This window comes from Aulonocara stuartgranti, assembly GCF_965226115.1.
Source record: "Aulonocara stuartgranti genome assembly, chromosome: 17".
Taxonomy (NCBI): Eukaryota; Metazoa; Chordata; class Actinopteri; order Cichliformes; family Cichlidae; genus Aulonocara; species Aulonocara stuartgranti.
Window position 1 is genome coordinate 23703121 of NC_138953.1, and position 221431 is coordinate 23924551.

At 41.7% G+C, this 221431-nt stretch overlaps 9 protein-coding genes across 14 annotated transcripts; 4 read left to right on the forward strand and 5 right to left on the reverse strand.

The window, feature by feature from the left end:
- Positions 1-1898: 1898 nt before the first annotated feature.
- On the reverse strand, positions 1899-34053 carry ntn4 (netrin 4). 2 transcript variants are annotated; one of them, XM_082510611.1, is made up of 11 exons: positions 33811-34053; positions 32728-33428; positions 30524-31077; positions 22684-22962; positions 14679-14805; positions 14270-14455; positions 6210-6423; positions 5763-5854; positions 5113-5181; positions 3119-3292; positions 1899-3043 (listed from the first exon to the last, which is right to left on the reverse strand). In XM_082510611.1, the coding sequence occupies exons 2-11, from the start codon at positions 32771-32773 to the stop codon at positions 2904-2906; spliced, it is 1881 nt and encodes a 626-aa protein (XP_082366737.1). In that variant the 5' UTR covers positions 32774-33428; positions 33811-34053; the 3' UTR covers positions 1899-2903. The 2 variants fall into 2 exon arrangements, with proteins under 2 accessions (XP_082366737.1, XP_082366736.1); XM_082510610.1 differs by lacking the exon at positions 33811-34053 and having other exon boundaries at positions 32728-33716.
- A 3078-nt stretch (positions 34054-37131) lies between these two features.
- Positions 37132-40132, forward strand: snrpf (small nuclear ribonucleoprotein polypeptide F). Its single transcript, XM_082510032.1, has 4 exons — positions 37132-37273; positions 37876-38001; positions 39691-39755; positions 39902-40132. The coding sequence occupies exons 1-4, from the start codon at positions 37271-37273 to the stop codon at positions 39966-39968; spliced, it is 261 nt and encodes an 86-aa protein (XP_082366158.1). The 5' UTR covers positions 37132-37270; the 3' UTR covers positions 39969-40132.
- A 78-nt stretch (positions 40133-40210) lies between these two features.
- amdhd1 (amidohydrolase domain containing 1) lies at positions 40211-45496 on the forward strand. 2 transcript variants are annotated; one of them, XM_082509572.1, is made up of 9 exons: positions 40211-40439; positions 41700-41806; positions 42154-42218; positions 42298-42575; positions 42646-42871; positions 43503-43627; positions 43724-43817; positions 44130-44290; positions 44715-45496. In XM_082509572.1, exons 1-9 carry the CDS (start codon positions 40303-40305, stop codon positions 44818-44820), a joined length of 1299 nt encoding a protein of 432 aa, XP_082365698.1. In that variant the 5' UTR covers positions 40211-40302; the 3' UTR covers positions 44821-45496. The 2 variants fall into 2 exon arrangements, with proteins under 2 accessions (XP_082365698.1, XP_082365697.1); XM_082509571.1 differs by having other exon boundaries at positions 43503-43817.
- A 330-nt stretch (positions 45497-45826) lies between these two features.
- LOC309691700 (tetraspanin-9) lies at positions 45827-55432 on the reverse strand. The gene is made up of 9 exons (XM_082509573.1): positions 55286-55432; positions 49425-49466; positions 48903-48982; positions 48614-48805; positions 48465-48539; positions 48265-48366; positions 48041-48172; positions 46962-47045; positions 45827-46271 (listed from the first exon to the last, which is right to left on the reverse strand). Exons 3-9 carry the CDS (start codon positions 48963-48965, stop codon positions 46200-46202), a joined length of 720 nt encoding a protein of 239 aa, XP_082365699.1. The 5' UTR covers positions 48966-48982; positions 49425-49466; positions 55286-55432; the 3' UTR covers positions 45827-46199.
- Positions 55433-56682: 1250 nt separating this feature from the next.
- On the reverse strand, positions 56683-72237 carry LOC309691698 (endosome/lysosome-associated apoptosis and autophagy regulator family member 2-like). Of its 3 annotated transcripts, none has more exons than XM_082509569.1 (22): positions 71953-72237; positions 67376-67496; positions 67118-67307; positions 66866-67013; positions 65998-66087; positions 65808-65913; positions 65577-65726; positions 65238-65326; positions 63800-63980; positions 63018-63146; positions 62479-62569; positions 62270-62372; positions 61954-62091; positions 61541-61813; positions 61271-61444; positions 60322-60511; positions 59817-59913; positions 59631-59732; positions 59362-59488; positions 58851-59029; positions 57215-57377; positions 56683-57122 (listed from the first exon to the last, which is right to left on the reverse strand). In XM_082509569.1, the coding sequence occupies exons 1-22, from the start codon at positions 72088-72090 to the stop codon at positions 57054-57056; spliced, it is 3048 nt and encodes a 1015-aa protein (XP_082365695.1). In that variant the 5' UTR covers positions 72091-72237; the 3' UTR covers positions 56683-57053. The 3 variants fall into 3 exon arrangements, with proteins under 3 accessions (XP_082365695.1, XP_082365694.1, XP_082365696.1); XM_082509568.1 differs by having other exon boundaries at positions 56683-57125; XM_082509570.1 differs by lacking the exon at positions 71953-72237 and adding an exon at positions 71189-71621 and having other exon boundaries at positions 56683-57125.
- A 5396-nt stretch (positions 72238-77633) lies between these two features.
- Positions 77634-83697, forward strand: klhl42 (kelch-like family, member 42). The gene is made up of 3 exons (XM_082510452.1): positions 77634-78837; positions 78911-79104; positions 81292-83697. The coding sequence occupies exons 1-3, from the start codon at positions 78074-78076 to the stop codon at positions 81744-81746; spliced, it is 1413 nt and encodes a 470-aa protein (XP_082366578.1). The 5' UTR covers positions 77634-78073; the 3' UTR covers positions 81747-83697.
- A 2090-nt stretch (positions 83698-85787) lies between these two features.
- nrip2 (nuclear receptor interacting protein 2) lies at positions 85788-135978 on the forward strand. Of its 2 annotated transcripts, none has more exons than XM_082510716.1 (6): positions 85788-86573; positions 118955-119269; positions 127223-127305; positions 128945-129051; positions 130709-130761; positions 132681-135978. In XM_082510716.1, the coding sequence occupies exons 1-6, from the start codon at positions 86418-86420 to the stop codon at positions 132795-132797; spliced, it is 831 nt and encodes a 276-aa protein (XP_082366842.1). In that variant the 5' UTR covers positions 85788-86417; the 3' UTR covers positions 132798-135978. The 2 variants fall into 2 exon arrangements, with proteins under 2 accessions (XP_082366842.1, XP_082366843.1); XM_082510717.1 differs by lacking the exon at positions 85788-86573 and adding an exon at positions 117466-117946.
- On the reverse strand, positions 123053-124842 carry LOC309693053 (uncharacterized protein; the record flags this gene model as incomplete). The annotated part of the gene is made up of 4 exons (XM_082512032.1): positions 123053-123871; positions 123957-124204; positions 124396-124519; positions 124792-124842. 4 exons carry the CDS (start codon positions 124840-124842, stop codon positions 123374-123376), a joined length of 921 nt encoding a protein of 306 aa, XP_082368158.1. The 3' UTR covers positions 123053-123373.
- A 2757-nt stretch (positions 135979-138735) lies between the features above and the next one.
- On the reverse strand, positions 138736-154248 carry LOC309691701 (nesprin-1-like). The gene is made up of 3 exons (XM_082509574.1): positions 154095-154248; positions 139426-139590; positions 138736-139348 (listed from the first exon to the last, which is right to left on the reverse strand). The coding sequence occupies exons 1-3, from the start codon at positions 154104-154106 to the stop codon at positions 139181-139183; spliced, it is 345 nt and encodes a 114-aa protein (XP_082365700.1). The 5' UTR covers positions 154107-154248; the 3' UTR covers positions 138736-139180.
- Between the last annotated feature and the right edge of the window lie 67183 nt (positions 154249-221431).

Sequence of the window (221431 nt, forward strand, 5' to 3'; positions counted from 1 at the left end):
ATGTGGGTCCAAGAGGCTATCTGGTTTGGCTGTGAGAAAATATCCACTCATGCTCACCTCTTGTTGTTGAGGTGAGATAGGTAGACAGGTGAGCGACCTTTGACCCCACCTGCCACGGTGCTCTGCTTGACGCGCCAGGAATGTGTCCACACCTCTCAGCCAACCACGTCATGGCGAGTGGAAAACACGCACCAAGTCTACAGCCAAACGGAGTGTGTGCGCCGGCTCCGGCGCCTCTGTTGTGGTCTACATTCTGCAGTGCTGTGCAAATGTAGGGGAGAGTGTTTTGGGAGCAGGAGTGATGGATGACTTAATGCGAAGGGACACAGGGAGAGGAGCAGGAGGCGTGTGTGTGGGAAAGAGAGCAGTGTGATAAGGATATTTTTGTCCCGTTTATGTGAAGTATTTCAAGGTCTTGGCAGTCGTATCGATTGTTGTTGAAAATACAGTATGCGCGTCAGCAGCAAGGCTTCAGCAGCAAACGGAGGTTGCTCAACAAGACAGTTTTTCTACTTTGTTGCAGTTTTGTCCATCACCGTTTTAATTCTTGTTCCTGTCAGTTTTCTTTTACACATTTGGGAAGCAATAACATTGATTTTGGTCATCATGCATCGCTCCAACTGCCAATGTACCCCGATCATATATCTGTGAACAGTATCCTTCACTCTCATTGGTAGAGAAAAGTTCAGTTTGGGACCTGCCTTCTCTGCCTCTCAGACTGCACATAAAAGAGAGACTGAGGGTGTTTTCATACACAATTGATGCCTTCTTCATTTCCCCCCTTGGTGCGTTTTGTTTGTGCAGATGTGAACCTAAACAACTACAATAAGACGACTTAGATAAACTCCAGAGCGGTTCATTTATGGTGAGAGTGTGATCCGACCTCAATCTGACCCTGCAAGTCTGAGCTAAATGCCTTCCCATGACCAGCTTTCCATTCTGAGATTCGACAGTACACCAGACATACAAATGGAGATATTGCTCCATGTTATCCACTTCTACCAGAACACACCATCTTCATCCTGAAACTAAACGACGGGGAAAATACTACAAGTTTATTTATCGACTGATTTGGACCAGAGTAAATTAACCATAGGCATAAAAACACCCTTAGTTAAAGTGTAAACCACCACATTGGTTTTATTGGAGGCTTAAGTTGCCATATTTGGACCCAAGAGTTAACTGCCAAGTTATTTAGTTAAACCAGTATATCATCTGTAAACTGTAGGAGAGCAATGCAGAGGCACAGTAAAGGCACAATAACATACAACACAATCAGTCACTAAAACTCCACATGGATTTATACAAACATTCAACCATCTATAGATCCCAAAAATGTAAAGTCGGGAATGTTAACATGTGACTTTGTGGGGATTTACTCACTTTTAAAGGCAGACTCAAATGTCCTTTAAAAGAGCTTTCTTTCTAATAACCTCGGCAGCCTATTTTTGGGATGCTGCCAAGACACTGAATCTTAAGATTTGCCAGTTGGATGTGAAGATAGGTATGAGGTGATGCGGGCTGGCATACGAGATCAGATGAAGTGCCAGGTTTTGCAGCTGAGCTTGACTTCATGACCTGTCTGAACTACAGCTGCTTGATTTTATAGACAGATTTTACTTCCCGTGTTTATTAGTTGCTTGTGCCAGACTTTCAAACAGGATCACATTCAGGGTCAGTTTTATCTTCAAATAGCAAAACAGTGGAAAATTATTTCTCACGAGGGGCCTCAATTTTAATTGCATCACTTTGCAAACTGTACTGGTAAGCGCAGGTGTTGCTCGTTTGGCCCCAATCGTGTGTTTCTTGCCTCTGTAGGCTTTCTGAAGGCGCTGCAGTTTATCAGAAGGCTTATCAGTGCTGATAAACGATGGCTAAGTGACAAAAACAAGACGAAATTTGAAGTTATCCTTTAATATTACCATGAAAAAAAAAAAACAACTGGAGAAAGATATGGCATAATATTTATATAGATATATACAAAATAATACTGTACATGAGCACAAAAAGGAAGGAATAACAAGTTTTCTGATTTCTGAGTGTAAATATGAGCGAAATTAATGTACAGCGTTCTGCATTATAAACATTGGAACGGTTGAAAACTATAGAAAAGCTTAAGAGCTGGACTCAATCTGGACTGTGCTCATAATATATATATATATATATATATATATATATATGTACTGCTGCATTCAACCACATTCTCTCTTTCTCTTCCTCTCTCTCTCTCACACACACTCTCACACACACACACAGACAAATACATTCACGATTGGGGTGAAATCCAGTCGCTCTGATTTCAACACAGGCACACCTGGACTGGCTAAGATTTAACCACCTGTAGTGGCTTGTATGGCTTGTTCAGCGTCACACTTCGCACATTGTGTCTGCAGCACACACACACTTGCTGCCTCTGTGAGTGTGTCCACTGTAAAAAACAAAAAACAAAAAAAGGAAGGTTTTACGTGTGTGCGAGTTTGTATTTTTAATGCTCCTCTGTTTGTGTGTCCATATTCCCTCCTTCTGTCCTTCTGAGGATAAAGTGCTGCAGAGGAGGAGAAAGTGTCGCTCAGTTCTCGGACATGCTGCTGAAATTCTTGAGCTGCAGCAGCGACAGCAAAGAAAACATTTTCTTGACTCCTATATGAGAATGCAAGAATTAGAGACAGATGCGAGATGGACGTGTCTTAATGAAATTGCGTCCTGTGTGCTTTTAGCTTGTGCAGTCTGCCACTAGCTTTGAGCTCTCGGCAGTGGAAACAGGTAGGGCCTCAATCTTAGTCCCCGTCCCTTAAAAACCTGCTCTCAGACCTGTGCGACCCAATAATCCACACCTAGAAGATGGGAAACCAACATCCGTCACGTTAGCTGTCCCTCCGGTGCTGTTTTTCTAAATTACCCATCTACCAATTGCAGTCTTTCTTGAGTAAAGTGAGAACTTTGCGGCCCAAACTTGCTTTCCAAGGCTTGACAAAGCTCTTCATGTTGACCAGGAAGCGGCCCTGCTTACGATCCAAGTGGCCAGCCACCAGGTACTCCACGCCTGTGAGGAGAGGTCAGAGGGGTTAAGCACATTTTGGATGTTACCAATGAACAAAGTTGGATGTGCGATTCTTGCCTGGATTGAGGATAGGGCAGGTGCAGCCCCGTGCGGTCCAGGACTCGGGGTAAAGGGTGACGCGACCGCGCTGTATCTTCATTTTGGTATTCTGACTGAGTACCTTCTGAACTTTGACCTCCACCTCAGCATGGGAGCCCTTATCGTGAGCTGCTAGCACTCTCACCTTCAGCACTGGAAGTCAGGGAGAAATGCAACAAGACCTTCAGAGCTGGAGTGTTGTTACACCAGAACAGTGGTGTCAAACTCAAATTCACAGTGGGCCAAAATTCAAAACTGGAACAAGGTCGCGGGCTAACATTAATATTTATTGGAAAAAAAATCTTCCTCCAGATTTAAGAATGAATCTCTTCTTATGGACTCAAACAAGTTTTGCTGAAAAACTGAATATGGAACAAGCAAAGCTTAATACTAAACAATATATATATTAGCTGTATAATACCAGTAGGCCAGCTCTAACAATAATTTGGTATGGCTTCGCGGGCCAAATGTAATTAGGCTGCGGGCCAAATTTGGCCCGCGGGCCAGAGTTTGACACCTATGCACCAGAACAACTTCTTTCTGCATTAAAATGCGACAAAACAACGTGATCCATGGAAGGAGGCTGTCGTGGAAAGTTTGGTTACTGGATGAACTTCAAACAAAGTTTTAATCTGATCAGTTTGAAACTCAGATCAGGTTTTCTCCCCCCCCCAAGGGGCTGGAGCAGAATTAATCATTCCTCTGAATGCTGGGACTTTTTAAAGTAAAGAAAGTGAATTGTGATGCTTTCTTCAGACATTCATGAAGGTGAGCACGACTAACAACTCGTTAGCCAACTTAGGCTTTTCCTCCTTTGTGACTTTAATAATGACCATAATTTATAAAATTAACTTCAGGTTTTATTCAGTGTGACCTTAAACTAGAAACTGAGATCATAAACTCAACTGGAAAGTGTTTTTAGAGGTCACGGAGCGAGGGTTAAGGCTTTTTGGAATCAGAGGAGTCGCCCCCTGCTGCCCATTAAACAGAATGCAAATGCTGTGAATGATTTGACCTGCATTAGGTAGTGAACATGAGCAGACAAATATCAGCTGAGCAACTAAAGGTAAACATCAGGTTCTTGCTTGTGTTAATTATTTTTCTTGTATGCTGTCTTTATATTTGTAAAGAAGAGTTAACAGGGTACAGGGTGGTTGCCTGAAGTTTGCATGAAAGATGCCAAATTGTCTGCAAACACTTGCCAACTAATCTCTAAGCCATGGTTGGGCAAGTCCAGGCCTCGAGTGCCAGTGCCCTGCAGGTTTTAGATATCACCCTGGGTCCACAGACCTGAATCAAAAGATTAGTTCATTATCAGGCCTCTGGAGAACTTCAAGACATGTTGAGGAGGTAATTTAGCCATTTGAGTAAGTTGTGTTGAATCAAGGACACATCTAAAACCTGCAGGACATTGGCACTCGAGGCCTGGAGTTGCCTACCCCTCTAAGCAGTAGTGAAACTCTGAGAAGCGAACAGCAGACTAAAAATGGAAAAGATTCGTCTTCAAAACAAAAGCTGCACCTTTTGAAAGGTTTTGGTTTCAGCGGTAACATTTAGTTTGAAGGCAAAAGTTTGCCATTTATGATGTGCGTTCCACTTTTTTGCTAATTACTGCTTTTAGCTAACGTCCTCAATGCAAGCTACAGGCAAAAAACCCCCAAAATAAATCTTCAAAAACAAACAAAAAAAATCTTGACTTTTATTTTGTTTTTGTAATTTTTTAATGAACCATTTTATTACAGGTTCTGTTTAATGTTTTGTTTGCTGTAACATATTCATTTACCAACTTGTGGGATAAATAAAGTACGTATAATTAAAATACAAAGACAGACTGAATCAATGAGCATGAGTATAACAATGTTAGACATAAATACAGTGAAATAGATGATTTACATTTAAATGCATTAAACTAATCAGGTAAAGCCAGGCTTACATGAGTTACAGTGCATGTTTGGAGATGTTTGAATGCTTACCGTATGCATAATTCATGGTGCAAAAGAGTTTGCTGTTGGTCAGACTTTGCTCTTGGCACTCACACTTCTCTGCAGGGGGGACATGCAAGAACAGTTTCATATTTGTAGCATAAATAAATAACTTTTTCTCTATGTGTGTGTGTATGTGTGTGTGCGCGCGTGTTGCCTCAGATACTGTATGTGATGTCCTAAGACTAATAATAAGTACAGTGTGTGGCGTCCAGTGAGGAATGTGCCAATAAAAGCTGGAGTTACAGTGTGGTGGTACTAAGGGTCTGCGAGAAGAGACCTCCACTTGGAAACTGTCCTTGCACACACACACACACACACACACACACACACACACACACACACACACACACACACACACACAGTCATGTTTCCATCCTGGAATCTGCATACCTCAACTTTCAAGCATGTCTTCATACAGCAATGTAATGATTTAAATTACGAGGACTTGCCTTTTGTCCCTAATGTCCCCACAACATGAGTAAAACAAGCACACACTCACACACATCTTTGTTCAATGTCTTTCTGAGAGCGTAGCCAGACTTTCATTACTTAAACATTAACACTTGGTCAGTGGACCGTGAAGGAGGATAAACCACACACACATGGACGCACGCACACACACACTCTCTGTATTGTACCTAAGTGAAGAGCAGAGAAGAGTTCGTCCGTTCTGAAGATTCTGACTGACTCACTGGCGTTTCTGTCCAGGTGGTACAACTCCAGATCAGAGCTGCAACACAACATCGGCATACATGTTATCATAAAACAGGAATTATAGCATCGAAATACACTTAAAGTCCTTAAAGTCAACATCTCTTTAAGCAGAAAAAAATTCTATTTATATTTAAGGCTACGTACAATTACATGAAAAACACGTTTGACTATTTTAACAGAGCAGACATACTGCCGAGTGATGATACCATACTAACATATTCTCAGTCTCGACCCTGCCTTTGTACTTGCTGTACAAAAACTGGGCAGATATTTGATAATATAAGGACACAAGGTCATGACTAAAAAAAGTTCAGTGCTTCTGTTTTTAGGCACTACAGTTTTGTTATCAGGAGATAAAAGTTCTTACTCACCCAAACATGCAGTCTCCAGTAAACGGATCACAGTCTCCTGCACATTCACATGGACGGCATCCGTATTCGTGAAAGCCCCAGTATCCCACCATGCACCTGTCGCAGTGGGCTCCACCGACGCCTGGTTTGCAGATGCAGTTCCCGTTTGCGGGGTCACAGAGCGAGCCGTCTGCCAAGTGGAAGGGCATTGAGCCCATGGGGTGACAAGTACATGCTGGGGAAGAAAAAGGTGAAATTAAATTAGATTGGAAGGTTTTTAATTGTAGATGATACTAAAACATCATCCTTGCACTATCTGAGAGGCGAGGTACATACTGGACATGTTGTCAGTTCATTACTGAATTCATAGTCATAAATTCTTATGTGCGTGGTATGTTGTTGATCTGAATAATTCAGAAACTGATTTCCCCACACAACCATAACTAGGGTTTATAGAAAATGGTTAGAAAAAAGAAAAATATCAATCATTAGTGATTCTCTGGGGTAAATATCTTTTGTTGGAGAATGGCCAGAGCGCTTTGACATGATAGGACTCAAATGATCACTTATTAGAGCCAAAAGATGCAGAAGAGCATCTCAAACCTTGAAGCAAATGAGCTACAGCAGCAGAAAACCACATTAAGTGCCACTTTTGTTTGCAGAATCTTATTGAATCAATGCTATGAAGAATTGAGGCAATTCTTAAGGCAAAAAGAGTGTCAAACCTGGTACCAACGGGGTGCTGGTTTAGCTCAGTGTGTTGAGCAGGTGAACACATGCCATACGGTGGCCGGCCTGGGTTTGAGTCGACCCGCTGCCCTTTGCGGCATGTCTTCCCCCCTCTCTCTGCCCCTGCTTTCCTGTCCTGTTTTCACGGTGTCTATCAAATAAAGCTGAAAAAGGCCCCCCAAAAATCTGGTACCAACAAGGTGTACCTAATGAAATACCTGTTCAGAAATACTACACAAAAGACTAAAGAAAAGCAGTGAGCAGTGAGTCCAAAGGTCTGACAGTCTGCTGATTAGCAAATTGCTATTTATCACCTGCACTTAAGTATTTCATCAATTGCTCTATTGTCTGCTTTTGTGGCAGCCACTTAAAACACAAAGGCGTCTCTGTTTTTTTTAATCACATGAAGACAGATGTTTATACTTCTTTATTTGTGATCCTAAGCTTTTTCCCAAAGTCGATCAATATGCTTTTAAGGTCTAGAACTCAAATTAATCCTCCTCACATGGATAGATGAACAAATACATACAGTAAAACTCTCAGCCCTCTAATTGTGTACCGATAGGGTGTTTTTCCAACAACCTCCAAAAACAACGAACACACCTTATTACACACCCACCCATGTTTCCATTGGAAATCTGAGAAAACTGCTGTCTGCTGGGACCCGGAGTTGTCAGGCCTCCCCCATAAATAAACCGCAGAGAGAAACAAAGAAGGGGTGTTGTTTGGAGTCATTTGTCTTGTGTTTAATGATGCTTGAAGCCTGACTGCCAGTAAATGACTACTTACTGTACACCCAGAAGCTCCCTCAAGCTCCTTTTTCAAATAAATCATGGTGGAGAAAAAAGAAAAAACAACAACTTTAAGCCAGAGGTCTGAATCAGGCAGTTTTCTCAAACCGAACTGAATGTGTTAAATTCACATCGACGACTATAAACAAATGAGATGGCATGCTTTTAGAAACAAAGATTAGAGTTCATTCCTGACCTTAAAGCATGTTTGCCTTCAAACTGTTATCAGAGCGCTTCACGGACTTTATTTGATAAATTGTTCCGAAATAGAAATACAACAGTCAACATGAAAAGTTTTTAAAGCTTATCAGTTTATATAGGCGTTTTCCCCACCTCAGCAGTGAAATGCACACGAATGCTTGAAGTTTGTAGATAAACAGAAGCACCACTGAGTTTTTATGATTAAACTGCAAAAACTGAGTGCTGGTATAGCTCATGTGGGTTAAGGAGGCAACACATATGCTTTGCTATTGCAGAGTCTTGGGTTTGAATCTAAAGTTGCCCTTTTGCTGCTACTCTCTCTCTCTCGGCTTTCTGTGCTATCAGAAGGTTAAAAAGCCTAAAAATGCAAAAAACAACAACAACAAACAAACAAACAAAAACAAACTCTATGCTAGTTAAAGTTTGAGATAAAAAGACTGAATTTGGTCTCAGGGGCAGCAGCCTAAGCAGAGAAACCCAAACCTTCCTCTCCCCAGGTCTTAGCCAGCCTAAGACCTGGGGAGAGGAAGGTTTGGAAGATGTAATCTCCTAAGTTTGTCCTGGGTCTGGTTTGGGGCCTCCTCTCGTGAGGAAATACCAAGACCATCTCACTCAGGAGCCACCCAGAAGGAATCCTAGTCAGCTGCCTCCTTTCGATGTGGAGTAGCTGTATTCCTAGCCCCTCCTGAATAATTTAATTCTTTATCCTACCACTAAATGTAACTGAGCCTCCAGGAGCTCCACAAATGATTTTTTTAAGCTCCTAGCAAACACTCAAACAAAAACAAACCACAACAGTCACATAACTTACTTGGCAGAAACAATAAAGATAATCAATATCTATAACGTAAGCCATGTCCCAGCACACAGTTCTTTTCAGTTAGCTGCTCCCATTAACTGATCCATGCTGGGAGGTAAGCTAATGCCAGTTAAGATTAGTCACAAGAAATCTAGTTTTATCTAAATAGTTTTATAAAAAGGAACACATCATGCCACGATCTAAAGAAACACCTGACAAACAAAGTCACAGACATCTATCAGTCTGGAAAGCGTTACAAAGCCATTTCTAAAGGTTTAGGCCTCCAAGGAACCATGGTGAGAGCCGTTATACACAAATACAAAAAACATGAAACAGTGGTGAAGCGTCCCAGGAGTGACCGGCCAACCAGAAGTACTCCAAAAGTACAGTGATGACTCCTCCAGGAAGTCATAAAAGACCCCAGAAAAACACTAAGGAACCACAGTCTTCACATAGCTCAGTTAATGTCAGAGTTCCGAATCCTGAATCCGACTGAGATCCTGTGGCATGCTCTTAAAAAGGCAGCTCATGCTTGAAAACCTTCCAATGTGGCTGAATTACAACAATTCTGCAAAAGATGAGTGGGCAAAAATTTCTCCACGGCGCTGTAAAATACTCATTGCCAGTTACTGCAAATGCTTGTTTGCTGTTGTTGCTGCTAATAGGTGGACCAACCAGTTATTTGGTTTAGGGGGCAATCACTTTTTCGCACAGGGCCATGTAGGTTCCCCCTACCCTTAATAATAAAAACCTTCATTTGAAAATGCATTTTGTGTTTACTTGTGTTATCTTTGTCTAATATTTAAATTTGTTTGACGATCTGAAACATTTAAGTGGGACTTGAATGCTAAAAAATAGAAATGAGGAAGTGGGCAAACACTTTTTCCACACCGCTGTAAATACAATAACAGGCGACGGGAGTTACATGACCCAAACTGTGCCTTTGACCCAAGAGAACGATGTCAACTGTCAAACCAAACAGTTTATCAGACAACTCACCCACACAAAGATAAGATTGAACTCCATCAGAAGACCTAGCAATACAGTACCAATAAAATCATAAAGATATCACATTTATATCCTTTATAGATGTGGGCATGTAAAAAAGGCCATATCAGCACTCTCTTAGGAAGCATCCTGCACAGGTAAATAATTAATAGAGATCACAGCGCCACCTCAGTGCCATTTAAAACCAAGACACGTGTGACGGTGTGTTTGGCAAGCGTGTGAATTTTCATATTTGTGTGAAAATTTATGACCACTTGAAGGATTCACAATGCAACAACTCCTGTAAGCAAATATGTGCGTCTAAGAAACCTGTCAGCTGCAAGAGCTCTGACAATGAAGACTTTATGAGTGTGTGCTGAGACATGATACGACACCTGCCCGAACAACCACGAGAAAACCCACTACAGACATAAATCCCCACACACACAAACACACACTGTAACTCTCCCTCCTGATAAACGGCTTTGGTGTGTACCAGCTTGCGTGAAGCTTGACAAGAGTGTTTTCTTTCGCGGGCCCCTCAGAGGCTGGAATGAAAAAAATGTTCCTCACAACGGAGGGAAATTCCTCCATTGTCAGCGAGCTGCTGCAGTGGGATTACACAACCTGAACCTTCATTTTAGGGGTTCTCCAAGCATGTTGTTGCTCCTTTTTTCTAATCAGTCAGCCTTCATTAGTTATTATCCCAGAGGTGAGTTTTTGGGTGTAAAGCACCGAACCTAATGACTGAAATCACACCTGCTGTAAAGAAGGCATGCATCTGTTTCTGTGACCTTATCAGAGATGCAGAGATATGAGAAAACGTCAGAAAATCTGGAAGGACAATAAATGAGGTTGTATAAGTCCATACAGTATGCAATTTATCAACTACTCACTGTTCCTGAACTGCCAGACAGAACAGCAAGAGACTTGGTACACATGCTGCAGGACATGACAAGCTTAAAAAGTTATGGAACATCACAGGTGGCATGGTCTCCATATTTCAGAAACTGCTTGTCTACTGGAATTTCCCCAAACATCCATCTCTTGGGCAACAGTAACTCAAATAGCCACCTGCTACAAGCAAGGGATGCAGAAGAGCATCTCAGCCCTTAGAGCTGATGAGCTACATCAGCAGAAGACCACACCAGCTGCCAGTCCTTACTAAAACTGGACAATGGTCATATAATGAAATATATGATGATATAATGGTGTTTGTTTAAACACCGCCTGAGCATTGTCGCTGACCATGTCCATCTCTTTATGACCACAGTGTTCCCATCTTCTGATGGCTGCTTCCAGCAGGATAACACAGGACAATGAGTTCACTGTACTCATACGGCCTCCACAGTCACCAGATCGCAGTCCAATAGCGCTCATTTAGGATGTAGTGGAACAGGTGATTTGCATCATGGATGTCAACATGGACCAAAATCTCTGAGGAATGTTTTCAGCAACTTGTTGAATCTGCGCCACAAAGAGTTAAGGCAGTTCACAAGGCAAAAAGGGTTCAACTTGGTAGCAGGAAGTTGTACGTAACAAACTGGCCAATCAGTGTCTATAAAAAACAGACAAAGCCACTGTGACATCGCCCACTGGTTAGTGAATTCATACACAAGTGAAGCTTTCAGATGTGTTTCCACCATTGCTATTTTAGTGTACTGAAACCAGACATGACAAGTAGATCTGAAACCCAGAACACTGCACACTCATACAGTAACAATGTATCAACCATAAGGTGATGGAGAAGCACACCCCGTTTTATCCTCCTGTTTGTCTCCAATTAGGAATATGTGTTTAATACATGACTATAAATCCTGATGAATTAATCATCTGTAGCCCTAGTTTAAAGTTAATTTTAACTGTGTTTACTAAGGTCAAAGATTCAGGGAGCTGAAGGGTTGCTTTTGACCTTTCTTGCAACCAGAGGAGTCCCCCCCTGCTGGCTGCTAGTTTCATGGCAGGACTTTCTTCTAGAGCAGGGGTGTCAAACTCAAATACACAGTGGGCCAAAATTCAAAACTGGATCAAAGTCGCAGGCTAACATTAATATTCATTGAAAAAAAATCTTCCTCCAAATATAACAAGGAATCTTTTCTTATGGACTCAAACAAGTTTTGCTGAAAAACTGAGCATGGAACAAGCAAAGCTTAATACTAAACAATATATAAAACTTATATAAACGTATATATAACTTAATATTGCACACATGCAAAATCGAAATTCCAATTAAATAACACATCAGTGGAATTCATTTCTTAAATAAAAATTGTATTTGCAGCCAAAACACCAACAGAGCATTCTGGGAATTTTAGTATTAGCAGTACATGAACTGTATAATACCAGCAGGCCAGCTCTAATAGTAATTTTGTATGGCTTCGCGGGCCAAATGTAATTAGGCTACAGGCCAAATTTGGCCCGCGGGCCAGAGTTTGACACCTATGTTCTAGAGTAATGCTGTTACGTTAACTAACAGCGACTCTAACTACAACTCTCTAACTACAAAGAAGTTATTTTTTTAAACTTCATTGTTAATTTTCATTCTATTTTTTCTGCTTTGAAGTGTTGAGTTTGGCATTTTGCCTCAGCTATCTTAGTTTGGATAAGCAAAGAGTGGATCCTCCTGAAGAACCTAGGACTCTGCACACTCATACAGTAATAACCCTTCTGTCACAAGGTTTCTCTCTTACTGTCGATTATCATTTATTTTACTCTGAATAGGATCATAATTTCCAAAACGCATAAGGCTGTGTAGTAAAAATGAGTGGAAACTACTGAATTATATTATAAACTAAACTGATGTGTTAATGAGGTCATAAATCAGGTAAGAAATTGGATCATTTTGGATTCGTATGACCAAAATACTCCCCACCCCTCTGGTGGCCATTCATATACAGTCTGTCTTTTGTAGAGCAGAGCTGCAGACACTTTTTCTTGTTTTTCAGACATGATTTATTCATGCCCAGACACAGATTTGCTGCTGAGTATTTTACAGGTTCTTATAAATGTCTGCTTGTATTTATCTTGAAATGAATCTCTTGAATTATATAATGCAAGAATTTCACTCACATGTGCTGTACCAATGTACCTGCACATGTGATGTGACAATAAAAGTGATTTGATTTGATTTGCACGATGAAATCAAACCCTGAAAGACGGCAAATTGGGCTGATAGCCAACATGTTCTTCCCTCTGTGTTTTTGAACGGTCTGCTGCTACTTGATACTCTTTAGGTTTTAATGAGATTTGCTTGCACACACACACACACACACACACACACACACACACACACACACACACACACACACACACACACACACACACACACACACACACACACACACACACACACTTTCCTTGGCGTTCATTTCCAGCATACCTGTGGGGATGAGTTCACAAATCTGACAGATAATCAGAGGGAGACTGTAGCCACCGGTCTGTGTTTATGGATGACTATCTCATGTTTACTTAACACTCACCTCTTCACAACCCCCCCCCACACACACACACACACACACACACACACAGTGACGGAGAAAGGACCGTCACACATTCACAGCTAACAATCAAGCTCTGAGTCACATCTTAAAAATGGCAGAACAAACCGAGATGGACAAGCAGGAGTTTTATGATGAACTTTGAGTCAAGACACAAGTATGCCTCCATCTGATGATTAACTATGGAGTAACTGGATGGAGAATGGGGCATCTGCTGCCTCTGAGACACACACACACACACACACACACACACACACACACACACACAGAGCCAGGTGCCCGTGAGGACTGAGTGTTATGCAGCATGTTCTGGCTTGTGATCTCCGTCCTCTGCATTCCTGAGAAAAATCAAAGGGCTGTGCCAGTATGGTGCATTTGTCACCACTGGTCTAATGCTGTGACTCCATATTGAATGTCGTGTGCCAGTGAAATTCCTATTATCATTCCAAATAGATAGCAGTTTTATAAAATATACTGTAGAAAGTAAATGGACAGTCAAGAACACGGCTGAGCTTTTAGCTGCTCTTTCACATTTAAAAAGATACTTCAGTAGAAGCAACTTGATTACTCGTTTCATCCAAGGTATGGATGAAACGTTAGATGGACTACTGCAGCAGAAGATCACACCAGGTCCGCTCCCATTAACTAAGAACAGGAAACTGAGGCTAAAATTCACACCCGCTCTGACAAGACTCTGTTTCTGCTACAAGATTCAGATTGAAGGGTCAGAATTTGCCATGATTTTCACGTTAATATGAACTTCTGACCTCTATGAAAGCTCTGAGAAATGTTTCCAGCACCTTGGTGGATCTGTGACATGAAGATCTAAGACAGCTCTGAAGGACAAAGGGTCCAACTTGGCACCAGCAAAGTGTTACCAATGAGGGTATATAGACTTACATCAAGGGTGTCTAACATAGATTAATTCATGGGGCACATACAGTTCATTTTGTGGGCTTGTTCATTTTAAATTTACATCTGAAACATTTGACGATCTCTAATAAAGTTGATGCCACCAACTGTGCTCCTAAAAGTCTGCCTCCCACTATAGTTTAGTAAAATGTGTGTGCAGCTTACGTTTGCAGGAGTCGGGGGCGGCGTGCGGTCGGTTGGGATCTCTGTAAAAGCCTGGCTTGCATTTCTCACACTGTCGCCCTTCAGTGTTGTGCAGACAATCGCAGATGCCTCCGCTTCGCTGGCCAGACTCTCGCCACGCTGTCCAATCAAAGCGGCAGTTCTGAGCGTGTCCGTTACACTTGCACTCTGGTGTGAGAAGAAGAAGATAGTCATCAAGAATGAAAATATCAGACTGGCAACTGGCTATATGTACAAATGTTTCAGAGAGCATTTGGAGGCTGTTCGTTCTGATATTTTAGTAAAGTATGAAGGTTTTCAATAACCTTTCCTAGATTTAAGATTTACAGGCTAAGTTTTAATACAAGAGTCCTGTGGTGGAAAAAGGTGTGAACAATTTTGTTTGACTCACTCCGACATTCATGCGGCGCTCCCGTCAGTCCATCGGCAGGCTGCCACGGTCTGTCGTTGTACAGAGGAGCGCAGCGCTCGCAGTGATCACCTGCAGTGTTGTGTCTGCACACACACTTCCCATGGACCTGTGAGAGAGAGCTCATTAGCAACAAGCAGCATGATAGACGGAGGTAAAGATGGACAAATAGCAGGAACAAAGAGGTCAGTGTGATGGAAAGGACAAGCTTCTTCACTCTCTCTTAACCACTTTCTTCCTTTTTTAATCGCTCCTATTCTCTTGGTTCAAAATCAGTGAATGGAGATTTATTGTTTGGCTTCATGGCTAGAAACGGGAATGGGCCTCAGCTCTGAAAAGCCTGCGTGTGTGTGTGTTTATGAGTATGTGTGTACGAGTGCAAGTATGCAGCGCTGAGAGCACAATAACAATCTCCTTGTCATTCCTGTGAGCTGGAATGCCATGCATGCTGGATAATGATTGAATGGGGGGGGGGGGGGGGGGGGGGGGGGGCAAAGCATCTGAGGAAGCTCTTTATTTGTTTGTGTTACACTGTGCAACTGCAATGTAGGACACAATTACACGGCAACTGCAGGGGTACACTCGCAATAATCAACGTGCACACAGGCGTGCAAAATAATTGCAAACGCACACAGATTCTTTGCACTCATTTCCCACGGTGTCGTGATGCGTCATACCTTGTCCCCGGTTCAAAAATCCTATAGGAGCACGGCCACATGCAGCATGCCCTCTGCCTGAACTGACCCCAGATCAGCCCCGCAATGTCGAGGTGAACACGCACACACATGACTGGTTTCACACACCGGTTTTAATCACACTAATAGGAGGAGAAATTGCACAAATGAGAGGTCCGGGTAATCAGGAGACATGATTACACGTTCAGCAAAGAGTAGTGATTAATATAAAGTGTGCAAAGAAAGGAGGGGAAAGAGGAGAAGCAGAAAAAGCCAGGAAAAAACTCTGGCTTAAGTCCACACGGCTGGTATTTCAACCCACATGTTTACCATACGGCGATATGCCATAGTTAACACACACCCAATGATGCAAACTCATCAAGACTGTGGACAAGGGGGGCTGGCCTGTCTGTGCATTTATGTACTTTTACACAAAGACCATTACCGGTTCCCAAAAGTTCCCAAAGAAGTACAAATATTTTAGTATTTGCACGGCAGTTATAAGTAAATACCACAGCTGTAGGTGTGCTTGATTTATCTCCATAACAGCTCCACAAAAGCTTTGAGACAGATGAAAGCATTACAGGCTCATTAACTATTACCACTTTATAAAATGCCTTTTCTGAGTTCAGGTTTTACATAGCTGAGGTTTTCTCGTGTTAAATGTAACATAACAAATAAAGGCCTATTACAGCTCTACCAGGGCCTGATGTGACACTGGACTGGTGGGCATGTCTTGCACCTTAGGACTGTTGACTCAGATTATACTTAAAACCTTAGGCTGCAGTCTCACAGGCCCAGAGACAGGAAGTCGTCATCTTCTCTCTCACCGGAGCCTTTTGGTAATGGAGCAGTGAGTCACCCAGACAGTAAATGGTGAGTGTAGCTGCCAGCAACCGCTCGCCAACCGGTCAGGAATACACATCCTTCCCCAGGGACCGGAGGTCACCAGCTGGTCTCTGGCTTGTGTTAATGAGGCCTGAGGTAGAGCGCTTGGCAGCTGACTCCAATCAGCAATTAGCTGAGGAGCGCTGAGGCTCCAGGAAAGGACAGTGCCTTTGCAGGATTGTCACTGTGTGGTTTGTGACGTTCATGAGAATACATAAAAATGCATAAATAAAAGGTTTAAAAGGCTTTTTTCTCCCTTCTTCTACTGCACATGTACAAAGTTACAGAACATTTTGGCTTCATTTATAGCTTAATCCTGAGCCAGCATTGAGCAATGTCTCTGGGTCCTCTCAGAAGAGGAAATTAAAAAAATATGAATGTTGAACTTTTAACCAAATAGTTATTATGTAATCTCACTGTTAATGCCATATATTTGTGCACATCTGTAACGCTGATGGACATTGGAACAAAAGAAACCGGATAAATGCTGCAATGAGTGATACCCCTCTTGTATAAGGCCCATTGGAGTTAGTGTGAAAGACAAACGAGGCAAAGATTTAAGTGAGAGAAATGAAAACAGTCGGATGGACTGGAGCATTGCTCATTAGTTAAAGTGAGTGTGACCCCTGTAGTACTATTTGTTTAAGTAGGGGCAATAAACATTTTTGTTTATTACTTAAACAAAAATGGCAAGTTTACATTATAAGCTATAACCGAGCAAAGTGATCGAACATCAGACTGAATTTAAGGACCTATACAGTCGTCGTCTCCATCAGCTCTTACACCCTGCTTTCAGCTTCTCCTTCCTTGACACGTCTTCTCTGTTTTCACTCTTTCCAGTTTGATAGTTGTCCTCTTGCTTTCTCCCTCGTCGTCTCTCACATTTTCTCTGGCTAATTTTGAATCCTCCTGTTTTTCCTCACAGTTGCCGTCAGTTACAGGTGTATCTGACAGCTCAGGTGAAAGCAGGATTCATACAGATGAGGGGTCGTTTAATTTAAATGATTCCACTGTGTATTATTGTTGTCGGGACATCATTCACTCCTTCACAGCCTCACTGGTTGCACTCGTCTCTGAGCTGCTCTCGGTAGGTAATTACTGAAATTAACTGTTATTAAATCACCTGGAGAACTTTGCACTCCTTTTTTTCACGTTCCCATGGCTCACTAAAAGCCTGGCCATTATTTATTTTATTTTTTTTCATTAACATTTAGGAATCACTGTACAGTACCATCAACTTCAACAATTTGTTACTACACAAACTTTTTTTTTTTTTAACAACAAAAATATCCATACAAAAGGGAAAAAAAAAACCCCACAGAACAACAACAACAAAACATGTGGAAAGTGAGATTTTATTACCCTTAATATAACTAATATATCCTCCAGTCTTCTAGTAGTTAACAAAGTCAAAATCAAAATCTGGCCTGCGTTTTACTTTGCACTCCTAGCAGTTTTTTTTTAACACCAAAACAGGGTTTTGTGCCGGCATAGATCTCATAGATTGATATCTTTGGCCACTTATTTTGTGTGCATAAAATAACGTTAAAATGACAGAAAATTTCAACAACATAAGCTATATATTAGGGGTGCAACAATACTCGTATCGATATTGAACCGTTCGATACAGTGCTTTCGGTTCGGTACGCATATGTATCGAACAATACAAAATTTTTAATTTATTTTATCAACTTTTCTTCTGACAATGCTGTCTGTGTTGAGCGCTCAGTGGATCTGCGTTCGACTGCTCCGCCTAGGCTGCACTGTCGAGTGCAGAGCCATTGAGCGCAGCGCAAGCTAGCAAGACAGAAGCTAAGCTTGTTGCAACATGGCAACTACCTCAACGCTACCCGAAATTGAACCTCCCCCACCCTCATTCAGATCTGGCGTTAGGAACTATCTTGGTCTGATCTTGGTGACGTATGACCCTGATGGTAAGCGCATCATGGACAAAAGTAAAACAGTATGTCGGATGTGCCACGCAATGCTCAATTGGTGGGAACTAGTGCATTAGCGCAGTTAGCTTGTTAACGTGTTGACGCCGTCCAGCCCCACCCACTGGGTGATCCTGTTAACTCGTTAATGGAGATTTGCGGCATTATGGCGTTAAAGTCATTTTAACGAGATTAACGCTGACAGCACTAGTGGGAACACAACGAATACGACTGCACATTTACGCCGACATCATCCTAGTGCAAAGACAAGTGGAAGCAGACAAAAACAACAAGCATGCATGCTACAAACTTCACCAGAGTTATTTAGACAGCCGTTAGCACATGATTCTCCTTATGGGGACCTGATATGTTTAATATGCTGCTGAGAATATAGCCCAGAAGAAGCGTATAGTATAGCTTTTATTTTTGGAAAGAGCCATTTCTCTGTAATAAACTCTTTTCCAAAGATGAGTGATTTCTCGATCAGATAGATTTATTTTATTTTATTACTTTGTTGTTTCAGCAACATTACATTTAAAAACTGTACGTTTGAGTTAAAATATATATTTATAATTTTAATAAATGACAAATTAAAAAAGGCATGAACATTTTTTGTATCGAAAAAATATCGAACCGTGACACCAAAGTATCGAACCGAACCGAACCGTGAATTTTGTGTATCGTTGCACTCCTAATATATAGCTATATATTTTATAATCTTTCTTGTGAAAAAAAAAAAGTGGTGGAATGTTGCTTCCGTGCGTTTGAGCAGCTCTGCTCCTGTGGGTCCATAAATAAACTGTCTTATCTGTTTTATCCATGTTTTTAACTTCAGTTCCTGTCACCTGCATTTTGTCCCTCTCGGGATACAGCTTATCTTTAAAAAAATTTTCAAGTTATTAACTTAAAAGATGACTCAGATTAAAAGTATTCTTCCACCCTCTCATGTTTCTGAAGTGGTTCCACACTTTTATCTTGTTTATTTCGGTCTGAGTCAGATGATGAGTTTGCAAACTTGTGGTTTGGTTCCTTTCACAAACAGAAAACTCAAAGTGAACCAAAATGCATCACTAAGAACCTGAGTGCATCAGTCTGGGTTGGATTATGATTTGAATCACGTTCCCACCATAAATGAACTGTTCTGGAGATCATCTGCAGCCAAACTTAGAACTCCTTTTTAAAAGGTGCGGTTGTTTTTGGTCCCCACCAAAGTTCGCACTGTGTTCAGGTCGGCAAAAAACAAACCCCATCAAGAGGCGGTGAAATGAACCAGAGCTTGATTCAAATGGACTAAACAGGACGTGTGAAACAGGCCCTGCTCTTTATTTGATGACAGCTTTTTCTCATTCACTTGCATGCTTAATGGTCAGCAGCTACTCTGGAAGTGAAAACTCATCCCAGAGCTCAGGGTCACACTCAGAACAGAGCGATCCCTGACAGAACTGATTTCCCCCTGACAGTTCAGTTGCAGGCACGGGATGCCATTAAATGTGCTTGTGTTAGCTTTGTGGCTAATCACGCAGAACTACAAAGCCTCCTGTGGGTGGACGGGAGGACAAAACCAACAAACAGAGCAACCCTTCAGTCTCTCAGTGACTATCAGAGCCACTTTCTCTGCTGATTACGCCAAACAGGCACACTTAGAGCAGACAAAACACTGCATGCCTGAGAAAACGTGCACACCACACACACGCACGCACGCACACACACACACACACACACACACACACCATGTGTGATAAAAGTACACATTTGGATAGAGAAGTGAATACTGCATTGTTTGCTTAGCACACAGAATGGCAAATTTAGAAGTTTGCACATGTTTACAGTATGAAGAACCCCAAAAATGTATAACAACACACACACGCACACACGCACGCACACACAAAGCTTTCTCAGAGCGATCACTAATCTCTGCCCTCATCTCCTGTCCTGTGCAGCACTGCTTGTTTGGGTTTTGTCAGAAACAGCAGCTCTGGTTCGAAACGGAGACATAAAACAAACTGCTGATAGGCGGGACAAAAATGCGTTTATATAACCTCACCTGTGTGTTTACCGAACGTTCCCGCATGGCACACAGCGCAATCACGCTCCAATGACCTGAGGTAATTTTGTGAGGACCGTTAAGGCAGATTTACACTTCGAACTGTAACGCTCACGTGCAGCTAGAATAATACTTGCTGTAAAAAAAAAAAGAAAAAAGTAGTATTCTCCACCATTCTACATTCGAATGATTTATTGTAATTATCTTAGCATGCAGAGGAGGGTTTTTCTGCCCTGTCCTTTTACAGTCTTATTCAGACGATTTTTCATCCCACTGATGGAGGAAATCCTGATGAAAATACTCAGCGGAGCTACTTGGAATTTCTTGGCATGCAAACAGTCAGATTAAAAGATTGAAAGAGCTGTGGCCAATAAATTGTTTATCACCAGATTCATGGCAAAAATGCTCGTATCAGCAATAAAAACACGCTCGAACGACCTCATTCATTTATCACACGGAATACCGAACACGTTCGCTGTTTCATATCAGTTTAAAAAATTAGCACTCTGGGTTTTTTCAGCTGCATGTCTCAAGGGGATATAACTTTATCATTTCATGCTCCGCTTGACTGATTAATTAAAAGGATAATACGTGGACGCAGCAGTGCCCACTTCACTGGGGAGCAGCTGTTTCTTGGGGTTTTCTTTAACAGGATGGAAAGAGTGGAATGGGAGAGAACTTAAAGCGGAGCTGTGGATTTACCAGTCAATCTATGTTACTGCTATCACCTTTGACCACATGTTGTGGGCAGTGACAGAAAGAATTAGATTTTGGATAAAAGTGGTGGAAGTGAGGCTCATCTGAAGGCTTGGGCTCACCTTATCAGGTGAGGAGCTCAGTCATTCAGGAGGGAGTTTTTTGATCCACGTAAAAAAAGCCAGCTGAGGTGGTTCCAGCATCTGGCTAGGATTGTTCAATTATTAGGACACAGTGGAGAGATTTTGCCTCCCAGGTGGTTTAGGAATGCCACCACGACCCCCCTGGAGAGTTGGAGGTGGTGGTTGGAGCCCACACCCGGATAAATAGATAGAAAAGGGATAGATGGAACCATGTAAAGTAAAGAATGGTTTAGTTTGTCAGATTTTCTTTAAAAAGTTTTATCCTTTTGCACCTTTGGACCTCTTCTAGCACTGCTAATATCTTTAGATCAGTCCCCAAACACCTGCATGTGCGCACCTGTGACGACTGTGGATCTCAAACTACTACAAAGAGGAAACCTTCTGTATCAGACTGGCCTAACTTTCACGTCACTGCCAATGAGAGCTTGGCTAGAATCCAGAGACCGAGTTTACAAAGGTTACAGTCTAAACCCTAAAAAGTGAGCATCAGATCAGGGATGATGCTCACTTTTTCTGATATTCTGGTTGTGCACTAACAGAAAAACAAAAAACAAAATAGGAAGTAGAGCTTGAGGTGGAAGCTCTACTTCTATTTTCAAAGATGAAGATTATTACGTGGATGAAGAAGACAATGAAAACGAATAAAATGAAGATGAAAATGAAGAAAAAGACAAAGAGTGTGAAGAAGACGAGGGTTGTGCCCTGCTAGTGTCAGATTGTTAAAGAAGAGTTCTACTTAAAGTCCTGAGACGTGTCAAGGAAGCCGTAGGTTTCTGGGGTCAATCCAAGAATCTGCCCACCAGATTTGGCTTCCTACAAACTCATCTACTTCCTTTAAATGAAATTCAAGATGAGGGGTGGCAGGTTTGACGCACCACAAAGGGTTGCAAATACAGTGCAAGTGGTTTGTTGCAGTAAGATCAAACGAACAAAATTTATCTCTTAAAATGATCCATTTAGTGAGAAGAAAATAAGTTTTTATTTGTGTACGGGCTACAGCTTTGATGTAGTACCACTGTTTATCTGTGTAAAGGCCTCTGCTCACAGGCTGCAAAGGAAACTCTCACTTTCCTGTCAGGCATGGCTGATTGCAGCAGAGCAGGCGCTCGGCTTCAAAGTCGTCCGGCTGTGTTTGTTTGTGGAGATGGCCGTGATAGGAACTTGGCTTTGAAATGATTAAGGTTGATCTCCAGCAAAAACATTGTCAGTTCACACCTTCATCGACACACTCGCTCGCATCAACACCACCATTAAACCGCAGGTTGAACCGACATCTCCATCTCCTGCGTTTGTTATCACGCAGAGAGCGGCAGCCGGAGTCAAGAGCAGAGGAAGCAGGAGGGAATGAACGTGACCACTCCTTTAGTCTGTTTTCTTAACACGACTGCCAACATGAAGGGAAACAAAGCTTGATTTCTCGAGAGCGAGTGAAAAAACGAGCACATGGCGTGTGACTACGTGGTCAGAAGAATCAAAACAAGTGAGACTAGCAACAGAAAAAAAGATGTACGTGTGTGAAAAAAGAGAAGGTGAATAGTGGTGTGATTAAAAACAACCAAAAAACAGGCAGTAACCGGAGTTCGAGAACATTAACTTCTCTCCTCTTACCACGTGGTTGGTCCGGTCTCTGATGGGCTGGTATCCCGGCATGGGGACACACTGATCGGCGTGGCCGTTACAGAAGCAGCTCCCCTTCACTATCAGGTCGTAGATGGCGAAGTGTCGGGTGGGGAGGGGTTCGTGTGCGGAGGTGAGGTCTTTGGCCTGGCAGGGACACTTCTGATGCTTCAGCAGTCTGATCCGGATGTTGGTCACCTTCAGCTGCTGCTGGCCCTTCAGCCCGTAAGGATCCACGGACTCCCACTTCGGAAGGGTTCGGTAGATCACCTGACATTTAGAAAGAGACAATCAAGGAAACAAAAAGAAAACAAAAATTAAATGAGCAAAACACCAAAAAATGGAAATTCCTCTATTTACCCACCTCACTGTGATCTAATAGAACTAAAAAGTCATTTTGTAAGACATGCATCGTTGAAATTACAGCAATGATTGACACGGGTTTACCTTTTTCATGCTACATCTAACTGGATAAATGTGCTACTCATTGCCTGGGACGTCTTTCATGGAAAATGTCTTCCAACTTATTTTACAGCTTCAAAGGTATACTCTTCCTATTTTATTAACCACCACAAACACATTAGAACAGATTTTAAAATACATTTTACAGGCGTTTGTAGATTTTCAGGGTTTGATTGATTGTGAGGTGCAACTTTGTCTCCTTCCTTAAAGTCATGCATGCTCTTCTCTGCGGGTCTCATTAGGTGTATATACAGGACATGAATGTCAGTGATGATAGCCCCAGAGCATAATGCCACCACCATACTTTACAGTTGCTATAGTGTTCTTGGTTTGAAAGCCTCACCTTTACTCCTCCAAACATACTTGCAACTTGCTAAGGGGCATTTAAAAAAAAAGATACTCGTGAGGGAGTATGTGTATATTTGTATTATTTGTGCACCTAATTGTTGTTTTCAGTTCAAAGACATCACTCAAAGCTCATAATTCCCATGAAAATGTATGCCCATGACGAGTGTATATAAATGTGATTTTCAAGCCTCTTTGGTTCTTCAGGTGTATTTAGTTACAGAAGTGGATAAATTGATATCACTTATGTCACCACATCTGTTACATTAAAGTGGTTTGTTTTGGTTTCATTCATGTACCAAACTTTGACCTTCCACCCGGCCATTATTGCTCATGTCCTCACTTGGTAATGTGGGTTCTGTGCACTGCACCCCCCCTTTTACACTCTCTCGTCCATGGACATCCTTCAAATTGAAGATCCCTTTATGGGCTGCCATCTCCATGGCTACTGCTGCCACTGGCAACCATCGCCGCTGCTGTCGTCGAGATGAAAAAGTTGCTGTTGGCCCCGACTCTCACTATGAAAGCAGCATGTGAGTTTGCAGTGTGCCGAGCTGTCACTGATATCATTGTGTGAGTGGTGTGTGTTTGTGTGCAGCTGATTGTTTTTCTTTGGTTCAAGAAAAACAACCCTGCTGCTTGCTGATTGGCTGGATGACTGGCGGAGAGTGTGATGGGAGGAGCACTATTAATTTCCCTGTTGTTGGAAAAGGTCACGAGGTCACAGCATTGTGGTCCGCAATTAAGAGAACACGACAAATAGGATGAGGGGCGCTGGTCCGCGGGAGAGCACGGAGAGCAGGGTCAGACAAAGGCGGGGATGGAGATGCAGCTCCACATAACTCAGAGCTGGACAAAAGCCTGCGACACCCTAGCGACACCACGGCAACACCAGCACACACATGCACCCACATCGACATGCACATAAACATACGCTGACAACACAAATCAGCATCGCCTGGAGCTTTTACTACTGCTGCCCTGGGAAACAAATATTGACATTTATAGATATGCTGATGACACCCATGTTTATCTTAATCCATGATACACACAGAGATGAAGCCACAGTCTCCTCAGGTTTGTGTTGAGGATACATCCTAGCAAGACAAAAAGGTTTGTGTTCAAGAACCCTTTCATATCATCCTTTATTGAGTGGAATACCACGTGCCACTAGTCGACTCAAATTTGCAACCTCAAGCTCTGAACACAGCTCTGACATCTTATTACTGTTAAGTTAGCTGTTAAATTTGTTTCAGGCCCCAGTCATGCAGGCCTAGAGACTGGTTGGTTACCCTTTGGCAAGCCCCGGTTGATAGAAAAAACAAAATTGTGTTGCTCAACCGGCTTGTGGGTGTTTACTTCCAGGTTTTGGTTACTAGTTGAATTAGGGAAGTGGCTTACTTACGGTAATGTTTTTGACTTGAGTTAATTGCTCACCTGTCAACTGTCATTTGGGTTTATACTTTGCTTTATCTTTTTTGGTTTACTTACACAGCACAGGGCCACCCATCCACATACTACATGAATGACCTATGAACATAATCAACCTTTTGTTTTTTAATAAACTTGCTTTGCATATATGAGCTGATACACGTTTTGTTCATTTGAGCTCTACATAAGTACAGCTGGCAGAAATATGAGTTTTCAAATAGTCAAAAAGACCAGAATATATCGTTAAACCATGCATGTCTCACAAGATTCCTGTATCCAACATGACAGATTTGAGGATAAAAAATGTATTATTGAACTTACATTCGCAGCAAACATTTTAGAAAAAAATAAAACCAAAAAACCATCAGTGTAAATATGCCTGCACTGGCTGTTTTGGTCAGGGGGGGGCAAACTGATGCGTAAATAACTTGGTTAGTCTGCATTAGTCTGCATGTAGACTGAGAGTCTTTGCACTTTGCAGGATATCAACTGTTAATACACTTATGGAAGCTGAAAGCCGTGCTGAAACCTCATACCGCACTTGGGAAAGTTTTCCACCTGCCATTAAGCTATGTAACAAATTTCCGGCTCTGTGAGGCGGCAGGTTCACTGAAAACCTTTCTTCCTGTTTCAGCCTGCAAACTTAAAGTAAGCCTGCCTTTAACAGGCCTAATTCCATCAAAGCACTGTGGACTGTAATCTGGTAAACAGGCACAATGGGCATTGATGGAAGGAAAAAGACGGAGTAGGGGGGATGGGTGTCTAGCCAACAGTACCAACATCCATCAGAGCAACAGCACTTCCTTCCCAGCAGACAGAGGAGAGGGAGAGCCTCTACTGTAAGTGTTTATCTGAAAGGGCACTGATGAGTGTGTGTGCGCGTGCGCGTCGGCTGGTCTGCGTCCCTCTCTCTTCCCTAAGGAGGTCAGTCTGGACAACAAACACTCACATTCTTCCAGCCCAGCTGACCTCATAAATAAGACAAGCAGCTCTGAATACACACTCTCTCTCTCTCCCTCACTCACACACACAGACCACCTTTTCCACACATTACAGGTGAACACGAACAGCTTTCAACACATGAGATGACATGCTTTCATGTTTGCGGGTGAAAGAAGAGAAGAAGAGAGCTGAGCATACCTGCTGCCTGTAATCGCTCCCAGCTATGACCCCCCCCTCCCCAAAATTCACCACAGCTCTCACTTATCTCATCACACAGCCTCAGACACTCACATGCAAGCAAAAAAAAACAACCCCAAAAAAACCAAAAAAAAAAAAAAAAAAAAAACCACACACCGCAATCACACGCATGCATACAATCAAACATCACTCCGCTGATGCGTCTGCTATTCATCTTGCTTTATATTTTAGCGCAGTGGCATTTTTTCATTGACATTTCTGTTTCTGAAGGAGGGTCGGTACTCTGTGAAGCCAAAAAAGTTTCATTCTGCAGAAATAATCTAAAACAGCAGTGGAATATTAATTTCTTTTGTCAATTTAAGTGCATTAAGCGCAACCAGAGTCCAATATGACATCTAAAAAGCTCCATGAAAGACAAGCGATGGCATGTCTGTTCAGCGGTCACTGACGGTAAGTGAGTTTATGTAAAGTTGATTAAAAAGTTATTCAAGTTATTCATTTTTTTGTGATAACAGCCACAATATGCAGCTGGACCCTCCTGAAAACAACAAGTAAAGGTTCCAGTAAATGTTACAAAGCTCAAATTAAATAAAGGTGTTATTGAAGCCTTGGGAATTTGCGTATAATCGGCGACGTGGTGTGGGCAAACCTTGAGGGTTTGGTCTATTCCAAAAAGTTCCCTGTGCCCCTCAGAGAGGCTGAGATGGTTTGGACATGTGCACAGGAGGGATAATGGATCTACTGGACAAAGGACGCAAAGCGGTTGACCTCAGAGGACATTCATGGACGTAGCAAAGGAGGACATGGAGAGGGTTGGTGTGACAGAGGAGGATGTGAGGGACAGGGTGAGAGATAGATGATCCACTGTGGTGACCCCTAAAGAAGGAGGTCAGGAATAAGTCACATCTTAGTGCATCCGTAGTGAAAGAGGACAAAACAATTCCCACACAAGCAAAGTGGCTGATGTTTTTCAAGCATAAGTGAAAGTAGGACTTTTTGAAGAACCCTTCATTATAAAAAAAAGTAAAAGCCGAATTCGTGATCTTTTTCAAATCAAAACTGGAAAAGAAATCCAAATCTGAAACTCTGCACTCATAGTAAGCAACCACTGCAGACCCATTGTGTGGTGAGGTCATGAATCCACTCACGCACGATGTCTCTTCTGCTTTGTTTACTTCTCTGCAGCCTGTGAGGGTGGCCACATGTATGTTACTGCCCCCTGAGGTACTGTTATCAATATATATTTTAACAGGTTTCTGACTTTTAATTGAAATAGTACCTGAGTGCAGGCCAACTATGAACATAACTGTGAGAACTTAGTATTTATGAGACAACAAGTGAGATTAGCATGGAATAAAGCTCTATATTCGTACAGTACATACATAAATAAGGCTTGTTGTCATGTCGTGACCTTGACTGTCAGTAGAGATGATGTAGAAGCAAAAACCAAAAGGTGCACAGACGGTGTGAGCAGCTGAGCAGCAGCAGCTGGTCTGTCAGTGCACTACTTAACCTCTTTCAACCCCAGGGTCATCAGTGGAGAGGTTAAAGGGCAAACAGATCATGCTCCTAGCACAGGTTGCTCACCCAAACAAGCCGGAGAGACGCAGGAGACGGAAAACAAGCTGCTATTTTCAAACCTTCACGCACAAAAGGAGATGGAGAGGGGAAAAAAGACCTGAGAGCCTCACGGAAACACCTCAGAGTAGCAGGGAAGAGTCCACATTTTATATGAAAGCGCTGCAGGGGAGCCCGGCACAGCATCGGGTTTGGCATGTGCCTCAGCACACATCTGCAGAGCAGCTCCCAACACACACTGCTTCAATTAAACATCAATGGAGTGCAGGAACCCCTCTCGTGCTACAGTCAAAGTACGCCTATTAAACACTCAATCATGCACTCGGGGAGCTTCCCCCCACCTGGCTTTCCCTCTGCTCGGCGTGCTGTGTGACTCTTGAATGTTGCGTGACTTACTGCAGAAAGATCTGACTTTGCTCCAACAGGAGGGGTTAAATGATGGAGAGGCTGCCCTTCAGGATTGGCTGTTAAGTAGCTCGCTTTACCTGTCACCCGTGACATCATTAGCACTTCATTCATGGAGGAAGAAAAAAGCTGCACGACGAGCAGGAAAGTCTGTCAGGCCTGCAGGTGTGCATCCGCGCTCCTTCCCACCTGCGCTAACCTGCTATCCGAGCAAGCTGGCGGTGTTTGGACTCGGAGGAAAGGTGGGAATTCGAGACCTGATACAAATCTGATCATCAAAACTGCTTCCAGAAAGAAAGCAGGCCAGTCGAAGAACAGTAACAGTGCAGCCTTTAAACTTCAAACTGTTGCTGTTATCTACCTGCAGAATTTTACTTTTTTCTGCTTCAGGCTGTGCTTTCATGAGGTTTCCCTGATTGACTATTTTCCTCTTGAGGCTGTAATCATTATGATTTCAGAAGGAAATGATCTACGCTCTAGGTCATCTTTGTACCTGCTGTGTATAAATTGGAGAGACCACCGGGTTGCTTATTTGTCAGGAACAACCAACAAAGAAAACTTTGGGTTTAAAAATGTGTTGGATTGTGTGTTTTAAGAACCAGATGAGACCACCAACAAGCCATAAAACCAAGGTCTCAGAGTTTCACAGAGACTTAGATGTCAAAATGTAAGTCGTGATGAGGACTGTTTTCAGTTCAAAGACATCACTCAAAGCTCATAATTCCCATGAAAATGTATGCCCATGACGAGTGTATATAAATGTGGTTTTCAAGCCTCTTTGGTTCTTCAGGTGTATTTAGTTACAGAAGTGGATAAATTGATATCACTTATGTCACCACATCTGTTACATTAAAGTGGTTTGTTTTGGTTTCATTCATGTACCAAACTTTGACCTTCCACCCGGCCATTATTGCTCATGTCCTCACTTGGTAATGTGGGTTCTGTGCACTGCACCCCCCCTTTTACACTCTCTCGTCCATGGACATCCTTCAAATCAGAGGGCCCGGTGGCGCCAGTGTCCGGCAGCCTCGCCTCTGTCAGTGCGCCCCAGGGTGGCTGTGGCTACAATGTAGCTGCCATCACCAGTGTGTGAATGGGTGGATGACTGGTTGTGTAAAGCGCTTTGGGGTCCTTAGGGACTAGAAAAGCGCTATACAAATACAGGCCATTTACCATTTGTAAACTGACTGCGGCAGGTGTTAAAATGGAAACACACAAATGCTAAAACATGTTGCCAAATATAATAATTTTCTCTTTCATGTCCAATAAAATGTGGCGTGTAGCGACTTTCATCTGATGCACAATGTCCAGAAAAAGCAAAATCAAAATTTAATTCCAGTGAGTCCCATCTGTGCTGCTGCAATCTGAAACATTAAATTTTATCCATCACAGAGACTGTAAATCCCTCTGAGATCTGCTATGAAAATAAACCTCACACAACCTCTATTTTGACATATACTCCCAAACTGGACCCCAACCAGGTTATAGAGACACTTTAAATGATTCTGCAGTCTGCTAGAAATGTAGCTCTGTTAATGCAATACAGGTGCAGTTTATGTTTTTTCCAAAGATTTATTTACTAGAAGGCTGTGAGCAGTAGACCCAGGCTGATAAAACTAAGAAGACATGGTCAGAGAGTCATTTCAGGACTCGGTGACTGAATTAAGAAAAGCAGTTGCATGTGAAAGGCACAGAGGAACCTTGGGTGCTGATATCGATGTTACTTTGACACATCCCATCCACTTAAACACTGCAGCTCCAATTGCAAGACACTTCCCACCAGAAGCGAGCACATAACACAAGAAAGAGCCCAGGCCTCCAAAATCCTCAGATCCCAATCCAATCAAGCATCTGCAGTATGCACCAGAACGAGCCCAATCAACAGCCCTGCCCCCAACGGGACTCCACTGCCAGCGCCTCAGTGCCAGACCCACAGGAAACCCCCAAAGGTCCATGCCCTGACGTTTCAGAGCCATTTTGGCAGCACCTAAGGGGATTTTTTTTCTATAAAAGCTCCTGTGTTAAGAGGAGATAAAAAAAATACCCCGTCTTTGAATACTGTGTAAGAGATATGTTTGGCTTCTCTTCTTTCCATTGCCGTTATATGCTGGGATCCTGGATCTGGAGCATAGTCAGATGACACATTCTGGGGACAGGAGCCAGTATTTTGGGGGTTTCTGGGAGAGATCCAGGCCAAAATGTCCCATTTCACGCATTTGTTTAGAAAGCTAAACTGCAGTCAGATGACAGCTGATGGTTTGGAGATTCCCATTTGTCTCTAAACTGCTTTACTGATCCCTACAGATTCTGCATGCTCATATTCAGAGATTATATGCAAATTAACCCTGCTCGTCTTCCTGCTTTGTGGGAATATGGAGCTAGAGTTGATTTGAAATAGAATAATTCTTTATTCATGTTCAGTGTGACTGATGTCATAAAAACCCCCTAAAGACTTGGAGCATCGCCTCACCTCTCCGCGGTTGCAGGGGTAGGCGCCTGAGTACTTGGACGTGCAGGTGGCGCCATCCTGGCCAATGCCTGCCTTTCCCTCTTCCAGCCTGAAGGCAGCGCTGCAGTTGGTGGCGTAGTACTGCATCATCCTCCAAGTTCTCCCGAAGTCCTGCGAGCGCTCCAGAGTCATGGCGGCAGGCCTAGGTGAGCGAAACACCAGGATGAGATGCGTGAAGTAGAACTCCGTCTCCAGGTCCAGCTGCACAGTCTCCGACTCCACCCCTCCAGCCGACTGCCACCAGGTGTTCGGGTGACGGAAGGAGGAGTCGGACATGGCCCCGGCCAGATGGGACAGGTGGGGCAGGCCGGCGTTGCATTTGGTGCACTTGGCGGGGCTGCAGGCCAGGTTGGCGTCGGGGTCGGAGTAGAAGCAGTGGAGCTCGCTGCCGTTGTTGCCACAGACGGTCTGCGTCAGCACCCTGCGACCCAAGGCAAGGTTCCCCATGCGGGGGTTGCAGGCGCGGTTCTCACAACGGGGGGCCACGCCCCCATTAAACACCACCTCAGACAGACCTGCAGGAAGAAGGTTTGCAGAGAAGGAACTTTACTATGGACTCACATGACACCATCCTCAGTCACTTTAAAGGGTTACTCCACCCAAAAAAACAAAAAAAACCCAACAACCCCAAAACAAAACACTGACCTTTACCAACACCTGGCCATGTAGGTGGGATTATTTGACTAAAATATTAAAAATAATGGTTCTCACACCATCATTAAAAGTAAAATTTCTCTCCCGAGTCCAGTTTACTCTGCAGAAAAACAATATCAGCAGTTTCTTTGGGACTATTGGCAAAAGTAAAATGAGTTAAAGAGAAGGGGAAATACTTTAAAGACCAGATTAAATCCAACCGGAATTATCTGCCAATAAAGACATATCAGTCCATCTACAAAATTGGCCCCATTAGTGTAAAAAAAAAAAAAAAAAAAGAAGAAGCAAAGAGCCTTGGATCATCTTGAAAGAAAATTAATATTTTTCTCAATTTTTCCAGTAAAACTAAACATTTTCCTATTATACTTAGATTTAAATATTCTGTTTGTCAAAAAGACACAATCTCTCTTTGTGGCAGTTTTTGTCCATTTGTGGTCTTTTTTCTCACCACATTCTGGATGATTCGCAGCTCTTTCAGTGGTATATTTAACATCTTTGAGCCTCTTCTGTCTGTATTTCTACCTGTTTTGCATCTTTTCCCGGTTTTATTGGGTTACTTTCACTTTTCCTGGACTCTCATTCGAACAGAAACCAAACAAAAACAAAGTGTGAAACTAAAGCTGGGCTAACGCTTTGTTTTCGGTGTCAGTGGACCAAAAATCAAACCAGCCAAAGAACAGTGAACAGACACACCTCATTCAGTCTGAGAGTGAGTGGGGCAGCTGAGAAATGGGCTGTGTGTATTTGTGTGTGTGTACACAAGTCAAGTGTTTTACCTCGATCGGAAATGTTATGCAAAAAGGATAATAGAGGCATTGTGCACCTGCCTGCCACGGACCGCAGGCAGCGTGGACTCTGACACAGATAAAGTTTGGCAGCTCGGGGACGATGAGCAGCATTCAGACGCCTTCCAGACGCTCTACAACCCTAACCCTCCACCCACTCCACCCCTCCGGGCAAATAGTGTCATCCCCACTGTGGATTTATTACTTTAAAACCTGGAGCCCTCTACTGCTTCTGTCATGTGCAAGACCTCACAGATAGGCTCACATTACATTTTACAGGATGAATTATTGCATATTTGCACTTTTTATAGGTGGATTTTCTTTGTTAGGCGGTAGATCCATATGAATTATGTCACAGTGTTGATGGGGAGAGAATAAATGGATGTAAAATAACAAAAATCACAGGTTTTACAGGAAATTGAATATGCTTTAATCAGAAATAACTCAATTATTCAACTATAAATCACAATATCTGCTCTTTGAAAGGGAAACACTGAGGATGGGACACATCCTCTATTGTTCTCTTTCTTCCTGGAGGTTAATATAAAAGCTGATTATGATCATCTTTCAACATATGTGTGTTAATTATCTTAAACCTGAGCAGTGAGAGGTTAAATTGCCCCAAATTTCAAGGGAGTTCTGCATTGCTGCACTTGCCACGGAGATAAATTTTTTTTAATAAATTTTTTCTAATAAATTTTTTTTTTTTAAAAAGATCACACTGACCTGCATCTGAAAACACAGCCAGGCTGACCACGAACAAGAAAAACATATCTCCTCTGCTGTGGGAATAGACCAAGATATGTGGGGGAGAAAAGCGAGCCAGAAAATCCGCTGGAGTTACTCAGAAATCAGGGAGCTCATCCACAGTGGCAAAGTTTAAAAAAACAAGGCAAGTGCGCAGGGTTCAGCTCCAGTGTGGACTTTCTCTTTCACTCAGCTGCGATCCAACAGGGCGATGATAACTCAGCCGTATGAAGGAACAGCATGATCCCGGACGGTGTGAGGTGTCCCGTAGAGAAAGGAGGAGGGCCGAAGAGGAGGAAGAAAAGTGAACGGGTCTGCCTGGCTCGTCTGCTGCTCCGGGACCTGCGGCGTGGTTCATCTCCCTGCGGTGATCTGCCTCTGAGGGCGCACGGAGACGCAGAGGAGGTGCGGTGACAGCGCTGTGCGCCAGCTCCGCCTCTCCCTCCGGATTTTTCTGCGACTTAAAGGAACATTCCAGTTTGTGCTCCCAGCCTCATCTTCGCACCAGCGGGGTCCCGGCACGAGGACCCGGGACCACGCGGGGGGGACTTTATGAGGAGTTCAGGGAGTCCAAACTTCCTTTAAAGGCGCATTTCCTCACTTCTTGACATGCAAATTTGGATGCTCATATTAAATATATGACTTTCAATTAATGACTAGCATCTCAAACGCACTCCAACCTAAGAAAACACCAGCAAGTAGAAAAATAAAACACAAGATGAAAAAAAAAATCGGGAAACAAAACGGAAGTGATTTAGTGATTGTGGAGAGACAAAAAACAACAACAAAACAAACAAATAAAAAAAAAACGTGACTGACGCTGTGGAAGTTTCAAGCTAACTGTAAACGGCTAATAGCAAACATGTACAGTATAACACGAGTCATGTGATGACAAAACACGCATTACCTGCATCTGAAAACCGCAGTAAACTAGAAATATGTGGCTTCTTTTGTGTTTTATTTAGTTCATTGTTTCAGGTCAACTACCCAACAATGTATATTTTACAGTTTTAACCTCTGAAACTGTGTTTTCAATGTTCACATCTCTTTATGAAGACCTACCTCACTGCTTCCGTTGGTGGTGGTGTTGAGAGGGTATGTAGCACCCAAGTGCTGATCAAATGCACTTGATTAACCAATTGTCAACAAATCTGAAAAGTCCTTCATAACAATGGAAGACAAAACAATTATTTCAAGTTATTGCTGCTAATGGTGGTTCCACAAGCTGCTGAATCATGGAATGTACTTATTTTCTCACAGGACTGTGATGGGGCAACAACTGCCAGTAAAAAAGGATTTATATGTTCAAGAGAGCTAAAAGGAAAACAAATGGTTTTACATTTGGCAAGACTTACAAAATGACAGTGGGAAACTATTTGGGCACAGAGGGAATCAAAACTAGAAGATCAGTCCAGGATCAAATTGTAGGCACAAAAAAGGAAAGCTTTCATATGCTGTAATTTGCTTTGAAGAGTCACCATTCTGAAACAGACTTAAGAAACTTGAAATTTTACCCAGAATGCAAAGTTCTCTATAGTGAATCATCAGAAATCAGATGAAAGTGAGGTGTTGCTGTGCATCACTGGCTTCAGACTGCAGCGATGTAAGACATGATCTGATTTTGATTGCCCACCACTGGTCCTGACAGGGTTTGGACCCCCTGAGGGGACCACATAGACCCTGATGATGAACGGACCACATGAGTGCTCACATCCACATTTCTGACTAATTGGCTTTGGATGCAGAAGCTGCGTGAGCTGCTGAGGCACTTCAAATTACACCCTCTGGTTGCTCTGCCGACCACGAGCCTTTGTAGACGACATCGCCAGTGTCCATAGAAAACCAGTGAAAGATCCAGTTAAATACTCATCCTGCTTTCCACATCATTGCTGCCCATAAAAAGAAGAGGGGAAAGCCCCCAGCTTCCAGCCTGCAGGAGTGGCTTCAACAGCGTGCAGGCTGCAGGGCGCCTCCCTGTGTTCAGCAGAGGCAGAACGCCGATTTCCTCTCAGGCCCATTTGGCTTAAGCTCGACTGAACCCAGCACGGCTCTGGCTTCTCTGTCTGCGGTGTAATCGGACCGTGACCTGCTTTCTAAGCACCTGACCCTTGTCCAATAAGCAGTGAGCCAAGTTAAACTATCTCACCTGTTCACTTTGTTCTGCCTGTCCTGGTTCAGTCACCGCCCGCCTGGCTCTTTGTGGAGGAGAAAACTTTGTTCTTTTCTCACGGTTTTAAACAGTTTCCAGGATTTAGCTCCATAAAGACAAGAGAGATGTTTTCATCTTCTCAGCTTTTGGGCAGAAAAGTCAATGAACAAGTCTCCAATAATGCTCTGTGGTCTTCTTAAAGCTCTTTGTGGTCACTTTACATCTATTTAGGGCAGTTTCTGTTTAAAGTCATTTTATCATCTCCATTGTTGTTTTTGGGTCAGTTTTGGAGCTCTTTGTGTTGGTTTTTCTCAGTTTGTGCTCATCTTTCACTCTTTTTGTTGTATTTCTGGATGTGTTTCAGGTTATTTTTTAATCTAGTCATGTTGTGTGTCTTTCTAGTCTGTTTTCCACCACCAGCGCCACCAGTGAGCAATGGATGTGTTGGTTACACTGGAGGAAGATCATAACTTAAATTATTTAAGGGTTTGACAATTTTATTTAAATAAAGCTAAATTTGTAACCAAAAAAAAGAAGTTTTGATAAATGTTTAAATTGCTGAGGAGCTTATAGGAGTGTCATTAGTGTCTGCAGGTATTCAGACACAAGCCAAAGTGTTTTAGTGTTGCCTCCTCCCTCGCCTCCATCTGTGAGCCCTTTACTGAGCCCCCACTCAGTGTTCACGTTAGTCATCTTTTACTTATCATTTTACTACATTTTACTATCTTTTTGATAGTTTGTAGTCTTATACTACTTTTCCATCTCTGTGGCACGTCAAAAACTTTTATAGTCTAGTTTGAATGCCTTTATCCATCCATCCATCCTCTTCCATTTAGCCTTATGATGATCACAGGGGGCTGGAACCTATCCCAGCAACCATAGGGCAAGAGTTAGGGTACACCCTGGACAGGTCACCAGCCTGACGCAGTGTTAACACATCCCTTTTTACTAATTTTTCATGTTTTGTAGCAGTTTTGAACCTCTTTTGCTGCTTTGAAGTCATTATTTTAAATCTCTCTGCAGTAAGGATGCAAAAAGCAGAGGTAATGAAGGCAGATGAGTCTAAATACCTGAGTTAAACCAGCGAAATCAACAGACAAGTGCACAAAAGAGGTAATGAAGAGAGTCCAGGGAGGGTGGAGTGGGTGGAGACGGGTGTCAGGGGTGATTTGTGATAGAAGGATTGCAACAAGTGTGAAAGGGAAGGTTTACAAGATAGACAGATGCTACAATGTACAGTTTGGAAATGGTGGCCAAGCTGAAAATGTTACAGTTTGCTATGGGAGTGACCAGGATGGACAAGCTTTCCTATTTTAACATATTTTGCTAGTAATTTTTGGATTTCTAGCCATTTTCATTCTCTCTCTGCCACATATTTCCTTCATGCTATAAAACACACACAAACTGACTGACGGGTCGGTTAATTACACAGAGGGTGGCTAATAGGCTAAAATGATGTAAGGACACAAGTATTTCAAATATGCAAATAAAGCTCTGCTGCAATTTCAGAGGAATTTCTGGACAATCACAGCCTCTAACAGCAGGAAGTCAGGTGTTAGTTTCATTCATCGCATCAGGTTTGAACTTGTCAGATACTTCAGAAACTGTTCAACGCTTCAGCGCAGAAAAAATGTGAGCACGTCAGACTGTTTTTGCCTGGAGTGAAATTGCTGCTCAGACTTACAGCCGGCTGACTCGGTTATTACAGTTATTTAACTTTTCACCCCCAAAGAGGCCACAGGGTTCAACTAGTGAGCAGTTTGTGAGTGAGGGGCATGTCAAAGTGACATAAGTAGAGCAGGTGTTGCACCTACAGGATATGTCATTATCCATCTGCCTTCAGTTCAGCTGAGGGCAGGTGGAGGCACCGACAGTGATGCTTTTATTTGCTTTGAACAGTAATCAGATCACAATTTAACTTTTAAGTATATTATCATGAGGCAAAATAACTTTAGTTGTCATTTTTATGTGTGTTTGGGATCATTGTCATGTTGGAACACTGAGTTATGTTTAATTTTCAATCATTTAGTTGTTAATTTGAACTGAGTTGATTTTTTAAATTGTGCGCTGTCCCTTGCTTTGATGGTTGACCACAGTTTGTTTTTCTCATGTTTCTCATGGTCTTAAATGTTTCTGTTCTGCTCATGATAACCAATAAAATAAATAAATAAATAAATAATACGGTTTGGGTGTGGTGAGACCTCTGACCGCTAGGTCGCGGTGTGTAAAAACACGCAGACTCCTCAGGAAGCAAAGTGCAGGACTTCCGGTCGGCGGCAAAGCGTGTGCTGCTGTTAAGTGCAACGTTATTGTGACGAAAGGATACCAAACGTATACCTTAAAACGCACAGTGCTTATTTACTTTGAGCTAAAATGGTGAGTAAAGCTCGGAAAACTTTACATTTTAGCTTCACCGGATGTTTTGGGGGATTTTTTTACTCAGAAGGGCGCGGGAATAGCGACTAGCCTGTTAGCTGGTTAGCATAAGCGAGGCTAGCGTCTCATTCATAACTGTAGAGATAATGAATGAATCCTCACACGGAAAGCAGCCTCACTTTTTATGTTTATCTACGGAAACATAATTAGGCTGGTTTCAATGCTTCCTGTTTATTGGCGATTTTCTTCCTGCTTGAATCTGTGGAGAGTGTCGCACCAAACTTCATTCAGAAAACGTCTAATTTAACTGCCACACAAATATTTTGAAGCTAAATACTTATAATAACTTGATAATTATAAAATTCACGGTTTATTTTTTAATCGTCTTTGTCTTTGGAAAACTGTGCAAACTGAAAGGAAACGTGCAAGATCTCTTTTTAGAGACCTGATACCTATTATAAGATCACAGATCAGAATAAGTCACTGCATATGGTTTTGATTTGACATGTACGGGTATTACGATGCTAAATTGTAGCTGTTTGTTTCATTGGTGTCTGAATTTGATGTGTGTGTATTTATCTCTGATTGGTCTGCTTCTCCAGAGTTTACCTCTGAACCCGAAGCCCTTCCTGAACGGCCTGACAGGAAAACCAGTGATGGTGAAGCTGAAGTGGGGCATGGAATATAAGGGCTACCTCGTGTCTGTGGACGGGTACATGAATATGCAGGTGTGGATCATTTGCCTTGTTCAATTACCTAAAATTTGTTCTACGGTCAAATTATGCATTGTTTATAGACTAGGTATTACGGTAAGAGAAACTGAGACTCGATTTCAAAATAAAAGCAGTTTTCAGCTAATGTGATTTTTAACATTGACAAGCTCATTTAGTTTGGCATTAATGCAGCTGCTGTAGCATGAAAGGTGACTTGGATTTATTTTTCTAAACTTGGTGTTATTCTGTATCCAAGTAAAAACAACTGTTAGCCCAGAGTAATGTGTTACCTTTGCCTCCTCTGCTTCTTTGTCGCTGTGTTTGTAGCAGCAAACAAAGCTCTTCTCTTAGAAAGGTTGTTTTTACTGTTGCTTAATGCAACACAGAACTCCTCCAAGCTGTCAGTACACAGTTCCCCTGCATTACCCAGCAACAGAAAATTATTTTGTGGGCAGGGATAGCTCAGTAGATAGCATGGTCACCCCATGATCGGAAGGTCTGGGATTCGAATCCACTGAACGGCTACCCTGAGGTACCCTGAGCAAAGTACCTTCCCTACACACTGCTCCATGGGCGCCTGATTAGTGGCTGCCCACTGCTTCACTGAGTGAATGGGTTAAATACAGAGAAAGTAATTTCCCTGTGGGGATCAAGTATACATTATTATTATTATTATTATTATTATTATTAAAACTCGAGCAATGTGTTCATGGGGTCACACAAGAACCTGTAGTATTTTCCTGTTGAAGGATAAAATGACATCATTGCAAGGAAGCATCATTCCAGTGTTGGGCTGTACACCAGTGACCAGACAGTCACAGAAGAAGGGACCTGTGTTAACTCAACACTGTCCTCACTTGTAGTTCTAAACATACACCCTGATGAAAATACACACATATTAATATACTTAGGACAACATCAATAATCCAGCTCAGGGAAAACATCCTGATACTTGATAATTTGTGAAGTATGAACAGTTTCTACCCATTAAAAACTTCACATTTATAGAATTACACCACAGAATGGCATGCTAGGCTATGCTAAACTTAAAGTCAGAGTTTTCTGTATCACCAAAGTGGCTCTGTTTTTACCTGGTGAAATCAGGTAAAAACAGATTACATTTTTTTATTCGTTTATTTAGCGCTTGTTTTAAGTATGAATTTGTGCAACTGTGGCGACTGATCATTGCCATTGTCACTAGTCAGTGCTGAATGTACAAGTCATTAAATCTAATTAAATTATATTTTAAGTCCAATGCTGGTGATTTGGTGTCCTAAATATTTATTCAACTATCTGCCACCAGATGGAGCTGCAGCAACAAGATTTTTGTAGAAAAATGCCATAACTTTGCTAGTCTGGGCCTGATCGTATTGTTAAGGCTCTTTTTAGTTATTTTGATATACAAGCAGTAGAAATGAGCTTTCTCCGAAGGATGGCTGGCTATTAGAGGCTCACAGTAGAGCCGCTACACCTCCACACTGAAAGGAGACAGTTGAGGAGGTCACCTCCTGTGTGAGGTGTTCTGGGTGGACACCCAGGAAGCACCGGAGAGATTTTATCTGTCAGCTGGCCTGGGAACACCTCAGTGTTTCCCTGGATGAGCTGGAGGAGGTGGCTGGGATGAGGGAGGTCTTGGCTTCTCTGCCCCACCAATTATCTTACCTGACCTTTGAACTTTGTTTTATTTTTATTTTTTTTTTACAGCTGGCAAACACAGAAGAGTATGTGGATGGAGCGTTGGCCGGACATCTCGGTGAGGTTCTCATCAGGTATGTGAATGACACTTTGTAACGCCACAGAGAGAAATCAGTGGGAGTCTGAACAGTTTGAAGTCGTCAGACTTGACTAACTTGTGTTAATAATTAAGTGACTGGTGAAAGGAAACGCTTTCTCATGCTGTGCTCGACCTCCACAGGTGCAATAATGTTTTGTACATCAGAGGTGTAGAAGAGGAGGAAGAGGACGGCGAGATGCGAGAGTGATGCCGGGCTGATGTGTGTTTGTGTTTTCACCGTGTGAAACAAATGAACGTTTGGGGTTATTTTTCAAGCAGCTTTGAATCTTTTTTTTCTACTGTATGTGAGACCAGTTTTATGTCGTGATACAGACACAATAAAGTGATTATTGTACCCTTTCTTAAAAAATACGTGTGTTTGTGTGTCGTCTGATTTTTTTTGGGGGGGGGGGTGTACAGTAAGCCCCACCCCCCTCTGTGCACTTTAAACTCTGCTGTTTCTCTCTTGGGTAAATATTTGCCTGTTTCCTGAGTTGGCTTCAACACCCTCTCTCCTAAAGTTTGACTTCAGATGAGTCAAAATGTCCAGACCTTACAGACTGCTGGTTAAAAATGCCAAACAGCTAGTTTTGATCTGCAAAAACTCTGAGAAGTACCTGACCAAATATGGGATGCAAAATCTCTGCGTGATTGAAAATGGGAGCGTTGTAATAGGAAGGTAAGTTTGTCACAAATTCTGAATTTTATAGGCACATTCTCAGATCTCTAAGCTTTATAAAGGAGATGTCAAACATCTGGGTCGGGGGTCAAAAGTGACTACTGCTTCTGGTGTGAGGATTTAAACACAGTAGAAGAAGTCTATGCAAGGTTAGAAGCTTGTTAAAATCTCAAGATTTTTGAATTGTAAAGAAAGTGGGAATGTTTGGGTTCCAAAATCTATACATGTGCATGCTTTGTGCTCTACAAAAGCACACAAACGGACAGGAAACTGAATAAATGAGGAAAATTAGGACCTGCTGTTGAAGCTGCACTTTTCCCTTTGACACCTTTTGCTTTACACCATGTGATGGCAAAAGAAGGCTACAGGGATTATTGAGTAAAAGATTGGGTTTTGACTGTCAAATGTTTACTGTCCTGTTAAGTAAAATAAAGACAGTAGATTTTAAAGATGACTAAACTGGTGATAGGTTTTTATTGCACATGTAGCTGCACAAATGCAAAATTTTAAAGTCTCTTAAACGTTTGATTCAGAGCCTCTTCTACCATGTTCCCCTACAATTAGACAGGTTTGGTATTTTATTTATACACTACTTCTTATTGTTATTTTCTAATATATCTCTAATTCACAGACCAAGCTGCTTTAGTGACTGAAATGATGAGCATCCCCATGTAATGTTAAAGGCTTTAAAAAAAATGGTTCTATTTGTATTTATCATATCTCTACTGTCTATCACAGATGCTCTGAAATGTTCTAATGTAGCTTATTACTTTCAGTCATTTTAATGCAAAAGAGGTCATCCAAGACGCCACTGTAGATCTGTTAGCTATATTACAATGCCAAACATCAAAATATAGCAAAAAAAAAGTGGAAAACTACAATAGAATCAATGGTTCTGTTTAAAAAAACAGATCTGTTTTGGAGGTTGACAAATACATTGGGAAATGCTTGAAAATTACACAGGGCACATGAATAAATATGACAGGAGTCATAAATAACCTCTGTTGAAGGTTAAGAAGCTTTATTAGAGTCTCTCAGATTTCATCAGAAAGATGGAAAATATCTCATGTAGCTACAGAAGTGAGCAGAGCTTGTTAGGAGCTGTGCTGTGCTTTTGGGCACCAGTTTCAGGTTATTTGAAAAGTGATTTCTTAACCTGACGACCAATGATACACACTGGAGCGCCCCCTACAGGCTCTACAGACTCATGACATGTCAGAGAACAACGTCACTGGATGAATGTGTGCTTTTCCCTCACAGTGACGGGCTGATTAAAGCTGTAGGGCCTGCAGAAACCATCAGAGCTCAGTATGCAGAAGCTTTGTTTGACAAAGTGATCGATGCTGCAGGAATGTGCGTCCTGCCAGGTGAGCATTAGCTCTGTATCAGTTCTGTTGGCTTAAATATAAGCAGTCAGACGTGTGAATTGTTGAGAATTTCTTGCCTTAGTGTAATGTAAAAAAATACTTGATGTTCTAAAAAAAGACTCCCAGACATTTGTTTTGTTTGTTTTCTGTTTTCTCCCATTATCATCATCAAATTTACAGACTAAAGATGCTAAATTTAAATGATTTGTTTGATATCAAGCTTGTGAAAAATATGCAAAAAAACTAAGAAATCAGGAAGGAGCCGAAGTCCAAAGTACTTTTAATGTTTGACCTTTTACTTCTGCCTCTTCTCGCAGTGATTAACTGCTGCAAACTTCTTGTTTCAGGCTTGGTTGATGCTCACACTCATCCAGTCTGGGCTGGGGACCGGGTGCATGAATTTGCAATGAAGGTAAATTATTCTGCTTAACTTCACTTCGCTTCACTGAGCATCTGAACTGTTGATGACATGCTCGGCGCTCCATCTGCAGCTGGCAGGTGCCACCTATATGGACGTGCACCGAGCAGGTGGAGGCATCCACTTCACGGTGGAGCACACTCGAGCCGCCCCCGCCTCGGACCTCCTGGCGACCCTCCGCAGCAGGTTGATGCGGATGCAGCGAGCGGGCACCACCCTGGTGGAGTGTAAGAGCGGTTACGGCCTGGAGTTGCAGACCGAGCTGAAAATGCTGGAAGTGATCGAGGAGGCCCGGCGCTCCCTACCTATAAACATCTCTGCCACCTACTGCGGAGCTCACGCAGTGCCCAAGTAAGTATAACTATTTTTGCCTTATATTCCATATCTCCTCCTCCTCCTCCACGTCTTCCTCCTCCTTCAGAGGGAAAACAGTGGCAGAAGCTACAGAGGACATTCTGAGAGTTCAGCTGCCTCGGCTGAAGGAAAGGATGTCTGCTGGGACTCTCAGAGTCGACAACATCGACGTGTTTTGTGAGCAGGGAGTGTTTGACCTCAGCTCGAGCCGCTCCATCCTGCAGGCAGGCAAACAAATGGGCCTCAACATCAATTTCCATGGAGATGAGCTTCATCCCATGAACTCTGCTCAGGTATCTGCTGAAGCTTATGTATACACTGTAAGCTACAGCCTAAAGATGAATATTCACCTCTGAACCACATCATAACCTTCAGTTTCTGCTCACCGGATCAACAGTACTCATATTATTTTAGTTTACACCAACTCCAAAGAAAAATATCAGCTAGTTTCCACCTTTGTGATGAAAACTAGCATGCTTCATTACCATCTTTACTACCAGACCTACGCTCTTCTGCATCTGGATAGTCTCCAGATCCCCGTACAGATGGATTGAGAAAACAAATGTTCACAGAGTCATGTGAGTTTTGTGGCCTTATTAAACAGTTTCCATACACCCATATGTTTTTTTTCTAAGAACATATGGGTGTACAGAATATATGTTATTTCAGCTGCTGATAATCTTTGACTTTCAGAGTAATACAGTCTAACACATCCAAAAACATGGTCAGGAAGGCGAGGGAAATGTCACTATCGACAAAAAAAAAGACACTAAAGGCGCATAAAATATAATTGATGATCCGGGGCCAAATGCAGATGAGCTGCACGGAGACCTTTGGATATTTATCTGAAACCTAACAGTTTAATTGTTTATTAATAATCATCTGAGGTCCTGTCTTGTTAAACAGAGTGTGCATTTATTTCAGATGGGGGCGGAGCTTGGAGCCTTAGCCATCAGTCACCTGGAGGAGGTGACAGATGCAGGAATTGCTGCCATGGCCAAAGCAAAAACTGCCGCGGTCCTCCTGCCGACTACAGCTTACATTCTGCGGTACTGTAACACACACACACACACACACACACACACACACACACACACACACACTTTAACCGAGAGTTTTCGAGTAATACATTTATTGATGTTTAGGTTGCCCCAGCCTCGGGCCAGAGACATGCTGGACGCCGGAGTGATCGTGGCCCTCGGCAGCGACTTCAACCCCAATGCCTACTGCTGCTCTATGGTGAGTGCAGGATGTCTGACTCCTCCTTTGTCTCTGTCACAGCCACACGCTGTATATAAAAGATGGATGTAAGTACTGTGACATTACCCATGAAGCCTAAACATTATGTTTCCGTTTTTCCTTAAGCAAGAATGATAAGTTATTAGCTTCCACTGAGGTGCAAACTGCTGCTGTAGGCATGTAAAGTTGGACATTTTAACATGGAAGTCTGGAGGGGTTGATTCACTTCAAGAGTCTGCCTCAAGTGGCCAATAGAGGAACTGCAGGCTCCCCTCTGCTTACATCCCCCTCTGTTCTTTTTCTCTCCCTCAGCCGATAGTGATGCATCTGGCCTGTGTTAACATGAGGATGTCCATGCCAGAGGCTTTGGCCGCCGCCACCATCAACGCGGCCTACGCCCTCGGGCGCTCCCACACACATGGATCGCTGGAGGTCAACAAGCACGGAGACCTGCTGCTCCTCGACGCCACACGGTAAGCCCACCCACAGCAGAGAACACTTCAAAGACCAATTTCATGTTTTTATGGAGCTTAAAAAAGTTAAGGTAAAATTTAAAGAAACAGCTGTGTGTTTCTATTGTGGAAATAGTGCAATTATTTACTCTGTGTGTTGCACTCAGTCACTCACTGCTTGCAGTTTAGTGCTGCCTTTAACTGTAATGTTGTATTAATGCATGGTTTCATAATTTGAACCATTATTTTACCAGGTAGCTTTATTAATTGTGCAGTTTTAGTGATTCCTAATCAGAGGCAGAAACTTTGGTGTGCAGATGTTTAGATTTGGTGTTTTTCTGATACTTCTGACCTCTTCCTACATTGAAAATCTAATATTGTATCAGCTTTACATTAGAAATAAGAAATAAAAATAACAGAGGCTGTCCTCTGTGTCGTTCTGCAGGTGGGAGCACCTGATTTACCAGCTGGGAGGACATCAGGAGCTCATCCGGTATGTCATCATCAAAGGGGACGTCGTCTATGATAACAACAAAATCCTGGACTTGTAACTGTGGAACTAGATTAACAGAGTGAAGTAAAACTATCTAAAAATTTAAATGTGTGCTTAAGGAGCTAACTAAAATAAAGTTTTAGTCTCTTATGTCAGTGTGGTCACACCTGTCAGCCCAATAAGCACTGGGAGGCTTCGGTCCAGATGTTTATCTATGTTCATGTAGTGCTCTGTCCAAGCATGAAGCCATGTCATATCAAACAGCTCTCTCCTTTTATCAGTCACAGTCCCTACATTTAAAATCCTTCCACTCCTACCTCTCCTTCTCTCACTGCCTCCTAATATGCCGTCCCCCTCTCCTCTTCCTTTGTCATCAGACGATTGTGGGCGATCGTGGCTCAAGAGTTGGGAGTTCGCCTTGTACGGTAATCGGAAGATTGCCGGTTCGAGCCCGGCTTGGACAGTCTCAGTTGTTGTGTCCTTGGGCAAGACACTTCACCCGTTGCCTACTGGTGGTGGTCAGAGGGCCCGGTGGCGCCAGTGTCCGGCAGCCTCGCCTCTGTCAGTGCGCCCCAGGGTGGCTGTGGCTACAATGTAGCTTGCCATCACCAGTGTGTGAATGGGTGGATGACTGGATGTGTAAAGCGCTATACAAATACAGGCCATTTACCATTTTACCATTTCAGACAACAGTAGTATTTTCGCCCTTTAGACCAACAGTGCCATCGGTCTGGGTCTGTTAACAGAGGCCTCAAACAATCTGAAATCTCATGTTAATAACCATTGTTTAGTCTTGATTTATTTTTTAAATCAAAGTCACAGAGAGCCACTGAAAGTGGGCAAAGGTTCATGACCTAGATCAGATCACTGCTGTTAGAAAAGCTGAGTCAGGAGAGAGAGAGCTTTCCCTCTCAGGTGATCAATCAGTTCACTGAATTACCTGATCTGACCTCTGTGAAGCCTGCAGAGGCATGAAACTCTCTCTGCTTTTATCAGAGGATTGCAGCAACAAAAGAAAATCTCAGTAATCATCACCTGGAACAAAAAAATCTCTTCAAACCGCATTTCTGTAGAGTGCTCTTTATCTTTATTGAACATGTTAGTACACAACGCTCGCCTTATCTAAGCATTTTTCTCACACGCGTGGCTTTCAACGACTTGATAATTCATTCCCAGTCTTTTCTGTTCTGATTTTTCTCGTGTTATTACTTTACATTAAAAAAACACAATATATTGTGATTTTTATAAAAGCTAACTATAAAAAAACAAAAAAAAACCCTAATTTAAATGCTATTCACAACAATAAATGGGTGCAGAGATGGAAAAAAGATATACGGTTGTAGTGGTACACATAAAAACTGGCTTTTTAAAAACTCTAACGATGATATATTTTATGTACCCAAAGCTCAGCTGTGTGAAACACCTCCATTAATCCCCTCAGGCTTCGTACTTCTTCCCTGCCCGGTGGATCTGCTGGTAAAGTGTCATGGAGAAAGCCATGCCGAGCAGCTGGAAACAGAAAAACACTAAAGTTAATAAAGAGCTGTGTTATGAGGCAGGATTTAGTGCTTAGCGAGTTAACTTTAGAAGGTGGTTCCCTTCTTAACCAGCATAACCAGCCCTAAACCGTTTCTGGAGTCTGATAAGAGATCTACATGATCAAATCAAGGCTTTTTGGCCGATCAGTTCCCTGGAAAATTGTATCACAATTCCTGGAAGATAATAAGATGGTCTCTAGGGTTATGGGACAGTCTGAAGTTTTTGTTTTTCCTCTCATGAGTAAGAAAATAGATCCCCAGGGGAAGTTTATTTCCTGTTGTTCTTTGAGCGTTAATATACTGAAACCGCCCTAAACTTTTGCCTCGTTTTACTCTTGTCAATACAGCCCATGAAGACTTGCTGTAATGTGCCATATTAACACTCAGCAGCAACCTGCCAACCCCAGTAGCCTTAGACAGAACCTCCAGGTAGCCTGGGGTGGTATCTCACAGCTGTTAGGGAAAGGGTCCCTAACAAAGTCTTTAAAGGCACATGGCCTTAATTGGCAGTAAAATGTCTTAAATGAATTTTCATTTAGTTTTTTGTGATTCTGTAACCCTGAGAAAGTTAAGGAAACTACATCCTGGATATGTTGAACTTGCTTCACTGCACAGACCCTGTGAGTATTTAAAGTCTGGATGTGAATAAAGTGCTGCTCACCTGTATGACCAACACACACATCGCAATAGTCCCCAGAAGGTGCTTGTTGTCGTCCAGCCACTCCTCAACCTTCTCATAACAGCCCTGAAAAGACGAAGGAAACCAGATCATCAGGAGACATCTGGTCACAAAAACGTTTTACACTGAGTTCACTCTTTTCTCCTTTTGTTCATGGTTACTAACATCTGTTGTTGTTTCTGACACATTCAAACACAACCTAATGCTTCTTTAAATTCAAATAAAACAAAAACAGTTTGGGATTAAGTTCGAGGTAAAGAAATAACAGGAAAACAGGAAAAGAACTGTAACACCAACTCATTAACTATATGAGTCGTGGTTGTGCAGCTCACTTTAAACCAGAGACCTCTTTTCAATCGTTTGAGCCAATAGGATCACAGTAACTGTGCCATGTTCATGTCACTTCAACCAATCAGAAGTTGCAAGGGCAAAACCCACGTGGGCCCAAATTTACTGCATGTGGCCTCTGTCCAGTCACGTGTCTGTAGGTGGGTCTAAAATGGAAGTTGTTGAACGTGGCTCTGATGCAGCTAGTTAGGCGTGGTAACTGCTGATAATCACGTGCTACCGGCAAAAATCGGGACAGTAAGTCAATTTCTGTCTTGGTGCATTTGCGCCGCTATGTGTTTTTGTGGTCTTCTTTTGCGGCTCATTCAGTGAATTTTGGTCAAAGTGTGGTGAAACTTGGTGTTTGGAATTGGTGATAGCTTCAGCCTTTCTTTAGCCGGTTACATGAAGTCTAAAGAATTTCTGGTGCGGTTTTGTTTGTTTAACGGACTTGTGTGCATTTACGTAACTGCTTGTTTAATCATGGTTTGTTTTCGTTGTGTTTGGTGGTTGTAGAAATGGTTTATATGAGATTTTAACTGAGATTCAGAGGTTTCTGTGGATACCACACATGTCGGGATTTATGTTTCTGACCCTGTGTTATAACCGATTAAATGTGATCTCCTCCTTTTTGCCCCCGGTATCGGGGGCGTGGGGCTTAAGTGGTTAAATTTATTGGGCCTTGTTGACAACAGAAGGAATAAAACAATCAGCAGATTGATAACTTCACCGACCCGTGTCCAGAACACATTGGAGGTGTTGCGTCCACAGTCCGGGTAAACCTGCTGGCAGCAGCGGTCAGGAACCACGTCATCATGGAACGCCGTGTGCCAGTCGCGGTGGTTCGTCACGCCGCAGCACTTCCACTAGTAAACAAGCAGGAAGGGAGGAAATGACAGTGCATCATTCACTCAACAAGCAGCTGGATTAAAGAGTTGCCTTTAATGCATCTGCTCACCTCTCCCTGTATCGTGTTCCAAGCATCCCTCAGGCCGGCGTTGTTGTCCGTGTTGTACAGCACCAGCCCTTCTTTCAGGTCCTGACGGGCATTTTCACTCACCTGTTCACACAGAACCAGAGAGGTGGATCATGGGATATGAAGGCACACTCATCTGCAGCCTGGGAGTGAGCATGATTGCTAGCGTTTTGCAGTCTTACCTTGTCGGTGTAGACAAAGAACAGGATGAGGAGGATAAGTTCAGCCAATAGGATGATCAGGAGAACGATGAAGAACTGAATAAAAGAAGAAAAGTGTCAACATAAGATGAACAAAAGTTCATTTATACTAAATACGGTAATACACTCACACTCAGCAGGAGGCACTTGTTCTCCTTGATGGCACCCAGGCAGCCCAGGAAACCCGTCACCATGACTACGGTGCCGAGGGTGATGATGAGGTTGGCAGCGGAGAGCGAGGGGAAGGAGGGAGAGAGAGTGGCGAAGCTGCCCTGAGAAACCGAGAGCCATACGCCGACACCCAGCAATCCACAGCCTCCCAGCTGAAACACACAGGAAACTCAGACACTTCCTGCTGATTCGGTGACGATAAATTGCTTTAATCTCTTACTGCCGAGTCGGTGTGTGTGGAAAAATTACCCAGAAGAGCAGGTTAAAGAGGAAGAGCATGTACTTCACACAGCAGATGCAGCCGCGAGCCATGACTGAACCAACGGGCACTGAATAAATAAATAAATAAAGATTTTTTAATGGCAGATTTATATTAACAGTCTAAAAAAAAGTTACTAAAGCTTTGAAATAAACTGATCTCAAGAATACTACCCAAATTCCCCTTTAGGGCACCACTGTTCCCACTGTGCGCTGATAAAGTTTCTTAAATTATTTTGGTCTGTGCAAAGATACAACCACCAGTATTTACTTAATTTAGGTCTAAAATGAACTTTTATTACGTAGAGCTGCACCTACATCATAGTCAGTGGCAATGTTTTGAATTTTTAAGGGAACAAAACATGATTCGCTTGTTGTGTGTTGCTTGTTTGCACAGAAAAGCCACAAGTCACAGTCTGCTTTGATGCACATTATGCAACACTGACTGTAAACAGTTTCCTCTGCAGGGACTCAAAGTACAACCACAACACAGCAAAGAGGAGATGAACTCACCACTTGAACAAGCAGGAGAACGCAGAAGCTCTAGTGGTTTACCTGTGACACACAAACGTACACGAGCATTAACACGGCGCCTACAGGTGTAAACAAGTTTTTAATACCACTTTAACTGATACTGAACTTACCACACAAACAAACTGTTGTCACTTTAAAATGAAGGGTATGGTAAAAAAAACAAAAACAAATAAACAAGTATGTGGTTGACTTTAGGAACATTTTTAAACGTGTTTTGTTTGGTAGCATCTAACCTGACAGCTCCACACATCCTTCACCTGTCCAAAGTGTGGGAGTGGTGAATTTGTCCTCTGCTTTTGTTATTTAAATAAAAACTTCAAGACGAGAAGGTCACATAAATAACAAAAACGACTGAACACTCAAAAATCCCAACTATGGCTCGCTTCTAAAACTTTATTTATACATAAGCTTATATTCCTGTTCTTACCGTTTTAGAAATATTCAAAACAGCCTGAAACTGTTTTAGTCAAACTATAAATGACAAACTGAGCAATTCAAAATTAATGATCCATATTAAATTTAGAGGCAGTGTAAATTTAAATTTAATGGAACTTTTCATGAGGTCCATTCATAAAAAGTGTAATAGATTTTACTCTTACTTGTAAAATTGTATTTGAGATATTGTAAATGTTTTTAAGCACGTGCATTTACCCTGTAAACTGTAAAAAGTTCAGTAAGACGTAAGTGTGGTTAACAGATAACTGACTAATAATACAACTTCTCCAAGTCCAAGTACTTTCCACATTATGTTTTAGGTGGTGTCTTTCTCGGTCTCCCCACCACCAAAAGTTAAAAATAGAAAACTGGAAAGACATTACTCACAGGAAATGAATTCATTTAAGGACCAGCAGACACAGACTGCACACTCTAATTTTAGCCGTATTGATATCATCAGTAATGTTGGTAAACAGAATTTAGCCTCCAAGTACAGACCCTAGTTTTTTGGAAGCATTTTACATTATTGAACCTTTTATGAAGACAAACTTGTCTTTTTAACAATGCATCTCCTTCAATTGTAAATGTAATTTGTTAGAATTGTGCATTTTTAGAAAAGTTTACTAAGCCAAATGTGAGGAAAAGAGAAAAGAGATGGATTGTTTTTGTATTTGTATTTACAGCACAGAACAAAATATCCACATTAAAAAAAATAATAATTATAGCAAAATAATAATTTTACCTTGAATATACTTTTAAATATATATAGAATTGTTAAAAGCCTAAACTGAATTTTGAATTAATAACTAACTACACATGGCTATTGATTATTTCATTAATTCATTTATAAACATGTTAACTTTACAAATATCCCAATATCCAGGTAAACCTTTAAAAATGTGTATTTTGTCTGAACAATAGGGCTGCCACAAACAATTATTTTGATAGTCGACTAGTCACCGATTATTTTTGCGATTAGTCGACTAATCAGATCATGCGTCCACTGGACGTAAAACGTACAGCTTATTGCACCAGCACACATCTGCTCTTATATAACTATCATTAGCTTACAGCTTTAAGTGTTTAAGGTATGTGCTAACTAAAAATGAAGACAAGATGATAGTTTATTAAATTTTAATGAAATTTGCAGATTGCCGTCTGCTCCTTGCTATCTAAAATATAACAGGACACCGGAGTATATTCTCGACCATCTCACACTTCTGATAATCAGTTGTCTGCTTGACGTTTATTCAGCTGTGTAAAAACTATAACTTTAATCTCAGCCAAACCGATTTACTCAGGAACAAATAAAGTACTGAAAAAAGCCAAACAATAACATTTTTAAGTTATCTAAGTGACTAAGTGAGTAGCGAGAGACGGCGGTGGGTTTGAAAACAATTTTCCGGGAGTCCGGTGTTCTCACGGGCTCTAGTGAGCCTTGCCCCCGGCTAGCTATCAAGCTAGTGGGTAACAGACGTCTCAGAAAACGTCAGAGCACTTTTGAAAGTATGTGGTGTCTTGATAAACTGAGCCGATATTTGAGGTTTACACAGCTACATTCTTGCCTGAAAATATGTTAAACGTTTATTTTGTGACCCAGAAAGAATAATAAGAGTAACATTAAAATTAACTAGCTGCCACCATTGTTGGAAACTGAGCAAGGCCGCGCTATGAATTCTGGGATAGGCTGGGCCACGAAGTATACACCCGACCCATCCTTCAAATCTGGGGAAATGAAGGGCGCATTTGTCGGAGTCTTCGAATTTGGACAGTCTTCGTCGTGTTGCTGTAACGTAATCGGCCTACAAATGCGGGCAGGAGGATGCGGTTCCTGAATTTGGACACAGCTACGATACTGAACGCTGCTTCTTCTTCTTCGGGATTTAATGGCAGCTGGCATCCTTCTACATGCAGTGCTGCCATCTTCTGTTTCAATCCGTTATTACACTCTTAAATCCTACTACTTATTCCTGCGTCTTTTGGGATCTTACAAAGCTTCAAACGACGTGTCGACTATTAGTCGTCGACGATTTTGATAGTCGACGTAAACGTGACCAGTCAACTAATCATGGCAGCCCTACTGAACAACAACACAAACTCAGATTTTCTGTCAAGTATTTATTATTATTATTATTTTATATATAAACATTTTTGACAAAAATTTGATTTTTTTAACAGTTGTTTTTTAAATGTGGTCAAAGCATGTGACAATTATGGGAATAAAATATGACAAAGAATCTAAACAAACTGAAATAGTAGTACAATTTTAAATTTAATTAATCACTTTTGTGCGTGTGTGTTTCTCTACTACAACATTTAACGTCATACACACTGTAGTAACACAGTAGCAAAACAATAACAAAAACCTATCAACCAGAGACAATAACTTTCTGTTATTTTAAAATGACTAATAAGTAAGTAAAGTAAGCAGTCATGGTAGTCTAAGGAGCGTGGAAAGAAAGCGACAGGACTTTAAGTTTCCTGAAGATGTTTCACTTCTCATCCGAGAAGTTCTAAGACCAAATGGTGGAGAGTCCCAGGTATGTTCTTTTCTTTTCAAGAACAAATATCACAAAGTGCTTTACAATACAAAATAAGACACAACAATTAAATATTTCAAACAACATTCAGCATTTAGATGTTAATCATTTCAACGATTTTTCTGCATTGTGTTTTAATATCCACAAAAATTTAGAGACTTTTAAGATAAAAAGGAAAGATGGGTAGAAGAACAAAGACACAATATCAGTGACTTGCTGAACATGGAAAGTAGAATGCCAGAGCCCATTATTTTTTCCCAATTATGTTAACAAGATATTACGATGTGGCTGAATGCCATTATTAAAATATAACATTTAAAAAACATTTACTCTGAGCAATTCCTTAATATTTCTTACATTATTATCATTATTATTAATTTGTAACAGGATAACTACATCTATGCTGAGAGTCATACTCTCAGATAAATAATATGTTCACTATAGTGAGCCTGCAACAAACTAATGGTACTGTCTCACACAGTTCAAATTCATTCAGCAGTGGTTAACACTGTAACACAGTTTTCTGTTTGTTAGCAAGATTAAATCAAAAAGTTATTTTTTATTGATTTATTTTTGAACACAGGTAAGACTTGAATCAGCTTACAAGTGATTAACTTTTGGAGTTGATCCAGATCTGGATAGAGGTCTTTTTATCATCAGTATTGGTGTCAAACACTCACCTCTTGTACTGTGACTAGAGATGGACCGAGCCGATATTACGTATCGGTATCGGTCCGATACTGACCTAAATGACTGGATCGGATATCGGAGAAAAATAAAAAATGTAATCCGATCCATTAAATATCACGAAAGCACCTCACAAAACTTGCAACACGCCGTAACTCACCTCAGAACGTTAGCATGTCGGAGCAGTATGCATCACGTGATAGAGCGGCTGTGGCATGCGGGACCTGTGGTCTGGATAGCATGTGGAGCTTCGCTAGCAACCTGGCATTTCATCTCCGACAAAGTTATCCCCGAGAGAAGTAAAGCAAGTGTGTAAGTCCATCTCTGAATGTTTGTAAAGCATTCCTGCGTTAAGCTTAACGAGCGACTGCCTCTCGCTCTCCGGCTGCTACTTCAATCGTGAAACTGCTTAAATGATCAGCTGATCGGCTTTTCTGTCGCGAGTCCGTCTTTGTTTTTGGCCCACTTTGCACCAGAAAGAGGAAACCAGCGGCTGAACAACAGCAGCACGTTTAAGCTTGATAAGCTGTTGTTAGAATTTATTTAATATTACTTTCTACACCAGGATCTTTTTCTACGTAGCTGACGCTGGTAACTGTGCAGGGGCGGATCTAGCAAAGTTTAGCCAGGGGGGCCGATAGGGCATTAACTGGGAAAAGGGGGCACAAAGACATACTTTTCTTTCTTATTCTCATTTAAAATGTCGAGCTGTTAATAAATAATTATCTGACACCCAAAGTTTTAATTTGGTGTAAAATGAATAGAAGTCAATTACTGTATATAGTGACTATTAAGTCTAATATATATACCCTAGTAAGCTATAGTACTTTTTCCTTTGGGAAGGTACCATCTGTGCAGTCTGCAATTTTGTTGAAGAAAGATGTTGAATCTATTTAATATTTCTTGAAAAATAATTGATTTCTGTGCATTTTTTTTCACACTGCATCAAATTAAGGTTGATTACGTCGATTAAGCATCATGAGGTGGAGCGTGAGGGGTGGTTCCCTATTTTTTATTTATTTATTTTTGTTGTTGCTGGGAGTTGGAACCCTATTAGTTAGGTTGCTTAATATTTACGCTAAGTACTCTTTAAAATACCAGAATAGGGAGGATGGTGTAGGTCTAAGTTTATTAGATTGATCAGTATTGCTGAACTATGAAATATTTTTTTTGTATACAGGTATAACAGAATAGCTTTAGTGTAGTTGTTGTTTTAAACTTGAGTATGAACTTGCAGACTTGCAAAATGCAGCAAGATATTTAAAAAAACAGTTTTGTTGATTAAAAAACACTATATCGGATTCATATCGGTATCGGCAGATATCCAAATTTATGATATCGGTATCGGTATCGGACATAAAAAAGTGGTATTGTGCCATCTCTAACTGTGACCTCACTAAAGGTAGCATGAGCACATTTTTAACTTTGCTTAGTTTAACAAATGCCATTAATTAATAATTAATTGATGGCATTTTTAATTAATGTCATTAAAAAAGCATTTGCCTACACTCCATCAGGGGAGACAAGGTTCACTTTCCCATAACCCATCATACAACTGGAAGTCTTTTTGCAACCAGAGAAGTCGCCCCCTTCTGGCCTTTGAAAATAATGACATCTTCCATCTTTTATATACAGTCCACACAATCACATTTTGAATGGGGCTTTCAGACGTGGGCACTACAAAAGTACGTAATTAAATACATTTTTAAGCTTCACAATTATATTAAATCAGAATTTTTTCATGCCCTCTGGCTCACATCATCACAAACTATCCCAAAACATCGCCCAACGATACAGCAGTTTCCAAATTTAAAAACTAGTGCGTGCAATAAATCTCTGCCTCGACGTGGTTTGACTGAGAAAAGCCATTTTGTTTTTGTTTTTTTTAGACATATAGTGGGATCCTCGTCCCGTGGTGACGTCACCACCCAAACTTCAGTTTGCGGTCAACAGTTTGCGCTTTTTTAAAAAAAGAGAGGGGGGTGGGTAAGCGTAACTGTACCGGTGTTATTTTTAAATTCACCAACTTTATACTTTAGCGATAAGAAAAAATGCTAATGTCTGCCTACACGAAGCTAGCCCACTTCGCCGCGGCTCAGGCCGTGATTCTTTCCATGTCCATGTCGGGTAAAAGAAGAGGAGGAGGATGAGGACAAAAATGGGGGATCACTTTCTTACCGCAGTCAATGAAATTGCGCTCATCTCCCCGCTAACTTCTGGAGGTCCGCATGGTGCTCTGCCTCACAGCATCAGCGGCTTTTAACGTACAAATCCCGCAGTTGGAAGCTACGAAGTCTGCTCGGAAGTTTCCTCTATGGCTGGAGGAGGAGGAGGACGTTTTCTAGGGAGAAAGGCGGAGCACAGAACTGGAGGACTGGAGGCGTGACTTTCGGGGGAAGGGAAGACAGTGAGCCGGTCAAAGACCCCGGCTGGATAAATATGAGTATTAGAATAGTTCACATAGTTTCCTATCGTGGCTCAATCCTCCGATTTTATCGACACAGTTGAAGCCCAAAAGAGCAATGATGACAGTTTTGTTTCACCTAGCGGTCAACAGCGGTACTGCAACATCTAACAGCAAACAAGAGTATGAACGACCAGATATCAATTTATTTCAAAAAAATATTTCCATACTGATTAACACTATTTAATAATGCAAGACGTTTATACTGAGTTAAGTTATACATACAGTTTTAAATTTTTTTTATATAAGTATGTATATAGCTACATAGGGTTTTGGACATGACTCACTCGTTGTTATTTCGCCTCTGTACACCACCACAATGGAATTTAAATGGTCATCAAACGCATCACAGTGAGACTGAAGTGCAAACATTCATCTTTAATTCAAAGGGTTTAACAGAAATATTGCACAGTCCCACATTTTCAAAAACATTTAAAAATATCTAATTTCTTTGCCCTGAGAAAGTCTTGGGTTGCTTTTGTAGTATGCTTTTGGTCTTTAATCATTTTCACTGTGAGGCACTGTCTAATCAGTTTAGCCCTGTACACTCGTATCAACAAACACACCATCAAAACATGACGGATAATAATAATGAAGAAATTCGCACAGATTTTTAAAAAGTGTATTTTTTCTAACAGCCAAATGGAGGTGACTCCTCTGGCTGCAGAGACACTTCCTGCGATCAGCTGTCCTCACTCTGTGACATCAGTAACACTTCCTTGCTCATAGGGGGTTGCCTGATTGCTGGAGTTTTAACTGCATTATTTTAAGCTCTCTACCGTACAATATAAAGCACTTTGAGGTGACTGCTGTGGTGATATAAATAACAGTGAACCAAAGAACACCAAGCTGGCTACATCCATCTTTATCATTTATAATACCCATGTACCAAGCTCACAATAAAAGTATGGCCTTAAGTCAGGAATACAATAAAAACAAGCTTTTAACCTTCACTCCCAATTACAAAGGTATACATGCAAATTACGTGTTAAAGGTGTTTGACCTCAGCCTACTTTAAAAATAACAGGTGTCTGTTAAGGAGGCAGAGTGGGTGGATGATGATGTCATATAATTAATGCTTGTATGTGAACCCCAAACATCCACACAGAAATCCCCAAAGCCAAAGAGAACTTTAATAAAGGTTTGACATCATAACATCAATATAAATACGTGACTCTTAACAGAAAATACCAAATTAAATTACAAAATATACAAAAACCCCCAAACATTAAAAGCTTGTTTTCCTCTCTCTGTAACTGCTGTTGAGCATCCATGGTGATAAAGCAGGAGCTTCCTGTGTATTCCAGGGTGGAAGAGTTAAAGCCATTGTCCATGCTGTCCTCAAACTGGGGTGTGTAGAGGTGCCCCCACAATGAAGGAGGTTATAAGAGACACGTAGGGAGGTGGACAGCGAGACCATTGCTAACAGACTGTTCCTCTGTTGTGTCAGCCCAGCCTCGCTCTTCCTCTGCTGGCATCAGTTTAACCCAGGACCCATCGATCAGACTGTGAGGATTTCAACTGCACAGACTCGCTGCTCTCTCCATCCTCCTGCTGAGACGCACATATTAGAAATGTTACGTGTGAAATCAAAGAGACATGGTAAGTCTTTACACGTGAAGTAAAATTTACTTTATGCACACCTTGTTGGCAATGGCGCGCAGTTTCCCCAGCAGCGAGGGTTTCTGGGCGTAGACCACGTCGTCATCAGGCTCCTCTCCTTCAGCCAGGCCACAGCTGTCTGCAGCTGGCAGCTCACACTCTTTGTTGGCAGACATTACCAGACGAGAGTACTTGTACTCCAGCCTGGCCACAAACCACAGGGTGTGAATCACAATCAGGCAGTGTATCATTTAACATCAGACAGCATCCGGTACGAGTGTATTTTTAAACAGAAATTCGTTCCATGACTTATCTATTTGACTCAGCTTTCTGAAGAAAATCACGCCTCTTATGTACTCAGTCACCCCCTTCATGCCCGGTTACTCATCTCTCACAGAGCTGCTTTTCTTTTCTTTTTTTACACTGATGTCAAATGATAATCATTTTCAAAGCCTAATATTAAGACAATTTCCTTTGTGGGATATTGTTGACACTTTTCCATATTTTTTCACTATATTCTCACTTAACTGAAAATATCTTCGTTCTTCTTTCTTTTGTTAACTGTAATTTTTCAGGAAATATTTATGTGATTTTCCTTTTTCCTAACACTTTATAATAAAGCCCTAAAAGTGCAATTAATCTAGAATTAAAAGTAATTTCCGTACATTCAATCTGAAATTGCAATGTAATTATATAGTCATAGAAATACTTAGCATTGGATACACTAGAATAAGGGAGTAATGCACAAATTATACTGTTAGTGATTTTAAGTAGCACATAATTTGGGCCTATGCCCTGCAGCGTTTGCTGGTGTTTATTTTTTCTTCTAAGCAGGAAGGGGAGACCAGCCCTTATTACATATTTATATGTAATATAAGAGGACAATTCAATAGTGGAACTTCAATGATATACACTAATATAATGCATAAACAGTGTAAGATAGGGAAATTTGATTTGTTTTTCCACTAAAATATATTGGAATTATGCACTACTTAACATTACTTAAACATTAGTTAAAGTTACTTAAACGTTACTTAAAATTAGTTACACATTACTAAAAAGTATTTCCAGTGTAAATTTTAAACTTTACTGTGAAAGCTCTAGCTAGAAATGAATTCATGATGTAAGGTAAAATACACGAGGATCGCACCCTTGATTGGAGGCTGTGCTATAACTATAAATATTTGTCTTATGTCTAGAATAAAATTTCATTCAATTTCTTTATAAAAAAAATCAATCACTGTTAAATCTACAGTCTTTCCCTCCACTAAATATTCTCACTTTTTCTTTGGTTTATCTACTTACAGTGACCTTAATCACATGATACACAAACATTCAGTGTGCTGTATTTGCACAGACAGATAGATACAAGAGGTCACAATTACGGTGATAATAAAGACAGATTATTTCTTTTCATACACAAGCATGTTCTCAATCCTGCTAGCCTTTAAAATACATTCAAGATGATAGTAATCATAAAGGGTTACAAACAGATTTTTGAGTTCACTCTGCAACATGTTTACGATTCACTGATTTGCAACGCTGGGCATTAAAACTGTCACCGGTGCCTTCAGGGTGAAGAATTTGCTGTCACAGACAAACATCTCTGACCACTAATAACAATTCGCTGTGATCTTAATGAGCACATTGGCCTGCTGTTAGGGTGCCTCTTATTACCTCTTGTTTTTCTTCCAGAAATAGCAGGTGAGGGAGATGAGCAGCACGGCCACAAAGGCCCCGCCTCCAACGCCGACCTTAAGCCATAGAGCGATGGCCTCACACGGGGAGGAGCTCCGGGGAGGCAGAGACACTCCTTTGGTGCACAATTTGGGCTCGTTCCACACATATAGAGTTTCCTGATGACATGAGGGGATTTACATTACTGATTAATGTGTTTTCTCGGGTTATAAATCAGTTTGTTCCATTAAAACATTATTAAACTGGTTTTGGCTAAACCATAAAAGTTTAAATGTGTTTTGTTTTTATTTTTTCCTGCAAAAAATCATGTTGTGGAAAAGATGAGGCAAATTAAAAATGTACTTTTGGGTCTTAACTTGAAAATGTCTCACAATGTGAAGGTAAAACTTTGCATGGTTTTACCAAAATCACTCACTCACTGTGCGCGAGGCAGTATGAGAGACTCCGGCTTTCTGTGAAGTAAATGAGGTATGGGGAAGGTGTGAGTTACCTGGACGCCTCCCTTGCATGCTCCCTCTATCCGGTGGTAGTCGTCCTCAGTGCAACGTGGACAAGCGCTGGCACTCTCCCACAGGAAGTGAAACGTGCATCCATCACATGTTCCTGCTGGACAGGAGCTGTCAAACACACAGATCAGTTATAGAGCTGCTAAGAGTAGTACATTTGTTACCTATTAGTTATTGAATGTTTTTGTTAACAAAGTATAAAAATAAACATCAAATCTATACAGAAACTACACTTTAACTGATGTGCAACTACCTGGGTACGGAGAGCTCTCCTCGCTCAGACTTCTCTGGGTTACAGCGAACGGTGATGACTGAACTCCGACCCAGATCACATGATGCCGTCACCTGCGTTGAACTGAAGGAACACAAACACACATCAGGGACTTGAACACAACAAAAATATTTGACTGTTGCTTCCAGCTTTCTTTTTTCTTTTTACCTGTAGAAGAAATTGATGTCGGGAACATCCTGTGAGTTTTCCGGGAAAAGATCTGGTTCGGCACTGACACCATTGAGAACGGTGTCTACTGTCGCTCCTGAAAAAACAAAGGGGAGAGAGATCAAGGTGGTTTTTACCAGCTGATTATCACAAAACTGCATGACGCTATTCAACCAGCACCAATCTGGGTGATCCAACCCAATTAAAACTGTTCACCCAGGGGTACAACAGGGGGCGCTCACGAGTCAGTCCCAAATAAATCTGTTTCACAAATTGTTTCCATTAGTTTTTCTTATAGTGAAACGTCAGAATTCTCTTAATCCAACCTGATTGGTCAGTTAAGGCTTTACAAATAGACACCCTCCACTGATGGGACTTGATTCCATATGATAACTAGACTTGAGAAATGTAATTAAACCCTAAGTGAAACTCCCAGGTATGTATATGAAGAAGCTTGGCGGTGGTTGAAAGTGAGTGACTCAGGAAGTTCTGTTTAGGCCCTTACCAATAAAAGTGTCAGCAAGGCTGATGGATTGCGAGGAAATGGCCATTCTGAAGCCCCGCCCATCCGATGGGATGATGGTCGACTGACAGATAAAGCTGTCCACTGAGTTCACGAACTGAGCTGCGTCGCTCTGGTCGTCTTTGTTGGACACGTCTGTGACGTTATCGGTGCAGACAGCAGCTCTCTTTCCCTGCAGCCAGCGCCAAAATGAATCTGTCAGTGTATAATTTCTCTAATGTCAGATTATTTTCACATCTATTTTTCACCGCTTTACATCCTAACGAGATGTGGACACGAACATCTCATCTCACGGTCAAATATACAATATATCCACCATCCATCCATCCATTCGTTTCCGCTTATCCTTTTCAGGGTCACGGGGTGCTGGAGCCTATCCCAGCTGTCATAGGGCGAGAGGCAGCATACACCCAGGACAGGTAGCCAGTCTGGCGCAGGGCTAACACACAGAGACAGACAACCATTCGCACTCACATTCACACCTATGGGCAATTTGGATTAATCAATTAACCTATCCCCACAAACTGCATGTCTTTGGATGGTGGGAGGAAGCCGGAGTACCCGGAGGGAACCCACGCAAACACGGGGAGAACATGCAAACTCCACACAGAAAGACCCCGGCCTGATGGTGGAATTGAACTCAGGAACTTCTTGCTGCGCGGCAACAGTGCTAACCACCGTGCTGCCTCAATATATCCACCATTAAAAAGTAATTCTCAGTATGTTTTTTAGATCACAAGAATTTAGGTGACTTCATACAAGATAAGCAAACTCAGTTCTTATATCCCTTACACTTCAAACATTCAATAAAAAACAGGTGAAAGATAAAAAGAACAAAAGAACATTTAAATGATTTTTAAATACGTTTGCTTCACAGGCTGATCTCTGAAGTGTTTTTGAGGCTGATGTAAGCAGAAAGCAGGTCAATTACCCCGTGGCCACACAGGCTAATGTTGAACAGATGAAGGTATTTTGTGCCTTTAGAGGTGAAACTGGGCCCGATGGTCAGTGAGGCCACATCGCTCAGGGCGCTGAGGTCAAAGGTCAGGGTGCGGTTGTTCAGCGTGTGGGTGAAGGAGCAGTCGCTGTAGCACCGGGAGTGTTCCTGAAAGAAAAAGGAAAAACATGATCTCTCTTAACTGGATAAAAGTACTAAAACATGATGATCCAGAATGAGGTATCATGACTGCAGGGCTCTCACCTTGTTACTGATACTTCCTGGTCCACACGCGACACACGCGTCCTGGCCGTAGGTTTGTCGCCCAGCCAGGTGTGTGTTGGGGGGACACTCCTGGCATCGGTTGGTGTCTCTGTCGATGTAAAAACCAGCTGGGCAGGGAACGCAGGACGAGCCGGCACGCTGGGAATTCTGAGGTACCAGAGCGCAGGCACGGCACGCTGATGCCACCCCATCAATCACGTTCGTCAAGTTGATGGAGTAGATCTTCACCGTGTCAGCAATGAAACGACGGACCTATAGACAAAAATATGCCACCGCAATTCCTTGTTGGATATCTTGATATTTGAGACAGCCTCACTCTCGGCAGAGCCTTAATAACGTTGCTTTAACAGCTGACGCCATGAATAAAAATCACACGACTGAAAATCACTCACATCTAGAGCATGGTTAGTCCTCTGGAAGGCCCACGTATACGTGACGGAGGCGTTTCTGGTCATGCTGTGCGAGTACGACTGTTTGCCCTTACTGCCCTCCCAGGACTCCACCACTGTGGTGCTCTTCCTGTTCACGTCCTGCAGGGGGCGTGCCAATAAAACACAAAAACAAAGGATTTGCTAACTGAGCAGTAACACGCAGAACACCATTATAAACCAGACCTCGATGATGAGACGTGACCATTCTGACTCACTCAGTAAAGTTAGCCACCTAATTACCACCTTCTGCTGGAAATGAACACAAAGAGGCACACACCATCATGAAGTAGAGCTCGCAGTCGGCTGAGCAGATGGTCTCGAACACAAAGGTTATCCGGCCAAACTCGCTGCCGGTCATCCCTGAAAGCGAGGCTGGGACCCTGTCACCAAACACAAACACAAACTCGCATTTAGTAACACACAGATCCTGTTTGTCATCATTAGGACAGGCTGGTTTCTTCTCTGTACACAAACACACAGACTTACTTGAAGCCGGGGACATGCAAGCTGAGGATAAGATAGTCATTATCCGAACTTCCTGCTCCGCTGCGAATGTGATCTCCCGCCACCTCCCATCCTATGGAGCAAAAGGCGCGATGCACTCGTATTACACCTCCGTAATTCTCCATGACAGCATATGAGAGGTTGTTTTACAACATTATCCACAATTAGCACAGCAGTAATGGGTAAAAAGTGGTTGCAGGTGATTTCAGCTCGCAATTCAAGCTCAACACAAAGCCCATTTTCCACCCAGACGTGTTCATTCTGACTCATTTGTCACTGTCACCTCTGCATTTGCTCTTAGTGATTAGATACACGGGGAATGGCTAGTGTTGTAGTTTCCTTCACTGTGTTTACATTTTTCATGTAAATTTTACTGTAATTAACCAGAAAATTAATATTTTACATTTTCTGCTTTTTCTTTTCTGTCAAAGTGCTTTGTAAAGTCTGCAGCTGAAGGTGTTACATAAACAAAGTATTGTTATAAATATATCTACTAATGTGTCAGGCATCCGTGTGCTCACCGTTCTTGTCGTCACATTTGGAATTGCCCACGTTGAAACAGGAAGTCTTCATGTTGGAAGGCAGCACGTTCCACCATTTATACTCGTAACCCAACACCGGCTCGGTACCTGCAGGGCACTGTGCACACGCTGGCACACACACACACACGCAAAGATCACATAAAAGCTGTTTAGACACGACAATGACATTTACCTCCTGGGTACAAAATTGTGTTTGTACAATCTTTTCAGCCGGGTCGATCTTAAACAAATTCATCTCATAATGATGGACAGAGGTGATCATTATATAAGCAGATGGAGAGGCTTTGTAAACTGCTGGGAGGACGTCCAGCCTTTGAATGGAGAATAATGAAGGAATTAAATGAACTTTGGTTTTTATTGGAAGAGAGCTCATTTGCAAGTACAGGATCCAGCTTAAGTGTACAAGTTGTATGACTGTTGTAATTGTTTTTATTAGTTATAGTATGTTTGCAGCAGTTTACAGCATGCCACATCTATTTACATGCATTTATTTATTGCTTTGTAAATGTTTGTTATGTACTGCTTTAAACTCATTTTTCATTTTTTACTTGTATTTTATTTTAATTTGAGTACTGCTTCTTTAAATTCTATATGTATTTATACCTTAAATGCTTTTCTAAAGCATTTATAAGTATCGCTAACCAGCTCTTGTATGAACACGAAGCAGTGGAAACGATAAAGATGTTTAGATTGATGAAAACAGATTTAAATTTTATCAACACCAGGGTGAGGCCGGTGAGGATAGGTGTGAGCAGGTTTACCGTAGGTGCCGTCCGAGTGCGTTCCAGGTGGGCAGGGCAGGCAGGTGGAGTCGTTGCTGTTGTAGTAGCCGGGGTTGCAGGGAGGGCAGGGCTCTCTCTGGCCTGTTGCCGGCAGCTCCACGGCTCCTGTGATGTTCTCCACGCAGATTTTTGGCTCCACCCAACGATACAGCACCTGTGTCTGTAACAAAGCAGGTTTAAAGCAGGAAATTCACTCTGCTCAAGCAAAAACAAACACCTTAAAAAAACAAAGGTGAGATTTTTTTACTGCCCTGTAACAAGGTGCACTTCTACAAAAGCCAGTCGGCATGCTGCCTCTCAGGCTGAGTTTTCATGGGTTGTTTATCGCACTGAGAGACTTTACCTGCTTTTGCTACAACACTAAATGAGCCGTCGAACACTTTTAATGATGCATTTTAATCACATCTGTCTTTCTGTGTGAAACGTTCACGGTTTTTCATACGTACAGTGTATAAAATTTGAGTGCTGTACATATCACGTGACAGGCAGTGTCAGAAATATGTGACAAAGTAAATAAAAATAATAATAAATAATAAACGAGATGAGAGAGGAAACAAAAAGTAAGTAAAACATTTAAAAGGTGAAACCATTTTAGATACACGAATACCAGCTGCACAAAAGGATTAAAAGTAAGGAATAAAGAAAGTTACTATTAAAGCAGTTCAATTAAAAACAAATATAAAATAAATACAAAAATGATCAGGCACGGAGGAAGCCAGCTTATAAAAATATTTAATTAAATTTTCTTCATTAATATATTTGGTCATTATATTAAATATGTTCAAAGAACCGAGCCTGGTTCTCCCAAAGGCTTCTTCCTGCTAAAAGGGAGTTTTTCCTTCCAACTGTCACCAAGCATACGATTGTAGGGGTTTCTTTTTTTTTTCATGTTGTTGGGTCTTTACCTTACAATATAAAATGTCTACTGTTGTTATTTGGTGCTGCATAAATGCAATTTGAATTAAATATTAATAAGTATAAATTAGTACGCTTAAAATAATACCTATCCCTATCCATAACCCTTAGCCTAAACCTAACATAACCTGATTATAACCCCGACACTAAAACCACATTTTGAGTCTCAAAATTGTGGGGATGTGAATTTTGTCCCCATATGGGACTGATGGTCCCCACAAATATAGTAGCATTCCAATTTTTGGTCCCCACAAAGATATATAAATATGGTACACACACCCACACACACACATATATACACTCGCTCTGGTTTTCCTTGTTGACTTTGCATATGAGTGCGACACAGGGCGTGTTTATATGCATATCTGTCCTTGTGTATTTAAAAAGGTCATTGTGTGTGTGTGTGTGTGTGTGTGTGTGTGTGTGTGTGTGTGTGTGTGAGAGAGAGAGAGAGAGAGAGAGAGAGAGAGAGAGAAATATGAAACATGCAAGCGCTGCTGACCTTCCCCTCGCTGTCGCAGGCTGTGTGGATCTGGAAGTAATCCTTCTCCGAGCATGGTGGCCTCTCCTTACATTCAGGCCATCCCTCGTCTGAGAGAGGACGCAAACACAGAGGCAGGATGAGCATCAGCAGAGACCAATGAGGTGCTAAAACTAAATGAATCTATTATTATTATGAGGGAAGGTGTTTCCTTAGCCGTCTCCTCAGAGGAAATATGCAAGCTTATTATTAGTGTAAGTTCACCATGTCAAACATGAGAGAGAGCTTACACTGTTTACATTATGACTGAAATAATGTAAACACTGTTTGTTGTGGTGCTGTTGGGCGTCCTGTACGTACGTGAGTAGTGGTGTTCGGGGCAGGGCGTACAGGAGGACGCCCCTTTCACAGAGTAAGTGTTGCTGGGGCAGGGCTGGCAGGATGAGGAGCCGGGGGTCGGGCTGAACCAACCGGGTCGGCACGGGAAACACTCGGATGTGTAGGCGACACCTGGACAAAAGTGTGGAGATGCTTTAAGTATACGCACACCTGCAAAAAGCATCCGACCGTGAGCTGGAGGTCAACTTTTACCTTCTATTTGGATGTTCTTCAGCAGCACAGGCTTGACCATCTTCCCCCCCACCAGTATCCCAGTGGTTCTCCAGTACAGGATGTTGGTACCAGACTTCAGGCTCACCTGAGGCCAAGGTGCACACAGTGAGCCACACATCACATGATACTGCAGCAGCTTGCACACACAGAGGTAGAAACACGTGCTCACCGTGTGTGTGTCCCATTCTCCATTGTTGGTGACTTTTATCCATTTCTGATCGTCAGTCTGAGCCATTTCCTGGCATTGCTCATTCTGGACCTGAGAACAAGTTAACACAGAGGTTATTATCTACACAAACAAGCAAAAATGACTCTTCTTCAACATTACCTGCTATTAAATTCATTACGGATACGGACAAACGCTACACCCAGAGTATAACTTGAATAAACTTGCACAGCCTTGTGTTTGACTTTTTAAAGCACTACATTTCATCTGTATGAAATAGGCTTAAAAACAAGTCAAGCTCATACAAACTCAAAACTCATCAGCTAACAAATATCTGCAGTATGACTGTTTCTCTGTGCAAAGGTAAGCTCAGCCGCCTCCTGACTACCTTCATTATTCTTTAACCAGTAAGAATAATTAAAAATGTCTTCTTTCATAGCAAGCTTTTAAAGGTCTTGCATGTAAGTTTTTTAATAGCATAAATAGAATGAATCATACTTATGTTTACATTTATTTATTTCTACTTTGTGGAGTGTATTCTATTATTGTGTCGTATTATTGTTATAGTTTATTTTTATTGGTGCTCTATTCATTTTGCTACTGTAATTATGAGAAATTCTCATCTTATCTCATATTAAAAATGAGTGATTTGGACCAGATTTTTCACAACACTCTCAAGGATGCAGTTTATGAGCAACACAAGTTACTCCCGTAATAAAACAACTTCAACCAAGCTGGGCAAGAGGCCGAGCACACTACAGACAGGTAGTCGTCTACAACCAATTTACAATCACTAATCATCTAAATTGTCAATAAATCAAGAAATAAAACACTCTTGGCTTTATTCACTATTTTAGTTACAGGTGCTTACATAGAACTCGAAGAAGATGTTGTTGTCGGGGTACTGATAGGTGAAGGAGACAGAGCCCTGTTTTTCCAGATGTACGGCATAAACCAGGGACACCGTGCACTCGTCACGGTTGGACTCCAGATACACGCCCTGCGGCGTCCACGATGAGCTGCAATGAGAGCAAAACACAGCGGCAGCATACTCCATCTTGTTATATATTCAATAATACATGAATACCCATCTCCATGGTAATGGTAATGCTGTGTGCGCCACCTTTTACAGGCCTGAATGTCCTCTCCATTCGGCCCAGTGTCGAGGAAGCTGGCTAAGCTGGTGAAGCCTGCAGGGATGGCATCCCATTGGTCAAAACGAAGGCCGCTGCCCAAAGAATAAGAACCAGCCGCACACGGCGTGCACTGCTGCGTGGACATCTCCAAAAACTTCCCAGCCGGGCATGAGAAGGCTGAGGGAACAGAGAGGCTGTGTTGGCACGTGCACACACACACACACACACACTGTGGTGGTACTCACAGCAGTCAGTGCCTCTGGTCGGAGGAGGAAGGTCTGAGCAGGAGCCTGGAGACCTAGGGATGGCGACCCTCCATCGTGCCCCTGTGCTGTCACACTCTGTGTATTGGTAGTAGTACTCTGACTGCACGATGATCACACACACAAACACACACAGACACGCAGATAGAAAGATCAATAAGGTATCCATTCATGGTTCCCAGGAGATGAGACTGTTTCAAATCTGTGGATTGGTGGATAGGTTGAACTGGACCAAAAATGACTGGTGGTTTCAAATTTTTCCCCTTAGCACTGTTTGCCTAATGTTGCGTAATTTGCCCGCACAGGCTACACACACATACAGTACAACATAGCTTCCCCAATAAGAGCTGACCCTGTGTAGCCTGACACTAACAACACTGCTCTGCTGCTGATTCCACATTCAACAAAAGCTGGTCGTACAAAGGAGAGCATGGAGACATTTACAGGGTAAAAAGATGGCTGACCTCAATGTCCACAGCAACCATCCACCGGTCATCTAATGGTCCATTAAGAGCGTGTTAGCGGGTCATCTTATCAAAGGACTGCTGGCTGTGACCTCATGCTCATTGAGGGAACTGAATGTTCATCCACAGGCCCTCTTTTTTACTTTACCTTTTAGTGCCCTTTAAAATAAAGGGCACTAAAAGGTAAAGTAATAACGAAAAAATGTCTTACATACTATTTATAATGTATCTATTTACAACCTCTGGTTGTATAAGAGCACATGGGGAACCTGAATTGATCTGTAGCTCCAAATAAAAACCTTCCTGGTGACTTTTTTGTGTCAGTCACTAGTTTTTTTCAAGTCGCACTGAATAAAATATGAAGTTCATTTAATATATGAAATCAGGTTTATCTTTGGCATGCTCATTTGTGTCTTTTATACCACCTATTAGTATTTCACAGCAGCTACTTTGATGTGAAATAGAAGGTAAACTTGGGTGTTACTAGTCACAGAAATTACACTTGATTAATGGAATTAGTAACATGTGTTTTCACCTGTTTTCCATTTCAGAAACAAGTCAAGTGTCCAGCCAGCTGTCCATGCATCAGCTGATATTGGACTTGTTGAGTGATACTAGCTTATAGTTTTGAATTTCACACATTATGGTGACCAATCCACAAATTAATCAGTGTGAAACCATTAATAGTGGCGGCAGCACAACAAAACCCAAAGAAAAGCATTCTTTGTACTTTTAAAGCAACTTCCTCTGAGTCCAAAGCCTCGCTCTGGCAGATCTCCATCTCCTCCCTCGATCCTGCTGTTCAACTGGACAAACAAATCAGCTGAGCACCGACTGACATCCGAGCAGCAGCTAATTAAACTGAAACAATCGCAGCGATAAACCTGACAGAGTCAATCGGTGCTAGAGCGATGGCTTTCAGATGTCAGATGTGTGTGTGTGGTGCAGATAAGCCCGAGCTCTTTTAAATGACTAATCACCTCGCCGCAGTGACAAACGTGGCCATTCATGCCGCACCCCCTCCGACAAACACGCCAGCAAACATTCAAACTGAGGCTTTGCTGTGCGAGCAGCAGCATCACCTGCGCTCAGATTCACCTTTCTGTGTTTCTGCACACAAAGAGGGCTAATGTGCTGACAGTGGGGGGAAAGGTTACACTGATAAAAAAACACAAACCACAGGCTAATGCCTTTTGCTGGTCTCCTGGGTGATTCACGCCGGTTGTCATGGAGACTGATGGAAGGAAGCGAGCAGGGACGGGATAAAATTCAGTGCCTCTTTAAAGCAGAGGTTTGAGGATTTGATAGGACCCTAATCTCTCTAACAATGTATTTTTTTAAGTGCAGAAAAAAACATCTGGAAACTTCTGAAGCTGTATTAAGGTCATCTTTAGAAAACAGCACACAGCTGTTATATGACCGCTTACTGTTTATGCTTTTTCAGTCAGGTTTCCAACCGTTTTCATCTGACTTACCCAGAAAGCCCATTCATGTGATGTAAAGACCCCCTCAGTAACACCACTTCTCATGCTTTATTTTGATGTACATCTACACTCAGTGTTTAAACCACCAGTAATTTTTATTTTTTCCCTGCCTAACATGATGTTTAGTCACCATTTTCAACAGTTTATCCCTTATTTCTGCTATTGTTGGCTAAAATAAGGAATCAACTTGTCAGTGCCCGCTTTTTTAATGGCCCTGACTCCTGAAGTAAAATTCCCCATTCATTTTCTCCATGTCCAGATGATTCCCTGATGGTTTTGGTTGGTGGATCAAAATATGTCATCGTTGACATTTTTTTATACATTCAACTAAAGAAACTGGAACCAATATGTTTATATGACAGACTGTTGATAACAAAGTGCCTAAAGATAACATTTAAACTTAGTTCTTTGTTGTCTGTTATGAATAGACACCCCTACTCAAGGGGTGTTATGCTTCACCCCTTGAGTTTGGTGCCTTTTGTGTGCTTGAATGTTTCATAGGTCAGTGTTAACAGGTTCAACAAACAAAAAAAAGGTCAGGTACAAGGACTGGACTGAAAATGAGTGAAAAAGCAGCCAATGTACAAAGATGAATGTTGAAAAAGCTTAAAAAACAGGAGAACTGTTTCTCAACATTTCTTACACCTTAAAAAATATAAAAAAAAGTCTGGTTCCTTGGAAACGGGGATCAAGACTTTGCTGATGTTTTCCGTCATGTATTAGACTAATGTTCATTTTGTACCATTGTTCAGACGTTTCACACCTCTTTAAATGCTGTATTTCCATGTTTTGTGTGACAGCTATCAAGCTGAATCTCATCTAATCTAATAATGATAACTGCTCCCAGTGGCTTAGCGGCTCCTTGATGCAGGGTGCGGTAGGTTTTATTGATTTTATAAACTGATGGCAGTGAACTGTTATCTAACACAGGCTGGATCCTGTTTTATTACCCAGAATTCAAACTCTGATGAGAAATTAGTTTTTTATTTATTGAGTTATATTAAGTGTGAAACATTTTTATTTACCATTTAGAGACATTTGCTTCTATAATTTTTTTCCAACAGTTAGACGAAACGTTCACTAACACTCTTATATTGTGCATTTCAATAGGAAATTATAGTAAGTGGCCATTAAACTTAATTTGTGACCTCGAAAGTAAAAGCACAGTTGAACTATGCTTGAATTTACATGCACACTGATCCAGTTAATGATCAGTAGTTGTTATTTCCTGTTTTAATCATATATATATATATATATATATATATATATATATATATATATATATATATATATATATATATACATATATATATTTAGCTTTCAGAACATTTAGAGTTTATTTATATTGTCTGACATCATATGGAGTTGTGACTGCCACAGTGTTTGCTGTAACTGATAACTTAGTTATCTAGCTAACAGGATAATGTTAGCTAGGATTAGCTACGTAGACAACTATAAAATAAAAGTCATAAAAATGTTCTTTTTATATTATTTTCATGCACTTTATTAGCTTTTTTATTTTTATTTTCTTTTGTTTTTTGTTTTAAATACTCAAGTGGTTCATAACTAGCAGCTTTTCTCTGGACCAGGTAAAGGCAGGACATCATAAAATGCAGGAGTGTATTCACAGAGAAGGATATTAAATAAGTAACCCTGATTTAACAAACAAAATAAACTTGTTTTTTTTAACCCATATGAAATTTTTGTTGTCATATACATGTTATACAGAGTCTAATCTTCAATGATAAGGATACATATTTATCTGTGATAAATTTATGCTAACATTTTGCTGTGATCTGTTCCTGCTAAAAGAAAGTTCTTCCTCCCCCCTTTCACCATGTCCTTACCCACAGGCTCATCATTCTCTCTTTAATATTGCAGGATATTTATCTCACAATACAAGGCACTTTTAGAGTTCGATCTGTTCAGTATTACAAAAAACTAGCAAATGAGTCCATAAACAATCGCTATAAGTGTTTGCCGAGCGCAGGGATCACACATTTCTTCATAACTGGATTTCGATTTTCAATTACAGCTGTCGCCCCCTAGTGACCATAAGGATAATGCTAGTTTTTTCATTTACAGGGTATCAGTCCTGGCATGAAAATCTCCCCATCTAGAGGGCAAAAAGCTTCTTCTTGTATTCCTTCAAGTCATCCTTACAGGGTTGAGAGCGAACCGTGCCAGCAGCCTTTCTCTGTCCTCCTCAGCGAGTAATCCCGGTCGGGCTTGCCGGCATGAGGCTGCTCTGAAGGGGATGAGAGAAGGATTCCAGCAGGGTGTTTATAGTCAACATGAACGGCATTTTAAGCCGATCAGCGACGTGAAGGACGAGGCGCACATACATCCGGACCCGAGCTGAGCCGAGCCAATGTAAAGCAGCAAAACGACTTGCAGCCCTTACATTGTTTTTATTTATTTTTGTATTTTTAATCCTTCTTCATTTTATTTTATTTTATCTTAATCTATTCTGCACATTTACTCTTGCATGCATGGCCATTTGACTTGCTGCCCTGATCATTTATTCTAGGATAAAGAAAAAGCAAAGCGGAGCGGGATCTGTGTTTTAAAAAGCAGCAGATATTATAATTATAATAACGACGACGCTCACCTTATTACACGGCCGCAGGTCTCCGGCGCCTTTAACTGATGATGTATGAGCGGCGATGATGATGATGGTGGTGGTGGTGGTGATGCTGAGTAAAAAGCTGCAGCTTGGGGACCGGGAGGCCCACGCCTGCTTCCTCATCCTCAGTCCGGGTCACAGAGCGCCGGGTGTCCGCTGCCTGGAGCCGCGTACTCGAAGCGGGCCGCACAAGAAGAGTCCCTGTCATTGATGCTCCCGCCTGCCTGTCTCACCCACTCTCCCCTCCTCCACCCACAACAGCGTCAACAGGCTGATAATAAAAATCGTTTCCGGTACAGGTTTTCAAATTAAAGCTCTCTTGTTACGTCCTATGAACCTCAGTTTTTATCACAACACCGTTATCCTGGGTTTATTCTCCAGGGTTTTATAATGTGTGGTTATTATTATTATTATTTTTAAATTAAAAATATATGCAGTGCACTGGTGTCCTTTCTCTCAGTAAAACTGTGTACGATCTTAAAATAAATGTCTCTGAATATTAGTTAGCGAAGAGAGTTAATCATTAATCTGAATAATGAGATCTGCATCTGATGGAAAAAGATTATAATTTAAAATACAATACATGTACAAATAATTTCTAAACATTTATTTAGTTTGTAATTTTCTCTCTGCAGGATTACAATCACTAGTTGTACCTAAAAATAAAACACCTTGTAACATGGGTCCAACATTTTTAAAACTGAATTTCATCCTGTCTGTATTTATTTTTTTATTCTACATAAACTCCGATTTGGCGATGGTGAGATGTCCTAAAATTGATTTATTTTTCTAATGTTTACACATAGACCATATTATAACATAACCTGTTCACTTTAGTATTCACAAAAAAAGGCAAATTAATGATTTTTAATCTCCTTTTGTACATCGGCTTACAGACTAGATGGTGTTACCTCACTCTTTCTGCAATTTAAAAGGCGTTTGATAAATATTATTTCCTCAGTCTCTTCAGCACATGTAGTCGGACTTGCACTCATAATGCAACAAATCAGGAGATTATGTTTTCTTATTTTCAGTTGTTAAGTTTGATTGCACAGTGTTTGTTCATTTGTGAAGCCACTTATTTGCTATGCAACTGTTATAATGAGTAGTGTCACAATCCATTTGATGTTTACCCTTAAGTGTAACAGAATTCAATGGATCTGTGACAGTCGGGGAAAAAATCCCCCAAACCCCAAAGCATAGTAACATCAGTGACACAATAAACCACCCAGGGATTGGGTGGAATTGATTTAGACATACAAACACAGGATTAATACTACTACTACTACTAATTATTATTATTATTACAAAACTTCATGAAGAGCTTTTTATTTCTGTTAATGGTTAACGGTGGTGTTAGTTAGTTGTAACAGCTCTGTTGTGATTCATCATCAAGGTGACACCAGTGACAACTTCTATAAAAAAAAATTCTAAACCTATAGGGCATCAAACCACATGTTGTCAGTCTTGTTTTTCTCACAAAATTTCTTTCTTCTTTCTTTTTCAGTTCTCTAACAACTTCAACTAAATGCTTCATATGAAATTATGATATAAAAAAGAAAAGGTCTGAAAAATGAAAAGAGATACTGGACTCGCCACACCAATTTTTTGCAGCGCTTCACGAAACATGTTATAGATGTCAGCACCGCGGTGTTTTCCTTCAAAATAAAAGGCTTTTCTTAATCAGCAACGCCAGTGACACAACTCCAGGGTACCGTTACTTTGTTTAGATACTTCATAATATTTATTTGACATTTTATGTTTGTCATATATGTATTATTGCAAGATACAACATTGTTTTTTAGTGCTTCATAGACTCAAGGGTTAGTGTTAAATGACCTAATAAGTGTAAATTAGGGCTGCCACGATTAGTCGACTAGTCACGATTATGTCGACTATTAAAATCGTCGACGACTAATTTAATAGTCGACGCATCGTTTGAAGCTTTGTAAGATCACAAAGGACGCAGGAATGAGTAGTAGGATTTAAGGGTGTAATAACGGACTGAAACAGAAGATGGCAGCACTGCATGTACAAGGATGCCAGCTGCCGTTAAACCCCGAAGAAGAAGAAGCTGTGTCCCAGAATTCATAGCGCAGCCCAGCGCAGTTGTCAACAATGGCAGCAGCTAGTTAGTTTTAACTTTACTCTTATTATTCTTTCGGTTGCAGCGCCTCTACAGTCACAAAATAAACGTTTAACATATTTTCAGGCAAGAATGTAGCTGTGTAAACCTCAAATATCTGCTCAGTTTATCAAGACACCACATATTTTCAAAAGCTCTCCGACGTTTTCGGAGACGTCTGTTACCCACTAGCTCGTTAGCTAGGCGGGGGCAAGGCTAACTAGAGCCGTGAGAACACCGGACTCCCGGTGTTGTGCCAAAAAGTGATTGTCTGCCAAAAACTGATTTCCGGTATTTGCCAAAAACTGATTGCTCGTATTTAAACTGCTATAAGTAACTTGTTGGGCTATAATATGTGAAACATATGTCAAATGCATCCCTCATGGATGACATAAAGTTATCTTGAGCCACAAACAACATTCGTGTAACAAGGTAGAAGCCGCAATCAGTTTTTGGCAGTGACTTTTATATAACCTTTATTTATCCAGTTAAAAAAAAATCTCATTAACATTAAAAATGTCTTTTGTAAGAGTAAGTTGGCCAAGAGGACAGCAGAAATGGCAGCAAATATTACAATATTTCCGTAAAAATATTTTAAGTGGGGATAAAGGACCGGATTGGTTATAATGTAAGTACAATAGCAGAGAGTTGTAAAGATACTTGAAAAACAGATATTGTTTTAATTCTCTATATAACCCCTTTGTAAACCCTGTTCACCGAAGTCTATTTACGAACATACGTAAAGATATTACACATAAAAAATACACAGAAACATTGGAAATCAGTTTTTGGCAGACAATCACTTTTTGGCACAACACCGGCAAATCGTTTTCAAACCCACCACTGTCTTTCGCTACTCAGGTTAAACATGATATATAAGTCACTTAGATAACTTAAAATGTTATTGTTTGGCTTTCTTTAGTATTTTATTTGTTCCTGAGTAAATCGGTTTGGCTAAGATTAAAGTTATAGTTTTTGCACAGCTAAATAAACTTCAAGCAGACAGCTGATCATCAGAAGTTTGAGATGCTGGATAATATACTCCGGTGTCCTGTTATATTTTAGAAAGCAAGGAGTTTATTAAACTTCACCGAAACAATCTGCAAATTTCATTAAAAATTAATAAACTACCATCTTGTCTTTATTTTTAGTTAGCACAAACACTTCAAGCTGTAAGCTAATGATAGTTATATAAGACCAGATGCTGCTGGTGCAATAAGCTGTACGCTGTACGTCCAATGGATGATGATCTGATTAGTCGACTAATCACAAAAATAATCGGTGACTAGTCGACTATCAAAATAATCGTTTGTGGCAGCTAGGGTTGCCAACTCCCTGAAAAATAAATAAGGGACACCTCGTGGCCAGGGCCGGGCGACCCAGTTGTCTTCACCCTTCCCAGTGTGGTGAATTTTCTAGCTCTTTTTTTGTGTGTGAAATTATTTTTTTTAACCCTTTGACTTGAATTTGATTTAAGTAGATGTGTATTCTTTGTGATATGAACACATGTGAAACAAATGATCATTTAGCCATTTATTTTTAGCTCAAAATGGCAACATTAACACATAAAACAGGTCTCTTTCTTAAACAGAAGCCTGTCATGCTTAACTTTTGAGAATATAAGTAAATCTTTCTTTAAAAGAACTCTGTCCTGCTTAACTTAAAATTATAGAAAACAATAGAAAGAAAAATATTCTTGTAACAGTGCACATTTAGTGCATTTAGTACAATTGGCTTCAGCTGAGGTATTATTTCAGCTTTTCTAATGCTAATCAGCTGCTCCCGTTTGAAAACCCGCTTGTTCCCATGATTACGCATCTTAACTCATCATCATTATTCATCTGTGTATTACTTTTATGTATTAGTCATCTATTTGTTGTAATCATCTATCCTTGCAGTCGTTTATTACACAAAATAAATTATATTATCACACTTCTGGCCACATAGCGCTGATATTCACTGCACATGCCCATATTAACTTTTTCCAGCCAGGTGTTTTCCTTTTCCCATTCTTCCCTTTCTCTGAGGGGAACAAACATTGCTGCTCTAACGCTGGGCTTACACTGTGCGGTTTTAGGCCCATTTTGAGCCGATTTTTGGGTGATCGGACCGATTTTGGCCTTCATCGTGTAGTATACGTGGGGTAACGAGAAGTGATTAACACCTCACGACCAGCTCCCGATCATCAATCGCTCGTGAGCCGCTCACACTGCTCACGCGCAAACACGTAAACGCCGTGAAAAAGACGGAGCAGCACGGCTGTGCAGCGTGTGATCTGGACACAAGCGACGGAGGCACAACTTGGAGAACTTTGAAAAGCTCATCCGAGCCTTTTCGATGTGGCCTCACAAAATTATCACGACCACAACAACCGTGAAAATAGTTGGATTTACACTGCTGCTCAATCACAGCTGCCTGATCATGTTTTTCATTAGCAATTTAGCAAAGTTGATGGTGGTGGTGGTGTGTCTGTGTGAGTGAGAGACAGAGAGAGCGAGCGACAGATTTTCTGTTATAACCTTAATTTTATGGACGCACAGTGTGAGCACTCAGGTCGCATCAGAGCATCGGGCGGTATAGTGTGAGACCTGCATCGTGACCTACCAACTTCTAACCCCTGCGAGTCAATCGTGCAGTTTGAGCAGGAGCTGAATAACGCGACTGAAAAAATCGCACAGTGTCTGCCCAGCTTTAGGTGTACTGTCGTCCGAGACTTGCACCGCAGTGACGGCGTTTGTTTCCCTGTTGGCCATGCTTCTTGTTGTGGTCATCTGTTGTCTTCCGGTATTTTCTCCGTAAGCGACCTTTCCTCGACCAATGAGATGAGCGGTAATCTGAATTGTCATACTCGAATTGTCATAAGTGTGCTGTCAGCTCATTGGTCACAAAGCAGGAGAGGGGCTGGGAATTATGTTTTCAAACAAAGCGTTAATTCCATAAACATTTATAGACTACTTTTGATTCGCACTGTATTACGGGACAAAGTGCGTCCCTTATTAGCTCAATACGGGACGTGTACTTTTGTTTCTAAATACGGGACGATTCCGTATTTTAAGGGACGGTTGGCAACCCTAGTGGCAGCCCTAGTGTAAATCATTCTTCTGTAAATATGTACGTGAACTGGACTGAAAATGATTTAAAAAAGCAGCCAATGTCCAAAGAAAAACTTTGAAAGATATTCAGAAATCCTGGAGAACTGCTGCTCAAGCCCACTTTAAAAATGACAAGAAAGTCTGGTTCCTTGGAACCAAAATATGAAGAAATTATGGTCAAGCTGAGGTGACCACAGCCAATAGCATCTCTGACAAAACCCCAAATTAAATTTTATTTAATTAAAAAATCTAAATAAATAATAACAACTAACTAATCAAAATTAGCCAAACCAAATAAAATAAGTAAATAGAAATAAATAAATAAATAAACAATCACAAAAATAAATAGACTAATCAAAAGGGGGATCAGATATTTAACATACTCTTATCATTTATTCAAACCATGTTATGTAATTCTAATAACGACCTGCTGGGGGCAGTAAGGTGTCTTCGATACGCCTAATCTGCCAATAATTCCAATGGAAGAAGAAGACGCACATGATGTAGGGTGCAGAATCAAAACAGTTAAATTTGACAGCTCGACATTGTCCCTCACAAGGAAAATGTTATGAAAACGTTCCTGGCAGGCTGAGAAATAAACCGTGATATTCAACCAACATTTTCAGAAAGTGGGGCCGAGTTGTGGAGGAATGCCATCACGGGGAAAAGCTTCTTTTGGCCGGTTTATCCGGGAGCGGTTGCAGCGCCTCTACAGCTAGCTGATTAGCTTCCCAGCTCCATGGCGATCTACGGGCTGAGCATTACCATATATAGACCGGGCACGGAGCTCCCTGGCCGGTGAAATGTAAACGGCGACGGGCTCGGGAGACTGAGAAAGGGAAAGCAAAGACAAAACTCAGCTTGAGAGACCAAAACCACCATCTTCACCATGTCATCCGAGCAGATCATCGCCATCATCATGGATGACAAAACCTACGAGGTGAATAAAAAGAAGCTGATTGAGAAGAGCGACTACTTCCGAGCTCTGTACAGCTCGGGGATGAGGGAGTCCACGGAGGACTCGGTGCAGCTGCAAGGACTCAGCGTCCTGGGCTTGGAGCTGGTCCTGGAGTTCATCAACACCTCCAAAGTCCAGGTAGTCAACGAGACTCTGGAGGATCTGATCGAGACCGCCTCCTTTCTCCAGGTCACCTCCATCCTTAAGCTCCTCACTTCGGAGATCCGGCTGGAGAACTGCGTGGAGCTGTACAGCCTCTCCGAGGTGTATGGGACTCACGACCTGCGTACCGCTTGCCTCAAATACATGACCTGCTACTACCACCCCATGCTGAGGCGGCCCGAGTTCAGCAGCCTGGCCTCTGCTGTCAGGGACCAAGTCAAGGAGATGCGCATGAATGGCACTGCCACCCTGGTGGCCATCGGAGACTTCACCAGCCTGTCCCTGGACGTTCCAGATCAGGATGAGCCCTGGTCCATGCTGAGGTATGGAGAGGTGGAGCAGCGCTGGAAGCCTCTCGCCAACAACCTCCCTCCAGATATGATCAACGTCAGGGGGTATGGGTCGGCCATCCTCGATAACTACTTGTTCATAGTTGGCGGGTACAGGATGACGAGTCAGGAGATCTCTGCTGTGCACTGCTACAACCCCTGCAGGAACGAGTGGAACCAGGTAGCGCCACTCAACCAGAAGAGGTAACACGAGTCCCCACTTGGTCCCCATTGGTTGCCTTGCATCGCGTTTCAGTCAGTGATTCTTCTCATGCAGGTCCAACTTCAAGCTGCTGGCTGTACAGGGGAAGCTGTACGCTGTGGGAGGCCAGTGTCTGGGCACAGTGGAGTGTTACAGCCCTGAGCAGGACTGGTGGACCTGCGTCTCCTCGATGCCCGACCCGCTGGCTGAGTTCTCTGCCTGTGAGTGCCAGGGTATGATCTACGTCATGGGTGGATACACTGCGAGAGGTGTGTGTACAGGAGCTACAGCAGCATATACACTAACACGCCAACACAGTCCGACAACAGTTTGGAGAGTAACTGAATTTTCATCTAGTGATTCTTTCTCCTTTTTTTTTAAGGAGCAAAAAAAGCCCACATTTAGAGGTTGAAGGTGACGTGAATCATTTCACAGCAGAAACCACAGTGCGAGATGACCTGAATAAAATAAAAAATGCGGTCTTTAAAAGATAATTTCATTTATTAAGAGAAAAAAATTATCCAAATCTACCTGCCCTGTGTGAAAAAGTAAATACTCCTCTTGTTAACTCATAGATTAATTGTGATTAACCACATTTTTTTAGCCACACCCAATCCTGACTACTACTTTTTCATGGCACTGTAGTTATAACTCCTCCAAAAAGCCTCTGAGAAATGAAGGGAAAAAACAGAACTTAATTCCACAGAGTAAAAACCTCCCTGATGGCTGTATGGTATTTTTAGCCTCTGGTTAGTCTCAACAGATGTTTGTATGTCACGGTGATTCTGTTGGAGAAGACTTCCTGTTAAACGGAGTTCTTCCTCCCTGCTGTCGCCATGTGCTGCTCATAAGGGAACATCTGTTTTTTTACTTTTAGTGTCAGGTAACTGTAACTCTCATATCAAGGCAGTTTATAGTGTAAAGACAGTAAACCGTTTCCTGATACGTTTTACTGAAAACATCAAGATGTTTGTTTTGTTAAGTTTAATCGTCACAAGGGGAAAAAATTAGGCTTAAAATAAGAGAAGCGAGAGAAGAGGAACAAACAGAACACAGATACCCAGGACAGTGTCTTTTCCTTATACTGTGAGGTCACTAAGTAAAAGTGAGTTAAACTGAAAATGACTTTGTGTGAATTCAGATTTTCTTGTTGTTGCATTGTTGCACTTCCTCTCAGTTGGCTGTGGTGTTTGTCACGTTGTCCTTGTGTTGTTTTGTCACTGTTGACAGTTTGAAGTAGATGTTTTACATACCGTTAATGCAGAAGTGCATCCATCCCTTTCTTTGTTTTCCGTTCCTCACCATAAAGGATTTGTGATTATCCAAATCTGATCGCGTTTCCACACTGCAGCTTCTTCTGGTGATTTGTTAATAACAAAGTCTGAAACATCCAGCTTCACCCTCCTCTTTGACTCTAATGGGACCACAGTTTACAAAACAAACATCGTGTGCTTTGCAGCCATAAACTCATCAGCAAAGTGTTTACTGAGTTCATACTAAGAGGGAGCCGAGGACCTTTTCTCATGCACTTCTGTACAACGTAACCATCTGCCCCCTGCTGGCTGTTAGAGACGCAGGCTTTGCTGCACCACCAGATGTTTTTGGATCTTTCTTACCTACCTGTTTATATTCTCAGATTCAGTTCCTCTTGAGCTGCAGTTTACTTTTCTCAAACAAAATTAGATCACTTTTTACCCCCTTTAAAAAAACCCTCTAAAGGCATTCGTTAGAACCATTATGTCCATGTCACATTTTAGCGCCCAACGAGAATTTTAAGTAAAGTAAAAAATAATAAATACAATAAGCAAAAAGACAAAAATATAATTGAAATGAGAAATCACACAAAAAGTTATTAAACTTTTACAGTAAAAGCATGGACCGCTCATGCACCTTAAGGTAGTTACTACACACCCAGACTGATCTGTGAATGACTCATTATTTCTATATTGAGTAATTTAAGATTTTGGTAGTTTGGATCCTTCATATTTGGGTCTGCTGAGCTGCTCCTGCTTCTTATAATCCTATAAACTCTTCATTTTAATGTGTATTTATCCCTTTACCAGTCAGCAACATATCGTTTATAATCAGGACACCTTTTCCCGGATTATCTCTTATATAACCTTAATTATAAGGGATTTATCACTGCTGGGTGAACAGGATATCAAAGCGGTTATTGCTTCCATATTTGGGTTTTTGTTTAAATAAGATGAGCAACTTCAATGCATCTCCCAGGTTGTAGGAGATTTTATAAGATTTAAAAACTATTCTTTATTTTATTATCGGTTTGTTTATGTTGGAGCACATTCTTACATTTCTCTTTGTTAATTATTCAGTCATTCTGTGTTTTTTTTTTTTTTTTTTAATTTTTTATTTTATTTTGGGCTTTCTAATATTAAATATGTAACAATTACTCTCGTAAAGTTTTTTTTGTTTCTTCTTCCCATTACACCGGACAGAGAGGAACACAAACATCCTCCGATACTGCCCCATCTCTGACACCTGGACGACGTTCCGATCCTGCCCGGCTCACATCCGGAAGCAGCAGATGCTCTCCGTGGAGGATACCATCTACCTGGTGGGTGGATACACCCACGAGCTGGACACGGGGCTGTGGCGGCGACGTCCCAGCCAAACGGAGGACGTGCTGACGGTGCAGTCGTACAACGTCACCACAGGGGAGTGGCTCCAGCTGAAGGAGAACACGTCCAAGTCGGGACTGAACCTGACATGCACGCTGCACAACGACGGCATCTACATTATGAGCCGGGACGTCAGCCTGCCCACCAGCCTGGAACACCGCGTTTTTCTCAAATATAACATTTTCTCAGACGCTTGGGAGGCCTTCAGGCGCTTCCCGGCTCTGGGACAGAACATGCTGCTCTGCTCACTTTACCTTCCTAACGTGCTGTGACACGCAGAGCGGCGGGAAAGCTCGAGCACTGTTAACAGACCAATTATTGTTGCACTCATTGGGGATCTGTGGCGTCGGGGTGTGGTTGGCAGTTTGAACGCCTCGTGACCGCCGTGCCTCGGATTTAAAAACTTGAAAAACGTGCACTACGCTAAAGATACTGCTGTGGATGCAAATGGAAAAGCTATAATCACAAGTGTGGCCCAAAGCATCATCAGAGGTAGCACCAGTTTGTGCCTCTCATGTGTTAAAGTCAGCAGTCACCATTAAATAATCACCAGGTGAAGTTTAGAAAACACAGAACCAGCTGGTTTTGCCTTTTGAAGGCATTTCCACAACCCTCAAAAAGTCTCCTCTGACCATCTGGATGAGCACATGATGGTTGGATTGCAGATTTGAAAGGTGGAGGAACAGCATACATATGGTCAAAAGAGTCTTTTAGGGTCCTGGAAATGATGTTTGATGAGAAAAACATTTCCAATTCAAATAGTGTAAATTATATCACGTACAGAGCTTTAACAACCTCTTTGTGTGACACAGCATGTGAAAACCAATCTGGAGTCCAAATTTCAAAACTTCTAGTTTAACATGCAAAATATTCATTTTTGTTTCTATGAATTTCTTTCAGAGAGACTAAAAAGTCTGCAGCATCACTGTGGGGATGAGTTTTCCTTATTATTTGTAGACTGTGACGTTAAAATGAATTTTTGAAAAACTGGAAATTAATTTTGCGCACAGCCTGGATCCTGCATATTTTTCACATGCTGTGTTACTCTAACATTTACAGCGTGACATTTCTGTCCACACTCTTTCCAAAAATCATTTAACAAAAACACTGAGAAAATAAACTGAAAGAAAATATTAAATACAGCTTAATTAAAAAATAGAATAATAAAAAATACACTAATTAGTTTTAATTCTTTTTTTAATTAAAGTTGTTTTTTTTTTTTTTTTTTCAGTTTTTCATGTTTTAATTTATTACTACATGGAGGATATTTAGCAGGTCCCAGGCTTAACAAAATTCAGAATAATCATTATAATAAAAACATTTTTTGGAAGCAGCTGACTCAGTAAGCACAGACTGCAAACACTAAAACTACTGACAGTTTCTTTATATTTTTATTTTGGTTGATTTTTTTTTATTTACGAAAAACTTTTTATTCGTTTTATTTATTTCCTTTCTGTCTACTTTATTTTATTTTAACTAAAATATTTCAGCACCCAGAGTTTTCAGGCGATTTGAAAACCCCTCCGCCTTTGAAATGAGACATGATACTCCGAGTTAGGCTCTGTGCAGATCTCCTGCCTGCCACTGTTTTGTCTTAAGCAGACTTAAAACGCACTTTTCTACTTTTACATCCACGACCATACAAAACATGAGAGGCACTGACGAGGGCTGCATAACAGCATGCTTTCAAATCTAACAGCCACGTTATTCCTGATGTTTACACTCCATTGGCATCAAAGTTTAACATAACACAGCATAACACACTACAAACCTTAAAAAAATCTCAGAAACAACATGCATTAATGCGCTGCACATGGCAGGTAATCATAACGTGGCTTTGGTTTTACACTGCCAGTCGTACAAGGAGCAGAAGTTCTTTCAGAGGGAGCTTCATGTGTTGTATGAACACTTGCATAGTCTTACTCTTCAGAGAGACACTAAGAAAAGCTTAAAGCGCGATTTCATGAACTGATGCACACGTGCCTTCTGCGAGGATAAAAACAGGAAAAAAAGCACAAGATGCAGGACTCTGTTACATTTCCAGCAACCAACCAATATCGCTGTGTTTACTTTCTGATTTTTGCTGAAGCAGGTTTTGTTTTCATTTCTGCGATGAATGGAGGGACGGGTGCAGGTTTGAGAAGTGAGTCTGAAACTGCTGCAGTGGTTGTTTGACAGTTTGGACATTTAAGTCATGACCAATAAAGGTGAAGTTCAGGGGTCTGTTCCAGTGTCTTCTCTTTGCTAAATGCTATCCTACTAATCAGACACACACACACACACACACACAAACAAACAAATAATGGAGAGTGTGGTTTGCACATTCACTGGTTTCATTACACTGGTTCCATTTCAGCCAGAGACATAAATCCTTCATCTGGCTATAAAATTCAGACATGCTGAGCTACCCGCTGTGGTGACCCATTGTGACTAGGGAACAGCCAAAAGTAGCTTATTTTCAACCAGCAGAAAGGACTGACTGTTTTTAACTCTGATAATCTATGATGTGACATCCTACCAAAATATCTTTTCCACTTTCCGGGAACATGACCCCGGAGAAAGTCCTGCCTCTGAGGGTCACCCTGCTCCATTCCTTCCCAGGAAAAGTTGGCACAAATGCCTGGCCTGCAAGTGCATTTGCTCCTAATTTGAGGCTTCATTCATGGTCCATGAATTAAGGGTTTCTGTGATATTATTTCCATCTTATATTAATTTGTTTACCCATTTGTGAAATATTAAACCTCAAATCAACAGAAAGATCATTTTTAGCTCACCTTTACTAGTATGTCTACTATCACAAGTCACCTATTTTGGCTTTTTCAATTAATTCAACAGTGTTTCTACAATTCTAACAAACTAGAAAGTTAATATTTGGTATATTCTTCAGCACAGCCTGAACTTTCTTGGCAACTTTTAAATTATTTCAATAGCCTTTCAGTATAAATCTCCTGGCTTCTTGAAAGACATTCAAAACTCTTCCTATGTCGGCTGCCTTTAGGTAATCCCACACTGCTTTATAACGTTGAGGTCCGCGCTCTGGGGAGGCTAGTATAAGACTGATAGTGCTCCAATGTGTGTTTCTCTTTCCAGGTATGCTTTAAATGTATTGACAGCGTGCTTTAGATCATTGTCATGCTGAAAAATGAAGCCAGCGCCACTCAAAACCTTTCCCGATGGTTTTATTTGGTGGTGCAAACACTGTTGGTACTTTTCTGTGTAATTCCATCAATCTTGACAAGATCCCCAACACCACCAGCTGAAATGCATCTCCAAACCATGACAGAGCCTTAATGTTTTACAGATGGCTCTAAAAACTCATTGTTACCTCTCTCCTAACCTCATCTGTACATACTGATGATGATTTGAACCAATTATACCTCAGACATTTCTCTCGGCAGCCACCCTTCCACCGAGGCCATTTCTGATGATGCTTCAGTGAACAGTAGACAATCACTTGAAGGGTCAGATGCAACTCTAATTTCATTGTCAGGTCTTTGATCTATTTTTTCATTTTGCTTAAGGACATGACTTTCAGTTACTGTTCATCTGCTGTGCCTTAAGATACAAAATTAATATTGGTTCTTCGCTAAGTTGTCCAACTGTAACACAGGACATGTATAGTACAAAGGAAAAAAAAACAGATTCTTTTCAATAATGGCTGGTTGTGCCTCAGTGCTTGTCTTGCATTGCCATTGTAATTGACCCAGAGATAACGTGGAAGGGCTTACGTGTTTTATGATTTAGGGGTTTCAAAACCTTTCTTTACTGATAGAAAAGATGCACGTTGGGCAGAAAAACTCAACCAGCAGGTGGCAGCACACAAACATCAAATCCCTCGGCAGTATTTTCCACTTCACCTTCACAAGGACTCCCTCTGCCAGATGAAAATTATACACTTTAAAAAAGCAGTCTTTATATATATATATATATATATATATATATATATATATATATATATATATATATATATATATATATATTAACACGCACCCTCTGCAAGGATACACTCATTAAACGCTGTGACTGATAAATGAGCAGACATACTACACTTCAAGGAAACCCTCCACACCTCCAGGCCAAATCACCACTGCTGTATAAAAATGTGTCATCGCGTAGAGGTCATGATGAACGGCATATTTATAGCTTTTGGTGGTGTGGATGGATGGAAAGGAGAAAATGGATTCTTTAATTCAGACGGGAAGGAAATCAATTGTTGCCATTGGTGGTGCAGATTGATCCCCTGTTTGGGGTCGGACCACAGCGAGCTCTTGCACCTACACAGCGGGGGACTGATGCTGCAAACTGTGTCGGGCTCAGAAGCAACACACAGGAGTGACAGACTGTGCGTGTGGGTGGCTGTGCCAGTTTAAAAGACTAGACGAGGCAGAGAAATGCTTACTGTGATGGTTAAGAATGTGGTTACAGATTAGCAGGGGAGCAGTGAGGTCTGATGTACAAAGAGTCAGCTGGGAAAATATGCTCAGTGTTTGGGGGTGAGGGAAAGAGGAAGGCTGAGAGGAGAGAGAGAGAGAAGCACTACCGAAGGCAGAGATGTATATGTGAGAGAGAGAGAGCGATACAAGGACAGACAGCTCTGAGGGGAGGGGAGGAAACACTTACACAGACTCTGTCACACCTTCCACACAGCCTCGCAGCCTCTGTGAGAGACTCAGCAGATCTTGACGCTGTGAGGAAAGATGCACATGAGAGGAGCAGGACAATAGCTCCTGGGAGAAATACATGCTCAGGACTATACAGCAGCATTTCAGAGAGAGCAACAGAAGCAACGTTTAGAGGTTTATTTTGCTGCTGAGGACCTTAAAGAGGACAAGAGCTTTATGTTCTTTGGAGGGGTTTCTCCTCTTCTGCTGCCGCTGTGAGGTTACAGTCTCCGTGCTCCCGTGCACAGCATCAGAAAGAACTGGTTTTAATAGCCTGAGACAATGAGCGAGGCGAAAAAAGGAGAGATAGCAATCCGGGATAAAGCCATCCTGCACCAGCAGAGGCGTCTGAAGCAGGCCACGCAGTTCACACACAAGGACTCTGCTGACCTCCTGCCCCTGGATGGTCTGAAGAGACTGGGCACATCTAAAGACTTGGTGAGTGAGCTGCATGAGTGTCTAAACTCAATTGGAGAGGTGGTGATGTGCATGCAGGTGCTTGGCAGCTGTCAAAGGTCTGCAGTGAGCAGATTAATTTGCCATAACCTGCTGATGACCTAACCCACACTTTGACTGAGCTGCAACAGTTGGGATTTTGTGATGTAATGTGATTATGTTATTTGTGTTCTGTGTTCGACTTGAATACAGTTTTCCTTGTCGATTATGGTCAATGATTGTTGTGTAATTTGATGGCATTTCATTGGCTGGAAACAAACCTACAGGCCTACGATGGCTGTACCAACAACACTATATGGTGTAGAAGGGTGTGCTGAGACACCTAAGAGCTGAAAGAGTCAGTGGAAGTTTAAGGATGTTGTAGATAGAGCTGGTGAAATAAAGAAATCGTTTGAAGGTTGCCAGGCTATTCCTTGCTTTGCACAAAAAAATTGGACAGCAAGCAAAAAATTGGCTTAAACTACCCCCCTGGTCTGGTTCCCTGATGGGAAACGGTGGAACGCTCCATCATGGTTGGGGGTGAGAGACTCCCCCAGCTCTGTTTAGTCTTAGGGGTACAGTGAGGAACTCGGAATAAGGTCCCCGCTCCTTTATGTTAAGTAGCCAGTTGAGGTGGTTGGTGCATCTGGTTAGAGGAAGGATTCCTCCCTTTGGAGGTTTTCTGGGCATGCACAACTGGGAAGAAAACCCCAGGGTAGAATCAGAATGCGCCAGAGAGATTATATGTCTCGTCGGTCCTGGGAACACCTCAGGATCTTTCCAGGAAGTGGAAAGTGTGGCTGTTTAGCCTCCTGCCTCACAATGGAAGACGATGGATGGATATCGAGTTTGCTGTCAAGTAGAACGTACAGCTACACTCACCATGTAAGACAGTGAGGCTCTCTGACCGCAGTGATTTCACAGCCAAATGAAATGACAGTAAGAGGTTTTACTGGAAAAAACAAAGATAATTTTGCTGCTTTAATTTTTAGGTACCACCTTAACTGCACTGTAACTGGACTCTAACTTATCAGAATTAAATGACAAAAAAGTAACAGCCAGAAAACATCAGATATAATTTACCATTGTAGATACAGGATGGATTCATCCAGTCATCCTGAATCAAACATGCACATGTTTGTGCCTTCCGGAGGATCCCTAATTGAATTATCTAAATAATATAATAGCTTGCAGTGAGGTATAACCTGTCTAAGAAACTTGGGCTTGAGTTTTGGTGAATGTAATTTTAGTATTCTGACGACTGCACCCATGCTAGCACTCCACACTCTTTTCCAAATATAGTATCTTCTGGCTGTGAAACACAATACTCAAAACAATACTTCACTGAGGCTTTGCAATTTGGAGTCCATGGCCAGTCGGTCTTGGCATGGTCGTAATGTCCATCTTTTATTTACAGGCTTTGTATGCCACCTTGGTCACGTTTTGCTCGCTCTGCAAACACTAAAGCCTGCATTTAACATTTTTAACGTATGCAGCAGTGTTTCTTAAGACCCGATGGAGCTAATCACTTCTCTGCCACTTTGACAGCCATTATTCTCTCCACTGTTGATTAATTATTTGGATTAACTGTGAAAAAAGTTAAATTTCAATTCCTGAGTCCAAAATTACATCCTTTTCTATAATATCAGACCAGCCTCCAAAACCACTTTATAACAATATAAAATGAAGAAAAGCTGCAAATCCTCTTGTTACTGCATGGCCATTAAGTGTAACCTCTAAAATAAAGATTCATAAAACATTCACAGTCGTGCACTCTGCATACAGAGAGGGGAACGTCTTGTCAAAGGAGTTTACAGTTCACCGAGCAGGCCTCTCAAATAGAGACTGAAGTTAGTGCACACTTGGAAACAGACACACACTTTAAGGGTTGACATACAGGATGAAAGACAGCCTTGCAAGTAAAGTGGGGCAAGTCTGACCTGCTCACTTCCTCTTCCCCCAGAAACCTCACTAAACTGAAGTTGTTATGTACACTCTGGAGGAACTCCCTGTAATAATCTCAGCAATTTATTACTCAAGCTCTCCTCTGACACAGTTCTGGTTTGATGGTGGCAGCTTCGCAGGTTCCCCAGAGCTCTCTGAGAACCTGAGCACAGTCACGCTGGCACAGGAAAGCAGCTCTGGCAGCGCTCTGTGATCTGTGGATATCACGCTGCGATGCATTTACGTCTGCCAGATTTTAATACCAACATTTGCTGCTAGAAAAACATTCCTCCCCCCTTCTCCTCTGTCTCCACTGAGCTGCTTCATTACAATCCAGTGATGTAGATGTGTTTCCACTGACCTTCTTTCTTTCTTCACCCAGTGTCTGAGAAATACACATCATTTCAATGAATTACAATAACAAATACTGGAAGGACGCATGCTGTGATTTTATTTATTAACTAACATTTAGCTTTTCTTCAGCTAGCTCAAAAACTGTTGATCCGATTCGCTTCAAACCTGGCGGATATTTAGCTAAGGACTAGAGTAAGTGCATAGTTAAGTTTGAGTTAATTTGCATAAACGGTGCTCATATTTTGGCTAAACATTGCTCTTTGTTACACTGGCTGCTGCCTGCTCCACTCTGTTTGTAGAGCGTGCTGCACACATACAGACAGAGTCTTGTTAATTTGGCTTTTTGAGGATATTTATTTACATCAATGCATTCCCAATCTTCTTAACCACACATTTAAGTCCCAAACTCTAACCTAGAACCAATTCCACCTTTAACCCTCCAACCAGGCCTTCAAAAGCGAAAAAAGCCATCCAAGATGTTTTAGATTTTACAAAATATAATCACCCAGATGGTCTAAAACTCTCTTAAAGACAGCTGGACATGTTTCCAACTTATTTTATTCTGTGTCAGTACCATATGACTAATAGTATGATCTCAGATGACTAATCTGTGTGCATCATCACCTCTGTTTGTAGATACTGTGGTGGTCTATAAGGTCCCATTTTAAAGCCTCAAGATAAAGTTTTTTTTTCCAGATGTGGTAATGAGTGGCAGATGTGACAATGAATGGATAATTCTCATTTCTTAAATTTAGAATAACCAAAATTTACAAAGTGGACTAAATATATTATTCATTATGATCCAAAAAATGAGTGACTGAGCCCATAAACTAATCAAGTGTTCACCAGCAGATGTCTATATGAACATAAGATATTTTTGCAACTACAGCTATATTTAAAATAGAAAGCAAGCTTAAAGCACTTCTATGTAGACTTCTGTAATGAAACTCCTCTTTTATCTACAGATGTATAAAAAGGTCTTCTTCCTGTCCTTATCATATATCCTGCACGGCTGCTGCCTAGGCCTCAGCCACACAAGTTCAGAGACTGGTTGGCAACTTCACAACAACTTCCAATTGCTAAGAAAAAGCATAAAAAATGATATAGTAATTAAATAGTTTTCTCTAACCAATCAATGAGTGTTTGCTGGGTGAAATTGGTCACAAAGAGCATGCTGCACCAAAAACCTCCTTGTGATTGCTTTGGTTCCTAAAAAGTTCCCTGTAGTCTGCATAGAAGACGTGAAGATGAGCATGCAAACACTTGCTAACTAGTAGCCACCATGAGGTAGTAAAACCTGAAAAGGTTTGATGCAAACCAGAAACGCAGCCGTCTCCCATGCAAACAACAGATGATTGCGGAAATCTTTTAGTGACCAAAGTAATCACAAGGTGGTTTTCAGTGTGGCACCGTGTATCAGCCAGCCAGCAACCACTCACTTAATGGTCAGGAAATTCAGATTTTCCCTAGCAACTAGAGGTTGCCAGGTGGTCAACATAGTCCAAAAAGAAGTGAAGAGAGCGGTCATAGAGGAACTCAAGTTTAATAGTCAGATCAAAGATGACTTCTTCATAGCAGTAACAAATATAACAAAGAGAAGTGTATATTTCTCTGATAGTGATTGTAAACATACACGGCAGACTCAGTGGCATTTTGATCATCTTTATTTTACCGGTTGCCGTACACACACACACACACACACACACACACACACACACACACACACACACACACACACACACACACACACACACACACACACAGAGCTGCAGCTCTCCCGCTGCTCACTAAACTTTTAAGCCAGCGAGGCGTGATTGCAGATGCCGCTCAGGTGGGTCAATCGCACCTGCAGCAGCACCGCAAACCGCGCCCCGTCACAGTGATGTAAACACAAATGTCATGCTGCAATAGTTCAATATTTTTAATCCAACATTAGCTATGATTCCTTTGAAACTATAGCAGTGACAAGCTTTTCCGTACACGTGTAGATTTAACTGGGTTTCTGGTTCGGCTCATTCACACAGGTGCTTGTTTCTCTGCGTAACACTTGGCCCAACATTCACGCACACTCTGCACATCAAAGATAGTGGACTGATGGTTCGAACCACCAACCTTCTGATTATTAGATGACCCACTCGAAATGTTACTGTTTTGTTTTTGTAACAAAAATGGCAAAATTGGGGTCCGTCGCTGTGTGAGCTGTTTTTCACATTCATGTGCCCACTTTGGCCACAGTAATTCATCTGCTTATAAAAAGCCAGATCCTGAGTTCCTCATAAATGCTGTCTTCATCATATAGATTAAATATTAACTAAAGAGCATGATTTTTTTCCCTCCACATCACCAAGTATTTGTGATGTAAACTAGGATGATGAACACAGCAAACATTGACATATTAACTTTGTCATTGTGAACATGCTGACATTAGCATTCAGGTCAAAGCCTCGCTGCGCTTCACTGAGCTTCTAGGCTCATTGTTCCAGAGCCTCTTTGGCAGCTGAAAAGAGTCCATTACAAGCATGCATCTGAACATTATAAAAGATAAAATCAGAAAAACAAAAACTCAATAAAACACTATTAGAATTTAATGAGCAAGTTATCCATTTGCAGCCTGCGATTCCACATCTGCAGGGGCCTGAAAACACTCTTATCACAATACCAATTATCTTCTCCTTAAAGACAGAACCAAGCTCATCTCAACACTTATCCGAAATGCAATCTGTAGCACAGACATGGCCAGGGGGGGCCACGCTGCAATTAGCATGACATCTAAGTGATTTCTGATGTGAGAGTAGCTCCAGGAAAACTGAGGAGGGAGCTGAAATTGCCAGCAGTCCTCCACCGTGCCTGTACATCCTCCCCGCAGTCGGCCGTGTACTCACTCAGGCTCCGAATGAACGCACTATAAATAAATTAAAAGGAAGGCATGATGTGTTTCTGAGGACAAAAAGATGAGGTCATGTGGGTTCAGCTGTCAGATCTGCTTGTTTGTCTGCAAAGCTGTCTGCCTTTTCTATTTTCCAGACTTTTTATCCTGGTATTTTTAACCTAATTTAAGGATAATTGTAACAATAAATTAACATATATGTTGTTCCTTCTCTGGAAAATTCTAATAAAAAAATAAATTTTTTTTCTAAAGGCCACAGTGCCGTTCATTTAGAAATTTAGACTTAAACATGAAGTGAGAATAGTTTTGATAATACCAGAACATTTATGAAAAAATCCTGTTTCTACTCATTTTCACAATTATTTTTTTATTTTGTATAATTTGAAGGTGTCAGCTTTTGCAGACATTTTGTAAACTAACAAGTCAATTCCCAGAGAAATATGAAAACAGCCATTACCTGTAGCCCTAACCATGTTCCTGTTGTTTAAATTAATATTATGACAGTGTGGAAATGCTTTTATTAACATTTTTAGGTCAGAAGATTGATAGAAATCATTGAAATTACTGAAATCTGAAAAACAGTTATTTTGTTTGAGATTTCATATGGGAGCTATTTCTTAACATAAACCCCACAGCGCTACATCAAGAAAAGGATGTTTGTTTCTGTCACTAAAAAACACCTTTTTGCCATCCATGAGTCAAAATTTCAAGTTCCAAGTTCTTAAAAGTTCTGCAAACTCAAATGTCTGAAACAATAACTTGAAAGTTTGATTAGTTCTACCCAGAAAAAATTGAAACAAGATTCCACAGCTTAGCTGTCTTTTATTTATTTAGCTTTTTGCGCCGCATACACTGTTTTGATTTTGTTGTACATCGTTATAGAAACATTGTACTTGTCTATACACTATACACTGTCAAGTTTTCATGTACTTACTGTATATATAGTAACCAGTTAACAATCTATTATTTATTTCATAACTTATTCCAACATCTTCACATTTCACGTATAAATATAACAATAAATATGCAGTACGTTTTGCTACTGTATTGTCTTGTGGCCTCTTCTGTTCCCTACACTGAGAGTTGTAAAGCTATTTTGACTCTTAGACATTTGTTTTTGACCTTCAGGGGTCCTTTTTTAAAATTTTGGACAGAGCGACACTGGTCGTATCCTCCTGCTTTTCTTGGTTCTGCTATATTATGCAATGCTTAAGCTACTCATGAGATGAAATTTCAGGATATTTCTGCTCGTTGTTTTGTGTCTTATCATTAGACGAGTGGGTGGATACCAATCTCATATCTGTGGGATGAATTTGAAGCTGCAGCCAAATAGGTCATCTCACATTACAGCATATTTACGGGATGTGTGATGGAAGCTAATGTAGATGTAAATGTCAATTAAGATGAACTGTTAGCTTTCTAACACTTAACAGCAAATTACAATGCCGTCATCATAAGCAGGGTGGTTTTCATCGTCCATGCTTCTGTTTCAAGCTAAATCTAAGCATCCTGGATGCACAGGTGTAATTTAAAAAGTATTTTTTGCAGAAACACTTAAGATACAGAAATATCATGAAAGTATACCAACAAACTACATAATTTTAAGGACACAACACAATCAGCACTGAGTCTGTGCTGCATTATCTGACAGAAACCGTTGCATTTCCTGGTGATTTGTGAGTATTACCAGACAGATGATGCATAAATCCTACATGATAAAACACAGTGAGCTGTGGTCTATAGGGTGAAAATAAACAGCTGCACAACTGCGTTTACAAAGTTTAAAGGGAAGATTTAGGAGGCAGATGCCCCTTTACAGATCCATCCTTTTCTTTTTGGGGGGTCTGTTTGAATAACTCTGTCTTAAAACACACAGATATTTATACTGTACTTTGCTCCATGATGTCCTTTCACCCTGTGTCTGAAACTGAGCTCCAAAAATAGGACAACGTTGGTTAAAGATATAACCCGTGTAGACCTCTAATAAGCTTTTGACTATGAGGAGGAAGTTTTAGCCTCATGAAATTTCAGGCTGAGTGGTGAGTTTGCGTGTGCATATAGCAAAAAACAGAACAGCTGAGACTTTAACAAACAGGAAATTTATTACATCGGAACTTTAGGAGTGCAGGATTATAAAATGGGTCGGGTTTGTGTCATTATTTCATCCCAGACTTTTGGTCCTTTACACTTCTGTGGGAAAACAACGTTATGATTTGGCCTCTGTAAACACTTTCTTGAAGAGTTTATGGGTTCAGTCATTCGATTTTAAATCTTTGGAAATCTAAAATTCTGGTAGGAAACATGCTCGCTGGCTATAGACTTGTCAATCACAAGTCTTTAGCCAACAAGTGCACAGTTTCATGGTCTGACCCACAAATCCACTTGAAGGTCAAACATTGCAATGGCCAGAGAAACTGCAAAAAAACCCAAGAGCTACATTTCAGACTTTACAGGCCTCAGCATGTTAAATGTTCAAATTCATGAGTTCACATTCACAGTAGTATGAATTGTTTGGAAAGGTTTCAAGGAAAAAAACATGGTAGCATGGGTTATGTCTGCAAAAATGCATCTGAACAAACCAAAAGACTTTGAACAGATGATCAGACATTTGGCCATAATGTACATCTCCATTTCAGCAGAAACACAACATACAAAGAGTGTAGCACGGGGGTAGAGGGGTGATGATTTGGGCTTGTTCTGCAGCCACAGCACGTGGGCACCATAAACTGCTCTGTATACCAAAGTATACTGGAGTAGGATGTTTAGAGACAGCTAAAGCTTGGCTGAAAGTAGGTCATGCAACAGGACAATGATGTCAAACACAGCAGCCAATATGCAAAAAGGCTGAAAAATGAAAGAATTGAAGTGTTACAATGAGCCCATGAATGCAAAAAACTGTAAAGAACTGTGGACCAAAACTCCCACATAACAATGTGAGAGACTGATACATACAGAAAACAGTTACTTCAAGGTTGTTGCGCAAGCTATTTAATCTTGAGGTCATAACTTGGCCATTTGACGGTTAATTATGATAATGAAAAAATATGATGCTACACAATCCTCATACTTAAAATCAATAAAAAAATGTTCACAAGCTCGCTTTTATTTATTTATTTTTTGCTGTAGCATCGTCTCCTTCCAGTTAATTTGAACTTGCTGGCCTGTCCTGTGCAGTGAGTAATTCAGCAGCACAGCAGAGCCCGTTATGTAAGAGTGAATTTGTTTTGCTGCTCTTTTGCCTGAGGTCATTTCACTTTCAGCAGCAGCAGCAGCAGCAGCAGCATTACTCCAGCCATGTTTGGCTGTGGAGTCAGGGGAGAATTGAGCTTGAAAAGGGCAAAATCCACCTCTCGAACACAAGAGCGGCGGAGGGGAAGGAAAGAGACAGCTGGAGGTGGAGTCAGGGAGGAGGCGCAGTTTAGTGGGGCCGTTTTATGCAACACAATACAAACCTCTGAGCAGGCATATGACAATGTAAGAAGAGTAAACAGGAGAGGATGAGTGTTTGTGTTGGGCTGGAAACATCAACACCTGAGCTCAGCATAGAGCGAGTTATTGTGTAACCACTGTGTAACCGCGATGCTTTCCACTGTACACACTCAACACGTGCTCACCAAAGCTGCTGCAGCCTGAGAGACATGACAAATGTAGAAGACTCTGTGAGGTCTAAACCATCATGGGATTAGCACCAGGTCTAAGTCTAGTCCTAAAAATCAGGGGTAACCCATAAGCATAAACCACACCCAGTGTAGTTTGGACAATGGGAAATAAGATTTGTAAATATTTTAATGCGAGTTAGACAGAAGGATGTTTTTTTTAGAAGAACAATTTTCAAAAGCCAAAAATCACACACACACAGATTTAGGTTAGGGTTAGAAGTTGAACAAGGTGCAAGAAACATGCGTGAGGTGAATCTCCCGTTCAATGGAGCTCTATTAGAATGTGATCTAGTGATTATGGAGTTCATTTGAGTACAGTGAGCTCACTGTTATGTTCCAAAATTCAGTTTGAGATGATTTGAGCTTTGTGACATGGTGTGTGATGCTGCTGGAAGCAGCTGTCAGAGGATGCCACCGTGGACATAAAGGGATGGACATGGCCAGTAATGATACTCAGAAAGGCTGTGGCGTGTAATCCCAGCATTTAACCACAACCACGAAATGTTCGAAATCATATTTGTCCACATTCTGATGCCCTGTTTGAACTTCAACAGGTTGTCTTGGTCATGTCTGCATGCTTAAATTCACTGATTTGCCACCATGTCATTAAGTGATAGATATTTGTATTAATGAGCAGTTGAACAGGTGTTCTTAACAAAGTGGCTGTTTAGTACGTAAAAGTTTGTCCTGAGCGTTCAGACATGTGAAATGGTCCTTATCAGCAGAGTTCATTCAGTTATTATAAATATACTCACCATTACTTTGTCCACAGTGTGTGAAATGTTAAATATTTGTATCTGTCAGTAGCAGTGATGGGCATAACGGCGTTACAAGTAACGGTGTTACTAACGGCGTTACTTTTTTCAGTAACGAGTAATCTAACTAATTACTATTTTTAATCGTTACAACGCCGTTACTGTTACTAACAAGAAAATGCGGTGCGGTCGCGTTACTATTCTTCAATAAATAGATGGTTGAAGCTGTCTTCAGCTTACCGCGTTTTATATCAGTTGCAGGGAAGTAGCTGTAAGTAATCTGGGCGCTACAACTTTAAGCAGCTGCGCGCGCTCCCGCGGACGGCAATCACTTTCTGCCCGACGATCACTTTTTGGCACAACACCTGGAGCTAAGGGGCACACGACCACTTTAAGATTACAAAGCAACAAGGTGATATCTATATCAGTTTTCAAATTGTGTTGATAGGACACGCAAAAACCAGAGTCATGATAAACAATATATACACGTTGTTTTTCCTCAATAGTTTCCTCACGTTTACTGTCTAAGGACAGCGCTAGCAAGCACTCTCTGCTTATGACCAAAAAATAAAAAAACAAAACAAAAAACTGCCCTTTCGTGTTGGTGGAAAAATGCACCACGTCAACGAATCAAAAAATGATATGGCGACATGACATTTGGTTGTTTAGGAAGAGGGGGAAGTTTTTGGAGTGACGGCGAGAGAGAGAGAGAGAAGAGAAAAAGAGAGAGAGAGTGAGATGTGAGAGATTTGTGACGTTTACCGTGTTTGGAGTGTAGTTAATGTGTTGTCTTGTGTAGTTAGTGTGTAGTGTTGTGGATAGATTTGTGTTGTGTGTCAGAACAATGAGGGGACTGCTGTCTCCAGGTAGAAAACAGGAGTGATACACCTGCTGCTGTCAGACCTGCAGGTATCAGGCTGTGATGTTCTCCTTTATAGTGGACAGAAATTTTTGGAGTGGCACAAATAATTTGTGGCATCTTATTGAATGCAAAACACCTGATTGTTGTGTACATAATATCAAGGACTTCCACATTATAAAATCAGCTATTTTGAACAAATTTCACAGTTTTGAAAAAACGTTTCTCCTAAAGTATTGCACTACTTAAGCTTTGAAATGAAATCTCCTATTGGTGTTACTTTTGCTGCACAGTTTGCTCATTCCTCACCCTGCAGCTTAGCTGTCGGTTTGATCTCTTACAGACGAGTGAGTCAGAAGCCTGAGTGTGTGTGTGTGTGTGTTTGTAGGCCTGTCTAATCAAGAGATCTGGAGTCTCCAGGTACATCTGAGGATGATCAAAAGCTACAGAACTGGACTTGGATGTAAAACGGTGGCACAGAAGGAGCTTATAGAGGGTGGAAAAGTGAGCTTTACTTTAAATAAAACTAAGCACTGTGTCCAATTTAAACCAATAAACCCCGATCATCTATTTAAAGGTACATTTCATCCTGAAAATAAAAATATCTTTACTTTTGCCTGTAGTGCCCTCTGTCCATTACTTTTTAGCAGAGGTGTGGACTCGAGTCACATGACTTGGACTCGAGTCAGACTCGAGTCATTAATTTTATGACTTTAGACTTGACTTGAAAAAATGTTGTAAGACTTGTGACTTGACTTAGACTTTTACACCAATGACCTGGGACTTGAATTGGACTTGAACCGGTTTACTTGAAAAGACTTGATATTTCACCCCAAATATAAAATGTAACATGCATATAGAGATTGAAAATGTGATGTCATTCTGGGGTAGAACCACAAAGGATTCTGGGAACTCGTGGCAAGAAGTACTAGCGCACGCAGGCTTTTAATTGAAATCAGTTATACAGCGATAAAAAGAAACACAAAAAATGGCAAGAAGCTGTTGTATTATTAACTGCAATAGCCGGTCACATGACGGCCACGGGAAGCCGACGGGTAAAGAAATCGGTTGTTATCGGATTACGTCGTTGAAGAGAAATTGTTCGAGCCATGTTTCCGAAGTAACAAAGAGGCGACGGATGGCCTGGATCGCAGCCATTCAAAGACCAAATATAACGTCCCAGAACACTCCAGCTCACATGTTAGTCTGCTCCAAGCATTTCCACAAAGGTCAGTCTGCTGTAGTAGTTAATGCGTCATTTTCATAACATAATTGGTGATATAGGTTACAAGCAAGTCTGACGCTGAACAGAAATTGTCGCGCTATGCTCCTTTGTTTATTGTGCATAAATAGTGAATTGTCCTGACACAATATTGTGTTTCGCTTCTGTTATTATGGTACATTGACAAAAACATACTTTTATTCACAGGATAAAACAGTTGTTTTGTATCACTAATTGCCCAGTACGATTACAGCATACAGTATTATTGTCACTGCTACATTTCTGTAACGCGTACCAGAAATTATTTCCACTACTAATTAATTACCGTTGAGCTCAAAGGTCCTATTAATAAACGGTTAAGGAATGTGTATTTATGACGACGATTTGTGAGACTGGTAAACTTATGATACGTACGATGGTCTTTCGTTCTCCACGGTGCATTTCAAGGTCCTGCACCCATCCGTCGGTAAACTGTACCTGGGCTTGTTGCAGTGACCTGAAGTTACTAAACTTCATGAGTGTGTGCACTCACTCCAAGAACCGTATGATTATAAATATGCATATAAATATGCTACGATGAGATAGCTGACTTCATCTAACTAGCAAATGTTGTCCAGGCTACGTTGGTGATGCAGTTTTTTTTAATATGTATGATATTTTTGTCATGCGATTTTAAAGCTGGTCCTACAAGCGCATCCAAGAATAACATACAGCTTATCTCAGAACTGTCAGTGAAAATTATTCTTGGAGCTAGGTTTAATTGAGCTGCATTTTAAAGAGGTGCAATTTCACAATTTGTGTATATTTTCTAAGTTCACTATTTTGTCATGTGTTGAGAAAAACACAGATTTAAAAATTACATGGTCTAATATTTACATTTAGCATAACTGCAACATTCTTTTTTCGTTTTTTTTTAAAGACTCGAAAGGACTTGAAATTCAAAATTTCAGACTTGTGACTTTACTTGGACTTTTACACCAGTGACTTGAGACTCGACTCTGACTTGCCTGACATTACTTGAGACTTGACTTGAGACTTGAGGATAAAGACTTGAGACTTACTTGAGACTTGCAAAACAATGACTTGGTCCCACCTCTGCTGGTTAGAGTTGCATGGATCGCAGATTTATCCGTTTTTTGTGAATATAAGCTGCTGACTGGTGAGCAGAATTTTCAGCTTGGTACGTTAGTGTTCATCAGTTAATCATAAAACATATTTAGTGCTTATAACAAATATATTATGCTAAATAAAGACAGATTTTTCCACAATGTATATGATAGTAAGAGTTAGTAAACCTCTATTAAAGTCTCCCTCTGCAGTCTGTTGTTTCTTAGATTCAGCATTGAAACTGAATTTAAAACCAAACATAGATGACATTCTGTCGCCTCATCAACCACCAAGATCTCACTGCCTACAGACATTCAGTAACTCTCATTGGATAATGTTAATAAATATCTTTCACTAAATATGAACGTTTTCTACCTGTCCTTGTTTAAATTATGAAAGAAATTATTATGCCTGAGAATCTCTAGAATGTCGACTACTTTCCACTAAACAGTTGTCTTCTACTTTGGTTAGTTTTTTTAACAACCATTTAAAAAACATATTTTGCTTTTGTTTTATTTTTTACTGCAATTCCTGTAGAGTAGCTTTTATAGTGTTAATTCAGTATGTGCTACAAAATAAAAGCCTTTCCTTTACATTAGGTTTGTGGGCATTTTATTTTGAATTGTTCCAATCATGGCACTTCAAAGGAACAGCGCATCACAGGAACAGCCTGTGATGTCACAGTGCACATTCTACTGGAAAACCCTATAAATAGGGGAGACGTTCAACCAACTTTAGTGGATCTCAGATGGCAGAAACACAAAGCAACCTGGTTGTTAAAACAAAGACAAGGCGGACGCAGAGAAACGCACACGCACACGCTGACGCATCTACAATGGCAGAAGCAAAAATAGAAATGGTCATCACACCAAAACCTGAGGTTGATAAAGCCGCACAACCAAATACTAAAAAGTCTCCTGTGGCACAACCACCAAAGGAAACGGTTGTGAAACCAAAGAAACCAAAAAAGCAAAAACAGAAAAGAGTGGCTGAAGAACCAAGAAGAGCAATTACTCGGGCATATGCCCGGGCTCTTCTTGAAGCTCAAAACAGCACGGGTGATGGAGCAAACCCGAAAAATGAAGAAATGCAAAAAAACTCTGGAGCCACTCCTGAAAAAGAAAAGGCTGAATCCCTCCCCATTTCAAATGCAAAGGAGGACATGGAGAGAGAGAGAAATGGGAAGAACCCCAGCAGACAAAACCCTGTGCCTAATGGAGGGACTTGGGAATATCAACCCATTCCCACATTTAGACCCCCGTTTAATCCCTGGCACGAGATTGCTGCTCTCAGACACCAACTGGAAGCCTCCCAATACCATCAGAACGACCTTTACTGTAAAATGGTAGGTGCAAACAAGAGGGCCTCTTATCACCAGTTTCAGGTGAACAAACTTCGTGAAGAAATTCACGAGAACGAGCAAAATCACGAGGAAACGATCAAAGGCCTCATAGAGCAGCTGGAAGAGGCTTCTAGTAATAAGCCCTATGACATCAGTGAGACAGACACTCTCGCAAGTGACAATGAAGCTATGGTCATATTGGATGAGGTGATTGCTACCCTGCAGGACCAAATCAGCCACCCTACCACAGAGCAGTGTGTGGAGTCTGCCACTCCAACCACAGAGGCTTCACACACTGACTCTGTAGGACTGAAGTCCTCTAAGGAGGCTGAATTTGAGCTCAAATGTAGGATTCAGCAAGAGCAGATTGAGATGCTCCAGAAACAGCTCCTAGCAGCTCAAAATCAGCTTGAAGAGCAGGCCGTTAAACATAGGCAGGAGCAGGAGACACTCAACCTGGAAATCAGTGACCTGAAATCCCAGCTCTGCCCCAACAAGGCCCTTCATGATTTGAAGCTAGAGTCTCTGGAGCCAGAGCTGAAAGGGGCCAAAGCTTCCTCACTTAAAATCCCACAGCAGCACAAAGAACAAAATTCCACTGCTGCAAATGAAATGCACAAATTTGAGCTTCCGAAAGAAAACGAGACTGGACAACAGGAGAAGATGGAAAAAGAGGACTCACGGCCATCCACTGCAAGGTCTCTGCAGGAGCCTCAGAAAGAAAAAGACACCACAGAACAACAGAAGATAGAAAAAGAAGAGTCAGCTGCATTTTCTGTACAGGAATCTTTGCAAAGTGTACAAGACAAACAGAAAATGCTCAATGTCAAGGTGGCTGAACTCAAGACTGAAGTTAAGAGCCTGCCAGAGATTCCGCCAAGTAAGAAGAAGAACAAGAAGAAGCGGAACTGTGCGCGTCCCCAATTTCACATAATTGGTGTCAACATCAAGTCCTAAAAATCATATTTATATACAACTAAATTGTCAGTGAACATTTGAACCCCTCTCGGTCAAGACAGAAGGCCACCCCTTCCTGAGCCCGGTTCTGTCAGAGGTTTCTCCCTATTAAGAGGGAGTTTTTCCTCTCCACTGTCGCCAAGTGCTTGCTCATAGGGGATTTGGGGGCTTTTTTTTAACACCAACCACTGAAAAGTTCACTGACATCAAATTTAAGACTCAGCAAATATGGAAATAGTAATTCGTCATCAAGTGAGGAATCATCCATTTAAAACATGTTTGCTGAGTCATATTTAGTTGTATATAAATATGATTTCTGTCACACTAAGGCCAATCACAGACTAATTTGGACAATTGGTAAAAAATAAATAAATTGAAAAAATTGAAAAAAAGTAGTTGTGTCATTGTTTCGTGTAGATTTCAAATAACATGCCATTTTATGTCAACATATTTCTGTTACATTTGTAGTGCTCGTGGTTTTATATTCTTATGATCCTGTTTGTTTGATGAGTATATCCTTCTGCCTTACTTCACATATTTACTGCTGCTTGGCTAGCTTTAGTCATGCTAGCATCAGCACGGGTAGAAACAGATACACATCAGAGACATCACATGTAGCTTGTGTTTATGTTCAGAGTGACACCTGATTTAAAAGCAGGCAGCAAAGCACTGAGCAGCATATCAGTCAGCACAGAAAACAAATGCCATAAATGTCATCAATTAGGCTGGAATAGTTTGTTTCTAGTGGCTTCTATCAGAGGTGTGGACTCGAGTCACATGACTTGGACTCGAGTCAGACTCGAGTCATTAATTTTATGACTTTAGACTTGACTTGAAAAAATGTTGTAAGACTTGTGACTTGACTTAGACTTTTACACCAATGACCTGGGACTTGAATTGGACTTGAACCGGTTTACTTGAAAAGACTTGATATTTCACCCCAAATATAAAATGTAACATGCATATAGAGATTGAAAATGTGATGTCATTCTGGGGTAGAACCACAAAGGATTCTGGGAACTCGTGGCAAGAGGTACTAGCGCACGCAGGCTTTTAATTGAAATCAGTTATACAGCGATAAAAAGAAACACAAAAAATGGCAAGAAGCTGTTGTATTATTAACTGCAATAGCCGGTCACATGACAGCCACGGGAAGCCGACGGGTAAAGAAATCGGTTGTTATCGGATTACGTCGTTGAAGAGAAATTGTTCGAGCCATGTTTCCGAAGTAACAAAGAGGCGACGGATGGCCTGGATCGCAGCCATTCAAAGATCAAATATAACGTCCCAGAACACTCCAGCTCACATGTTAGTCTGCTCCAAGCATTTACACAAAGGTCAGTCTTCTGTTGTAGTTAATGCGTCATTTTCATAACATAATTGGTGATATAGGTTACAAGCAAGTCTGACGCTGAACAGAAATTGTCGCGCTATGCTCCTTTGTTTATTGTGCATAAATAGTGAATTGTCCTGACACAATATTGTGTTTCGCTTCTGTTATTATGGTACATTGACAAAAACATACTTTTATTCACAGGATAAAACAGTTGTTTTGTATCACTAATTGCCCAGTACGATTACAGCATACAGTATTATTGTCACTGCTACATTTCTGTAACGCGTACCAGAAATTATTTCCACTACTAATTAATTACCGTTGAGCTCAAAGGTCCTATTAATAAACGGTTAAGGAATGTGTATTTATGACGACGATTTGTGAGACTGGTAAACTTATGATATGTACGATGGTCTTTCGTTCTCCACGGTGCATTTCAAGGTCCTGCACCCATCCGTCGGTAAACTGTACCTGGGCTTGTTGCAGTGACCTGAAGTTACTAAACTTCATGAGTGTGTGCACTCACTCCAAGAACCGTATGATTATAAATATGCATATAAATATGCTACGATGAGATAGCTGACTTCATCTAACTAGCAAATGTTGTCCAGGCTACGTTGGTGATGCAGTTTTTTTTAAATGTGTATGATATTTTTGTCATGCGATTTTAAAGCCAGGCCTACAAGCGCATCCAAGAATAACATGCAGCTTATCTCAGAACTGTCAGTGAAAATTATTCTTGGAGCTAGGTTTAATTGAGCTGCATTTTAAAGAGGTGCAATTTCACAATTTGTGTATATTTTCTAAGTTCACTATTTTGTCATGTGTTGAGAAAAACACAGATTTAAAAATTACATGGTCTAATATTTACATTTAGCATAACTGCAACATTCTTTTTTCGTTTTTTTTTAAAGACTCGAAAGGACTTGAAATTCAAAATTTCTGACTTGTGACTTTACTTGGACTTTTACACCAGTGACTTGAGACTCGACTCTGACTTGCCTGACATTACTTGAGACTTGACTTGAGACTTGAGGATAAAGAAGACTTGAGACTTACTTGAGACTTGCAAAACAATTACTTGGTCCCACCTCTGCTTTTTAGCTACTGTTGTTTAAAAATATTTTGCATTAGTGCAAAATTTAGTTTTCTCTGTTATATAGATACCGTGGTTGTATTTGTGAGGTGCATCAGATCAGACTACTGCTACAGTAATGCAGTCATATGGACATACAGTTAGGTCTGTAAATTACAGTTTCTGTAGTTTTGCTTCTGTACTCCACCACAATGCAGTGGGCAAATCAGCAATCTGGTACATTATTAAAAAAGAATGAATGCACTAACCATGGTATTATTTCCATGGTTAATAAAACAATTTTACAACATCTAACCAAGTCATGAAAACTCCCGAATAGGAAGGTGTAGCATTGCCACAGTTTACAAGAGATGTCTTCATGAATGTAAATACGGATGTTTACAGCAAGGTGCAAACCCCTGTTTACACTTAAGAACAAGAAGGCCAAATTAGACTTTGCCAGAAAACATCTAAAGAGCCTGCACAGGTCTTAAAAACATTCTTTGGACACATGAGACCAAGATTAACTTATACCAGAAAACAAGTGAAACAGCCCATGATCCCAAGTAAATCACATCATCTGTCAAACATGGTAGAAACAGTATTACGGCATGGGCATATATGGCTACCAGTGGAACTGTGTCATTATTGTTTTTTTGATGATGTGATTACTGATAGACAAAGCAAGATCTCTGCTCAGACTCAGCCAAATATTGGAAAACTGATCAGATGATGGTTCACAGTGCAAATAGATAATGACCCAAAGCACAGCGCAAAAGCAACCCAAGAGTTCTTCAGTGGCCAAGTGCGTCAACTCATCTTAATCCAACAGCAGCTTTTCAGTTACTGGAAACAAAACTGAGGGCAGAGAGACCCACAAACATGTAGCAGCTGAAAGGAAATTGCAGTAAAGAACTGGCAGAACATCTCAAGTGAACAAACAGCATTTGTCTATTTGATTAAAACCCTGGCGCTGAAGCTGAAAGCCTGCAAGCTGAGCAGCTAAGAAGGGATGCCATGAAAGTTTGCATTCCGTCCTGCTGTCACAAGAATGTGTCTCATTATTGGGAGATGGAGGCATTCTTTGATGTCAAATGTAGTTTGGAAGAATTACATTTTATTTGTGGATTTTACTTGAGCAACTGATTTTTGGGAAAGTGAGATGTACACTGAGTTTATGCCAGGCAAATGGCAAGTGGTTCCATTTTATTATCTCTAGGTATCTCCAAAACTGGGCAGCTGACTCCAAAACAATCTTGATGTATAAAATGGCACTGAGTAAACTTTGCCTTTAAAGACAGGAAAACATCAGGGTAGGGATGTGCACACCTCATCCTCCATCAGGTTTTAATTTTCATTCATATCCACTCCCTGAACTGAATTGTTTGTATTCCCCAGAGGGTGAAGCAGCACTTCAGAGCAACAATGACAAGGTCACAGATCTCCCGGATCTCTGGAGAGTTTGTCTGCCACATCGGTTAGTGCTTTATTATTAGCTCCAGGACAATTAGGTGGGCTGGAGAGGGGTTAGCGTGAACACTTCTTTCTCTGTCATCCAGAGCTTTGGATGGGCGGTAACACTCCCTCAGCTGCTCCCTCGATGCCATAGAGGGGCTAAAAATACCAGACAAAAACAAAAACGACACAACAACCCACACAGCAGAGGAGAGGAAGCAAGAGAAAGGGACAGAGATGTTGGCACAGTGTGAGAAACGAGACCTCCTGATCCAACTTTTGTTTTGGTGTTTGTGATCTTTACAACTGGAAGAAAAAAACAAAAATGTTTAGGACATTTCTTTATGACTAGTTAATTCACTGGTTATTTATGCCTATAAAATGCCCAAAAGAGTTAAACATGGCACCCAGAGCCCAGTTCTGTATGTTCAGTTGGTTGTTTTCTAGGAATGAACAACAGCCCCAAACTGAAACTGTAAAAAAACAAGAAAAAAGATTTACATAAAAAAAATGTGGTCAAAATAATTCATTTGGGCTTTTAAAAAAACATTTTTTACTTTTTCAGTATCAAATTTTTTTAGGATTTCGGTATCAAATCACTTTTTCAAAGGTATACAACTTTTGACTGCGATTTAGCTACATCGTTTTTAAATTCTTCTTTTTTTCTCATTAGTTCCCATGATGACAGAATTTCAAGAAACTTTTACTAAAAACATAAAACCTACAGTTTAAAAAAAGTGAGGAGTCTGAATACTTTCTGAAGCCACTGTATGTACTTTAGCTTTCATGTGAAGACGACAGACAAAGCAGGACAGCAATTGTTGTACAGCTGAATAACTGTTATTTGAACATTCATTCATCTACATGTCATGTTATGGTTCTTAAATGAATGTTGTGCATGGTACCTGAATGTGTCATAAAGTGCAGGAAGACTGGGGACAAATGCAGACTGCAGAGACAAGCTAGCAGTTTAAAACAAAAGAAACAAGCCTTTATTGTGGCATATAATCTCCAAAAAATCAAAAGACACTGGAGAAACCATGTGGAATATAGTAAGAGTTAATGAGGCAGGAAACCAGGCAAACTATAAATACACATGAGATAACGAGGGAAGCGGAAACAGGAGGGAACCTAAACACAGCTGAACATAATTAAGGTAAATGACATACAGTAAGTAAAGCAAGACAATATACAAGGGAGACAAGCTAATGAGAAGTAAAACACGAAGTAGCTCAGCACAGACAGCAGACCTACACAGCAAATGTGTACAAGAATACTAGTGGAGGCTGCAGTAACATTAACCAAAATACAAAGAATCAGATATAAATGATCTATAGACACTAACAGAAACTATATTTTAAAAGAAACCAGTCAAGAAATGCCTACACAATATACTTAACACATAAATAAAGATAGAAAACTAAAAAGCACGTCTGAACTCTGGAAGGCAACTGCTGTGTGATCACAGCCAAACACACTGTCAGTTAATCATTGTTCTATTAAAAAAAACAGACATGAATTTCTTTTGTTTGCTTTTGCTACAGTGACAAAGCAATTAAGCTGGGATTAAAACTACACCGTTACCAGCTGCAGTGGAAAATTCACATCAGGAGTAGCTGAATTCATTATTTTCCCTGTGTTATTAGCCTGTGGCGCTTAGCCTCAGCACACACTTCACTCAGGCTTTTATTTTGTGAGCTTAGACACAAAATTAGCATCCTGAACCATCCTGCTGGAGTCTCTGCTGTGCAGCAGCATGTTCTTCGGCTCTTCACTCAGCATTGGACACGGTTTGACGTCTCCAGCTGCAGCCATTAACTGCCACACCTGCAGCCAGTCAGAGTGGGAGGGCATAAATAATTTTTTTTTCTGAAACAAGCTGCCGGAGGGCAGAAAAAAAATCTGGGAGCAAAGAAAGCTGGCAAAGAAATACAACAACTTTTGGTCAATAAAATATCCGACACAGGTCTGGAAATGAGTCAGAAATACTCTACAAGAAAGCAAATAACCACAATTCTAAAAAGTCCATTTTGTGAAAAGCTCCGTTTAAATCACGGCTACATCATTAATCCTGATCAGTGGATCAATTGTGTCTTCCTAAATGAGATCAAATCATCAAATAGACCCTCAGCAGCGCCATTAGTCGCCACATCTGTACTTCATTCAATCACTGAGGTTTTTCTGCGACTCCACTAGGTTTATTGGACTTAATGAAGAGAAGGAGAGTAGTGTAAAACAGGCGAAAGCGTAGAGGTGGGTGGGTGGGCAGCAGATGTGAAGCTGCTGGAGCCTCCCGGTCGCTGCGACAGGAAGTCAGCAGCTGGAGACGTCCATCAGAGTGAGGGAGAGGGCATTAGTGAGGTCACGTGACTGGCTGGATGAGGGCGAGGCGAGCCTGTTTGCAGAGATAATTAGTCCACATGGCATTCAGCCTCTAATCTGACTCACAGAGGGAGAAACTCAAAGGAAGAGAAACTGAGAAAAACAGAGAGTCGAGGTCTAAAGTCAAACATGAACAGTTGTCTTTCTGACGTACTGGAGGAAGACCAGTTTGGACGGGTTAGTGTTCAGGGGTCACCGCAGGACCCACATCAGCAAAATCAGCAACAGGCCACGTATGAATGAGCACAAATGAACATGATGCCTGCGGGACAGTTGACCAGAATTGTGCCCACGCTGCGAAAACACTCCTGGTTATTCCTCTGGCTGCATGTGAAAAACAAAAAAATCTTGTTTTTAGACAATAAGACAGAAAAGTACAACATTATAAACCTTTAATATTGGCTGAGATGATGGCAGGTTTAAATGTAAACCTCAAGTGACTGAGTAGGATCATTAACAACCCCAAAGGAAAGTGTTTTATGACTCTTTGTGTTTTTCATAAATCTGTGGTCAGAAGTTACAACCACTCATCAGTGGCTTAGTCTGCATAGCTGGCAATAAGCTGGACTTGTTCCCGGTGGGTGATGGGCTCTGCCAGGGCTCCCCTTTGTCACGATTCAATTCATAACTTTTACCGACAGAATTTCTAGGCGTAGCCGAGTGGCAGAAGGCTTTCACCTGGGTGGTCTCAGGATATCATCTCTGCTTTTTGCGGATGATGTGGTTCTGCTGGCTTGATCGGGTGATGGCCTCCAGCTTGCCTTGGAACGGTTCGCAGCCGAGTGTGAAGCGGTGGGACTGAGAATCAGCACCTCCAAATCTGAGGCCATGGTCCTCAGTCGGAAAAAGGGTAGAGTGCCGACTCCAGGTCAGGGACGAGTTTCTGCCCCAATTAAGGGGGGATTGAGTATCTCGGGGTCTTTTTCACAAGTGACGGGAGAAGGGAGGGGAAACAGACAGACGGATTGGTGCTGCGGCTGCAGTGATGTGGACGCTGTACGCTGTACGTGCAGTGGTGAAGAGAGAGCTGAGTGAAAAAGCGAAGCTTTCAGTTTACCAGTTGATCTACATCCCTATCCTCACCTATAGCCATGAGCTGTTTGTAATGACCGAAAGAACGAGATTGCGGATACAAGCGGCAGAAATGAGCTTCCTCCGAAGGGTGGCTGGCCTCTCCCTTAGAGATAGGATGAGGAGTTTAGCCGTAATGGGAGGCAGACCCAGGACATGCTGGAGAGATTATATTCTCCAGCTTGTCCAGGGGAATACAGGGAGAGAGAGGTCATGGCTTCTCTGCTTAGGCTGCTGCCCCCGTGACCCAGCCCCAGATAAGCGGAGGAAGATGGATGGATTTGATCTAATTCACATCTCCACTAATATTTGGATAAATGTCCTTTAGCGAGTTGCACACTGAGTAGACACTTTTGGTATCCATCAACAAACTTCTGGCATAACTTTCGCTCACGTTTGACCAATCCTCTCTGGAGAATTGGTACTTGCTTGGACTGATCAGTACCATTGTTGTGAGTACTGAGTGCTGTCAAACAAATCTTTTTTATGTTGGCAAAGAGAAACTACCAATTGTAGTCTGGATTATCAAGACTAACAAAAGGTTAATGGGTTATGTCCTTTGCAGAACCTTCAGCACCACAGAATTTTTAAGTGAGTGCATGTATATATTTAAGCCTGTATGCATACTTTTGACCCTGTATGGATTAGAGAAAATCCAATATAAATCGAAACGTACCTAACTTGTTTTTTTTAAGTTATTAAAGATGCTGTGCAATCATTCCACATTAAAAAGACTGCCATGACATTCATGTTTGAAATTTCTGAGCACAACTGTAGCTGTACTGTTTCTTTTATCTATGACTGATATTTTAAACTTATTATCCTCATGGGATTAATTATGGCTGGAAGGATTCATGAAGCATCTGCCTCACGGCTAATTTCTAACCAAATAAGAACAATGCCAATAAATGCCTTTTAATTATGATCGGAAGATAGAATAAACAGTAAAAACTTCCTATGGTTGCCACAATATCTATTACACATTTTACAGTTAAGAAAATGTTCACAAACACGTTGTCCAAAATCTCCCTTCACAAAACAAACAGACCTCACTTCAGCTGTTCTAGCAATGAAAAACACTCGCTGTCAAACGAGGCAGAGCAGCAGGCTGCATCGTGTATGATGGACCGACTCTTTATGGGATACTGAAGCCTGCTGTCTTCATTGGATTAGATTACATTAAATCCAGAAACATGCCAATTCACATACTCGCAGTCTGTTAACAAGCAATCGGTGGATCGAGATGAGAAGCGTGCTGAGAGCACAACGGAGGAAATTTGGCTCACGTAGCATTTTTTTGAAGACATAGCACAGCACAGCAATACACAGTGTGTATTTCATGAGCTGTTCAAAGTCTGACACAACGTGCCCTTAAGATAGAAATATTAAAAAAGGTATTAGTGTTACTTTATTTTGGGATGATGATCCATTGGATGATGCTGCCCTTGATGTTTGGCAAATGTAAACAGAAATCCAGGAACTAATTGTAATAAGTCAGTATTTTTAGTCTATATTTGGCCAAATAAAGCCATTGCAACTCAATTAGCAGCTCCTGTTTTTAATTGTGGGATATAAAAGCTACAACTAAACATTTATTTAATGGGACTGTGGTTTGTTTTTTGAGTCTTACTCACTAAAGCGTTCAAAGCTCACACACATTCGTACAGCGCTTTATCGCACACACTCACACTTCTTTTTGTCTGCAGCAGCTGTGTTGCTTTTAGTTTGTATTACCTGCTGAACCTCCACATATTTTCCTAATATTATACTTTTATCTTGATTTTGTAAATTCCAGTGCTTTGCTGGCAGCAGACCTGTCTGTGCTTGTGATTGGGAAGATGCTGCCAGTGTCACCTCTTTGCTGTAAACACCTGTGGATTAGGAAAGTCTGGGTTAACTTATTAAGTTGATAAGCACTTCTGTGGTGAGCCTGATTGGTGAAGCCAGATAAGAAAAAGATATCCCTGATGTGTTGAACTTGCTTTGAAGGCACTGCTAACTAGTAAAGCTTTAACCCAAGTGCAGTTGCGAAAACCATCAAGCGCTACGATGAAACTGGCTCACACGAGGAAAGAAGGCAGAAGGAATTCCAAGAGTCACCTCTGTTGCTGAGGTTAAATTCATCTGAGTCACCAGCCTCAGAAATCACAGCTTAACAGCACCTCAGATCAGAGCCCAGATAAATGGCACACAGAGATCCAGCAGAAGACACATCTCTGCATCAACTGTTCAGTGGAGACTGCAAAAATCAAGCCTTTATGGTCACACAGCTACTAAGAAACCACTACTAAGAAAAAGCAAAAAGCAAAAGAAATTTGTTTGGGCCAAGAAACACAAGGAATGAACATTAGACCAGTGGAAGTCTGTGCTTTGGTCTGATGAGTCCAAATTTGAAATTTGTGGTTCCACCCGCCCTGTCTTTGTGCAACACAGAAAAGGTGAACAGATGGTCTCTACATGCATGGTTCCCACCGTGAAGCATGGAGGAAGAAGTGTGATGGTGTGTGGGTGCTTTGCTGATGACACTGTTGAGGATTTATTCGAAACTGAAGGCACACTGAACCAGCACGGCTACCACAGCATCCTGCAGCGACATGCCATCCCATCCAGTTCGCGTTTAGTTAGACCATCATTTATTTTTCAACAGGACAATGACCCTGAACACACCACTAGGCTGTGTAAGGGCTGTTTGACCAAGAAAGAGAGTGATGGAGTGCTGCGCCAGACGGCCTGGCCTCCACAGTCACCTGACCTAAACTCAATCGAGATGATTTGGGATGAGGTGAACCACAGAGTGAAGGCAAAAGGGCCAACAAGTGCTCAGCATCTCTGGGAACTCCTTCAAGACTGGTGGAAAACCATTTCAGGTGACGACGAAGCTCATTGAGAGAAAGCCAAGAGTGTGCAAAGCAGTAATGAAAGCAAACGGTGGCTATTTTAAAGAATCTAAATTATAAAACATGTTTTTAGTTATTTCACACTTTTTTGTTTGCTAAATAATTCCATATGTGTTCATTCATAGTTTTGATGCCTTTAGGGAGAATCTACAATGTAAATAGTCATAAAGAAAAATCATTCAATGAGACAGTGTGTCAAAACTTTAGAGTGGTAGAAAGTGTGTCCTGCAATGTAAAATGTAGCATTTACCCTAAACTGTAAAACAGCAAATGCAGATTGCTGGTAGCATCCTGCTGCAAAATGTGATTTACTTACACCAGCTGACCCCAGAGCAGTTAGAGGGTCAACAGAAACAGACTTTAACCATCAAAGGACATATGGAGAAGCTAATCGCTAAAATTAGATTGTGTTCAGTGTTTCTGTGAGTCAGTCCAAAGAGAGCGCCGAAGATCTCAACAAATGAACCTTTAATCAAACTCAGACTGTCTTCTGCAAACTGCTGGAGTCTGACATTTAAGTCTTTTTCTTTGTGTGCTGAATAAAAATATTCTGGTATGCCACCAGACCTAATAATAAATTTAATTAAAATACAATTTTTGTTATCCTCCACATGCCATTTCTATCCATTTAACAAGCTACGTGTGTCATATTTGTCAAAGAGTATAATTGCCAAATTTAATGATTTATGGAACAACAAACACAGAAAGAGAAAACCAAAGTTAGCATTGGAGAACAAAAAACAATTACAGAGCATGTCCAGTGTGAATAACCCTGTTTTATGAGACATAAAGAAGAGTGGGGAGATTATGTCATGCCCAGAAAGAGGAAAGAGAAGAGGTTAGGGAAGAAAAGAAAATTGAAAGCAAATAGTCAAAAAGGTAATGGAAGAAAACAGGAGCTGGGATGAGGAGAAAGAGTGGGATAAATGGAAAGATAATGGAAAATGAAAGGAATATACTGTATAAGATATGATTACATGTAAGGAAAAGGATAAAAAGAAACAGGAGATGTACAGTAAAGAGAGAAAAGGACAACAATAAGACGAGGGAGGGGACAGAAAGAAAGGAAAGGATGGGAGAGATAAGGGAAGGAAAAGGGGAGATGAGAGGAAATGAAAGGGGGGAACAACAAGGAGGAGACATTTAAAGAGGAGCTGCTCAGCCACAGCTGGAGCTCAGCGAGGAATGAATGGGCTAGATTGAACTCTGTGACACGAGTAGTGATTACTAGTTTGAAGTGTGCTGTTTTTGCAGCTCGGCAGTGAAGCCCAGCAGGCCGAGACCAATCTATGGACACAACAGAACACTGCAGAAAACTTGTTTTATTTCAAGTATGTGCTGATTTTTTTTAAAGGTGAATAAATGCTCGCTGAGCTCTTTGAGCTGACAGGCAGGCAAACAGACTCCTGGATGGTCCGCAGAGGCGATGGACTGAAGTGCCACTCAAACGTGATGGCAGATCAAACAGAGTGAGACCACAGACATGTCCAGACATGACACGACATTATTACTACTGTGTTAAGGTTAGACAGCCGCCTCTCCGGGGCCCCGAAGCCTCCTCTTATTTGTTTTTAGTTGTCGTGTTTCCATCTGTCCTCTTCTTGCTTTGCAATCCAGAAAATCGTCCTTGTCTTCATTTATATTGTGCTCAGGAATACTTTAACAGCAGAGATGGTGTGTGCATGTTCATCAGAGCAGAACAACAAATAATACCCAGTAATGTGGAAAATAAACAGGCAAGCGAATAGCAGCGTCATAACTCCTGTGTCATATCAGGAGTGAAACGGAGACAATCGCAGCAGCTGGATGGCGTTTCTTCACAGAAACAAGGTCAGCTTTTGCTGCTGATCGCTCGTACATGTTCCAAAACAAATCATACATCCAGTTCTTGTTTATTTTCTTGAACTGTATAGTTCATGTCAATTTATTCTCCAGCTCCTCGTTTGAAATTTAAACTTTAATCTGGGTTGGGTCCCAGACAGAAGAATGGCTGATTGTTTAGGTGATCGTTTGTCCATTTTGTTCATTTATCCAGTCGGTCTGTTTCAGAGACAATCACAGGTGAAAATGTTCACTTTAAATGCGTCAGAATACCTTCGATACCAACAAGTGAATCTCTGACAGCCCCAGCCGTTGGATGGTCACATATGATCATCTTATCAGGGTTTTTCCTTGCCAAGGATCTGGGAGGTGGACTACACATGACTTGCAACAGAGGAAAATGTGTCAGTGACTCATTGTTCGATGGCTGTTATTGAATCACTTACGTACACGTTGATGAGTTTTATAGATCGTGCCGTTGATTGATCACAAGAGAAAGGAGGCTGATTATATAAATTCTCACTGGTAGAACACAAAGTTGTTAATGTTGACCTCGCAGTCATTTAGATGTTGCCGACTAAATCTGAGGATTTTTGTTAAAGAGCAGCGGAGAACTTGAGAAGTTAATGTGCTGTGTTAACCTAATCTGCCACTTGTAGTCACGTTATTTTGAAGTTACGTTTTTGGCAACGACATTGTTTTTTTTTCTTTGGTAATTTTTGTTCTATGCAACACTAGAGAGGACATTAAATCAAACAAATAATTTTAATTTGCAGGATTTAGCCAAAGTTTTGCATTACATACATTATTCATTTTTATCTTCAGAGACTTCAAGATAACTGGGCAAACTAACATATATGCTTTCTAAATATAAGGATTGTTTTTTTAAATACTTGGATTCAATGACTGGACGTCACCAAATGCCGTGTCTCCTCCCTTGAGATGCTCTGCCAGGCCTTTGTTTCAGCCACGTTCAGCTGCTGCTTGTTTGTGAGTGTCTCTACCTTCAGTTTTGTCTTCAGTGGCTGAAAAGCTGCTCTGCTGGGCTGAGATCAGGTGACCGACTTAGCCATTGAAGAATATCCCATTTCTTTGTCGTGAGAAACTCTCGGGTTGCTTTTGCAGTTTTGCAGCATTTGGCTGAATCTGAGCCGAGAGTATCGGTAGTCACATCATTAATAAACACTCGTGAGTCGGTTCCACTGACAGCGATGTCATAACGTTGGCTCCACCGCGTTTGACAGATAATGTTGTAGGCTTCAGATCATGAGCTGCTTCTCTCGTTCCGCATTTTTCTCTCTCTATTATTCTGGTACAAGTTAATCTTGGTTTCAGGTTTTCAAAGAATGTTTTTCAGAGCTGCGCTGGCTCTTTTAAATGCTTTCTGGCAAAGTCTAATCTGGCCTTTCTGTCCTTGAGCATAACCAGTGTTTATGTGCATTTGTTGCAAACCTTCTTCTAGATTTTTAAAAAATTGCTTAATTTGTCAGGACATGTGAGCTAAGAAATTACACCGCATCCCACAAGATGAATCGCCTGTGCAGGAGTGACTGAAGTTGCCAAACGTCACTTCCTATAGAGGTTCAATGCCTGCAGGTCTGTTAACCGTATTAAGAATGAGGTACAAGATACAAGATGCAAGATGGTGTGTGTGACAGGTTGTAGAGGTCCCAGGTTGTTTGACAGAGTATTACAATGCTTTTGATAACAGCAGGGAGACAGCTGGCGATGTGCTTTATAGGCTTGGCATTTACCCAGAATGCTCAAACTGCGACTTTACGGCTCGACAGATGCCACTGCTGGTTGGCGAGACAGTTATCCAGTTAGTCTGTTTCAGAGGCAATCTGATGACTTTTCACGGGTCCAAATGTCCACTTCAAACGCTTCAGGATGCCTACGATACCAGTGACTGGATCCCTAACAGTCCCAGCTGTTAGGTGCTAATAGCATGTTAGCAGGCCAAACATTCTTTTTATTTTGGTCACATAATATTATCTTATTTGTTTTTTTTTCCCTAGCCGAGCAGCAAAAACAGTCCACATACAGTAAAAGCAACAAGTCTGTGCATTTTCCTCTTATTCCTCATCATTTCATTAGCAACATTTCTATGAAACCCAAATTATTAACAAATTATTCTATGACAGCCTGGCCAGAGGTTTGTTTTTTTGTTGCTGTTGTTTTTTCATTAAGTGTGATTAGAACATTATAGGAACATCTCTTAATATCCTGCTGATTTTAGTGTTCCTTCAACTCATTTGTGCTTTATTAATGCAGTGACTCTGCTGGTGTTAAGTGGCCTGCTCTTTTAAAAGCGTACTTTCTGGAAGTCTGTACCCAGGCTCTGTACTGCTGGAAGAACAATGTGATTATGGAGCAACAGGCAGCTTAAATAGAATTTTCTCCTCATGTGATCCAGAAAAAACAGCCACATGTTGTGTGTTTCTAAAGCAACAGAAATCAGGCTTTTCAATATCCATCTGTGGAGGCTGTGTTTTAAAATGCAGTTTCAAACATGAGGAACTTTTTCAGAACATTTTCTTTTATTAAGATTACTTAAAAGAGTGTTTATTAGACGAAAAAAAAAGGCCACTAGGTTTGTGTATCAAATAAAAGCCTCTTGCATTAAGCCTTTTATGTCCGCTGACAGTGATGACTTGAAAGCATTAGTATCCTCCTTGAATTGCCTTTCATGTCTTAATAATACGACCTTCATCTCAGCTAGTTGGGACAGCGTTTCACTTTTTCACTGAAGATAAAGTTTTATTCTGCCATGTGAGGAGAATTTTTGCACAAGTCGAGGAACGTGTCAGGCTACATTTCACTGTGTGTTATACTTGTATAACTATGCATGTGACAAATAAAGAACCTTGAACCTTGAACTTGAACCTTTAACTCTCAAACATCTAAGAACTCAACCCTAACCATAACTCTAACTCTAACTCCAGGTAGACAGAATATGTCATTTTTGTTTTTATTAAACTGTTCTCTCAGACACAAAGAAAACAATCATTTTAACAGCTCCAGATTCAAAAAGACTTCACTTTCCAAATGAAGTCTTTTTTCCTTTTTAAAACTTGGGTTAGGGTTGAGTTCTTAAGCCTCTGAGGGTTAACCTTTTTGTTAATGGCACAGTGATTTCTGGAAGTGTTCTTGAGGTCATGCAGTCATTTCCATGACTGTTTTTAATGCGGTGCTGTTTTTAATCAACATTCATAACAAAAGAAATAGTGGATCAATAAAAGTCCACAGGTAAAGTCTGACAATACCGGACTTAAAAATTATTCCTGTGACTCATCTACTGGGAACAAAACCCCTTCATGTTATATCCACGTGGGCCAAACCATGAGAGTTGGATTATTTTATAACTCATATATATAAAGCTTAAAGATAGAGGTGAGGACACTTTGATTTAAGACTGTTTCTCTTTCAAACAGATAGCTGTTTTCAGCATGTGTCCCTCTGCATTGTAACTATGAAGTATGAGGACAGTCAGCTGTAAACGGTGATGCTTGTAGATGACGTAGATATTAGCTTTGTGCACTTCTCAAGGAAGTTAAAACAAGTCAGATATCAACAGTATAACTTTCATTTCGTTTTGATATTGACATGCACTGATAAACCAGAAATGAAACTGTTTTTGCATGCTGCATTCTCATGTACGTTGTGGGATTTTTTGGGTTGTGGCTAGGGATGGGTACCGGTGTCCGGTGCCATGATGGCACCGGTTCTGACATAAACGGTAGTAACCAGACCGAAAAGCAGCGCAGATTTCGGTGCTTTATTTCGGTGCTTTTTTTTCCTGAGCTGTGATACACTTTAGATTCTAGCCAATCATTTTACGTTTCCGAGGATAGTAGGCGGGGCCAGGTACGTACGTTCTGTTAGAGCAGAGCTACAGATTAAAAATGTCCAAGGCGAAGCAGTCAAAAGTCTGGCTGTACTTCATAGCAAAATATGCAAACTCAGCAGCCTGCAACAAGTGCTTTAAGCTGATACTGTGATACTGTCAAAGGAGGTAACACCTCGAATCCGATGAAACACCTGGCGACGCATAGCGTTTTTTTTTAAAAGCCCAGAAATGCGCCGTATTTGATAGCTTGCTGCGAGACCTCACACCGAGCACATCTACTGCGGGTGGGTTGCCTGTTATGCAACATCCCCCAAAAACACGAAGAGGAGAGTCCTGGCCCCTAGCCCTGCCAGTGTAGCAGAAATGATGACGGATGATGGTGGCAGCAGCCGTTCTTCTCTGCGTGAGTAGCTAATTTACGTTGAGTAGGCTAACCACGTTATTACATTAATGCATGTAAGGTGAACTAGCAAACATCATCATAGCTACATGCGGCTGTCTTCTTGTTTGATGGCAGATGCTCCCTTCACCCTGGCTAAAAAGGCTAAAATGACCAAAGAAAAAGTGGAAAACAGTTAAACATGAGAGGTTTAGGACAAAGTTTGTGTTTTTTCCATTGTTTAAGCACTGCTTCCAGCCAAGAGTGATACCATATATGCCCCATAGCTGCAGAAAAGGCTAACATTGTTATATTTTTACAAAAAACAGCTGAACATGAGAGGTTTTTGGACCAATTTTGTGTTCTCCATTCTTTAAGCACCGGTTTGAGCACCGTTTGAGCACCGGCACCGTTTCAAAAGTACCGATTTGGCACCGGTATCGGATAAAACCTAAATGATACCCATCCCTAGTTGTGGCTATGAAATCTGAGCTCTGTTTTAACAAAGGTTCCAGAGTGTGAACCATCAGTATGCAAACATGCATGTGAAATATTTGGATGAACTATCAGTGGGCAAAAGTGATTCATTTCATGAGCTTAAATTACTCATTTGCAATGCAAAATATTAAAAAGCAGCCTGTTTCATATGCACAAGTGATTTCTTTCTCGGCTCTTTTCTGGAGGCATCAGAAGAAGTCGTGTTTCAGTTTCTGATCTGAACAACACCTCATATATATACTAATTCACACATCAGCAGCTGTACATCTCTGGCTCATCTTGTTCTTTTCTTTTTGCCTAAACAGGAAGCAGGCCTATTTTTTCCTAACAAATATATTTTAAACTACATACATTATATACTAGCTGTTTGCACTAACGCTCAGTACACAGTGGTCTGACTAATTTATTTGTAGAGTTACAGGGTATTTTTCTTTCTCCTTATATGCACACTACACACTATGTGCAATTTTCAAAAGGTCTGTACTGAGAAAAACTCCTGTATAAGACCTATCTGTCCTCTGCATTTCTTTCTAGCAACCTCACAGCATCGTGCAGCGTCGCCTGCTGGAGGGAAACATCACGCGACTCAGAGGTGAGGGCCGGGACCTCAGCACCAGGGTTCGCTCCCCACTGGCCGACACCAAGGACGGACCCGCTGACACCGAGGAGAGGAGCGAGAGCACGGCTGACGACTCCACAGAGGAGAGGGAGTCTTTTGAGGAAAGTGAAAGGAGCCTACGGTCGGATGAGGAGGACGACAGCAGCGAGGCCGGAGCCAGACAGACAGCTGAGAAGCCCGAGGGCGGGGAGAGCTCGCCTGTCCTAACTGCTCTCATCATTCAGTGCAAGGTACTGAACCCTGCGTACTCAATCTACGCTCACCCACATTCGGTGCTCTGCTGAAACAAACTGAAAACAAAAGAGGAGACAAAGACCACACTACTCTGCTCCCATGACTCATCATTCAAAGCCTTCATTTACTTTCTCTTTACAACATATCAAAAGCTCTGCAGGACCCACAGACACCACTGAGTCACAGTGATTAAATAAGTCTAACCTGGTCAACACATCTGCATGCGCCCAAAACAGATTCAGCATATAAAAGAAAAAGTGCGCAGGGGCTTAAAAGTGTGGAGGATAAAATGATGGAGAGAAAGACAAAAAATGGTATAAAATCTTCAGCAGCAGGTTACCCAAACTTGTGTTTAACCAACATGGTAAGAAACAGATAACTCTCCACCTGGGGGCTAGTTTTTCCACTTGTACCCAACACTGGCCCTTGTAAAGCATAATTTGTAGTCCTAGGTTGAGTCATCAAAGAGCCTATGCCACTGTTTCATTTATACTCTCATTTTTCAGTGGTTCAGTGGTGGGTCTACAGTGTTTTCAGGAGGAAAACTGAGGTCATTGTGTTGATACTACCTACAACATTAACATAGTGGATAAGCTATATACTATTAGATTTTAACTCACTGGACAAGAAGCCTGTGCTAATCAGTGGACAGAATTTAGCACCATCTCATCATGGACATTATTATTAGCAAGGGCGTAGATTTGGTTTTGGCATTGGTGGGGACTGATGATTCAACCACCGAACTCTGCCCCGTTTCTTTTATTTCCTCCTTTTTGTCTTTGCTTCTTGATAAAAAAGGAGAAATATACTTGCCTACATATGCTATTCTACATGCTTTTAAACCATTTAAAATTACAATTAATAGTTTTATATAATGTTAAATTACAATTAAAAAAGTATTTTAGACTTTAGTTTATATTCCATATAAATCGGGTATCATACAAAAATAAAAATAGCTTCAAATACAATAATGACCCGCCAAGTCATCATCCAATTTCACCTGTGATCTTGTATCACCATTACTCTCTGAGCTTTGTGTTGGTTCTTCTGTCACCTGACAAATAGGACATACATGACAATAAGAATAAAATGTGTAGCTGCTTCAGTGTTTCTGTCAATTTGTGCAGATCTGGACTCATCAGTAATGTTTGTAGCATGAGTGCATTTTTAAAACCATTTGTGCAAACTGCACTACAAGGTGGAATATTTGCAAAATCATGACTACTTTGTGATATTTTGTCTCAAAAATTAACCCTATGAATATGTCAGCACATTAGGATGAAATTATTGTGTCACCAACATTTTAACGTTAGACATATAATTTTAACAGCCTCTGTAAACTAATATCCTGGCTTGCTTGAGGCTGCCGTTTTCTCTGACAGTTTCAAACAAAATTAGAAATCCTACTCTGAGACTGAGACAACTAATACTGCTGCCTGTTGTGCAGTTAGTTTACAAAACACGTTATTCATGGTTACATACAATTTTAGACTGATGTGGGCCAAAGCCTAGCATAGCATGTAACGGTTTTATGACGGACACATTTTATGAGTGAACTTGACTTTAAGTGACTTACAGGTTTCTTTGAAAAATACTTCCTTATATCCAGGTTCTTCCTTTGTGCTGCCATCCTGCTCTCCTCCTTGCAGGTCCTTGCAGTGCAGGCTTGCCGCTGCTAAAACTAAACAGAGCTCCCTGAAAGGCACAGCCAATCACATTGGCCATATTTGTCACATGAGGTAGGACTCCGGTAGAGAACGTTCTGCACCGCTGGGTGAATGAGACGTTGACATATCGTCTTTTTTTTTTATTTCTATCGGTTTTGTTTTTCTTTACTCGGAGAGATCAAATTATTGGTGGGGACAATTCAATAACCGCTGGATATTGGTGGGGACATGTCCCTTCCATCTTTGCCAAATCTACACCCTTGATTATTAGAAGGCACAGCATACATTTTCATTGCTATGCAGATGATACCCAGCTTTACCTATCCATCGAGCCTGATGACACACACTGATTAGTTAAACTCCAGGAATGTCTTAAAGACATAAAGGGCTGGATGGCGTCTAATTTCCTGTTTCTGAATTCAGATAAAACTGAGTTTGCTGCACTCGGCCCTATAAATCCTAACATCTTATTTACAAGTCAATATTTTGGTTAAACCACCTTTATTCTTCAGCCTGAACTCTTTCAGGCAGCTTTACTCTCATTTTTTAAGTAGTCTTCAGTTATACAGTTCTCCAGGCTATGACTTCAGACAATCCCACACTGCTTCAATAATACCAAGGACGAAGCTCTGATTGAGGCTAATCCATGACTTTGTTCCATTGTGTTTTTTTCTATCCATGTTTGTTTTTACTGCATTGGCAGTGTGTTTAGGATCCTTTGTCACGTGGAAAAATGATCAAAACTTAAAATAGATTTTTTTCCTAAGTTTTTTGTTTTCTGTATACACAACAGTGGTTTATCTCTTGAGTTAGGTGCATTTTTTAAAATTATTTTTTAGACCAAGTAAAATTAATCTGGCCAGGTACAAGGACTGGACTGAAAATTAGTGAAAGACCCTGAGAAAGCCTGAAGAACTGTTGCTCAAGACCACTTAAAGAAATTACAAGAAAGTCCGGCTCGTTTAGAAGCAAAACATAAAGAAAGAGCGGCTTCTCAAAACTTTTACAGCGTCTTCTAGCTTGAGTGCCATAGCCATCATAGACTGGAAACAACTGAAAGGCACAGTAACACACTACGGGATTTATTGTTCCTTCTAGTTTAATTGTAGTAACACATGCGGCAGAATATTTCATACTTTGTCTATAACCGTTGGCTTGATACTATAATATTTTGCCCTTTTGAATTTGAATTTTGGAGAATTGTGGCCATGCATAACACCAAGGACATAACTGTATTTTATCCTTTGAAAGAAATCAATACAGAGATCAAACAGCTTCTCATCCCTGTGGGAGAATATCACACAGTTTCTCTAAGTCCACTTTTTCAGTGGATTCAGCGTTTTCACCCATTACTCGGTGTGCGTTTGCTGGGTTTTATCATCAACTTATTAAATGCAAAGTGTTCTTTAGTTACTTGTTTGGCTGCTATTTTTAAACCTCAGGGATGGGGAGGGATTATTGCACTACCGGCCTGAGACAAAAGAGCAGGTTTGTGGGTCTGCTGATAAGCCAGTGAGGACAAAGAAGCCTTGCTCAGTCAGCTCGGTCTGCATAGACTGAGAGGGATCAAAACAAGGTAAATGGAAAATCAACGTGTTTACTTCCAAATGGGGGAATATCCTCGGGTCAAGTAGATAAGGTATTGACTTATAAAGGAGATAACGAGGAGAGAAGGACAAGAGAACACTGGATGTTTGAAAATATGTCCAATATCTAAAACAGAAAGACTCTCTTTTCATGACATTAAAATACTGACTCCTTATTTACAAGATACAATTTAAAAAATGCAGGATGTTGTGTTCCTGTGAACTTGTACTGAGTATTTTTAGTTGTACTTTTATTTAAAACATCAGCAAATTATAGAAACTAACCATTCGAGTGTTTTTAAATGCCTTATTTTCTCAAGCTGACTGTCCTAGATTTGTAAGAGAGATGAAACAGATGACTATATTTCAGATTGTTGATGACTGGTGTTACACCCCGGCCTAGGCAACCGGAGTGCAACACGAAAAAAAGTAAAAATAAAGAAAAAAAAACACAAAACCCCCCCACTAAAGCTCACCACCAAAATCCCAAAACGAAAGTATCGACAAATCTATTTTACAGCTATTTACAACAAAATATTTATTTACAACAAAACACCAAACTATTTACAACACGGGGGAGATCGCGACCATGACACACTGAAACACAGGGTTTAAATACATAGAGGGAGCAATCAGGAAAATGGACAACAGGAGGGAAACACAGCTGGGGCAAATTAGAACTGACGAGACAGGGAAACGTAAACTGAAAACACTAAGATAACACAGACTTTCAAAGTAAACAGGAAACACATAACAGTCACGCCAAAAACAACACACTGACAACACCGAAACGTAACAGTTCCCCCCACCCAAAAATCAAACATGTAACCCCAAGTGAAATGTTTGATCAAAAGCGGATGAAGGCTGGTGGAGGCTGGAGCGGTCCCACGGACCCTCCAGCAGACGACGAAGGCTGGAGCGGTCCCCCGGACCCTCCAGCGAAGACGGACCAAGTCTGGAGCGAAGGCAGACGAAGCTGATGACGGCTGGAGCGGCCCCACCGACCCTCCAGCGGACGACGAAGGCTGGAGCGGTCCCACGGACCATCCAGCGAAGGCGGATGAAGGCTGGAGTGGTCCCTCGGACCCTTCAGCGAAGGCGAATGAAGGCTGGAGCGGGCTGGAGCGGTCCCATGAACCCCCAGCAAACGACGAAGGCTGGAGCGGTGCCTCGGACCCTCCAGCGAAGGCAGACGAAGGCTGGAGCGGTCCCTCGGACCCTCCAGCGAAGGCAGACGAAGGCTGGAGCGGTCCCTCGGACCCTCCAGCGAAGGCAGACGAAGGCTGGAGCGGTCCCACGGACCCTCCAGCGAAGACAAACGAAGGCTGAAGCGGTGCCTCGGACCCTCCAGCGAAGGCGGACGAAGGCTGAAGCGGTGCCTCGGACCCTCCAGCGAAGGCGGACGAAGGCTGATGAAGGCTGGAGCGAACCTCCAGCAGACGACGAAGGCTGGAGCGGTCCCTCGGACCCTCCAGCGAAGGCGGATGAAGGCTGGAGCGGTCCCTCGGACCCTTCAGCGAAGGCGAATGAAGGCTGGAGCGGCCCCACTGACCCTCCAGCAGACGACGGAGGCTGGAGCGGTCCCACGGACCCTCCAGCAGACGACAAAGGCTGGGGCAGTCCCCGGACCCCCCAGCGAAGGCAATCCCGGACGAGGCCCCATATGTTACACCCCGGCCTAGGCAACCGGAGTGCAACACGAAAAAAAGTAAAAATAAAGAAAAAAAAACACACACAAAAAACCCCACTAAAGCTCACCACCAAAATCCCAAAACGAAAGTATCGACAAATCTATTTACAGCTATTTACAACAGACTATTTATTCACAACAAACCACCAAACTATTTACAACACGGGGGAGATCGCGACCATGACACACTGAAACACAGGGTTTAAATACATAGAGGGAGCAATCAGGAAAATGGACAACAGGAGGGAAACACAGCTGGGGCAAATTAGAACTGACGAGACAGGGAAACGTAAACTGAAAACACTAAGATAACACAGACTTTCAAAGTAAACAGGAAACACATAACAGTCACGCCAAAAACAACACACTGACAACACCGAAACGTAACACTGGAAATTGCCCAAAGATTCTGCTACTAAAGCTTTACTTGATCTGAAAGTAAATCTGTTTATAAATACACCGAGAATCTTTGATATATATCTGCATCTTATGGTGGAAAATACCTAAAAAGAGCCTGATGCTCACTTATGGGGGTGGTGCCAGCACATTGCTTCTGCCATATGTTCTGTATGTACCTCATTAATCCAGTACTTTGCTTTCTTTCCATAAACATGGACATGTTGCATGAAATCACCTCAGAGGATGCTGAATGGGAAGAGGCCTTTGCAGACTGCAGTTCTAATAAACCATTACAATCTGCTGGCAAAAGATGAAACATGTCTTTGTGACATGAGGCGCCCTGCAGGCAGCAGGGCACCCGTGAGATAAAGAAAAGTACAAATGTCAGTGGAAATTGGGCCAAAAGACGCCTGCTTGCATTGCTACTGTAAAACTCTGGATTTAAAATCAGATAAGGAAATGTACTTAAATGCCCTTTTTGGTGGGTATAGGATGCAACTTTGTTCATATAAATCTATGTAATAATATAAATCTATCGCCAGGTGAGTTAGGTTAGCATAAATACTACAAGAAAATACAAAAAAGCGCTTAAAGTGGACTACAAGCAGCTGAGAAAATATGAGATAAAACAGGCTGTCAATGTTAATTAGGGCAAACCTCACATTAGCATGTAACATGTACTTTCAGGACAAAAGTTTGATGATTAAAAGACTATATTGATACATTGGGAATTCACTCATTTGCATTTTTGTTGGGCACATAATAACATGATATTTTTCTTATTTTATTCTTGCATGTATAAACATTTATGCATTTATCAGATGTGTTAGCTGACCCAAGCTGCTAAGCTAGCTACTGTTAAGCTACAGTAGCCTTTTTAACTGCTGGCTTATTACACCATTGCAAAAAGTAAGTCTGTGAAATTTCTTCCCTCCTGGATATTCCACCATCAACTTTAAATGGTATTGTTGCAAAGTAGCACCTCAGTAATTAAACAGTAGATCATGTACAGTGAGGGGTTTCACAGTGTTGAGGTGCACACAGTGTATAAAAGCCACCCGCATTCTGCCTACTCAGTAACTGCAAACTTTCTGTGGCATTAATATCAGCATAAGGAATTGTGCTGGCAGCGTCTTGACATAGGTTTCCATTGTAAGGCAGCGCATGCAGGTGCAATGTATAGGAGACCCAGTACTTTTGTCCATATAGAGTAACTCAAACAATAGAACAACACTATATTTTTTAACCATCTTAAAGAATTGGCGCAACAGCTGGAGCAGTTAGGTTCAAATTCTAATCAAATGATCCTATTTCCCAAATTGGGAAATTGTCCTTCTGACTTTGGTGGGTCCATGTGCTTTCAAAGTGGCATATGTACTGGAAAAAAAAAATAAAAATTAAGGCCCCTAGGAAAAAAAACTGGGGGCCATGACTTGTTTTTTTGGAATTCTGAGAACATGATATTAAAATGAATAATAATTTTTAATTTTCATATTGTTGTTCTAACTTGAAGGATATTAGTTTGTGAACTGTATATTTTCCCCCACATCAAATACTTTGCTCTCCACACAGAGAGTTGCTTGGCCAATGTGTTAAATCTGCACTCCATGCATGTTTCTAAAAAAAATCATTGTCCAAACTGAGGAACTGAGATCTTTTGTCAGCAATTTGAGTCTAATATAGAGCTAATGGTTAACACCTCAAGACCTGTAATGGAGGTAATGAAGAATAATCTGGGTGGTTTATTTTTAACTGTATGAAAAAGCTAAACACCTGCAGCAACGGAGAGTCAGTACAGAGCAAGCTAAGCAGACAAAATAGCAAAAAACAACAGTGGAGTTAGAAATACTCCACTACTGGAATATTTGTTTTGTTTGCACAACCCAACCTGATTGAGAGTTGAAAGTACTTTTTCAGTTTGGCAGTCGTGAGCATATGGCAGCCAAAAAGATTCATTCAAAACAGGAGAGATCAGCGTTCTTTATAATAAATTAGCGCCAAGTTATCTTAGTGAACTTCTCAAACCACATACTCCTGCTAGAACACTCAGATCTGCCACTCAACTACTTCTGACCCAACCCAGATCTCGACTGAAGTCCCGGGGTGACCGTGCGTTTGCTCTGGCTGCCCCGGTACTGTGGAATACCCTTCCTCTCGACCTCCGCGCATCTGATTCCATTGCACTGTTCAAATCACGATTAAAAACCCACTTATTCAATCTTGCCTTTCCCTCTAGTTAATATTTCTTTTATGATTTTATATCATGCACTTTTATGCTCATTTAAATTCTTGTTTGCTCTGTACCTGTTGCTTTCCTATGTATTAGTGACAGTTATCTGCTTGCATATTTAGTACTTGCTTTGGTCCTATTTCTATTATCCTCCTCCTATACTCTATTTTACTTGTTAAGCACCTTGGCATACCCTTGGTTTTTAAGTGTGCTTTATAAATAAAGTTTATTATTATTATTATTATTATACGCTCTCCATAGTTAATGTGCTAATGTGCTGTTCATGCTGGCTGGTTTCCTTGCATGCACTGGTCCCAAAATGAAGCAGTAAAAAATAACACTGTGACACCAAAAATCACCCCTCTGTCTCCCCACAGTGCTGCGAGACTGAAGTCAAGGCATCCATCAACACCGGCAGCCAACACAACCACATCTCCACCTCCTGCTGTCAGAGGCTGGGGTAAGAAACACTCTAAACACTCACTGCACATGCACCTAATATTAGCATCTTAATTTATTCTGAGAAACACATCAGCTCAGTACAAATACTGAAGTGATTAAAAAAGTAACCAAGGATAGAAGAAAGGACACTTCACAGAAGAAGTAGATTTAAATAAATGAGCTTTAAAGAGAAATCTGAATGACAACATAAAGCTCTTAAGTTTCTCCAGATTGTTAAAGATGTGATCTTAATGTCGTCTTTAAACTTTCAAATATATAATAAAGATCTTTTTTTTTCTGGTGGCTATTTCGTAATTTTCCTTAAGAAAAAGAAAATCATTTCCATTTTAAAGTAAGGAGTCAGTTCTATGACAAAGTTACATTTTATCCCTACAAATATTGTGCAGCCGTTTACACCATGAGTTTGCCAAATGTGGATAAAGTTCAGGTTAATACCCGCATGCCTGTGTAGAATGTGGTTAGCGCTGAGAGACAGTTTAAAAAAACAAAAAGCACATACTCAGATTCTTTTGTTGGGCCATCTTTAGCTTTAACGACGGCGTAATTCTCCATGGCATTGCTTTAACGGGCCTTTTCAATGTCGCAACATTTATTTCTGTCAGAGTTTAATTAATTTTTTTTTTTAACCAAGCTCTTGCATTAATAATGGGAGAGTTGGACCTCAATGCAAAGACTTCTCCATCACATCCCAAAGACTCAGTGAGGTTATGGTCCAGACTCAATCCTTGCTCCCTGAACTACTCATTCATAATTGGAGCCAAGTGAATTCTTGCATTGTTATAGGAATAAGGGAAGAAAAAAAGTTGATGGAAGAACATGGTCATACATTTATTCAGGTAGTTAGATCGCTGAACCTAAACCTGATCAACTGAAGCAACCTCAGATCATAACACTGCTCCCACAGGCTTGTTCATTAAGCACCAGGCATGCTGGGAGCATCATGTCATCGACTTCTCTTCTTTCCCTGATGAGCCAATCACTCTGGAACAGGGTAAAAGTTATGTTCCCTAAGAATCTGAAGCCTTTTTTTTCTGATTAGCCTCACTGATGAGTGGTTTTCTTAAGGCTACATATTTTAGTCCCAATCCTCTGACTTGTCTTTGCATTACACATGTGGAAATCCTCTTACATTCACTCTTAAACGCAACTGTTGGTGCTTCTCTTGATTTTATGTATTGGAATTATATTTGTGTCAAAAGTATTGCTGCTAAAATGTGATATTGTACAACAGACTGAAGGAGTGCAGAGGCTACAGAACCTCCCTCTGAATCCTCTCGATTTGAAGATTTTTTTTCAGTGATAGTTTTCAGTACTTCCACTGCTACACAGGAAAAAAACCGTTTGATCGTTAATTCGGCAAACTTCATTTTCCAAATCGTAAACAAGTGTTTGTCTGCGAGTACGTGAATGTGAAAATCTGCTCCTCTGTTGCTTTTTATGATCCTAGTTAATAAAATCCCAGCAGCACCAACCTTTGATTGACATTTTAATAAAAATCAGATGCACTTTGTTTTTGTGAGGTGAAGCTGCTGTAGGTAGGTGTACTGACATGATACACCCACAAAGGCTGTTTTTGGACTGATGAAGATATTCTTCATTGTCGTCGTGTGTGTGCGTGTCTCTGTGTGTGCTGCTAGACTGGTGCCCAGACAGGCCAGTTCACCATGCGACGTGAACAGCTCGGTGACGGAGCTGCAGCTGCAGCTGGGAACACAGAGAGTCCAGTGTTCAGCTTACATTAAAGGTAAAAATATCACAGTGAAATCATGAATACCATTTCAAGATTTTTAAAGTTCACCACTGACTTAAACTGGATAACATTAGCTGTGTATGAACTCTTGATGCCAATAAATGAGAACTGAAGGTCTCACGTGTGTGGGTGGAGGTAAGTGTGGAGCAAATTTCACCAAAATCTATTAAACTTTTGGCACGATGGTTTTTAAGGAATAGAAATGCCGTGTTGCCACGGCTTTCATATCCCTTACAAATGCTCCCAATAACTCTTACCAAAAAAATTGTAAAAGAAATTGAAAAGATCTGTCAAAGTTCATTTGGAGGGGTAAGAAACCCAGATTATGTATGAAAACGTTACAGCTGCCCAAAGATAAAGGGGGTCTTGCCTTTCCTAACATTTTGCTGTATAACTGGTCATGTCAAAGTAGAGTTATACATGAATGGATCCACGCATATCTAAAAGAGACAGAGAATCCCCTTGAAGCCTGGACATGTTCGCCATTTAATCTCCTAAGCGAACTAGTGAGTAAATATATTAAAAAACATAACAAAGTAATGATTGATACTTACTTAAACACATGGCGTGATATGAATAAATACACTGAAAGTAATCCTATACTGAGTTATCTAACACCTTTTATAAATAATCGGTTGTAAATTAAGTGGCAACGATGATATTTTTTTGGATATATGGCGCCCGCTATTGGATTACTTACCTGATGATCTGAAGAAAACCATAGTGAGAGTGGCAGCCCCACTCCAATGGTGGGTTGAGTTTGTCAGGACAAATGTGTAAATGAGTGGTAGACCGAATTTGTTATTTCCTGCAGCACTTATGTAAATGCATTAGCTTCTCAAAACAGCGTCAACAGTTTCCTTGGTGTAGCTTTGTAGATAACATACAGACTGACATGAATCCTAACCTTGTTCCTAACTTTGCCGTTGTTGCAAAGTAGTTTGAGTGGAAAACTTGCCTGCAAACACCTGTCGCTTCCTGTGACTGGGGTCTAAGATTACCTTAAATAAACCCTGTTACAAGCTTAGCCTACAGCTAAGTAGTAAGTAGTAACTAAGTAGTAGTTACTTTTATTTCATTTTTTTTTTTTTTATAAAAGGTTCAGGGGTGGTTTTAGGTGGATTTTGTTACCTTTGGACAGAGCTACACTAAATCTAAAACTAAAAACGCTGCTTCCAGCATGCAGCTATTAGTCTTCTCATCTGAGTCCCTGCAAGGAGCTAGAATCTGTTTTGTAAATGTTAATCTAGAGCCCTTAAGTCATGCAATTGCTCTTACTTTACTTACCTTTCCCTTGCTGTGAAAACATTCAGTCCTCACACAGACAAAAAAAAGACCGCTTGCTGTTATTATTGTATTTTTTGTGGACTTTCTCCACCGACTCTAAATCCCTTATACCTGCATCCAGGGTCCTTCGTGTGCATTAAATTCTCACGTTGCCACCACCCACACAAGTACATATGCTTAACAGCGCTCATTAACACAGATGAATATGGAGCATGCTGATGACTTAACCTGGATTCAGGCTAATGAATGCATTTTCAGATGAGGTGTTAAGAAATGGAAGCAGCTTACAAAATGCACTGAAATGCAGTTTATGTATTTCTCTTCCCTCTGCCCTTATCTCTCTCCTCCTTTTCCTCCCTTTCAGAGGACGAGGCGTTCGAGCTGTGCCTGGGTCTGCAGACTCTTTTGGAACTTAAAGTAAGATCCTCATTTCATTTTCTCATATTTTGTGAGCCTTATCGCATCTTTTGATGTGTGCGTGGCCTTTTACAGACTCAGCTAAGCTGTAATGGTCACAAAGCTTTAAATAACCAAAAAGAGGAGAAGAAGAAATATTCTCATAGAACTGAACATGTAAGGGGGAAATATGCCGGTTCTTATTGCATAAGGGTCGTGTTGTTTTTATAGCGCAGCATTTAATCGGGCGCCCGCTGTGCAGATAAATCCCACATGAGGAGATTCTGGACATTCTGTGATGTGAAATGTTTAATATTCACATTTGAAATATGACATCTAAATCCAATCACAAGACAAGCTGGCAGTTTGAGAGCAGTCCTTCGTTTATTTCAGCTTTACATAATCAGGCAACTAGTTATCTCCTGGAAGATCTAATTAAAGTGAGACTTCAGGGTGTGAAAAGAACATGAGCTCCTATTTTGTAGATCAGCCCTGAAGGACTGTGTGAGGTAAGATGAACATTTTAGCTCCGAGCTCATTCCGGTGTTTAGCTTTCCCTGCAAATATTCATAAGCAGTGTTAGTAATTGTGATTAATGACCTGCACCAGCACAAATGTAATATAAAAGCTGCTTAACAGAAGGACGAAGAATAAAACATCCCTGCTTTCATAAATCAATGTTCCAAGTCTTTTTGTTTTCGTAGAGAAAGTGTTAGACTGCACTTTAAATTTCAATTCATTATCATTCATTTTTCAACTTGTATGACATAATCAAGTTCAATGATAGGGAGGCTTTATGGTCAACCAACAACAGAAGAATCAGAAAAATGAAGCAAATTACTCAATAAAAACACAACAAAATGAATGGATATTTATGGTATAATTCCCATTACACCGTATAAAGTTCGATACTGGATTAATGCAGATCTCACTACCAGCTTGTTAACCTTTCCTTTCACGCTTGCTGCTATCTTTATGTCACAAATCACCCCTGACATTTGTCTCCACCCACTCAATGGAGCTAATCATGCCGAAAATACGGGGGCCTGTTTCAGAAACGTTCCACAGGTTGCCCTCCAGGTCTATTTTTGACTTAAGTCATATCAAAGATGGAGTAAATCTGTGCCCAAAATGCAGCTTCCTGGTTTACTTTCAGCTGAATTTCATTTGTTGAACCCAGTAATAGCCAATACATTCTCATCGAAGGGGTGTCACATGATGCCACTTTGCCTTTTTGTGCCTTGGTCACTAGAGAAAAAAGTATATTCCCTGACCAGTTGGCGAGTGGTTGCAAAAACAGTGCTGTGTCGAAGACCTTATGATTACTGCTGCTGCAACCAAGACATTTAAAAAGGTGCAACTTTTACTTTAGAGATGGCAAGTAGTTGCAGACAAGCCTGTATCTTCCATGTGACCTACAGGCTGCAGCATTCTGTTAGGAACCAAAGCAATTAATGAGATTTCTTTTTATGCAGCACTCTGTACCTCTTTGTGACCAGTTTCACCTAGCAACTGCTGGCAACCTCCAGCAACGACTTGTCAACTGGTTGGGGAATAAGCATTGTTTCCATAGTGACCAGTGGTTGCCATGGGGTTCCAAACTTGTTTCTAAGACTCACAGCTCTGGCTTTGAGTTCAGAAGCCACAACACCGACTTTGCTTCTGATCAGAAGAAAACTGGCGTATAGGGAGAGGGAAGGGACCTACAGCTGCTTTTTTCAGAAGCTGATTATTTTGGATATGAATCATGCAAAACTACTCTAGCAGAATTTAAGAATACACACAATTTTCCATCTTAGATTATTAAATTGAAATATATCTGGAGGTATTAAGTGCAATAAACTATCCAACTTTTCATGTGTGTTGTGAAACAAGATTGGCCACCTGTGGTTAAATATTTAGCGTACTAATTATGTCTCCCCATGTGACTCCTCTCATAGTGCTGTTTGGATCTGAGCAGTCGGGTCCTGAAGCTGCAGGGCTGCGGTGAGGATCTGCCCTTCCTGAACCCCTTGACCGACAGCCAGTGCCAACACGACACCAACGAGAACCTGTGAGATCGACTCCGCAGCAGGGACCACGTCCTCCTAAAGCCTATTCGGTTGCAGCAATGCGGCACGATGCTGTTCATGTCTGGGCTGTGGGGTCACCGTGTCTCTCACTGCCAGAACATGGATGAGCATTCGCATCAGTCGTGCTTGAGTTTACATCTTTGTGTTGGTAGAATTAAGACATTCACCATGATTATCTCTTATATAAAACTAGTCTAGTAAACAGAGGAAAATCCAGTCTTGTAAGTTTAATCATTCTTTGTGATTAGACTATATATTCAAACCAATTTGTCTGCTGAGCTGTTCAAATACGCCAATGCACTAAAAGGGAAAACCATAATAATCCTTAAAGTGATTTTTTGTGGAATATTTTGTGATTTAACTGTAAAAATACTTTGAGTCATAGAGTGAATGAAAAACAAGTTAATTGTGAAGTTAAACAACTTCACTTAAGATATTCTTAAAGGAATAATTTTATATTTCGAAATGTTTAGCAACAACATTAGCCTATCAGCACCATTAAAACTCACTATTTAACATATTACAGCTAATTTCTGAAGACCATACGAACACTAAATGTACAAAATAAAAGTTGTACGTAATATAAAGGCTGACAAAAACGAATATAAGCATATTAAAGTTTTTTAAAGCTTTTTATAGATGAAACCAGATTGCTCATTCAACCTAACTTTCTTCTAGCAAATACTTTAGCAACTGATCCAAAACATTAGTCATACTCTAGTATTTATCAACTATGTGTGTTGACCATTTATTTGAAAAGCTATTAAGACTGATCCACTTAGACAGGCGTCCACCGCTTACACCATCTGTGACGTTTAGCTAGAAACATCAAACCATTCTTTCATTTTCCAATAAATTTGGCAAAATAATGATTGTGTTTTTCAACCACTCCAAGTTTTAGCTCTTTATACATAAGTTTCAGTTTATAAAGTTAATGTTTATTTTAAAGTTGTTGTTTTTTTTTAGTTCAATTCTTTACCTAAATATTTGATTTAATATCAGTAACTTTACCTGGTTATGTATAACTTAAAGCTATTGGCTTTGAATTGCTATGAATCTGTTTCAGGTATTATCAATTTATTTTATCAGTTTTGCTAACAAATAATCACAGTTGTGCACAAAAACAGTATTTCCATTGTTTGTTATCTTAACTGTCTGCAAATGCAAAAAACATAGTATACCGAACAGTTTCTGATGCATAAACAGCAATTAAACAGCATAATATTTTTCCCCAAATCCTCCTCCAGCAAAACTTTCACCTACGAGGGGAAAACCCCTGCTCCCTCAGTGATATAATAATTTCCGTGTATCTACCTAAATTGAATGGTTACTGAACCATAGTCATTCAAAAGACACAAAGAGTTTGACATGTTCAAGAGATATAGTCATAGAAAACTGAGAAATACAAACTGATTATTTCATGTTAATCTCAAAATTTTCAAATTTTAGGAAACAAAAGTAAAAAATGAAAATGTGGGAATTTTGCATATTATGTCACATTTATCCTCAACTGTAATAATTACATAAATGCTTTATTTCCACTCTTTAGCCATTTTTAACCTGTTATTCCACAGCTGTAGCTACATAGTTTTCCTCCATCTATCCCTAACTTGTACCCATCTGTTTGCTCATTATTTTTAACTAACAGTTTCTAATAGTTACGCATGTATTCAGCAAAGTGCACATTTATTTCCACTTATTTTTAATCTTTATCTGCACTCCTTAAACTCTATTGGATGATATAGCTTTATTCTTTCAGATGGTCCTGTGTGTAAGAAGAGCGTCAAGCTAACAAACGTCCACTCCTATCTTACCTCGTACCCCTGGAATCAGTGGATTTAACATATTGCCTTAACATGTTCATTAGTGAGGCTTTAATTGGTGCTGGAAGGCTTCTTTTTCTCACCTTTGGACCAAGCCAGGCTGGATTTTGTAAATCAACATTTCCTGCCTTATATTTATCAGACAGAGCGGTGTCAGACTTCTCGCTGTCATCAGTATGCTGTATGAAGCTGTATTAAGCACATTTCCCAAACTACATTTAAGACACGACACGCCTCATATAAAACAAAGAGAGTCTTCAAGCTATTTCCTGAGTGTTAAAAGAAAATGTTGAGAAGCTTAGGATTCTAGTGTAATTAAGTGTGGATCAGGCTACCTCCTTAAAAGACACGGACCGGTTCTCATAGAGAATTTCAAGAGATCCAAGGAAACATTTCTTAAGTAGATATATTTAGCTTTGTAAAGTCCCTTCATTCTTTTTTTTCCCTCATAAAGAGACTGATTTGGTTATGTTTTCCAAGAGCACACTTTCCAGCCCATCACGATGGCCTAGACTGAGTTATGGTAGTTCCCTATAAATCCCCTCATATAAAAATAGACTTAAGGCCAGCCGGTTAAATATATCAAGAGTCAGAAATATCAAAACATTCCATCTGCATGACTTTGTAAAGTTCTGCCTTTGTATAAGTCTGCATGTTTATGTACTAGTCTGATTGTGTCATGTTGAAAGTCTGAAGGGGCTGGATGTGTGTGTTATAAGCACAGCAGGGTTTTCTGCCATCTTATAACAGCAGCTCCACGTGGGAAAAAAGTGGAACAGGTCCCATCATCCCCAAACTGGTACAGCGAGCTCCGGTCAGAACAAGCTGCCAAAAGCCGACCCCCGCTGCCTTCCCTTTCTGACTCTTTCAGGAGATTTTAACCACTCGGCTAAGGCTGCACTTGTGCCAAGGCACCTCTTCAAGCTTATCTTCATTTAGGCAACTGATCTTCTTTGTGTATTTGCCACCATTTTTTGGCTGATGTTATTCACTCTTGATGCCTCATGTTTGCTGATTTGCCTCCCCACTACAGTGCCACCTGCCTCTCTTGTATGTGTTTTCATAGTGTGGAGAGTAAGGAAGCTGCCTCAGATGTGCTCACCGAAAGCACCATCATGCTCTGCTTTAACAACACTCGAGCTGCGCCACGCTTTTTGACCGTGCTACAGCAACCATCTAGCCTATTCTTGGTGGTCAGATTGGAAATATTTGTTTCTCTTTGTTGTATTAGTGACCTTCCTATGACGTGTGAGAGGAATCGATGTATGACAGAAATTTATTTTTGGTGTTTTTCTTCTTCTGGACAGTATTTTCTCTGCCTAATAAAGTATGTATTCTGGCTAGCTTGGCATTCATAATTTTATGACAAGGAGACACAACACAGAGGAGTGATGAGCCTATTTGGAAAAAAATCTCAGCAGACTGGCTGTGGGAGGACTCCACTAGACAGACCAGCCTGAACACTGATTCCCATGTTCTGCAGTAGCTAGACACCCATGTATGTGCCCTTCACTGCTACATCTTGCTAAATAAAGAAGCATGTCATGTTAGAATAGAGGAAGCAGATGTTCCCACAGCACCAGGGGCCTTTGACAGTTGATTGGCCTGAGCATTGAAGGTTCCCATCTTGCTGCACTGCCCTTTTTTTCCATGACAGAGACCCAAGCCAATTCCCATTGAATATGTAGTAAGATCAAGTCCTTTTAGCTCTATAGCACAAGACAAAAACATTTCAAGTGTTTTTAAAGAAAACCAGAAGAAAGACAGAAGTCTTTATATCTGAACTGAGAGCTGTGTCTCTGATGTTTTATAGATAATTGTTTCTTTTAGAAATTCTTTCAAAGGAACACACCAATAACCAATCTTTTACAGTAAATTACATCTAAGCATGATTAAAATCACAGAATGATTAAATGTGTTAACATGTTAATGTGTTTTTTATATGCTATATACAGTAGCTATCAAATGTATACCATAGGCCAAGTCAGATATATATATGTAATATAACGTGGAGTGGAAAACAAATTTGCCACTTCCTCATTTCTTAATTTGTTGCACATTTGTCACACTTTTGGGAAAATATTCTGTGGAGTGAAGAGACAAAAGCTGGACTCTTTTGAAAAGGTCCTACTACATTGGGAGTAAAACTAACACAACACTTCATAAAATGAACATCATAGGAACAGTCAAACATGGTCTGGACTTGAGTTTGATTGAGATGCTTTGGCATGACCTTAAAAAGGCTGTTTATGCTCATAAACCCTCCAATGTGGCTGAATTAAAAAAGGTTCTGCATTGAAGAGTGGGCTAAAATTCATCCACAGTCATCTCAAACATGGCGGTTGTAATGTAATGGTCTGGGGCTGCTTTGCTGCTTCAGGACGACTTGCTGTAATTGAACCATCCATTCTGCTCTCTACCAGAAATATATCCTGAAGATTAAGCTCACTTGGGTAGACCAAGTCCATGTCAGAATGGCTCAAAAACAAAATGAAGGTTTTGGAGTGACCAACACCAATGAAATAGCAGATAGGCTGGCCTTTTATTTCATTTAAGAATAAAACGAGGAGCTCGATCATTCAGAAAAGCTTCGTAGTAGAGCCGCTACTCCTCTACATGGAAAGAAGCCAGCTAAGATGGTTCAGGCCTCTGACTAGGAAGCCTGCTGGGTGTTTTGAACACGTACTACTGGGAGAAGGGCTATACTCAGGACATACTGGGAAGATTATATCTCTCAGCTGGCTTGGGAATGCCTTGGTGTTTCCCCGAAGGAGCTGGAGGAGGTGATCAGGAAGGTGAACTGTGACCAGACCAGATACACAGCAGATAATGGTTGGATGGGTGATGGATGTTAATGAGGTTGTGTTGTGGGGCAGGTCTACATGTGCCTTGGAATTTATTGTTGCAACACACAAATCATGAGCACATTACTCTAAAAATACTTTGTAGACTCTCATTGACCAACATGGAGGCAAATTTTATATCCTTAAAAGTATGGACCATGTAAGGAGAAGAGAAACTGTTGTTAAAGGCCCTCAGCCTGAACGTACTCATGCTAACATGCTGGTACAGGAAGTTGCATATAACTTGGCCTTACTCTTTAGACTGTTGAATCTGAGCCAAACCCTTTTCTAGACTGCGTGAAAGTATCTGATAAGGCCATGGGACAAGCTACATGCTAGTGGAGCTTACTCCAAAGAAAAGAAAAAAAGCTTGGTCCCTCCGTCTGATGATACAATTAAAAGAAGAGCTGATAACATGTCAGATATCACAGACGTTTTTTTGTTTCACAGGTGTGCCTGTGGGTTCATCTCGTCCTATTTAGTCACACACAAACAGAAGAGGAGAAGCATTCAAAGTCATTGCATAGCTGAGTGTAATAAAAACTTCCTAAATGTTAATGCAGCTAAAGCTTTGTCTTCAATGACAGTTTTTGGTTTTAACTAAATAGCTTTTGATTCATGCCCTGATGAATCTCTCCTTATATATTTTTTCTTACAGATGAAGCACAGGGTTCCAAATATGGACTATCTCTGTCTTCCTCTAGAAAAAGAGGTAGATGCAGAAAGAGAACTGATAGAAAGAGGCTACGGAGGGAGCCTCAGGGCCAGCTGCAGGCAAGCAGCTGAGGGCTGGTGCAGGGACTGATGGCCTCCAGTAGCACTGTGAGGGAGTCTTTTTTGACAAGCATATGTCCTTCAGTGTCCATATTAAACAAATATGTAGGACAGATTTTTTACATTTGTGCAACAGCTCTAAAATGAGAACCATCCTATCTCACACTCAGAAAAATAAAGGTGCCAACTGGAACCAAAAGTGGTTCTTTAGACTGATGCCATAGAAGAACCCTTTTTGGTGCCACAAAGAACCTTTCAAACAATGGTTCTTTGAAGAACCATTTCTTTCAGTGGTTCATTGAAGAACCTTTAAAGGTGCCCCAAAGAACCATCAAGAAATGGTTCTTTGGGGCACCTTTAATGGTTTTTCAAAGAACCTTTTTAAAAATGGTTCTTTAAAAGAACCATTTTAAATCTTTCAAAATAAAATGCATCATAAATTGAATTTGAGTAGGGTAAAAATAAATACGAGCACAGCATAGACATATATTAATGGTTTATTGTCATTTTGTAGTTACCAAAAGACAAAAAGGCATTTTAACCCTCAGCACAACATCACTACTAATACATGTCACATATTAGTGTTTTAAACAGTAATAATTAAATATATTTGCTATACTATAAATAAATATATATAAATACTATAGCTACAGATAACACAACAAATAATACATGTATTGTTTAATTAATAAAACATCAGAAAGTGATAAAACACATTAGAAATAGCAATAGCTTCATAACAGACCAATAAATCAACACATTTTCATCAGCAGATATTTGCATGTTCAGTAAAAACATTTCAACAACAAGTTTATGATTAAAATGATCAATGAACTTCAGCCTTACGCTATGTAATGTACTTTTCATGTTGTACTCATGGTCCTTTGTTAGTCCAGTTTAGGACAATGTCTCTGACGTATGTTTCATATCAAATATATGTCATATCAAAACAAGCCCACACCTGCAGTTGTTTCAGTTTTTCACTGGTGTTTCCTGTCAGCTGGTCAAACTCACTCAGGCGGACATCCATATCAGCCAACCAAACGACAAGCTCCTCCCTTTGTGCTTCAAATCCCTCCCACTCTGAGACAAGGAGCTGAAAGAGAGAGAAAAGAGTCAATTATAAAGAAGAGAGAAAAGTGAAACCCTCCTCAGAAGGTCTGACTCTCATACCTGCAGTTGACCTGTGATGGACTCCAGTTTGGCGTTCACGTCATCCCTCGTCGATGCCAACAGCCGAGTCTGCAGGGTGCCCTGGAAGAGCTGAGTTAATGTTCGACTCCTCCTGGTCAGGCTCTCCAGCTGGATGACCCGAGGTCTCCCCTCTCGCCGCTGCCTCTGAACACACAAACACAAATTGCATCTGAAGCAGGAGGTGCAGATTTTTTTTGCTATTCTTTTCTAAATCCAGGCTAGATCACGTGGAGGTATTTGGAAAATTGTTTTGGCCAGTGGACGACTGTTGTCTTGCAGAAAGTCAAATCAATCAAACAAATGCTATACACAATCAATTCACAAGAACACATTGTAAAAAATAAGTCCAGTTCTTGCCTGATTTCAAGTGAAATCTGCATCAAAACAGGGTAAAATGAGTGTTTGCAGCAAATGTGAGCACAAAGCCTCACTTTGTACAAGCCTGCTATTACAGTTCTCCTCTATGCAGACGACTTTCCTGTTTTCAAGGCACAACTTGGATCTGCTGTACGAATCTTATGGATACACACTAAATGAAATAATAGTGTGCATGACTCCAGATTCTGATCCCTCATCCTAATATGGTCCCAACATAGCAACAGCAATAATGCAAATGTTGAGGCTTCAAAATACAAAGTCCATAAACCAATGGCTGACATGGGTTTTATCATAAGGATGATAAATATACAGATTTCAGTCTGTCTTAGAGATTTGATGTTCATTTACCTGCAGATGCACTATCACTTAAACCCCCACGGATCGCCATTTGGCGTTTTCTACCTTTAAAACCCGGAGAGCAGCCAAATGGCTTTTAGCTAGGCTTTAGCTTCAGCCAAGTGGAAGCTAAATTGGCTAGTCATTCATATGTAAATTGGGTCGTTATCTGGGAATTCTGGAGGGAGGGGAGTGGGGGTGTGTGATTGAGGGCGTGGGGGAGCTGCTAAAAGCTGTGCACTTCCTTTTGTGTTTCATCTTGATGCATTCTCAATCATCCAGGGAAATAAATCTCCAAAAGTCACCAACTTGGAGTGTTTCAGTTTGCCATCTTAGGGAGAAATCAACACACATGGGTGTATGTCCTTTGTTGCTGAGATTTATTGATAAAAACAGTACAAAAAAACCAACCATTTGTACACATATTTACAAATGGCCTGCTGAGTGGTGCATGGAGCATGTTCATTGGTTCATGGACCTCCCTGAACTAATGGCATTTATTGCAATTGTCATCTTGCGGGGGATTAACAGGGTTCCATCTCTAAATGACTGCTGGTGGGCAAACCTGGGAAACCCACAGATAATTGGAACTATGGCACGAAACCGCTTCCAAGACATCATGCAACACCTACGCTTTGATGACAAGTCCACCCGCAGTGACCGAGCAAAGACTGATAAGTTCGCTGCAATTTCCAGTGTGTGGGGATCATTTGTCACCAACTGCATCACGTGCTACAACCCTGGTCTACATATCACCGTTGATGAACAGCTTTTCCCATCAAAGAAAAGCCTTCAGTTGATCCAAAATGCTGCAGCTAGAGTACTAACAAGACTGGAAAGAGAGAGCATATTTCTCCCAATAACGTCTTTTCTTCATTCTCCCTTTATTGTTCATGTTCCCTGTTAAACCTAGAATCGAATGTAACCCTCTACTGTACACATTTTAATAGTACATACTAAAAATTACTTAACATCATTTACTGACTCGCTTTGGGCCATTTTATTGACAAAAACCAATTTTATATTTCAGACACCCCCTCCCCAAAATATTTTTGTTGCCTAGGGGCAACATTGTGCAATACAAGAAAATGATCAGTTCAACAAATTTTCTTCCCACTAAGGCCAAAACACTTACTCACAGTGGGTCATATGATTGTTGGGTTTTCTCTGTTTTCTTTGTATTATTGCAGGGTCTTTACTTTACAATATAAAGTGCCTTGAGGCAACTGTTGTTTTGATTTGGCGCTCTATAAATAAAACTGAATTGAATTGGACTCTGGTGTTAGTTTCCTGGTCTTTGTGCACCCACTGTTGAAGGCAAGTGTCAAGTGAAATCCTTATTTTTGCATCTATCCCTTTGGTATAACTAAAAAACAAAGACCCACAATGCTGCGTGTTACAGATGTCAATGTGACAAGCACAGGAAAAAACTGCATCATGTAAAAGAAACTAATGGCACCTGGGAAACCTAGAGGTGCACAGCCCAGAAAATCTGTCAAAACACTGTTTTTGTTCAGGGACACATCTGCATTAGGCGGGTGCCTCATTTCTGGCTGTTTTCTCACAAAGCAAACTGCATTGATATTGTGAGAGCTGTCACACGAAGCGTAACAAAAATAAAGCTTTGTGTGACAGCTCCTTGCTCCGCTAAGCCGGGGAACACGGTTGGGGAAAGGACATTACAGGAACACAAAATTACTACGAACCTTAAAGAAAACCTCCCTCAGTCCACCCCCTCCCCTGTTTTGAGTCAGTTTTCACACCACATCCTGTCAACACTGAGCTGCTAACACCTCCAGTAGGAAAGTACCAGAAGTCAAGTATTGTTACCGAAAAGGCAATGCAGTGTCTCAGTTGCAGCAGATGCTTTGAACATAAACCACAAACTGATCACTGGCTCATGGTAGAGAGGACACATCAAAGGGTCTGCTCTGACTTTATGTTCTTTAAGATAAGCTTTATGCATCGGTGACTCTGCCAGCAGCAGAAGTGCTGCATAAAACAATGTCTCATCTTCCCATACAATATGCATATTTACCATTCAGAGGGCAGCTTTCAACTGGGGATTACAGCAGAGGGGGTGCACCAATCTACACAAGAGAATGACTAATATAAATCTCCACCCAGAGGGCTGAAAGCACGCATATAATAACACGGTGTTTCAAAGTGATTGCTCGCTATTCATCACCAGTGAATTCTCCGAGGCTCTAAAGCCATCATAAACTTACAGTAACTACTCTTTTAGCTCACCCACCTCTGTAATTGCTTTGATAGAAAATTACTGGAAAGTGAGCTCAGGTGTAGGATCAGCACACATACAGTAACAACAGATAAATCTTGGCCTCTGCCGGCCTCCAGCAATAACTGCAGAGATGTGATTAAACAGATAAACCAAGTTTAACCACTGGTCCTTTCAAGATTATAGACTTAAATGATGAGACTTCTAACGTTACTTATTCTGGAAACACCACAGTGAATCAAATAAAAACTGCAATCAGGCCTTTGTAATTGACAATGAGTCTTTCACATCACTGTGGAGGAATTTTGTCCTGCTTTTCTTTAAAGAATAGTTTTAATTCAGCTACTGTTACGGGCCTGTCTGTATTTTGAATCAAGGTGTCTGGATTTTGCTCCATATGTGTGTTCTGTGCCTTTAAGTGTCTGTGCAGGTCCTCTTTCTGATTGGAGAGCTGGTAGCTGCTGATTGGTTCCCATTATCAAGTGGCCGGTTTAAAAACCCTCTCCAACAGCTGTTCCCTTGGCAGCAACAGCAGACCTGCCCGTGGCATCCAAACTCTCAGTGACAAATTTTTGCATGTGTCTCCTGTACCGGGACGTAACAGCTACACTGGAGGGTTTTCCAGCAAGAACAGTCTGTTTTGTCATGCCAAAACATCTCAATCAGGTTTAAGTTTGGAGTTGACCACTCCAAAACCTTCATTTTGTTTTTGAGCCATTCAGACATAGACGTGGTCCACCCAAGTGAGCTTAAGCTTCACAAAACAAACTGATGGTTGAACATGCTCCTTCAGGATTTTCTGGTAGAGAGCAGAATTGATGGTTCCATCAATTTCAGCAAGTCATTCTGAAGCAGCAAAGCAGCCCCAGACCATCACACTGCCACCACAATCTTTGACTGTTGCTGTGATGTTCTTTTGATCAAATACTGTTAGTTTAATGTCACATGTAACAGGACACCAACCTTCTAAAAAGTTCACCTTTTGTCTCATCAGTCCACAGAATATTTCCCCAAAAGTCTTGGGGATCATCAAGATGTTTTTTTGGAAAATGAAAGATTAGCTTCTCTGTTCTTTTGAGTCAGCGGTGGTTTTCTCCTTGAACTCTCCCATGGATGCCATTTTTGCCCAGTCTCTGTCTTATTGTTAAATCATGAACTGAAACAAGTGAGGCCTGGAGTTCTTTAGATGTTGTTCTGGGTTCTTTAGTGACCTCTTCTTTAGTAGGCCAGCCACTCCTGGGAAGGTTCACCACTGTTCCAAGTTTTCTACATCTGCAGATGTTGACTCTCAGCGTGGTTCATTGGAGTCACAAATCCTTAGAAATGTCTTTGTAATCCTTTCTACAGTGATGGAGGTCAGTGACTTTGTTTCTCATCTTTAGATCATGGCATGATGTGTTGCTTTTTGAGCTCTTTTAGTCTACTTCACTTTGTCAGACAGGTTGTATTTAATGATTTCTTGATGCAACAGGTCTGGCAGTAATCAGGCCTGGATGTGGCTGAACTAAACAGAACTCAGCTTTCTGAAAATGTGGCTAATCACATTTGATTATTTGTTAAACAAGCAGAAACAAATACTTTTTCACATACGATTGAAGAATAGGTTTAGATAACTTTTTTCAAGTATTACATTAAAAAAATTAAAACATTAATAAAATAAAAAATTAAATTTGAAAACTGCACTTTGTATCTTTGCCTAAAATTTAAAATTGTTTTTGATGGTGTGAATCATGTGTGACAAATATGCAAAAAAGTAAAAAAGTAAAAAAAAAAAAAAAACAAGGAAAGGAAAATATAAATGTTTTCAGAAGCGAATCAATATACATGTAGAGCAGTAGGTATTCAGTGCAACAGGTCTCACCTGGGGTGTGGGGTTTGGGCCATTAACAGAAAAAATAATGATGGAAAATGCTCGTTATCCCTTCCTGTTAGTGCATAATTAGTCATTAGCCAGAGTAATCTGGACCTTAGAAAGGAGGCGGATGAATTGAATTGATTTAAGTTTTTTGTTTGTGCTCATGTACTGTTCAAGAACTTGTAGAAAGCACTTAAATCATTAATCGGGTATTGATAAATGAACTAATCAAGTTGAAAAACTCTTATTGACATGCACTGGCAGTCACACAGGCGTAGAGACTGGTCAGCCACCCGTTGCCACCCATCCGCTTTTTAAGTCCGATGTCATTAGCTGTTTCCGTCAAAACTCCTAATACTGTGGCATCACTGAGAGTTAAAGCTGTCTAAATTTTTTCATTAAATTTTTAATAAAATGATCAGTGTGGCTGCTCTCTCCTAGGTGTAACAATAAAGTTTAACATGCAGGAATCCATGAAAAACAGGATTTATGAAGTTTAATGGAGTAAAAAGTTAGCAGGGAGTTAGCTCGCTAGTTTCCATCTAAAGATGACATACCATGTTCTGACTGAAGGATTTCTGGAAAACTTGCGTGGCAGGAAAAACATGCTGAAAACAGACCAAACTTCAGTCCGGAGATAATCCACTGTGGAATTATATAGTATTATATAGCTTTTTAGCATTATACTTTTTAGCATTGTACTATTTAAACATTATACTTTTAAGCAGGCCCCTGTGTGACCTTAGGAGCAAGAATAGTTGAAGTAACATCACAGGAAAAAGATGCATAAGTGAGATACTAAGAAATATACAGAAGTTACGGGGGGGCAAAAGGGCAGCGTTAAGAACAGTCGAACACCTTGGATAAGTATACACTAGAAAAGCAGAACTAAGGAGGAGAGCGTAAACTCCCGGCGCAACACACTTGACACCAAAAAGCGCACACTCATGACACTTGACATGACCCGCGCGCGCGCACACACACACACACACACACACACACACACACACACACACTGCAGATAGAAACATGTACATCATACACACACATAAACAATTAAGACATGCATTTAAGAAAGGGGTTAAAGATGCAAGACCTTTATTTTATTATTTTATTTTATTTTTTGTTTCACACATGGTACATCAGCAATGCATTCCCATACACAACCTTCCTTTCAATTAAAGTAACACTGTTTCCATGCATGAAAAGGAGCAGGAAGAAGAATAAATTCTTATTGATACCTGCCCCCTATCTGTGATAATATAAGTAGGCAACCAAAATTACACTATGAAAATTTTCTGCACATAACAAAACCAAACAAAACAAAGCAAACAGAAAAATATACTCAACAATGAGCAATACCACTAAATATCAAACTGAAAGGATCATTTTTCTACAATTAAATTCTATTCTTTTCAACTTCTTCATATTGGTTTATCATTTTATTCTTATAGTAGATTTTAAATTGAGAAACATTTATACAACACTTAAGATGATCATTGAGAGAATTCCAGTTTCTTATGCTTATGACTGTTGGACACATTTGCCTTTGTGTGGTTCGAGCAAACCGATGCTTAAAATAAAACTTCCTTCTGCCGTCTCCATTTTCTGAACACAATACAAATAAACTTTGTAACTTAAGAGGTAGTGTTTTGTTTTTCGCCCTAAACATAATAGTTAAAGTCTGTAATTTTACTATGTCTTAATAATTTCGATTTTATAAACAAATTATTAGTGTGTTCTCTATATTTAACATTATGCATAATTCAACGCGCTCTCTTCTGTAACAAATGTAATGGTTTCATATTAGTCACACATGTATTCCCCCATACTTCAACACAATAGCTCAGATAGGGTAGAAACAATGAAAAATATAATATTCTTATTGTCTTGTAATCTAATATATATCTTACATTACCCAGGATATAAATACTTTTAGCCAACTTTTTTTTAACATGTTCAATATGAGATTTCCATGTTAACTTTCCATGTCATCCACTATTACACCCAGAAAACAGAATTCTGTCACTCTTTCAATTAACACTCCCTCTATAGAGAATACTATCTCTTCCTCCCTTACACGGTTTCCGAACATTATAAACTTTGTTTTTTCAAATTTAGCGATAACTTATTTACATCAAACCATTTTTAATTTTTTTTCATTTCAATAACCATAACTTTAGCCAATTCTTTCAAGTTTTCTCCGGAACAATAAAAATTTGTATTGTCTGCAAACAAAACAAAATGTAACATTTTTGACACATCACAAATGTCGTTTATATATAAATTAAAAAGTTTTGGTCCTAAAACAGAACCTTGAGGGACCCCACCTTTTATTTTCATTCTATCAGATGAATTGCCTAAACACTGCACATACTGAAACCTATTATCTAAATAACTGCTTAACCAGTTCAATACTATTCCTCTCACACCATAAGTACTTAAATTAGAAATCAAGATGGAGTGTTGCAGAGTGTCAAAAGCTTTTTTTAAAAAAATCAATGAATACCCTATAGTATATTTATTATGTGTTGCTGATGAAATGCCTTCAATAGTAGTCATTAATGCTATTGCTGTTGATCTGTTCCATCGAAATCCGTAATGACTTTCACTTAACAGTTGATGTTTTTCAATGAAACTATCAAATCTTTGTGCAAAGAGTTTTTCAAGCACTTTAGAAAACTGTGATAGCAATGATACTGGTCTATAATTATTAAAACTATGTCTGTCTCCTGATTTATAAAGGGGGACAACTTTTGCCACTGTCATTCAGTCAGGAAATACACCTGAATAAAATGAGAGATTAAAAATATAACAGAGAGGTTTGATTATACAATCCAAGATCTTTTTTACAATGACCATGTCTAACCCATCACAGTCAGTGGATGTCTTGTTTTTAGATTTTGCTACAATAGCTATGATTTCTTTTTCAGTAATTTCCCCTAAAAACATAGACTGTACCACTCTGCTATCTCCTTTCTCCTAAATAGGTAGGTTAGGTTGCCATGGTCACCTGTAGTTTGCACAGAAGACGATCGTTAGTGAAACTGTGACGCAAAGTAGAGACAGAGGCCGTTTGCTTTCAAAATAAAAGTTGCATCTTTAGCATTGTATTGGTTGCAGCAGTAAGGCAGATCTTTTACAATGAAGGCGACTGTTTTGTTGTGTTATAGTGTAAGGTTATCGAAACAATGCCAGGGTGAAGCCATGCTACCATTACAGTCAAAGCGTGTGACTTATCTTTTGCCCAGACATGGTATCGAGTTGTTTTTATCTCATATAAACACACTTTTTGATTTCTGCTCCTCTTCACATGATTAGAAACTGGAAGGTTAGAGTGGGCAGGAGGGCTTTGCTTTTGTCGCAGACCTTTGATAAAGGCTGACAGCCCACTCCTCTAGCCAGACCATCATCCTCATCACAGACTGTTCACTCCCACACCAGCAGCAAGACTACTGCAGAAAAGAAAACATTATTTACTTTGCCTGCCACTAGAAATAGCTTTCTCCATCATGTTTCCCTCATCTCTATCAATAGCATCTCTTCCCGCTTTATATCATCCCCTCCATCTGGTGAGGGGATGAAAACACATCCCTGCAGGCTCTAGTAGCACAGCAGGAATGACCCACAAGTATTTACTTCACAGAGCAAAGCAGGGATGTTAATCAAACCAAGTCATCAGTGGTGAGGCAGCATGTTCTGTAAATCCAAATCCACAGAGTGGGAGATTCTCCAGAGTATTTCAAACAAGACCGATGATTAAACTACCAGAAAATTAAAATGCAAACCGAGAAACATTTAACAATTTTCCAAGATAAAGGGTATATGATTTGGGTAAATAAAAAAGAAATACCCAGCAAAAGTCAAGTAAGTATACACAAATGCATATGGTTCTGCAAAAGAACAATTCCTCTTTTTCTGTCAGGGGACCACCTCAGACAGGACTCCGATTGGGGTTAAATACCTGCGAACCTCCATCGAATCTGAAGAAGCTCATTGGATAAAAGGGGAAACATCTTCACAAACATAAAAGAAGTCCAGTTGCCTCCAATGACAGCACTTGATGGTAGTCGTTTTGCAGCACACAGACAACAACTACCATCAACCTGATGTGATGAAAATACTTTTGTTTGTTTGTTTTTTTACACCAAAATCAGTTTATTTCAGTGAATTCTACTTAAATCTGCTTCTCTACAGAATTGTGTGAAATCTTGATGAACAAACTTATGATACTGAACAGCTTCAAACCGAATTAATGCCTGACCCCATGCCAGAAACTCAAATATTAGCTGTCTCATCAGTTAATTTCACATTAATCCCCTCTGCCACATTATTCCTTCAAAAGTGGTAAAACATTTTATTAGAAATATTGTGACCACCTAGGAAGCTAAGTGCTTGTGTATTTCCAGACTCATAGATGACTGTCTGCTCCTGATATAAGGCATATCTGATATGTGAACATTAAATTTGCCATTCGGTCTTTGCATTCTTCAGTGGTAACTCTGTGCAACATACAGTAGCTGTTAATTTACATTAATCTACATGTTAATCTGAACCTTTTTTTTGTTCACGTGGACTTGATGAAAGGGGGGAGTTGCTAAGTTATCTAGCATCTTTGTTACCAAGCTGCATTCATTGAGTTTACAGGTGCAATGCAGAGACATACATATCTGCTAATCAGGGCTGAGTAAAAGACTAATCAAATATTAGAATTTGACTTACCAAAATTGAAGAAAAAACTTTGATGATCTGTACCACACAGCAAACCATATTCTTTGTCAGATGAGGCATTAAGAATGTTCCAAATGGCTCCAAAAGCACAGACATAGTGAGGAGGTCCAGTTTAATGACTCGAAGCAGTGGATGAGGCATACCAGACACCGACATCCTTGACTCAATTATTCAGTTGGATAGGTTAGGGAAAAAAAGTTCACCCCACTCAGAGTTGTTATAAATGTGGAAACTATCCAGAAAGGCCACCCTGCAGTTTCTGAACTCTTTTTCAGTTCTGTCACGCCTTGATTTGGACATAAGGTAGAACTGGAATTTACTAGCTAATGCTAGCCCCAACTAGCTAGCTTGGTTAGTAAAGGGCATCTTTTGCAGAAATGTGATCACTAACCACGCAATGTTAACTTGTTTGCCATAGTAGATGTGTGACAATCAGGGTGACAGTGTACAATCAGGTGAATTAGAACCCAGTCACACAGGCCTCCCACAGGGCAGTTTCAGGAAAAGTGATTTCCAAATGATTTATAAACCATGCCAACAGACTTGTCAGTGACCCTCTGGTAATCACTGCCGCTAGGGAAAAACCTATATTCCTCAGGTGTTTGGCAAATGTTTCTTGGAAATTGCTTGTTTTTCTCTGTCAACTGGTAAAAACTTCTTTGTGTCACTGTTTTTGTCACTAGAACATTGCTACGGTTGTAGTTTGAATGAAAGTGACGGACTTCTCTACAAACACTGTACAGATACTTCCCAAGCTGTACTGAAACTGTTAAATATGCAACACAAACTGGAAATGGGGAAGGTTTGCCTTTTCCGGCTGTAGCGCTGATGTAAAACAATAGTTTGCGTCGTACATTGTCATGTTGAATTGCCGCTTGGCTTCTAGCTACCAAGGATTTGTAGACATGCATGTAAAATAGAAGGAAGCAATGGAGGATTTTGGTGAAGTACATTTTTGCAACTGATTTGAGCAAAAGTCAGCAAGCTCCAGGAACCACTTGACTTGTTGGCTCAGGAGTACACATTTTCCCCCAGCAACCAGAGGTTGTATTATGATATGGCTGACAAGACTAAGTTTGGCAAGAAAAAAATGGCTCAAAATGTACAATAAACAAAACAAAAAACCCCAAAACAGGAGAATTGACCCCTTACCATGTTTTTGATTGGCCTGACACTGAACAAGACAAAATAGCTTATATCTTTTACTAAAATTATACCACCTATAATGCACAATTTGAAGCCCTAATGAAGTTTACCCTCTACTCTTAAGTTAGATTTAGCTACCAAATTTATCTCATGCACAGGTGTTATGTTAGCTATGTATACTAAAACAATTTTTAGCACTGGGCTGCAAACATGCTGAAATCTGCTCATCATTACAGAGCACAAAACAGATTTGTACATTTTTCAGGTGCACTTTACATGCTGACATGTTAATGCTATCGTCCTTGTATTAGCATGTCAATCAGTCACGTCCACTAATAAAAATCAGAGATGCATTTAAAGTGTCAGATTTAGTAGTTTTATAATTGATTGTAAAATTTGGGTTTTGCTATTTAGGTTTTAAATTTTGTTCAACATGCTAATGCAAGAATGTTAAACAAGCTAGGATGCTAACACAAGTTGCCCAAAGTAGAGTAAAACCATTTATTCTTAAACTATCAAAACCATGTAAAGTAATACGTCGTTTTAAATAAATCTGTACCTATCCAGAATAGTTTTATAGTTATATTTAGTATATTTTTTATACTTGCTATATTACTAAAGTAAACGTGTTTTATTATATATTTTATGTATTGGTGCAAAGAATTACAAGTAAAGTTTAATTGTTATTTTAAAGATGTTGAAATGAGGCATTACATTTTTTTTAATGTTACATTCTCTTTGTTCATAAAAGTATGAAAAAATTATAAAATAATAATAATAATAACAATAAGACCCTCTGACTGGAGATTGTGTACAAAGTTAATTATGTAGAATATTTATTTATGACATAAAATCCTTTTTAAAGTACCAGCATTCTCTCTTAACTTCCACTGTCACAATGACTGCATTTTCAGAAAGGCACTCCAACATAAATTCCCTCCAGAAAAATTGTCTTTCTTTTCTTTTCACCCTCAAAGTGACACTGAATCAAAAATAAGCATTATCCTGTCACATCTGCAGCACATTGTTCCAATGATCAAAACGCTGTTAGCAAGAGTGGCTATAAAATTCATTGCATAAAAATCCAACACTTGCACGATATTGCACAATAAGACACCATGTAAGATTGCAATCCCCTGTGTCTACTGAGATAACTCCCCTAATTTTTAAAACTCCTGTTGTTCACTGAAACAAAGAAATGTTGTGGAATTAAGTCAGAAGTGGGCTGTTAATCACAAGTGTGGTTACCATCAGTGGCTTGGGGCTGTTGATGGGACGTGGCAGAGCTTATGTTAAGTGCTCTCACTCTTTGAGTGGTTAAGCTTATCAAGATTATCCATCTACCCATCCATCCATCTTCTTTCATTGATCCAATTCAGTCAAATCGAAAATAACTTTGGTGAGATAAATGCAGTGGAGTGAAAATATATCTCAGAAATGTTGTGTACTCGAAGTATAAAGTGGCATTCAAACTACCCAAAGCTTGCACCTTGAGTAAAGTAAACAATATCACCTGAATTGCATTTCGGCTGTTCTTGTGATTTTCTTCACCTCCTGCGGGGCTCCACAGTCTGAAGATGAGCTGGGCTTTCAAAGCCAGCCTCTGCATAATTATCCTCATGTATTCCTGCAAACACGGCCGTCCCAACCATTTGTGACTCATCAGCATTGTATTCAAGCCGTACGAGACGTGTAAATAGGATCTCTGGGAGCGCATTAATCAGCAGTCGTCTCAGCCTGTTTCAGCCTCGGTTATGCAATCAAGTATAATAGCTGCACTCATTTTACTGAATTCATTTTCAGCACATTCAGGTAAAGTTCAGCAAGTGCAGCAAATCAGACCCTGTGGTCAGAAAGAGTTTTCACTGACTAGAATCCTAACTGTTTCGTAAATGGCAGGAATTATCAGAAACCTGTAAAACATATTTAAATTCTAAATAAAGGCATATTAAGATGCTAAAACATAGGGTCTATTTTAAAGCAGTAATTCGAACATTTGCTTGTCACAAATTCAATATGAACTCCCAAGGTTTGGGTGAAAGAAAGAAAATTAAAAGGCATGGCTTGTTACTGCAGAGCTTTTGTACTGAGAAAAACCAGTACGTTTACCTAATTGTGGTTATTGTAAATACGGTAAATATCAGCTTTATCAGCAAAATAAATTACCTAGGTTAAAGATGTCCTCGTGTAAATTGGGAATTATTTTGAGGATTCTGTTTTTTTTCTGGTTTTTGATTCTAATCTAATCACAGAATCATATCGTGGTTTCAGAAATCAAATAAAGACTTGATCCAATGAGTAGCAAAGCTTTACAGACAGATTACACAAAAACTTCAGACTTGCATTTGCATGCGCAAAGGGAATTAAGTGTCTCCATTTCTTTAAAACTGTGAGAGATGGCATTGGCTTTGGTGACAGCAGTGTCTTAAACCTGCGTTGTTTTTAATGTCAGCAGGAGGCGACTCCTCTGGTCTCAAAAAGAAGAAAATTGTTTACCGAAGTCAAGTCCAGTGGTTGTTTCACTGAAAGTCTTTTTGCATCCAAGACTTTCACCTCCTGTGTGTCGTTAAAAAGAATGGCAGGTTTAAAAGAGTCAGGTTTCGGCTTCACCTTTCTATGCTGAGGAGATAGTAACATAAATTATTAGAATCCTGGACCATATATATATATTAGGGGTGCAACGATACACAAAATTCACGGTTCGGTTCGATACTTTGGTGTCACGGTTCGATATTTTTTCGATACAAAAAAATGTTCATGCATTTTTAATTTGTCATTTATTAAAATTATAAATATATATTTTAACTCAAAAGTACAGTTTTTAAATTTAACCCAAACCCTTGTGCGCGTTTTTTATTTTGACAGCGAATGCGCACCTGCGGACCACTTATGTGCACCCCTGGTTATTTAGCTCGTCATATTGCAGCCACAGAAATTCTTTTGTCCATGAAACCATAAAGCTGCACTTTCTTTTTGCCTTATAGTCTCATTTGTCATAACTTCTCCGTTTTGTGGTAAGCTTTTCTTTGGCTGTCACTTCTTCACCCCGACCTGTCTTATTTGGCTCAGCAGAACTAAAATATATATACTGCTACTTTTACACACGCACTCACATAAGCTCAGCGATTCTCTGCGCGATCAACCTTTCACATGTTTAAGCTTGCTGCGGGAGATTTCACTTGTCATGTTTGCATAGTAAGCTAACAATTAATAAGACGATGTCAGAGGAATTGGTGCACAAATTATCATCACTCACAGATCAGTGCTGTCATTGCAAAGTGAAAGCAAAAAAACAAGCGCAAATTCAAACGCGATTTCAATATGTCACATATTGACAGTGGCTCACCGATGCCAATGACATAATTACCCAGCTACATTTCTGAAAGAATGCAAAAGCATTGACATATATTTTTCCTACAATAGCCCGACGGGCAGGGCAGAGATTTTTGTAGCCCGACTGGAAAGATCGCTAGCTCCGGGACGTTGGGCTAGCGATTTTGCAAGCCCTGTATCTGATTGAGGAATCACTCATCTTTGGAAAAGAGAGTTTATTACAGAGAAATGGCTCTTTCCAAAATAAAAGCTATACTATCCGCTTCTTCTGGGCTATATTCTCAGCAGCATGAGGAGAATCATGTGCTAACAGCTGTCTAAATGACTCGGCTAAAGTTAGTAGCATGCTTGTTGTTTTTGTCTTTGCACTAGGATGATGTCGGCGTAAATGTGCAGTCATATTCGTTGTGTTCCCACTAGTGCTTTCAGGTTAATCTCGTTGAAATGACCTTAACGCCACAACACGGCAAATCTCCGTTAACGAGCTACCGCCGATCGCCCCGTGCGTGGGGCTAGACGGCCAACACGTTAACGAGCTAACTGCGCTAACACACTAGTTCACACCAATGTAATTAAGCATTGCATGGCACATCCAACATACTGTTTTACTTTAGTCCATGACTCGCTTACCTTCAGGGTCATACGTCACATGAAAACCAAAATAATTCCAAACGCCAGATCTGAATGAGGGTGGGGGAGGTCCATCTTGCAAGGAGAGCTTAACTTCTGTCTCGCTAGCTTGCCCTGCGCTCTTCCTCCTGACTATGCTGTCTGTGTTGAGCGCACGCAGATTCACTGAGCGCTCAACACAGACAGCATCGTCAGAAGGAAAGTTGATAAAATAAATTACAAATGTTGTATTGTTCGATACATATGCGTACCGAACCGAAAGCACTGTATCGAACGGTTCAATATCGATACGAATATCGTTGCATATATATATATATATATATATATATATATATATATATATATATATATATATATATATATGACAATTAACTGTTTGAGTAGATTTTTAATCAAAAATGCCAAACACATACCACCTGAAACTCGCGAAAAAGGGACGATCTGCTGAATACCTTTATATGAAAGTAATTTCATGTAAATAACCAGCAGTTGCAGCTCTGTCCAACTTTCAGAGAATATTTGCCTATAAATGAGCAAAATTTGTAGTAAACTGTGGTTATTTTTAGCAGGAATTGGTCTCCATCAGCGGAGTTGACCTTGTGGGAACAGAGACAGCACATCAACATCTCTTCCTCTGATTTGTGGGTGTTCCTACTTTCTCACAGGAACAAGAGGCTGTCTGAGCGCCAGCAGTCGTATATATTTACAGATCTGACAGCGGCTGCCTGACGATTCTGTGACCTGACGCTAAAGGCTGTGGAGGGAGGGAGGATTCAGTGTGTGCTTTGTGCCAGGCTGGACTGTCGGGTTGTGTTCAGCTCACTGTGGAGGCTTTTCTTCATGCTGAACAGCTATATTTCTTTTTAGCAGATTAAGCTTTCAAGACATTAGAAAGGAAGTTTTTTAAGTGCCTTTAAAAGTTAGATTAAGTTCTTATAGATATTATACATTCAGCTCATCAAAATGTTCTTTCCAATTCCAAGCATAAAATCTTGAGCTTAATTTTTAATCATGTATGACGGATTTTAGTTCATTTACCTGTGGTGTTTTTGCCCAGCTGTAAATATCATTTTTTTATTGTAAAATGAACTCACTGGGCCACTTTATTAATTACACTTGTTCAACTGCTTGTTATCTAAAAAAATCAAATCAGCCAATCACATGGCAGCAATTCATGTAAACATGGTTGAGACGACCTGCTGAAGTCCAAACTAAGTCCAGACTTGGGAAATAGCTGTTTAACTGACTTTGAATGTGGCATGGCTGTTGGTCTGAGTATTTCAGAAACTGCAGATGTGCTGGGATTATCCCACACAACCATCTCTGTGGTTTGCAGAGAATAGTCCAAAAAAGATAAAAACATCCAGTGAGTGGCAGCTGAAAATGTCCAGGAATAGCCAGAGCTGAGAGTAAGGCGACAGTAATTCAAATAATCACTTGTTACAACCAAGGTATGCAGAAGAGCATGTCTGAATGCACAGCCTTCAGGTAGATGGGATACAACGGCAGAAGAGCCACACCTGATGCCACTCCTGCCAGTTAAGCACAGGAAACTGAGGCTACCGTTCACATGGGCTCACGGACAGAAGATTACACAAACGCTGCCTGACCTGATGAGTCTCGATTTCTGCAGCAATATTCAGATTGTAGGTAGGGTCAGAATTTAATGTAAGCAACATGAAAGCACAGATCCATCCTGTCTTTTCTCAGCGGTTCAGGATCCTGGTGGTAATGTAAAGTCCACTTTGGGTCCTTTAGTGCCAACTGAGCATCATTTAAACACCACAGCCTACTGAGTATTGTCGCATGCCTTTATAACCATAACATACTGAACTCCTGTTTGTTGCTTCCATTGCGGTAAGGTAACGTGTTAAAAGCTCAGATCATCTCAAACTGGTTTCTTGAACATGACAGTGAGTTCACTGTACTCAAATGATCTCCACAGCCACCAGAACCCAATACCAGTAGAGTGGCTTTGGCATGTTGTTAAACAGGACGTTCACATCATGAATGGAGCCGACAAATTTGCGGCAACTGTGGGATGCTATCATTTCAACATGGAGAAAAATCTCCGACGAATGTTTCCAGCACCTTGTAAAATCTGTGACAGGAAGAATTAAGATGGCTCTGAAGGCAGTGTGGTGCTAGAAAGCTGTATCTAATGAAATGTCCAAGGAAGGCAAGCAACACATTTTTACAATATTAACAAATGAGGCAGGCAGTGTATAGAGAGTGGCTTGAATGGACTGTGGCTGCATGCCATGGCATGCCAGCTTCTATAGACCAACTCCTTATGATGGGTAGAGTAGAGGTCCGTCATGGGCATTATAGTCACAGTATACTGTATGCTCACATCTCAATGATTTTAGCCTGTGATCTCCCAAAACATGTCTCACACTGGAGATGTCAAATATTTTAAAAAGCCAGCATTTAGGATTTATAACAGTAATAATATAAATCTCCACATTAATGACCTAAAATGTGTAATAAAAACATATTTTTTAAAATGAAGAAAACATAATTAAATTTAGCATACATTTTTTAAAGATTAAAATCTGCATAGTAACTATATGATATTTAAAAATCAGTCATACGGACATAATGTAAACCACACTTCTCAGTGAGATGAGGGTTAAAACAGTCATCTGATGAAAACAGTTACTCAAAAAAATCCCAAACCTGAACATTTCTTTCCTCTAATAATCCTCAAAGGTGATCCGGATTCACATTAATAAAAAGCCAGATTGCAATTTTCCATGTGAAATGTGTTCAAGTGCAGAGGTGTGGACTCGAGTCACATGACTTGGACTCGAGTCAGACTCGAGTCATTAATTTTATGACTTTAGACTTGACTTGAAAAATGTTCTAAGACTTGTGACTTGACTTAGACTTTTACACCAATGACCTGGGACTTGAATTGGACTTGAACCGGTTTACTTGAAAAGACTTGATATTTTACCCCAAATATAAAATTTAACATGCATATTATATAGAGATTGAAAATGTGACGTCATTCACGGGTAGAACCGCAAAGGATTCTGGGAACTCGTGGCAAGCGGTACTAGCGCACGCAGGCTTTTAATTAAAATCAGTTATACAGCGATAAAAAGAAACACAAAAATGTCAAGAAGCTGTTGTATTATTAACTGCAATAGCCGGTCGCATGACAGCCACTGGAAGCCGACGGGTAAAGAGATCGGTTGTTATTGGATTACGTCGTTGAAGAGAAATTGTTCGAGCCATGTTTCCGAAGTAACAAAGACGCGACTGGATTGCAGCCATTCAAAGACCAAATATAACGTCCCAGAACACTCCAGCTCACAGGTTAGTCTGCTCCAAGCATTTCCACAAAGGTCAGTCTGCTGTTGTAGTTAATGCGTCATTTTTCTTAACATAATTGGTGATATAGGTTACAAGCAAGTCTGGCGCTGAGCAGAAATTGTCGCGCTATGCTCCTTTATTTATTGTGCATAAATAGTGAATTGTCCTGACACAATATTGCGTTTCGCTTCTGTTATTATGGTACATTGACAAAAACATACTTTTATTCACAGGGTAAAACAGTTGTTTTGTATGACTAATTGCCCAGTGCGATTACAGCATACAATATTATTGTCACTGCTACATTTCTGTAACGCGTACCAGAAATTATTTCCACTGCTAATTAATTACCGTTGAGCTCAAAGGTTATATTAATAAACTGTTAACGAATGTGTATTTATGACGACGATTTGTGAGACTGGTAAACTTATGATACGTACGATGGTCTTTACTTTCTACACGGTGCATTTCAAGGTCCTGCACCCATCCGACGGTAAACTGTACCTGGGCATGTTGCAGTGACCAGAAGTTACTAAACTTCACGAGTGTATGCACTCACAAGAACCGTATAATTATAAATATGCATATAAATATGCTACGATGAGATAGCTGACTTCATCTAACTAGCAAATGTTTTCCAGGCTACGTTGGTGATGCAGTTTTTTTTTTTAATGATATTTTTAAAAAAAAATCATTTATTTATGTATGATATTTTTGTCATGCGATTTTAAAGCCGGTCCTACAAGCGCATCCAAGAATAACATGCAGCTTATCTCAGAACTGTCGGTGAAAATTATTCTTGGAGCTAGGTTTAATTGAGCTGCATTTTAAAGAGGTGCAATTTCACAATTTGTGTATATTTTCTAAGTTCACTATTTTGTCATGTGTTGAGAAAAACACAGATTTAAAAATTACATGGTCTAATATTTACATTTAGCATAACTGCAACATGCTTTTTTTCTGGGTTTTTTAAAGACTCGAAAGGACTTGAAATTCAAAGTTTCAGACTTGTGACTTGACTCGGACTTTTACACCAGTGACTTGAGACTCGACTCTGACTTGCCTGACATTACTTGAGACTTGACTTGAGACTTGAGGATAAAGACTTGAGACTTACTTGAGACTTGCAAAACAATGACTTGGTCCCACCTCTGTTCAAGTGATAACATTCAGGGACATGAAGACAACACTGCTCACATTGTTCCACACTATATAACAACAAAATCCCTACACGAGATATCCCCAGTGGCCTATCAACAATTTTCCTGCTAAACAAAACAAACTAGGCTTCAACTCGAGTAAGTCCATGAAATGATGTGGCTAAAATAGCTGCAGATAAATCCATATATACACACAGGAGGTCAGAGACATCATGGCAAGGCTATTAGCCCTGCATGGTGATGTCACAGGGTCAGATGTCTGAGATGTGTTTTACGTCCAGCTTGCCTGCTCGGGGAAAATATCAGAGCAAAAGTCAAGGCCGAGCGCAGGAATCATTGCTGGAAAGCAGGCAGGGCTCTGCCTGCTAAACAGGCTGACATTTTGCCTGGGAAATCCGAATGGAAACAGGAGTCCCATACTCTGTTTCAACACAAACCAACCAGCTTAAATCCATGCTTATCTGATGGGATACATAAACACAACAGCATAACAAATGAGCTGGGCCCTGCTTGACCTTTGATGGTCATGAAGATGAGGCAGTGTGAACTTACTGGACTAATTTAAAAGACCAGGCTGTAACTAGGGCTGCTCGATTATGGCAAAAATGATAATCACGATTATTTTCACTGAAATTGAGATCACGATTATTTGACGATATTTATTTCGTCCGCCAGAGCTTATATTATTTTTTTTACATGCTGTAGTGCCATTTGTGGGAGCATTTCAAGTTGCTATACATCAATACAACTGTTATAGCCCATATTTTAAAAATGTGTATGCATTAAGTCCATAGTAACTACATTAATTGCAAAAAAGTGCAATAAACTACAAAAAAATTGAAAATCGTTTTTGTTTTTACATATATTTCTACTTGGAGAAATTTAAGAGGTTTATCCCTCAAAACTTTAAATACAAAAAAGTTGCAAAAAATAGTTTACAACAACAGGAAATTTATTTTGAGTGTCTTCATAGTTTTATTTTTGGAGATACAGCAATTTTTATATACTGCAGGAAAAACGAAAAAACAATCCTATGATGCAAATTTGCAAAGAATGTGCATGTGCATCAAAATAAACTATTTCCAGCAGTGCAATTCGAGTTCTAAGGCCTACAAGTAAAAAACTACATTTTCCGCAAAAATGACGTCACTTGCGATAGTTCACGTTGACGTCTTTTTCAGTGTGGGAAGTGTTAAGAACAGCTGATCGGATCGGCAAAGCGTGTTTCTGGAATATTATGTTTTTGTTCCTGCAAGCTCTTTTTATGCAATTTTTGCAAAGCTATATGTGGAAGGAAACCATGACCGAGGACAAGCTGATGGCATAAGATGTAAGTACAACTCCTCTGGTTTCATATGGAAAAAAATTTATTGTGCTAGCTTAGCGTTCAGGTTCTACAGGGATTTAAAAATAGTTACACAAAACGAGCATGCTGCTCTGACCGGCTTTAAAGGTTTAACAATAACAATGTATTGAATAATGACTTTAAAAAATAATATAAAATAGTGTGCAAATACTGATAACAGTGCAAATGTTTGCAATATAAGAAATAAATGAAAAATGTGAACTTTGCAGTGTTGCTCTGTGGTGCAGCTACGACACCATAGCAAAGTTTACACACTGTGTCTACTTGATCCACGTCTGACTCCGCGAAGCCATAATGTTTCCACACCACTTAAGTTTTTTTTTTTTGTACCTCTCTTTTCAACCAACGGCAGTCCACTCCTCTCCAAATAACTTCTGCTTAGCTTTCCGAGCTTCCCTCGGGTCCTCTTAATTGTTGTGACGCGTGTTCGAAATGCAGAGCAGTGCGCTTGATTTGCCACATGGAGCAGCGCGAGAGTAAAGCATGAGGGAGGGGCTAATAATCGGCTCAGTCATTTTTAATGATCGTTGAAAGCCCAGATCATAATCGTGATTAAAATTCGATTAATTGAGCAGCCCTAGCTGTAACTGAACCAAGGACTGTGATATGACTGCAACTGCTGCAATTATCTTTACAGCTGGGGTTAACTTAATAATGACTCATCTACTCACACAGCTATCAGCATACATTTTGGCCACTTGCCCTTTTCATGACGTACAAACTGATGAGGTAAATATAGTTAAGTACATTTAAAAGATACCAATCATAACATGAGGTACTTTTAGGATTCAGAACAACTGTGATGTAGATAACACAAAATATCTGCAATTTAAAGTAAAAGTTTTTAGGAAATAGTCCCCTGAACAGCCCTATTTTGGTAGTGGATGTGGTTGTGGTTAAAAGTTTATGTAAACTCATTGTGGGCATGGATGCTGTGGTAATTTAGAGCTTTTAATGATTTTTTTTAAACTGTTCTTTTCCAGGGTGAAATGATTTGTACAGCATCTTTAATGACATTAAAAACTGCATCATCTACGTCCACATTTTATAGCCTTTTGATGTTCTTCTATCAAACCCAGCATTATTATTAGCTTTTAACCAGGAAATCCCGGCCAAGAGAGACCTGGCCAAGGTCAGAAAAAACATTTTTCTTAGAGTAAAGAAAAAACAAATGCAGTCTAAAGCTCTTGTACTACAAAGGGAATTTAAATAACTTCATCTGCATGAAGATGCTTCAATGAAAACAGAAAATAAAACACGTCCTAAAAGGGAGCCCTGTGGGGCACCTTTAATTTTCCAAACAAAATCATAATTATGACCCCTGCATTTCATTACTCATCCAAGTGACTACTTCAATCTCAGCTGAATGCAGGTTTCTGCATCCTTGTAAATTGTACAACTCCATTTCTGATGGTGGTGTCTAAATATTATGGTGTCAAAATAATTTACATTATATTTATTTACCTTTAAGCAGAGGTGTGGACTCGAGTCACATGACTTGGACTCGAGTCAGACTCGAGTCATTAATTTTATGACTTTAGACTTGACTTGAAAAAATGTTGTAAGACTTGTGACTTGACTTAGACTTTTACACCAATGACCTGGGACTTGAATTGGACTTGAACCGGTTTACTTGAAAAGACTTGATATTTCACTCCAAATATAAAATGTAACATGCATATAGAGATTGAAAATGTGATGTCATTCTGAGGTAGAACCACAAAGGATTCTGGGAACTCGTGGCAAGAGGTACTAGCGCACGCAGGCTTTTAATTGAAATCAGTTATACAGCGATAAAAAGAAACACAAAAAATGGCAAGAAGCTGTTGTATTATTAACTGCAATAGCCGGTCACATGACAGCCACGGGAAGCCGACGGGTAAAGAAATCGGTTGTTATCGGATTACGTCGTTGAAGAGAAATTGTTCGAGCCATGTTTCCGAAGTAACAAAGAGGCGACGGATGGCCTGGATCGCAGCCATTCAAAGACCAAATATAACGTCCCAGAACACTCCAGCTCACATGTTAGTCTGCTCCAAGCATTTCCACAAAGGTCAGTCTTCTGTTGTAGTTAATGCGTCATTTTCATAACATAATTGGTGATATAGGTTACAAGCAAGTCTGACGCTGAACAGAAATTGTCGCGCTATGCTCCTTTGTTTATTGTGCATAAATAGTGAATTGTCCTGACACAATATTGTGTTTCGCTTCTGTTATTATGGTACATTGACAAAAACATACTTTTATTCACAGGATAAAACAGTTGTTTTGTATCACTAATTGCCCAGTACGATTACAGCATACAGTATTATTGTCACTGCTACATTTCTGTAACGCGTACCAGAAATTATTTCCACTACTAATTAATTACCGTTGAGCTCAAAGGTCCTATTAATAAACGGTTAAGGAATGTGTATTTATGACGACGATTTGTGAGACTGGTAAACTTATGATACGTACGATGGTCTTTCGTTCTACACGGTGCATTTCAAGGTCCTGCACCCATCCGTCGGTAAACTGTACCTGGGCATGTTGCAGTGACCTGAAGTTACTAAACTTCATGAGTGTATGCACTCACTCCAAGAACCGTATGATTATAAATATGCATATAAATATGCTACGATGAGATAGCTGACTTCATCTAACTAGCAAATGTTGTCCAGGCTACGTTGGTGATACAGTTTTTTTTTAATATGTATGATATTTTTAAAAAAAAATCATTTATTTATGTATGATATTTTTGTCATGCGATTTTAAAGCCGGTCCTACAAGCGCATCCAAGAATAACATGCAGCTTATCTCAGAACTGTCGGTGAAAATTATTCTTGGAGCTAGGTTTAATTGAGCTGCATTTTAAAGAGGTGCAATTTCACAATTTGTGTATATTTTCTAAGTTCACTATTTTGTCATGTGTTGAGAAAAACACAGATTTAAAAATTACATGGTCTAATATTTACATTTAGCATAACTGCAACATGCTTTTTTTCTGGGTTTTTTAAAGACTCGAAAGGACTTGAAATTCAAAGTTTCAGACTTGTGACTTGACTCGGACTTTTACACCAGTGACTTGAGACTCGACTCTGACTTGCCTGACATTACTTGAGACTTGACTTGAGACTTGAGGATAAAGACTTGAGACTTACTTGAGACTTGCAAAACAATGACTTGGTCCCACCTCTGCTGGTTAGAGTTGCATGGATCGCAGATTTATCCATTTTTTGTGAATATAAGCTGCTGACTGGTGAGCAGAATTTTCAGCTTGGTACGTTAGTGTTCATCAGTTATCATAAAACATATTTAGTGCTTATAACAAATATATTATGCTAAATAAAGACAGATTTTTCCACAATGTATATGATAGTAAGAGTTAGTAAACCTCTATTAAAGTCTCCCTCTGCAGTCTGTTGTTTCTTAGATTCAGCATTGAAACTGAATTTAAAACAAAACATAGATGACATTCTGTCGCCTCATCAACCACCAAGATCTCACTGCCTACAGACATTCAGTAACTCTCATTGGATAATGTTAATAAATATCTTTCACTAAATATGAACGTTTTCTACCTGTCCTTGTTTAAATTATGAAAGAAGTTATTATGCCTGAGAATCTCTAGAATGTCGACTACTTTCCACTAAACAGTTGTCTTCTACTTTGGTTAGTTTTTTTAACAACCATTTAAAAAACATATTTTGCTTTTGTTTTATTTTTTACTGCAATTCCTGTAGAGTAGCTTTTATAGTGTTAATTCAGTATGTGCTACAAAATAAAAGCCTTTCCTTTACATTAGGTTTGTGGGCATTTTATTTTGAATTGTTCCAATCATGGCACTTCAAAGGAACAGCGCATCACAGGAACAGCCTGTGATGTCACAGTGCACATTCTACTGGAAAACCCTATAAATAGGGGAGACGTTCAACCGACTTTAGTGGATCTCAGATGGCAGAAACACAAAGCAACCTGGTTGTTAAAACAAAGACAAGGCGGACGCAGAGAAACGCACACGCACACGCTGACGCATCTACAATGGCAGAAGCAAAAATAGAAATGGTCATCACACCAAAACCTGAGGTTGATAAAGCCGCACAACCAAATACTAAAAAGTCTCCTGTGGCACAACCACCAAAGGAAACGGTTGTGAAACCAAAGAAACAAAAAAAGCAAAAACAGAAAAGAGTGGCTGAAGAACCAAGAAGAGCAATTACTCGGGCATATGCCCGGGCTCTTCTTGAAGCTCAAAACAGCACGGCTAACCCTGTGCCTAATGGAGGGACTTGGGAATATCAACCCATTCCCACATTTAGACCCCCGTTTAATCCCTGGCACGAGATTGCTGCTCTCAGACACCAACTGGAAGCCTCCCAATACCATCAGAACGACCTTTACGGTAAAATGGTAGGTGCAAACAAGAGGGCCTCTTATCACCAGCTTCAGGTGAACAAACTTCGTGAAGAAATTCACGAGAACGAGCAGAATCACGAGGAAACGATCAAAGGCCTCATAGAGCAGCTGGAAGAGGCTTCTAGTAATAAGCCCTATGACATCAGTGAGACAGACACTCTCGTGAGTGACAATGAAGCTATGGTCATATTGGATGAGGTGATTGCTACCCTGCAGGACCAAATCAGCCACCCTACCACAGAGCAGTGTGTGGAGTCTGCCACTCCAACCACAGAGGCTTCACACACTGACTCTGTAGGACTGAAGTCCTCTAAGGAGGCTGAATTTGAGCTCAAATGTAGGATTCAGCAAGAGCAGATTGAGATGCTCCAGAAACAGCTCCTAGCAGCTCAAAATCAGCTTGAAGAGCAGGCCGTTAAACATAGGCAGGAGCAGGAGACACTCAACCTGGAAATCAGTGACCTGAAATCCCAGCTCTGCCCCAACAAGGCCCTTCATGATTTGAAGCTAGAGTCTCTGGAGCCAGAGCTGAAAGGGGCCAAAGCTTCCTCACTTAAAATCCCACAGCAGCACAAAGAACAAAATTCCACTGCTGCAAATGAAATGCACAAATTTGAGCTTCCGAAAGAAAACGAGACTGGAGAACAGGACAAGATGGAAAAAGAGGACTCACGGCCATCCACTGCAAGGTCTCTGCAGGAGCCTCAGAAAGAAAAAGACACCACAGAACAACAGAAGATAGAAAAAGAAGAGTCAGCTGCATTTTCTGTACAGGAATCTTTGCAAAGTGTACAAGACAAACAGAAAATGCTCAATGTCAAGGTGGCTGAACTCAAGACTGAAGTCAAGAGCCTGCCAGAGATTCCGCCAAGGAAGAAGAAGAACAAGAAGAAGCGGAACTGTGCGCGTCCCCAATTTCACATAATTGGTGTCAACATCAAGTCCTAAAAATCATATTTATATACAACTAAATTGTCAGTGAACATTTGAACCCCTCTTGGTCAAGACAGAAGGCCACCCCTTCCTGAGCCCGGTTCTGTCAGAGGTTTCTCCCTATTAAGAGGGAGTTTTTCCTCTCCACTGTCGCCAAGTGCTTGCTCATAGGGGATTTGGGGGCTTTTTTTTAACACCAACCACTGAAAAGTTCACTGACATCAAATTTAAGACTCAGCAAATATGGAAATGGATCATTCGTCATCAAGTGAGGAATCATCCATTTAAAACATGTTTGCTGAGTCATATTTAGTTGTATATAAATATGATTTCTGTCACACTAAGGCCAATCACAGACTAATTTGGACAATTGGTAAAAAATAAATAAATTGAAAAAATTGAAAAGAAGTAGTTGTGTCATTGTTTCGTGTAGATTTCAAATAACATGCCATTTTATGTCAACATATTTCTGTTACATTTGTAGTGCTCGTGGTTTTATATTCTTATGATCCTGTTTGTTTGATGAGTATATCCTTCTGCCTTACTTCACATATTTACTGCTGCTTGGCTAGCTTTAGTCATGCTAGCATCAGCACGGGTAGAAACAGATACACATCAGAGACATCACATGTAGCTTGTGTTTATGTTCAGAGTGACACCTGATTTAAAAGCAGGCAGCAAAGCACTGAGCAGCATATCAGTCAGCACAGAAAACAAATGCCATAAATGTCATCAATTAGGCTGGAATAATTTGTTTCTGGTGGCTTCTATTGTAAGTGCTTTACATTTCAGCATGGCATCCTGTATGTGTCCTACACTGAGGACACTTGAAACTGGTCATTTTCTTAGAATGGAGCTAAAGATAAAAACAAAACCAAACCAAACTTTCATAAGAAATCTTTATTCTGCAGTAAGGGACATTAAAAACCTAATAATGTTATCATTAAAAATATTAAAATGTGAAGTAAGAGCAAAATGTATGTTTGATACATTCAGTCATTTCATTTCAGTAGGTAAATAGTGTAAAACATATTTGCTTATATAGGAAATATCTATTACACAGAGTGGTGATAGCATGACTCGTTCAAGGTAACAGTGAATGAGCAACAACTGGACTTAAATACATAAATAGCCCTTTTTGAACTAGAAGTCATAGTCATACATTTCATTCACACCCAAATGCGTTGGGGACAATCGAAGGTTCAGTATCTTGCCCTTTGACGTGTGGACTGAAGCACTGATTAGTACACTGTGGTGGGGCGTGGTCTGCGGGGCCGTGCGGACGCACCTGCACGGCATCCGCAATCACGCCCGCCGTGTTAGGGGTTGGTGGTGGTGTGGTGTGACGTGAATCAAATAAAGTTGGCTCTGAACGTCGCTCCGTGGTCCCGCCGTGCCTTATTCATGCCACATTGGTGCCGAAACCCAGGAGGCGGCATGGCGGGTACCTACCAGAGCCAGGAAAGGAAAGAGCTGGCCGAGAGGGTGGCCGAAATAGCGGCCACCCAGCGGAAGCAGGCGGCGGAGGTGCGTCGCCAACAGGAAGAGCTGCGGAAGGAGAGCGAACGCCACCTGGGGAAGATGGCAGAGCTGGCAGCGCTGCTCTGGGCCTGGGCGCCACCCCCACAAGTGTGTCCCGAGGACAGTGAAGCGGTGGAGGAGCCGTGTGGGTCACCTCGGCAGCCGGAGGTGGTGGACGAGCCACGCGGGGGTCCGAGCCTGCCGGAGGAGGAGGAGCAGCCGGGTGAAGGGCTGCTCCTGCCGGGAGCGGTGGAGGAGCCGCTCCAATCGGAGGCCGAGGACGAGGCGGGCGAGGGTCTACACCTGCCGGAGGCAGAGGAGTCGCTCCACCCAGAGGTGGGCGAGGGGCTGTGCCTGCTGGGGGCGGAGGCGCAGTGCGCGGAGCCGCTCCAAACGGGAGTGGCGGAGGCGGTGGCGGAGCAGCTGTGCGGGGAGACGGAGGTCCCTGCTCCAGGGCAGCCTGTGCAGCCGGAGTTGGAGGCAGAGGAGCGGGACAGCCCCGCTAGGCCGGGGAGCAATCGGGCGATGGGGGTATGTGGTGGGGCGTGGTCTGCGGGGCCGTGCGGACGCACCTGCACGGCATCCGCAATCACGCCCGCCGTGTTAAAACACGGGGACTCAGGGGTTGGTGGTGGTGTGGTGTGACGTGAATCAAATAAAGTTGGCTCTGAACGTCGCTCCGTGGTCCCGCCGTGCCTTATTCATGCCACATACACATAGCCACAGCTGCCCAACATAAATGATTCCATGTTGGTTAAAGACCAAATCAATCAGCTGCATATACACTGCAAAAACTCAAACTCTTATCAAGTATATTTGTCTTGTTTCTAGTCAAAATTTCTCATCACACTTAAAATACGAGAAATCAGCTACAGAGTAACATTTCAGTGAGATATAGGAACTTGTGAAAAAGTCTTGAAAACATATTGTTTTATTTTTTGTACCTTTTAACATTTCACAAAGTAAACTTGTTTTGTATTATGAACACATGTTTTTGTTGGCTGGTTAGAGTTGCATGGATCGCAGATTTATCTGTTTTTTGTGAATATAAGCTGCTGACTGGTGAGCTGAATTTTCAGCTTGGTACGTTAGTGTTCATCAGTTAATCATAAAACATATTTAGTGCTTATAACAAATATATTATGCTAAATAAAGACAGATTTTTCCACAATGTATATGATAGTAAGAGTTAGTAAACCTCTATTAAAGTCTCCCTCTGCAGTCTGTTGTTTCTTAGATTCAGCATTGAAACTGAATTTAAAACCAAACATAGATGACATTCTGTCGCCTCATCAACCACCAAGATCTCACTGCCTACAGACATTCAGTAACTCTCATTGGATAATGTTAATAAATATCTTTCACTAAATATGAACGTTTTCTACCTGTCCTTGTTTAAATTATGAAAGAAGTTATTATGCCTGAGAATCTCTAGAATGTCGACTACTTTCCACTAAACAGTTGTCTTCTACTTTGGTTAGTTTTTTTTAACAACCATTTAAAAAACATATTTTGCTTTTGTTTTATTTTTTACTGCAATTCCTGTAGAGTAGCTTTTATAGTGTTAATTCAGTATGTGCTACAAAATAAAAGCCTTTCCTTTACATTAGGTTTGTGGGCATTTTATTTTGAATTGTTCCAATCATGGCACTTCAAAGGAACAGCGCATCACAGGAACAGCCTGTGATGTCACAGTGCACATTCTACTGGAAAACCCTATAAATAGGGGAGACGTTCAACCGACTTTAGTGGATCTCAGATGGCAGAAACACAAAGCAACCTGGTTGTTAAAACAAAGACAAGGCGGACGCAGAGAAACGCAGACGCACACGCTGACGCATCTACAATGGCAGAAGCAAAAATAGAAATGGTCATCACACCAAAACCTGAGGTTGATAAAGCCGCACAACCAAATACTAAAAAGTCTCCTGTGGCACAACCACCAAAGGAAACGGTTGTGAAACCAAAGAAACAAAAAAAGCAAAAACAGAAAAGAGTGGCTGAAGAACCAAGAAGAGCAATTACTCGGGCATATGCCCGGGCTCTTCTTGAAGCTCAAAACAGCACGGCTAACCCTGTGCCTAATGGAGGGACTTGGGAATATCAACCCATTCCCACATTTAGACCCCCGTTTAATCCCTGGCACGAGATTGCTGCTCTCAGACACCAACTGGAAGCCTCCCAATACCATCAGAACGACCTTTACGGTAAAATGGTAGGTGCAAACAAGAGGGCCTCTTATCACCAGCTTCAGGTGAACAAACTTCGTGAAGAAATTCACGAGAACGAGCAGAATCACGAGGAAACGATCAAAGGCCTCATAGAGCAGCTGGAAGAGGCTTCTAGTAATAAGACCTATGACATCAGTGAGACAGACACTCTCGTGAGTGACAATGAAGCTATGGTCATATTGGATGAGGTGATTGCTACCCTGCAGGACCAAATCAGCCACCCTACCACAGAGCAGTGTGTGGAGTCTGCCACTCCAACCACAGAGGCTTCACACACTGACTCTGTAGGACTGAAGTCCTCTAAGGAGGCTGAATTTGAGCTCAAATGTAGGATTCAGCAAGAGCAGATTGAGATGCTCCAGAAACAGCTCCTAGCAGCTCAAAATCAGCTTGAAGAGCAGGCCGTTAAACATAGGCAGGAGCAGGAGACACTCAACCTGGAAATCAGTGACCTGAAATCCCAGCTCTGCCCCAACAAGGCCCTTCATGATTTGAAGCTAGAGTCTCTGGAGCCAGAGCTGAAAGGGGCCAAAGCTTCCTCACTTAAAATCCCACAGCAGCACAAAGAACAAAATTCCACTGCTGCAAATGAAATGCACAAATTTGAGCTTCCGAAAGAAAACGAGACTGGAGAACAGGACAAGATGGAAAAAGAGGACTCACGGCCATCCACTGCAAGGTCTCTGCAGGAGCCTCAGAAAGAAAAAGACACCACAGAACAACAGAAGATAGAAAAAGAAGAGTCAGCTGCATTTTCTGTACAGGAATCTTTGCAAAGTGTACAAGACAAACAGAAAATGCTCAATGTCAAGGTGGCTGAACTCAAGACTGAAGTCAAGAGCCTGCCAGAGATTCCGCCAAGGAAGAAGAAGAACAAGAAGAAGCGGAACTGTGCGCGTCCCCAATTTCACATAATTGGTGTCAACATCAAGTCCTAAAAATCATATTTATATACAACTAAATTGTCAGTGAACATTTGAACCCCTCTTGGTCAAGACAGAAGGCCACCCCTTCCTGAGCCCGGTTCTGTCAGAGGTTTCTCCCTATTAAGAGGGAGTTTTTCCTCTCCACTGTCGCCAAGTGCTTGCTCATAGGGGATTTGGGGGCTTTTTTTTAACACCAACCACTGAAAAGTTCACTGACATCAAATTTAAGACTCAGCAAATATGGAAATGGATCATTCGTCATCAAGTGAGGAATCATCCATTTAAAACATGTTTGCTGAGTCATATTTAGTTGTATATAAATATGATTTCTGTCACACTAAGGCCAATCACAGACTAATTTGGACAATTGGTAAAAAATAAATAAATTGAAAAAATTGAAAAGAAGTAGTTGTGTCATTGTTTCGTGTAGATTTCAAATAACATGCCATTTTATGTCAACATATTTCTGTTACATTTGTAGTGCTCGTGGTTTTATATTCTTATGATCCTGTTTGTTTGATGAGTATATCCTTCTGCCTTACTTCACATATTTACTGCTGCTTGGCTAGCTTTAGTCATGCTAGCATCAGCACGGGTAGAAACAGATACACATCAGAGACATCACATGTAGCTTGTGTTTATGTTCAGAGTGACACCTGATTTAAAAGCAGGCAGCAAAGCACTGAGCAGCATATCAGTCAGCACAGAAAACAAATGCCATAAATGTCATCAATTAGGCTGGAATAATTTGTTTCTGGTGGCTTCTATTGTAAGTGCTTTACATTTCAGCATGGCATCCTGTATGTGTCCTACACTGAGGACACTTGAAACTGGTCATTTTCTTAGAATGGAGCTAAAGATAAAAACAAAACCAAACCAAACTTTCATAAGAAATCTTTATTCTGCAGTAAGGGACATTAAAAACCTAATAATGTTATCATTAAAAATATTAAAATGTGAAGTAAGAGCAAAATGTATGTTTGATACATTCAGTCATTTCATTTCAGTAGGTAAATAGTGTAAAACATATTTGCTTATATAGGAAATATCTATTACACAGAGTGGTGATAGCATGACTCGTTCAAGGTAACAGTGAATGAGCAACAACTGGACTTAAATACATAAATAGCCCTTTTTGAACTAGAAGTCATAGTCATACATTTCATTCACACCCAAATGCGTTGGGGACAATCGAAGGTTCAGTATCTTGCCCTTTGACGTGTGGACTGAAGCACTGATTAGTACACTGTGGTGGGGCGTGGTCTGCGGGGCCGTGCGGACGCACCTGCACGGCATCCGCAATCACGCCCGCCGTGTTAGGGGTTGGTGGTGGTGTGGTGTGACGTGAATCAAATAAAGTTGGCTCTGAACGTCGCTCCGTGGTCCCGCCGTGCCTTATTCATGCCACATTGGTGCCGAAACCCAGGAGGCGGCATGGCGGGTACCTACCAGAGCCAGGAAAGGAAAGAGCTGGCCGAGAGGGTGGCCGAAATAGCGGCCACCCAGCGGAAGCAGGCGGCGGAGGTGCGTCGCCAACAGGAAGAGCTGCGGAAGGAGAGCGAACGCCACCTGGGGAAGATGGCAGAGCTGGCAGCGCTGCTCTGGGCCTGGGCGCCACCCCCACAAGTGTGTCCCGAGGACAGTGAAGCGGTGGAGGAGCCGTGTGGGTCACCTCGGCAGCCGGAGGTGGTGGACGAGCCACGCGGGGGTCCGAGCCTGCCGGAGGAGGAGGAGCAGCCGGGTGAAGGGCTGCTCCTGCCGGGAGCGGTGGAGGAGCCGCTCCAATCGGAGGCCGAGGACGAGGCGGGCGAGGGTCTACACCTGCCGGAGGCAGAGGAGTCGCTCCACCCAGAGGTGGGCGAGGGGCTGTGCCTGCTGGGGGCGGAGGCGCAGTGCGCGGAGCCGCTCCAAACGGGAGTGGCGGAGGCGGTGGCGGAGCAGCTGTGCGGGGAGACGGAGGTCCCTGCTCCAGGGCAGCCTGTGCAGCCGGAGTTGGAGGCAGAGGAGCGGGACAGCCCCGCTAGGCCGGGGAGCAATCGGGCGATGGGGGTATGTGGTGGGGCGTGGTCTGCGGGGCCGTGCGGACGCACCTGCACGGCATCCGCAATCACGCCCGCCGTGTTAAAACACGGGGACTCAGGGGTTGGTGGTGGTGTGGTGTGACGTGAATCAAATAAAGTTGGCTCTGAACGTCGCTCCGTGGTCCCGCCGTGCCTTATTCATGCCACATACACATAGCCACAGCTGCCCAACATAAATGATTCCATGTTGGTTAAAGACCAAATCAATCAGCTGCATATACACTGCAAAAACTCAAACTCTTATCAAGTATATTTGTCTTGTTTCTAGTCAAAATTTCTCATCACACTTAAAATACGAGAAATCAGCTACAGAGTAACATTTCAGTGAGATATAGGAACTTGTGAAAAAGTCTTGAAAACATATTGTTTTATTTTTTGTACCTTTTAACATTTCACAAAGTAAACTTGTTTTGTATTATGAACACATGTTTTTGTTGGCTGGTTAGAGTTGCATGGATCGCAGATTTATCTGTTTTTTGTGAATATAAGCTGCTGACTGGTGAGCTGAATTTTCAGCTTGGTACGTTAGTGTTCATCAGTTAATCATAAAACATATTTAGTGCTTATAACAAATATATTATGCTAAATAAAGACAGATTTTTCCACAATGTATATGATAGTAAGAGTTAGTAAACCTCTATTAAAGTCTCCCTCTGCAGTCTGTTGTTTCTTAGATTCAGCATTGAAACTGAATTTAAAACCAAACATAGATGACATTCTGTCGCCTCATCAACCACCAAGATCTCACTGCCTACAGACATTCAGTAACTCTCATTGGATAATGTTAATAAATATCTTTCACTAAATATGAACGTTTTCTACCTGTCCTTGTTTAAATTCTGAAAGAAGTTATTATGCCTGAGAATCTCTAGAATGTCGACTACTTTCCACTAAACAGTTGTCTTCTACTTTGGTTAGTTTTTTTAACAACCATTTAAAAAACATATTTTGCTTTTGTTTTATTTTTTACTGCAATTCCTGTAGAGTAGCTTTTATAGTGTTAATTCAGTATGTGCTACAAAATAAAAGCCTTTCCTTTACATTAGGTTTGTGGGCATTTTATTTTGAATTGTTCCAATCATGGCACTTCAAAGGAACAGCGCATCACAGGAACAGCCTGTGATGTCACAGTGCACATTCTACTGGAAAACCCTATAAATAGGGGAGACGTTCAACCGACTTTAGTGGATCTCGGATGGCAGAAACACAAAGCAACCTGGTTGTTAAAACAAAGACAAGGCGGACGCAGAGAAACGCACACGCACACGCTGACGCATCTACAATGGCAGAAGCAAAAATAGAAATGGTCATCACACCAAAACCTGAGGTTGATAAAGCCGCACAACCAAATACTAAAAAGTCTCCTGTGGCACAACCACCAAAGGAAACGGTTGTGAAACCAAAGAAACAAAAAAAGCAAAAACAGAAAAGAGTGGCTGAAGAACCAAGAAGAGCAATTACTCGGGCATATGCCCGGGCTCTTCTTGAAGCTCAAAACAGCACGGCTAACCCTGTGCCTAATGGAGGGACTTGGGAATATCAACCCATTCCCACATTTAGACCCCCGTTTAATCCCTGGCACGAGATTGCTGCTCTCAGACACCAACTGGAAGCCTCCCAATACCATCAGAACGACCTTTACGGTAAAATGGTAGGTGCAAACAAGAGGGCCTCTTATCACCAGCTTCAGGTGAACAAACTTCGTGAAGAAATTCACGAGAACGAGCAGAATCACGAGGAAACGATCAAAGGCCTCATAGAGCAGCTGGAAGAGGCTTCTAGTAATAAGCCCTATGACATCAGTGAGACAGACACTCTCGTGAGTGACAATGAAGCTATGGTCATATTGGATGAGGTGATTGCTACCCTGCAGGACCAAATCAGCCACCCTACCACAGAGCAGTGTGTGGAGTCTGCCACTCCAACCACAGAGGCTTCACACACTGACTCTGTAGGACTGAAGTCCTCTAAGGAGGCTGAATTTGAGCTCAAATGTAGGATTCAGCAAGAGCAGATTGAGATGCTCCAGAAACAGCTCCTAGCAGCTCAAAATCAGCTTGAAGAGCAGGCCGTTAAACATAGGCAGGAGCAGGAGACACTCAACCTGGAAATCAGTGACCTGAAATCCCAGCTCTGCCCCAACAAGGCCCTTCATGATTTGAAGCTAGAGTCTCTGGAGCCAGAGCTGAAAGGGGCCAAAGCTTCCTCACTTAAAATCCCACAGCAGCACAAAGAACAAAATTCCACTGCTGCAAATGAAATGCACAAATTTGAGCTTCCGAAAGAAAACGAGACTGGAGAACAGGACAAGATGGAAAAAGAGGACTCACGGCCATCCACTGCAAGGTCTCTGCAGGAGCCTCAGAAAGAAAAAGACACCACAGAACAACAGAAGATAGAAAAAGAAGAGTCAGCTGCATTTTCTGTACAGGAATCTTTGCAAAGTGTACAAGACAAACAGAAAATGCTCAATGTCAAGGTGGCTGAACTCAAGACTGAAGTCAAGAGCCTGCCAGAGATTCCGCCAAGGAAGAAGAAGAACAAGAAGAAGCGGAACTGTGCGCGTCCCCAATTTCACATAATTGGTGTCAACATCAAGTCCTAAAAATCATATTTATATACAACTAAATTGTCAGTGAACATTTGAACCCCTCTTGGTCAAGACAGAAGGCCACCCCTTCCTGAGCCCGGTTCTGTCAGAGGTTTCTCCCTATTAAGAGGGAGTTTTTCCTCTCCACTGTCGCCAAGTGCTTGCTCATAGGGGATTTGGGGGCTTTTTTTTAACACCAACCACTGAAAAGTTCACTGACATCAAATTTAAGACTCAGCAAATATGGAAATGGATCATTCGTCATCAAGTGAGGAATCATCCATTTAAAACATGTTTGCTGAGTCATATTTAGTTGTATATAAATATGATTTCTGTCACACTAAGGCCAATCACAGACTAATTTGGACAATTGGTAAAAAATAAATAAATTGAAAAAATTGAAAAGAAGTAGTTGTGTCATTGTTTCGTGTAGATTTCAAATAACATGCCATTTTATGTCAACATATTTCTGTTACATTTGTAGTGCTCGTGGTTTTATATTCTTATGATCCTGTTTGTTTGATGAGTATATCCTTCTGCCTTACTTCACATATTTACTGCTGCTTGGCTAGCTTTAGTCATGCTAGCATCAGCACGGGTAGAAACAGATACACATCAGAGACATCACATGTAGCTTGTGTTTATGTTCAGAGTGACACCTGATTTAAAAGCAGGCAGCAAAGCACTGAGCAGCATATCAGTCAGCACAGAAAACAAATGCCATAAATGTCATCAATTAGGCTGGAATAATTTGTTTCTGGTGGCTTCTATTGTAAGTGCTTTACATTTCAGCATGGCATCCTGTATGTGTCCTACACTGAGGACACTTGAAACTGGTCATTTTCTTAGAATGGAGCTAAAGATAAAAACAAAACCAAACCAAACTTTCATAAGAAATCTTTATTCTGCAGTAAGGGACATTAAAAACCTAATAATGTTATCATTAAAAATATTAAAATGTGAAGTAAGAGCAAAATGTATGTTTGATACATTCAGTCATTTCATTTCAGTAGGTAAATAGTGTAAAACATATTTGCTTATATAGGAAATATCTGTTACACAGAGTGGTGATAGCATGACTCGTTCAAGGTAACAGTGAATGAGCAACAACTGGACTTAAATACATAAATAGCCCTTTTTGAACTAGAAGTCATAGTCATACATTTCATTCACACCCAAATGCGTTGGGGACAATCGAAGGTTCAGTATCTTGCCCTTTGACGTGTGGACTGAAGCACTGATTAGTACACTGTGGTGGGGCGTGGTCTGCGGGGCCGTGCGGACGCACCTGCACGGCATCCGCAATCACGCCCGCCGTGTTAGGGGTTGGTGGTGGTGTGGTGTGACGTGAATCAAATAAAGTTGGCTCTGAACGTCGCTCCGTGGTCCCGCCGTGCCTTATTCATGCCACATTGGTGCCGAAACCCAGGAGGCGGCATGGCGGGTACCTACCAGAGCCAGGAAAGGAAAGAGCTGGCCGAGAGGGTGGCCGAAATAGCGGCCACCCAGCGGAAGCAGGCGGCGGAGGTGCGTCGCCAACAGGAAGAGCTGCGGAAGGAGAGCGAACGCCACCTGGGGAAGATGGCAGAGCTGGCAGCGCTGCTCTGGGCCTGGGCGCCACCCCCACAAGTGTGTCCCGAGGACAGTGAAGCGGTGGAGGAGCCGTGTGGGTCACCTCGGCAGCCGGAGGTGGTGGACGAGCCACGCGGGGGTCCGAGCCTGCCGGAGGAGGAGGAGCAGCCGGGTGAAGGGCTGCTCCTGCCGGGAGCGGTGGAGGAGCCGCTCCAATCGGAGGCCGAGGACGAGGCGGGCGAGGGTCTACACCTGCCGGAGGCAGAGGAGTCGCTCCACCCAGAGGTGGGCGAGGGGCTGTGCCTGCTGGGGGCGGAGGCGCAGTGCGCGGAGCCGCTCCAAACGGGAGTGGCGGAGGCGGTGGCGGAGCAGCTGTGCGGGGAGACGGAGGTCCCTGCTCCAGGGCAGCCTGTGCAGCCGGAGTTGGAGGCAGAGGAGCGGGACAGCCCCGCTAGGCCGGGGAGCAATCGGGCGATGGGGGTATGTGGTGGGGCGTGGTCTGCGGGGCCGTGCGGACGCACCTGCACGGCATCCGCAATCACGCCCGCCGTGTTAAAACACGGGGACTCAGGGGTTGGTGGTGGTGTGGTGTGACGTGAATCAAATAAAGTTGGCTCTGAACGTCGCTCCGTGGTCCCGCCGTGCCTTATTCATGCCACATACACATAGCCACAGCTGCCCAACATAAATGATTCCATGTTGGTTAAAGACCAAATCAATCAGCTGCATATACACTGCAAAAACTCAAACTCTTATCAAGTATATTTGTCTTGTTTCTAGTCAAAATTTCTCATCACACTTAAAATACGAGAAATCAGCTACAGAGTAACATTTCAGTGAGATATAGGAACTTGTGAAAAAGTCTTGAAAACATATTGTTTTATTTTTTGTACCTTTTAACATTTCACAAAGTAAACTTGTTTTGTATTATGAACACATGTTTTTGTTGGCTGGTTAGAGTTGCATGGATCGCAGATTTATCTGTTTTTTGTGAATATAAGCTGCTGACTGGTGAGCTGAATTTTCAGCTTGGTACGTTAGTGTTCATCAGTTAATCATAAAACATATTTAGTGCTTATAACAAATATATTATGCTAAATAAAGACAGATTTTTCCACAATGTATATGATAGTAAGAGTTAGTAAACCTCTATTAAAGTCTCCCTCTGCAGTCTGTTGTTTCTTAGATTCAGCATTGAAACTGAATTTAAAACCAAACATAGATGACATTCTGTCGCCTCATCAACCACCAAGATCTCACTGCCTACAGACATTCAGTAACTCTCATTGGATAATGTTAATAAATATCTTTCACTAAATATGAACGTTTTCTACCTGTCCTTGTTTAAATTCTGAAAGAAGTTATTATGCCTGAGAATCTCTAGAATGTCGACTACTTTCCACTAAACAGTTGTCTTCTACTTTGGTTAGTTTTTTTAACAACCATTTAAAAAACATATTTTGCTTTTGTTTTATTTTTTACTGCAATTCCTGTAGAGTAGCTTTTATAGTGTTAATTCAGTATGTGCTACAAAATAAAAGCCTTTCCTTTACATTAGGTTTGTGGGCATTTTATTTTGAATTGTTCCAATCATGGCACTTCAAAGGAACAGCGCATCACAGGAACAGCCTGTGATGTCACAGTGCACATTCTACTGGAAAACCCTATAAATAGGGGAGACGTTCAACCGACTTTAGTGGATCTCAGATGGCAGAAACACAAAGCAACCTGGTTGTTAAAACAAAGACAAGGCGGACGCAGAGAAACGCAGACGCACACGCTGACGCATCTACAATGGCAGAAGCAAAAATAGAAATGGTCATCACACCAAAACCTGAGGTTGATAAAGCCGCACAACCAAATACTAAAAAGTCTCCTGTGGCACAACCACCAAAGGAAACGGTTGTGAAACCAAAGAAACAAAAAAAGCAAAAACAGAAAAGAGTGGCTGAAGAACCAAGAAGAGCAATTACTCGGGCATATGCCCGGGCTCTTCTTGAAGCTCAAAACAGCACGGCTAACCCTGTGCCTAATGGAGGGACTTGGGAATATCAACCCATTCCCACATTTAGACCCCCGTTTAATCCCTGGCACGAGATTGCTGCTCTCAGACACCAACTGGAAGCCTCCCAATACCATCAGAACGACCTTTACGGTAAAATGGTAGGTGCAAACAAGAGGGCCTCTTATCACCAGCTTCAGGTGAACAAACTTCGTGAAGAAATTCACGAGAACGAGCAGAATCACGAGGAAACGATCAAAGGCCTCATAGAGCAGCTGGAAGAGGCTTCTAGTAATAAGCCCTATGACATCAGTGAGACAGACACTCTCGTGAGTGACAATGAAGCTATGGTCATATTGGATGAGGTGATTGCTACCCTGCAGGACCAAATCAGCCACCCTACCACAGAGCAGTGTGTGGAGTCTGCCACTCCAACCACAGAGGCTTCACACACTGACTCTGTAGGACTGAAGTCCTCTAAGGAGGCTGAATTTGAGCTCAAATGTAGGATTCAGCAAGAGCAGATTGAGATGCTCCAGAAACAGCTCCTAGCAGCTCAAAATCAGCTTGAAGAGCAGGCCGTTAAACATAGGCAGGAGCAGGAGACACTCAACCTGGAAATCAGTGACCTGAAATCCCAGCTCTGCCCCAACAAGGCCCTTCATGATTTGAAGCTAGAGTCTCTGGAGCCAGAGCTGAAAGGGGCCAAAGCTTCCTCACTTAAAATCCCACAGCAGCACAAAGAACAAAATTCCACTGCTGCAAATGAAATGCACAAATTTGAGCTTCCGAAAGAAAACGAGACTGGAGAACAGGACAAGATGGAAAAAGAGGACTCACGGCCATCCACTGCAAGGTCTCTGCAGGAGCCTCAGAAAGAAAAAGACACCACAGAACAACAGAAGATAGAAAAAGAAGAGTCAGCTGCATTTTCTGTACAGGAATCTTTGCAAAGTGTACAAGACAAACAGAAAATGCTCAATGTCAAGGTGGCTGAACTCAAGACTGAAGTCAAGAGCCTGCCAGAGATTCCGCCAAGGAAGAAGAAGAACAAGAAGAAGCGGAACTGTGCGCGTCCCCAATTTCACATAATTGGTGTCAACATCAAGTCCTAAAAATCATATTTATATACAACTAAATTGTCAGTGAACATTTGAACCCCTCTTGGTCAAGACAGAAGGCCACCCCTTCCTGAGCCCGGTTCTGTCAGAGGTTTCTCCCTATTAAGAGGGAGTTTTTCCTCTCCACTGTCGCCAAGTGCTTGCTCATAGGGGATTTGGGGGCTTTTTTTTAACACCAACCACTGAAAAGTTCACTGACATCAAATTTAAGACTCAGCAAATATGGAAATGGATCATTCGTCATCAAGTGAGGAATCATCCATTTAAAACATGTTTGCTGAGTCATATTTAGTTGTATATAAATATGATTTCTGTCACACTAAGGCCAATCACAGACTAATTTGGACAATTGGTAAAAAATAAATAAATTGAAAAAATTGAAAAGAAGTAGTTGTGTCATTGTTTCGTGTAGATTTCAAATAACATGCCATTTTATGTCAACATATTTCTGTTACATTTGTAGTGCTCGTGGTTTTATATTCTTATGATCCTGTTTGTTTGATGAGTATATCCTTCTGCCTTACTTCACATATTTACTGCTGCTTGGCTAGCTTTAGTCATGCTAGCATCAGCACGGGTAGAAACAGATACACATCAGAGACATCACATGTAGCTTGTGTTTATGTTCAGAGTGACACCTGATTTAAAAGCAGGCAGCAAAGCACTGAGCAGCATATCAGTCAGCACAGAAAACAAATGCCATAAATGTCATCAATTAGGCTGGAATAATTTGTTTCTGGTGGCTTCTATTGTAAGTGCTTTACATTTCAGCATGGCATCCTGTATGTGTCCTACACTGAGGACACTTGAAACTGGTCATTTTCTTAGAATGGAGCTAAAGATAAAAACAAAACCAAACCAAACTTTCATAAGAAATCTTTATTCTGCAGTAAGGGACATTAAAAACCTAATAATGTTATCATTAAAAATATTAAAATGTGAAGTAAGAGCAAAATGTATGTTTGATACATTCAGTCATTTCATTTCAGTAGGTAAATAGTGTAAAACATATTTGCTTATATAGGAAATATCTGTTACACAGAGTGGTGATAGCATGACTCGTTCAAGGTAACAGTGAATGAGCAACAACTGGACTTAAATACATAAATAGCCCTTTTTGAACTAGAAGTCATAGTCATACATTTCATTCACACCCAAATGCGTTGGGGACAATCGAAGGTTCAGTATCTTGCCCTTTGACGTGTGGACTGAAGCACTGATTAGTACACTGTGGTGGGGCGTGGTCTGCGGGGCCGTGCGGACGCACCTGCACGGCATCCGCAATCACGCCCGCCGTGTTAGGGGTTGGTGGTGGTGTGGTGTGACGTGAATCAAATAAAGTTGGCTCTGAACGTCGCTCCGTGGTCCCGCCGTGCCTTATTCATGCCACATTGGTGCCGAAACCCAGGAGGCGGCATGGCGGGTACCTACCAGAGCCAGGAAAGGAAAGAGCTGGCCGAGAGGGTGGCCGAAATAGCGGCCACCCAGCGGAAGCAGGCGGCGGAGGTGCGTCGCCAACAGGAAGAGCTGCGGAAGGAGAGCGAACGCCACCTGGGGAAGATGGCAGAGCTGGCAGCGCTGCTCTGGGCCTGGGCGCCACCCCCACAAGTGTGTCCCGAGGACAGTGAAGCGGTGGAGGAGCCGTGTGGGTCACCTCGGCAGCCGGAGGTGGTGGACGAGCCACGCGGGGGTCCGAGCCTGCCGGAGGAGGAGGAGCAGCCGGGTGAAGGGCTGCTCCTGCCGGGAGCGGTGGAGGAGCCGCTCCAATCGGAGGCCGAGGACGAGGCGGGCGAGGGTCTACACCTGCCGGAGGCAGAGGAGTCGCTCCACCCAGAGGTGGGCGAGGGGCTGTGCCTGCTGGGGGCGGAGGCGCAGTGCGCGGAGCCGCTCCAAACGGGAGTGGCGGAGGCGGTGGCGGAGCAGCTGTGCGGGGAGACGGAGGTCCCTGCTCCAGGGCAGCCTGTGCAGCCGGAGTTGGAGGCAGAGGAGCGGGACAGCCCCGCTAGGCCGGGGAGCAATCGGGCGATGGGGGTATGTGGTGGGGCGTGGTCTGCGGGGCCGTGCGGACGCACCTGCACGGCATCCGCAATCACGCCCGCCGTGTTAAAACACGGGGACTCAGGGGTTGGTGGTGGTGTGGTGTGACGTGAATCAAATAAAGTTGGCTCTGAACGTCGCTCCGTGGTCCCGCCGTGCCTTATTCATGCCACATACACATAGCCACAGCTGCCCAACATAAATGATTCCATGTTGGTTAAAGACCAAATCAATCAGCTGCATATACACTGCAAAAACTCAAACTCTTATCAAGTATATTTGTCTTGTTTCTAGTCAAAATTTCTCATCACACTTAAAATACGAGAAATCAGCTACAGAGTAACATTTCAGTGAGATATAGGAACTTGTGAAAAAGTCTTGAAAACATATTGTTTTATTTTTTGTACCTTTTAACATTTCACAAAGTAAACTTGTTTTGTATTATGAACACATGTTTTTGTTGGCTGGTTAGAGTTGCATGGATCGCAGATTTATCTGTTTTTTGTGAATATAAGCTGCTGACTGGTGAGCTGAATTTTCAGCTTGGTACGTTAGTGTTCATCAGTTAATCATAAAACATATTTAGTGCTTATAACAAATATATTATGCTAAATAAAGACAGATTTTTCCACAATGTATATGATAGTAAGAGTTAGTAAACCTCTATTAAAGTCTCCCTCTGCAGTCTGTTGTTTCTTAGATTCAGCATTGAAACTGAATTTAAAACCAAACATAGATGACATTCTGTCGCCTCATCAACCACCAAGATCTCACTGCCTACAGACATTCAGTAACTCTCATTGGATAATGTTAATAAATATCTTTCACTAAATATGAACGTTTTCTACCTGTCCTTGTTTAAATTCTGAAAGAAGTTATTATGCCTGAGAATCTCTAGAATGTCGACTACTTTCCACTAAACAGTTGTCTTCTACTTTGGTTAGTTTTTTTAACAACCATTTAAAAAACATATTTTGCTTTTGTTTTATTTTTTACTGCAATTCCTGTAGAGTAGCTTTTATAGTGTTAATTCAGTATGTGCTACAAAATAAAAGCCTTTCCTTTACATTAGGTTTGTGGGCATTTTATTTTGAATTGTTCCAATCATGGCACTTCAAAGGAACAGCGCATCACAGGAACAGCCTGTGATGTCACAGTGCACATTCTACTGGAAAACCCTATAAATAGGGGAGACGTTCAACCGACTTTAGTGGATCTCAGATGGCAGAAACACAAAGCAACCTGGTTGTTAAAACAAAGACAAGGCGGACGCAGAGAAACGCAGACGCACACGCTGACGCATCTACAATGGCAGAAGCAAAAATAGAAATGGTCATCACACCAAAACCTGAGGTTGATAAAGCCGCACAACCAAATACTAAAAAGTCTCCTGTGGCACAACCACCAAAGGAAACGGTTGTGAAACCAAAGAAACAAAAAAAGCAAAAACAGAAAAGAGTGGCTGAAGAACCAAGAAGAGCAATTACTCGGGCATATGCCCGGGCTCTTCTTGAAGCTCAAAACAGCACGGCTAACCCTGTGCCTAATGGAGGGACTTGGGAATATCAACCCATTCCCACATTTAGACCCCCGTTTAATCCCTGGCACGAGATTGCTGCTCTCAGACACCAACTGGAAGCCTCCCAATACCATCAGAACGACCTTTACGGTAAAATGGTAGGTGCAAACAAGAGGGCCTCTTATCACCAGCTTCAGGTGAACAAACTTCGTGAAGAAATTCACGAGAACGAGCAGAATCACGAGGAAACGATCAAAGGCCTCATAGAGCAGCTGGAAGAGGCTTCTAGTAATAAGCCCTATGACATCAGTGAGACAGACACTCTCGTGAGTGACAATGAAGCTATGGTCATATTGGATGAGGTGATTGCTACCCTGCAGGACCAAATCAGCCACCCTACCACAGAGCAGTGTGTGGAGTCTGCCACTCCAACCACAGAGGCTTCACACACTGACTCTGTAGGACTGAAGTCCTCTAAGGAGGCTGAATTTGAGCTCAAATGTAGGATTCAGCAAGAGCAGATTGAGATGCTCCAGAAACAGCTCCTAGCAGCTCAAAATCAGCTTGAAGAGCAGGCCGTTAAACATAGGCAGGAGCAGGAGACACTCAACCTGGAAATCAGTGACCTGAAATCCCAGCTCTGCCCCAACAAGGCCCTTCATGATTTGAAGCTAGAGTCTCTGGAGCCAGAGCTGAAAGGGGCCAAAGCTTCCTCACTTAAAATCCCACAGCAGCACAAAGAACAAAATTCCACTGCTGCAAATGAAATGCACAAATTTGAGCTTCCGAAAGAAAACGAGACTGGAGAACAGGACAAGATGGAAAAAGAGGACTCACGGCCATCCACTGCAAGGTCTCTGCAGGAGCCTCAGAAAGAAAAAGACACCACAGAACAACAGAAGATAGAAAAAGAAGAGTCAGCTGCATTTTCTGTACAGGAATCTTTGCAAAGTGTACAAGACAAACAGAAAATGCTCAATGTCAAGGTGGCTGAACTCAAGACTGAAGTCAAGAGCCTGCCAGAGATTCCGCCAAGGAAGAAGAAGAACAAGAAGAAGCGGAACTGTGCGCGTCCCCAATTTCACATAATTGGTGTCAACATCAAGTCCTAAAAATCATATTTATATACAACTAAATTGTCAGTGAACATTTGAACCCCTCTTGGTCAAGACAGAAGGCCACCCCTTCCTGAGCCCGGTTCTGTCAGAGGTTTCTCCCTATTAAGAGGGAGTTTTTCCTCTCCACTGTCGCCAAGTGCTTGCTCATAGGGGATTTGGGGGCTTTTTTTTAACACCAACCACTGAAAAGTTCACTGACATCAAATTTAAGACTCAGCAAATATGGAAATGGATCATTCGTCATCAAGTGAGGAATCATCCATTTAAAACATGTTTGCTGAGTCATATTTAGTTGTATATAAATATGATTTCTGTCACACTAAGGCCAATCACAGACTAATTTGGACAATTGGTAAAAAATAAATAAATTGAAAAAATTGAAAAGAAGTAGTTGTGTCATTGTTTCGTGTAGATTTCAAATAACATGCCATTTTATGTCAACATATTTCTGTTACATTTGTAGTGCTCGTGGTTTTATATTCTTATGATCCTGTTTGTTTGATGAGTATATCCTTCTGCCTTACTTCACATATTTACTGCTGCTTGGCTAGCTTTAGTCATGCTAGCATCAGCACGGGTAGAAACAGATACACATCAGAGACATCACATGTAGCTTGTGTTTATGTTCAGAGTGACACCTGATTTAAAAGCAGGCAGCAAAGCACTGAGCAGCATATCAGTCAGCACAGAAAACAAATGCCATAAATGTCATCAATTAGGCTGGAATAATTTGTTTCTGGTGGCTTCTATTGTAAGTGCTTTACATTTCAGCATGGCATCCTGTATGTGTCCTACACTGAGGACACTTGAAACTGGTCATTTTCTTAGAATGGAGCTAAAGATAAAAACAAAACCAAACCAAACTTTCATAAGAAATCTTTATTCTGCAGTAAGGGACATTAAAAACCTAATAATGTTATCATTAAAAATATTAAAATGTGAAGTAAGAGCAAAATGTATGTTTGATACATTCAGTCATTTCATTTCAGTAGGTAAATAGTGTAAAACATATTTGCTTATATAGGAAATATCTGTTACACAGAGTGGTGATAGCATGACTCGTTCAAGGTAACAGTGAATGAGCAACAACTGGACTTAAATACATAAATAGCCCTTTTTGAACTAGAAGTCATAGTCATACATTTCATTCACACCCAAATGCGTTGGGGACAATCGAAGGTTCAGTATCTTGCCCTTTGACGTGTGGACTGAAGCACTGATTAGTACACTGTGGTGGGGCGTGGTCTGCGGGGCCGTGCGGACGCACCTGCACGGCATCCGCAATCACGCCCGCCGTGTTAGGGGTTGGTGGTGGTGTGGTGTGACGTGAATCAAATAAAGTTGGCTCTGAACGTCGCTCCGTGGTCCCGCCGTGCCTTATTCATGCCACATTGGTGCCGAAACCCAGGAGGCGGCATGGCGGGTACCTACCAGAGCCAGGAAAGGAAAGAGCTGGCCGAGAGGGTGGCCGAAATAGCGGCCACCCAGCGGAAGCAGGCGGCGGAGGTGCGTCGCCAACAGGAAGAGCTGCGGAAGGAGAGCGAACGCCACCTGGGGAAGATGGCAGAGCTGGCAGCGCTGCTCTGGGCCTGGGCGCCACCCCCACAAGTGTGTCCCGAGGACAGTGAAGCGGTGGAGGAGCCGTGTGGGTCACCTCGGCAGCCGGAGGTGGTGGACGAGCCACGCGGGGGTCCGAGCCTGCCGGAGGAGGAGGAGCAGCCGGGTGAAGGGCTGCTCCTGCCGGGAGCGGTGGAGGAGCCGCTCCAATCGGAGGCCGAGGACGAGGCGGGCGAGGGTCTACACCTGCCGGAGGCAGAGGAGTCGCTCCACCCAGAGGTGGGCGAGGCGCAGTGCGCGGAGCCGCTCCAAACGGGAGTGGCGGAGGCGGTGGCGGAGCAGCTGTGCGGGGAGACGGAGGTCCCTGCTCCAGGGCAGCCTGTGCAGCCGGAGTTGGAGGCAGAGGAGCGGGACAGCCCCGCTAGGCCGGGGAGCAATCGGGCGATGGGGGTATGTGGTGGGGCGTGGTCTGCGGGGCCGTGCGGACGCACCTGCACGGCATCCGCAATCACGCCCGCCGTGTTAAAACACGGGGACTCAGGGGTTGGTGGTGGTGTGGTGTGACGTGAATCAAATAAAGTTGGCTCTGAACGTCGCTCCGTGGTCCCGCCGTGCCTTATTCATGCCACATACACATAGCCACAGCTGCCCAACATAAATGATTCCATGTTGGTTAAAGACCAAATCAATCAGCTGCATATACACTGCAAAAACTCAAACTCTTATCAAGTATATTTGTCTTGTTTCTAGTCAAAATTTCTCATCACACTTAAAATACGAGAAATCAGCTACAGAGTAACATTTCAGTGAGATATAGGAACTTGTGAAAAAGTCTTGAAAACATATTGTTTTATTTTTTGTACCTTTTAACATTTCACAAAGTAAACTTGTTTTGTATTATGAACACATGTTTTTGTTGGCTGGTTAGAGTTGCATGGATCGCAGATTTATCTGTTTTTTGTGAATATAAGCTGCTGACTGGTGAGCTGAATTTTCAGCTTGGTACGTTAGTGTTCATCAGTTAATCATAAAACATATTTAGTGCTTATAACAAATATATTATGCTAAATAAAGACAGATTTTTCCACAATGTATATGATAGTAAGAGTTAGTAAACCTCTATTAAAGTCTCCCTCTGCAGTCTGTTGTTTCTTAGATTCAGCATTGAAACTGAATTTAAAACCAAACATAGATGACATTCTGTCGCCTCATCAACCACCAAGATCTCACTGCCTACAGACATTCAGTAACTCTCATTGGATAATGTTAATAAATATCTTTCACTAAATATGAACGTTTTCTACCTGTCCTTGTTTAAATTCTGAAAGAAGTTATTATGCCTGAGAATCTCTAGAATGTCGACTACTTTCCACTAAACAGTTGTCTTCTACTTTGGTTAGTTTTTTTAACAACCATTTAAAAAACATATTTTGCTTTTGTTTTATTTTTTACTGCAATTCCTGTAGAGTAGCTTTTATAGTGTTAATTCAGTATGTGCTACAAAATAAAAGCCTTTCCTTTACATTAGGTTTGTGGGCATTTTATTTTGAATTGTTCCAATCATGGCACTTCAAAGGAACAGCGCATCACAGGAACAGCCTGTGATGTCACAGTGCACATTCTACTGGAAAACCCTATAAATAGGGGAGACGTTCAACCGACTTTAGTGGATCTCAGATGGCAGAAACACAAAGCAACCTGGTTGTTAAAACAAAGACAAGGCGGACGCAGAGAAACGCACACGCACACGCTGACGCATCTACAATGGCAGAAGCAAAAATAGAAATGGTCATCACACCAAAACCTGAGGTTGATAAAGCCGCACAACCAAATACTAAAAAGTCTCCTGTGGCACAACCACCAAAGGAAACGGTTGTGAAACCAAAGAAACAAAAAAAGCAAAAACAGAAAAGAGTGGCTGAAGAACCAAGAAGAGCAATTACTCGGGCATATGCCCGGGCTCTTCTTGAAGCTCAAAACAGCACGGCTAACCCTGTGCCTAATGGAGGGACTTGGGAATATCAACCCATTCCCACATTTAGACCCCCGTTTAATCCCTGGCACGAGATTGCTGCTCTCAGACACCAACTGGAAGCCTCCCAATACCATCAGAACGACCTTTACGGTAAAATGGTAGGTGCAAACAAGAGGGCCTCTTATCACCAGCTTCAGGTGAACAAACTTCGTGAAGAAATTCACGAGAACGAGCAGAATCACGAGGAAACGATCAAAGGCCTCATAGAGCAGCTGGAAGAGGCTTCTAGTAATAAGCCCTATGACATCAGTGAGACAGACACTCTCGTGAGTGACAATGAAGCTATGGTCATATTGGATGAGGTGATTGCTACCCTGCAGGACCAAATCAGCCACCCTACCACAGAGCAGTGTGTGGAGTCTGCCACTCCAACCACAGAGGCTTCACACACTGACTCTGTAGGACTGAAGTCCTCTAAGGAGGCTGAATTTGAGCTCAAATGTAGGATTCAGCAAGAGCAGATTGAGATGCTCCAGAAACAGCTCCTAGCAGCTCAAAATCAGCTTGAAGAGCAGGCCGTTAAACATAGGCAGGAGCAGGAGACACTCAACCTGGAAATCAGTGACCTGAAATCCCAGCTCTGCCCCAACAAGGCCCTTCATGATTTGAAGCTAGAGTCTCTGGAGCCAGAGCTGAAAGGGGCCAAAGCTTCCTCACTTAAAATCCCACAGCAGCACAAAGAACAAAATTCCACTGCTGCAAATGAAATGCACAAATTTGAGCTTCCGAAAGAAAACGAGACTGGAGAACAGGACAAGATGGAAAAAGAGGACTCACGGCCATCCACTGCAAGGTCTCTGCAGGAGCCTCAGAAAGAAAAAGACACCACAGAACAACAGAAGATAGAAAAAGAAGAGTCAGCTGCATTTTCTGTACAGGAATCTTTGCAAAGTGTACAAGACAAACAGAAAATGCTCAATGTCAAGGTGGCTGAACTCAAGACTGAAGTCAAGAGCCTGCCAGAGATTCCGCCAAGGAAGAAGAAGAACAAGAAGAAGCGGAACTGTGCGCGTCCCCAATTTCACATAATTGGTGTCAACATCAAGTCCTAAAAATCATATTTATATACAACTAAATTGTCAGTGAACATTTGAACCCCTCTTGGTCAAGACAGAAGGCCACCCCTTCCTGAGCCCGGTTCTGTCAGAGGTTTCTCCCTATTAAGAGGGAGTTTTTCCTCTCCACTGTCGCCAAGTGCTTGCTCATAGGGGATTTGGGGGCTTTTTTTTAACACCAACCACTGAAAAGTTCACTGACATCAAATTTAAGACTCAGCAAATATGGAAATGGATCATTCGTCATCAAGTGAGGAATCATCCATTTAAAACATGTTTGCTGAGTCATATTTAGTTGTATATAAATATGATTTCTGTCACACTAAGGCCAATCACAGACTAATTTGGACAATTGGTAAAAAATAAATAAATTGAAAAAATTGAAAAGAAGTAGTTGTGTCATTGTTTCGTGTAGATTTCAAATAACATGCCATTTTATGTCAACATATTTCTGTTACATTTGTAGTGCTCGTGGTTTTATATTCTTATGATCCTGTTTGTTTGATGAGTATATCCTTCTGCCTTACTTCACATATTTACTGCTGCTTGGCTAGCTTTAGTCATGCTAGCATCAGCACGGGTAGAAACAGATACACATCAGAGACATCACATGTAGCTTGTGTTTATGTTCAGAGTGACACCTGATTTAAAAGCAGGCAGCAAAGCACTGAGCAGCATATCAGTCAGCACAGAAAACAAATGCCATAAATGTCATCAATTAGGCTGGAATAATTTGTTTCTGGTGGCTTCTATTGTAAGTGCTTTACATTTCAGCATGGCATCCTGTATGTGTCCTACACTGAGGACACTTGAAACTGGTCATTTTCTTAGAATGGAGCTAAAGATAAAAACAAAACCAAACCAAACTTTCATAAGAAATCTTTATTCTGCAGTAAGGGACATTAAAAACCTAATAATGTTATCATTAAAAATATTAAAATGTGAAGTAAGAGCAAAATGTATGTTTGATACATTCAGTCATTTCATTTCAGTAGGTAAATAGTGTAAAACATATTTGCTTATATAGGAAATATCTGTTACACAGAGTGGTGATAGCATGACTCGTTCAAGGTAACAGTGAATGAGCAACAACTGGACTTAAATACATAAATAGCCCTTTTTGAACTAGAAGTCATAGTCATACATTTCATTCACACCCAAATGCGTTGGGGACAATCGAAGGTTCAGTATCTTGCCCTTTGACGTGTGGACTGAAGCACTGATTAGTACACTGTGGTGGGGCGTGGTCTGCGGGGCCGTGCGGACGCACCTGCACGGCATCCGCAATCACGCCCGCCGTGTTAGGGGTTGGTGGTGGTGTGGTGTGACGTGAATCAAATAAAGTTGGCTCTGAACGTCGCTCCGTGGTCCCGCCGTGCCTTATTCATGCCACATTGGTGCCGAAACCCAGGAGGCGGCATGGCGGGTACCTACCAGAGCCAGGAAAGGAAAGAGCTGGCCGAGAGGGTGGCCGAAATAGCGGCCACCCAGCGGAAGCAGGCGGCGGAGGTGCGTCGCCAACAGGAAGAGCTGCGGAAGGAGAGCGAACGCCACCTGGGGAAGATGGCAGAGCTGGCAGCGCTGCTCTGGGCCTGGGCGCCACCCCCACAAGTGTGTCCCGAGGACAGTGAAGCGGTGGAGGAGCCGTGTGGGTCACCTCGGCAGCCGGAGGTGGTGGACGAGCCACGCGGGGGTCCGAGCCTGCCGGAGGAGGAGGAGCAGCCGGGTGAAGGGCTGCTCCTGCCGGGAGCGGTGGAGGAGCCGCTCCAATCGGAGGCCGAGGACGAGGCGGGCGAGGGTCTACACCTGCCGGAGGCAGAGGAGTCGCTCCACCCAGAGGTGGGCGAGGGGCTGTGCCTGCTGGGGGCGGAGGCGCAGTGCGCGGAGCCGCTCCAAACGGGAGTGGCGGAGGCGGTGGCGGAGCAGCTGTGCGGGGAGACGGAGGTCCCTGCTCCAGGGCAGCCTGTGCAGCCGGAGTTGGAGGCAGAGGAGCGGGACAGCCCCGCTAGGCCGGGGAGCAATCGGGCGATGGGGGTATGTGGTGGGGCGTGGTCTGCGGGGCCGTGCGGACGCACCTGCACGGCATCCGCAATCACGCCCGCCGTGTTAAAACACGGGGACTCAGGGGTTGGTGGTGGTGTGGTGTGACGTGAATCAAATAAAGTTGGCTCTGAACGTCGCTCCGTGGTCCCGCCGTGCCTTATTCATGCCACATACACATAGCCACAGCTGCCCAACATAAATGATTCCATGTTGGTTAAAGACCAAATCAATCAGCTGCATATACACTGCAAAAACTCAAACTCTTATCAAGTATATTTGTCTTGTTTCTAGTCAAAATTTCTCATCACACTTAAAATACGAGAAATCAGCTACAGAGTAACATTTCAGTGAGATATAGGAACTTGTGAAAAAGTCTTGAAAACATATTGTTTTATTTTTTGTACCTTTTAACATTTCACAAAGTAAACTTGTTTTGTATTATGAACACATGTTTTTGTTGGCTGGTTAGAGTTGCATGGATCGCAGATTTATCTGTTTTTTGTGAATATAAGCTGCTGACTGGTGAGCTGAATTTTCAGCTTGGTACGTTAGTGTTCATCAGTTAATCATAAAACATATTTAGTGCTTATAACAAATATATTATGCTAAATAAAGACAGATTTTTCCACAATGTATATGATAGTAAGAGTTAGTAAACCTCTATTAAAGTCTCCCTCTGCAGTCTGTTGTTTCTTAGATTCAGCATTGAAACTGAATTTAAAACCAAACATAGATGACATTCTGTCGCCTCATCAACCACCAAGATCTCACTGCCTACAGACATTCAGTAACTCTCATTGGATAATGTTAATAAATATCTTTCACTAAATATGAACGTTTTCTACCTGTCCTTGTTTAAATTCTGAAAGAAGTTATTATGCCTGAGAATCTCTAGAATGTCGACTACTTTCCACTAAACAGTTGTCTTCTACTTTGGTTAGTTTTTTTAACAACCATTTAAAAAACATATTTTGCTTTTGTTTTATTTTTTACTGCAATTCCTGTAGAGTAGCTTTTATAGTGTTAATTCAGTATGTGCTACAAAATAAAAGCCTTTCCTTTACATTAGGTTTGTGGGCATTTTATTTTGAATTGTTCCAATCATGGCACTTCAAAGGAACAGCGCATCACAGGAACAGCCTGTGATGTCACAGTGCACATTCTACTGGAAAACCCTATAAATAGGGGAGACGTTCAACCGACTTTAGTGGATCTCAGATGGCAGAAACACAAAGCAACCTGGTTGTTAAAACAAAGACAAGGCGGACGCAGAGAAACGCACACGCACACGCTGACGCATCTACAATGGCAGAAGCAAAAATAGAAATGGTCATCACACCAAAACCTGAGGTTGATAAAGCCGCACAACCAAATACTAAAAAGTCTCCTGTGGCACAACCACCAAAGGAAACGGTTGTGAAACCAAAGAAACAAAAAAAGCAAAAACAGAAAAGAGTGGCTGAAGAACCAAGAAGAGCAATTACTCGGGCATATGCCCGGGCTCTTCTTGAAGCTCAAAACAGCACGGCTAACCCTGTGCCTAATGGAGGGACTTGGGAATATCAACCCATTCCCACATTTAGACCCCCGTTTAATCCCTGGCACGAGATTGCTGCTCTCAGACACCAACTGGAAGCCTCCCAATACCATCAGAACGACCTTTACGGTAAAATGGTAGGTGCAAACAAGAGGGCCTCTTATCACCAGCTTCAGGTGAACAAACTTCGTGAAGAAATTCACGAGAACGAGCAGAATCACGAGGAAACGATCAAAGGCCTCATAGAGCAGCTGGAAGAGGCTTCTAGTAATAAGCCCTATGACATCAGTGAGACAGACACTCTCGTGAGTGACAATGAAGCTATGGTCATATTGGATGAGGTGATTGCTACCCTGCAGGACCAAATCAGCCACCCTACCACAGAGCAGTGTGTGGAGTCTGCCACTCCAACCACAGAGGCTTCACACACTGACTCTGTAGGACTGAAGTCCTCTAAGGAGGCTGAATTTGAGCTCAAATGTAGGATTCAGCAAGAGCAGATTGAGATGCTCCAGAAACAGCTCCTAGCAGCTCAAAATCAGCTTGAAGAGCAGGCCGTTAAACATAGGCAGGAGCAGGAGACACTCAACCTGGAAATCAGTGACCTGAAATCCCAGCTCTGCCCCAACAAGGCCCTTCATGATTTGAAGCTAGAGTCTCTGGAGCCAGAGCTGAAAGGGGCCAAAGCTTCCTCACTTAAAATCCCACAGCAGCACAAAGAACAAAATTCCACTGCTGCAAATGAAATGCACAAATTTGAGCTTCCGAAAGAAAACGAGACTGGAGAACAGGACAAGATGGAAAAAGAGGACTCACGGCCATCCACTGCAAGGTCTCTGCAGGAGCCTCAGAAAGAAAAAGACACCACAGAACAACAGAAGATAGAAAAAGAAGAGTCAGCTGCATTTTCTGTACAGGAATCTTTGCAAAGTGTACAAGACAAACAGAAAATGCTCAATGTCAAGGTGGCTGAACTCAAGACTGAAGTCAAGAGCCTGCCAGAGATTCCGCCAAGGAAGAAGAAGAACAAGAAGAAGCGGAACTGTGCGCGTCCCCAATTTCACATAATTGGTGTCAACATCAAGTCCTAAAAATCATATTTATATACAACTAAATTGTCAGTGAACATTTGAACCCCTCTTGGTCAAGACAGAAGGCCACCCCTTCCTGAGCCCGGTTCTGTCAGAGGTTTCTCCCTATTAAGAGGGAGTTTTTCCTCTCCACTGTCGCCAAGTGCTTGCTCATAGGGGATTTGGGGGCTTTTTTTTAACACCAACCACTGAAAAGTTCACTGACATCAAATTTAAGACTCAGCAAATATGGAAATGGATCATTCGTCATCAAGTGAGGAATCATCCATTTAAAACATGTTTGCTGAGTCATATTTAGTTGTATATAAATATGATTTCTGTCACACTAAGGCCAATCACAGACTAATTTGGACAATTGGTAAAAAATAAATAAATTGAAAAAATTGAAAAGAAGTAGTTGTGTCATTGTTTCGTGTAGATTTCAAATAACATGCCATTTTATGTCAACATATTTCTGTTACATTTGTAGTGCTCGTGGTTTTATATTCTTATGATCCTGTTTGTTTGATGAGTATATCCTTCTGCCTTACTTCACATATTTACTGCTGCTTGGCTAGCTTTAGTCATGCTAGCATCAGCACGGGTAGAAACAGATACACATCAGAGACATCACATGTAGCTTGTGTTTATGTTCAGAGTGACACCTGATTTAAAAGCAGGCAGCAAAGCACTGAGCAGCATATCAGTCAGCACAGAAAACAAATGCCATAAATGTCATCAATTAGGCTGGAATAATTTGTTTCTGGTGGCTTCTATTGTAAGTGCTTTACATTTCAGCATGGCATCCTGTATGTGTCCTACACTGAGGACACTTGAAACTGGTCATTTTCTTAGAATGGAGCTAAAGATAAAAACAAAACCAAACCAAACTTTCATAAGAAATCTTTATTCTGCAGTAAGGGACATTAAAAACCTAATAATGTTATCATTAAAAATATTAAAATGTGAAGTAAGAGCAAAATGTATGTTTGATACATTCAGTCATTTCATTTCAGTAGGTAAATAGTGTAAAACATATTTGCTTATATAGGAAATATCTATTACACAGAGTGGTGATAGCATGACTCGTTCAAGGTAACAGTGAATGAGCAACAACTGGACTTAAATACATAAATAGCCCTTTTTGAACTAGAAGTCATAGTCATACATTTCATTCACACCCAAATGCGTTGGGGACAATCGAAGGTTCAGTATCTTGCCCTTTGACGTGTGGACTGAAGCACTGATTAGTACACTGTGGTGGGGCGTGGTCTGCGGGGCCGTGCGGACGCACCTGCACGGCATCCGCAATCACGCCCGCCGTGTTAGGGGTTGGTGGTGGTGTGGTGTGACGTGAATCAAATAAAGTTGGCTCTGAACGTCGCTCCGTGGTCCCGCCGTGCCTTATTCATGCCACATTGGTGCCGAAACCCAGGAGGCGGCATGGCGGGTACCTACCAGAGCCAGGAAAGGAAAGAGCTGGCCGAGAGGGTGGCCGAAATAGCGGCCACCCAGCGGAAGCAGGCGGCGGAGGTGCGTCGCCAACAGGAAGAGCTGCGGAAGGAGAGCGAACGCCACCTGGGGAAGATGGCAGAGCTGGCAGCGCTGCTCTGGGCCTGGGCGCCACCCCCACAAGTGTGTCCCGAGGACAGTGAAGCGGTGGAGGAGCCGTGTGGGTCACCTCGGCAGCCGGAGGTGGTGGACGAGCCACGCGGGGGTCCGAGCCTGCCGGAGGAGGAGGAGCAGCCGGGTGAAGGGCTGCTCCTGCCGGGAGCGGTGGAGGAGCCGCTCCAATCGGAGGCCGAGGACGAGGCGGGCGAGGGTCTACACCTGCCGGAGGCAGAGGAGTCGCTCCACCCAGAGGTGGGCGAGGGGCTGTGCCTGCTGGGGGCGGAGGCGCAGTGCGCGGAGCCGCTCCAAACGGGAGTGGCGGAGGCGGTGGCGGAGCAGCTGTGCGGGGAGACGGAGGTCCCTGCTCCAGGGCAGCCTGTGCAGCCGGAGTTGGAGGCAGAGGAGCGGGACAGCCCCGCTAGGCCGGGGAGCAATCGGGCGATGGGGGTATGTGGTGGGGCGTGGTCTGCGGGGCCGTGCGGACGCACCTGCACGGCATCCGCAATCACGCCCGCCGTGTTAAAACACGGGGACTCAGGGGTTGGTGGTGGTGTGGTGTGACGTGAATCAAATAAAGTTGGCTCTGAACGTCGCTCCGTGGTCCCGCCGTGCCTTATTCATGCCACATACACATAGCCACAGCTGCCCAACATAAATGATTCCATGTTGGTTAAAGACCAAATCAATCAGCTGCATATACACTGCAAAAACTCAAACTCTTATCAAGTATATTTGTCTTGTTTCTAGTCAAAATTTCTCATCACACTTAAAATACGAGAAATCAGCTACAGAGTAACATTTCAGTGAGATATAGGAACTTGTGAAAAAGTCTTGAAAACATATTGTTTTATTTTTTGTACCTTTTAACATTTCACAAAGTAAACTTGTTTTGTATTATGAACACATGTTTTTGTTGGCTGGTTAGAGTTGCATGGATCGCAGATTTATCTGTTTTTTGTGAATATAAGCTGCTGACTGGTGAGCTGAATTTTCAGCTTGGTACGTTAGTGTTCATCAGTTAATCATAAAACATATTTAGTGCTTATAACAAATATATTATGCTAAATAAAGACAGATTTTTCCACAATGTATATGATAGTAAGAGTTAGTAAACCTCTATTAAAGTCTCCCTCTGCAGTCTGTTGTTTCTTAGATTCAGCATTGAAACTGAATTTAAAACCAAACATAGATGACATTCTGTCGCCTCATCAACCACCAAGATCTCACTGCCTACAGACATTCAGTAACTCTCATTGGATAATGTTAATAAATATCTTTCACTAAATATGAACGTTTTCTACCTGTCCTTGTTTAAATTATGAAAGAAGTTATTATGCCTGAGAATCTCTAGAATGTCGACTACTTTCCACTAAACAGTTGTCTTCTACTTTGGTTAGTTTTTTTTAACAACCATTTAAAAAACATATTTTGCTTTTGTTTTATTTTTTACTGCAATTCCTGTAGAGTAGCTTTTATAGTGTTAATTCAGTATGTGCTACAAAATAAAAGCCTTTCCTTTACATTAGGTTTGTGGGCATTTTATTTTGAATTGTTCCAATCATGGCACTTCAAAGGAACAGCGCATCACAGGAACAGCCTGTGATGTCACAGTGCACATTCTACTGGAAAACCCTATAAATAGGGGAGACGTTCAACCGACTTTAGTGGATCTCAGATGGCAGAAACACAAAGCAACCTGGTTGTTAAAACAAAGACAAGGCGGACGCAGAGAAACGCACACGCACACGCTGACGCATCTACAATGGCAGAAGCAAAAATAGAAATGGTCATCACACCAAAACCTGAGGTTGATAAAGCCGCACAACCAAATACTAAAAAGTCTCCTGTGGCACAACCACCAAAGGAAACGGTTGTGAAACCAAAGAAACAAAAAAAGCAAAAACAGAAAAGAGTGGCTGAAGAACCAAGAAGAGCAATTACTCGGGCATATGCCCGGGCTCTTCTTGAAGCTCAAAACAGCACGGCTAACCCTGTGCCTAATGGAGGGACTTGGGAATATCAACCCATTCCCACATTTAGACCCCCGTTTAATCCCTGGCACGAGATTGCTGCTCTCAGACACCAACTGGAAGCCTCCCAATACCATCAGAACGACCTTTACGGTAAAATGGTAGGTGCAAACAAGAGGGCCTCTTATCACCAGCTTCAGGTGAACAAACTTCGTGAAGAAATTCACGAGAACGAGCAGAATCACGAGGAAACGATCAAAGGCCTCATAGAGCAGCTGGAAGAGGCTTCTAGTAATAAGCCCTATGACATCAGTGAGACAGACACTCTCGTGAGTGACAATGAAGCTATGGTCATATTGGATGAGGTGATTGCTACCCTGCAGGACCAAATCAGCCACCCTACCACAGAGCAGTGTGTGGAGTCTGCCACTCCAACCACAGAGGCTTCACACACTGACTCTGTAGGACTGAAGTCCTCTAAGGAGGCTGAATTTGAGCTCAAATGTAGGATTCAGCAAGAGCAGATTGAGATGCTCCAGAAACAGCTCCTAGCAGCTCAAAATCAGCTTGAAGAGCAGGCCGTTAAACATAGGCAGGAGCAGGAGACACTCAACCTGGAAATCAGTGACCTGAAATCCCAGCTCTGCCCCAACAAGGCCCTTCATGATTTGAAGCTAGAGTCTCTGGAGCCAGAGCTGAAAGGGGCCAAAGCTTCCTCACTTAAAATCCCACAGCAGCACAAAGAACAAAATTCCACTGCTGCAAATGAAATGCACAAATTTGAGCTTCCGAAAGAAAACGAGACTGGAGAACAGGACAAGATGGAAAAAGAGGACTCACGGCCATCCACTGCAAGGTCTCTGCAGGAGCCTCAGAAAGAAAAAGACACCACAGAACAACAGAAGATAGAAAAAGAAGAGTCAGCTGCATTTTCTGTACAGGAATCTTTGCAAAGTGTACAAGACAAACAGAAAATGCTCAATGTCAAGGTGGCTGAACTCAAGACTGAAGTCAAGAGCCTGCCAGAGATTCCGCCAAGGAAGAAGAAGAACAAGAAGAAGCGGAACTGTGCGCGTCCCCAATTTCACATAATTGGTGTCAACATCAAGTCCTAAAAATCATATTTATATACAACTAAATTGTCAGTGAACATTTGAACCCCTCTTGGTCAAGACAGAAGGCCACCCCTTCCTGAGCCCGGTTCTGTCAGAGGTTTCTCCCTATTAAGAGGGAGTTTTTCCTCTCCACTGTCGCCAAGTGCTTGCTCATAGGGGATTTGGGGGCTTTTTTTTAACACCAACCACTGAAAAGTTCACTGACATCAAATTTAAGACTCAGCAAATATGGAAATGGATCATTCGTCATCAAGTGAGGAATCATCCATTTAAAACATGTTTGCTGAGTCATATTTAGTTGTATATAAATATGATTTCTGTCACACTAAGGCCAATCACAGACTAATTTGGACAATTGGTAAAAAATAAATAAATTGAAAAAATTGAAAAGAAGTAGTTGTGTCATTGTTTCGTGTAGATTTCAAATAACATGCCATTTTATGTCAACATATTTCTGTTACATTTGTAGTGCTCGTGGTTTTATATTCTTATGATCCTGTTTGTTTGATGAGTATATCCTTCTGCCTTACTTCACATATTTACTGCTGCTTGGCTAGCTTTAGTCATGCTAGCATCAGCACGGGTAGAAACAGATACACATCAGAGACATCACATGTAGCTTGTGTTTATGTTCAGAGTGACACCTGATTTAAAAGCAGGCAGCAAAGCACTGAGCAGCATATCAGTCAGCACAGAAAACAAATGCCATAAATGTCATCAATTAGGCTGGAATAATTTGTTTCTGGTGGCTTCTATTGTAAGTGCTTTACATTTCAGCATGGCATCCTGTATGTGTCCTACACTGAGGACACTTGAAACTGGTCATTTTCTTAGAATGGAGCTAAAGATAAAAACAAAACCAAACCAAACTTTCATAAGAAATCTTTATTCTGCAGTAAGGGACATTAAAAACCTAATAATGTTATCATTAAAAATATTAAAATGTGAAGTAAGAGCAAAATGTATGTTTGATACATTCAGTCATTTCATTTCAGTAGGTAAATAGTGTAAAACATATTTGCTTATATAGGAAATATCTATTACACAGAGTGGTGATAGCATGACTCGTTCAAGGTAACAGTGAATGAGCAACAACTGGACTTAAATACATAAATAGCCCTTTTTGAACTAGAAGTCATAGTCATACATTTCATTCACACCCAAATGCGTTGGGGACAATCGAAGGTTCAGTATCTTGCCCTTTGACGTGTGGACTGAAGCACTGATTAGTACACTGTGGTGGGGCGTGGTCTGCGGGGCCGTGCGGACGCACCTGCACGGCATCCGCAATCACGCCCGCCGTGTTAGGGGTTGGTGGTGGTGTGGTGTGACGTGAATCAAATAAAGTTGGCTCTGAACGTCGCTCCGTGGTCCCGCCGTGCCTTATTCATGCCACATTGGTGCCGAAACCCAGGAGGCGGCATGGCGGGTACCTACCAGAGCCAGGAAAGGAAAGGAAAGAGCTGGCCGAGAGGGTGGCCGAAATAGCGGCCACCCAGCGGAAGCAGGCGGCGGAGGTGCGTCGCCAACAGGAAGAGCTGCGGAAGGAGAGCGAACGCCACCTGGGGAAGATGGCAGAGCTGGCAGCGCTGCTCTGGGCCTGGGCGCCACCCCCACAAGTGTGTCCCGAGGACAGTGAAGCGGTGGAGGAGCCGTGTGGGTCACCTCGGCAGCCGGAGGTGGTGGACGAGCCACGCGGGGGTCCGAGCCTGCCGGAGGAGGAGGAGCAGCCGGGTGAAGGGCTGCTCCTGCCGGGAGCGGTGGAGGAGCCGCTCCAATCGGAGGCCGAGGACGAGGCGGGCGAGGGTCTACACCTGCCGGAGGCAGAGGAGTCGCTCCACCCAGAGGTGGGCGAGGGGCTGTGCCTGCTGGGGGCGGAGGCGCAGTGCGCGGAGCCGCTCCAAACGGGAGTGGCGGAGGCGGTGGCGGAGCAGCTGTGCGGGGAGACGGAGGTCCCTGCTCCAGGGCAGCCTGTGCAGCCGGAGTTGGAGGCAGAGGAGCGGGACAGCCCCGCTAGGCCGGGGAGCAATCGGGCGATGGGGGTATGTGGTGGGGCGTGGTCTGCGGGGCCGTGCGGACGCACCTGCACGGCATCCGCAATCACGCCCGCCGTGTTAAAACACGGGGACTCAGGGGTTGGTGGTGGTGTGGTGTGACGTGAATCAAATAAAGTTGGCTCTGAACGTCGCTCCGTGGTCCCGCCGTGCCTTATTCATGCCACATACACATAGCCACAGCTGCCCAACATAAATGATTCCATGTTGGTTAAAGACCAAATCAATCAGCTGCATATACACTGCAAAAACTCAAACTCTTATCAAGTATATTTGTCTTGTTTCTAGTCAAAATTTCTCATCACACTTAAAATACGAGAAATCAGCTACAGAGTAACATTTCAGTGAGATATAGGAACTTGTGAAAAAGTCTTGAAAACATATTGTTTTATTTTTTGTACCTTTTAACATTTCACAAAGTAAACTTGTTTTGTATTATGAACACATGTTTTTGTTGGCTGGTTAGAGTTGCATGGATCGCAGATTTATCTGTTTTTTGTGAATATAAGCTGCTGACTGGTGAGCTGAATTTTCAGCTTGGTACGTTAGTGTTCATCAGTTAATCATAAAACATATTTAGTGCTTATAACAAATATATTATGCTAAATAAAGACAGATTTTTCCACAATGTATATGATAGTAAGAGTTAGTAAACCTCTATTAAAGTCTCCCTCTGCAGTCTGTTGTTTCTTAGATTCAGCATTGAAACTGAATTTAAAACCAAACATAGATGACATTCTGTCGCCTCATCAACCACCAAGATCTCACTGCCTACAGACATTCAGTAACTCTCATTGGATAATGTTAATAAATATCTTTCACTAAATATGAACGTTTTCTACCTGTCCTTGTTTAAATTCTGAAAGAAGTTATTATGCCTGAGAATCTCTAGAATGTCGACTACTTTCCACTAAACAGTTGTCTTCTACTTTGGTTAGTTTTTTTAACAACCATTTAAAAAACATATTTTGCTTTTGTTTTATTTTTTACTGCAATTCCTGTAGAGTAGCTTTTATAGTGTTAATTCAGTATGTGCTACAAAATAAAAGCCTTTCCTTTACATTAGGTTTGTGGGCATTTTATTTTGAATTGTTCCAATCATGGCACTTCAAAGGAACAGCGCATCACAGGAACAGCCTGTGATGTCACAGTGCACATTCTACTGGAAAACCCTATAAATAGGGGAGACGTTCAACCGACTTTAGTGGATCTCAGATGGCAGAAACACAAAGCAACCTGGTTGTTAAAACAAAGACAAGGCGGACGCAGAGAAACGCAGACGCACACGCTGACGCATCTACAATGGCAGAAGCAAAAATAGAAATGGTCATCACACCAAAACCTGAGGTTGATAAAGCCGCACAACCAAATACTAAAAAGTCTCCTGTGGCACAACCACCAAAGGAAACGGTTGTGAAACCAAAGAAACAAAAAAAGCAAAAACAGAAAAGAGTGGCTGAAGAACCAAGAAGAGCAATTACTCGGGCATATGCCCGGGCTCTTCTTGAAGCTCAAAACAGCACGGCTAACCCTGTGCCTAATGGAGGGACTTGGGAATATCAACCCATTCCCACATTTAGACCCCCGTTTAATCCCTGGCACGAGATTGCTGCTCTCAGACACCAACTGGAAGCCTCCCAATACCATCAGAACGACCTTTACGGTAAAATGGTAGGTGCAAACAAGAGGGCCTCTTATCACCAGCTTCAGGTGAACAAACTTCGTGAAGAAATTCACGAGAACGAGCAGAATCACGAGGAAACGATCAAAGGCCTCATAGAGCAGCTGGAAGAGGCTTCTAGTAATAAGCCCTATGACATCAGTGAGACAGACACTCTCGTGAGTGACAATGAAGCTATGGTCATATTGGATGAGGTGATTGCTACCCTGCAGGACCAAATCAGCCACCCTACCACAGAGCAGTGTGTGGAGTCTGCCACTCCAACCACAGAGGCTTCACACACTGACTCTGTAGGACTGAAGTCCTCTAAGGAGGCTGAATTTGAGCTCAAATGTAGGATTCAGCAAGAGCAGATTGAGATGCTCCAGAAACAGCTCCTAGCAGCTCAAAATCAGCTTGAAGAGCAGGCCGTTAAACATAGGCAGGAGCAGGAGACACTCAACCTGGAAATCAGTGACCTGAAATCCCAGCTCTGCCCCAACAAGGCCCTTCATGATTTGAAGCTAGAGTCTCTGGAGCCAGAGCTGAAAGGGGCCAAAGCTTCCTCACTTAAAATCCCACAGCAGCACAAAGAACAAAATTCCACTGCTGCAAATGAAATGCACAAATTTGAGCTTCCGAAAGAAAACGAGACTGGAGAACAGGACAAGATGGAAAAAGAGGACTCACGGCCATCCACTGCAAGGTCTCTGCAGGAGCCTCAGAAAGAAAAAGACACCACAGAACAACAGAAGATAGAAAAAGAAGAGTCAGCTGCATTTTCTGTACAGGAATCTTTGCAAAGTGTACAAGACAAACAGAAAATGCTCAATGTCAAGGTGGCTGAACTCAAGACTGAAGTCAAGAGCCTGCCAGAGATTCCGCCAAGGAAGAAGAAGAACAAGAAGAAGCGGAACTGTGCGCGTCCCCAATTTCACATAATTGGTGTCAACATCAAGTCCTAAAAATCATATTTATATACAACTAAATTGTCAGTGAACATTTGAACCCCTCTCGGTCAAGACAGAAGGCCACCCCTTCCTGAGCCCGGTTCTGTCAGAGGTTTCTCCCTATTAAGAGGGAGTTTTTCCTCTCCACTGTCGCCAAGTGCTTGCTCATAGGGGATTTGGGGGCTTTTTTTTAACACCAACCACTGAAAAGTTCACTGACATCAAATTTAAGACTCAGCAAATATGGAAATGGATCATTCGTCATCAAGTGAGGAATCATCCATTTAAAACATGTTTGCTGAGTCATATTTAGTTGTATATAAATATGATTTCTGTCACACTAAGGCCAATCACAGACTAATTTGGACAATTGGTAAAAAATAAATAAATTGAAAAAATTGAAAAGAAGTAGTTGTGTCATTGTTTCGTGTAGATTTCAAATAACATGCCATTTTATGTCAACATATTTCTGTTACATTTGTAGTGCTCGTGGTTTTATATTCTTATGATCCTGTTTGTTTGATGAGTATATCCTTCTGCCTTACTTCACATATTTACTGCTGCTTGGCTAGCTTTAGTCATGCTAGCATCAGCACGGGTAGAAACAGATACACATCAGAGACATCACATGTAGCTTGTGTTTATGTTCAGAGTGACATCTGATTTAAAAGCAGGCAGCAAAGCACTGAGCAGCATATCAGTCAGCACAGAAAACAAATGCCATAAATGTCATCAATTAGGCTGGAATAATTTGTTTCTGGTGGCTTCTATTGTAAGTGCTTTACATTTCAGCATGGCATCCTGTATGTGTCCTACACTGAGGACACTTGAAACTGGTCATTTTCTTAGAATGGAGCTAAAGATAAAAACAAAACCAAACCAAACTTTCATAAGAAATCTTTATTCTGCAGTAAGGGACATTAAAAACCTAATAATGTTATCATTAAAAATATTAAAATGTGAAGTAAGAGCAAAATGTATGTTTGATACATTCAGTCATTTCATTTCAGTAGGTAAATAGTGTAAAACATATTTGCTTATATAGGAAATATCTATTACACAGAGTGGTGATAGCATGACTCGTTCAAGGTAACAGTGAATGAGCAACAACTGGACTTAAATACATAAATAGCCCTTTTTGAACTAGAAGTCATAGTCATACATTTCATTCACACCCAAATGCGTTGGGGACAATCGAAGGTTCAGTATCTTGCCCTTTGACGTGTGGACTGAAGCACTGATTAGTACACTGTGGTGGGGCGTGGTCTGCGGGGCCGTGCGGACGCACCTGCACGGCATCCGCAATCACGCCCGCCGTGTTAGGGGTTGGTGGTGGTGTGGTGTGACGTGAATCAAATAAAGTTGGCTCTGAACGTCGCTCCGTGGTCCCGCCGTGCCTTATTCATGCCACATACACATAGCCACAGCTGCCCAACATAAATGATTCCATGTTGGTTAAAGACCAAATCAATCAGCTGCATATACACTGCAAAAACTCAAACTCTTATCAAGTATATTTGTCTTGTTTCTAGTCAAAATTTCTCATCACACTTAAAATACGAGAAATCAGCTACAGAGTAACATTTCAGTGAGATATAGGAACTTGTGAAAAAGTCTTGAAAACATATTGTTTTATTTTTTGTACCTTTTAACATTTCACAAAGTAAACTTGTTTTGTATTATGAACACATGTTTTTGTTGGCTGGTTAGAGTTGCATGGATCGCAGATTTATCTGTTTTTTGTGAATATAAGCTGCTGACTGGTGAGCTGAATTTTCAGCTTGGTACGTTAGTGTTCATCAGTTAATCATAAAACATATTTAGTGCTTATAACAAATATATTATGCTAAATAAAGACAGATTTTTCCACAATGTATATGATAGTAAGAGTTAGTAAACCTCTATTAAAGTCTCCCTCTGCAGTCTGTTGTTTCTTAGATTCAGCATTGAAACTGAATTTAAAACCAAACATAGATGACATTCTGTCGCCTCATCAACCACCAAGATCTCACTGCCTACAGACATTCAGTAACTCTCATTGGATAATGTTAATAAATATCTTTCACTAAATATGAACGTTTTCTACCTGTCCTTGTTTAAATTATGAAAGAAGTTATTATGCCTGAGAATCTCTAGAATGTCGACTACTTTCCACTAAACAGTTGTCTTCTACTTTGGTTAGTTTTTTTAACAACCATTTAAAAAACATATTTTGCTTTTGTTTTATTTTTTACTGCAATTCCTGTAGAGTAGCTTTTATAGTGTTAATTCAGTATGTGCTACAAAATAAAAGCCTTTCCTTTACATTAGGTTTGTGGGCATTTTATTTTGAATTGTTCCAATCATAGCACTTCAAAGGAACAGCGCATCACAGGAACAGCCTGTGATGTCACAGTGCACATTCTACTGGAAAACCCTATAAATAGGGGAGACGTTCAACCGACTTTAGTGGATCTCAGATGGCAGAAACACAAAGCAACCTGGTTGTTAAAACAAAGACAAGGCGGACGCAGAGAAACGCACACGCACACGCTGACGCATCTACAATGGCAGAAGCAAAAATAGAAATGGTCATCACACCAAAACCTGAGGTTGATAAAGCCGCACAACCAAATACTAAAAAGTCTCCTGTGGCACAACCACCAAAGGAAACGGTTGTGAAACCAAAGAAACAAAAAAAGCAAAAACAGAAAAGAGTGGCTGAAGAACCAAGAAGAGCAATTACTCGGGCATATGCCCGGGCTCTTCTTGAAGCTCAAAACAGCACGGCTAACCCTGTGCCTAATGGAGGGACTTGGGAATATCAACCCATTCCCACATTTAGACCCCCGTTTAATCCCTGGCACGAGATTGCTGCTCTCAGACACCAACTGGAAGCCTCCCAATACCATCAGAACGACCTTTACGGTAAAATGGTAGGTGCAAACAAGAGGGCCTCTTATCACCAGCTTCAGGTGAACAAACTTCGTGAAGAAATTCACGAGAACGAGCAGAATCACGAGGAAACGATCAAAGGCCTCATAGAGCAGCTGGAAGAGGCTTCTAGTAATAAGCCCTATGACATCAGTGAGACAGACACTCTCGTGAGTGACAATGAAGCTATGGTCATATTGGATGAGGTGATTGCTACCCTGCAGGACCAAATCAGCCACCCTACCACAGAGCAGTGTGTGGAGTCTGCCACTCCAACCACAGAGGCTTCACACACTGACTCTGTAGGACTGAAGTCCTCTAAGGAGGCTGAATTTGAGCTCAAATGTAGGATTCAGCAAGAGCAGATTGAGATGCTCCAGAAACAGCTCCTAGCAGCTCAAAATCAGCTTGAAGAGCAGGCCGTTAAACATAGGCAGGAGCAGGAGACACTCAACCTGGAAATCAGTGACCTGAAATCCCAGCTCTGCCCCAACAAGGCCCTTCATGATTTGAAGCTAGAGTCTCTGGAGCCAGAGCTGAAAGGGGCCAAAGCTTCCTCACTTAAAATCCCACAGCAGCACAAAGAACAAAATTCCACTGCTGCAAATGAAATGCACAAATTTGAGCTTCCGAAAGAAAACGAGACTGGAGAACAGGACAAGATGGAAAAAGAGGACTCACGGCCATCCACTGCAAGGTCTCTGCAGGAGCCTCAGAAAGAAAAAGACACCACAGAACAACAGAAGATAGAAAAAGAAGAGTCAGCTGCATTTTCTGTACAGGAATCTTTGCAAAGTGTACAAGACAAACAGAAAATGCTCAATGTCAAGGTGGCTGAACTCAAGACTGAAGTCAAGAGCCTGCCAGAGATTCCGCCAAGGAAGAAGAAGAACAAGAAGAAGCGGAACTGTGCGCGTCCCCAATTTCACATAATTGGTGTCAACATCAAGTCCTAAAAATCATATTTATATACAACTAAATTGTCAGTGAACATTTGAACCCCTCTTGGTCAAGACAGAAGGCCACCCCTTCCTGAGCCCGGTTCTGTCAGAGGTTTCTCCCTATTAAGAGGGAGTTTTTCCTCTCCACTGTCGCCAAGTGCTTGCTCATAGGGGATTTGGGGGCTTTTTTTTTAACACCAACCACTGAAAAGTTCACTGACATCAAATTTAAGACTCAGCAAATATGGAAATGGATCATTCGTCATCAAGTGAGGAATCATCCATTTAAAACATGTTTGCTGAGTCATATTTAGTTGTATATAAATATGATTTCTGTCACACTAAGGCCAATCACAGACTAATTTGGACAATTGGTAAAAAATAAATAAATTGAAAAAATTGAAAAGAAGTAGTTGTGTCATTGTTTCGTGTAGATTTCAAATAACATGCCATTTTATGTCAACATATTTCTGTTACATTTGTAGTGCTCGTGGTTTTATATTCTTATGATCCTGTTTGTTTGATGAGTATATCCTTCTGCCTTACTTCACATATTTACTGCTGCTTGGCTAGCTTTAGTCATGCTAGCATCAGCACGGGTAGAAACAGATACACATCAGAGACATCACATGTAGCTTGTGTTTATGTTCAGAGTGACACCTGATTTAAAAGCAGGCAGCAAAGCACTGAGCAGCATATCAGTCAGCACAGAAAACAAATGCCATAAATGTCATCAATTAGGCTGGAATAATTTGTTTCTGGTGGCTTCTATTGTAAGTGCTTTACATTTCAGCATGGCATCCTGTATGTGTCCTACACTGAGGACACTTGAAACTGGTCATTTTCTTAGAATGGAGCTAAAGATAAAAACAAAACCAAACCAAACTTTCATAAGAAATCTTTATTCTGCAGTAAGGGACATTAAAAACCTAATAATGTTATCATTAAAAATATTAAAATGTGAAGTAAGAGCAAAATGTATGTTTGATACATTCAGTCATTTCATTTCAGTAGGTAAATAGTGTAAAACATATTTGCTTATATAGGAAATATCTATTACACAGAGTGGTGATAGCATGACTCGTTCAAGGTAACAGTGAATGAGCAACAACTGGACTTAAATACATAAATAGCCCTTTTTGAACTAGAAGTCATAGTCATACATTTCATTCACACCCAAATGCGTTGGGGACAATCGAAGGTTCAGTATCTTGCCCTTTGACGTGTGGACTGAAGCACTGATTAGTACACTGTGGTGGGGCGTGGTCTGCGGGGCCGTGCGGACGCACCTGCACGGCATCCGCAATCACGCCCGCCGTGTTAGGGGTTGGTGGTGGTGTGGTGTGACGTGAATCAAATAAAGTTGGCTCTGAACGTCGCTCCGTGGTCCCGCCGTGCCTTATTCATGCCACATTGGTGCCGAAACCCAGGAGGCGGCATGGCGGGTACCTACCAGAGCCAGGAAAGGAAAGAGCTGGCCGAGAGGGTGGCCGCTATTTCGGCCACCCAGCGGAAGCAGGCGGCGGAGGTGCGTCGCCAACAGGAAGAGCTGCGGAAGGAGAGCGAACGCCACCTGGGGAAGATGGCAGAGCTGGCAGCGCTGCTCTGGGCCTGGGCGCCACCCCCACAAGTGTGTCCCGAGGACAGTGAAGCGGTGGAGGAGCCGTGTGGGTCACCTCGGCAGCCGGAGGTGGTGGACGAGCCACGCGGGGGTCCGAGCCTGCCGGAGGAGGAGGAGCAGCCGGGTGAAGGGCTGCTCCTGCCGGGAGCGGTGGAGGAGCCGCTCCAATCGGAGGCCGAGGACGAGGCGGGCGAGGGTCTACACCTGCCGGAGGCAGAGGAGTCGCTCCACCCAGAGGTGGGCGAGGCGCAGTGCGCGGAGCCGCTCCAAACGGGAGTGGCGGAGGCGGTGGCGGAGCAGCTGTGCGGGGAGACGGAGGTCCCTGCTCCAGGGCAGCCTGTGCAGCCGGAGTTGGAGGCAGAGGAGCGGGACAGCCCCGCTAGGCCGGGGAGCAATCGGGCGATGGGGGTATGTGGTGGGGCGTGGTCTGCGGGGCCGTGCGGACGCACCTGCACGGCATCCGCAATCACGCCCGCCGTGTTAAAACACGGGGACTCAGGGGTTGGTGGTGGTGTGGTGTGACGTGAATCAAATAAAGTTGGCTCTGAACGTCGCTCCGTGGTCCCGCCGTGCCTTATTCATGCCACATACACATAGCCACAGCTGCCCAACATAAATGATTCCATGTTGGTTAAAGACCAAATCAATCAGCTGCATATACACTGCAAAAACTCAAACTCTTATCAAGTATATTTGTCTTGTTTCTAGTCAAAATTTCTCATCACACTTAAAATACGAGAAATCAGCTACAGAGTAACATTTCAGTGAGATATAGGAACTTGTGAAAAAGTCTTGAAAACATATTGTTTTATTTTTTGTACCTTTTAACATTTCACAAAGTAAACTTGTTTTGTATTATGAACACATGTTTTTGTTGGCTGGTTAGAGTTGCATGGATCGCAGATTTATCTGTTTTTTGTGAATATAAGCTGCTGACTGGTGAGCTGAATTTTCAGCTTGGTACGTTAGTGTTCATCAGTTAATCATAAAACATATTTAGTGCTTATAACAAATATATTATGCTAAATAAAGACAGATTTTTCCACAATGTATATGATAGTAAGAGTTAGTAAACCTCTATTAAAGTCTCCCTCTGCAGTCTGTTGTTTCTTAGATTCAGCATTGAAACTGAATTTAAAACCAAACATAGATGACATTCTGTCGCCTCATCAACCACCAAGATCTCACTGCCTACAGACATTCAGTAACTCTCATTGGATAATGTTAATAAATATCTTTCACTAAATATGAACGTTTTCTACCTGTCCTTGTTTAAATTCTGAAAGAAGTTATTATGCCTGAGAATCTCTAGAATGTCGACTACTTTCCACTAAACAGTTGTCTTCTACTTTGGTTAGTTTTTTTAACAACCATTTAAAAAACATATTTTGCTTTTGTTTTATTTTTTACTGCAATTCCTGTAGAGTAGCTTTTATAGTGTTAATTCAGTATGTGCTACAAAATAAAAGCCTTTCCTTTACATTAGGTTTGTGGGCATTTTATTTTGAATTGTTCCAATCATGGCACTTCAAAGGAACAGCGCATCACAGGAACAGCCTGTGATGTCACAGTGCACATTCTACTGGAAAACCCTATAAATAGGGGAGACGTTCAACCGACTTTAGTGGATCTCAGATGGCAGAAACACAAAGCAACCTGGTTGTTAAAACAAAGACAAGGCGGACGCAGAGAAACGCAGACGCACACGCTGACGCATCTACAATGGCAGAAGCAAAAATAGAAATGGTCATCACACCAAAACCTGAGGTTGATAAAGCCGCACAACCAAATACTAAAAAGTCTCCTGTGGCACAACCACCAAAGGAAACGGTTGTGAAACCAAAGAAACAAAAAAAGCAAAAACAGAAAAGAGTGGCTGAAGAACCAAGAAGAGCAATTACTCGGGCATATGCCCGGGCTCTTCTTGAAGCTCAAAACAGCACGGCTAACCCTGTGCCTAATGGAGGGACTTGGGAATATCAACCCATTCCCACATTTAGACCCCCGTTTAATCCCTGGCACGAGATTGCTGCTCTCAGACACCAACTGGAAGCCTCCCAATACCATCAGAACGACCTTTACGGTAAAATGGTAGGTGCAAACAAGAGGGCCTCTTATCACCAGCTTCAGGTGAACAAACTTCGTGAAGAAATTCACGAGAACGAGCAGAATCACGAGGAAACGATCAAAGGCCTCATAGAGCAGCTGGAAGAGGCTTCTAGTAATAAGCCCTATGACATCAGTGAGACAGACACTCTCGTGAGTGACAATGAAGCTATGGTCATATTGGATGAGGTGATTGCTACCCTGCAGGACCAAATCAGCCACCCTACCACAGAGCAGTGTGTGGAGTCTGCCACTCCAACCACAGAGGCTTCACACACTGACTCTGTAGGACTGAAGTCCTCTAAGGAGGCTGAATTTGAGCTCAAATGTAGGATTCAGCAAGAGCAGATTGAGATGCTCCAGAAACAGCTCCTAGCAGCTCAAAATCAGCTTGAAGAGCAGGCCGTTAAACATAGGCAGGAGCAGGAGACACTCAACCTGGAAATCAGTGACCTGAAATCCCAGCTCTGCCCCAACAAGGCCCTTCATGATTTGAAGCTAGAGTCTCTGGAGCCAGAGCTGAAAGGGGCCAAAGCTTCCTCACTTAAAATCCCACAGCAGCACAAAGAACAAAATTCCACTGCTGCAAATGAAATGCACAAATTTGAGCTTCCGAAAGAAAACGAGACTGGAGAACAGGACAAGATGGAAAAAGAGGACTCACGGCCATCCACTGCAAGGTCTCTGCAGGAGCCTCAGAAAGAAAAAGACACCACAGAACAACAGAAGATAGAAAAAGAAGAGTCAGCTGCATTTTCTGTACAGGAATCTTTGCAAAGTGTACAAGACAAACAGAAAATGCTCAATGTCAAGGTGGCTGAACTCAAGACTGAAGTCAAGAGCCTGCCAGAGATTCCGCCAAGGAAGAAGAAGAACAAGAAGAAGCGGAACTGTGCGCGTCCCCAATTTCACATAATTGGTGTCAACATCAAGTCCTAAAAATCATATTTATATACAACTAAATTGTCAGTGAACATTTGAACCCCTCTTGGTCAAGACAGAAGGCCACCCCTTCCTGAGCCCGGTTCTGTCAGAGGTTTCTCCCTATTAAGAGGGAGTTTTTCCTCTCCACTGTCGCCAAGTGCTTGCTCATAGGGGATTTGGGGGCTTTTTTTTAACACCAACCACTGAAAAGTTCACTGACATCAAATTTAAGACTCAGCAAATATGGAAATGGATCATTCGTCATCAAGTGAGGAATCATCCATTTAAAACATGTTTGCTGAGTCATATTTAGTTGTATATAAATATGATTTCTGTCACACTAAGGCCAATCACAGACTAATTTGGACAATTGGTAAAAAATAAATAAATTGAAAAAATTGAAAAGAAGTAGTTGTGTCATTGTTTCGTGTAGATTTCAAATAACATGCCATTTTATGTCAACATATTTCTGTTACATTTGTAGTGCTCGTGGTTTTATATTCTTATGATCCTGTTTGTTTGATGAGTATATCCTTCTGCCTTACTTCACATATTTACTGCTGCTTGGCTAGCTTTAGTCATGCTAGCATCAGCACGGGTAGAAACAGATACACATCAGAGACATCACATGTAGCTTGTGTTTATGTTCAGAGTGACACCTGATTTAAAAGCAGGCAGCAAAGCACTGAGCAGCATATCAGTCAGCACAGAAAACAAATGCCATAAATGTCATCAATTAGGCTGGAATAATTTGTTTCTGGTGGCTTCTATTGTAAGTGCTTTACATTTCAGCATGGCATCCTGTATGTGTCCTACACTGAGGACACTTGAAACTGGTCATTTTCTTAGAATGGAGCTAAAGATAAAAACAAAACCAAACCAAACTTTCATAAGAAATCTTTATTCTGCAGTAAGGGACATTAAAAACCTAATAATGTTATCATTAAAAATATTAAAATGTGAAGTAAGAGCAAAATGTATGTTTGATACATTCAGTCATTTCATTTCAGTAGGTAAATAGTGTAAAACATATTTGCTTATATAGGAAATATCTGTTACACAGAGTGGTGATAGCATGACTCGTTCAAGGTAACAGTGAATGAGCAACAACTGGACTTAAATACATAAATAGCCCTTTTTGAACTAGAAGTCATAGTCATACATTTCATTCACACCCAAATGCGTTGGGGACAATCGAAGGTTCAGTATCTTGCCCTTTGACGTGTGGACTGAAGCACTGATTAGTACACTGTGGTGGGGCGTGGTCTGCGGGGCCGTGCGGACGCACCTGCACGGCATCCGCAATCACGCCCGCCGTGTTAGGGGTTGGTGGTGGTGTGGTGTGACGTGAATCAAATAAAGTTGGCTCTGAACGTCGCTCCGTGGTCCCGCCGTGCCTTATTCATGCCACATTGGTGCCGAAACCCAGGAGGCGGCATGGCGGGTACCTACCAGAGCCAGGAAAGGAAAGAGCTGGCCGAGAGGGTGGCCGAAATAGCGGCCACCCAGCGGAAGCAGGCGGCGGAGGTGCGTCGCCAACAGGAAGAGCTGCGGAAGGAGAGCGAACGCCACCTGGGGAAGATGGCAGAGCTGGCAGCGCTGCTCTGGGCCTGGGCGCCACCCCCACAAGTGTGTCCCGAGGACAGTGAAGCGGTGGAGGAGCCGTGTGGGTCACCTCGGCAGCCGGAGGTGGTGGACGAGCCACGCGGGGGTCCGAGCCTGCCGGAGGAGGAGGAGCAGCCGGGTGAAGGGCTGCTCCTGCCGGGAGCGGTGGAGGAGCCGCTCCAATCGGAGGCCGAGGACGAGGCGGGCGAGGGTCTACACCTGCCGGAGGCAGAGGAGTCGCTCCACCCAGAGGTGGGCGAGGGGCTGTGCCTGCTGGGGGCGGAGGCGCAGTGCGCGGAGCCGCTCCAAACGGGAGTGGCGGAGGCGGTGGCGGAGCAGCTGTGCGGGGAGACGGAGGTCCCTGCTCCAGGGCAGCCTGTGCAGCCGGAGTTGGAGGCAGAGGAGCGGGACAGCCCCGCTAGGCCGGGGAGCAATCGGGCGATGGGGGTATGTGGTGGGGCGTGGTCTGCGGGGCCGTGCGGACGCACCTGCACGGCATCCGCAATCACGCCCGCCGTGTTAAAACACGGGGACTCAGGGGTTGGTGGTGGTGTGGTGTGACGTGAATCAAATAAAGTTGGCTCTGAACGTCGCTCCGTGGTCCCGCCGTGCCTTATTCATGCCACATACACATAGCCACAGCTGCCCAACATAAATGATTCCATGTTGGTTAAAGACCAAATCAATCAGCTGCATATACACTGCAAAAACTCAAACTCTTATCAAGTATATTTGTCTTGTTTCTAGTCAAAATTTCTCATCACACTTAAAATACGAGAAATCAGCTACAGAGTAACATTTCAGTGAGATATAGGAACTTGTGAAAAAGTCTTGAAAACATATTGTTTTATTTTTTGTACCTTTTAACATTTCACAAAGTAAACTTGTTTTGTATTATGAACACATGTTTTTGTTGGCTGGTTAGAGTTGCATGGATCGCAGATTTATCTGTTTTTTGTGAATATAAGCTGCTGACTGGTGAGCTGAATTTTCAGCTTGGTACGTTAGTGTTCATCAGTTAATCATAAAACATATTTAGTGCTTATAACAAATATATTATGCTAAATAAAGACAGATTTTTCCACAATGTATATGATAGTAAGAGTTAGTAAACCTCTATTAAAGTCTCCCTCTGCAGTCTGTTGTTTCTTAGATTCAGCATTGAAACTGAATTTAAAACCAAACATAGATGACATTCTGTCGCCTCATCAACCACCAAGATCTCACTGCCTACAGACATTCAGTAACTCTCATTGGATAATGTTAATAAATATCTTTCACTAAATATGAACGTTTTCTACCTGTCCTTGTTTAAATTCTGAAAGAAGTTATTATGCCTGAGAATCTCTAGAATGTCGACTACTTTCCACTAAACAGTTGTCTTCTACTTTGGTTAGTTTTTTTAACAACCATTTAAAAAACATATTTTGCTTTTGTTTTATTTTTTACTGCAATTCCTGTAGAGTAGCTTTTATAGTGTTAATTCAGTATGTGCTACAAAATAAAAGCCTTTCCTTTACATTAGGTTTGTGGGCATTTTATTTTGAATTGTTCCAATCATGGCACTTCAAAGGAACAGCGCATCACAGGAACAGCCTGTGATGTCACAGTGCACATTCTACTGGAAAACCCTATAAATAGGGGAGACGTTCAACCGACTTTAGTGGATCTCAGATGGCAGAAACACAAAGCAACCTGGTTGTTAAAACAAAGACAAGGCGGACGCAGAGAAACGCAGACGCACACGCTGACGCATCTACAATGGCAGAAGCAAAAATAGAAATGGTCATCACACCAAAACCTGAGGTTGATAAAGCCGCACAACCAAATACTAAAAAGTCTCCTGTGGCACAACCACCAAAGGAAACGGTTGTGAAACCAAAGAAACAAAAAAAGCAAAAACAGAAAAGAGTGGCTGAAGAACCAAGAAGAGCAATTACTCGGGCATATGCCCGGGCTCTTCTTGAAGCTCAAAACAGCACGGCTAACCCTGTGCCTAATGGAGGGACTTGGGAATATCAACCCATTCCCACATTTAGACCCCCGTTTAATCCCTGGCACGAGATTGCTGCTCTCAGACACCAACTGGAAGCCTCCCAATACCATCAGAACGACCTTTACGGTAAAATGGTAGGTGCAAACAAGAGGGCCTCTTATCACCAGCTTCAGGTGAACAAACTTCGTGAAGAAATTCACGAGAACGAGCAGAATCACGAGGAAACGATCAAAGGCCTCATAGAGCAGCTGGAAGAGGCTTCTAGTAATAAGCCCTATGACATCAGTGAGACAGACACTCTCGTGAGTGACAATGAAGCTATGGTCATATTGGATGAGGTGATTGCTACCCTGCAGGACCAAATCAGCCACCCTACCACAGAGCAGTGTGTGGAGTCTGCCACTCCAACCACAGAGGCTTCACACACTGACTCTGTAGGACTGAAGTCCTCTAAGGAGGCTGAATTTGAGCTCAAATGTAGGATTCAGCAAGAGCAGATTGAGATGCTCCAGAAACAGCTCCTAGCAGCTCAAAATCAGCTTGAAGAGCAGGCCGTTAAACATAGGCAGGAGCAGGAGACACTCAACCTGGAAATCAGTGACCTGAAATCCCAGCTCTGCCCCAACAAGGCCCTTCATGATTTGAAGCTAGAGTCTCTGGAGCCAGAGCTGAAAGGGGCCAAAGCTTCCTCACTTAAAATCCCACAGCAGCACAAAGAACAAAATTCCACTGCTGCAAATGAAATGCACAAATTTGAGCTTCCGAAAGAAAACGAGACTGGAGAACAGGACAAGATGGAAAAAGAGGACTCACGGCCATCCACTGCAAGGTCTCTGCAGGAGCCTCAGAAAGAAAAAGACACCACAGAACAACAGAAGATAGAAAAAGAAGAGTCAGCTGCATTTTCTGTACAGGAATCTTTGCAAAGTGTACAAGACAAACAGAAAATGCTCAATGTCAAGGTGGCTGAACTCAAGACTGAAGTCAAGAGCCTGCCAGAGATTCCGCCAAGGAAGAAGAAGAACAAGAAGAAGCGGAACTGTGCGCGTCCCCAATTTCACATAATTGGTGTCAACATCAAGTCCTAAAAATCATATTTATATACAACTAAATTGTCAGTGAACATTTGAACCCCTCTTGGTCAAGACAGAAGGCCACCCCTTCCTGAGCCCGGTTCTGTCAGAGGTTTCTCCCTATTAAGAGGGAGTTTTTCCTCTCCACTGTCGCCAAGTGCTTGCTCATAGGGGATTTGGGGGCTTTTTTTTAACACCAACCACTGAAAAGTTCACTGACATCAAATTTAAGACTCAGCAAATATGGAAATGGATCATTCGTCATCAAGTGAGGAATCATCCATTTAAAACATGTTTGCTGAGTCATATTTAGTTGTATATAAATATGATTTCTGTCACACTAAGGCCAATCACAGACTAATTTGGACAATTGGTAAAAAATAAATAAATTGAAAAAATTGAAAAGAAGTAGTTGTGTCATTGTTTCGTGTAGATTTCAAATAACATGCCATTTTATGTCAACATATTTCTGTTACATTTGTAGTGCTCGTGGTTTTATATTCTTATGATCCTGTTTGTTTGATGAGTATATCCTTCTGCCTTACTTCACATATTTACTGCTGCTTGGCTAGCTTTAGTCATGCTAGCATCAGCACGGGTAGAAACAGATACACATCAGAGACATCACATGTAGCTTGTGTTTATGTTCAGAGTGACACCTGATTTAAAAGCAGGCAGCAAAGCACTGAGCAGCATATCAGTCAGCACAGAAAACAAATGCCATAAATGTCATCAATTAGGCTGGAATAATTTGTTTCTGGTGGCTTCTATTGTAAGTGCTTTACATTTCAGCATGGCATCCTGTATGTGTCCTACACTGAGGACACTTGAAACTGGTCATTTTCTTAGAATGGAGCTAAAGATAAAAACAAAACCAAACCAAACTTTCATAAGAAATCTTTATTCTGCAGTAAGGGACATTAAAAACCTAATAATGTTATCATTAAAAATATTAAAATGTGAAGTAAGAGCAAAATGTATGTTTGATACATTCAGTCATTTCATTTCAGTAGGTAAATAGTGTAAAACATATTTGCTTATATAGGAAATATCTGTTACACAGAGTGGTGATAGCATGACTCGTTCAAGGTAACAGTGAATGAGCAACAACTGGACTTAAATACATAAATAGCCCTTTTTGAACTAGAAGTCATAGTCATACATTTCATTCACACCCAAATGCGTTGGGGACAATCGAAGGTTCAGTATCTTGCCCTTTGACGTGTGGACTGAAGCACTGATTAGTACACTGTGGTGGGGCGTGGTCTGCGGGGCCGTGCGGACGCACCTGCACGGCATCCGCAATCACGCCCGCCGTGTTAGGGGTTGGTGGTGGTGTGGTGTGACGTGAATCAAATAAAGTTGGCTCTGAACGTCGCTCCGTGGTCCCGCCGTGCCTTATTCATGCCACATTGGTGCCGAAACCCAGGAGGCGGCATGGCGGGTACCTACCAGAGCCAGGAAAGGAAAGAGCTGGCCGAGAGGGTGGCCGAAATAGCGGCCACCCAGCGGAAGCAGGCGGCGGAGGTGCGTCGCCAACAGGAAGAGCTGCGGAAGGAGAGCGAACGCCACCTGGGGAAGATGGCAGAGCTGGCAGCGCTGCTCTGGGCCTGGGCGCCACCCCCACAAGTGTGTCCCGAGGACAGTGAAGCGGTGGAGGAGCCGTGTGGGTCACCTCGGCAGCCGGAGGTGGTGGACGAGCCACGCGGGGGTCCGAGCCTGCCGGAGGAGGAGGAGCAGCCGGGTGAAGGGCTGCTCCTGCCGGGAGCGGTGGAGGAGCCGCTCCAATCGGAGGCCGAGGACGAGGCGGGCGAGGGTCTACACCTGCCGGAGGCAGAGGAGTCGCTCCACCCAGAGGTGGGCGAGGGGCTGTGCCTGCTGGGGGCGGAGGCGCAGTGCGCGGAGCCGCTCCAAACGGGAGTGGCGGAGGCGGTGGCGGAGCAGCTGTGCGGGGAGACGGAGGTCCCTGCTCCAGGGCAGCCTGTGCAGCCGGAGTTGGAGGCAGAGGAGCGGGACAGCCCCGCTAGGCCGGGGAGCAATCGGGCGATGGGGGTATGTGGTGGGGCGTGGTCTGCGGGGCCGTGCGGACGCACCTGCACGGCATCCGCAATCACGCCCGCCGTGTTAAAACACGGGGACTCAGGGGTTGGTGGTGGTGTGGTGTGACGTGAATCAAATAAAGTTGGCTCTGAACGTCGCTCCGTGGTCCCGCCGTGCCTTATTCATGCCACATACACATAGCCACAGCTGCCCAACATAAATGATTCCATGTTGGTTAAAGACCAAATCAATCAGCTGCATATACACTGCAAAAACTCAAACTCTTATCAAGTATATTTGTCTTGTTTCTAGTCAAAATTTCTCATCACACTTAAAATACGAGAAATCAGCTACAGAGTAACATTTCAGTGAGATATAGGAACTTGTGAAAAAGTCTTGAAAACATATTGTTTTATTTTTTGTACCTTTTAACATTTCACAAAGTAAACTTGTTTTGTATTATGAACACATGTTTTTGTTGGCTGGTTAGAGTTGCATGGATCGCAGATTTATCTGTTTTTTGTGAATATAAGCTGCTGACTGGTGAGCTGAATTTTCAGCTTGGTACGTTAGTGTTCATCAGTTAATCATAAAACATATTTAGTGCTTATAACAAATATATTATGCTAAATAAAGACAGATTTTTCCACAATGTATATGATAGTAAGAGTTAGTAAACCTCTATTAAAGTCTCCCTCTGCAGTCTGTTGTTTCTTAGATTCAGCATTGAAACTGAATTTAAAACCAAACATAGATGACATTCTGTCGCCTCATCAACCACCAAGATCTCACTGCCTACAGACATTCAGTAACTCTCATTGGATAATGTTAATAAATATCTTTCACTAAATATGAACGTTTTCTACCTGTCCTTGTTTAAATTCTGAAAGAAGTTATTATGCCTGAGAATCTCTAGAATGTCGACTACTTTCCACTAAACAGTTGTCTTCTACTTTGGTTAGTTTTTTTAACAACCATTTAAAAAACATATTTTGCTTTTGTTTTATTTTTTACTGCAATTCCTGTAGAGTAGCTTTTATAGTGTTAATTCAGTATGTGCTACAAAATAAAAGCCTTTCCTTTACATTAGGTTTGTGGGCATTTTATTTTGAATTGTTCCAATCATGGCACTTCAAAGGAACAGCGCATCACAGGAACAGCCTGTGATGTCACAGTGCACATTCTACTGGAAAACCCTATAAATAGGGGAGACGTTCAACCGACTTTAGTGGATCTCAGATGGCAGAAACACAAAGCAACCTGGTTGTTAAAACAAAGACAAGGCGGACGCAGAGAAACGCAGACGCACACGCTGACGCATCTACAATGGCAGAAGCAAAAATAGAAATGGTCATCACACCAAAACCTGAGGTTGATAAAGCCGCACAACCAAATACTAAAAAGTCTCCTGTGGCACAACCACCAAAGGAAACGGTTGTGAAACCAAAGAAACAAAAAAAGCAAAAACAGAAAAGAGTGGCTGAAGAACCAAGAAGAGCAATTACTCGGGCATATGCCCGGGCTCTTCTTGAAGCTCAAAACAGCACGGCTAACCCTGTGCCTAATGGAGGGACTTGGGAATATCAACCCATTCCCACATTTAGACCCCCGTTTAATCCCTGGCACGAGATTGCTGCTCTCAGACACCAACTGGAAGCCTCCCAATACCATCAGAACGACCTTTACGGTAAAATGGTAGGTGCAAACAAGAGGGCCTCTTATCACCAGCTTCAGGTGAACAAACTTCGTGAAGAAATTCACGAGAACGAGCAGAATCACGAGGAAACGATCAAAGGCCTCATAGAGCAGCTGGAAGAGGCTTCTAGTAATAAGCCCTATGACATCAGTGAGACAGACACTCTCGTGAGTGACAATGAAGCTATGGTCATATTGGATGAGGTGATTGCTACCCTGCAGGACCAAATCAGCCACCCTACCACAGAGCAGTGTGTGGAGTCTGCCACTCCAACCACAGAGGCTTCACACACTGACTCTGTAGGACTGAAGTCCTCTAAGGAGGCTGAATTTGAGCTCAAATGTAGGATTCAGCAAGAGCAGATTGAGATGCTCCAGAAACAGCTCCTAGCAGCTCAAAATCAGCTTGAAGAGCAGGCCGTTAAACATAGGCAGGAGCAGGAGACACTCAACCTGGAAATCAGTGACCTGAAATCCCAGCTCTGCCCCAACAAGGCCCTTCATGATTTGAAGCTAGAGTCTCTGGAGCCAGAGCTGAAAGGGGCCAAAGCTTCCTCACTTAAAATCCCACAGCAGCACAAAGAACAAAATTCCACTGCTGCAAATGAAATGCACAAATTTGAGCTTCCGAAAGAAAACGAGACTGGAGAACAGGACAAGATGGAAAAAGAGGACTCACGGCCATCCACTGCAAGGTCTCTGCAGGAGCCTCAGAAAGAAAAAGACACCACAGAACAACAGAAGATAGAAAAAGAAGAGTCAGCTGCATTTTCTGTACAGGAATCTTTGCAAAGTGTACAAGACAAACAGAAAATGCTCAATGTCAAGGTGGCTGAACTCAAGACTGAAGTCAAGAGCCTGCCAGAGATTCCGCCAAGGAAGAAGAAGAACAAGAAGAAGCGGAACTGTGCGCGTCCCCAATTTCACATAATTGGTGTCAACATCAAGTCCTAAAAATCATATTTATATACAACTAAATTGTCAGTGAACATTTGAACCCCTCTTGGTCAAGACAGAAGGCCACCCCTTCCTGAGCCCGGTTCTGTCAGAGGTTTCTCCCTATTAAGAGGGAGTTTTTCCTCTCCACTGTCGCCAAGTGCTTGCTCATAGGGGATTTGGGGGCTTTTTTTTAACACCAACCACTGAAAAGTTCACTGACATCAAATTTAAGACTCAGCAAATATGGAAATGGATCATTCGTCATCAAGTGAGGAATCATCCATTTAAAACATGTTTGCTGAGTCATATTTAGTTGTATATAAATATGATTTCTGTCACACTAAGGCCAATCACAGACTAATTTGGACAATTGGTAAAAAATAAATAAATTGAAAAAATTGAAAAGAAGTAGTTGTGTCATTGTTTCGTGTAGATTTCAAATAACATGCCATTTTATGTCAACATATTTCTGTTACATTTGTAGTGCTCGTGGTTTTATATTCTTATGATCCTGTTTGTTTGATGAGTATATCCTTCTGCCTTACTTCACATATTTACTGCTGCTTGGCTAGCTTTAGTCATGCTAGCATCAGCACGGGTAGAAACAGATACACATCAGAGACATCACATGTAGCTTGTGTTTATGTTCAGAGTGACACCTGATTTAAAAGCAGGCAGCAAAGCACTGAGCAGCATATCAGTCAGCACAGAAAACAAATGCCATAAATGTCATCAATTAGGCTGGAATAATTTGTTTCTGGTGGCTTCTATTGTAAGTGCTTTACATTTCAGCATGGCATCCTGTATGTGTCCTACACTGAGGACACTTGAAACTGGTCATTTTCTTAGAATGGAGCTAAAGATAAAAACAAAACCAAACCAAACTTTCATAAGAAATCTTTATTCTGCAGTAAGGGACATTAAAAACCTA

What these genes read in the sequence shown, in the direction of transcription:
- nrip2 (XM_082510716.1), top strand. Translation starts at nt 86,418, where the DNA reads ATGAGCGAGGCGAAAAAAGGAGAGATAGCAATCCGGGATAAAGCCATC. An exon ending in TGGGCACATCTAAAGACTTG is followed by an intron (nt 86,574 to 118,954) that starts GTGAGTGAGCTG and finishes ATTTCTTTCTAG; the next exon opens with CAACCTCACAGCATCGTGCA. An exon ending in CTCTCATCATTCAGTGCAAG is followed by an intron (nt 119,270 to 127,222) that starts GTACTGAACCCT and finishes GTCTCCCCACAG; the next exon opens with TGCTGCGAGACTGAAGTCAA.
- snrpf (XM_082510032.1), top strand. An exon ending in ACGGGTACATGAATATGCAG is followed by an intron (nt 38,002 to 39,690) that starts GTGTGGATCATT and finishes TTTTTTTTACAG; the next exon opens with CTGGCAAACACAGAAGAGTA. An exon ending in CTCGGTGAGGTTCTCATCAG is followed by an intron (nt 39,756 to 39,901) that starts GTATGTGAATGA and finishes CGACCTCCACAG; the next exon opens with GTGCAATAATGTTTTGTACA.
- amdhd1 (XM_082509571.1), top strand. Translation starts at nt 40,303, where the DNA reads ATGTCCAGACCTTACAGACTGCTGGTTAAAAATGCCAAACAGCTAGTT. An exon ending in TGCATGAATTTGCAATGAAG is followed by an intron (nt 42,219 to 42,297) that starts GTAAATTATTCT and finishes CTCCATCTGCAG; the next exon opens with CTGGCAGGTGCCACCTATAT. An exon ending in CTGCTCCTCGACGCCACACG is followed by an intron (nt 44,291 to 44,714) that starts GTAAGCCCACCC and finishes GTCGTTCTGCAG; the next exon opens with GTGGGAGCACCTGATTTACC.
- LOC309691700 (XM_082509573.1), bottom strand. Translation starts at nt 48,965, where the DNA reads ATGGCTCGCGGCTGCATCTGCTGTGTGAAGTACATGCTCTTCCTCTTT. An exon ending in TCTTTGTCTACACCGACAAG is followed by an intron (nt 48,367 to 48,464) that starts GTAAGACTGCAA and finishes CTGTGTGAACAG; the next exon opens with GTGAGTGAAAATGCCCGTCA. An exon ending in CCAATGTGTTCTGGACACGG is followed by an intron (nt 47,046 to 48,040) that starts GTCGGTGAAGTT and finishes TCGTCTTTTCAG; the next exon opens with GGCTGTTATGAGAAGGTTGA.
- klhl42 (XM_082510452.1), top strand. Translation starts at nt 78,074, where the DNA reads ATGTCATCCGAGCAGATCATCGCCATCATCATGGATGACAAAACCTAC. An exon ending in GCGCCACTCAACCAGAAGAG is followed by an intron (nt 78,838 to 78,910) that starts GTAACACGAGTC and finishes CTTCTCATGCAG; the next exon opens with GTCCAACTTCAAGCTGCTGG. An exon ending in GGGTGGATACACTGCGAGAG is followed by an intron (nt 79,105 to 81,291) that starts GTGTGTGTACAG and finishes TACACCGGACAG; the next exon opens with AGAGGAACACAAACATCCTC.
- LOC309691701 (XM_082509574.1), bottom strand. An exon ending in CCATCACAGGTCAACTGCAG is followed by an intron (nt 139,349 to 139,425) that starts GTATGAGAGTCA and finishes TCTCTCTTTCAG; the next exon opens with CTCCTTGTCTCAGAGTGGGA.
- ntn4 (XM_082510611.1), bottom strand. Translation starts at nt 32,773, where the DNA reads ATGTTTTTCTTGTTCGTGGTCAGCCTGGCTGTGTTTTCAGATGCAG. An exon ending in CTTCTCTGCTCTTCACTTAG is followed by an intron (nt 5,182 to 5,762) that starts GTACAATACAGA and finishes TCCCCCCTGCAG; the next exon opens with AGAAGTGTGAGTGCCAAGAG. An exon ending in CTGCCCTATCCTCAATCCAG is followed by an intron (nt 3,044 to 3,118) that starts GCAAGAATCGCA and finishes CTCTCCTCACAG; the next exon opens with GCGTGGAGTACCTGGTGGCT.
- LOC309691698 (XM_082509568.1), bottom strand. Translation starts at nt 72,090, where the DNA reads ATGAGGAAGCAGGCGTGGGCCTCCCGGTCCCCAAGCTGCAGCTTTTTA. An exon ending in CAAATGTGACGACAAGAACG is followed by an intron (nt 62,570 to 63,017) that starts GTGAGCACACGG and finishes TTTGCTCCATAG; the next exon opens with GATGGGAGGTGGCGGGAGAT. An exon ending in GGACTAACCATGCTCTAGAT is followed by an intron (nt 61,814 to 61,953) that starts GTGAGTGATTTT and finishes TTTTGTCTATAG; the next exon opens with GTCCGTCGTTTCATTGCTGA.